The 264,402-nt window shown below is 37.7% G+C and overlaps 2 protein-coding genes and 1 pseudogene across 8 annotated transcripts; 1 reads left to right on the top strand and 2 right to left on the bottom strand.

Moving 5' to 3' along the window:
* Positions 1-30,351: 30,351 nt before the first annotated feature.
* On the top strand, positions 30,352-165,406 carry RICTOR (RPTOR independent companion of MTOR complex 2). 6 transcript variants are annotated; one of them, XM_030814007.1, is made up of 40 exons: positions 30,352-30,431; positions 30,602-30,649; positions 82,630-82,727; positions 100,225-100,289; positions 101,136-101,267; positions 106,880-106,943; positions 112,647-112,773; positions 121,343-121,512; positions 124,704-124,771; positions 127,769-127,836; positions 131,447-131,529; positions 135,354-135,441; positions 135,956-136,046; positions 136,157-136,223; positions 136,676-136,756; positions 138,491-138,591; positions 140,319-140,484; positions 140,768-140,869; positions 140,988-141,034; positions 142,796-142,931; positions 143,351-143,550; positions 144,007-144,133; positions 144,504-144,668; positions 144,814-144,890; positions 145,599-145,677; positions 147,626-147,735; positions 148,487-148,574; positions 149,796-149,888; positions 150,272-150,378; positions 150,940-151,169; positions 152,643-153,651; positions 153,936-154,007; positions 155,906-156,083; positions 156,787-156,871; positions 157,614-157,634; positions 157,728-157,847; positions 158,271-158,426; positions 158,774-158,897; positions 160,357-160,495; positions 160,954-165,406. In XM_030814007.1, exons 1-40 carry the CDS (start codon positions 30,383-30,385, stop codon positions 161,026-161,028), a joined length of 5,106 nt encoding a protein of 1,701 aa, XP_030669867.1. In that variant the 5' UTR covers positions 30,352-30,382; the 3' UTR covers positions 161,029-165,406. The 6 variants fall into 6 exon arrangements, with proteins under 6 accessions (XP_030669867.1, XP_030669868.1, XP_030669865.1 ...); XM_030814008.1 differs by lacking the exon at positions 157,614-157,634; XM_030814005.1 differs by having other exon boundaries at positions 157,614-157,847.
* LOC115835449 lies at positions 80,540-81,640 on the bottom strand (annotated as a pseudogene).
* Positions 165,407-167,658: 2,252 nt separating the features above from the next.
* OSMR (oncostatin M receptor) lies at positions 167,659-254,726 on the bottom strand. 2 transcript variants are annotated; one of them, XM_012501691.2, is made up of 18 exons: positions 254,464-254,574; positions 233,233-233,318; positions 226,160-226,332; positions 220,695-220,866; positions 217,940-218,224; positions 216,571-216,706; positions 215,876-216,027; positions 193,980-194,122; positions 193,503-193,653; positions 185,918-185,994; positions 184,479-184,701; positions 181,746-181,925; positions 180,281-180,385; positions 178,649-178,822; positions 177,881-178,048; positions 171,296-171,377; positions 170,728-170,800; positions 167,659-170,391 (listed from the first exon to the last, which is right to left on the bottom strand). In XM_012501691.2, exons 2-18 carry the CDS (start codon positions 233,303-233,305, stop codon positions 169,825-169,827), a joined length of 2,934 nt encoding a protein of 977 aa, XP_012357145.2. In that variant the 5' UTR covers positions 233,306-233,318; positions 254,464-254,574; the 3' UTR covers positions 167,659-169,824. The 2 variants fall into 2 exon arrangements, with proteins under 2 accessions (XP_012357145.2, XP_030669864.1); XM_030814004.1 differs by lacking the exons at positions 167,659-170,391; positions 170,728-170,800; positions 171,296-171,377; ... (2 more) ...; positions 180,281-180,385; positions 181,746-181,925 and adding an exon at positions 183,985-184,333 and having other exon boundaries at positions 254,464-254,726.
* Positions 254,727-264,402: the final 9,676 nt, after the last annotated feature.

The raw sequence follows: 264,402 nt of genomic DNA, 5'->3' as shown, positions 1-264,402 counted from the left end.
GCTACTTAAGAGGCTGTGGTGGGAGGATCACTGGAGCCTGAGAGGTCGAAGCTGCAGTAAGCCATGATTGTGCCACTGTCTCAAAAAAAATTTACCCTGTCTCAAAAAAAAAAAAGAAATAAATATATTTTTTTAATATTGAAGCCATCAGGCTTTCTCTCCCTTAACTTGATCCTACATCTACAAAAGAGTCTTTCTCTGCATCCAACCTTGACTCTTTAGCTTCAGCCTCAGAAGATGGGATATCTCCTCTTCAAGACCAAACCTTCTACCAAGGCTCCTACTTTGACTTTGACTCCTGTTTTGTGTCAGAAATTAAGAAAACTAAACGCAATTCCTTTCAATTCCCTACAACATTTGACCTTAACCCATATCCAGACACTGTCCCAGAGAATAAGATGTCATGCCTTAAATTCAAAGCCATAACCTTTGGATCCCATTTCTTCCTGCCTTTTCTGGAGTGTTTGTCCTTTACAATTCATTCTTTCTCATTCTCCTTCTCCCTTTCTCCCCCACTCTGGCTATCCCTCTTCTTTAAGTTCTCCCACTATACAGATTCCTTTCTCTAGGCTTACAAACATTGAAATCTTTCCCATCTAAAAAGCAACATGAAACTTTGCCTTGGGCCCAAAAACCTGTCCAGCTACAGCCCATTTGGATTTATTTTTTTCTCATTTCATTGTCTTAAAATGGCAGGGTATATGTGGCAGCCAGGAGAATGTGCCTCAAAGACCTCCACCTATGGGGCATTTAATTGTCCAAAAGTCCCCAGCTGCTGCATTCTGAAATCCATCACAATGTTTGTGCCAAGATCAGACTGCTCTGGCTAATGACTGAGTGTTGCAGGGATACTGAGGCAGGCCTATTCCTGAAAGACACAGAACTCCTCACATGGCCAACTTCAGTTTGAGGACTCCCTGACAAGCTTGCTAAACCTGCAGAGTGCTCTGAGACACTTCCAACCATCCCCCTCCTGCCTTTGTTGGTATAGACTTGCATAGCAGTCTGTCAGCTCCTCCAGCCTTCTCCAGCTCCCTTCCCATTTCCTCTCACACATGTATTCTTCCCCACCCACACATGTATTCCTCCCCTCCCATTTCCACTCCATCTTGGGGTCTGCTTTCCAGAGAATCCAAACAGAACACAGGACATCTGAAGAGTTTGTAAAAATACACATTTTTTTTTCTCTGCAGATCAACAAATAAAAATCTCTAGGGAAGAAACTTTGGAGTTCATTTTTCCTTAACTCTAAATATGAGTTTAATGCTCAGCCAAGTTTGAGAATCTCCCATCCCTATTCATCCTTTGCCATATGCTCAGGTTATATTCAATCTTCAACTTACTGCAACTTGATCTCTGCTACAATTACTCTAAAATCATCTCTACATGATATCCCACAGGTACCTGTAACTCATGGAACTCAGAAAGGAACCTTTTCTCTTTCCCCCTAAAACTAATTATCCCTCCTATAGATTTTACCTCAGTGACATCTGAATCATGCAGTCATCCAAGCTCAAAACATGGAGGCTGCTCTCTTTCTCCTCTTTTACTCTCTATCTGATGAAATAACATTAAACAGAGCTCCTAGAAAACAAATGATTTTGTCTTATTTGTTTTTATATATTTTACTTTATGCCGTATTTGAAGCCCTTCATTATATATTTAATAATTAAAGAATCAATGAATGATGTGTCTGCAAGGACTGTGTTAATCCTGTGGGCTGCCACTGTAATTTTTTCTTAATTACTATTTCAGATGCCATAAGAGGTTAAATAAATTGATGACCAAGAAATCTCTATTTGATTTACCAACATGTAAGTCATTGGCCACCTGAGAAAGATTCACTGAAGCAATCAACACCAAGCTGATTGCAATGATGTCACTCATCAGGCTTTCTGGAAACAGATGGGGTAGAGTTTGAGGGAAGAGATGTCTATTAAGGATCAATATCTGTGAAAGGAAGGGGAGGGGGCAAGATTGGTCAGAGAAAGAGGTTGAACATGATGCAAGCCTGACAAAGATTCAGCCGACCAGACTGGGGCCTCTGGAGTAAATGTGGCCCAATACTTATCTTCCTTCAGGCCAACATAGCCAGCCTTTGTGACTTTGCCTTGCTCGTGGTTATCTGTGGGCCATCCTGGGAAGGTCATGACCTGTACAAGATGACATTGCACAATCATGAACAGTTTCCATTCTGTTCTCTCCAGGAAAACAGTAGGCTGTATGTACATTCTCCTAAAGTAGTCTGGAGCATAAGCACAATCTTCAGCTTCATTTGCAAATTTGGGAAATGAATAAATGCTCAACAGGTACTTCTCATCTTTGGGGGTTCATCTGCAACCAGTAATTCCTCTATAACTCTCTCCACAGCCTGCTGAGTTAGAAAAGTTTCCCAAATGTTGGAAAGTATATTTAAATACCAACCTATTAATGGTCTCCCTCCTCAGTTTAGATAATGATTCAGTTATTATTCATGATTAGCAGCAAGCAAGAGAAATTTACTATTGCCCTTAAGTAACTTACCCATGAGTCAAAGTCCCTGCAGAGAGAACTCCATTGACTGTGCTTGAGTCATGTGCCTGACCATGTGGTGGGGGAAGGGAGGGTTCTAACCCTTCAGCTCCCATAGTAGCAAAAAGTCACCTAGAATTATCCTCCCAAACAAGACTACACTTAGTGGTGGAAAGATAATTTGCCAATAAAAAATTCAGGGAGGCCGGGCACAGTGGCTCACGCCTGTAATCCCAGCACTTTGGGAGGCCAAGGCGGGCAGATCACAAGGGCAGGAGATTGAGACCATCCTGGCTAACACGGTGAAACCCCATCTCTCCTAAAAATACAAAATATTAGCCGGGTGTCGTGGCATGTGCCTGTAGTTCCAGCTACTTGGGAGGCTGAGGCAGGAAAATTGCTTGAACCCAGGAGGCGGAGGTTGCAGTGAGCCAAGATCGCACCACTGCACTCCAGCCTGGGTGACAGAGCGAGACTCTGTCTCAAAAAAAAAAAAATTCAGGGAAAGCAAACTTGACTTCATGAGTGAAACAGGGTATATAAAAAAAATTTTTTTGAGACACAGTCTCACTCTGTTGCCCAGGCCGGAGTACAGTGGTGCCATCATAGCGCACTGCACCCTTGACCTCCCAGGCTCCAGCAAGCCTCCACCTCAGCCTCCCCAGTAGCTGGGATTACAGGCATGTGCCACCAGTCCTGGCTATTTTTTTATTTTTGTAGAGGTGGGTGTCTCACTATGTTGCACAGGCTGGTCTCGAACTTCTGGGCTCAAGTGATCCACCCATCTTGGCCTCCCAAAGTGCTGGGATTATAGGCATGAGCCACCAGAACCAACCAAAAATATTTTAAAAGATCAAAGTATATTCTGCTTACATATTAAACCCATATTAATATTTCTCTGACGTATTGTTTTCCCTCAGTCTTCTTGAATAATTTGGTCCTTTATCATTCCTTGCTCACTTTCGATACAGATATTGGTAGAAAATTAGTTTTGTCCTGTGAGAAACATCGTATTGGCATGATGATAAATGGGTAATTTGGTATGCAGACAGTAGAGAAGGTAGAGGACTGTGGCAAACTGCAGAATATAAGCTCTGTCCGTGGGAATGAGTTGCTAATTATGCTGGGTATCTTCTGTTTGGCCCTTCAGATTCCCCCTCTCCAACCTTCTCCATCCTGTTCTGTGCCTCTTGAGACCAACCTTTATGGACTGGACTCAAGAGGTTCCCTTGACTTCCAGCTGCCAGTTTCATTGGGCCTGTTGGGGAGCAATGGCACTCAGTGAGAGGGACGGGGAGTGAAGTTTGGGTACTTATTTGTTCAGCATCCTCTCAGGGAAATCCTTACAAGCTGGCGGTGTCCTTCACTCAAAGGCCACAGCTCTGTCGGACAGGCTTTTCCACATTGTGCTGGCTCTCTAGGTTCCAGTGCTTCTCCCTGGACTTGCTCCTTCAGGATTGCAACCACTTCCTGTGTTTACCAGCCCTAGGGTACTGTGTTTTACTTTGTGGCTTCCTGACATACTGTTCACACATTTGTAAACAATCAATGAATGAAGCCTTCCTCAAATTTCCCAATTTGAGTTTGCTATTTGTTTCCCATGTAGGTCCTGCTGATGTATGTATGACTCAACTCTGATGAGTTGTGAGCCCAGTGTTGATTCTCCTCTTTTTCAACAGAAGCTGAAATCAAAGTTTATATATAAAAATTCCACTTGTTTTTATTGTAAATTCAATTTTTTAAATGCACTATTCAGAGCAAAAAATATCTCTGTAGGCCAGATTTGGCCCATGCAGTTAGTCTGCAACCTTTGCCATTTATGATAAGAAATAAATCAGATGAAGGACAGGCCACTCTAGCTATCCAACCCTGCCAATATTGTGGAAACTTTATGTACAGGTGAGTGACGGACAAGATATATGTAGTGTCTATAATAGCCAGATTCCATCGCTTTTAGTAGCACCAAAGGCCATTGAGTGATCTAATAAGAATATGATCATAAAAAGTAATGTGGCTGCACAACATTCTTCAGCATCTGAAATGTTGCAAATACTCCCATCTGAAACTAAAGAGAAGTCTAAAGTCAAACTGTGGTTTGGGACGTGCTCAACTGAGAATAATATTCTCATACTAATGTAGGCTGTCTGAGGCCAGGTTGTTATCAACAAAGGAGAGTGAAGAAATATCTGCTATGACCACCAATGTAAGCCCTCTCATCTCGATTCTTGGAAATAGATCTTTGAAATATTGTCATATTTTTCAAAAACTTTATATTAAGTTCATTATTTAGTAATATAAACCACATCTTCCCTTTCAACTTGATGATCTCAACACATATGTAATAATACATGAAAGCTTAGCTCTCCATCATGTCTCTAGCAGCAGTACTAGAGGGAATCTTTTTTAAGTTAGGATGAAATTTAGGTTACTATACTTAAGCAAATTCAATATGTTTGTCAGAGCTTCACCCTAAATGGTGGAAGCTGTGTTAAGTAAAGCACTGAAATCCTCCCACATGCCTCAGGGGACCTGAGTTTTCTTTTGGCTTCTCATCTTTAATACGTATGGATCTAAAAGAGGTGCACTAAGTTATAATGGCTACCTAACTTCCAAGATCTAAATAAATGTGCAGAACTACAAAAACCAAAACCACAAGGTATTAAAGAACACATATAGGTGTTTGTGCATTCATCTAGAGGAGAAACAACAAGCAAAGGTCTCTACTATTCATAATGTGTCTATCCATAGAAGTAGACTTACTAGGAAGATATCTTAGGTTGGTGTTTTCACCCGTTTGGACTGCTGTAACAAAGTACCATAGACTGGGTGGCTTATAAACAATAGAAATGTGTTTAGTACAGTTCTGGACACGCTAGGAAGTCCAAGATCAGGGCGCCAGCATGGTCAGATTCTGGGGAGGGCCCTCTTCCGGAATGCAGACTGCCTAGTTCTTCTCGTCTTCACTCTACAGCAGAGAGTGAGCTAGCTCTCTGGCCTCTTCTTATAAAGGCACTAATCCCACCCATGAGGGTTTCACTATCAAAGACTCAACCTCCCAATACAATCCCTAAGTCCCCAAAGGCCCAACCTCCAAATACCATCACATTAAGGATTGTGTTTCAACATATGAAACTTGGAGGTGTGGTGAGCACAAGCAATCAGTCCACAACAGTCCGGTTCCTTAGAAGCAGAGCTCCAGACGGGAATCCTCGTGCAAGGGATTTGTTAAGGGCGTGCTCTCAGGAGAAACCCGTACGGAGTGAGGAAGCAGGAGAGCACAGGAGAAGTTAGACAAAGACGTAGAGGCAGCTAAAGCCCAGTCTCACCTGATTCCACAGCAAGAAAGGCATCAATGAATTATGTCACCTTGAGGCAAGGGACCTAGACTTTTATACCCTCCCACTCAGTCATTTTAAAAAATGATGCAGCCAGACATGGTGGCTCATGCCTGTAATCCCAGCACTTTGGGAGGCTGAGGCAGGCGAATCACAAGGTCAGGAGTTTGAGACCAGTCTGGCCAACATAGTGAAACCCTGTCTCTACTAAAAATACAAAAAAAATTAGTCGGGCGTGGCAGTGGGCACCTGTAATCCCAGCTACTCGGGAGGCTGACCAGGAGAATCATTTGAGCCCCAGAGGCAGAGGTTGCAGTGAGTCGAGATTGCTCCATTGCACTCCAGCCAGGGCAACAGTGTGAGACTCCAACTCAAAAAAAAAAAAAAAAAAAAGAAAAAGAAAAAAAATGAGGTTTAGAGATGATATATGATTTGCCCAAATTACAAAGCCAATAAGGCTTACACCCTGTGCCCAAGCTCTTAATTGTGATATCCTGCTTTCATTTTATATATGATACACACTTCTCCCTTATCTCACTAAATAGTAATAATAAGCAACAAACAAAAGCTTGAAAATTATCAGTGAGACACAAGGAAGTCAGAAATTAGGAAAATTGTTAGTTCTTTTTTATTATGATACAGATGGCAATCAAAATAAAAATAATATTAAAAGAGGTCAAGGCCTAGTTTTAAGAAAGGAAATTATAAGCCTAATATATACATTTAATTAACGTTAGATAAATTTGGTATTATGAGCTATACAGTTTAAAATAACTGAAGAAAAATGATGACAACATGGTATGATTGACTGTTTAGCAAACATGTCTGAGTTTACATATCCAGAATAGTATTGTTCCCTCCAAAGTAGTCAATATGAGGGGATGTATACCTATTTCAATATTTTGCATAAAATTAGGATTTATTATCATATCAAAAGAATGCCTGGCCAGGTGCTACAGCTCATGCCTGTAATCCCAGCACCTTGGGAGGCCAAGGCAGGAGGATTGCTTGAAGCCAGGAGCTTGAGACCAGCCTGGGCAACATAGCAAGACCATGTCTCTACTAAAAATAAAAAATATAAAGTTAACTGGGTATGGTGGGGCATGCCTGTAGTTCCAACTACTCAGGGAGGCTGAGGCAGGCGGATCCCTAAAGCCCAGGAGTTCGAGGCTGCAGTGACCTATGATCACGCCCACTGCACTCTAGCCTGGGCGACAGAGACCCCTGTCTCTAAACAAACAAACAAAACAAAACAAAAAACAAAAGGGATAGTGCACACCCATGTTCATTACAGCACTATTCACCATAGCAAATACATGGAATCAATCTAAGTGTCTATCAGTGGATGAATGGATAAAGAAAATGTGGTATATATACAGAATGAAACTCTAGTCGGCCATAAAAGAGAAATAAAATCCTGCCATTCGTGGTAACATGGATGCAACTGGAGGTTATTCTATTAAATGAAACAAGCCAGGCACAGAAAGACAAATACTGCATGTTCTCACTCCTATGTGGGAGCTGGAAAAGTTGATCTTATGGAGGTAGAGAGTACAATGATAGATACCAGAGGCTGGGAAGGGTGTGTTGGGAGGGGTGAAGGGTAGGAAGAGAGGGTGGTGAATGGGTACAGACATACAATTAGCTGGAAGGAATGTCTAATGTTCAATAGCACAGTAGGGTGACTATAGTTAACCATAATTCATCGTATATTTCAAAATAGCCAAAAGAGAAGATTTGAAATGTTCCCAATACAAAGAAATAATAAACATTCAAGGTGATGGATAGCCTACACACCCTGACCTGATCATTACACATTCTATGCGTGTATCAAGATATCACATGTACCCCATGAATATGTACAAATATTACGTATCAATAAAAATTATTAGGATTTCTTATTATGCCAAAAAAGGGGGTGCAGAGAGATTGTATCTTCAAATTTGCCTTTAGTACTCAGGGAAAATTGATTTTTAATATCCTCATTACTAAAATATAATAAATTTTACCCTTTGAAAGTGGATTTTATTTTTGCAAACAGGCAAAAACCATTCAGAGTCACATATGATGTATAAAGTGGGTGAACAAGCAAGGCAATACGCTTGTGAAATTAAGCTGTGACCTTATATTAATGATAGTTTCTTGTTTATCATAAACTGCCCCTAACCTTTCTTAGTATCAGAAGATAAATTTGATTGAATGTTTATTTATAATAATAGTACAACAGTTTTTCATCTCCGTCAGTCACTTTTTAAAAAATAATTATCTTGTTAAATAAAACATTACGAATACATTTAAAGCTACTTGTGTACCTCATCCCAATTACACTTTGTTTCCTCTTTCCCTCCTTCCTAGGGAAAACCAGCATCCAATTTTACTGTTTATCATTTCCATGCATTTATTTATGTTTTCATTACATATGGAAATTTATCAGTATTATTTTGTTGGTGTTTTAAAAAACTTTATATAGCTAGTATCATACTGTATGTACTTTCCTTTTATCTTTAACTTTTTTTTTTTTTTTGGAGATGGGGTCTCACTGAGTCGCCCAGGCTGGAATGCAGTGGCGTGATCTCAGCTCACTGCAGCCTCCACCTCCAGGGTTCAAGTGATTCTCCTGCCTCAGCCTCCCCAGTAACTGGGATTACAGGCATCTGCCACTACACCCAGCTAATTTTTGTATTTTTTAGTAGAGACGGGGTTTCACCATGTTGGCCAGGCCAGTCTTGAACTCCTGACCTTAAGTGATCTGCCTGCCTTGGCCTCCCAAAGTGCTGGGATTACAGGTGTGAGCCACTGCGCCCAGCCTGTATGTATTTTTCTGCATCCTGCTTTTGTTGCTCCTCCTTATGTTTGGAAAAGGTATCTCATTCTATTGAATTACTAACCTACAGATATTTCTATTCTTCAGTTGAAGGCCATGTTAGATTGTTCCCAATATTTTTGCTATCCTAAAGAATGTTTCTCTGAATGTTCATGTCAGAATTTCCTAGGACACACGGATGAAGTTCTCTCTATGTCATATACCCAGGAGGGGAATTACTAAAGGGTAGGGTACGCAGGTCTGCACATCCTCCACTTGAATAGATAGTGCCAAATGGCTTTTTGTGTCTTGTTTAAGAAACACTTACTTTCATCAGCTCATGAAGATATTATCTTGTATTTTCTTCTAAAGTTTTACAGTTTTACTTTTCATTTTAAGTTCTTTGAACCACCCAGAAATGTAGATCTTCCTCCCTCCCTCACCCCAGTGTGAATAAGCAGATAAATAGTTTCTCTGGGCCATTTAGTGACTGGTCCAAACCTCTCTACCAACAAACAATCCTCCTGCTTCAGCCTCCCCAGCAGCTGGAAATATAGGAAAGCACCACCACATCCAGCTAACTTTTTTTTTTTTTTTTTTAACAGTGTGTCATTACATTAACTGGGCTGACTTCGAACTCCTGGCCTCAAACAGTCCTCCTGCCTTGGCCTCCCAAAGTGCTGGGAATACAGGCATGAACCACCACACCCGGCCTCTTATATATTTTGATACGATTTACTTATAAAACTATTTAAACCCAGCACTCGACCAGCCTAGGCAGCAGAGTAAGACCCTGTCTCAAAAAAAAAAAAGTAAATATAAATAAAACATTTAAGATAGGTATTGCTATTGCAGGTAGATTTTAAAGTACCTATCCATTGGGTTTTTAATTTTACATATTTTTCCTAATGCCTACTTGATTACTTCTCAAATCCATCTGATCCTTTTCAATTGCTGGGTTTGTATTCATAGTTATTTAGTCCATCTTTTATTCTCTTAAACATTTTAACATCATTATTTGTATTATGTATGTAATAATTTTATTACCTGAAATTCTTGGTGGGGAGTATCATTCTCCTCTTTTGTGATTCTGCTGATTCTTGCTCACCTTTGGGTAGGCCTTTTCTGAAGGAATCCCGTGATGTCTGGGACGAGGGTGCACTTTCCAGAGATTTATCTCTGCATTTTTTGGGTGTCCCAGTTATACTAATGCAGGACTTCAAGAAAATATATTTACTTGGAATTTCCCAGACTTTGCCAGTAAGTGTAGGTGGGAACTTTAAAACTCTGCAACAGTATGCTTGAATCCTCAAGGGAGCCTTTCTTTCTACACTCAGAGTCCAAAACTGGACAGAAAGGGGAACCTCAACATGTCCCTTGGCTGGAATGACAATTTATTCTAATTCATCTTTTTCCTGAAGATACAGTCCCTCCAGATCTTAGGATCTATCTGTGAGAGAAGTCTTACTTTCAATTTCCCCCCTTTGCATAGACCCCAAATCTTATGTTTCCCCAACTACCTTTAAAACACAAGTCTCTTGAACGTCAACATTGTCAAAAGACCCTGGGAAGTCATCATGTCAGCTGCAGCTAACCATTCTGGTTTCCATTCTTCTCCCTAGAAGCCAGTCTTTCAACCCCAGGGGATTTCCCTTCCTTTCTTATGATATCAACCATTCATTCAAAGAAATGCTTATTATGTCTTTTCCTGCATTACTAGATATTTTGTATATCAGAAGGTCTTTCATGGTAACCTTTCCATTGAAGTGTTGGATGCAGATGTCCCAATATCTTTTTAACTTCCAGGTACCTGTATCACAAGCATTTGACATTATGACTCTAATTACAGGTTTTTTTGTTTTTGTTTTTTTTTTTTTGAGACAGAGTCTCGCTCTGCCAGGCTGGAGTGCAGTGGTGCAATCTCGGCTCACTGCAAACTCCGTCTCCCGGGTTCACGCCATTCTCCTGCCTCAGCCTCCTGAGTAGCTGGGACTACAGGTGCCTGCCACCACGCCTGGCTAATTTTTTGTATTTTTAGAAGAGACGGGGTTTCACCATGTTAGCCAGGATGGTCTCGATCTCCTGACCTCATGATCCGCCCACCTCGGCCTCCCAAAGGGCTGGGATTACAGGCGTGAGCCACCACACCTGGCCAATTACAGGTTATTAAATTACTTATTGCAGTGTATTTTGTCATGTGAAATTAGTCATTACAAATATAAACCAAATTAAAAGAGAATGAAATGAAATTCCTCCTTGGTTACATTATTTTGATACTTCTATAGCTGTTTTCACTGTGTAGGCTAATTTTTAAGTACTTTTTTATGTGGCAATGTTGCTTCAAAAACATTTTAAAGAATAATTTCCAGTTTCCTTTTCTAAAAAAGGAAATTAAATGAAAGGCAATTTCCAACCAAATGAAGTTCACCAGGAATATACAATTATGAAAAAAAAATTACTTGTCAGAGACATTACAAAGGCAGAGTTCCAACACAACATAACAAATGGCCAATTGTGATCATGTTTATCAAAGAATCTGGTATTTCTTTACATACTTTAAAATGGATTAAATTTGAAAAGTAAAAAAATATAATACCTATTCGCATTTTCACCAGGCATTTTTGGATTAGTTGCACTATTATCAGTGAAAGAAGAAAGTATTTTAAAAGTTGAGTCATAATTTCTCCTAACATTACTAAGTTAGCATCAACATTACTGGGACTTAAAGCCTCAGTCCCAACTATTTGTTTTGGCTGAAAGTATGTGAAACTCATATATATGTGTGGATTACCAACACCACCCTGCAATGAAAGGGATTAGCTCTGTCACAACAAAATGAAAAGCATATAGCTGAGATAGGCATAACTGCTAAATATTTTGTTACTTCAACTTTTAAAGCAATTTCTGTAAATTCCATTTCCCAGCTTACCAGGTGGGTACTTACAAGAATGGAGAAATTTTCTCCTGAACATGGTGTATACCTCCAAACCCACAGAAGAAAATGTGGCATCTACCTAATGCTCTCAAATTGTAGTGAACGTAATAATCACCTCTGTATTGAAGATTTGGTATTTTTGGCCACGAGGCACCCAATCTCTCCTTTTGTTAGCACCATGTGCTGGATTGTCTGTTTTCGACTTGGACAGTAAAGCACCAGGTCTAAGGCCCCGTGCAGGAAAGAGTTAACACAGCAGACCTGAAACTGCTGCCTTAAAAAATCCTGCTTGAAAAGTTGGCTTTGGGTTGGTGTCTGGGGACTTGGATTTTGAGAGGATTTCCACCATTCCCAGAACTGATAAGAGTGGCTTGCTGTGCCTAGACTGTTTGTACAAACAATATGATTTACGCTGAACATCTGCTTTACTCTGGAAGTCTGGAATGTTGGTTCATGCTGGGCAGAGGGTACTTATGTGACCAGCCCTCAATAAAAACCTCGAGTACTAAGTCTTTAACACGCAGACTTAGGAAACAACATTTCAAACATGCCGTCATAAACTGTTGCTGGAGGAATTAAGTATGTGTGTGACTCTACAGGAGAAGAATTCTTGGAAGTTTGTACCTGTTTTCCTCTGGACTGCACTCATTGTGCCCTTTCCTTTTGCTTGTTTTGCTTTGAATCCTTTCATTGTAATAAATCATAGCCATGAGTATGACTGTAAGCTGAGTCATGTGAGTCCTGCTAGCCAAATCATCAAACCTGGAATAGTCTTAAGGACCCCTACACAGAGTGAAAACAACACATCCCAGAATCCCTTTCTCTATAGGGTTAGAATTGGCCGATGAAAGAAATTGTGCAGCATTTGGAAAACAAGCACCACACAGAAGTTATTACTCTCAGAAAGTCGCAGCAGTCAGACATGGTAATGGACAGACACAAACATATTCAGTGGGTCCTTACTTTCCTACTCTGAGCTCCTATCAACTGCTGGCTTCATTGTTTGTGTTAGTCCATTTTCACACTGCTATAAAGACATACCTGAGCCTGGATAATTTAATTTATAAAGAAAAGAGATTTAATTGACTCACAGATCTGCATGACTGTGGAACCTCAGGAAACTTACAATCATGGCAGAAGGGAAAGCAGTCACATCTTACACGGCAGCAGGTGAGAGAGAGAGCAAAAGCAGGGAAAAATGCCGTATAAAACCATCAGATCTTAGGAGAACTCACGCACTATTACAAGAATAGCATAGCGGAACCCACCTCTATGATCCAGTCAACTCCACTGGGTTCTTCCCTCGACATATGGGGATTATGGGGATTATGGGGATTACAATTTGAGATGAGATTTGGGTGGGGACGCAGAGTCAAGCTGTTCAATTCCACGGAATCACTGTTCAATTCCACCCCCAAGCACACCACCAAGCCCTTGGCTCCTGGCCTGCACAGGTAGAAGCTTCCACAAAGGCAGTGGCTTCCACAAATCTCTCCATAATCTCCCAGATGCTATCCCGCCTGAAAACCAAATATACTCAGTTTCTTGCACTTTTCCTCTTGAGTGTATATGCAACAAAGACGCATATATAAAAAGGCAACTACAACAACGTGTGACTAAGATCCCCTCCTCCTAAATGACAGGCTATTGTTCTCAGGTATTTTATTTCATTCCTTTTCAAACCATAAAATTAAAATGCTATTATTATTAAAGGCAGGGTGTTTTTGTTTAAATTTGTCTATATGTTTTACCAATTTCTTTACTCATATTCTTTCTTGTATCTCAGACTGTCATTCCAAGGCCACTTTCTTCTTCTTTAAGTACACATAATAAAGTTAATTTAGTCGAGTCTTGTGGTAAACGTTCCCATTTTTTATTGACCCTGTAATAATTTACATATTTATGGGGTACATGTGAGTATTTGTCACATGCATAGAATATGTAATGATCAAGTAAAAGTATTTGGGTATCCATCTCCTTGAGTATCATTTCTGTGTCACAAACATTTCAAGTCCTCTCTTGCAGCTACTTTGAAATACACAATACATTCATTGTGCTAACTATAGTCACCCTACTCTGCTATTGGAAATCAGAACTTATTTATTCCAACCCATTGTATGTTTGTACCCATTTACCAACCACTCTTGATCACCCTCCCTCCCACCCACATGCACTTCCCAGCCTCTGGTAGCTATCATTCTATTCTTTATCTCCATGAGATCAACTTTTATAGCTCCCACATACGGGTGAGAACATGCAATATTTGTCTTCCTGTGCCTGGCTTATTTCATTTAATGTAATGACCTCCAGTTCCACTCACGTTGCTGCAAATGACATGATTTCATCCCTTTTTATGGCCAAATAGTATCCCATTGTGTATATATACCATATTTTCTTTATTCATTCATCCATTGATGGACAGTTAGGCTGATTCCATATCTTTGCTATTGTGAATAGTGCTATAATAAACATAAAGGTGCAGATATTCTTTGATATACTGATTCCCTTTCCTTTAAATAAATACCCAAAGTAGGATTACTGGATCATACAGTAGCTCTATTTTATATTTTTTGAGAAATCTCTATACTGTTTCACATAATGAATGTACTGATTTACATTCCCACCAACAGTGTAAAAGAGTTTTCTTTTTTTCCACATCCTCACCTGCATCTATTATTTTTTGTCTTTTTTATAATAACCATTCTAGGAAGATGATATCTCATTGTGGTTTTGATGTTCATTTCCCTGATAATTAGGAATGTTGAGCAATTTTTTTTAAACCTGTTGGCCATTTGTATGTCGTCTTTTGAGAAATGTTTGCTGATGTCCTTTACCCATTTTTTAATGGATTATTTAGTTTTAAACATTGAGTTGTTTGAGTTCCTAGCATATTCTGGATATTAGTTCCTTGTTGGATAAATAGTTTGCAGATATTTTCTCTTTCAACAAGTTGTCTCTTTATTCTGTTGATTGCTTTGCTGTGCAGAAGCTTTTAAGTTTAATATAATCCCATTTGTCTATTTTTGTTTCTGTTGTTTATGGTTTTGGGGTCTTAGCCATAAAATCTTTGCCTAGACTGATGTCCTGAAGTGTTTTCCCTAATGTTTTCTTCTAGCAGTTTTATAGTTTGGGGTCTTACATTTAAGTCCTTAATCTGTCTTGAGTTGATTTTTGCATACAGTGAGAGATAAGGGTGTAATTTCCTACTTCTGCAAATTGTTACACAGTTTTCCCAGTACCATTTATTGAAGAGGTTGTCCTTTCCCCAATGTATGTCCTAAAGTGAGTTGGTTGAAGATCACTTGACTATAAATACATTGATTTATCTCTTGATTGTCTATTCTGTTACTTCGGTCTATTTGTCTGTTTTTATACCAATATCATGCTGTTTTGGTTATTATAGCCTTGTAATATATTTTGAAATCAGGTAGTGTGACACTTCCAGCTTTGTTCTCTTTTGCTCAGGATTGCTTTGGCTATTTGGGCTCTTGTTTGGATCAACACAAATTTTAGGATTGCCTTTTTCTAAGTCTGTGAAAAATGACATAAATAATTTGATAGGAATTGCATTAAATCTGTAGATTGCTTTGAGCACTATAATCATTTAAATGATGTTAATTCTTACAATCCATGAGCATGGAATGTCTTTCCATTTCTTTGTTTCCTCTTCAATTTCTTCCATCAGTGCTTTTTTAGTTTTCCTTGTAGAGATGGCTCACCTTTTTTAGTTAAAATTATTCCTAGGTATTTTTTTGTAGCTATTGTAAATGGGATTGCCTTCTTGATTTCTTTCTCAGCTAGTTCATTATAGGTATATAGAAATGCTACAGATTTTTGTATGTTGATTTTGTATCTTGCAACTTTACTGAAAGTATTAATCAGATCTAAGTTTTTTGGTGGAGTCTTTAGGTTTTACTAGATGTATGATCATATCATCAGCAAAAAGTAAAATTTCGCTTCCTTTTTCAAATTTGGATGTCTTTTACTTCTTTTTCTTGCCTGATTATGCTGGCTAGGATTTTCATTACTATGTTGAATAGGAGTGGTGAAAGTTAGCATCCTCATCTTATTCCAGTTCTCAGAGAAATGGCTTTCAGCTTTTCCCCATCTTATACAATGTTAGTTGTAGATTTGTCATATATGGCCTTTTTTATGTTGAGGTATGTTTCTTCTATGCCTAGTTTGTTGCAAGTTTTTATCATGAAGGGGTGTTAAATTCTATCAAATGCTTTTTCTGCACCAATTGAGATTATATGTAATCAACCGTATCAATTTTCTCCTTCATTTTGTTGATGTGATGTATCATGTATATTGATTTTTATATGTTGAACCATCCTCGAGACACATCTCTCTTGATTATGGTATATTATTCTTTTATGTGCTGTTGTAATCAGTTTGCTAGTATTTTGGGGAGAATTTTTGCATCTATGTGCATAGAGAGAGTTTGGTGTGTAGTTTTCTTTTTTGTTGAATTTGGTTTTACCATCAGGTTAATTCTTGCCCCACAGAATGAGTTAGGGAAAAGACCCTTCTGTTGGATTTTTTGGAATAGTTTGAGGAGACTGGATGTTAGTCCTTCTTTAAAGTTTAATAGCATTTGACAGTGAAGCCATCTGGTTCTGAACTTCTCTTTGTTGGGAGCCATTGTATTACTGCTTCAACTTTGTTATTTGTTATTGGTCTCTTCAGGTTTTCTATGTCTTCTTGATTTAATCTTGGAAGGTCGTGTGTGTCTAGGAATTTATCCATTTTGTCTAGGTTTTCTAGTTTGCTGATGTATAGTTGCTCATAATAGTCTCATGATCTTTTGTATTGCTTTGGGATCAGTTGTAATGCCTTCTTTTTCATTTCTGATTGTATTTATATGGGTCTTCTATCTTTTTTATTGGTTACTCCAGGCAGTGATTCATTGATTTTATTTGTTCTTTTCAAAAAAACAATTTTTTATTTTATTAATTCTTTATATTACTTTTGTAGTCTTTATTTCATTTAGTTCTGCTCTGATTTTTATTATTTATTGCCATCTACTAATTTTGTGTCTGGTTTATTCTTGCTTTTTTGGTTAGTTGAGGTATGTCATTAGGTTGTTAATTTGGGTCTTAGTAAAAGTATATTCCTACTTTTTTGATGTAGGCATTTACTGCTATAAACTTCCCTTATAGCACTGCTTTTGCTGTTTCTCACAGGTTTGATATGTTGTGTTTACATTTTCATTTGTTTCAATAATTTTTTTAAAAAGTTCTTGTTAATTTCTTCATTGACCCAATGTCATAATGTCATGCAGGAGCATCCATCTATTTGTACAGTTTTACAAGTTCCTCTTGTTCTAGATGTCTAGTTTTATTCCATTGTGGTCTGAGAAGATACTTGATATGACTTCAATTTTTAAAAATTTGTTGAGACTTGTTTTGTGTCTTCACATATGGTCTATCCTGAAGAATGTTCCATGTGCTGATAAAAATATGTGTATTCTGTAGCTGTTGAACAAAAGGTTCTGTAAATGCCTGTTAGGGCATTTGGTCTAATGTGTTAATTTTCTGTCTAGATTATCTGTCTAATGCAGAGAGTGGGGTGTTGAAGTCTCCAACAATTATTGTATTGGAGTCTATATCTCCCTTTAAATTTAATAACATTTGTTTTATATATCTGGGTGCTCCAGTGTTGAGTGCATATATATTTACTATTTAAAAAAGTATTTAGAGACTGGGTCTCACTGTATTGATGAGGCTGGTCTCAAACTCCTGGCCTCAAGTGATCCTCCTGCCTTGACCCTCCCAAAGTGCTGGAATTATAAGCATGAGCCACTGCATCTGACCTATTTACTATTTTTATGTAGGCTGGCTGAATGATGTTTTTATAATAAAAATTTGACCTTCTTTGTCTCTTTTTACTGTTTTTGGCTTTAAGTCTGTTTAATCTATGTATAGCTATTCCTGCTTGCTTTTGGTTTGCATTTTTATGGAATATCTTTTTCCATCCCCTTACTTACAGTCTACATAGGTCTTTACATAGGAGATGACTTTCTTGTAGGCAACTTCTAGTTGAGTCATGTTTTTTTGTTTTGTTTTGGTTTGTTTTGTTTTTGTTTTAATCCATTCAGCCAATTTTTTTCTGGGCTTTTGTAAATTTATCAATTGGAGTCTGTTGCTGAAGAACTATTGTGTTCCATTGGAGGCATCATATTTCCTTGCTTTTTCATGTTTCCTGTGTATTTACATTGATATCTGTGCATCTGGTATAACAGACTTCTTTCAATTTTTTGAATTTGTTTTCTTAAGGGAGGACTTTTTCTTGAAGATGTATTTATGGTGTTGGTTGGGTGGCATACCTTGGCTTTGATTCTGGGTGTATGCGTGAGTGTAGACTCTGTATGATTTCTTTGGCTGTAAATAGCGTCAGTGGTATCTGATTTTCTTGGTGACATAGGGTGTAGTTATTAATGGAGGCTGTGGTGAAGTTTTGCTGAGTACTAGGATGCCAAGTGGGCCAGTCTTTGGGCCCCAGTGGTGGCAGTGGTGGGCTGAGGCCTGTCCTTGGGCCCCTGAGCAGCTTATGCTGGCACCAGAGTCAGCAGGTCCAGGCTGGCTGATCCTTGCGCCTCCAAGTGGCTTGCTTGGATGTCAGTAGTGGCAGTTGTGGGCCAAGAAGGCAGTGGGGTTCTCAGGCCTCTAGGCAGCCAGCACGGGATGGGCAGTGTCAGTCACAGGGGCAGGACAACCCTCTGGGTCCTAAGTGGTGCATGCTGGTGTTGGTGGTGGCTGCAATGGGCTGGATGGGCTAGTCTCCAGCCCAAATGTGGCACATGCAGGTAGGTACCAGCGGTGGTTGTATCATCAGGTGAGTAGGCCCAACCTCATGTCTCCCTGGGAGGAGTGCTCAGGTGCCAATAGTGGTGGATTGAACTGGACAATTCCCAGGTTCCTAGACTATATGCTCTGGCACGAGGGGTTGAAGCCAGGCCAAGCAGGCTTGTCCTCAGACCCCCTAATTGTGTATACAGGTGCCTTCCATGTTAGGCAGAAGCAGGTAAATCCCTAGGCCTCCAGCAGAATGCTGGAGTTGGACATAGCAGTGGCCATGCTGCAGCCCTGCCACTGACAAGGGCAGGGGCACCTTCGATGACGGCAGCCTAAGTTGGTGGGTGGAAAACATGCACCGCACTCATGTTTTAGCCTCTGTGGCAACAGCCTAAGCCTCACTCACACTTCAGCTCTGGTGCCAGTGGGCCCCAGGACAGTGCTTAGTCCTGTCGTGGGCTGGGCTTTCAAAATGGTGCCTTACTGTAGCTGTCTATGACTTATGGGGAATATGGGACCCAGCACAATTCCTTCCCTGGAGCAGTGCCATTATGCTGTCTCCAAGTAGCTCCCCATGCTAGTTTCAGGGCCTGTGAGGGTCTAGGTTCTTTCCTGTGACTAGGATTGCAGAAATCATGGTGGAACCATGAGTGCAGGGGGTCACTCATTTACCCTTTCCCTGTATTCCCCACTCTCAGACAATCCTGGCTGAGAAGGCTGCCTCGCTTCTTTCTCCTTCCTTGCTTTAGGTTTTTCTGTCACTTTCCTGTTGAATTCCAGTGTTCTGTTTTGGATGATCCATTCAAAGTGTGATTACTCATTATTTTGGTTCTTCTTTGGGCAGGAGGCAAGTATGAAATGCTTCTAGTCGGCCATCTTGAAGTCCATTCCCAGACGTTTTGATTATATACAAATAATTTTTCCATTTTTATTGAAGATAGGTATTAAAAATACAGAAATTTTGGTTGATACTGATTTTTCTTCAGCACTCTAAAGATATTTTTCCTGTTTTCTCCATATTATTTATGTTGAGGAAACTACATAATTATTCTAATTGTAATTTCTGCAAGTTATTTGCCTTTCCTTTCCACTTGTTTTTAGTATTCTGTACTTTCACTATATAGTGTCCAGGTGTACATTTCACTTGATTTAACTTGATTTGCATAATTATCCCTCTTATATTTGTTAATTTGTGGCTTTCATAAGTCCCAGAAAATGCATAATCTTTTCAAATATTATATCTTCTTTGATCTCTCAATTCTTTCCTTCTTGGAATCCTACTAGATCTTTTCATTTGGTACTCTATATATTTTTTACCACTTGCAATAATGACTTTTGTTATTTCCATTTTTATTAAAGTATAAATTACATAAGGCAAATTTACCCGTTTTAATATACAGTTCTGTAAGTTTAACAAACACATACAGTCACATAACCCCCACTCTATCCAAGAATTGGACTCCATCACTCCTAAAAATGACCCTGTGCCATGTTATAGTTAACTCCACTGCCCAACCCAAGATCCTGGCCACCACTGATCTTGCTGTCACTATAGTTATGCCTTTTCCAGAATGTCAAATACATAAAATTATAAAATATAGAGGCTTTTAAGTCTGGCTCCTTTCACTTAGCATTATACATTTGAAATTCATGCATAATGTAGGCTGGGCATGGTGGCTCACACCTGTAATCCCAGCACTTTGGGAGGCTGAAGCTGGTGGATCACGAGGTCAGGATTTCAAGACCAGCCTGGCCAACATAGTGAAACCCCGTTTCTACTAAAAATACAAAAATTAGCTGGGCATGGCGGCGTGTGCCTGTAATCCCAGCTACTTGGGAGGCTGAGGCAGGAGAATCGCTTGAACTCAGGAGGAGGAAGTTGCAGTGAGCCGAGATCGCGCCATTGCACTCCAGCCTGGGCAATAAGAGACAAACTCTGTCTCAAAAAAAAAAAAAAAAAGAAATTCACGCATATTGTTTTGTGATTCAGTAATCTGTTCCTTTTTAATGCTAAGTGGTATTCGAATGTATAATTATTTCACAATTTGTCTATCCATTCTCCAGTTGAGAGACATTTGGGTTGACTTTAGTTTTTTAGTTTTTGGCAATAACAAGTAAAGCCCCTATGAATACTCACATCCAGATTTTCATGTGAACATAAGTTATTATTTCACTTGGGGAACACCTAGGTGTGGGATTGCTGAGTTGTATGATAAGTGCATGTGTAACTTCAAAAGAAACTGGCTGACTGATTTCCAAAGTCACTGAGTTATTTTGCGTCCCCACCTCTCTTGTGTAAGAGAGTTGCACTTGTTCCACATCTTTGCCAGTTTTGGTATTTTCCTTTTATGTATTTTTTAAGCCGTCCTAATAGGTATGTAGTGATATCTTATTGTGGTTTTAATGACCATATTCTTTATAACTAATTTTACTGAGTAATGTTTATGTGCTTATTTTCCATGGGTATATTTTTTTTGGTGAAGTGTCTATTCAAGTTTTTGTCCATTTTTTTCATTGTTTAGTTTTCTATTAGTGAGTATTGAGAGCTATTTATATAGCCTGCATACAATTACTTTATCAGATACATGATTTGAAAACATTTTCTCAGTCTGTGGCTTCTGTTTTTATTCTCTTAAAAGTGTCTTTGCAGGAGCAGAAGTTTTTCTTTTTGATGACTTCAATCCATCAATTATTTCTCATATTAATCATGTTTCTAGTATAGTATCTAAGAACTCCTTTCTTCCACTCGAGGCTACAAAAATTTTTTCTATTTTTTTTCTAGAAGTTGTGTAGTTTCAATTTTACATTTAGATTTATGATTCATTTTGAGTTAATTTTTGCATACAGTGTAACATATAGATCAAGGTTCATTATATGTATGTGGATGGCCAATTGATCCAACATCATTTGTTGAAAAGGACTATCCTTTCTACAATGAATTGTCTTTGTACCTTCATCAATAATTAATTAAATATATATACTTTGTGAGCTCTTTATGATATGGTTTGGCTCTGTGTCCCCACCCAAGTTTCATCTTGAATTGGAATTCCATAATCCCCACATGCCAAAGGCAGGACCTGATGGGAAGTAATTGGATCACGGGGGCAGTTTCCCCCATGGAGTTCTTGTGATTGTCACTGAGTTCTCAAAAGATATGATGGTTTTATAAGGGGCTTCCCTCTTTGCTCATTTGCTGTCTTGCCTGCCACCATTTAAGACATGCCTCTTCCCCATCTGCCATGATTGTAAGTTTCCTGAGGCCTCCCCAGCCCTGAGAAACCGTGAGTCAATAAACCTCTTTTCTCTATAAACTATCCAGTCTTGGGCATGTCTTTATAGCAGTGTGAGAACAGACTAACACATTTCTGTCCTATTAGTTTATGTATACATCCTTTCTCTAAAGTTGTCTTGTCTTCACTCTGGCATTAGAGTAAGTCTTGAATTCAGATAGTGTTTCTTTAGTATTGTGCTGACAATTTTAGACCTTTGCCTTTCTATATAAACTTTATAATCATTTTGTATATCTACCAAATAACTTCTTGAGTAAGCTTTGGTGTTTTCTGTCTTTAAAGGATTTGGTCCACCTCATCTAAGTTGACAAATTTATTGGCATAAAGTCGTTAATATTCCCTTCCTATACTTTTAACATCTATAGGTTCTATACTAATGCCCTATCCTTCATTTTGGGTATTTGTTATTTCTTGCCTGTCTCTTTTTTCTTGGTCAATTTAGCTGGAGGTCTATCCATTATTACTTTATTTTCTCTGCCCCAATCTCTCTCTCCTCTTCTTCTGGGATTTCAGTTACACATATTTCAGACTGCCTGATTTTTTTTTATATGGGTTACTGAGGCTTTTTCTTCCTCCTTATTTCCCCAGTCTTTTTATTCTCTATGCTTTTTGTTGGTTTGTCTCCAAATTCACAACCTTTTCTTTTTTAGGGTACAATCTGTCATCATTTAGTGAATTTCTGACTAATATATCATCATTTCTGGCACTGCATTTTTCATTTCTAAAATGTACACTTGGTTTTCTTTACAGAATACATTTCTCTCTAGAGAGTATCCATCTGTTTACTTACTGTGTCCAACATTTCTTTTAAATCTTTGATCATATTTATGAAATTCTATGAATTCCAATGTCCATGCTTTCTCTAGTCTTGGTTTTTTTTTTTTTTTTTTTTGGTTTGGTTTTGTTTCTTTTTGAGACAAAGTCTCACTCAGTCACCTAGGCTGGAGTGCAGTGGCATGATCTAGGCTCACTGCAACCTCCACCTCCCAGGTTCAAGCAATTCTCCTGCCTCAGTCTTCTAAGTAGCTGGGATTACAGGCACGCACCACCATGCCTAGCTAATTTTGGTATTTTTAGTAGAGACTGGGTTTCATCATGTTGGTCAGGCTGGTCTCGAACTCCTGACCTCATGATCTGCCCGCCTCGGCCTCCCAAAGTGTTGAGATTACAGGCGTGAGCCACTGTACCCAGCCTCTGGTCTTGTTTTTAGTTGATTTTTTTCTCATGAGGATGAGTCACATTTTCCTGATTTTTCAAATCTCACATAATTTTTGCTGTATGCTGAACATTACCAATGTGATGTGTCGGAGAGTTGGAATATTGTTGTTGTATTTTTAATGAGTTTAGTTTTAAACCCTGTTCTTTATTTAATTTATTGGGAGATCAGCTTGATCCTATTGAGGCTTGACTTTGAACTCTGTTTAGGTATATCTATAGTAGCCTTATTCTAGGACTGATGTATCCTTTTCAATAAGTTATGGCCTTTGTGGGATCTCAGTGCAACCCATTTCCTAACTAGCCTTTTGGGGGTCTTACTTGCATACTCAAAGTGTTCACCAAAGTCTCTTTACTTGCCGGTTGGATGTCTTTCAGCAATCTGCAACCTCTGGAATCTCCATTTAGTTTACAGCCCCCAGGGGCTGTTTTTGCCAGGTTTCACTGAGTCTTACCCTATGCGTGTTCAGCTTAAACTTCAGCTAAATAAGCAAGGGGATCCCAGTGCAGATTTCTGGAGCTCCTACTTTGTACAGCTCTCTCATCTCTGGTATTATGCCCCTCAACGTTCAGTTGCCTCATTATCTAGACTTCAGTTTTTCTTTCCTCCATTCCGTGAGACTGCTGCTCTGTTTAGGTTCCACAAATTTTGTGTTGTATTTTCAAAGCTGGAGGGAAGATGAAACTCACCTTTTTTGCTCCTTTAATGTCAAGGTCATAGTGCCACACAATTGTCCACTGCCTAAACACTGCTGTTTCATATATTTGTCTAAATTAAAAATTGTTTATTGTAGGAAGGTACATCCAATACTCATTATTTTATCATTGATAGAATCATAAATTCATTTGAAAAAAATTAATATAGAATAGCTACTTTGTATTTTGTTTCATATCATCACTATCTGAAGTCCTTGTCATAGAATTCTGTTCATTTTGATTTCTGCAGATTCTTACCCATAGTCAGTTTTTTCTATGAGTTTAATGATCTTTGAATGTGAGCTTTTATTTGTTTGATCTTAATATGTGACGATCCTAGGAACTGATGAAGTAATGGACTTTCTCCAAAAAGGATTTGTAATTGCTACTGCTGAAAGCCAGGGGGCACTACCAACCTGGGTCCACTTTGGTCCACTTCTAGGATCCTGGACTTAACGCAAGAGCCTGATGTTCTGCTTTCCTACCTTGCAGTGGCTTAGTCTTCAGATCTAGATAGCTAAAGAGGTCCATTTTTCCAGTTTTCTAGTTGCTCACTGCTCCTCAGTCTGACTTCAGTGTCCTATTTTGTTATTTATTTATTTTTTTTGTGGAGGAATTTAGGGGAATTTTTTTAGTCCCCTACCCTGTACCTGCCCCCATCAAAAAAAAAAAAAAAAAAAAAAGACAGAGAGAAAAGAAAAAAGAAGTGAAAGAAAAATGTAAACTATCAATATTTATTATATATATTAACAATGGAGGTGTCATCTTGTCAGAAGGTTAAATTGACATGAGTCATACAAGTATTCTGAGGGAAGATTGGGAGTTCTACGACTCAGAAGAATTCACAACAGTCTCTCAGGAATTCTCTCCACTTTGGCATATGGCCATATACTTTATCTAGGTAAGTGGATTTAAGGAGGATATTATAAACTATTCCTCACAAAATGTACACATGGCTTAAGAAGAATCTTGCAAAGAAATTGTATGTAACACAAATAATGAAAGCACAGTACAGGTTTTAAAATATGGCAGACTTGACACTTCTGATTTTAGCACTTTATCAGCTTCATTACAAGGAAAAAGCCATGATAATGCAATCAGATGTCACAATGGCAGCCAACATTTTAAAAAATTAAAAGTATTAGAATTATGTGAAATACGAATTTATATGCATTATCCTTCACTATTATCTGAGTCTAATTATATATTGTTCCTTGAGATGTTAGCTATTATAAAGCTACTAGATTAGCAAAATATTTTTAAAATAAACAGAAAATAAAGATAATTTTGTGTATTTTTTCTGTGATGTTAGAAGTCATGCAATATTGAATTCATTACTTTGCAAAAAGACAGATTTTTTTCTTTTTTCTCAAGATAGGGTCTTGCTTTACTACCCAGGCTGAAGTGCAGTGGTGTGCTCATAGCTCAATGTAGCCTTGACAATCTGAGCTCAAGTGAGCCTCCCACCTCAGCCTCCCAAATAGCTAAGATTACAAGAACATGACATCATGCTAATAACTTTATTATTATTATTATTATTATTATTACTATTTTAGTAGAGATGAGATTTGCTATGTTGCCCAGGCTAGTCTGGAATTCTTGGGCTCAAAGGATCCTCCTGCCTCAGCCTCCCAAACTGCTGGGATTACAAGCATGAGCCACCCTGTCCTGCGAAAAGAGAAAGGTTTCTTATTAGCAACAGACAAAAAGGAACATATCAGTTGGGAATATAGTACTAATTCCTGCTGTGGTTAAAAAAATGGCTGGGAATAAAAAAAAAAAACAGAGAAAAATATTTGTTGACAAAACTAAAATGCAAACCTATTGGTCAACCAAGGCAGAAAAAGGGGTGGGGCAGGGGAAGGCTGAAGATTTGAAGAAAAAGGCATTTGAACAAATAAGCATTATGAAAGCTTTGCTGTGTGTGCAGTTGAATGAAAGCATAAATATTTCTAACTATGTCTTAGCTTACGGTGTTGGCTTAATTCTGTTTAGTTTTTTTCTGTGCCATCAAAGTAAAAGTACCAAATACCAGGTGTCTTTATCAGTAAACAACTTCCTTAATAAGAACAATGTTTTATGAAAATCGATGAAGCAGTTCCCATCAATTTAAAAAGGAGTTCATAAAGAAGTACAGAGATAGTACCACATGTGATAATTTTGTATAAATAAGACATTTTAAAAAGTTTAATTTTCACACACTTTGAGAGGTGAAGAAAATCTTTTGTATTATACAGATGTTTACTATTTACTTAGTGGCAAGCTTTTTTTTCATGATGACTGGTGGCTTCGAGTAGCATGTTACCTATCAGATTTTTTTAAAAAAATTAAAAAAAAATTTCTTTTCAAGGTAGATGTGATAATAATAACTAAGAAATTTAATACTTTCAAAAAAACCTGTGCTAGGATGAGAGCATTTAGAAAACAGATATTTGAAAGTGTTTCAGTTTTGTGATTTTTTTCTGAAAAAACTTAAAATATAAATATGTCACATATATAAATTTTCATATCTGCACACTTGAAAATCATGGGAACAGAGTTTCCCAATCTGCTTAAAAATCTTTCAGATAAATGGTTTTGCAACCATTTTGCTGAAAATTTCTGAATGTTATGTCTTCTAGTTTGATAGGAAAACTGATTGACATTAGGGAAGATGGATATTTGTTAGCCAAATTACTAGTTTGATAGGAAAACTGATTGACATTAGGGAAGATGGATATTTGTTAGCCAAATTACATTTCAAAAAGCTTTTGTATCACTGGGTGGATGAAATGGGAAAATGAGTTTTATGGTTTAGAAATGCGGCCAATAAAGTAATTCTTCCATTTTTAACTTTGCATTTTTGTGAGGTCTCAGCTATTAAAACCCTATACCCACATAACCTCTTCCTAGAACTAGACTTTTAAATTTCAGTATCACAAAGTATATAACAAGAAATGTCAAAAATAATGAAGTATATTCAGCCCCATTGCTTTGTATTCGTGTCATTAGTAAAATAACATTAAAAAATTACTTTTAACCATTTTTATTTCGTGTTTATGTTTTAAGTTCTAATTTAATTTAAAAAGTGAATTATATGTATTGCAGTGTATGTGCAAAAGTTCTTTTTTTAATGAACAGATGCAAAATAATTTTGATTGTTTATAATAACCTGTTAAGCAAGTCATTATTATCATCAGCTGTTTATAATTTGAGTTTAGAATAGCCAGCAAAATTTTTCTAAAATCGTTTTCCTAAAAAAATTCATGAGTAAAAATTTGTTTGGGAACAAGTAAAATGAGAAAACGGGAAAGAAAAATCACTCAAAATTCTACCATCTGTAGATAATCACTGTTGAAATTTTACTGCATACCCTTCTAGATTTCATTTTTTAATATATTTTCATCTTCCATAAACATAGGTTTATTCTTCATTTAAAACTGTTTGTCATAGGGAGTCTTTAAAGAATTATTTAAAAGGAAATTTATATGAGATTTTGGGACAGAGATTAAAATTTAAAGACACAATACTCAGGGGCTCTGTTCTGCTGTGACCAAGACATAATTAACACTGGATGGGATTATAACATTTGTTAAATTTAATTCATTGCTTGTCATGTAAATGGCCTTTAGATGTCTCAAATGTGCAGTTTAACTATGAAGTTACCAAGAAATAGTCTGACCAAATTTTGTGGCTTTTTACTTGCTTTATCTTCAAATGGCCTATGTACCAAGGCAGAGAGATTAAAGGGAACTAAGATTTTGATAAGGCTTTTGTTTCTGTTAGGTATTACAACTGTATCCCAAACCGATAAAATATGGTTTCTGTACTAGAATTATTTCTAGAATTCTAGTTATATACTAGAATTAACTGCATGTAGGAGGGTAGAGAATAGAACCAAGGGAGTGACTATGAATGGAGTAATTGTATCCTCAGAATTAAGCAGTTATCTTCCAAAGGTATGGTCCTGGACTCGATCTTCTTATAGAACATTTTTTATCAATGACTAATACTACCAGGAAAAAAAAACAGTCACTGACACAGCAAATGAAACCTAGCTGGGAAACGAAAACTAAGAAGAGGAAGTCACATTCTCAATGACCAGATTAGAATCAAAATAAAAATTGGAGAAGTAGTGAGAAGTAAACAAAATGAGTAAGTCATATGGGTCGGCTAAAAGATGCAAGGAAGAAAAAGAAGTTTCAAAAGGAGGAATAGCTAGCAATTGGCAAGTATCAAAGAAGAAAATTTAGGGGTTTTAACAAGTATCAATCTGACTATAATCAATAAAGTAGTGCTACTGTTTAAAAAGCAAACACATTATAAAATGTATTCCTTACTAAAATTTACCTGAACTTCTGCTTCCTAGTTGAGTGTCACTTGCAAACACTAATAACTTGTTCCTTTTCACCAGACCTGCCACTCACTCTAAGAGCAAATATGGAGAATCTAACCACTCAAACGACTGAAATAGTAACAGAGAAAAAACTAGTTTCGATGAAAGATTGAATGTAATTTTTTTCTCCTGCAAGAAATAGAGTAATTGAATAATTGTCTTTAATAGAAGCATACAGTTATAATGATAAAATACTATTGGATTTAGGCACTTATGTACCTCAAGTAACTTAAAAGTAGATTAGTTGTACTCAACTTTCATAAAACACCGAGAGAAAATGAAGTTAAATTGTATTAGGAAAGAGTTAATGTAGAATATACAGGGATTTTATAATATGATAAAACATTGGTTGAAAATCAGAACAACTGTAAGAATCTGGTATAATTTCTATTGATTGATCTCTACTTTTCTTTAAGGGCGAAATGTGGTGATACATGGAGGGTTGAAATCCAACCCTCTGCCAGACCTCAAGTTTTGTGATTTTTGTTTTAGGCAGTAACTAGAATAAATAAATTGCACCAAGATTTTTAAAGCTATAACGGAGGGAGCATGCTTGTTGATATTAAAACTACTACTGGTAATGCCAGAAGACATTTCTTTAAAGTACTGTAATTGTGTTACATCCTTAAATCTAAGTGCAGTATCAGCCGCAGATTATCTGATTGTAGACTTGGTTTAAAAAAAGACCTGGAATATATAGCCAATTGGCAATATTCTAAGGAAGTAGTGTTCCTATTTTATTTTCCAGATGATGCTACTTTATGTTCCTTTTATTTTTCTTCTTACCACTTATTTTACAAACGATATATATTAACTATGGGATATTTTAAAAAGTAGAGACCAGCAAACAAGAACAAAAAAGTGCACGTGTAACTTCACAAATGAGGGGGAGAAAATCAGCTAACATTTTCATGTATATTTTCAGATTTTTTTGAACATACATGTACATATAAAATATTTTATAATGTATACTTTTAATTTCGTACATAAACTTTTATAAAAACATGAAGTTTGTAATCTTTTGCTTGATTTAATATCATGAACATTATTTCCTATTACTAAGTCTACCTCTTCACTTTTAATGGTTGACATAATTTATATAATCCCTGCCTTTGGTCATTTAAGTGTTTCCAAATGTTCACTCTTATTAACAACTTCAACAAATATCCCCAATATTGCTTTTTTTTTTTTAAAGTAAGCAGAGAATTGGAATAAACTAGAAATCCAGGGCACTTACTCACCCAACAGATATTTATTGAACACTTATTTGTGTCAGATATTGCATTAACTGGGAGCTGGGAAAACAGAACTGGTTAAGGCTAGATCTCCACTTTTAATTAACTTTCAGTCTCATGGAATAGAAAGATGAGCTGAGGAACTGGAGAGGACAAATCGCTCCTCTCTTTAAAGTAAATGTAGTTGAAGAAAAGGCTGCTGGGTCAGTGGCCAGGTGTGTGTGTGTGTGTGTGTGTGTGTGTGTGTCAGTGGCCAGGTGTGTGTGTGTGTGTGTATGTATCTGTATACACATATGTATTAACTAAGCAGTTTCTAGAATTAAAATCCCTAATGTTAATAGGCTTATGCATAAAATAGATTAATCCACAACATCTTTATGAGCCATGATCCTAGGAGCTGCAGAGCCAGAAAAGCCGGACACAGTACCCAGCAGCCTCGCCTCGGCTCCCGGCAGAGAACACCCTCTCCCCAGCCTCCCGGCGCTGGCGCGATCCCACCGCGGGGACCGCCGCCCGGGTACCCGGCCGCTGCACCCCCTTCTCGCGTCCTACGCCTGGCGGCCAAAAACAAAACTGCCTAACCACTTCCATTTGGAGAAGCCCTCCTAGCCGAGAGGGGCATTCTGAAGATTAAGGGCGAGGCTGGAAAACAAACTTCGTTACGTGTTAACTTGGAGCAAAGCGATTCCAGGAAAGGAGACTAAAACTGTGCGCAGCGTTTTTATAAAAAATTGTTTCAGTGGATACACGGGGGAGCGGGGCCGTCTATGGCAGGGCTTCAGAGCAAGCAGGAGACTGGCAGGCCGGCGAGAGCAGGTGGCCCGCCGGCCGCATCCCGGCCTCCTCCTCCTCGCTCGCCTGCGTTTGGACGACGGCTTCCGCGGCGGCCGGAGGGGAGCATCCTCTACGCTGCCAACTCGCATCAATGGGACTTTCCTCGTGGGAACTGCCCCTCCCGGCGGACGTGCCCTCCGGGTCCGGCGTGGGCGGGCGGGCGCCACGAACTCCGTGCAGACCTTGGGTCGGCTTGGTGCTCCCTCAGCGACCGGACCGAGCCTGCACCACCCGCCGCCGTCGCCGCCGAGGGGGCGGGGGAGGTGCCGCGGGGGGCGGGCGCGGCGCGCGGGGAGGGGAAGGGGTTCTCGCGCGATTGGGCGAGGTTTCCGGTGTTGTGACTGAAACCCGTCAATATGGCGGCGATCGGCCGCGGCCGCTCTCTGAAGAACCTCCGAGTACGAGGTAAGCCCGCTGCAACCCTCACTCCCCACCGCCCGGCGCCCGCCACCCCTGGCACTTGCCTTCCCCTGGCCCTGGGTGGGGGAGCGAGCCGGGGCGCTGGCCGGAGCCAGGGCAGCCGCAGCTGGCCTGCGAGCGAATCCTAATTGGGGCTGTGTGTCTGTTTCGCGCAGGGCGGAATGACAGCGGCGAGGAGAACGTCCCGCTGGATCTGACCCGAGGTAACGCGGGGCGCCGCGGGCGCCGGCGAGGGCGCGCTGCTGGGGAGGAGCCGGGTCCGGGGCTGGGGGCCAGAGGCAGGGGCGGGCCCCGCACGGGACCGGCGGGGTGTGGGGGGCAGAGCCGGAGCCCCGCCTGCCGGCCCGCGGGAACCGAGCCCGGGGCCGCCTCGCCGGACCCATCCCCCTACCCGGCGCCCGCTTCCCTTGCCGGAGCCCTTCTCCGGGCCTCAGGCTGCTGCGGGTGCAGGGGAGCCCCGAGTGGAACTCGGCAGACCCGGCGACCCTCTGGGCTCGAGCTCCGGCAGAGTGGTTTGCACCTATCCCAGAGTCCGGCAGCCCAAGCTGGGGGCAGCCGGAGGGAGGTAGAGGCTGTTATTTAGGTTGCAGGAGGATGTTTGAGGGAAGAGCGACCACATCCTGCCCTCCCCGTCCCCGGAGCAGAAGCCGGACCTGCTCGGTGCTTGCCGACTGCGTGACTGCTTTCCCCTTTGCCCACCGTCCTGTGGGGACCCGCAGCATTGATAACTCGGTAGTGAAACCTAGAACTGGTCATTACTGCTAAATGTCTGGTTTATGCTGTTTCCCTTCTGCTTCCCTTTCCCGGGCCGCTGGGACTGTAGTTGGCTAAAGACCGCCCCCTCACCCTGCTGCAGGTTCATTGTTTACCTTCTGCAGTGGAGATGGGTTTGTTTACACCTTCCGAACTGGGGAAACTCTGGTTATATTTTTAATGACCTAATCCCGTTACTAGCCAGTGTTTCCTCTATCACTTACAGTACTAGAGTTTATTTGACATTATCTCGTTGAAGATTTAGTAGTTACATACAAGATTCTTTTCTCTTCCACGATAAACAGGATTTAGCCTACTGATTCCGACGAAGTCATATTTCACACGGGCTGTAGCTTGGCGTGTAACCCGGTTCAGCTGTACAGAATCAGTTTCTGAGATCTATTAAACACCTTAGGTAGTAAACAAACAAAAAAACTTGTAGACATTCTGTTTGAGATCAGTTTTTTACCCTATGTCGTACCTGACGTAATGACTGCTATCTACAGTGATTTGTTAAACCTGGGCTCCTTGTTGACAACGGCTAGCGTGAAAGCATAGTGCATTTTCTAATTTGTTTTATTTTGCATATCACAATGTAAGTTTACTGTTTTATAAACTGAATGATCAGCTTTCACTTAGCTACAAGAGTACATTTTTATAACTTAATATTTTATTCTGAAAGTTCAGGGACTTAGTTTTGGGGGAACTAGGTCCTTTTACAAGACAGTTTCTAAAATATAATACAATATAATAGAGCTTAAGTCCTGGAAATAGCTACTAATTAGATTATCAATGCACTAATTTCCAACATTTTTTTCAGCAGATCGGTTTTGAGAATTATTATAGAATGATGTAAAGCTTTTGACTTCTGTGCAACTGTTTGGAAACTTGACTATAACACATGTGAAAAATCTATATAAAATAGATTTACAAGAAAACTTCCTAACAAGGATAATTTCTACAATTTCAGGTCTGTAAAAGATGTAATTAGTGAGTGATTTATATACAGGCATATATGTGTTTTAGATGAAGGTGAAAGGAGCACTTAATAAACTTGAGTTTAACTTGTGCATTAAAAACCTGCTTAGATATGGTGCTGGAAATATGTAGTTGTATTTTAAATTGAGTTCGTCGAGCTCCTATATATAGTGATTTCTCTGCTTGGTGTCAAAATGTTGAGTTGTGGAAGAGCTTAGGTACACATCTGATTTGATAATTTTGGCTTACTCCAGTTTTACTGAGGCACACAGGTAACGCTGTTTACTATTAAAAATGCCATATTAACTGAGAATTTAGTAAGCACCTATGTCCATAGGTGTTTCCAGGTTAATATAGATAGTGCAGAAAATGCTGTTTTCGGCTTGCCCTGACAAAATGTACTTTAGTTTGGAATAAAGTATACACAGCCATTTAAAACTGATTGCAAAAATAAAGAGTGAGAGATTGTATGAGATCTGTGTTTCTAAATCATAAGGAAGTTTAGAATTAATCTGAAGTAGTCATTTTATAGTGACACTATTGTTTTAAAAAGTTGCTGTTGTGACAGACATTTCATTGTTCAAAGAAGGCTTGAAGAAAATTCATGAGGAATTAAAGTTTAGTGATAATTTGAGAACTGTGAGGCAGTTTGGGTTGCAGCTGAAGGGCAGCTGTTTGTGGCTTAGATTACAGTATGTAAAAAGATAAAGTTTGGGCAACCAAAAATTTTTTTGTTTAATGCCAAGGCAGTGTTTACTTTTATTCTCATTTTTTTAAATTTAATCTTTGAGAGATTCATTGTGTAGATACCTAATAAAGCTCATTATAAAATAGAGGACATGGTCATTGTAATCCCTAAAGGATCCATCAATGTGTAGTGAAAAGAGAGTTGACTATAAAGTCATCATTCTGGATTGTAACCTCAGCTGTGAGATTTAATAGTTGGGTGATTTGGGGCAAGTTATTTGACCTTGCTTTACTCCTGATTTCTTCGTTTCTAAAATAAGAGATAACTTCAAAGAGTTAGAAATGTGAAAAGTAAATGAGCTATTTCTTAATTAAAGTACTTGGCATAAGACCGGATACTTTGTAAGTGATATATAACATTAGTTGCCTTCCTACATTGTGAAATCACAATTTTAAAACTCACATTAAAAATACTTTAAACGGTTGTTTTGAATATTATAAACTTGTTAATAAGGAATTATGGTATTTGAGCTTTTTTTTGAAACATACTGTTATACTAATTGGGTATAGTCTGAGTTAGAGTTCTTGAATATAACAATTGTAAAGTAATCTGTGACATTGCCAATAAATTAAGTCTAAGCAAAGTGCAATATGTTATATTCACTTAGGATAAAATGTGATACTGTATTTCACAGAACCTTAGAATTTTTCTCCCTGACACCAGGACATTTCATACTATTTTAATAATGACTTGGTGGCTAGCCTTGCAAGCTTCTTGAGGCTCAGAAGAATTCTAAGTTTCATTGGTTTTGGTACTTGTGTTAGTGCTGTGGTTCATACATAGAGTGCCTCAGTTAAAAATTGTTGATGGATTAATTTTTATCTAGTTTAGGAACTTCATTATAGTAGACTTTACAGTCAGCGTATTGGTAATTGTTGCTTTCAGTTTTGTTCAGACAACTACTTAATTTGTGAAAGTCCCCAGTATTTGCTAATGATATTATTAAATACTGTCTATAATGCATGCCAAAATGTATTTTGAAGCCCAAATGCTTCCTTTCGCCATTTGTACTGCAAGGATAGATTGTCTTATCAGTCCAGTAGTGCATCTCTTACTGGTACTGAATCACTTGAAAAGATACAATGTTCTTCCTGGGTAAACCCCTCCTGGTATACTTTAATTATTGTGTTCAAAGTGAATTCCCAGAATATGGACACACTAGTTCAAATATAATTATTAGAATATAATTTATTTAAAAGTACAGTTGAATTTTAGAATTTTTGATTAACCCCTTTACGTTTCCACTAAGAACTAAAAAACTGACTGTCTTGGTTGCTGTTTAATACCTAGAAAAGTAGAAAGGTTCCAAAATGATGTAGATTTGAACTCTAACTTTTTATTTTCCAGTTTCTTCTAGTTAGGAGTTTACTCATTTGTTTAATCATTCAGTTAGACAAAATGGACATTGACTGAACATTTATATACCAGATGCTGAATTAACTGCTGGAAGAATAAAAATGAGGAAACTCTTTCCCCCTTTTAAGGATTTCATTGGAATAGACATAAGGAAATGATTGCAGGTGGAAAAATAAATTAAGTAATCAAACTATATAGGAAACAGAGGTAACCCAATAGTAGCCAGAGGAGAGAATGATTAACTGTCTGGTGGGTAAAAGGATCAGGGAAGTCTCACAGCAGGGTTGACTTCTTAAAAGAATAATGGTGGACATAGTGGAAGGAAATACGTGCTCTCTTGGGAATATACCATACCCTGGGAAGGGGAAAGTTAGGAAGCAGAGGAGCTGCCTAGGGTGCTGCTGATATAATCTGACAGATGATAGAAGACTGGACCATGGCGTTGGCTACAGAAATGAAGTCAAATACATATTAAAATGGAAGAATTATCTAATTTGCTTTCTTTAGATTTCAGACTGATTTTGTAGTCCCCCCACTCTATGCAGTGAATTTTATTTCTTTATTAAAAGGGTAGAGGTTGCCCATCCAGTGTGAATTCCTCAATTGTCTGCCCAGACTTACTGTCTTTACCCTGATTCAAAGAATAAAGCATTGCTATTCTTTTCCAAGGGTAACTTGGAAAAACTTTTATGCTTCTAATACTGTTTCCTCAAGATTCTTTGTAGAACTAAGATCTTCTCTTCATTTCTCCCTTCCAGTTGGCTCAGTTTTCTGGTGTTCAGCAAGCAATTTTTATGTTCTTCACGTGGACCAGGTACTATGCTAGGCATGGGCTGAAAGTGGGAGATATGGAATGATAATGACAGTATTACAAAACTCTTTTTTGAAGGCTCTACAGACAGAATAGTTTGTCTTCACAACTTTATTGCTTAACCACTAAAGTCTTGTAAGCAAAACTCTCCCTCTGTACTGAAAATAATTTCTTAAAAGATGCTAGTAACTTCTTGCAAAATTTATGGGCATTTTTAAGTTCCACATTCTACTATTATAAATACTATTACTATAATACTAGTTTTGTGCCAGGCACTGATTTCATTATTTTACTTAATATTCAACTGTTTTAGCTACACTTACTGTCTCTGTTTTACAGTTGAGAATATAGGCTTTGAAATTTTAAAGGACTAAAACTCAAACAAGTAACTTAACCAGTGTCACAGGACTTAGTGAGTGACTGGTATGTGTCTGATAATCATCTCAGAGTTGGGATGTGTAAACCTTTGCACCCCAAAGTGTACCCGCTTTTCACATTCTAGGTATTTCCGCCGTCTTCTATTATTCAAGCTGGAGATCCACTGCTTATCCTCTTTGTTGTGTTGCTAAACTCCTCTGATTTGCTTCTGAAATAGCTGTTGAATTCAGTCTCTCCTTCTGTTCCCCTTGTCAGTTCATATCCTCATTATGTCATCGTGTGGCAGTAACATCTTCTCACCTTTTTTCACTTGGTCTACTGTATGGCTGCCAGGATTATTTCCCAGAAATCTAGATCTGATCTTGTTATTCTCTTAAATAAAAAAACAAAACAAAACACATACTCACATTTTCTAAGCTAATTTTTGCTCACAGAATACAGTCCACATTTCTTTAGCTTGGCATTCAAGGCCTTTTTTGATTTACTCCCATATGGTTTTCTTCTGTACTATTTTAACCATACACATCTCAATATATCTGCCTCTCTGCATAGTTCACTTCATTACACACAGTCCTTCTCAGAGAGGATTGGGGAGAGTTTGCCAGTCTAAAGCATCAACCCCCATTCCACCTCTTTCTCCGTGGAGACTGTATGCCCCTACTTGAGAATCTTTCAGTCAAAGAAGAATGTTTGCTATTCCTTGCACATGGCATGCAGTTTAATATTTGCTTGACCTTGCGTAGGTATTTCCTTTGCCTTGAATTGCATTTCCAGCACAGTTTATCTATAGAAATCCTAATTCTTTAAGGTTGAGGTCACATGCCATTTCTGGAGATCCTTCCTTATCCCAGTGGGAATTTATTGCTTCCTTCTCTACTTTTTTACATCTTTATTTATTCTTTTCTAAATTGCAGTTACCATTGTCTTACTTTAGTTCTTTGTCCAGTTTCTTCCCCCTTCACTAGATCTTTAGCTTCTTGAGGGCAGGAGGCCTGTTTTACCATTTTTAACATCCGCTTCCCCCAGCATCCATCAGATAATCACTGAAGCATTAATTGACTGGAAGAAGGGAGTGAGAGACATGGGAAAAAGAATAGTACAGTATTAAGGAGATTAGGAGGAAAAGAGTGCTTTAAGTTTACTGTCCTGAGGGACAATGAAATTGATGGTGCCATAAAATGGAGAAGTCATTTTGGGAAGGATGATAATGAGTTCATCTTTGCACCTTGAATTTCAGGTGATTATATAAATGTGTAAAAGGTGGCAGCAAATACTGTAATGGAGGTTTTAGTTGCTCTGAATTTCTGGTCTGATTGTTCTGTGGTTAAGATGTTGAGAAAAGGGATATAAATGGAAAAAGAGCTTAAGATTTGAATGTTTGAGGATAGATAAGATGATGAGGGTGTGTATCATAGGGTAGGAATCAATAAGGAGAAAGGAGTCAACAGAAGAGAAGAGAGAAAATTGTGATCTCTTAAGCGAAAACAGTTTGGATATTTGTCCCCACCCAAATCTCATGTTGAATTGTAATCCCCAATGCTGGAGGTGGGGTTTGGTAGGAGGTGTTTGGGCCATGGGAATGGATCCCTGATGGCTTGGTGGTGTTTTTGCAATAGTGAGTTCTAGCAAGATCTGGTTGTTTAAAAGTGTGCACCTACCCTCTTACTCTTTCTCACTCCCACTTTGATGTGTGAGATGCCTACTCCTGCTTCACCTTCCATCTTGAGCAGAAGCATCCTGGGCCTCCCGAGAAGCAGATGCTGGCACCATGCTTCCTGTACAGCCTACCGAACCAACAGCCAATTAAACCTCTTTTCTTTTAAATTACCCAGTCCTCAGATACTTCTTTATAGCAATGCAAGAACAGCCTATTACAGAAAATTGGTAAGTGAGAGTGGAGCATTGCTCTAAAGGTACCTGAAAGTATGGAGGCAGCTTTGAAACTGGGTAACAGGCAGAGGTTGGAAGAGTTTGGAGGACTCAGAAGAAGACAGGAAAATGAGGGAAAGTTTGGAACTTCTTAGAGACTGGTTGAATGGTTGTGACCAAAATGCTGGTAGTGATACGGACAATGAAGTCCATGATGATGAGGTCTCAGGTGGAAATGAAGAACTTAGTAGGAACTGGAGCAAAGGTCACCCTCATTATGCTTTAGCAAAGCACTTGGCTGCATTCTGTTCATTCTGTAGGGACCTGTCGAAGTTTGAACTTGAGAGTGATGACCTCTGGTATCTGGCAGAAGAAATGTCTAAGCAGCAAAGTGTTAAAGTTGTGTCCTGGATGCTGCTAACAGCCCATGCTAAGATGTAGGAGCAAAGAAATGACCTAAAGTTGGAACTTGTTTTTAAACAGGAAGCAGTGCATAAAGGTTTGGAAACTTTGCAGCCTAGCCATGTGGCAAAGAAAGAAAAAGCTTTTTTGGGGGAGGAATTCAAGCAGGCTATAGGGCAACCACTTGCTAGAGATATTTGCATAATTAAACAGATGCCAAAGTGCTGATACCCATGAAGTTGGAGAAAAGGCCTTCAAGGCATTTTAGAGACCTTCACAGCAGCCCCTCTCATCATAGGCCCAGAGGCCCAGGAAGAAAGAATGGTTTTGTGGGCCTGGGCTAGCCGGGCCTTGCTGCCTTGCACAGCCTCAGGACACTGCTCCCTGCATCCCAGCCACTCAGGCTTCCAGCCTTGCTCAGAGGGGCCCAGGTACAGTTTGAGCTGCTGCTTCAAAGGGTGCAAGCCATAAGAATTGATGGCTTCTACGTGTTATTAAGCCTGCAGGTGCACCACAGACTGCAAGAACTGAGGCCTGGGAGTCTCTGCCTAGATTTCAGAGGATGCATGAGAAAGCCTGGGTGTCTAGGCAGAAGCCTGCTGCAGGGGTGGATCCCTCACTGAGGATCTCTGTTAGGGTGGGGCCAAGGGGAAATGTGGGGTTGGAGCCCCCCAGAGTCCCCAGTGGGGCACTGCCTAGTGGAGCTGTGAGAAGGGGTACCATCCTCCAGACCACAGAATGGTAGATCCACTGGCAGTTTGCATCCTATACCTCGAGAAGCCACAGGCATTCAACTAAAACCTGTGAGAGCATTCCTGAGGGCTAAACCCTGCAAAGCCACAGGGCAGAGCTGCCCAAAGCCTTGGGAGCCCACCCTTTGCAGCAGTGTGCCTTGAATGTGGAACATAGAGTCAAAGGAGATTATTTTGGAGCTTTAAGATTTAATGACTGCCCTGCTGGGTTTTGAACTTGCATGGGGCCTGTAGCCCCTTTCTTTTGGTTGATTTCTCCTTTTTGAAATGGCAGTGTTTATCCAATGCCTATATCCTCATTGTATCTTGGGAGTAAATAACTTGTTTGTGACTTTACAGCCTCATAAGTGGAAGGGACTTGCCTTGTTTCAGATGAGACTTTGGACTTCAGAGTTAATGCTGGAATGAGTTAAGACTTTGGGAGACTGTTGGGAAGGCATGAGTTTATTTTGCAGTGTGAGGAGGACATGAGATTTGGGAGGGGCCTTGGGCAGAATGATATAGTTTGGATATTTGTCCCCACCCAAATCTCATGTTGAATTGTAATCTCCAATGCTGGAGATGGGGCATGGTGGGAGGTGTTTTGGTCATGGGAGCGGATCCCTCATGGCTTGGTGCTGTCTTCGTGATATTAAGTTTTCACAACATCTGGTTATTTAAAAGCTTGTGGCTCCTCCCCCCAGCTCCCGCTTGCTCCCGCTCTGCCATGTGAGATGCCTGCGCACGCTTTGTCTTTGCTATGATTAAAAGCTCCCTGAGGCCACCCCAGAAGCAAGTGCTGGTGCCCTGCTTCCTGTATAGGCTGCAGAAATGATAGCCAATTAAACCTCTTTTCTTATAAATTACCCAGTCTTAGGTGTTTCTTTGTAACAGTGCAAGAATGGCCTGATACGTAAGCCAAGAGAAGAGTTTCGAATTGAAGGGGCTGCTAGACTGTTGCATTGAAGTTGAAATCCAGAGAACGAGGTTCTACTTTAATCTGAGGAAGATGTGGCATGCTATTTAACCTCTCTGGCTTCAATTTCCTCACCTCTAAAATGCATACTACTTTATACTTGTAGCACTTAGCCTTCTACCTTTGTAATTCTCACATATCACTACAGACCTGGAATATTGAAAAGGTTAAAAAGAAAGCATTGGTAGCCTTGTTAAATCACTGTGAGTAGTAGTGCCACAAACAATAATGAATACATGTAGGAGTGGTGGTATTTCATAGCACTTTAAATTTAAATTAGTCAACTCTCAATTTCCTTTTAAGTGATCCACCTGCAGTGACTTGCCTCCTCCCGCTCCCAGGTCTCAGGCTACCAAGAATAAGACTGCGAAAAGCGCAGTGGGGTGAGCGAATGATTTGCTTGCCTGTGTATCTGTGCCTCTGTCACCAAGCTATTAAATACAGTCCATTCTCAATTACCTGCCTTAAAAAGATGAATAATGGTAGAAGAATGCTAAATATATAATCTAAATACTTTATATTGGTGAGAAAATATTTTATGTTCTTTTCTCTCCCACTATAGATTGATGCATATTTTCTTTTACATTTTATTTGAATTATTAGCACAGATTTTTGTTTCCTAAGCAAATACTGTTAGTGGAAGAACATAAACAGGTTAAAATATTTGTTAGATAATCTGTATGAATAATTGAAGTTGACTGTTAATGCTTTTTGGGTCATCTACACATACTGTTATTTGTGTTTTTTTGTTACAGTGGCCAGGTTAAAGTTGAATGGCTCCTTAAAAATTGTATCCATACAACAAATGTAGTTATAAAATTACAGACATAAAAGTAAATTGAAAATAATTGTGTAAAACTAGTTAATACGTATAACATTCATATACCCAAAGTAATAGGGTTGAAAGAGAACCTAAATATATTCTTCATATTCCTCTTTTAGAGGCTTCCAGCCAGATTGCGTAAACTGAGCAATGTACCTGGAATGATGAAATTTATATAAAATATAAAATTGAGGATATTCTAATGCTTTAAACATATCCTGTTAAAGATGTCAGTAAGAAATACAGAAAACGTTTTTTTAACCTTACCTGGATTTTCAAGAATCTCGCTCCTTCAATTACTTTTCCTTTTTTTTTTTAACCCCATTGTGTTAATTTGGATTTGTAATGGTTTTATTAATGTCAAGCAGTATATTTTTGATCACATGGGTTAGTTAATACTGTTGTGATTGAGGAAGGCATACATCTTCCTTCAGGGAGTTTCTGTTGGGATATAGCTTTCTCAGTGTACAGTAAAAGACAGTAGTATTTGAAGCACATGCCAATTATCTTTGTAAGGGACTCTAAAAGCTAGAGGAATTCAGAAAAAATGGGAGATAGGTAAGGAATGACCTAGAAGGAAGATCTCTTAGAAGTGAGGATATAATGGCAATTGTAAGACCTTTGCATAAAAGAGTAGCATTCAAATAGGTAGAGCTCTGCACCAGGATTTTAAAACTTTTAATTTTTTGAACGAACGTTTTCCTGGTACATTATTTAGTATTTCAAGATAATGTTGAGAAAAAGTTAGGGGTAAGTTTTGTTTTCCTGTGTAAAAATCCCTTAACTATTGAAGGATGATTATATTACAGACAGGCTCTTCTGGCCTTAGAAGGTACTGCTGGACTGAAAGATTTGGAGCACACTGTGAAATACTAATTGTTTGTGTGTACTTGTGACTATGAGTCTATAAATGTCTGCATTCCAGACCCAAGCATAAGTAATTAGTAATGTTTTTCTTCCATTGTTTTGTAGTGCATATGTCTTGCACCTTCAGTAATACTGTTTAATGGAGGGAGTATGCATGTTCAAAGTCCTTTGTAAATTTATCAGACTTATTTCTAGATGTATGCAGTCTGGAAATAGAGAATATAAATGGGATGGGTGGTGTTTTTGTTTTGTTCTACACTAAAATCACCAGATTTTCTGATCTCAAAATTTAAACATGTAACCTGACAGTCAGATGGAATATTTGAAATGAAGATTATCCTGAAAACCACAGAATGTTTCATTGCCAAATTCAGACACCCTACCCAGCCCTCTAGTGATTTAGGTACAGGATGAATAGTGTTTGAGGAAATTATTGCTCTATTATAGCAGCAAAACAAGACTTCAGGGATTTTAGTCATCTTGCATTTAATCCAGTGAAATTTCATGTGTTTCCTATAATGAATAGAGAATGAAGAGACATAGAAGCTGTAAACAAAGAAGGTTGCCAAGTAATTTAGTTACTAAGAAGGAACAGCTTGTCAGATAAAAGTGTATTTAGCTGTTTTAGATGTGTGCACATACATATTTTTATCAGTAGTTTCATACTTCAAGAAATCACATCTTAAAATAGTATTGCTAATTATTTCCATGCTTAGTGTTTGACCCTCATATAATAAAATTTTTAATTGCACTTTTTTTCACTCATAATTCTATAATGCACTTTCTAATGTTTACCACACTACCATCACCACCACTCCCCTCCCTCAAGAAGGAAAAAAAAGGAAAAATGAAAAACCCTGAGGGGAATGGAGTTGCAGGGAGAGACTCCAGTGGTTGGAAACACATTTTGAGGTAGGTGAGCTGTGAACTCTTAACATTTAGCCATGTGGTAGTTTCTGGATATGTAATCAGGTAGCAAGTGGAATATTGTGAAACTGTTCAGTGTATGTGTTATAAGTTTTTAATCATATCTGTCACATGTGGTATTAGTATAAAATTATAATAATGGATGTTTGAATACTAAGCTATTTCCTACCTTGTTTATTTAGAGTGACATATTACTGTAGGCTATAACTTTCAGTGGTGTTTTTAAATGGCATAACAGTACAAAGCAGGTCAGATTAATTCTTATGTCATGTAAGGTTTCATATGTTATATAAGAATAATTCTTACATGACATAACAATTTGTAGTGAGTTAAATTTTAGATTGGAATAGTTTTAAAAATGCTTAAACCACCTTATTTTAATAAGAACCTTAACATCGTCTTTTTTCTCATGGGACAGTTTGTTGTTTCATGGTCATAGTTCAACATTGTTTTGAATACACAAGTATATGTTATTGTTTTACCTAGCAGAATGAAAAAAGTTATATATTTGAAAAGATTCTCATTGTTCTTCATATCAAAATTAAAAAGAGATGATTAAGATTTGGGTAAACTGTAGCGGTTGCCTTTTGCTATGCATTGTTTCTTCTAATAGTTATTTTGTTTTACTAAAAAAACTCTACTTGATTCTTGATGCCTGGAGGAATTCTTTGCATACATCAATAATTGTTTCTATATTGGAAAAGTACCACAGAGAAAAAGTGTAATTACCTTTAAAACAAATGTATTGCTGCTAAGTGTTCACCTGGAGTGCTTAAATATGTATGAATTTCGGAAAGGTATGTGCATATATAAACCTAATGTTTGTTTCTAAGAATATTTGGAAGCTACTTTAGAAATTAGTAGACCTCCCACTTAAAGCAGGAATTTTCTCTGCAATATCAGACAGCTGTCATCCACCATCACTCAAACCTTCCACTCATGGGTAGGTTATTCACAGTGGTTTGTTCCGCAGCTATGTTTGTTAATAAAACTCTTACATTGAATTAGCAAAAAATCTAATGAAAGAATAACTTTCTGCAGTTAGTCCTAGTTCTTTTATTTGGTAAGTGTTTGCAAATAAAAAATAGTAGTTGTAATCAGGCTGGATACTGCTGTATGCTATTAGAGATTTGGTTACCCTTCTCTTCTTATACACAGGCCACTCACCAAGTATTTATTGAGTACTGTTTATGTGTCCAGCCTTGTTCTAACTGGTAAATGTTTAATCGTCTTTGAACACAAGAAATAGTAGCAGCAGCTGCCATATTTTGAATAACGTATGTTGGGGAGTGTGTTAAAAACATTACTTAAATTCTCATTGTCTTCCTACATACGTAGGAGAATATGCATTAATACACCTGTGTAACTGATGAGGAAAATGGGGCGATGCCTAACTAGCCCAAGATCATATAGGTATTATGAGAGAGAGAGGTGGGGTTCAGAACCCTTTCTTTGTTTCTGATTCTAAAACCCATGCACTTAACCCCTTTGCAGTTTTCCCAAAGACAGCATCACGTATAAGATAAATCATATGATAAGACTAAATGAGTATTCTATGTGTTGTAGAGTATTGATTTGGAACCACCAGGAACCAGGTTATTAACTGAGATCCGAAATGTATATTTTAGCCGTTTCGATACAGTTGTTTCTAGAGCTGGTTCCTGTTTTTTTCTAACTTGAGAAAATACCAACTATTAACTTGAGGAAAAGTTAAAGTATGTTAACTTTTTCTCCTGGGCTAGGGTCATCATTATGAATATTGATTTTTGTGTTGGGGTGGGGTGGGGTGAAGACAATTTATTACTGCCCTCTGTAATACCTCACCTCTCTTTTGATTCCTGTATGCCTCTGTGTTTCTTTCAGCTGTCAATTTACAATGCAGTTATTATCCCTATATTTAGTGGTCCTTTAATTCTTTGTTTTTTACTTTTATTGTGCTGTAGAATGGCAACTGTAAGTGTGGACTTATGCTAATATATGTAAAATAGGATAAATAGGTTGTGATTATGAAGAATTAAGAGGCTCTACTATGCATAATATATATGAATAAACTTGGTGATGATACATACTTTGAAATTTTATTGTCATTTTTTGGAGTGCTTACATTTGAGTACTGGTTTTCCAAATAGGTAATTGCCTCATAGCATAGTTCAAAGTAGGTGAAGTATGACTTGATATGGAGTTGGTTTATACGTATGTAATACATATAGTAGGATTATATGAAGATAGCTAATAAGTTGCAAAATATGACTAATATGGACAAAATAACATCTAATAAGGTACTGATTGCATGATATGAAGACAGTCTAGTATTGACTAAAAGCACGGTGTCGGACCCAGACAGATCTAGATTTGAATCTTGATCCTGCCTTTTGAGAAGTTTAGGGCTCTGCTGGACAGGTTCCCTTTTCTGAGCATTTTTCTTCATTTCCTTTTGAGATAACACTTAATTGAGGATTGAAGGAAATGTTTGTAAAATATTTATTACAGTTTTAGCACATAGATATAAAAAATATTGCATATTCTTATTTGTATGGTCGGTAAAAGCAAAAGAGATGAGAATGGAGAGATTGATGTGAGCTGGAAAAAAAAATCATAGAAAGTGGAGGATTGTTTCAACCTTGGATGGGTAGAATGTGGTTAAATCTAGAGGAAATAAGGCATAAATAAAGGCATGACACATTTTACTGAAAGGAACCATAAGAGTATAGAATTTTAGTATTAGATTTGTAGGATAAGGGTAAGTTGTTGAGGACCTTCAGAGCTGCAGATAAAACAGTAAATGTTACATAAAAATTTTCCTTTATTGAAAGATAGCATAGATCCAAAAAGTCTTTGTTATAAATGTACAATTCTGAGAATTTTGACAAATTGAACACATGGGGAATCAGAACCCAGATCAAGAAACACAATATTGCAATACCCAGGAAGCTCCTGTTCTGTTTCCTTCCAGGCACTACTTTCCCAGCCAAGGAAGGCACTATCCTGACCTCTAATGCCATAGATTAGTTTAGCTGCCTGTTTTTGAACTTTATAAAATGAATACATCTTTGAGTGCTCAGAGTATATACTCTTATTTATCACCATAGATTAGTTTAGCCTGTTTTTGAACTTTATAAAATGTACTCATGCAGTAGATGTACTCTTTTTATAAAGTTCAAAAACAGGCCAAACTAATCTATGGTGATAAGTAAGAGTGTATACTCTTTTGTATCTGCCTTCTTATGCCTGATGTTATGTCTTATCACCATGTTGTATATATGAAGTTATTTTAATCTAAGTCTGCTCATGTGTATCAGGTATGTTATGATGTGGATGGATTCTTTTCTTTAGGATTGTCAGTGGGTTTATATGAGTGGATAAAGTTTGAAGTAATTACAGTAATTCCACCTTAATTTAAAAATTTTAAATCATCTTCTCCATTTCTCTTCTGTGTCTTCAGCCTGACCTTTTCATTGAACAGGTTTTGGCCCGTTAATAATATGTCTAGATAGGTGAACTTTTTTTGAATGACTGTTTAACGAAAAATAATCAGATTACTTATAAAGACTTCAAAACTACAGATTAGAAAGTTGGAAAAATTAGAATTGTAATCTAGTACAAGTTTTGTGTTGACCTAATTATGTTTCTGGGATGATTACCAAAATCAATTTAGTATTTCTACAGAGAAAAAGGGAAGATGAAAAACATCCTCAGTTCAACAGTATGCTCATGTGGAAATATCAATATTTGTTAATATGTTAGATTTACAACATGCAGTTGTAATTGTGCATCAAAGTTGAAAAGTTGTTAGAATACAAAATAGAGATGCTTCTCCTTGAAAGAGCATACATATATAAATATCTTCTCTGATTCTCTATTTTAAGAGCTCAAAATGAACCATTAGAACTGTTTTATACCACTCCAGGTTTCACATATGAGGGAAGTCATAAAGTAATGTCATGGATTTTCTAATAGATATATTAGAACTTTATTAGACTGATAGTATCTAACATCTCACTGATACTTATAACCTATCTCTGTGTGATTGTTTCTCTTTCTGCCTTGTTTTTCTGTTTCTCTCATTGCTTTCTGTTTCTATTTTGCTATTTCTAGCCTTTCTTCAGATGACCCTTTAAATAGAGTATGCTATATAGATGAATTACATTCTTCTTTTGTTGTACTTGCTACCTTTTTATGCTCCGTGATTTAAAATAAGTTTTAATATTTAGATTTTTTGTTGTTTTCAGTGATTATTTGCCCCCTAAGAAATAGTGATGTGAGAGTTGGAATAGAAAAAGATTCCACTGCCTTTCTTTTGGTGCTTGTCTCCGAGAAATTTAAACCAGGTATTTTGTAGGAAATTGATTAAATACCTGACAGCAACTTGGCAACATGTGTTGTTTTAGCATACACTTTTAAAATAAAGAAAATTTCTACTTATTTCAGTATGCAAAAGCACTGTTGTAAATATGAAAGTGAAACAAAAATACTGAAGTGTATGAAGGTGAAGTTTCTGATGAAGTACATTTTCTAAATGCTGATAATTAACTATTAGTATTAATTTATTTTAAATACTTGAAGTGTATTAAATTTTTATACGTACACTCTTTGGAATTGTGGGAAACAATGAGTTGGGAATTTCCTGAAGATGGGAACACTTAATATAACCTTGACAGATCCTTGCTGACTCTGAGCCTAGACTATTTAAAAAGTTCACTGAGCAGATTTAAACAGAGTGTATATTATTAGCTACCAAAAGAATACTTGTTTTTAATGGTGAATTTTAAGTGATTGCTTGATTCTGTTAAGAGTGATATAATGCAATAAATGTATATTTTTAACCAGGATTATATTATTTATTGCTCTTATATATACCGGCACATCATTTTCCTTTTTCCAACCATTTTAAATGACTTTCCTTAGAATAAAGCTCAAGTAGTGCAGTAAACTAATGACTGTTCCACATGATCTGAACTTTGTCTAAAGTGATATTTTGATTATTAAAATATTACTAAATGTAGTTTATGGAGTGATGGATTAATTTCGCAGACATCCCAGAAATTATATACTTACTAAGTAGATGTCATTTTCTTTTAAGCATTCTTCTTGCAAGGGACAGGATCAATGGAACCAACATCATGGAACCATTGATGTTGCTATTGTTCAAAACATTTTAAAATTCTGCTTGTGAAGATTGCTAAAGCTTGTAAGGCCTTTAAATTTATCCTTTATATTATTAGTCCTTCAAATTGCTGCTTGGTTTGTCCTTCAAGGATGAATTGGAGTTTGGGAAGTGGTCAGATACAATCGGGCTCAAATTTGGGAAGTTATTAATTTGTTAATTTATTCACTCATGTATTTGAAAATAATACATTGAGCACCTGCTCTTTTCTCAGCACTATTACATATTGGAAGGTGGTATTTGCAAGGTAGATAATTACTTTTAAATAAATTGCCACTGTATGCAATACTGTCATTGTAATCTAGTCCCTGAGCTACCTCTACTACCATTCTCATTTCTTATCTGTCTCTGATTCACTGTGTTTAGTGAAATGATTTCTTTGCTGGTCGTTCCTAATCATATTTTCTTTGACCCAAATTTGTACTTTTATCATATTCTTTCTGGATTGTTTTTCCTCCAATATTTCTATTACTTAATCCCTCCCTGTTTAACTCTGTTCAAATGTCACCTTATCATCACTGAGGCCTTCTCTGATCACTCTGTCTGAAGTAGCTCGTCTCTCTGTCACTTGTCTTTTTTTTTTTTTTTTTTTATCATATTGCCTTTTCTTTTTTGAGACAGGGTGTCGCTTTGTCACCCAGGCTGGAGGACAGTGGCATGATTATGTTTCGCTGCAGCCTCGACCTCCTGGACTCAAGTGATCTTCAGCAACCCCATGTAGTTGGGAGTACAGGCACACAGCACCAAGCCTGGCTAATTTTTTGGTATTTTTTGTAGAGACAGGGTTCTGCCACGTTACCCAGGCTTGTCTTGAATCTTGGGCTCAAGCGATCCATCTCTCTTGGCCCCACAAAGTGCTGGGATTGCAGGTATGAGCCACTGTGCCTGGCATTATTGCTTTTTCTTTCATAGCCCTTTTCACTACTGACATTACGGTATATATTTCCTTTCTCCCTGGAATGTAAGTTTTGTGAGGAGACAAGTACTTTGTTTTGTTCACCATTGCATCCTTGGTGCTTAGAATAGCCCTGGGACAAAGTAAGTGCTGGGTAAATATTTGTTGCCTGAATAATTGACTATCAAATTTGTGTTTAAGCTTGAGGGCTCCCAGCCAATTTTGCTGCTTACTCAACATCGTAACCATGTAGTCAGGTACATCAAACTTAATATGTTTCAAACTGGCTAATTATCTCATTATTCTAAAAATCATTCTGGGTTAAGAGAAGTACTTTAATTGGGCCAAATAAGATACCCAGGAGACATCTTAACCTCATTCCTTGTCCTTATTCCACATATCCAATCTGAGACCAGATGGTAATGATTTTATCTCTGAAATACTTGCAAATCCGTTTTTTCCATTTCTGTTGCCATGCCTTTATTCAGGCCCTTATTATCTTTCCTGATGATTCTACTGACTTCGTAACTACTCTCCCTATTCTAGTTCTATTCTTTTCCAATCTGTTTTCTTCTCTGTAACCAACAAAAAGTTTCCCAAAAAGTCAGTCTTCCCTCGCAGAGTTGAACATCTTCTTCATTTGGGCTTTTATAATATATTGTATTTTACCTTTCTTATAATTGGCATAATTTTATTCACATGTATGCCTCTCTGTCACAGTAGACAAATGTTTGTTGACCTTTACTGTGTACTGGGTACTGATCTTTTGCTGCTGATTCAGTGGTGAAAAAAATATATTGAGTCCCTGCCTTTGAGGGACCTATAGTCTAGCGGGGAGAACACAGACAGTAAACACATAAGTGCAGAATTTTAGGTACTGATAAATGCTCTTAATAGTGTAAAATCAGATATGTGAAAAAGAGTGGGGGGAATTGTCAGAGAAAGCTTCTCTTAAGTAGTAGTGTTTAGTTGATACCGAGGAGGCACCATGTAAAGGAGGAAAGTCTTCAAGTAGAAGGAAAAACTAGCCAAAAAAATGTGACTATCAAAGAGACAGGAAAGAACCAATATGGCTAGTGCTTGATGAATGAGAGAGTGAGTATGGGAATATGAGATTAGGAGAGAGGGAGACAAGTAATAACTTGGAGAAGGTGGTACAACTGCAAAGGGAAGTCATTAGAGGGTTTTAGGCAGGAGTGTGATATGGTGAGATAATTTAGAAAAATCACTCTGCCCCTTGGACAATAGACTGTAGCCCTTGGAGCAGGCACTCCATAGCACATGCCATTAAATTAATGTTAACTGAATTAATAAGTGAATGAATGAATTCTTTCATTCATGTTACAAGACGGGCAAGATTATTCCATTTGAATCACTTGAAACTGAAGTAGTGTATTGTTTTTCAAGACGAGATAGCAAAACCAAACACTGTAGAAATGATAGTTGTATTAATAGATTTCCTTATAAGCGATGTGTGTATTACCCTAATTACTTTAATATTTTTGAGTTATCAGGTAATGCCTGATTACTGATTTTAACAACAGTTCTTTTCACTGTGGGTGGAAATGCTGTATTTAATGAGTATATAACATAGAGTATTCTGTCAGTTTTTCTGAAGGTTGAGGTTACAAGATAAATCAGACCTTGCTCTTCAAGAACCTCCAGTTAGTTGCATGTTACTCAAAAAATGTAGACTGAATGGATGGTTAAGCTAGACTGACAAATCAAGAGGCCCAGCAGGGACTTCTTAGCCTTATATAATCTTTGTCAAAAATTATTCTATTCGTTTGATCTACTTTCATGCTGCTGCTGCAGCTAGATGCTTTCATTTAGATGTTGAATGTATCCTTGGGAATATGGAGAAGTACTGGAAATAGAATGAGTGAAGTTAGTGTTAAGTTTATTCTCTTTAATATTAAATAAATTTTTATTCTGGATATGAGCTCTCCCCTTCCTCTCATTTATGTCAATCTTTCCCGTTATTCAACTTTAACTGCCACTGTCGTCCCACCTATCCAGCACCAAGACATGTGGGCTGTGAGTGCTGTGGAAACAATCTTTTTTTCTTGGAGCTGAATCAGGATGGCTTATAGGCAGATTTGGGGGAAATTCTTGTCCTTCATTTCACAGCTTTTATTCATATGTTCTTTGTATTTTTTTTTTTAAGTGAATGTGATCCCGGCAATCTGTTCTTTAGCATCTAGATTTTCAGCCCGTTGTTAAAATTAAAACCCTTTTTTAACCTATTTTTTTTTTGTTTTGAGACGGAGTCTCACACTGTAGCCCAGGCTGGAGTGCAGTGGCGCAATCTCCACTCACTGCAACCTCCGCCTTCCGGGTTCAAGAGATTCTTCTGCCTCAGCCTTCCGAGTAGCTGGGATTACAGGTGCCCGCCACCACGCCCGGCTAACTTTTTGTATTTTTAGTAGAGACAGGGTTTTGCCATGTTGGCCAGGCTGGTCTTGAACTCCTGACCTAGTGATCCATCTCAGCCTCCCAAAGTGCTGGGATTACAGGCGTGAGGCACCGCGCCCACCTCTTTTTCTTGCTTTCTAATTCTGCGGATTTAATAAACATTTAATAAATATTTATTTTTGTGCTAGGCACTGTGCTAGATCCTAAGTATTTTTTAAAGAGGCTATAGCATGAGCATCTGTGCCTCTGGTAAAGTAAAATCATGGTTTGGGGTTGGCAGATACATGAGCCGTTGTGGTAGAAATTGCTCAGCAATCACCAGACTCTTTCCTCTGAGTGGAGGGTTCATAATCCTCAGAGTAGTATTCCTGGAAGCACTAGGACCAACACTGGAGTTGAAACCTCATTTGCCATGACAAGTATAATTGAATAATGTCTGTGTTTTGTTTGTTGACTGAGGGATATTTTGCACTTTTAGCAAATAGAGGAGGATTTAGCTACTTATTAAATTGTATTATTTTTTACTGTTAGCATTTTCCAGAGAAAGTTTTATTGGTTAGGTGCATCAGGGGCATTGAAATAGCCTAAAATAAATTGGAGAAAAACTCTGAAAAAATTTAGCTAGTGATTTGTCTTTTTTAAAAAGTTAGTTCATGAAAGTGTTTAGATGTAATCTAATCAATTGGATACTCTTACAAATTTCATTGCTAAAAGTAGCATGGATGTGATTCTTAACTGATACTGTTATTTATTTGATATTTACCCCTTGGTCTGAGCAGGACATTCTTAGTAAGCCAAACTTTGCACTAAAGAATGGCTGTTTCAGTTCAGAAATAGTGTAGGTGAAGATCATTGGTGTGGAATCGTAAAATAGAAGCCAAGTAAGCAGGGTTTAGAGCTAGAAGAAACTGATAGAGATCACTTAATTTCGAAAGACTTTTAACAAAAGAAGGCGGCTCTCTAGGTACGAAAGGTAGATTCCTTGTCAATGTACTTTGAGGAGACTGACAGTATTAAGAGGACTACTTGAGTTAAACTAGTCAGTAATCTTCCCCAGGATCCCCACTGGTTTTATTTTATGTGTACATATATAAAATATAAACTGCAAATTATGGGAAACCTTGTTATTTTAGATCTTACTGGTAATTTGTACAGGTCTGGATCAACTACAGTTTACCTTTGTGATACTGTAAAAAGTTCTTTTTTTATGTAGATAACCCTAGACCTATGATGGGATTACATCCTTTTAAACTCCCTAACTCATTGTAAGTGAAAAATAAGTATTTGTAGACACGATAGGTTGCAAAAACAATGTCCAAAAAATGCCAATGACTGGGTACACTGTAGAGTGTTGGTTCGTTCTGTTGCCCAGGCTGGATTGCAGTGGCAGGATCATAGTTCACTGTAACCTCAAACTCCTGGGCTCAAGGGATCCTCCTGTCTCAGCCTTCTAAGTAGCTAGGACTATACACACACACCACCATGCCCAGCTAATTTTTAAAATTTTTTTGTAGAGATGGATGTCTTGCTGTCAGTCAGGCTGGTCTTGAGTTCTTGTTCTCAAGCAGTCCACCCACATCAGCATCCCAAAATGCTGGGATTACAGGTGTGAGCCACCACGCCTGGCCTATTTACCCTTGCGATCATGTTGCTGACTGAGATTTTGACTACTTCTGCCCAGCATTATGAAGGAGTATCCTACCACATACTGATGCTCAGGAAAAGATCAAAATTCAGAATTCAAAGTATGGTTTCTACTGAATGCATGTTGCTCTTGCAACATCTTAAACTAAGAAAATTTTAAGTTGAACCATCATAAGTAGGTGACTGTCTATGTATTAATTTTAAGCTATTTTAGAAAATTAGCATATCCTTTTTTGAAAATATACATTCCTAATTATTACTGTGAAATGAAAAGTGAGTTTGTAGAAGGGAAAATTGAAAGTCACATTCTTTTTTTTTTTTTTGAGACAGTCTCTTGCTCCGTTGCCCAGGCTGGAGTGCAATGGCGTGATTTCGGCTCACTGCAACCTCCGCCTCCTGGGTTCAAGCGATTCTCCTGCCTCAGCCTCCAAGTAGCTGGGATTACAGGCGCCCACTGCTACGCCCAGCTAATTTTTTTATTTTTATTTTTAGTAGAGATGGGGTTTCGCCATGTTGGCCAGCCTGGTCTCCAACTCCTGACCTCAGGTGATCCACGTACCTCGCCTCCCAAAGTGCTGGGATTACAGGCGTGAGCCACCGTGCCCAGCCGAAATTCACGTTCTTGCTCCATAGTTTGCAGGCAAATACCAGATGTGCTGTTCAGTTTTCTGAGCCTAACTTTTTTATTTGTGAAAAGGGATAAAATTTTGTGTATCTTACAAGGTCATTATGAGTATTAAGTGAGAAAATTATTTGTTTACAGACCCCCCAGCATAGTGTCTGGCAAATGCTTAAGTGAAAACTCTAAGACATGGACATTTGTGTTATTTGTAGTTTCTTGCTATTATATACAGTGATTTTATGTATAGTCTTGTATATGAATCCTGCTGCTTATATGTAAGTTTCTCTGCATTATATAATTTAGTGTGGAATTACTGGTTATATGCCGCGCGTGTGTGTGTATATATATATATGTATGGGGAGAGAGAAAGATTATCCATCTATATGTCCTTATTCTCACAGTGATAATATATAGGAATTGCTGTTGATTCATACTTTTGTCAACACTTGGGATTACAGACTTATTAAAAATATTTCATTATGAAAAATTTCAAACATACACATAATTCGAGAAAAAAGTAGAATGAACCCTCATGTATTCTTTACCATCAACCATTATAAACATATGGGACAATCTTATTTCATTTGTATATTCTCCCACTTCCCTCATGGATAATTTTGAAGGAAATCCAAGGTATCATATTGTTTCATTGCAGATCATCAGTATGTATTTCTAAGGGATAAGGAATTTTAAAATATATAACCACAATGGTATTAACACAGCTGAGTAAATTAACAGTAAGTTCTTTGTAGGTCAGGTGCAGTGGCTCACTCCTGTAATCCAGCACTTTGGGAGGCCTAGGTGGGTGGATTGCCTGAGCTCAGGAGTTCGAGACCAGCCGGGGCAACGCGGTGAAACCTTGTCCCTACAAAAATACAAAAAATTAGCCGGGCGTGGCAGTGTGCACCTGTAGTCCCAGCAACTTGGGAGGTTGAGGCAGGAGAATTGCTTGAACCCTGGAGGTGGAGGTTACAGTGAGCCGAGATTGCACCACTGCACTCCAGCCTGGGAGACAGACACTTTGTCTCAAAAAAAAAAAAAGGAAAAAACCAAAGAAAAACAAAGCAGTAAGTTCTTTGTATTATCTAATATTCAGTCAGTGCTCAAATTTTCCTGATTGTTTTACAGATACTTGGAGTACTTTGAGTAATAATTCATAGAAGGTCAGCATACTTTGTATATATATTTATTTATATATGTAAAAAAGCAAGTTGTTCATCTAGATCACCTTCCTTTTGAGTAATCTGTTTTTCTGTCTATATTAACAATTTCTTTCAAACATTTTGAATAAAATGTGTTTAGGTGGTTATTTATTCTGCCTTTGGATTCATTGGGCATCCTGATTCTAAGTATTTCAAGTCTTTGAGTAATTCCAGAAAAGTGTCAGTCCTTGTGTTTTTGAGTATTGCATTTCCCCCATTTTGTCTTGTTACCTCCTTTATGAACTCTCATTAAATGTATGTTAGACTTTCTCATTATCTTTCTTGGTTGTTAAGCTTTTTTATGTGTTTCATCTCCTTTTTTTGAGAAGCCAAGTTCTGTATAGTATCTTCAGCTAGGTCTTTTGTTCATTAATTCTTCTGCTAGCAGTGTTTATGCTGTTCATCCCTTCCATTGAGTTATTTCAGTTACGATATTTTTATTTCAAGAAGTTCTACCTGGACTGCCCTCCGTCCCTCCCTCCCGTCTTTCCTATTCTGTCATGGATCTTTTTGATAACTTTTTTTTTAATGTTCTCTTGAGTGTTCTTTTTACTTCTTTTTTTCCCTTAAGCCAGAGGTTTGCAAATTATGGCTTGCAAATCTGGCTTGCTACTGCATATGTAAGTAACATTTTATTGGCACATGGCTATGCTTATTTGTTTTAACTTTTATCTGTGGCTGCTTTGGTTCCATAGTTGTGGAGTTAAGTAGTTGAAACAGAGACTGTATGACCTTTAAAACCTAAAGTGTTTACTGTGTGACTCTGTGGACAAGTTTGCCAGCTCCCCTGTTTTAGATATATAAAACATAATTATTATTTCATTGACTAATTCTGATTTTTAGTCTTTTGTATCTTTTTTTCTTGTTTCTGTTTATAATGGCTTATTTTGCTGTTTACTTGTGTGTTCATGGTTTTTGGTTGTGCCCTGTATTTGTTAGGTTACCCAGGCTAAGGGTGGTTATCTGGTTGGATGGATGAGTTAGTGGGGAGTGATTGATGGTTGAGTTTGCTTCTGCCTGCTGCCTGGGAGCATTGTAGACCAAGGGCTACTTTAAATTCAGATTCTCACCTTGGTGTTTTTTTCCCTTAACCATGCAAGAGTACATTTATATTCCAAAGTCACATGTGGTGGCTTCAGAGTCTCAGCAGAGTCTCTTTTTGTTTGTTTTGTTTACAGTGTTACCCAGAGCTGCTTTTCTTTGCTGTTTACCTCTGTTGGATGTTCTTTTAATTCACCTTTTTTCTTAGGATGTAGACTTTTCTAAGGTCTAACTTTATGCGTAATTGTCTTGCATTGACTCAAGGATTAGCCTACAGTCCTCATGGCCTGCTCTTAAGCTTTGGGAATAGGATTTCATGTGAGTTCTCTAAAGCAGAGCTTCTGAAATTTAATGCTTTGTTGGAGGTCCCAGACACCATCCTTAGATTCAGTGATTCACTAGAACTTATTATGGCAGAAAAGATATGACACAAAATCAGCAAAGGGAAAAGATACATGGGGCAAAGTCTAGGGGAAACCAGCACAAGCATCTAGAATCTTCCCAGCAGAGTCACACAGGACATGCTAGTTCCCTCCAGTTAGGAATTGTGACAACCCATGAAAAACCAGGGAATCTCATTAGAGACTCAGTGCGCAGGGTTTTTATTTGAGGGATTGCAAGTAGGTAGCCTCTACCTGGCAGATAACAAAATTCCAGACTTACAGAACAAAAGCAAGTATTTCATATAAAACATATTGTTTGTATAAACAGTTTAGGTCCAGTGAGCCACCTTACCAGTTTAGAGAATCTCCTGAAATTTAAGTTCCTGTATGCCAGCTGAGGGTCAACCTTGTAAGCAGACCTTTTTAAAGATAAGCAGTTAGGCCTGCTAGGTTAACTTTTTTTCTGCACAAATATACAGTTGGACCACCTGGGGGTTTTGTCATAATGAAGAGTCCGGTTCAGTAGGCCTGGAAGGGCTCAAGATTTTGCACTTATGACATGCTCACAGGTGGTACCCATGTTGATTGTCCACAGCTACACTTTGGTAGCCAGGTGGTTGTTCTTAGGGCCAGAAGACCTTCTTTTCATTAATGTTTTTATCCTAAATGGCCGAAGTCTTTTATTCTGAATTAGTGGGAAAATTCTTCGTTGTGGTTAAATTCTTTGTGTTGACAAACTATTTCTGGGGCAATATGGTTTACTTCTTGTTAAACTTTTTCCAACTTAAGATCTAAATTTATACTTCACTACATATTTTGTGTCTTGGAAGAATGGAAAAAGTAACAGTTTCAATAACTTAGTTGTAGAAAAGAGTGTAACATTTTCACTTTGGTAGTATTAATTGTACAGGTCCATAGTCTCTTCTCCACAACTTTGAAAACCTAAAAACTCTGAGAATGAAAGCTTTTTCCATAAATAACCTGACCTGTTAAAACTGGCCTGACCTAAACTCATTTCGTATAGCAAAGCCTGACTGGAATTTGACTTCTTAATATTTGTCTCAGTGTGTCTAGTCATATGTTTTTCCTAAAAGAAATAATAGTTTTTGAATAGGTAATGTTGTACAAAACACTGATTCTGTATAAAAACAGGATACCATTATAATGTCTATGTAAGAGGTTAGTAAAATACATGAACTAAAGCAGGGGTTCCCAAACCCCTGGCTGTGCACTGGTACCAGTCCATGGCCTATTAGGAACGAGGCCACACAGCAGGAGGTGAGCAGCGGTCAAGCATACATTACCACCTGCTCTGCCTTCTGTCAGATCAGTGGCTGCATTAGATTCTCATAGGAGCATGAACCCTATTGTGAACTGCACATGCGAGGGATCTAGGTTGTGCCCTCCTTATGAGAATCTAATGCCTGATGATCTGAGGTGGAACAATTTCATCTGAAACCATCCCCCCCCACTTGACCCTGTCCATTGAAAAACTGTCTTCCACAGAACCGGTCCCTGGGCCAAAAAGGTTGGGGACTACTGTTCTAAAGTGTCTCAGTGATACTTGATGACTACCTGGATATGAGTAGATTCCATGGAGTCCAGAATTTCCAATAGTAATATTATTTGAAGATGGAAATTTTTTTAAGTTTTTTTTAAGATGAATTAATTTGATTACAGGACATGCTAAATTTGAGGTGGACACACCACAGAACATACAGACTGAGGTGTGTTGCTTTTAATCATAGATAAATTTTAGAACTGAACTTCTGAGGCATTATTGACTTAAAGGGTAAAATTGAATTTGTAAGAGTTTATGGAGACAGTGAAAAGAGAAACCTGAGGAAAAGGATATAATACTTTAGGTAATTTTTGTTGTCTTTGTTGTTGTTTACATTTAAAACATTTTTTTTTTTCCTGGCAACCTTCATTTAACTCAAAGCTTTAGGTAATGTTAAACGATATGGAACAGGAGGAGGGAATACAAATCTTTAAACCAAGACATAAGGAGCAGTGAAGGATAGGTATGAAAAGGACTGAGACAGTGTAGTTGCAGAAACCACGGGAAATATGGTGGATTTGGTTAGCATGGGTCAGTAGTGTGATGGAAAAGTCAAAAAGTTTGAAAAACTGAGAGAAAAACTTTGAATTAGGCAAATGGTAAGCTTGAGGAGGACAGCTTAATTTGAATGATGGCCTTAAACACCAGGTTGATGAAGTTTAGGAGATGATGAGGTAAGAATAAATTCAGTTGCATCTCAGACTTGGCAAAAAAAAAAGAAGTAATATTTCAAAGATAGGAAACAATGGGCAAAGCATTTCTTCTTCTTTTTTTTTTTTTTTTAATTTTGTTTTTAGAGACAGGGTCTTGTTCTGTTACCCAGACTGGAGTGCAGTGGCACCATCATAGTTCACTGTAGCTTCAACCACCTGGGCTCAAGTGATCTTCCCACCTCAGCCTCCTGAGTAGCTGGGATGACAGGCGCATGCCACCATGCCCAGCTGTTTTTGTTTTTTTTCCCCTAATTTTTGTAGAGACAGGAGTCTTACAGTGCTCTTATGCTGGTCTTGAACTCCTGGCCTCAAGAAATCCTCCCATCTTGTCCTCCCAGAGTTTTGGGATTACGTGCATGAGCCTCTGCACCTGGCCAGCATTTATTTATTTATTTATTTATTTTTAAGGACAGAGCTAGTGAAAGAGACTGAAGATCCATGGAGAATAGTGAATAACTAATGATAAAAATACTGGAATAAGATAAGATGTGGAATCAATACAAATGTAAAGATTAGAAAATAATACGGTAACAACATATTTTTCAGGTTGCTAATCCATACTCAAATCTGGTGTCCTACAGCCAAGGTGTATTTATACCTTTGCTGTCCCTTGTTAGTTTCTAAGAAGGTAAGCCCTTTTAACTACTACCTTCATAGAAGCCACCTGTCTGACAAATGATCTAACTATAGGCATGTTTCATAGAGAAAAGCAGAAGCATGAAAGTAGCTGTACATGAAAATATACAACTGACTTCTAAATAATTCTAATAGACTGGATATATATAAAAATTAATGTCCCAGCCTTTAGGCACAGCTGTTCCATTCTTTCACAGAGTTCATTTACATAGTGAATTGTTTCAAAGACGAACTGATCTTTTTTTCTCTTATAATAAAGGATTCCTAATTAGAGGACTGTGGAAGCCTAATGATTTTACAAGTATCTTTGTAAAATATAACAGACTAAGACATAGAAATTGTAGTGGAACAGGCAGTAATTGTAATGTTTAAGTAATAATTGCTTTTAGTTATTTTTACTGTCTTAGAAAAGGTTGTTCAAGTTGCAGACTGTATTTTTCAGTCTATAATGAAATTATTTCATATCTTGTTGCTCAGAGTTTTCCTGCTTTTCTGCAGGAAAATAACATTAAAATGTTATGAAAAACATTTATTTGAATGATAGTCATTTCTGTAGGCTGGTGAAGACCTTTTGAATTCTTTGTATATACTCATATATACTTTGTGTTTGTGTACAAAGTAAAAGTGCTTTGTGAATTTGGTTCAGTTGTCTACCACAAATTATCTTTTAACAGGTGTTATGAGCCCAAGTACTCAATTCTAATTTTACTGTGGAAAAGGGAAAGAGATGAAGTCTAAGAAAGCACTTGATACCTTTTTTCCATTGAGCAGGTCTTATCCATTTTCTCCTTCAAACATCTGTGCCAGAAAATCTTTATAAATTCACTAATTATCTACCATGTAAAAATAGACAAGGATGAAATGATTAAAAGATTAGGTAAGGGGAATGGTTAGGCTTTAGTTCTTTATCTAGCAAGTGCAACCTGGCAACGTGATTTTTAGCACTGCATGGATATAATGCGTGAGAGGGTGGAATAGAAAAGGACCAGAATGTGGTTTTCTGAAGGTAGACAGCAGGCTTAAATTTTTGTTTGCCTTTTTCTTTTTGTTTTCCTATGCATTGCCATTTAAAAAATTTTGTATTTGACAAATTTGGGTAAATGCTGTTGCATTGTTAATTATATTTAAATAGGTTTGTTCTTACCTTAGAAAGTGAGATTCCTTTTCAAAGCAATAGAAATAAGTTTGGTTAGGGTTTTTGGAAAATTATATTATTTCGTGTCTTGTTGCTCAGAGTTTGGGAAGTAGATACATTTTGAAGCAGCATAGTCTCTTTTTATTCCCTCTTTTACGTATGTCCATATTATAACTAATCATAAGATAGTAAGTCCCTTGTCCATTCTTATGTTTTAGAATTCACAGGTATGACCTAGAGACTTCTTCTGTTATAAATGCCAGATTGTTAAAAGTCAATTTAAGAAGCATAGTCTTGTTTACTATAAAAGGACAATAAACATCGTCTTTGATATCTGGCAAAATAACAAAATTTTTTTTCGTTCTTGCTTTTTAACTATTTATTGAATAGAGAGACATGAATTTATTATACATGTTTTGCTCAATGAATCTTTGACACATTGATTCCTGTGAAACCAGCACCCAGATCAAAACAGAGCTTGGTATATTTTAAACATTTTTAAATATTTTGGCTTTGACACATAATAATTACATATTTATAGGGTACAGTATGATATTTTGATATGTGTATACATTGTGTAAAAGTCAAATCAGGGTATTTAGTATATCCATTAATGGATTAATCAGCTTTCTCTCGCTTATAAAAAAATACCTGAAATTGGGTAATTTGTAAGAAAAGGAATTCAGTTCTTACCGTTATGAAGGCTGAGAAGTCCAAGATTGAGGGGCTATCTGATGACACCTTCTTGCTGTCATTGAAGAGTCCCAGGGTGGCACAGGTTATCACATGGCAAGGGGCCTGAGCGTGCTAATGTGCTAGCCTAAGTCGCTTCTCTTCTTATAAAGCCACCAGTTCCTCTCCTGTGATAACTCATTCATGAGGACAGAGCCTTCATGATCCAGTCACCTCTTCAAGGCCCCACCTCTCAATACAGCCATACTGGGGATGAAATTTCAACATGAGCTTTGGAGGGGACATTCAGACCATAGCAATCACCTCATATGTTTATCATTTCTTTGTGGTGAGAATGTTCAAAATCCTTGCTCCTATTTTGAAATATACAATACAATACTGTTAATCATAGTCACCCTACTGCACAAGAGAACACCAGAACTTATTCCTCCTAACTGTAACTTTGTACCCATTGACCAGTCTTTCTTTATTTCTCCTCTGCCCTCCACTCTTCTACTGTGTACTTCTGAGATCAGCTTCTTTAGATTCCACATATGAGAGGTTGTGTGGTGTTTGTCTTTCTGTGCCTGGTTTATTTCACTTAAGATCATGTCCTCCCGGTTTGTCCATGTTGCTGCAAATGATAAGATTTTATTTTTTTAATGGCTGGGTAATATTCCATTGTGCATATGTACCACACTTTAAAAATTCATTTATCTGTTGAAGGACAATTAGGTTGCGTCTATATCTTGGCTATTATGAATAGTGCTGCAATAAATATGGTATCTCTTTGGTTTACTGATTCTCTTTGATATGCTGATTTCGTTTCCTTTGGCTATATTTATATACCTAGTAGTGGAATTGCTGGATCATCCATTGGCAATTCTATTTTTAGTTTTTTTGAGGCACCTCTATACTATTTTCTATAATGGCTGTACTTACTAATATACATTCTCACCAACAGTATATGAATTCCCCTTTTTCCACATTTGTTACTTTTTGTCTTTTTCTTTAGAGACAGGGTCTTGCTCTGTCACCCAGACTAGAGTACGGTGGTGTATTCATGGCTCCCTGCATTTTTTGTCTTTTTGATAATAGCCTAATTTAGGTGAGATGAAACCAGAACCCAGATCAAGAAACAGAATTGTGTATTTATTACTGAATAGTAAGTTCATTTATTCAACAAATACTTTTTGAGTATGGTTACTGTTTGCCAACCATTGTTTTAGGTATTTGGATGACATCACATTGGTGAAATAAAGCAGAATTGTGGTATAGGGAGATAAACATCAAATAATTATACAATTAAGTGTATAATTATAAACCGGTATGAACACTGAAGGTACACTGTCCTATGCAAAGCAGTACAACTACGTAGTCTGTATTGTATTATATATTCAGGAATAAAAGGTAGACTTTGGAGTCATACTTCTTAAGTTCAGATCTCATTGCCACATCTGGTACTAGTGTGACTTTTAGGCAAGTGAACTATGTCTCTAAGCCTCATTTATTAACATGGGGACAATAATAGTAGTACCTACCTTATATGGTTGATGTGGAGATTAAAAGAGATTATTCATGCAAAAATATTAGCACAATAGTATAGGTTCTCTGTGTGTATAGTGTTAGTAATTATTATTTTCGTGTCAGTGGTGTTGTTTTATATTGTAACATTTGAAGATGATAAGAATATTTCATAGAGTAGGTTCTAGTCTTAGATTTCAGATTAAATAACCCAAAGAGATATCAGAATCTAGTTGCATGACATTCTGGCAGCCTTTATAGCATGTTTCATATTTTAGTGTGCATAAGAATCACTGGGGTACTTCCTATAAATGCAGATTACTGTGGGCAACTTTCTAGGCACACTTGACCCTGGAATTGGTATTTCTATGGTAATCTTATGTTTTAAGAACATAGGCTTGAAAACTGATAGCCTGTAAATGTGGTTTAAAATCATTTTTAATTAAACATATTAAAATTTTTAAAAAATATTTTTTTATTTTTGAAACAGGGTCTTGCTCTGTCACCCAAACTGGAGTCCAGTGGCATGATCATAGCTCACTGCAGCCTTGAACTCCCAGGCTGTAGGGATCTGCCTCTGGAGTAGCCATGCCTGACTAATATAAGTGTTTTTGATGTAGGAACAAATAGCCAATTAACTTATAACATTGTAAGATTTGTTGTTATTTACTTTTGGTGCATAAGCTTACTACAGCTGGCAGAAAATTTCCCCCAAATCTGTACTTGCTCTAGGATTCCCTGTTAGTGAATGGAATCATACATCAGTTTACCCAATCCAGAAATCTGGATTCTGCCCTCTATCTTTTTTTCATCTCTAAGCCATTATTGAGTAAGTTTTCTGCTTAGAAAATTTTTTTAACTTCTACTTAAACTTGCCTTTCTCCTCCTCTGCAGTTCACTCTCCAAAGTTGTATTCCTAAAGCACAAGAAACTGATCATGCCATTCACTTGCACAAATGCCTTCCTTAATAATTATCCACTGCCCAAAGATATAAGATATGTTAACTTTTATCTTTCTGAGTTAACATATCTTAGAAAGCTGTTGGAATCTAGCTCCATTTTCATTTATTCTCATCAGCCTGTTTTCTGAAGATATAGAATTTCTTGCTATTCCTTGAGTTCATTGAGAAAAGTACCTTGTTTTTTCACATTTCCATGTTAATGTGCATATTGCTCTTCACATTTTATATGCCTACAAGATGTATTGCTTATTGTCAAGAATAAACTCGTGTTAAGCATCTCCAAGTAACATTTGTGTCACTTACTGTCTTGCTCAGTATTTCTTTTAACCACTGTTTATTAACAACCCACCATGTGCCTGGCATTGTGCCAGAGGCCAGGATGCATCTGTAAACAGACAGTTTTCCTATTCTCACTTGTCTTATACTCTAGTGAAATCTCTGTCAATCACTCTCCTTTTATTTTATTTGCATGGTATTTACTACCTACCTGTCTATTATATTACTATTAGATATTTATGTCCCTCTTTTTTCCCATTTAATTTTGATCTCCAGGAATGAGATCATATATTTATTAATGTTCCTCTCCTAGCAGTTATCACAGTATATGGCAGATGAGGAGCATTGAAATTTATAACTGAATAAAACATAGAAATTGAAATACCTGCAAAGATATACAGAGCTATTCCTAGGTCAGATCATAACTGTCTTTTATAGTATAGATTTATTTTTTAAAATTAAGTAATAAAATTATTAAATACAATCTATGGGAAAACCTGTTTTCCACTCTATTGGTAGTGTTAACAACTTTTTTGAAAAAGAACCTTGGAAGGACCATTGTTTAAAATTTAATTTTAAAATATTTTAAGTTGTTTATATTATAAAACTTATATTCTAAGTAAATGAATAAAAATAGTAATTATAGCTTCTAATTATTAAAATTATACAACTTTTTAAAATTTTATTATTATACTTTAAGTTTTAGGGTACATGTGCACAATGTGCAGGTTTGTTACATATGTGTACATGTGCCATGTTGGTGTGCTGAACTCATTAACTCGTCATTTAGCATTAGGTGTATCTCCTAATGCTATCCCTCCCCCCCCCCCACCCCTCAACAGTCCCCAGTGTGTGATGTTCCCCTTCCTGTGACCATGTGTTCTCATTGTTCAATTCCCACCTGTGAGTGAGAACATGCAGTGTTTGGTTTTTTGTCCTTGCAATAGTTTGCTGAGAATGATGGTTTCCAGTTTCATCCATGTCCCTACAAAGGACATGACCTCATCATTTTTTATGGCTGCATAGTATTCCATGGCGTATATGTGCCACATTTTCTTAATCCAGTCTATCATTGTTGGACATTTGGGTTGCTTCCAAGTCTTTGCTATTGTGAATAGTGCCGCAATAAACATACGTGTGCATGTGTCTTTATAGCAGCATGATTTATAATCCTTTGGGTATATACCCAGTAATGGGATGGCTGGGTCAAATGGTATTTCTAGTTCTAGATCCCTGAGGAATCGCCACACTGACTTCCACAATGGTTGAACTAGTTTACAGTCCCACCAACAGTGTAAAAGTGTTCCTATTTCTCCACATCCTCTCCAGCACCTGTTGTTTCCTGACTTTATAATGATGGCCATTCTAACTGGTGTGAGATGGTATCTCATTGTGGTTTTGATTTGCATTTCTCTGATGGCCAGTGATGATGAGCATTTTTTCATGTGTTTTTTGGCTGCATAAATGTCTTCTTTTGAGAAGGGTCTGTTCATATCCTTTGCCCAATTGTTGATGGGGTTGTTTGTTTTTTTTCTTGTAAATTTGTTTGAGTTCATTATGGATTCTGGATATTAGCCCTTTGTCAGATGAGTAGATTGCAAAACTTTTCTCCCATTCTGTAGGTTGCCTGTTCACTCTGATGGTAGTTTCTTTTGCTGTGCAGAAGCTCTTTAGTTTAATGAGATCCCATTTGTCAATTTTGTCTTTTGTTGCCATTACTTTTGGTGTTTTAGGCCTGAAGTCCTTGCCCATGCCTATGTCCTGAATGGCATCGCCTAGGTTTTCTTCTAAGGTTTTTATGGTTTTAGGTCTAACATGTAAGTCTTTAATCCATCTTGAATTAATTTTTGTGTAAGGTGTAAGGAAGGGATCCAGTTTCAGCTTTCTACATATGGCTAGCCAGTTTTCCCAGCACCATTTATTAAATAGGGAATCCTTTCCCCATTTCTTGTTTTTGTCAAGTTTGTCAAAGATCAGATGGTTGTAGATGTGTGGTATTATTTCTGAGGGCTCTGTTCTGTTCCATTGGTCTATATCTCTGTTTTGGTACCAGTACCATGCTGTTTTGGTTACTGTAGCCTTGTAGTATAGTTTGAAGTCAGGTAGCGTGATGCCTCCAGCTTTGTTCTTTTGGCTTAGGATTGACTTGGCAATGCGGGCTCTTTTTTGGTTCCATATGAACTTTAGTTTTTTCCAATTCTGTGAAGAAAGTCATTGGTAGCTTGATGGGGATGGCATTGAATCTATAAATTACCTTGGCGGTATGGCCATTTTCATGATATTGATTCTTCCTACCCATGAGCATAGAATGTTCTTCCATTTGTTTGTATCCTCTTTTATTTCATTGAGCAGTGGTTTGTAGTTCTCCTTGAAGAGGTCCTTCACATCCCTTGTAAGTTGGATTCCTAGGTATTTTATTCTCTTTGAAGGAATTGTGAATGGGAGTTCACTCATGATTTGGCTCTCTGTTTGTCTGTTATTGGTGTATAAGAATGCTTGTGATTTTTGCACACTGATTTTGTATCCTGAGACTTTGGTGAAGTTGCTTATCAGCTTAAGGAGATTTGGGGCAGAGATGATGGGGTTTTCTAGATATACAATCATGTCTTCTGCAAACAGGGACAATTGACTTCCTCTTTTCCTAATTGAATACCCTTTATTTCCTTCTCCTGCCTAATTGCCCTGGCCAGAACTTCCAACACTATGTTGAATAGGAATGGTGAGAGAGGGCATTCCTGTCTTGGGCCAGTTTTCGGAGGGAATGCTTCCAGTTTTTGTCCATTCAGTATGATGTTGGCTATGGGTTTATCATAGCTCTTATTTTGAGATACGTCCCATCAATACCTAATTTATTGAGAGTTTTTAGCATGAAGGATTGTTGAATTTTGTCAAAGGCCTTTTCTGCATCTATTGAGATAATCATGTGGTTTTTGTCTTTGATTCTGTTTATATGCTGGATTACATTTATTGAGTTGTGTATGTTGAACCAGCCTTGCATCCCAGGGATGAAGCCCACTTGATCATGGTGGATAAGCTTTTTGATGTGCTGCTGGATTCGGTTTGCCAGTATTTTATTGAGGATTTTTGCATCAATGTTCATCAAGGATATTGGTCTAAAATTCTCTTTTTTGGTTGTGTCTCTGCCAGGCTTTGGTATCAGGATGATGCTGGCTTCATAAAATGAGTTAGGGAGAATTCCCTCTTTTGCTGTTGATTGGAATAGTTTCAGAAGGAATGGTACCAGCTCCTCCTTGTACCTCTGGTAGAATTCGGCTGTGAATCTACCTGGTCCCGGACTTTTTTTGGCTGGTAAGCTATTAATTACTGCCTCAATTTCAGAGCCTGTTATTGGTCTGTTCAGAGAATCAACTTCTTCCTGGTTTAGTCTTGGGAGGGTGTATGTGTTGAGGAATTTATCCATTTCTTCTAGATTTTCTAGTTTATTTGCATAGAGGTGTTTACAGTATTATCTGATGGTAGTTTGTATTTCTGTGGGATCGGTGGTGATACCCCCTTTGTCATTTTTTATTGTGTCTATTTGATTCTTTTCTCTTTTCTTCTTTATTAGTCTTGCTAGTGGTCTGTCAATTTTGTTGATCTTTTCAAAAAACCATCTCCTGGATTCATTGATTTTTTTGAAGGGTTTTTTGTGTCTATTTCCTTCAGTTCTGCTCTGATCTTAGTTATTTCTTGCCTTCTGCTAACTTTTGAATGTGTTTGCTCTTGCTTCTCTAGTTCTTTTAATTGTGATGTTAGGCTGTCAATTTTAGATCTTTCTTGCTTTCTCTTGTGGTCACTTAGTGCTGTAAATTTCCCTCTACACACTGCTTTGAATGTGTCCCAGAGATTCTGGTATGTTGCGTCTTCATTTTCTTTGGTTTCAAAGAACGTCTTTATTTCTGCCTTCATTTCGTTATGTACCCAGTAGTCATTCAGGAGCAGGTTGTTCAGTTTCCATGTAGTTGAGCGGTTTTGAGTGAGTTTCTTAATCCTGAGTTCTAGTTTGATTGCACTGTGGTCTGAGAGACACTTGGTTATAATTTCTGTTCTTTTACATTTGCTAAGGAGTGCTTTACTTCCAACTATGTGGTCAATTTTGGAATAGGTGTGGTGTGGTGCTGAAAAGAATGTATATTGTGTTGATTTGGGGTGGAGAGTTCTGTAGATGTCTATTAGGTCCACTTGGTGCAGAGCTGAGTTCATTTCCTGGATATCCTTGTTAACTTTCTGTTTCGTTCATCTGTCTAATGTTGACAGTGGGGTGTTAAAGTCTCCCATTATTATTGTGTGGGAGTCTAAGGCTCTTTGTAGGTCACTCAGGACTTGCTTTATGAATCTGGGTGCTCCTGTATTGGGTGCATGTATATTTAGGATAGTTAGCTCTTCTTGATGAATTGATCCCTTTACCATTATGTAATGGCCTTCTTTGTCTCTTTTGATCTTGGTTGGTTTAAAGTCTGTTTTATCAGAGACTAGGATTGCAACCCCTGCTTTTTTTTTGTTTTCCATTTGCTTGGTAGATCTTCCTCCATCCCTTTATTTTGAGCTTATGTGTGTCTCTGCATGTGAGATGGGTCTCCTGAATACAGCACACTGATGGGTCTTGACTCTTTATCCAATTTGCCAGTCTGTGTCTTTTAATTGGAGCATTTAGCCCATTTACATTTAAAGTTAATATTGTTATGTGTGAATGTGATCCTGTCATTATGATATTAGCTGGTTGTTTTGCTCGTTAGTTGATGTGGTTTCTTCCTAGCCTTGATGGTCTTTACAATTTGCCATGTTTTTGCAGTGGCTGGTACCGGTTGTTCCTTTCCGTGTTTAGTGCTTCCTTCAGGAGCTCTTTTAGGGCAGGCCTGGTGGTGACAAAATCTCTCAGCCTTTGCTTGTCTGTAAAGTATTTTATTTCTCCTTCACTTATGAAGCTTAGTTTGGCTGGATATGAAATTCTGGGTTGAAAATTCTTTTCCTTAAGAATGTTGATTATTGGCCCCCACTCTCTTCTGGCTTGTAGAGTTTCTGCCGAGAGATCAGCTGTTAGTCTGATGGGCTTTCCCTTTGTGGGCAACGTGACCTTTCTCTCTGGCTGCCCTTAACATTTTTTCCTTCATTTCAACTTTGGTGAATCTGACAATTACCTGTCTTGGAGTTGCCCTTCTCGAGGAGTATCTTTGTGGCGTTCTCTGTATTTCCTGAATGTGAATGTTGGCCTGCCTTGCTAGATTGGGGAAGTTCTCCTAGATAATATCCTGCAGAGTGTTTTCCAACTTGGTTCCATTCTCCCTGTCACTTTCAGGTACACCAATCAGACGTAGATTTGGTCTTTTCACATATTCCCATATTTCTTGGAGGCTTTGTTCATTTCTTTTTATTCTTTTTTCTCTAAACTTCTCTTCTTGCTTCATTTCATTCATTTGGTCTTCCGTCACTGATACCCTTTCTTCCAGTTGATCGAATCGGCTACTGATGCTTGTGCATTCATCATGTAGTTCTCGTGCCATGGTTTTCAGCTCCATCAGGTCCTTTAAGGACTTCTCTGCATCGATTATTCTAGTTAGGCATTCGTCTAATCTTTTTTCAAAGTTTTTAACTTCTTTGCCATGGGTTCGAACTTCCTCTTTTAGCTCGGAGTAGTTTGATCGTCTGAAGCCTTCTTCTCTCAACTCGTCAAAGTCATTCTCCATCCAGCTTTGTTCCGTTGCTGGTGAGGAGCTGCATTCGTTTGGAGGAGGAGAGGTGCTCTGATTTTTAGAGTTTTTGGTTTTTCTGCTGTTTTTTTCCTATCTTTGTGGTTTTATCTACCTTAGGTCTTTGATGACGGTGACGTACAGATGGGTTTTTGGTGTGGATGTCCTTTCTGTTTGTTAGTTTTCCTTCTAACAGTCAGGACCCTCAGTTGCAGGTCTGTTGGAGTTCGCTGGAGGTCCACTCCAGACCCTGTTTGCCTGGGTATCAGCAGTGGTGGCTGCAGAACAGCAGATATTGGTGAACTGCAAATGCTGCTGCCTGATCGTTCCTCTGGAAGTTTTGTCTCAGAGGAGTACCTGGCTGTGTGAGGTGTCAGTCTGCCCCTCCTGGGGGGTGCCTCCCAGTTAGGCTACTTGGGGATCAGGGACCCACTTGAGGAGGCAGTTTGCCGTTCTCAGATATCAAGCTGCATGCTGGGAGGACCACTACTCTCTTCAAAGCTGTCAGACAGGGACATTTAAGTCTGCAGAGGTTACTGCTGCCTTTTATTTGTCTGTGCCTTGCCCCCAGAGGTGGAGCCTACAGAGGCAGGCAGGCAGGCCTCCTTGAGCTGTGGGGGGCGCCACCCAGTTCGAGCTTCCTGGCCACTTTGTTTACCTACTCAAGCCTCAGCAATGGCAGGCACCCCTCCTCCAGCCTCGCTGCTGCCTTGCAGTTTGATCTCAGACTGCTGTGCTAGTAATGAGTGAGGCTCCGTGGGTGTAGGACCCTCCGAGTCAGGTGTGGGATGTAATCTCCTGGTGTGCTGTTTGTTAAGCCCGTTGGAAAAGCTCAGTATTAGGGTGGGAGTGACCTGATTTTCCAGGTGCCGTCTGTCACCCCTTTCTTTGACTAGGAAAGTGAATTCCCTGAACCCTTGTGCTTCCTGGGTGAGGCAATGCCTTAATCTGCTTCAGCTCATGCACGGTGCGCTGCACCCACTGTTCTGCACCCACTGTCTGGCACTCCCCAGTGAGATGAACCCAGTACCTCAGTTGGAAATTCAGAAATCACCCGTCTTCTGCGTCGCTTACGCTGGGAGCTGTAGACTGGAGCTGTTCCTATTTGGCTGTCTTGGCTCCACCCCCAAAATTATACAACTTTTAATAGATGCTCTGTTCAAATGAATTATTAACTATATCTAGCTCACTTTCTGTTAGTGTTCTATACCTAGATCCTCATCTATATTTGATAGTTACAGTATATAATAATTTGCTGATAATAAACCAATTAAAGACATGGTTTTTGTTAATAGAATTTTAAGACAATCACAGGAGTGGCCTGGTAGATGTCACTTGTTTAATTTATCCACAGGTACAGAATGATAAACTGCCAGCAAGGACTTTTTTTTCTTCCATTAATTATAACCTTTTCTCCTTGAAATCATTCAAAGTGAGCAATTCTTTGGAATTAAAGAAAGGAAGATGTTTTTATGTACACAGAAAGAGGAAAGTATAAAACGAAGTAAGTTTATAATTCAAAATTGAAGGGGGAGGAAAATAGATCTAAATCCCGGAGTCCTTGAGAAGAAAAATGTAATTATTGTTAAAAACATGTAGTTATTTGTTTTTCAACTTTTAGTTTCGGGGGTACATGTGCAGGTTTGTTACATGGTTAAGTTGCATGTTGCTGAGGTTCAGTGTACAAATGATCCCATTACCCAGGTAGTGTGCATGGTACCCAGTAGGTTGTTTTTCAGCGCTCACTCCTCTTTCCTCCTTCCCTGACTACTAGTCCCCAGTGTCTCTTTTTCCCATCTTTAGGGAAGAGAATTTTAATATGTTACAAATCAGCAGAAATTGCCATAACTCTTTCTGCCATCATTATTATAAAAGTAGGACACTGGTGGGCCAGGGGCAGTGGTTCATGCCTGTAATCCCAGCACTTTGGGAGGCCAAGACGGGCGGCTCAGGAGGTCAGAAGTTCGAGACTAGCCTGACCAACATGGTGAAACCCTGTCTCTACTAAAAATACAAAAATTAGCCAGGCATGGTGGCACACACCTGTAATCTCAACTACTCAGGAGGCTGAAGCAGAAGAATCGCTTGAACCCAGGAGGCAGAGGTTGCAGTGAGCTGAGATCCCACCATTGTACTCCAGCGCTCCAGCCTGGGCAACAGAGCAAGAGTCTGTTCCAAAAAAAAAAAAGAGTAGGACGCTGGTACAAGAAGCCAACAACACAATTCTAGTCTCTGGGAGAAGGAGATAATGGAGCAGATGTAGTCCTAAGAAAAACAGACACTGCAGTTGAAGTTTACACTTAAGGCGATCATATTATTTATAGTTGTTATTTATAATACAACCTGGGATACTTTGGGAAGTGAAAATAGATGATACTAATAATTACAATGGTATACTAACTGTAAATTGGAACCCTGACAAATCAGATATATGTGTTATATGTGCTATAATATTAGTATGAAGAATGTATCATAAGAGTATAGAGAAGGGGGCTTGTAGGTTAGGAAAAACCTTTACTAATCTAGTCTGAGCTAGACTTCTAAAGAATGAGAAAGTTGTTCCCCAAGTTGGGTTGAGAAACAAACGGCATGCCTGGTTAAAGGGACCTAGTGCCATCTTGCTGTCCGTGTTGCTCTGTCTCTGTCCGTATCATTGCCTCTCAAGAAGTGCTTCGTGGTTTGTCGTTTTTCTGAAACAGCTATGAAGCATTCAGTTGGTTAATTGCACTTCAGTTTTCCTACCTAGGCATTGGTTCTCCCGGCAGTTTCTGCTCATGAACCTCTTTTCTAATGTGTGACTCCCTGTATTCTCGTGTCTATCTTTATGATCTTGGGGGTAGTGGCTTGCCCTGTGTCCTCACTTCTCTTGCAAATTCAAGAAGAGTTGTTGATTTTTCAGTTTGTTCAGATTTTTACTTGTTGTTAGAATGATGTGATGACTTCCAGGCTCCTGTTGTGTGGAACCAGAAATGAAGTCCATGTTCAGTTTTCGGTATGATAAACTTAACATTTTAGGAACATTATAACCCAGGTAAACTGATTGACTTGCCATTGTAATTGATTGACAAGTTTTTCTTTACTATTTTTGCCATTGTATTTATATTTAAAATATACCAATGATCAAAGGATTATTATGTGCTTCAGTTGCTTGAGAGAAAACATGGTTATTTCAAGTATGTAAACGGAGGATAATACTTGTTCTCTGCATTCCAGATGGTTACACCAGAACAAATAGACAAAAATTACAAAGGGGCAGATTTTGGCATCAGTAAAGAAAAAATGTTCTATTTTTCTATCCAAAGATGGAATAGGTTTTCTTGGTAAATTTTGACTTCCTCTGCATAGTTATTTTATCATAAACTAGAGGCCCTCAGAAGATGCTATCCTTGGGATACAGCCTTTCTCTACTAAATTATGTAACTTTTTGAAATTAATAATTGTTAGAATTTCAGGAAATGTTAGATTGTTTGAAGCAATGCTTTTCTCATCTTTTGTACCTGTGGGTAAGGGTGAGAAGATGGACTCCCAGTGTCTTTGCTAGTGGAGACAGTTTTGCTTCTGGCTTTTGCAAAAGTAATGCTAACTACAGTAATCTTCATATACTTTTAGTCATATCTGCTCACAATCATAGATATTAAAGACATAATTACATATCAGATTTGTGTGATTGTTTTATTTTGTTCTACTGTTGAAGTCGCGTATGTATCCAACTTTTCTAGTTGGATATGTTGTAGTATTTGTTTATGTGTGTTCACAAATACATCATAGAATACATTGTTCAGCTCTACTCCCAGTCCCAGATTCTCTTTGAAATTTTCAGGAAGGTAGATAAAATGATAAAAGTTAGATTTGTACAGTTAATCTCGCAGTGGCTTGGAGATTGGATTAGAAGAAAGAGAGGCAATATAAGCACAGGGAATTAATTCATTGTGCAGCTTTTGCCATAATTTAGGTATGAGTTAGAAGAGCATTTGAAATGCGGCTATGGTTGATAGAATTAAAAAAAGGGAAAAGATGTCAGAAACATTAGAGAGGAGTAAATAGCACTTTGCTGGCCAGTTGAAGGTGAGAGATCAGGGAGAGGAAAATGTCAACGATAACTTTTAAGGAGAAATTTTCCCTTAAGGTGGAAAAGAATTTAAAGGACCAGTAATTACTCAGAGTTTGCTTAACTGCCTTTGCTTTTCAGTGCCTCTTTGAGGTGGTTATCAACAAGCCTGGTCAGTCATTAACTGTAATAATCGTTTTTTCTGAACAGTTATAGGTGATAAATGGAAATATATGTAGACATTTGCTTCAAGATTCTATTCAGCCCCCAGCCCTTCAAGAAAACATTTTATAAGTGATTTTAATTAGAAGGAGCTCATGAGTGTGAGAAACCTTGTATGAAGCCTAGAAGAAGAGATAATGACAGGAACTAAAGCTTTGTTAGGTTCGTGCTGCCTGATAGCCATTATGTGCATATCACCCTCCTTTCACATACTCCTTTTATAGTTGTTTCTTTTTCCTTCTTCTCTGTCCTCTTGGTGTTTTGCTTCACAGGGCTATTGGAAGGGATAATTAGCAATACTTACTGGAATTAGTACATGACCAGACATATACATCATGCTTAGTAAATGTTGGTTGGACCCTCCTCCTGTTGAGTACTGTTAGCAGCCACAACCTGGTCTTAAAAAATGTTTACTCACATATTTATTATTTAATATAGAAAAATAATTCTTGAAAGCCTACTGTGTGGCAGAGACTGTGGTAGGCATTTGAAGATAATTGTAAGCAAGATGTCCTTGTCCTCATAAAGCTTAAAACCCTTCATAGAATCTTGGTTCATGTTATATAATTGTTCACCTATTTTTTTTACTGTCCTGTTTTAGAGTCAAAATATTAGAAATTACAGAGCTACACAGATAATGCTCTAGAGTAAATGACATCTCATCCAAACTACTGAGAGTTTAGGTAAGAGTGATGGAAAATTAAAGGCTAGGTAAGTGATGGGATAGTGGATAAGAATTGAGGGATCCTTGAAGTGACCGTAAGATGTCGGGGAATATATTCTGAGAATATACTTATGACAACATAGTGGCCTGTTGAGTTATCAGCATATTTGGCTTTATTAAATTTGTACTGACTCCTTTAATTATAATTTACTCCTCTTGCATGACTGAAAAAATAGTTTCTTTAAGGATTTGTTTGAGGTTTCATTAATAACACTTTTAGATAGAATTCTGTATCAAAAAGTACGTCATATGTTATATGAGCAAAACAAATTCTACCTGCATATTAAATGATTTCAGGTAATTCACACTAGACTAAGAAAGAGGGTCATAATTTCTAGTATTTGTATAGCACTTTATGGTTTGAATATTTCTGTATGGAATATCTAATGTAATCATTAATATAGCTCTGGAAGGTCATTATTGTTTCTACTTTAGAAACAAATTAATCTTGGATCATGAAAGTAATGTACTACTAAAACCCTCATATAATAAAAGTTAATTTAAACAGACTAATGTGTTAAACACTTGCCTGGGCCACCTGTATAAATTTCACATGATTACTCCATGGAAATTGGTTATGCTAAACAAATAACTTTTAATTATAGTCATTTATTTATTGAGTAGCTGTTATGGGCTAGGCACTGTGCTAAGGAAGTTATATCTCACATTTTGCAAAAGCATTTTTAAAGTAGGTAAATATTTCCACTTTACATAGAGAAAATGGATGCTCATAAAGTTAAGTGATTTAGCCAAGGCTACATGGTTTGGGGGTGAATAAGCTAGATTTGAATTCAGTTCTTTTTTATTCCAAAGGTTTTTTTCCTTTCCATTACTCCCAAGTAGCATGTGCATGCCAGCAGTTTTTGGTCATTAATTTACTATAGGTACTTGGATTCAGATTTGTTTAAAAATCAATTTTGTGTTGTGTATTTATTGACAGGTAAAGATAACTATAGTTTATTGCAGCAAGTTATAAAGCAGCATATATTGAAGCCAATTTTATATTAATGTTTACACACATATAAACATATACATATGTGTGTGTGTACATGTGCACATACAGAGAATTGAGCCAAGAAATAAATAAATGAGTAATTAGTGAATAATGGTTTATATGTTAGTTTTCTCTTGGTGGTGTATGTATTATGTATCTTTGTATATGTGTGTGTTTAAATATGTAAAGAGTCTTATGATATGCTAATCTTTGTTGAGCTGTAATTAACACAAAATGTACATATTTTAAGTATGCATTTAAGTGTCATTCGATAATTATCCACTACTTCCAAACAAGATATAACATATTTTTATCCCCTTCCCTAAACCCCCTTGCCTGTTTCCAATTGGTTACTTTATCTTCCAGCAATCACTATCTGATTTCTATTATAGATTATTTCCGCTTATATTTGCATTGCATACAAATAGAATGATACAATATATACTCTTGTGTCTGGCTTCTTTTTCTTAATGTTTTTGAAATTCATCTATGTTGTATGTATAAGTAGTTTGTTTTTTTCTTATTAATATTGTTTTGGTTTTAAGAGACTGGGTCTTGCTCTGGCACCCGAGCTGAAGTGCAGTGGCACACTCATAGCTCACTGCAGCCTCAAACACCTGGGCTCAAGGGATCTCCTGCCTCAGCCTCCCTAGCTGCTGGGATTACAGGCATGAGCCACTGCACACAGCTCTGTTTTTCTGATTTTTGATTAATATTCCAATATGTAGATATACCACAATTTGTTTATCCATCTGTTGATGGACATTTGGGTTGTTTCCAATTTGGGGCTGTTATGAATAAGGCTGCTATAAATATTCTTGTACAAGTTTATTTGTGGGCATGTATTTCTAACTGAGAGTGAAATTACAGAATCATAATATTGACAGGTGTATGTTGCCAACAGTTCTTTAAAGTGATTGTAACATTTCATGCTCCTCCAACAGTGTGTAAGAATTCCAGTTGCTCCATAGCTTCTCCAACATTTGATGTTGTCATTCTTCTTGAGTTTAGCTATTCTTAATAGATGTGTAATGGTACTTCTGTGGTTTTAATTTTCATTTTCCTGTTAATTAATGATGTTAGGCACCTTTTCTCATACTTTTTGGCCTCTTATCCTCTTTTGCTTTCACATCTATTTAAATCTTTTACCTGTTTTTACATGGGTTATTTTATTGTTGATTTGTAGATGATAGTCATATATTGGTTATTAAAATCTTGTCTGATGCTTGTGCTGTGAATGTTTTTTACCCATTTTGTGGATTGTCTTTTCATTTTCTTAATAGTCTTTTCATGAGCAGAGGATTAGATACCTCTGTCAGATAATTAACTTTATACTAATTAAGACTGCTTTCTATTCTGTATACTTAGAAAAATATTTAACACTGATATGTAAAAATGCTTCTGCAGGATGGAAGTGTTAGTAATTTTTTAAAATTTTCTTTGACTTTTTTATTTTTCAAAATGTCTACAAAATAATGTAACATCAGAAGTACTCTAAAAAATAAACTTTAACATAAATATGTGTAACTTATTGTGACATTAATATATAATACTCCAGTGAATACTATATACGTGCCATGCAATACATGATAATGAAGCACATATAAAACACATTACACTTACATTTATTGTATTTATTTTAAACTGCTTTTTCCATTTTTACTTATAAAAGCAATGTAGAGAGATTAATTATTTTAATCTAGTCACAGCCAGGAAGTCTTCGTTTTTTTTCAGTTCCTCTCATTTTGTGCATGTTTTTTTGTACTCATTTAGAGAAGTAAAATATAGTCCAAGACATAAAAATAAATCATCAGTAATTTTTACCACCTAAAATTAACTTCTCTGAAAACATTTTTGATGTATATACTTTCCTAATTGCAAGAATCCTTGAATTGCCATGTATTATCTCCTTAGAGGTAATTAAGTGTTAACCCCATCCGTTTTCAGCTATACTTAAAGTTTTATACAGTCCTCACTTCCAAAAATATATAAGGCAGTGTAAAGTCAAGAAAATAAATCTCTTGACATTTTGGTTTCTCTTCTAAATCTGCATTTTGTTTTTCTTAATAATACGCAGTAACTAGTATGTGAGAGTAATACATTATTTTTTATTTTTTTGAGATGGGGTTTTGCTCTTGTTACCCAGGCTGGAGTGCAATGGTGCGATCTCGGCTCACCACAACCTCCGCTTCCTGGGTTCAAGCAATTCTCCTGCCTCAGCCTCCTGAATAGCTGGGATTAACAGGCATGCACAACCACACCCAGCTTATTTTGTATTGTTAGGAGAGACGGGGTTTCTCCATATTGGTCAGGCTGGTCTCAAACTCGTGACCTCAGGTGATCCACCCGCCTCGGCCTCCCAAAGTACTAGGATTACAGATGTGAGCCACTGCACCCGGCCATCCATTATATTTTTAACTCATTTATTAAAAACAATACCACAGAGTAACTACAGTGTCACAAGCAGAATAGGCAACTCCTCAATGGAAGGACAGGAGAAGACAGATCAAATCAAAGATGGTTGAAATCAATTGTATTCAGCTCTACAATTGAAGATATTAAATCACTGGATATTTGGAATTGCTGCAGTTACTGCATTACCTCCAGAGAGATTCATCAGGAATACATGTAGTATTTCCAGTCTACACAGGGTGAGGAAAAGAGCCACTGTAATTCTAGTAGTTCTTTTGTATTTTGCTTCCTTCCATTTGAGTAGTTGCCTATCATAGCAAGCTACCCACATTTATTTTTTCCTTTTTTTTTGTTTTGTTTTGTTTTTGAGACAGGGTCTTGCACGGTTTGTTGCCCAGGCTGGAGTACAAGTGACATTATCACTGCCCACTGCAGCCTTGACCTCCTGGGCTCAAGCAGTCCTCCCACCTCAGCCTCCCAAGTAGATGGGACTACAGGTGTGAGCAACTGTGTCTGGTTATTTTTTCCTTTTTTCTCTCATACAGCCATGGTTTTCCAAACTTTAAGCCTTCAGAGAATATCATCTTAGTTAGATTATCTCATTTCTGACCTTATACTTTTCACATAGTGCTGTTATCCGTAGACAGTTTTAGAGAGGGAAGATTGGAAACACTGAGAGTAGGAAGAAATAGAGACAGGTAAACCTCTCTTTAAATTTCTTTTTGCCATTTCCATATCTATTCACCCTATCCCCCATATAAAAACCATGTCAATCTCAGCTTGCTCACTACTTTAAGTGGTGACACTCTAAGGGTTGACAGACTGCAGCTCGAGAGCCAAGTTTGTTTTATTGTAACAGTGCAATGAACTGAATGTTTGTCTCATTCAAAAATTCGTATGTCAAAATCCTAACCCGTAAGGTATTGGTATTAGGAGATGGGGCCTCTGGGAGGTAATTAGGTCATAAGGGTGAAGCCCTCACAAGTGGAATTAGTGCCCTTATAAAAGGGACCCCAGGGAGCTCTCTAGCCCCTTTTCCCCACCATGTGAGGAGACAGTGAGAAATTGGCAGTCTGCAACCTGAAAGAGGAACCAGGACCTGACCATGCTTTCACCCTGATCTTGGACTTGCAGCTTCTAGAACTATGAGACATAAACTTCCGTTGTTTAAGAAGCCATTTGGTCTCAATTACTTAGTTTTATAGTATACTGAACTGAATAATACACGTGAAAAGTCCATTTTCTACACTTGCTTTCTGATCTAAAACATTAGAGTTGCATAGCTGCAACGGAAACTTATGGCCTACAAAGTCAAAATACTTACAGAAAATGTTTTTCAGTCCCTGGTCTAGCAGGTAAAGAAGAAAGCAGAGATTTCTCATTTTATTACCAGGGAAACTTTAACCTGTTATTTCAAGTTAAAAAGTTCCTCAGAGCAGCATTGTACCACATGATTGTTAGATAGTAGTTCAGTGTCTAAAATGGCCCTAATACTATTTTAATTGATCTGGAAGTCAAATACTGTCTGGGAGGTGGAGGTTCTTGGTAATTATATAAAGGAGAAAGCTTTGAGGAGGAGAAGGAAGGAGAAAGGAGAAAGGCTGATTCATCTTGGTTTGGGTTAAGAAGGTTAACATCTTCATTAGGCAAACATTTGACTCATTGTTGAGTTATTACCACCTGTCAGTTTTTAAATTATGTGCATGCAGTTTGTTGTTGTTGTCATCAGTTTTCTTCCACTTCTATGTTAGATACATTAGAGAGGGAGTTGTCTTGTTTATTGCTATATTTCCAGTACCTAAAACAGTACCTGATCATAATAGCCATTCAGTTAATACTTACTGAATGAATATACTTAAAACAGTACCTGATCAGAATAGCCATTCAGTTAATACTTGTTGAATGAATACACTTAGGTATGAGATTTTGCTTTGTAACAAGATTGTGGTTTAAAAAAAATGTCTGCAATCAGTTTGTACCCAGAAAATAGGCAGTATTTAAAAATTTGCAAACCTTTGTAAGGAATCTATCTTTTCAGACTAATCATCGTAACTATTAGTCCTGTTAGATCATTAGATAGCAGTAACTATATTGTCACGAGTTAATCTGTTTGGTGCCTGACAAGCTAATGATAAACTGAAGTAAAATGTTTAGATTATACATTTCCATTAGATGAGTTTCACACTAGCTTCTATGAACCTCAACCCTGACTTTGCAAACTACCATAGGTCCTAAATTATCTAAAGGGTTGTTATAAAATTTTTATGAACTTCTCAGATATAGTTAAATCATCTTAATGCCATTGACTTGCTTATAATTATTCTCCTACAGTCTTTTCAAACAGGTACAATTTATAGTAGTGAAAAGATATTACTAAATACAGTGACCTGTTCATGGCCCCTTGTAATTCTTTTTAATAGATCCAGTCTCACTCAGTGATGGATCATTCAACTTTCAAAATAACTCCCCAAAATCGCTAAGTGTAAAGACATGCTAAACCAGAAGTCTCCAGCCCCTGAGCCTGTACTGGTACAGGTCTGTGGTTTGCTAGGGACCGGGCTGCACAGCAGGCGGTGAGCAGCAGGGGAGTGAGCATTACTGCCGGAGCTCCACCTCCTGTTAGATCAGCAGCAGCGTTAGATTATTAATAGGAGCACAAACCCTATTGTGAACTGCACATGTGAGGGATCTAGGTTGCACCCTCCTTATGAGAATCTAATGCCTGATGATTTGAGGTGAAACAGTTTCATCCCAAAACCATCCCCACCCCAGGTCCATGGAAAAATTGTTTTCCACGGAACCTGTCCCTGGTGTCCAAAAGGTGGGGACTGCCACGCTAAATCACTTAAGATTGAATTTTATTTACATTAAAAATATTTCATCTGTCATGAAAATCAAATGATTGATCTCAGCATGTAGCAACTTCAAAGCAATTGGAAATAGCTAAGTAGTGTACTTAGTGCCTTGACACCACATTTGTTGTCATAGGCAACACCCAGTATAACAGAATGGAGTAAGGTAGGCAGACGCAAGCTAAATTTAAAACAGGACAATGCAAACAGTTTCATTTGGTGAGGAAAACACTAATTCAAAACAGTTCCTTGAGTTGGTGTTAACAGATAAAAATCTCAAAGGAAGTCATAATGGCTCTTAAACTAAAATATCAAAAACTTGGTAATGTATTCTTAAAATTGTGCTTTTGTTTTTATTTAAAACAAATAGGATGGTGAAGATTTTAATAGTTTATAGCCATCTGGAGAAGTTGACAGTCTATTCCAAAGGTGGCAAACTACTGCCTATAAGGCCATATCTGGCCCATGGCTTGTTTTTGTGAAGTATATTTTTAAAGCATTTGTTTCATTACTCTAAAGATGTTGCTTCATTGTCTTCTGTTTTGGACAAGAAATCCGTTATCTTTTTTTTTTTTGCTTTGCTTTATGTAACTTCTTTTTTTTTCAATCTGGCTTTTAAGATTTTCTCTGTCAGTGGTTTTGAGCAATTTGATTATAATCTGCCTAGGTCTAGTTTTCTTGGCTTGTTTTTGTAAAGCAAGTATTTTTTAAAGCATTTTTTCTTTCATTATTTTAAAGATGTTGCTTTACTGTCTTCTGTTTTGTCCTGTTTTGGATAAGAAATCTGCCGTTATCCTTTTTGTTTGTTTGTTTTTGTTTTTCTCTATGTAACTTCTTTTTTTTTAATCTGGCTACTTGTAAGATTATCTCTATCAGTGGTTTTGAGCAATTTGATTATAATCTGCCTAGGTCTAGTTTTCTTCATGTTTCTTGTGATTGGGGCTTGTTGAGCATTTTATTGGTTTATTGTTTTCATCAAATTTGGAAATTTTTCATCCATCACTTTTTTCTTTTTTTGCAAGTAAGACTTTATTAGGTACTTTCTCTCTCTTAGGAGGATTTGGGTCCTTCCAGATGAAGCTCCAAATTACTAGACAATACACTGTTTCCTTCAGTTGCAGCAAGTTTATCCCACAGTGGGTGCTCAGGATAGCATCTTGAGGGTGAATGGGTTTCAGGCCATTCATGGTTAAGTTTGTCTGATGCTTTTGTTAGTTAAGATGTTCCTATGTCATTTCTTGGAAGCAGTTTTGTGTCTCCCTCCAAATAGTCCACCACCCGGCTGCACCCCACCTCCATCTGTCCCCCAGCTACCAGGTAATAGTGAATGGTTCAGAACGTGCTGCTCTGGGGCAGCCAGGCCTTTAGCTGCAACACAGAACAATGAACAGCAGCAATTTCCAACTCCCCCCATAGGTCTGATGCAAGGGCATTTTGATGACCTTCTAGTTGCACAAGATAGAGCAGTACGACAGAAACACCACTGGCAGCACCTGGCAGGGGACAAGAGCCATGTTTGCAATGGGCCTGGGCAGGCTGGGTGGCCTTTATCCATCATTTCTTCAAGTAATTGCTCTGTTCCCTCAATTCTTTCTTTCCTTTGGGGTTTCCAGTTACACATATATTAAGCAGCTTAAAGTTCCACAGCTCACTGATGGGGTTATGTCCCAGTACATGCATTGTAAGTTGCAAATGTCTTAAGTCAAAAATGCATTTAATGTACCTAATCTACCAAACATCTTAGTTTAGCCTAGCTTACCTTAAACATACTCAGAACACTTACATTAGCCTATAGTTGGGCAAAACTATCTAACACAAAGCCTATATTATACTAAGATATTGTTATTTCATGTAATATATTGAGTACTATACTGAAAAACAATGGTTTTATGGGTTCTTGAAGTATAGTTGCTACTAAATGTGTATTGCTTTGGCACCATGTAAAGTTGAAAAATTAGGTCTAACCGTTGTAAGTCACAGACCATCTATATATTTTATCTAATTTTTTGGTTTACTCGAACAGGGACAGTATATTTGGTCCCTTTTACTACATTGTAGCCATGCTATCAAACAGCTATCAAGTGAAAGTTGTGATGTTGAGATTTTTCTTAGTCTGTTTTATGCTGCTGTAACAGAGTATCTGAGACTGGGAGATTTATAAAATACAGAGATTTATTTCTCACAGTTCTGGAGGCAGGGAAGTCTGAGGTCAAGGGGCCTTCATCTAGTAAGTGCCTTCTTGCCATGTCATCCCATGCTGGAAGGTCAAGAGAGCACTGGAGGTGGGGTGAGGGAAGAGATGCTTGTGAGAGCATGAGCACAAGCAAGGTGGGAGTGGTGCATGCAAGAGAGAGCCAAAAGCTTTTATAACAAACTCACTCTCATGCTAACCCACTTCCTCCTTAACAATCCATTCATGGGGGCAGAGCCTTCATAACCTAATCACCTCTTAAAGGTCCCACTTCTCAGCACTTTTGCATTAGTGGTTAAGTTTCCAACACAACTTTGGGGGAACACATTCAAATAATGGCAAGATTTAAGATTTTGTGGTTGAGTAATTCCAGGCAATGATACAGAGCTGGACCATGGGTACAGGGGAGTAGAGATGTGAAGTTAATTGGATTCCTCACAGACTTTGAAGTCATTTAATAGATTTGGGGTGGAGGATAAGACTTTAAACCAAGAGCCAAAGTTGTGAAGTTTTAATACTGCATGTTTTATGTGTTTGAGCAGGAAAATACCCATAAAATTATGTTAAATTGTCTTGTCTTTCCTTCTAGAGCCTTCTGATAACTTAAGAGAGATTCTCCAAAATGTGGCCAGATTGCAAGGAGTATCAAATATGAGAAAGCTAGGCCATCTGAATAACTTTACTAAGGTAAGTAACTTGAATTTTTATCATTATCTAAAATTCTTTGTTCCTTACCACACTTACTAAATGTTTCTTGACCATCATTAAATACAAATTCTTGTGTATTCACTCAGCATTAATGCTTTTCTTTCCTGCTTCTCATGGATTTTGTCCGGTGTATCTTAAAAATGTATTTGTGTAATAGAAGAATTATATCTTTGTTATAGAAAATTTGGTAGGTTCAGAAAAGAATAAAATCACGAGAAATTTACAATTCAACCTTTTATTCACATAAGGATGTATTTCTTTTCCCTTCTACTCATTTTACTTGATAATATATGGTACAGGCATACATTGGAGATATTGTGGGTTTGATTCTAAACCACTGCAATAAAGTGTCTCAATAAAGTGAATGTAATAAAGCAAGTCATGAGTTTTTTGGTTTCCCAGTGAATATAAAAAGTTGTGTTTATACTATAATGTAGTTCATTAAGTGTGCAATAGTATTATGTTTAAAAAAATGTGTGTACCTTAATTTAAAAATATTGATTAAAAAATACAGTCATCTGAGCCTTCAGCAAATTGTGGGGTTTTTTTGTTGGTGGAGGAACTTGCCTCAATGTCAGTGGCTGCTGCCTTATCAGAGTAGTGGTTGCTGAAGGTTGAGGTGACTGTAGCGATTTCTTTAAGTAAGACAGCAATGAAGTTTGCTGCGTTGACTCTTCCTGTCATGAAAGATTTCTCCGTAGCACGCGGTGCTGTTTGATAGCATTTTTTCTTTCAAAATTGGAGTTAGTCCTCTCAAACCCTGCCACTGCTATATCAACTAAGTTTCTGTAATATTCTGAATTATTTGTTGTCATTTCAACAGTGTTCACAGCATCTTCACCAGGAATAGATTTCATGAAACCCTGTTTTTGCTCATCCATAAGAGGGAACTCCTTATCCATTAAAGCTTTTTCATGAGATTGCAGCAATTCAGTTGCATCTTCAGGCTCCCCCTCTAATTCTAGTTCTCTTGCTATTTCTTCCACATCTGCAGTGACTCCCTCCACTGACACCTTGAACGCCTCAAAGTCATCCATGAGTATTGGAATAAACTTCTTCCAAATTCCTGTTAGTGTTGAGATTTTGATTTCCTTCCATGAATCAGGAAAGTTCTTAATGGCATCTGGAACGATGAATCCTTTCCAGAAGGTTTTCAGTTTGCTTTGCCCAGATCCATCAGAGGAATCACTATCTACGGTGGCTGTAGTGTCGTAAAATGTATTTCATTAAAATAAGACTTGAAAATCAAAATTATTCCCCAATTCCCCGATTCATGGGCTGCAGAATGGATGTTGTGATAACAAACATGAAAACAACATTAATCTCCTTGTAACCATCAACTCTTGGGTGACTAGGTGCATTGTCAATGAGCAGTAACAATTTGAAAGAAATCTTTTTTTTTCTGAGCAATAGCAAATACTGTTTTCTCAACAGTATGTTTAAAATATTTAGTAAACGATGCTGTAAACAGATGTGCTGTCATCCAGGCCTTGTTCCATTTGTAAAGCACAGACAAAGCAGTTTTAGCATAATTCTTAAGATCTCTAGGATTTTCAGAATAGTAAATGATCATTGGGTTCAATCTAAAGTCACGAGCTGAATTAGCCCCAGACATGAGTCAGCCTGTCTTTTGAAGCTTTGAAGCCAGACATTGACTTCTCTCTAGTTATGGAAGTTCTCAATGGCATCTTCTTCCAGTTGAAGATTGTTTCATCTGCATTGAAAATCTGTTGTTTAGTGTAGCTAACCTTGGTCAGTGATCTTAGCAGTATCTGCTGGATAACTTGTTGCAGCTTCTGTATTGGCACTTACTGCTTTGCCTGGCCATTTTATGTTATGGAGATGGGTTCTTTCCTTTAACCTCATGAACCATTCACACTTTTCTTCTGCAGCTTCCTCACCTCTCTCAGCCTTCATAACATTTAAGAGAGTTGGGGCCCTATTAGGCTTTAGTTTAAAGGAATGTTGATAGCCAGTTTAATCTTCTATCTGGACCACTAAAACTTTCTATCAGCAGTAAGGCTGTTTTGCCTTCATATTATGTGTGTTCATTGGAGTAGTACTTTTAATTTTCTTCAAGAACTTTTCCTTTGCATTCACAACTTGGCTACCTGTTTGTCTCAAGAGGCCTTTCTGGACTTTCTTCACTAAGCTCAGTCTCTAACTTGTGATTTAAAGTGAGAGATGGTTGACTCTCCCTTTCACTTGAACACTTAGAGGCCATTGTAGTGTTATTAATTTGCCCAATTTTACTAAGTATTGTGTCTCAGGAAATAGGGAGGCCCAAGGAGAGAGGGAGAGACAGGAACAGCTAGTTGGTGGAGGAATTGGAACACACATTTATTAAGTTCATCGTCCTATATGGGTCCAGTTCATGGTGCCCCATAACAATGATAATAGTTACATTGAGGATCACTGATCACAGATCACCCTAACGGATAATAATAATGAAAACATGTTTAGTATTGTAAGAATTGCCAAAATGTGACAGACACGCAAAGTGAGCACATGCTTTTGGAAAAATGGTACCAATGAACTTGCTTGAAGCAGGTTTGCCACAAACCTTCAATGTGTAAAAAGCAGTGAAGCTCAATAAAATGAAGTATGCTTGTAAGTATCGTATGTAACTATATATGTGTGCCATATTTCATAAATATAGCCATAAGCCCAAAGAACTATATTATAACTTTCTCTTTTCCTGATGTTGTATCCCCGTTATTTGGATCTAAATTAGAGCCCAAATTGTGGGGGCCCTGTTCCCAAACAAATACTGACTTGATCTCTAATAGCAGACCAGAATTCTTGAGTTTGATGAGTGGATTGGTATGTTTCTCAGCCTTGTAATGCTGGACAGCCAATTCATGCAAACACTAAAATGCCTGCTATTTTAGGAGATACCCTAAAATAGAAAACAGAATGGGTCTTTGGGATAACGTTCCCCCCACCTTTTAGTATATTAAATATAAATTGTTTTTAATGAAAGAATTGTTTTATGTTTTAAGCCCTTGCTACTCAAAATATGATCCACAGTTCATCAGTATTGGTATTGCCTTGAAGCTTGTTTGAAAATAGCCTATTTTAGCCCCACCCCAGACCTACTAAATCAGGATCTACAGTTCAATAAAAGAGTCTCAAGTAAATGTATGTATACATTCAAGTTTGAGCAGCACTGTTTTAATCCTTCCAAATATTCTTTGTTAAGTAATTGAACTGTGACTTGGATTTGATTTTTATTTCATAGAAATAGAAAGGGATGAGAATATAGTCACTATGTAATACAATTTTTTATGTAGTATTGTGCAATAAATATAGGTTGAGTTTTTTTCTATAGCTAGAGAAGCGAGTACATAGGCATTTATTTTTCCTTAGTGAAGTTTTAAAATATTCTGGTTGTTTTTTAATATATAAGAGATGAGAAAATGATTTTATATGAGAGATGAGAAAGTTAATTTTTAAAAAAACAGCTTTTAAAAACATTGAATAGGTACTGGAGAACGGGCTTTCAAAAGTATGGGCATGTATTTTGTAGTGTGAGTGAATGTAATGAAAATCTTCAGACATTTTTCTTCAACATGGTGGTGAGATAATGTCAAATCTTTAAGACCCCAACATTGTTCCAAGGTTGCAAAATGCATCTTCTAGTTTCATTGTCTTTTATTAAATTTTATAGTTTTATTTCACCAATCTTCACTCAATTCAAATAAGCCTCACTTGCTTGGTTTTAACTGTTAAAAACAATTATAATAGAGGTCTGTGTCCTGTTTGCAATTGTAATTACTGTTATAACCAAGTTTGCACAGCTAGATAATATAGTTCCACATCTCTTGCCAACATGATTCTGAAAGTGGGGAATGGAGGTTAAGAACGGCAGTAATTCCTGTTATTTTACTTTGTTACCGGCATGGGTCCTACAGCAATCTTAAAAATCTAGAATAGTGTTGCATAATAGAAATATAACGTGAGCCACATATGTAATTTTAAATTTCCTAGTAGCCATGCTAAAAAAAAAGAAACAGGACATTAACTTTAATTTTTATTAAGCCAGTATATCTAAAACATCATCATTCGATGTAATTAGTATAAAACATTATTAAATGTTATTTTACTATTTTTTCATACTTAAGTTTTGAAAGCAAGTTTATAGTTTATACTTACAACAAGTTTCAATTAAGATTAGCCACATTTCCAGTGCTCATAGTCACTTGCAACTAGTAGCTACTAACCACATTGGACAGTGAAGATACACAGCTTTTTGGGACAAGAGTGGCTTAAAAGCCTTCATTTCTAGGAATCTGTTGAACACCTCTTATTCTCCCTTCTCATTCTTCATTTATTTCTGCCTAGTTCCCAGGTTTTCTTGCATTAGGATTAGTTTCCCTTTTTTTCTTTCTTCTTCTCTCTTCAGTTTCCTTGTTTTCTGTTGGTCTAAATTTCTCCCACAGTATTTCACTAAGTTATTCACTCCACCTCCTCTCTCTCTCTTGATTTGTGCTCCCCCACTCTCTTCTGCCCTTTCTCCTTCTCATCCCTTCTCTACTTCTTTCTTTCCCCCCTTCATCTTCTCACTCTTCTTTCTTCACCCTTCCTTGTCACCTTTCTCTTCCTCCCTCTTTTCTCAGTTCCCTTTCCTCCCTTCTCTGTTCCCCCCTCCTTCCTTTTCTCCGTTGTACCACTGTAGAGTATGCAGTGATATATCTCTGTAATGAAGGCTCTAAACTTTTGTGCTTTTTATCTTATTTGTTTTTTGTTTTACCATATCCTTTTTAAAATGATTTTCATATATCCCTCTGGCCTTGGTGCAAGCTTTGTAGAAGCCCCTTTCTTTGCTATGTTGCTATGGTTTTAAAATCCTGATAGCCAAATTTATCAAACTTACTAGAATTTGTCTATTCTAAGAGTGAGTACATCCTGAGTCAGGATCTTAGGGGCTGTCCCATGAATAAACTCCATGAACTTTGGACTTGATAAAATCTATTTTGGCTGCTTAGTGATGTGCTGGGAAAAGCATGAGCTTTAGATCAAACAGATGGAGACTTGCAGCCCAACTGTGATTAACTGTCAGGGCAATCTTAGGCAGATTTCTTTACTCAGAGGTAATCTTGCTTTCTGTAGAGGCAAGGTCTCAGTCTAGTGCCTGACACATAATATGTGCTCTATAATAGGTAGTGCCTTGATTCAACCTCATGTTTTGTTTTTGTGTTTTTTTGTTCTTTTTGTCACTTCTTTAGTTTTTTAGCTGACTGTAAGATGGTGAGTCTGCTTAATAGTTTGAGTTGTCAGTTGGTAAACTATTACTGTAAATCAGGGTTCTTCAATGCTGGCATTACGAACAAATTGAACCAGATGATTATTTGTTTTGAGAAGCTGCTGTGTGTATTTTAGGGAGTTCAGCACTGCCCCTGGCCTCTACCCACTAGATGCCAGTAGCACCCCTGCCCCAAACCAGTTGTGACGAGCAGAAATCTCTCCAGATATTGCCAAATGTTCCCTGGGAGACAAAATTGCCCCCCATTAAGGACCATTTCTGTAAATGTGTGTGTAGATTTTATTATAAAATTTATTCAAATATGCAGCACAAAACAAACACTGAATTTAATTGTACTGTGTCTTGAATTCCATTTGTTAGAGACCTGGGTTTATAAATATTTAGGTAACTAGCATTCCTATAAAACCTGTAAATTCATTCATTTGCTTATTGAATAAAATTTAGGAATTCTCAGAAATTTCTAGGAATAGCTCTATAGAATAAGAAAATAAGAAAAATAATTATGATGCCAGGACCAGTGGAGTTTGTTTGCCACCCTCTTCTGTGTTTCCATTAGTTGATAGATATGCCTACTAAATTTTATCTATTTTATTATTTATTGTGGGTTGCTCTGTTATTAAACTGAGTTTCTCAAACACAAAAAAATACGTAGTATTTATTTTTCCACCTTCATATCCCTCTCTACTCAAAAGCGTGTCCCATAATATGTGTTTAATTAATGGTATTATATTAGTTTGGGAAGATAATGCATTTTAAATATGAGTTTTTGTTTTTACTGGCATTTGTTTTGTTATTAAGTATAAGCCTGTTAGGATTAAGTTGTCTTACTAGAACAGTGACATTAAAATGTTGTATAGGGTGAACTTCAGCTTCAAAACTAAACTTCCTTTTAAGGTATAAAGAAAGGGAGCTAGTGATGTGATCCTTTAACCATGTGAATGTCACACACCCATTCTTGCCTTCTGACATCATCTCACTGGATAAAGTAATGTGTATAACAGACTGCTGATGAATATAATCTTAATATTCTATTTTTATAACTGACAACATGCTCATAATCTAAAGACCTGCTTTTTAAAGATGAAAATATTTCAGCTCTTTTATATCTTAAAAGTTCTCTTTTCCTATATTTAATCTCATATATTTATATTAAAAGAAGCTTTAAAAGAATATTTATTTTGTTCTGCTTTTTAAAAACTTTAAGGTATAAGCTAAGTATAAAAAAATTTAAATGGTACAGAAGAATATATGATAAAAAGTAAAATTCTTCCCTTTCATACCCTTCCCACCCACCTCCCTGTTCTGACAGAAATACCACTCTCCAGAGGTAACCACTAGAAAGTATCCTTTTCTGGTATAATTATAAATATAAATGTGTGTGTGTATTTTCTTGGGAATTGTGAGATTTAAATGAGCAAAACAAAATGAAGTGTTTACTATCGTGCTCAGTTTATTTGCCATTATACAGTTATACGTCATTTACTTACCATTATTACACAGGATGTGTTCAAGGAATGCATCGTTAGGTGATTTCATCATTTTGTGAACATCATAGAGTATACTTAGGCAATCCTTGATGGTGTAGTGTACTACATATCCAGGCTATGTGGTATAGTCTGTTGCTCTTAGGCTATGAACATGTACAGCATATTACTGTACTAAATACTGTAGGTAGTTTTAACACAATGGTAAGTGTCTAAACATAGAAAAGATACAGTAAAAATATAGTATTATAATCTTATGGGACTACAATTCTACACGTGATCCATCATTGACTGAAAAGTGGTTATGCAGTGCATGACTATAGATGTATATGCAAAAAGGTATTTTTTAAATGAGAGCGTGATATATATGTGTATATAAATGTGTATGTGTGTATATATATCTTTGTATGTATATGTATATTGACTTGCAGTTTGCTGCTTTCCACATCCCAATATATCATAGCATGCTTTCCTTTTCTATACATATCAATCTACTTTTTTTGTAGCTCTGTGTGTGTGTGTTTGTGTCTAAATTGCCATGTAAAAGACTGTGCCATGGAATTCTAGTATGTGAGATAACATTTTTTAAAATTAAGGTTATTTCTTTTGCTTATTTAGAAGAACTATTTAACCTTCAGAGTAATACAAGTAAAATGGGAGTAGCATTTAGAACTACCTAGTTTTAACTAGTCATTACATTTTTTAAAACTTGATCATTTTAATAAACAGACAAATTTTTAGTACTTGGAGATAATTTACAGTTCTAACTTTGACAGAATATAATTGTTTATAGCCCTTTTTGAATATTTTAGTATTTGTATAAGAAAGTCATGTAGATTTATTATAAGAAATAACTGATTCACTGATGATGGACCTGGATTTTAATAGGCAAACCAGTGACATTATCAAAATCTTTAACCCGTCTTAAAATAAGATTTGTAGAATAGTATTTGTTTTGCTTATATAAAAATGTTAAGTTTAACATGTTATACTCGTAAAATAATTGTGGACTTAAGATACTGAATGTTTAACTTGTTTATAAGTAATAAATTCAACAAACGTAATTCATCTTAGCTAAAATATAAAGAAGTTATTTGTGTACATAATTAGGAATATCAAATGTTGGATCCTAATTTCAGACAAAACAACCCAGGGGTTGAGACACTGTCAATTACATGCTGCCACTCTATTTTTCATTCCTGTTTTCTTTCAGGTTGTCTTCATTCTCAGATAAACACTTTCCATGGGACTAAGATAAAATACATCATCCTTAATACTTCTGGTCTTGAAAAGCAGAGAGTAACCCTCTCTTAGCATCTTTGTATATGAACTCTGATGTCATTTGGTCAGGTTTAGCTAAGCGTTGTGACCGATAGCCAATTAAAAAAAATGCATGGATGGCATGGGGAGTGCCAAACCCAATGAAAAGTGTGGTGTCTAATAATTTAGCATTTTATGTGACTGTTAACGCTAATTCTTACATTTTGTAAAGTCTTTAACAATTTCTAAACATAGTCAATGATTTGTTCTTAATACATAATAACAAGCCTATATAATAGGGTAGACAGAATTACATTTTAATGACTTACATTAATACAGGAGATAGGATGTCACCAGTAATGGCAAAAATAGTAGTGATGAAACTGTTACCTAATGGTTGAAGATTAATTAGCAACTTGATTATTAGTAGAGGCTTTGCAGGATGTCCATGTTTTAACTCACTCTGTGTTCTTCTATTTCTTCTTTTGTCTTTCATAGTATGTTAGTCCATTCTCATACTGCTGCAAAGAACTGCCCGAGACTGGGTAATTTATAAAGGAAAGATGTTTAATTGACTCACAGTTCCGCAGGGCTGCGGGGGGACACCCAAGGAAACTTAGAATCATGGTGGAAAGGGAAGCAAACATGTCCTTCTTCATATGGCGGCAGGAGAGATAAATGAGTGCTGAGTGAAGGGGGAAGGAAGCTCCTTATAAAACCACTGATAGTTCTCTCAGAGGACTTTGTAAGGGGGAAGGAAGTCCCTTATAAAAGCGGAGATAGTGAGTTCTCTCAGATCTCATGAGAACTTACTATCACGAGAACAGCATGGAGGAAATCACCCCCATGATTCACGTATTTTCATGTGGTCCCACCCTTGACACATGGGGATTATTACAATTCAAGGTGAGATATGGGTGGGGACACAGAGCCAAACCTTATAATTCTGCCCTGGCCCCTCCCAAATCTCATGTCCTCATGTTTCAAAACACATACATGCCCTTTCAACAGTCCCCCAAAGTCTTTAACTCTTTCCAGCATTAACCCAAAAGTCCAAGTCCAAAGTTTCATTGGAGACAAAGCAAGTCCCTTCCGCCTATGAGCCTGTAAAATCAAAAGCAAGTTAGTTACTTCCTAGATACAATGAGGGTACAGGCATTCGGTAAATACCCCCATTCCAAAGGGGAGAAATTGGCCAAAACAAAAGAGCTACAGGCCCCATGCAAGTCCAAAACCCAATAGGGCAGTCATTAAACCTTCAAGTTCCAAAATGGTCTTCTTTGACTCCATGTCTCACATCCAGGTCACGCTGATGCAAGAAGTGAGCTCCCACAGCCTTGGGCAGCTCCACCTCTGTGGCTTTGCAGGATACAGCACCCCCTCCTGACTGCTTTTATGGGCTGGAATTGAGTGCTTGTGGCTTTTCCAGGCACACAGTGCAAGCTGTTGGTGGATCTCCCATTCTGGGGTCTGGAGGATAGTGGTCCTCTTCTCACAGCTCCACTAGGCAGTACCCCAGTGGGGACTCTGTGTGGGGGCTCCAACCCCACATTTCCCTTCCACAGTGTCCTAGCAGAAGTTCTCCATGAGAGCTACACCCCTGCAGCAAACTTCTGCCTGGACATGCAAGCATTTTCATACACCGTCTGAAATCTAGATGGAGGTTCCCAAACCTCAATTCTTGACTTCTGTGCACCCACAGGCCCAACACCATGTGTAAATCGCCAAGGCTTGGGGCTTGCACCATCCGAAGCAACGGCCTGAGCTTGGTGTTGGCCCCTTTTAGCCATGACTGGGATACAGGGCACTGAAGACTACACAAAGCAGCAAGTCCCTGGGCCCTGACCAGGAAACCACTTTTTCCTCCTAGGCCTCTGGGCCTGTGATGGGAGGGGCTGCCATGAAGATCTCTGACATGCCTTGGAGACATTTTTCCCTATTGTCTTGGTGATTAACATTCAGATCCTTGTTACTTATGCAAATTTCTGTGGCCAGCTTGAATTTCTCCTCAGAAAATGGGTTTTTCTTTTCTGTTGCATCATCAGGCTGCAAATTTTCCAAACTTTTATGCTCTGCTTCACTTTTAAACATAAGTTCCAATTCCAGATTGTATCTTTGTGAATGCATAAAACAGTGTTTTAAAGAGCACCCAAGTCACCTCTTGAATGCTTTGCTGCTTAGAAATTTTTTCCACCAGATACCCTAAATCATTTCTCTCAAGTTCAAAGTTCCACAGATCTCTAGTGCAGTGGCAAAATGCTGTCAGTCTCTTTGTTAAAGCATAGCAAGAATCACCTTTATTCCAGTTCCCAACAAGTTCCCCATCTCCATCTCAGACCATCTTAGCCTGGACTTCATTGTCCATATCACTAACAGCAATTTGGTCAAAGCCATTCAACAGGTCTATAGGATGTTCCAAGCTTTCCCACATTTTCCTCTGTCTTCTGAGCCCTCTAAACTGTTCCGGCCTCTGCCTGTTACCCAGTTCCAAAGTCAGTTCCACATGTCGTGTATCTTTACAGCAGTGCCCCACTCTCTGTGGTACCAGTTTACTGTGTTAGTCTGTTCTCACAGTGCTGTAAAGAACTGCCCGAGATTGGATAATTTATAAAAGAAAGAGATTTAATTGACTTACAGTTCTGCATGGCTGGGGAGACCTCAGGGAACTTAAAATCATGGCGGAAGGGGAATCAAACACATCCTTCTTCACGTGGCAGCAGGAGGGAGAAACGAGTGCCGAGCAAAGGGGGAAGCCTCTCATAAAACCATCAGATCTCATGAGAACTCACTGTCAGACGAGATTGGGCATGTTCAGGGTGATATGGTCATAGACGGAACTCACTTTCATGTGCACAGCATGGTGGAAACTGCCCCCATGATTCAGTTATCTCCACTTGGTCCTGCCCTTGACACGTGGGGATTATTAGAATTCAAGGTGAGATTTTGATGGGGACACAGAGCCAAACCATATCACAGAGAAAGAGCTAAAGAGTTTAATGTATACTTTAGGGTTTGGTTATTTAAATTAGGAGATAACTAGTAAGGTAGTCATCACAAGAAATTTGTATCAAAGTTATTCATAATATTTTGAGATTTATATGTGAACTCTTAGTGATTAACAGTGAAAGTATAATATTTCTTTGATAATCCAAAATTTAAAATTTTATTACTATCTTCTTTCTTATTCCCAGTATATATGTGAATTTATTTACACAGAAATTTTAATCACTGCTCGGGATAATTCTAATTCAAAAGGTTTTTAATTTAAGACTGATTAAAGCCCTCTTCTACAATCCTGGAAACAACCTGAAAGCATTTAACCATTATTGAATGGTTAAATGGTTAAATTTAACCATTATTGAATTCCATTTACTATCTTTGGAAAATAGACACTAATTAATAACAAATATACTGTGTTTCTGCCATAATTGTTTTTTTTAGTTATTTATGATTTTCCAGTTTCCAGCTGATGTAGCATCTTTCTCAAAAACTTCTCTTGCATTTGAAATGCATTGACATTAATAATCAGAAAATGATACACCTCTAAACACTTTTTAAATTGTGCATGCTTGTTTTTTAAGATTATAATACCTTTGAATTTTGTTTAACTTTTTCACTAAAACTGCTAACTCTAGGATATGTTAAGTGGTAAATGGTCATATATTTTTCTGGTCTGAGAAGGTAGATAATTTGAAAATTGTGTTCTCTGAATCTATAATTTTCTACAAGGTTGACTGGCAAGTATGAAAAATATAATGCAGGAAATGAGAGTCAAGTACACACTGAGGGGAAAAACCAACCCTTTAAAGGACAAGACTTTGTATATTTGTAGAATTTTACAACCTTTCATTTTATTAGCATTCATTATTACTGTAGCAGAAGAATGGAAATACTCCCTTTTTAAGCAGTTGAGTTGATATGTGTAAATTATAATTTAAGAAAGTAACATTTTTCCCAGTTTAAAAGCATAATATCTTGTATGTTGATATAAACAAATTCTAACCTTAATTTTTCTATATTATATATATTTGAATATTCCCAAGGATGAAGTAATCATAACACTGTAAGCTTAACCATATTTTTCTTTCTTATTCATGTATGGTACCACATAGTGATAATGCTAGTATTCTGAAATACATGAGAAATCTTTAAAATAATAAATTGTTTTAAGGAGTGAAAGTGCAGTTTTTTATGTTTTAATTCTTTGAAATGGGCAGTTTTTTTATGGCATATTTTTAGTTAGCAGTTCTGGAGAAAACAATAGTTAAATTTTCTTATTTGTTTTATGTATATATTTAGCCAGGGTGCAGTTCTCCAGATTCTTGATGCCATATTTGAGGCTGGAGAAATGAAATAAGATGGTAATATTTAATTGTTTCTTACTTTCCCTAACCCCCAACCCTGTGTAAATAATTTCAATACAAAATTATAGTAATATTTTTTCATAGTGGACTCTGGCCTCAAACTGATTTGATCTCATTTCCAGCTTTACCCTTAATTACCTTTGTGGCCTTAGGAAGTCATATTAACCTCTCTAAGCCTCAGTTGTTTTCATTTACAGAAATACTACTAGGGTTGAGAAGATTAAGGGTTTGGTTATTTAAATTAGGAGATAACTAGTAAGGTAGTCATCACAAGAAATTTGTATCAAAGTTATTCATAATATTTTGAGATTTATATGTGAACTCTTAGTGATTAACAGTGAAAGTATAATATTTCTTTGATAATCCAAAATTTAGAATTGTATTACTATCTTCTTTCTTATTCCCAGTATATATGTGAATTTATTTACACAGAAATTTTAATCACTGCTCGGGATACAATCCTGGAAATTGTTACTTCTGTGTATATTCATCAATACTATATATAAAACTATTCCTAGATGGTGTGATACATGTTTAATTGTGAACATTTATAAAATACACAAAAACGCAGAGGAATTGTTAAAAAATTTTGGTGTTAAAATTTTGATGTATACCCTTTTTTTTAAAGTGTGTTTTTAAGAAATATATCTTACAGAATCTTTTCCCCTATTTAGCAATAGATTCTGCACATTTTTTCTTATGATTGTATATTACATTATTTTAATGGCCTCATAAAGTTCCTCCTTTATAAACATTTTATTCCCATTTCTTTAATGTTGTAAATAATGTCATAAGCATCTTGTACTTGAACCTACTTTATATTAGTAAAATAATTTAAAATACATAAATCCCCAAAAGTGGATCTTGATCCTAGTGCATTTTTCCAATTTATATTATAAAATATTTTCAGTTTTCAATTCCATTAACAGTATATAATATTTAAAATAATATGTTGCAGTATATTTAAAAACTATTATAGTAATATACAATATTTAAAACTTTTTTGAAATATTTACAATAATAAAATAATATACAATAATATTTAAAACAATATTTTGCCATTTTTGTGAGTTGTAAGTAGAACTTTGCAATTCATTTGATTTCAGTTTTAGGAAAAATGAATATATGTCATATTTATTTGTCAATTATATTTATTCAGTAAATTCCTTGTACATTTTCTTTGCCTGTTCTTCTTTGGGGTCCTGAGAAGTTTTTCCTCAATTTGTTTCAACCTTTTACATTATAAGGATCTGTATTAGTTTGCTAGGTGAGGATGGAATGCTGTGAGCTGAATTGTGTCTCGTCAAAATTCGTATGTTGAATTTCTAACTTCCAATACCTCAGAATGTGACTGTATTTGGAGATAGGGCCTTTGAAAAAGATAATTAAGGAAAAATGTGGTCATATGGGTGGGTGGGCCTGATCTAATATAATCTCTTATAAAAAGTGTAGATTAGGAGACAGACACACACATAGGAAGATATAGAAAATAGCCATATGTAAGGCAAGGAGAGAGACTTTAAAAAAACAACCCTGCCAACACCTTGATCTTAGATTTCTGGCCTCGAAAAAGTAAATTTCTGTTGTTTAAGCCACCCAGTCTGTGATATATGTTATAGTAGCCCTAGCAGACTACATACAGTGCCTTAACCTTTTTCTTACCATATTTGTTGCAAATATTTTTTACTAACATATTATGTCACTTTTAATTTTAGGTATATGGTTGGTTTTTTAGAGGTATGGAAGTTTTATCTCAAAACTTAGAAAATTTTATGTTATTTTAAATATGTATGTATAAAAACGCATTCTCTTAAATTTGTAACTACTTGCAACACTGTACAAGACAGTAAAAACAAAAGAAAAACATTATACTCTTTGAAAGTCTGAGGTCTCTTTGTTCGTCATATCAGAATTTTAAGGAATACCAGTATTGTAATATCAGCAGTGTTGCAATATCTGATAGCAGCTATTCTAGTCCTGTCTCCTACCCTATTCTTTTTGGGACCCCCTCCCCTCCCCTACTCTTCTCTCCCTTCCCCTTCCCTCCCCTTTTTTCCTCTAAAGAAAAAAATGGACAGGAAATTTTTACAGTTATCCTACCAATAGGGTAGTGAACTTTTATCAACTTTTTCTTAGGGTCCATTCTTCTCATAGATGTGATGTGATATGTTGATCACTTTGGTTGCTTTATACTGTATGGTTACAATGTTTATAACTTCACACTGAGAAAGAGTATTAGCACTTTGGAGATCCTTCTTGGTCTTCCGTGTTAAATAAATGATTTATCTTCTCTTTAATCCATTTCAGTTAGCCCCAATAAATCAATTAAGGACATTATACATAACTTTTAGGTAAAAGTCAATTCTCCAAACTCATGCCTAGATTAAACTGGCATATATTCATCCAGGTGGGATCCATAAAGCTAGTATTAGACCGCAGCTGTCAATGAAAACTAGGAAAACCTGTTTGAAGGCAGCAGGCAGCTGCTCGGGCAACAATATGTGCAGATGCCAACCTTTCAGAAAAGGGAGAATCTTGTACAAGTAAGCTGCTTCAACAACTTTTTCCCAGGGTACACTTGCTGATGTTAAGTGTGGGCAGGAAACAGGATTCAGGCATTAGGCCCAGAAATACTGTTGCCGAAAGACAAAAAACAGCACAAAGGTTTTGGTGGAGTCCTAGGTGCATCAAGCATGAGGAGATTCTCCCCTCAGTTCAGTTGTTTAATCCTGGGGCTACCTGGGATGAGAAACTTAAAACCTAAGTAGAAAACCTTTGAAAATCAGGAATGGAGTTTGCAGGACAAAAATTAAATTTTTCATCCGCCTTGGACTAGGTTTCTTAACAATAAGCTTTCAGTTGAAACTTCAGGTGGCAAGGAAAAAGCAGAGGTAGGCCTGGTCTTACCAGGGCAACCACCTAACGTGGACTCAACACCATCTAGTGGCTTAACAGAAAGAAGGCTGAACCTTCTGTGGAGACAGATAACACCATCAAATCTTTGCAAGTTTTTATATACAATCAAAGACTAAAGAGCTACCAAAGGACAGGATTACATGACTAGAACAAAAAGGAAAACAGTTAATAACAGATCCAGAGATGATCCACATCATTCAGGTTTATTAGATGAAACCTACTTTCAGTAACAACTGTGTTATGAACGTAGAGGATGTATGGAGAAAATTGATGTGAAATGAAGAATTTCATTAGCACGTTGGAATGGCTAAAAGGATTAAATGGAAATTAAAGAAGGGAATAATACAGTATCTAAATGTAAAAACTCATTAGATACATGTAATAGAAGATTAGACACATCAGAAGACAGGTTATAGAAATAAATATTCAACTGAAGCATTGAGATAAAATGGAAAAAAAAAGAGGATTTACAGATTGGTGACACACATGAGAAGATCTGGCATACATTTAATTGAATTACCAGAAGGAGAGTTTGGACAGAAGTAGTTTTGAAAATATATTGTATAGAATTTTTCAAAACTGCAGAAATAGATCAACCCAGAGATTTAAGAAGTTTTGTTTACCCTAAGCAGGATAGCTACAAAGGAAACCACACCTAGAAACATTGTAATAAGATTGCTGGAAACCAAAGATAAGGAAAGATGTCTTTAAAAGAGTCTGAGAGGCTGGGTGCTGTGGCTTATGCCCATAATCTCAGCACTTTGGGAAGCCAAGGCGGGCAGATCACCTGAGGTCGGGAGTTTGAGACCAGCCTGACCCAACATGGAGAAACCCTGTCTCTACTAAAAATACAAAATTAGCTGGGCGTGGTGGCACATGCCTGTAATCCCAGCTACTAGGGAGGCTGAATGAAGCAGGGGAATTGCTTGAACGTGGGAGGCAGAGGTTGCGGTGAGCCGAGATTGCACCATTGCACTCCAGTCTGGGCAACAAGAGTGAAACTCCGTCTCAAAAAAAAAAAAAAAAAGTCTGAGAGGCCGAGTGCGGTGGCTCACGCCTGTAATCCCAGCACTTTGGGAGGCTTAGGCAGGCGGATCACCTAAGGTCAGGAGTTAGAGACCAGCCTGGCCAATATGGTGAAACGCCGTCTGTACTAAAAATACAAAAATTAGCCGGGCGTGGTGGCAGGCACCTGTAATCCCAGCTACTCGGAAGGCTGAGGCAGGAGAATCGCTTGAACCCGGGAGACAGAGGTTGCAGTGATCTCAGATCACACCACTGCACTCCAACCTGGGTGACAGAGTGAGACTCCGTCCCAAAAAAAAAAGAGTTTGAGAAATAAATGACATGACTTTCAAAAGAGTCAACAATAACACTGATGGCAGACTTCACAACCGAAACAATGGACGCCATCTTGAAACTGCCATCTTGAAACTGTTGGAGGAAAATAGCAGCTAACCTAAACTTCTAAATATCCAGCAAAATATTCTTCAAACTTCAATGTAAAAAAAAAAAATTATTTCCAGAGAAATAAACACCAAGAAAATCATTACCAGCAACCTGGTCTAAAATTAAAACGCTAACAAAACAAGTCAACAGCAACAACAGAGTTCTTCAGGTAAAAGGAAGATACCCCTTAAGGAACCATCAAAATGATGAATAATAAAAAGGGTAAATATGTGAATAAATATAAACTGATACTGACTAAATACTGTTAAAACCCAATAACAGTAATACGGTATAGTTTTTAAAAGATAGAAAAAACAATTGTAAAGTGAAATGTGAGGGGAGAAAATGAAATTAAAGTGTGAGATTCTGGCATTATTGAGGACATTGTGAAGTGATACTTTTTGTTAGATAAGTCAACAATGCATGGTGTAATCTTAATAGTAGCCACTAAAAGAACCATTTTTAAAACAGTAAATTATTGAGAAGGAAAATGGAATAATAGAAAACATGATTTTTTAAAAGGCAGGAAAGATAAAAGATTAAAGAAACAAAACTGGCAGGTCAAATGAGAAATAGTAAGATGATATAAATAAAGCTGCTTATTTGAACAGTAAAATAATATTTTTCAAAATATTATTCCATAAAAATACCTTATTTTCCAGTGTAAATATATAATGTATATAAATATGTAAAAATATACAACACATAAATACACACTTGTTTTGTTTTTCTGACAGCTTCTTTGTGATATTGGCCACAGTGAAGAAAAACTGGGCTTTAACTATGAGGATATCATAATTTGGTAAGTGTGGTTCATTCCCCCCTCCCATCCCTTTCAGATTTTAGTAATTTTAAACTAGAAATAGAATAATACAACACCTCATATTTGATTTTATAGAAATAGTTGCTTGAACATTAAAAAAAATCTAAGAGCTACAGTAGTTTTGTTTTTGTGAGTCTTTGTGATATTTTCTAATTACCAAATATGAAGAACCAAAGTGAATGTTCAAAAATACCTGGACTTCTATAGTTTAAATGTTTAAATTAAATCTGAAATTTGCAGACTAAATTTCTCATATTATTCCCAGAAACAACTATAACTGTAGGTCTTACCTAAGAGAAAGTTTGTGCTTACAACAGACTTGATTTGCCCATGCACACTAATAAAGCATGTTATATGGTTTTTTAACTATCTTTTAGGTGCTCTTAGGAATTAAAATTGATATAAAAGGTCTGTGCCTGCTATTGGCATAAATTATTTTTATCATTGATTTAAACCAATGATTTCTGGGAGGTATGGAATCAGGTAGACAGAGGATATTCGATTGTAGAGACACAAATGGTATAGCTTGAAAAAGGCGTATTTAATTTTCCATTGTTTATATAAAATAACGTACAGAAGGTAAGAAAGCAATAACATTTTCTTTATTGGTAAGAATGTACTAAAGAGGCACAGATTTAAAAAGCAACACTTAAGTGAAATTGTATGGCTTGGAGTGAATAATTTTTATATATGTAGAATGCTCTTAGAATTCCGTGCATGACTAGAATTTTTGCATATTTTGGCTGAGGAATAATTTGGTAATATAATTTTGTGTGTATTTGAAACCCGTGCAGCAAAACTTCTATTTTGTTTGTTTTCATACAGTTTGCGGTTAGCTTTATTAAATGAAGCAAAAGAAGTGCGAGCAGCAGGGCTACGAGCGCTTCGATATCTCATCCAAGACTCCAGTATTCTCCAGAAGGTGCTAAAATTGAAAGTGGACTATTTAATAGCTAGGTAAATTTCCTAGACTTGTTTATATATTTTTGAAATTTTGTGTTGAGTTTTTAGCATGCCTACCATAAAGTGTATAGATTTTTACTCTAGTGTAACTTTGATGAATTTTGTGTATGTATACACACACACACACACACACACACACACAACCAAGTAACAAGATTTAGAACATTTTCAGCATCCCAGTAAAGCTCTGTTACACCTCCAATCAGTTGTAAACATTATTCTGACTTTTCCCATTGCAGACTAGTTTTTCCTGTTCTTGAGCATTGTGTGTTGAATGTATACAGTAATTACTCTTTCTTTTTCTCATTATTATCTTTCAGATTCATCCATGTTGTTGTTTTTTTTTTTTGCCATGTAATATTTCATTTTATAAATAGACCACAATTTATTCCATTCTGTTGAAGCTTTTCTGGGTTGTTTTCAGTGTTTGACTATTTGGAATAAAGCTGCCCTGAATATTCTTGTAGAAGGCTGCAAGAATATTCTTAGAAAAAGAAATGCACTCATTTCTCTTAGGTATATGTAGAACTAGAATTTCTGGGTTATAAGGTACATGTATGTTTAGCTTTAGTAGATATTGCTAAACAGTTTGCTAAATGATTGCACTGATTATACTTCTACTATTATGTATAGGAGTTTCAGTTTCCCCGTATCCTCATCAACACTTGCTTTTTTCAGTTTTTAGTTATATCCTTTCTTGTGTGGGGTCTCATTGTGGTTTTAACTTGTGTTCCCCGATGAATGATGATGTTAAGCACTTTTCATTTGCTGGTTGAAAGTTTGGATATCCTATCTTCTGCTCATTTGTAAATTGGATTATCTTTCTTGTTATGTAGGAATTCTTGATGTCTTCTGGATATGAGTCTTTACAGATACATGTATTGAAAATGTCTTGTTTCAGTTTGCCTTGCCTTTGCCTTGCCTCTTCATTCTTTTAATGGGTCTTTGATGAAAAAAAGTTCATAATTAGTGAAATCCAGAATGCTTTTTGTCTGTTTGGAAGAGATCTGTGTTTTCTTTTAAAGGTTTTATTCCTTTATACGTGTTTAAGTCTTTGAACCATCTTACTTGATTTGATCTCATTTGATGGTTGTGTAAGGTATGAGATAGATGGCAAGTCATGATTCATTTTTATCTTAATGTCCAATAAAATTAGCACCTTTTATTGAAAATATTTTCATTTCATGTCTAGATTTGTGTCACCTTTGTTTTAAATCAGGTAGTTCAGTAGCAATCTATTGTTGGGTTCTCTATCCTCTTTAGTTGGTATATTTGTCCTTGCATCAGTTTCTCAACTGTTTTAACTACTGCAGTTCTGTAATATGTCTTGATATCTGTTAATTTGAGTCTAATTTTGCTTCTTCAAGACTATTTTGACTAATCTGGATTCTGCATTTTCATATAAGTTTTAGAATAAGATAGTCCATATCCACATAACTTGCTGGGATTTTATCAGGGATTGCATTGATGCTCTAGATTAATTTGGGGTGAATTTACATCTTAATACTGAATTTTCTAAACATTTATTTATTGGAAACTTTGATTTCTGCCAACAGTATTTAGTAGTGTTTGTTTTTTGCAGAAGTCCTGAACATATTTATTCAGTTTATTCTAACATATTTTTATGATAGTATTAATGTAATTTAAAACTTATTCTTTTCTGTTTTTGCTACTAATATATAAAAAAATTGGGGGGAGATATTGACCTGTTGGAGATATTGACCTCTTATTTAGCAGTCTTGCCAAATTCACTTTTCAGTTCTGGTTGTTTGTAGATTACTTTGGATTTTCTATGTGTATAAGCATTAATTACAGATGATGTCCATTTTATATCTTCTTTTCCAATCTTTATCTTTTTCTTACCTTACTACATGAGTTAGAATATTGCACTGAATAGGAATAATAATAATGGACAAGTTTGTTTCTATCTTGAACTCAGGTGGAAAGCATTAAGTATTTCACCGTTATTTATACTTTGTATAAGCTTTTACTAGATTTTCTTTATATTCCTAGTTTGCATTCTTTAAATAAACACCACTATTTGTGATATATTGTCCTTTTTATATATAACTTAATTTCCTTTGCTAATATTTTATAGATTTTTGCACCTATGTTCATGAGAGTTGTTGACCATTATTTTTCCATTCATCTAAAGTCTTTGTCTGGTTTTAGTATTGGGAGTATGTATGTTTGTTTTATAAAACAACTAGGGAAATATGGCCTTGTTTTCATATTACCTGTAAAATATATGTAAGATACGTATTTTTTTTTGTCCTACATGATTATAATTCATTAATGGATCTCTCTGGGTTTTGTTTTTCAGCCTGTTTTAAATTATAGACTCAATTATTTTTCACCCATATAATACTTTCTGACTTTTTCTTGTTTCAGATTTTGAAGCTTTGTTGTTACTTCATGTTTAGAATTGCTAAATCTTCATACTGGGCTTAATCCTTTTATAATTATAAAATAACCCTCTTTATTCCTAGTAATACTTCTTTTATGAGTGTCCATGTCATCTAATAATACATTACCACCTTTCTTTTGCCTAGTGTTTGCATGGTATACCTTTTACCATCCTTTTACTTTCTTTTTTTTCTTTACATTTAAGTGTCTCCCCTGTAAATATCATATAGTTTTTTCTTTTTTTATATCTGGTTTGACCAACTTTGTTTTCTTATTGGAGTATTTAGACTATTTATGTCTAGTGGTTTATTATGTGCATGATTTATGGACTTTGTCTAATGTAATTATTTGTGTGTATTTATGAATTTGTTGTCTCATTACTAGCTTCCTACTACTTGAATTTGTTTGCTATCTTGGTATTTGTATTCTATTTGTCACATATGTTCTTTGTTCTTGTATTTCTCCTTTTTTTGCTTCTTTTGAAATAACAATTTTTTTCCTTTTTTAGTGTCTTGGCTATGAAGTCTTTCCTTCTTTTTAGTAGTTGTCCTAGAGATTGTAACATATGTCCTTGATATATTAAGTTCTGCTAGTCATCTTTTGTCTGTAAATCCCTCTATTTTGCCTTCATGTTCAAAGGCTGTTTTCACTACCACTTACTTATTTTTCAGTGCTTCGGTTATTGTCTTCTAGATTTTTCTTTTTTCTTTCTTTTTTTTTTTTTTTTTTTACAGTTGAACAATAGTAGCTTCTCTTGTTGCTTCTTTGGGATATGTCTTTTTAGCTCTGGCTGCTTTAAAGGTTTTTTTTTCTCTGTTGTATATTCTGGCCTATTGACTGGTACTCCATCTATACACATGTTGGATCTTTTCACTGTCCCACACTTCTGATGCCATTATTGTATTTTTCAAAGTTTTGTTGTGCTTAATCTTTGTATTTCAGTGTGCTTAGTTTCTATTTACCTGTTTATTAAAAACCTTTCATCCTGCTAGTAAATGACTCTCGTGAATTCTTAATTTCAGTTATGATTTTATTATTTATTTTAGATTTTTGTTTGTTTTTTCCTGTTTGTTTGAGACAGAGTCTCGCTCTGTCGCCCAGGCTGGAGTGCAGTGGCACAATCTCAGCTCACTGCAGCCTCCCACTTCGGGGTTCAAGTGATTCTCCTGCCTCAGCCTCCCGAGTAGCTGGGACTGCGGGTGCGCACCACCGTGCCTGGCTAATTTTTTTCTATTTTATTAGAGACAGGGTTGCACCGTGTTGCCCTGGCTGGTCTCGAACTCCTGAGCTCCAGCAATCTGCCCGCCTCTGCCTCCCAAAATACTAGAATTACAGGCGTGAGCCACCGCACCTGGCTTTAGTTTTATTTAAAGATTTCAGGTCTCTGCTTCATTTCTTCATCTTTTCTTCTATTTTCTTTAGCATATTAACCATAGTTACTTTGAAGTCCCCTCTGACAACTCCAATATGTGAATCACCTGTGTTCTGTTTGTAGTGCCATTTTCTTTTCTTAGTTTTTGGTTCTTGGTCCTTTGTTTGTTTATTTTAAACCGTGCCTCATATTGTCTGATAGAATGTGAACATTGGTATTCAAAATTGTTGGGGCTGGGCTTGGTGGCTCATGCCTGTAATCCCAGCATTTTGGGAGGCCGAGGCGGGCAGTTCACTTGAGGCCAGGAGTTCGAGACCAGCCTGGCCAATGTGGTGAAACCTCGTCTCTATTAAGAAAACAAAAATTAGCCAGGCATGGTGGCACGCGCCTGTAATCCCAGCTACTCAGGAGGCCAAGGCACCAGCTGTCTCAAAAACAAACAAAAAATCTAAACAAACAAACATAATTGTTGTCTCAGGATCATGTTATTTGCCTTGTAAGAGAGTTAAGTTTTATTCTAGAATGTTGGTTTATTACACTGATTCTGTTAAAGTTTGGTTTTAGATTTGCCTTTGCTCCTAGAAGTGGCTATTTAGGATCTCAGAGTGTAGATATTGAGCAGAATCTTTTCACCTTAACCGGTCTTGAACCTTTACTTATTTCTTAGAGTATTGTGTTTCTGCTGAAATCTATACTCTGTTTCTTTGTTTCTTAGAGTGTAATTCTGCTTTTGCACAACGTAGATGTTGACAAGGGTCTTGGCGAGAACACTGCATGCAGATTTTAGCTCACTTTCTTCTGTTTTCTTCTCTCAGGGATTTTACCCCTCAAGTCCCAGCTACTTTGGCTGCCCTAAAGTTAAACCTCTTGTCTTTTCAGTACGGCCAGATTTCTGCTTTCTGTTAGGACTCTGCCCATAAGACCAGGGATTGACATTGACAGATGCACCCAGGGAACAAATGTGGTTGAATCTGGAGCTCCCTGTGCTTCTTTTTTCAGGGATTATTCTTCATTGTCCTTTTAACAGTTGCTTTATACTGTAAAGTATTTTTTTTTAAAACCTTTATGGTTGTTTTTGGGAAGACAGTCAGAACCTTGCATCTCTGACATGGCCAGGAATGGAATTCTAAGTCCATTTGAATTTTAATAGAATTGCGTTAGATTAATTGTATTCAGATAGAAGAAATGCTTTTTGAATCACAGACTATCTATATATAAAGCATTGATTAGAATAATGAACTGTCTAAATAAAAATTATGCTGCTACATAAACAAAAGACTTTCAAAACTGGATAATTTAATAAATTTTACAAAGAAATGTCAGTTTGGTGATATTTGGACATCAATATTTGAAGTGAATTCAGAATTCAAATTATATTTTGGTAAGATAGAATTTTTATGGATAGTGCCTAATTTAGTTTAAGCCCTGGTCAAAATTGCAATTAAATGAAAACAGCCTTGAACTATTTTTCCTTTACAATTTTTATAAAATGTCTGAATTTTATCAGAGATAAGTGAATTTTTTTAGTAGACTTTATACACTTTATGTTTATTATTCTTTATTTATGAATAGATGTAGTCTTATAAATTACTATACTGTTCTTTCCTGAGGTTTTAAAAGAAAAAATTGGTCTTTTAAATGACAGATATTTATCCCTAGAGATGTATGGGTTAATTAAATAAATATATGCTAGTACTGAGAAATAATATACCAAAACTTTAATATACCATATTGACATTGTGAAAATGGGTTTCATCTAACAGTATTATGATACAAAAAGTTGTTTAATAGAATTTTATCAATGATTAATATTTTGTGTATTGTTTAGGTGCATTGACATACAACAGAGCAACGAGGTAGAGAGGACACAAGCACTTCGATTAGTCAGAAAGGTATGCTCTATGTGTGAGAGTAAAAGGCAAATTTATGGTTTTTATGTTAATATTTACATTTTTAGATTAGACTGTTTTGTGAAATCTTTATTAAGATTAAAGACTAAACTTTTATTAAACATTTTTATTAAAGTTATATATTAAATAAATTCATCAAACTTTGAGGTAAACAAATATTTTGTGGAATTCTATGTGATTGGGTATAGCTAGGACAATATTTCTTATAAAATGTTTATTGTGAAGAATATTTCTTCCTTCAGTAGACATGTAAATGTAGTTACTGCTTTGATAGGTTACTAGAGAAAGTGGATTACTTGCTCCCCATCCTGATTTTCTCTTAATTGCATACTTAGAGTTAATAGTATTAAATGGAGGTCACAAATAGTTAGAAGTTCATTGTTTTAAAGGTGAATTTGGATACAATCTGTGAGCAGTTGCAATAAACAATTCAGGCCCTTGTACAGGATAAAAGGTCACAGCCTAAACTCCACAAGAGAGGGTGTTAAGGACAATCAATAATGCTTCTCATGAGAGGCCTTCAGGGAATGCTTTGTTGTTTTTACTTGATACCCTAATGGTGGAAGAAGAGAGTGAACTGAGTAAATTTGGTTGGGACACAGCCTGAGTGAGACAAGTGTCAGTCATATTTCATCTTAATGTTCATGAGAATCATGAAGTATATGTTTGTTTGCATAAAAAATCTAAAAATATTTTCCAGTTGAATTTTTTAGTTCTTTTTTTCTCTTCCTATCTTTCAACTCAGTACACAGGTTCCAAAGTGGTGTACTGTTCAATTTCTGTGTTAGCTAGAGTTCCCTCTTTTTCCCTTTTCTTACAATTGTCTACCTTTTGGTTAGTAATAGTAATAGTACTCACAGGTGAACAAGTAAATGGATGAGTTAAGCCTTAAAAGAAGTTTAAAATTCGACTAAGAATGATACTGGAGATAGATTAGGAGACTCTTGTTATAGGCGAACTATTACACTAGGATTGTAATTTGACTTTTCAAATTCAGATTTTACAAATGTATGGTTTTTATTTATACAATTCTTCCTTCTTCCATGACTGAGAATTCAAGATAAAACAAAATTTGTTTCTGAAGAACCTAGAACAATTTTTTGGTTATTTGGGTTATATATGTCAGTATTTATAATGTTAGGAACTAAAATATATATTAATAATGTTTAAAATAATAAACACATTAAATACAAACAACATTTTTATGAAAACCATATTTTATTTTATTTTTTTCAATAATTTTTGGGGTATAGGTGGTTTTTGGTTACATGGATAAGTTATTTAGTGGCGATTGAGATTTTTGTGCCCCTGTCACCCAAGCAGTGTACAGTGTACCCCGTATATAATCTTTTTATCCCTCACCTCCTCCCAAACTCCCCCCACCTCCAGTCCCCAAGTTAATTATATCATTCATATGCCTTTGCGTCCTCATAGTTTAGCTCCGCTTATAAGCAGGGAGCATACAATATTTGGTTTTCCATTCCTAAGTTAATTTGACTTAGAATAATGGCCTCCAGCTCCATCCAAGTTGCTTCAAAAGACATTATTTCAATTGCTTTTATGGCTGAGTAATATTCCATAGTGTATAATACCACATTTTCTTTATCCACTCATTGGTTGATGGGCACTTAGGAATGACTATATTTTCCAAAAAATAAAATTAATGAGAAGAGGGCTATTGTTTTAGAGTTTTGCAACTCTCTTTAATTTTGTCTTGATAAGTCAATTGGATTATCATATTTGCTGTGCAGTCTGTTTTGATAACACATGCAGTGGAGCCCCCAGAAAACTTTAGTACACACTTGTGAGAAGATAAGAGTAAAAAGGACAAATAATGTCTTTGTATTGCTATGCAGAATCTCTGAAAATATCTTAAGGACCCTCAGAATTTCCTGGTCTACACTTTGAGCGTAACCGCTTTAGAGACTGCTGTCAGAAGAAAAGACAATTTCAAATGAATTCAGACAATTAAATTCAATTTTGGATATTTTAGTAAATGTTTTGCTTCAATTTTGTATTTTTGCGTAAGTTAAAATTTAAAGTAGCTCAGTTTTTAATTGCTCAAAAATAATAGCATAACAAAAATCATTTCATTTGACTGTCTTCTGAGATGCAGAGTAGTTGACTCACATACCATTTGTGAATCCTAGAACAGGAAAATTGCTGATATTTGCTGGTGGGATATAGAATCAGCGGAAGAATTGTGGCACAGGGCTTTTCCTTGGTTTATGCTAAAAGGATTAGAGTGAGAGCACATTTGCTGAACAAACAGTGGCCTCTATCGGCCAGAGAAACTATAATTTCATTAGTACTTTTGGCATCTGAAGCACACTTTTTTTTTTTCTTTAGTAAAACTTTGGCAGCTGTACTACAGGTTGAGTATTCCTTACCCAAAATGCTTGGGACCTGAAGTTATTTCCCATTTTGTATTTTTTTGGGTTTTGGAATATTTGTGTATACACAGTAAGTTATCTTGTGAATGAAACCTAAATCTAAACACAGAATTTATTTACATTTCATATACACCTTGTACACATATCCTGAAGTTAATTTTGTATAATATATATATATATATTTTTGAGACGGAGTCTCTCTCTGTCACCCAGGCTGGAGTGCAGTGGCGCAATCTCGGCTCACTTCAAGCTCAACCACCCGGGTTCAAGCCATTTTCCTGCCTCAGCCTCCCCAGTAGCTGGCACTACAGGCACCTGCCACCATGCCCGGCTAATTTTTATTTTATTTTTAGTAGAGACGGGGTTTCACTGTGTTATCCAGGATGGTCTTGATCTCCTGACTTCGTGATCCGCCCGCCTCAGCCTCCCAAAGTGCTGGGATTACAGGCGTGAGCCACCGCGCCCGGCCAATTTTGTATAATATTTTTAAGAATTTTGTGCATGAAACAAAGTTTATGTATATTGAACCATCAGAAAGCAAAGTTGTCAGATGCTGAATTTTCTACTTCTGGCTCATGTCAGTGCTCAAAAAGTTTTTGATTTTGGAGCATTTTGGATTTTTGGATTAGGGATGCTCAACCTGCAGTAGAAATTAATATTTAATATTATAATTACTATATCACTGAGTTTTTTTGTATGAATTCCCAAAAGTCTTAAAATTTCTAATAAAAGTATTAGTCTTGATAAGGAAAAACATTTTTTGCTTTAGGATAACTTACGCTGTGAATAATTAAGGAATTCTTATATTACTTTTTCTCTTATTTTACCCATCTCATTCATTTGGAAATGTTCTGTCTGCTTTTTTCTTTTCCGTGTCTCTAATTTCCCCCGTCTCTCTCTCCCTTCCAATGCAGGTAGCTCTTTTCTGGCTTTATCTCCCTCATTTTTAATGTAATTTTTCCACTAGTCAGTTGTTACTATTCTTTTCTTAATCTTATGTAAATTCTACTCGCTGCCCACCTAATTTGAGCTGTCATTTTTTTCATATATAATTTCTTTATTCATGTAATAAGGAATTCCACAAACCTTTTACATTTGAAAGAGATTCATTGGCTGGTATCTCATCCCCTTGATACATACCAAGATAGTGGCAAAGCCAGAGCAAAACCCTCTTTCTCCATAATTTCCAAACCTACATTGGCCCATGAGTTTGAAGTTCGGCCTGCCTAATTTGGCCTTCAGAGCCCAATTTTGGTCCAGCCAGCCATTTCTATCTGACATGTCTTTTGCCACCATGTGTAGGCAAACTACCCACCACTACTACCACAATTGTTACTTCCTTCCTACTCTTTTCATTTCCAGCCCTTCTCACCTTATATCGATCTTCTAGTCTCAGCTCAAATATTAGATATTCCCCTTAGGTAACTCAGTGCTTCTCTAATTCCTTTGTGTCAGTTCCACAAATTTATTACCTAGTCATGATCTTTCATTTGTTTTATATGTCTGTCCTGTCATGCCAGAAGAGATTATTAAACTTTTACAATTTTAACAGTGACTGCGTTTTATGGCTTCTCCCTTACTGAGCATTCATTGATTTATGAGGAAAGCATTCTCTGATTTACACACAATTTAAGAGTTTCTTTGCATATGTTTCCCTGGAAAATAAGAAGAGTGATTTTATTTGTAAAAATTTTATGTATCTATTTCATAGCACAATCTGGTGAATTAAGTATATGTTTAGTAGACACAAGATTTATATAGAATTTTATACTTGAAACTTTAGAAATCATCTGTTCATACATATCTTCATTTTACAAATGAGGAAACTGAGGCACAAGAGAGGATTGGTTTAGCCAAGGTAATATAGTTTATTATAGCAGACTTAACTCTAAAAACCATTTTGCCGGTTTTTTCAGCCAGCTCTTTACAGAATATATTACATGCATTTTCTTGTTTGGAGAAATTTTCTCATAAGCTCCTTATAAGAATAATAATAGATCAGAAAGTATTAAAAAAGAACTTAACGACATAAGATGTTAGAATTCTTTCACACAGGAAGATTGATTTCCTATACTTCCTATACCTCCTTCCTTCTCCCTTTCTCTCTCCTTTTTCAGTTAATTGAAAAAACTGACTTAGAAATGAATATGAAAGCTTTTGTAGATTCTACAGTTATTGGAGACGTATTTGATTTATGGTTGTAGAACTGTATTCTGTAATTTCAGGTGAACTTTGTAATATGTCTTTAAAATGCTGCTTAAATGACAAACCACTTACAACTACTAATCAAACAGATCTTTCTTTTGATCTCCTGTAAGACTTAATTGTGTATCTTTCGTTAGTTATATTACATCCTCTAATTGTTTCATCTCACAAGTTTTATTTTATCAACAGGACAATAAATCTAGTAACATCTGGGTCAAATTAATTTTCTCTAATATTTTATTACTATACAAACAAAATATTTTATTTCCACTCCAGTAAGCTGCTATTTTGAATTTATTTGCAAAATAGTTTTTATTTATTAAACAATAATTAGCTACATAATTTTGTTTTCCAAATCAAAGACATATGTTACCTGTTTTCAGTATTCCAAATGTTACTGCCAGTTAGATCTTTCATTTAATGTGAGATTCATACAAAATTTTATTACAAGATATTTCCATCAGGATTTTTGAAATATTAAAAATAGATTTGGATTATGAACTCTGCTTTCTGGTATAGCAACAAGTGATTGATGGGGAAGGTGAGTAGAGAGTAAGGAGATCATTAGATATCTGTTGCAGTAGTCAGAGTGAGAGTGAGGGCCCAAGTTAATCAATTAATTTCATGAGGAGAGGGGAGTAGAGATGAAGATGTTATGGAAGTAAATTGGTAGGACTTGGTGATGATGGTATATGGAGAGTTGGTCAGGATCGTAAAAGTACAGTGGTATATTGACTACTATTGTCCCCTCTGGTTTACCTTGTCTAGGTACTGAAAAACTGTTTAAGATTTAGGCCCTATTCTAGAGTAATTTAAAATCTCAGAAACATTTGGTCAATGAATTTATAGTCTGTACTGTTAGAAAAAAATCTAACACATATTCCATAGTACTGGCTATTAACATTTGTTACATCAATTATTAGTTATATTAATCTTTTGAAATATCCATAAGAAGTGGAAGATTAAAATTGATACCTTAGATCTTATTCTGGATCTTATTCTGTTATTAACTACTGCAGTCTGGACAAAATAGGTTTAAGAAATGTGTTACTAAAGTAACTTCTTTTTCTGATTCCTTCTGTTACAGATGATTACTGTGAATGCTTCCTTGTTTCCTAGTTCTGTGACCAACTCATTAATTGCAGTTGGAAATGATGGACTTCAAGAAAGAGACAGAATGGTCCGAGCATGCATTGCCATTATCTGTGAACTAGGTCAGAATTTTCTTCAAGTAATAAAAATGTAATATTTTAGAAAGGATATATAACATTTGATATATATATATATATATGTTTTTTTTTATTGTACTTTAAGTTCTGGGATACACGTGCAGAATGTGTAGGTTTGTTACATAGGTATACACGTGCCATGGTGGTTTGCTGTACGCATCAACTTGTCATCTATGTTAGGTGTTTCTCCTGATGCTGTCCCTCCCCTGACCCCCTGATAGGCCCCGGTGTGTGATGTTCCTCTCCCTGTGTCCATGTGTTCTCATTATTCAACTCCTGCTTATGAGTGAGAACATGCAGTGTTTAGTTTTCTGCCCCTGTGTTATTTTGCTGAGAATGATAGTTTCCAGCTTCATCCATGTCCCTGCAAAGGACATGAACTCATCCTTTTTTAATGGCTGCGTAGTATTCCATGGTGTATATGTGCCACATTTTCTTTATCCAGTCTATCACTGATGGGCATTTGGGGCGGTTCCAAGCCTTTTGTATTGTGAACAGGGCTGCAATAAACATATGTGTGCATGTGCCTTTATAGTACAATGAGTTGTAAATATACCCAGTAATGAGATTGCTGGGTCAAATGGTATTTCTGGTTCTAGATACTTGAAGAATCACCACACTCTTCTTCCACAATGGATGAACTAATTTACATTCCCACCAACAGTGTGAAAGCGTTCCTATTTCTTCACATCCTCTCTAGCATTTGTTGGTTCCTGACTTTTTAATGATCGCCATTCTAACTGGGATGAGATGGTATTTCATTGTGGTTTTGATTTGCATTTCTTTAATGACCAATGGTAATGAGCTTTTTTTCATATGTTTCTTGGCCACATAAATGTCTTCTTTTGAGAAGTTCTGTTCATATCCTTTGCCCACTTTTGATGGGGTTGTTTTTTACTTGTAAATTTGTTTAAGTTCCTTGTAGATTCTGGATATTAGGCCTTTGTCAGATGGATAGATTGCAAAATTTTTTTCCCATTCTGTAGGTTGCCTGTTGACTCCGATGATAGTTTCTTTTACTGTACAGAAGCTCTTTAGTTTAGTTAGATCCCATTTGTCAATTTTGGCTTTTGTTGCCATTAGTTTTGGTGTTTTAGTCATGAAGTCTTTGCCCATGCCTATGTCCTGAGTGATATTGCCTAGGTTTTCTTCTAGGATTTTTATGGCTGTAGGTCTTTAATCCATCTCGAGTTAATTCTTGTGTAAAGTGTAAGAAAGGGGTCCAGTTTCAGTTTTCTGCATATGGCTAGCCAGTTTTCCTAACACCATTTATTAAATAGGGAATCCTTTCCCCGTTGCTTATTTTTGTCAGGTTTGTCAAAGATCAGATGGTTGTAGATGTATGACGTTATTTCTGAGGCCTCTGTTCTGTTCTGTTGGTCTATATGTCTGTTTTGGTACCAGTGTACCGTGCTATTTTGGTTACTGTAGCCTTGTAGTGTAGTTTGAAGACAGGTAACGTGATGCCTCCAGCTTTGTTCTTTTTGCTTAGGATTGTCTTGGCTATATGGGGTCTTTTTTGGTTCCATATGAACTTTAAAGTAGTTTTTTCCAATTCTGTGAAGAAAGTCAATGGTAGCTCGATGGGGATAGCTTTGAATCTATAAATTGCTTTGGGCAGTATGGCCATTTTCATGATATTGATTCTTCCTGTCCATGAGCATGGAATGTTCTTCCATTTGTTTGTGTTCTCTCTTATTTCCTTGAGCAGTGGTTTGTAGTTCTCCTTGAAGAGGTCCTTCACATCCCTTGTAAGTTGTATTCCTAGGTGTTTTATTCTCTTTGTAGCAATTGTGAATGGGAGTTCACTCATGATTTGGCTCTCTGTTTGTCTATTATTGGTGTCTAGGAATGCTTGTGATTTTTGCACATTGATTTTGTATCCTGAGACTTTGGTGAAGTTGCTTATCAGCTTAAGGAGATTTTGCCCTGAGACGATGGGGTGTTCTAAGGAGACCCATCTCACGTGCAAAGACACACATAAGCTCAAAATAAAGGGATGGGGGAATATTTACCAAGCAAATGGAAAGCAAAAGAAGCATGGGTTGCAATCCTAGTCTCTGATAAAACAGACTTTAAACCAGCAAAGGTCAAAAAAGACAAAGAAGGGCATTACATAATGGTAAAGGGATCAATGCAACAAGAAGAGCTAACTATCCTAAATATATATGCACCCAATATAGGAGCACCCAGATTCGTAAAGCAAGTTCTTTGAGACCTACAAAGAGACTTAGACTCCCACACAATAATAGTGGGAGACTTTAACACTCCACTGTCAATATTACATCAACGAGACAGAAAATTAACTAGGATATTCAGGACTTAGCTCTGGACCAAGCAGACCTAATAGACATCTACAGAACTCTCCACCCCAAATCAACAGAATGTACATTCTTCTCAGCACCACATCACACTTACTGTAAAATTGACCACATAATTGGAAATAAAACATTCCTCAGCAAATGCAAAAGAACAGAAATCATGACAGTCTTTCAGGCTACAGTTCAATCAAATTAGGACTCAGATTAAGAAACTCACTCAAAACTGCACAACTACATGGAAACTGGACAACCTGCTCCTTAATGACTACTGGGTAAATAATGAAATTAAGGCAGAAATTAATAAGTTCTTTGAAACCAGTGGGAACAAAAACACAACATACCAGAATCTCTGGGACACAGCTAAAGCAGTGTTTAGAGGGAAATTTATAGCACTAAATGCCCACAGGAGAAAGTGGGAAAGATCTAAAGTTGACACCCTAACATTACAATTAAAAGAAGTAGAGAAGCAAGAGCAAACAAGTTCAAAAGCTAGCAGAAGGCAAGAAATAACTGAGATCAAATGAGAACTGAAGGAGATACATGAAAAACCCTTCAAAAAAACTAGTGAATCCAGGAGCTGGTTTTTCGAAAAGATTAGCAAAATAGACCACTAGCCAGACCAATAAAGAAGAAAAGAGAGAAGAATCAAATAGATGGAATAAAAAATGATAAAGGAGATATCACCACTGATCCCACAGAAATACAGACTATTATAAGAGAATACTATAAACACCTCTATGCAAATAAACTAGAAAATCTAGAATAAATGGATAAATTCCTGGACACATATGCCCTCCCAAGACTAAACCAGGAAGAAGAATAGACCAATAACAAGTTCTGAAATTGAGGCAGTAATTAATAGTCTACCAACCAAAAAAAGCCCAGGACCAGATGGATTCCCAGCCGAATTCTGCCAGAGGTACAAAGAGGAGCTGGTACCATGCCTTCTGAAACTGTTCCAAACAATAGAAAAAGTGGAACTCCTTCCTAATCATTTTTTGAGGCCACTACCATCCTGATACCAAAACCTGGCAGAGACACAACAAAAAAAGAAAATTCAGGCTAATATGCCTGATGAAAATCGATGTGAAAATCTTCAATAAAATACTGGCAAACCAAATCCAGCAGCACATCAAAAAGCTTATCCACCACTATCAAGTTGGCCACATCCCTGGGATGCAAGGCTAGTTCAGCATATGCAAATCAGTACACATAATCCATCACATAAACAGAACCAATGACAAAATCCACATGATTACCTCAATAGATGCAGAAAAGGCCTTCATTAAAATATTCAACACCCCTTCATGCTAAAAACTCAGTAAACTATGTATTGATGGAACGTATTTCAAAACAATAAGAGCTATTTATGACAAACCCACAGCCAATATACTGAATGAGCAAAAGCTGGAAGCATTGCCTTTGAAAACCGGCACAAGACAAAGATGCCCTCTGTCACCACTCCTATTCAACATAGTATTAGAAGTTCTGGCCAGGGCAGTCAGGCAAAGAAATAAAGGTATCAAAATAGGAAGAGAAGAAGTCAAATTGTCTCTGTTTGCAGATGATGTGATTGGATATATAACATTTTTAAGGCCTTTAATACATGAATTCTTTATTGTTACAAAAATATGCAAAAGGAGTACATTTCTGGTAGGGAAGTAGAGAACTTGTTATTTAACAAATAATTTCAGTGCGACATTAAAATTCTATAAATTTTGAACTTTTCTTCATCATTAAATTTAGTATAGGAATTGTCTAAATTCCAGTAATAATATATAATAGAATCTACTAAAGTCTGGCTCTCTAACATTAGTTATTCTATATGTTTGTATTAGTTCATTTTCACACTATTATGAACTACTTGAGACTGGGTAATTTATGAAGAAAAAAGGTTTATTTGACTCACAGTTCTGCATGACTTGAGAGGCCTCAGGAAACTTACAATTGTGGCACAAGGCAATGGAAGTGAGGCATGTCTTACATAGCAGCAGGAGAAACAGCAAAGGGGAAGTGCCACTTTTAAACCTTCAGATTTCGTGAGATTCACTATCACGAGAACAGCATGGAGAAAACTGCCCCGTAATCCAGTCACCTCCCACCAGGTCCCTTCCTCGACACGTGGGTCCAATTTGAGATGAGATTTGGGTGGGGACACAGAGCCAAACCAAATCATTCTTGATGTGGGTTAAAAACAGTAAACAATCCATTATGCCTAAAAATAATAAACTCTAGGCCAGGCGTGGTGGCTCACATCTGTAATCCCAGCACTTTGGGAGGCCGGGGCAGGCAGATCACCTGAGGTCAGGAGTTCGAGACTAGCCTGATGAATATAGTGAAACCCTGTCTCTACTGAAAATACAAAAATTAGCCAGGCATGGTGGCATGCGCCTGTAATCCCAGCTACTCGGGAGGCTGAGGCAAGAGAATCGCTTGGACCCAGTAGGTGGAGGTTGCAGTAAGCTGAGATTGCACCACTGCATTCCAGCCTGGGTGACAGTGCGAGACTCCGTCTCAAAAAAAAAAAAAAAAAAAAAAAAGAATTCTAGGTGCAAAGGCATGAAAGGGCTAAACAGGGGAAAAACTGGGGCCAGTGGGGAACAGGGATGAATATTTATCTGATCATTGGAAGGAAAAGGAGTTTTGAGTTATCAAAAGAAATCACACAGGGATTTTGGCAGCTACAGATATTACTATAAGGAGTCACGAAAACAAGCAGTGCCAGAACAATCCAATAAAAAAGTAAATGTAACAAGTAAAATAAGTAATTTATTTATATACAAACCAATAGGAAAACAAATACAGTTGGCCTTTCATATCCACAGCTTCCACATCTGTGGATTGAACCATCTGCAGTTCTAAAACATTCAGAGAAAAAAAACAGATTTTAAAATACAGTATAACCATTTACATAGGGTTTACATTGTAGGGTATTGTAAGTAATCTAGAGGTGATTTAAAGTATATGAGAGGATGTGCATAGGTTATATGTAAATACTATGCCATTTTATCTAAAGGACTTGAGCATCTGAGAATTTTGGTATCATCAGGGTCCTGGAACCATTTCCCTGTGGATACAGAGTGATGGCTGTAATTCTCAAAGAAATGCATGGCTAAACAACATATTTTAGGCTGGGCATGGTGGCTCACGCCTGTAATCCCAGCACTTTGGGAGGCCGAGGCGGGTGGATCACGAGGTCAAGAGATCGAGACCATCCTGGCCAACCAACATGGAGAAACCCCGTCTCTACTAAAAAACAAACAAAAAAAAGGTACACGTATAGTCCCAGCTACTTGGGAGGCTGACGCAGGAAAATCGCTTGAACCCGGGAGGCGGTGGTTGCAGTGAGCCGAGATCTCGCCACTGCACTCCAGCTGGGGTGATAGCGAGAGTCTGTATCAAAACAACACCACCAACAACAACATATTTTAAAAGTTCAACCTCACTTATTATCAAAGAAATAAATTTTAAGTCACAAGAAAAGATATTTTTTTCACCGCCTAAAGTAGGAATGATGTTGGTTACATTCCCAATTGAGGTGATAAATGATAACAAAAGTTTAAGCTAAAAAAAAAAGAGAACCAAAACCTACCATTGAGGATTTTTTTAAAAGACCACAATAGTTGTTGATTTAAAGACAGAGTCAGAACTGTGATTAGGGAAATTAAAAAAATATATAGTAAAACTTGACTGTGCACCAATCTGTAGGACTGCCTGGATGCCTGGAAAGCTATACTCAAAAGTTAATTTTTCATTAGAAAGCTCATTATAATTAAGCAAAAAATAAATGAGTGAACCAGTATAACTCAAGAAATACCAAAAGAAAAAAAATCCATTTCATGTTAAGCAGATGGAGAAAAACCAATAAAAGTAAAAGTCTTAATTAGTGAACAAGATAGATTATGTAATCTAAATTGTTAATTGGAAGAAGAAAGTAAAATCCACAAATGTTTGGAAAACTCAAAGACTTGAAATACAAAAGATTAATAAATAAATGAAGAGAATAGTTTTTATGTGTATTTGGAAACTTAATAATATGAATGGATTTTCAGGATAAATTTTAATTTCCAGTTACTCACAAATTGTAAAATACGAATAGTTCAAAAGCTATAGAAGTATTTGAAAACATTGATAAAATAATTGCTCCAAAAAAACTCATCCAGGTACTTTTGTTTTAAAAAAACAATAGGTAATTCTTACATAGTGTTATCTGATTTAGAGCATTATAAAGATACAAATTTCTTTTTTTTGTTTGTTTGTTTGTTTGTTTTGTTTTGTTTTTGAGAAGGAGTCTCACTCTGCCACCAAGCTGGAGTGTAGTGGCACAATCTCAGGCTCACTGCAACCTCTGCCTCCCAGGTTCAGGCGATTCTCCTGCCTCAGCCTCCCAAGTAGCTGGGACTACAGGCACACACCACCACACCCAGCTAATTTTTTTTTGTATTTTCAGTAGAGACGGGGTTTCACCATGTTGGCCAGGATGTCTCAATCTCTTGACCTCGTGATCCACCCGCCTCAGCCTCCCAAAGTGCTGGGATTACAGGCCTGAGCCACCGTGCCTGGCCAAACCTACAAATTTCTTATTATGTAACTAGCATTTTATGTACATGTACACAGATACACATATGCCTAGATACATAGATAATTAGAAGGCTACTTTGTTAACATTCAAGAATATTTATCTCAAATCAACAATCAATGCTATTCCTAATGGTGAATTTCTACAAATACCACATCCTTGTAACTATTAATTAGCATTATTTTAAAACTTTTAGCCAGGTTATTAGCCAAAATAATAAAATATGTTTCTATATTGGAAAGAGACAGTGTTAATTTGTAGATGGTATCTTATATATAGAAAAACTCTGAAGCAAAAACCAACTTAATTTTAGGTAGTAGGACTATGTGAAAACACAGATTTGACAGATTTTTGTGTTTCAACAATAATCAGTAATTAGAAAAAGCAACACTATTTTAAAGTAGAAAAGAAAATATATAAGACAAATTTTATAAGAACTGTGTTTGACTTGTATGTGTGTTTGGGAAGTACTTTTGAATTTATCAAATTGATTCTTAAGAAGGCACAACTAATCTATAAGGGTAGAAATGAGAACAGTGAGAACAGTGGCTGCCTGTGCAGTGGAGGAGGACTCATTGGAAAGTAATGTGAGAGATCTTTCTAGGATAATGAGAGTTCTGTATGTTGAGTGGGACATTGTTCATAGTTTATTGAACTATACCATTAAGACCTGTGATTTTACTAAATGTAATTATGCCTCATTTTAGAAAATAGAAGAAAAGAAACTTGATTCTAAAATTTTCTGGAAGAATAAACAGTAAAGAACCAACCATGAAAACATTTTTGAAAAGAAGTAAAAATAAACATTTTTGAAAAAGAATATATATATATGTATATGTATGTATAACTTTAAACTGTTAACTGTTTATATATATGTATATATGTGTGTGTGTGTGTGTGTATATATATATATATGTATGTATGTATAATTTTAAACTGTTAACGTAGGCTGTTAAGGGAGAGAAAAATGAAAGAGAATCAAGAGTTGCTGACCCTGATAAACAGAAAACTTTAATGTATCATAAAGTACAAAAACTAGTTTGGGAAGCATCCCAGGATAATTGATTGAACATTTGGGAGGGGGAAAATTGAGTTTATCATCTTCACAAAACTCAGCTTCCTAACAGATTGAAAACCAAAGTGTAACCAATTCATGAACTCTTTTAAAACACATACGTACACGCGCACATATACAAAGAAATGCCTGATCTTTGGAGCAAGAAATTTCTGAGCTTAAAATTATTAAACTATGTGTTCTATGTCTGTGTTTAATAAAAATATAGAGAAATGAAATACACCATTTTAATCAAAATCTGAAGTTAAATCACAAATGAAAGATTTGAGACAGATAAATGGCTAATATCCCTACTTTATAAAGAACTCCCTGTAATTGATAGGAAAAAAAAGCCATTCCATTATCATATGGACAAAGGGTATGAAAAGACAATCCAAAGATATTTTAAAAATCAGGTTGTGGGGAAGTATATTCAGTGACTCTTACTTTATCCACTTGTCCTTTTATCTACCTGTTCTTATAAATGTTGGTATTAGAAAGTTTTTTCAAGTCAGAAAGGCAATTAAGTTTTAAAGCCTAGATTTTTTATTACTTTGAATAATTACCCCAAGTATAATATGTTAAGTTTTTCTCTTTTAGCACTTCAGAATCCAGAGGTGGTGGCCCTTCGTGGTGGACTAAACACCATCTTGAAAAATGTGATCGATTGCCAATTAAGTCGAATAAATGAGGCCCTGATTACTACAATTTTGCACCTTCTTAATCATCCAAAGACTCGACAGTATGTGCGAGCCGATGTAGAGTTAGAGGTAGGAACTTTAACATTCTTTTCTAGTTTTAAAATATGATTATAAATGTATACTTTTACTTTGAAATACTAAATTCTATAGATGCAGCACCACATTAATTATCAAGCCTAAATTAGCCAACACTGATTTATTCCCAGCTCTGTTTTACAGATCATTCAGTTTGGACTGAATTGAAAACATTACTCTTAAGAATATTTCATCAATGTGTAAATTTTATTTTTGTATTATCTATGAAAAGTTTGTGAACCAAATTAGAGTACAAATAAAGTTACATAACAAATTTACCTATTTAAGATTACCATTTGTTTTTAAGGCCTTTAGTACATTGTGTGTGAGTAGCTCCTGCTAATTATACAATATTTATGAAACCTAAAATTATCTGAAGTTGGAAGCACTTTGTTAGCAACTAATTATATCTACTTGAAAGAAATCATACATGTATATTTTATAAATACCTTTTAAATTTTTTACTGATTCAAGTAGGGTTTATTACAGTTAGTCAAAAGTAATAAGGCTACTGTATACTTTATAAGAAAGTATGTATGCACTGTATTATAGTTTCTTCGTGTGCATGTATTGCATTGTTGTCCTTTGAATATAGTATTTGGAGTCAGTTTAAATCAAGGATTTGTTTGTATTTAGGTATGAAATCATATGTGATATAAAAGATTGATTGTCCCCTAGTTTGTTTTTCCAAATCGTTTTTTGAAACTTAAGTGTTCTGTTTTTATCAGGACTATTTTTAAAAATGCTTCACATTATAAAATTGACATTAGCCTATATTATTAACTAACAATGTTAGTATAATATTCTTAATAAGTGATTTCAAGTACATTATTCATTGGAATCCTCTGGGAATAAACTGGCACTGTTGATATTTTATAATATGTTTAGCTTTAATTTTTTTTCTTACCAAGTAAGAAACCTAATTTTAAAATTGGAGAGCTGAATAAAAGATAATATGTATAGGCTCTGTGATTTGTTTTTTGTTTTGTTTTGAGATGGGGTCTCACTCTGTTGCCCAGGCTTAAGTGTAGTGGCGCAATCACATCTCACTGCAGCCTGGACCTCCTGGACTCAAGCTATCCTTCCATGTTAACCTCCTGAGTAGCTGGGACTATAGTTATGTGCCACCACACCTGGCTAATTTTTGTATTTTTTGTAGAGACGGGGCTTTGCCATGTTGCTCAGGCTGGTCTTGAACTCCTGAGCTCATGCAATCCACCCACTTCAGCCTCCCAAACTGCTGGGCTTGCAGGTATGAGCCACTATGCCCAGCCAGCTGTGTTTTTATTCCTATATATCACACAGTGGATTAGCAAAGCCTTTATATAAATGAAACAAACCTCAAACACAGGAAAACCAGAGGTCTACTTAGTCTTATCAAAATTGCATTGTAGCCTCAATTTAACTTAGTTAGACATTAGAATAAGGTGATTGGTCCCCTTAATCTACCTGTCTAGCAGAGGAAAGAATAAACCATCTCTAGTGGGAGGATAACATCACTTGGATCCTTTTATAAAGTGCACAATGCCTGACATTCAGTCGGAAATTAGTCACGTAAAAAGACATGACTGTATGACTGAAAACCCAAAAGAAAAAAAAAATGATCCATAGAAACATGCTTGCAGGTAATTCAGATAGAGGAAAAAGACATGAAAACAACCCCAATTAATTTGTTCAAGAAGAGAAATAAAATAGATGAAATAATAGAGAATTTTACCATATAATTGGATATGTGAAAAGAATCAAATGGAAATTCTAGTACTGAAAATATGATATCTGGAATGCAGAGCACAATGAAATTAACATTCAGTTTGAACAGGAAGATGTTATTAGTAAACCGAAAGAGAAGTCAATAAAAATATCCAAGGGTAAAAGAAAAATAATGTTAATACAGTAAAGCACAGAGAAAAAAGAAAGAAATTGAACAGCACAAAAGGGATAAAACGTAATTGCAGTCTTTGGAGAGAAAAAATTGGCAGAAGCAAAGATCCAAAGAGAAAGTGGCCAAAACATTGTTTCTAAAACTGATAAAGCTTCATGTTATAGAGCTCAGAAAACAAATGAGATAATACATAGGGAGGAACTGAGCCCTGTTGCAAATAATCAGCACCTTGTGAATGACACTTCTTGACGCAGATCCTCTAGCTCCAGTCAGGCCTTCAGATGACTACAGGCCTGGCTAACACTTGGACTGAAATCTTATGAGACCTTGAGCCGTAACCATGTAGCCAAGCCTCTCCTAGATTCTTAAGTCACTGAAACTGTATAAATTAATAAATATTATTTGTTGTTAAAAGGAGACATAAAGAAAGGCTAAAGGGAATCTTCAGTTACAAGGAAAATGACCTAAGACAAAGAAATGCAGGAAGGAATGAAGAGCACCAGAAAAAGTAAATATGTGACTAGATTTAAAAGAATCATGACTGTTAAAAGTAATTATTAATCTCTTATATTTTAAATTATATTTAGAACTAAAGTTCATGTCCACAGTAATGCCGTAGACAAGATGGGAAGGTTGTTAATAAAATATAATAGTTCTAAAGTAGCCGGTAATCCCAGCTACTCTGGAGGCTGAGGCGGGAGGGTTGCTTGAGCCCAGGAGTTCAAGGTTGCAGTAAGCTATGATCACACTACTCACTACACCTTAGTCTGCACAGTAGAGTAAGATCCTGTCTCTTAAGTTCTAAAGTAATGAGTTATTTTAGCAAGGTTGCTGAATACAAACAACAACACACAAAAATAACTTGGATTTTCTTTATACCACCAACAAAAGGAACATGCAGTTCATTAATAGAACTATTTAAATTTTCAAACACAGGCAAAACTAATCATAGTGTCAGAAGTCAAGATGGTTATCTTGGGATAGATACTGATTGTGACTACAAAGATAGAGCTTTGAGGATGCCTATGTTTTATCTTGTGCTAGTTACATGAGTGTGCTTAATTTGAGAAAATCACTGTTTTAGATACATGTTAAACCTCAATTTAAAAGTTCAGAACTTCAATTTGTACATTAAAAAAAATCACCAAATATATTCCCTGATGATGCGTTAGAAGAAATAAGTCCCTCAAGCAGTAAACCCATTAAAGATAGGGAGAAATGGTGGAATGTTACATTCCATAAAATGCAGGAAGGATGCATTTTAAAATAAAGACTCTTTTCTTCTTCCTTTTTTTTTGAATAGAGAATTTTAGCACCCTATACTGATTTTCACTACAGACATAGTCCAGATACAGCTGAAGGACAGCTCAAGTAAGTAACATTGGTTCCTAATAATTTTTAAGATAATGTATATGTTAATACTAAAGCTTTTAGGTTTGCGTGATTCCATGTACAGCCAGAGAAATGTGAGTTTAAATACATTTTCTATTTTATAGAATTATGTTGCATTTCTCTCATAATTTACTGTTGTTTAAAAAATTTAAAGCTTTGAGAAATTTAAAGGTTAATTTCTTATTTCAAAAAATATATGGTAGACTGTGACAGAAACCAAGGTCATTGTTTTTGTATCATATATATTTTAGCGTAATTACATTAAAAAAACTAAAAGAATGAAATAATAGTAGATAGTAGAATGAAGAGCCACCTTAACTTACTGAGTCAGCAGAATGATGTAATATGTAGAATTCTGAGAATAAGTTTAATACAGAAATAAATGAGAATAGAGTAAATATTATTATCTAGAAATGAGACAGTATAATTTTCAGGGTGTTTTTGGAGAGAAAGGCACATGTTCACTAGGTATTTGGAGATAACTTTAACATAATTTAGGGATCAAATAAAGCACTTTGTAAGGATTTTGCAAATGACACAATTCCATTAAATATGCTATCTAGTGTTTTTCTGGTAGACTTTATTGCACTGCAATGAGTTTATTGTAGACATAAACTTACTGTGATACATAGTATACATTGCCAGGGAAATGTTTTTATTGTTTTTCATTTTTCCCCTGAATTAAAAATAGTGATTTCTGTAATCCTAGCACTTTGGGAGGCCAAGGCGGGTGGACCGCCTGAGGTCAGGAGTTTGAGACCAGCCTGACCAATCTGTTGAAACCCCGTCTCTACTAAAAATGCAAAAAAAAATTAGCTGGGCATGGTGGCGTACACCTGTAGTCCCAGCTACTCCGGAGGCTGAGGCAGGAGAATTGCTTGAACCTGGGAGGCGGAGGTTGCATTGAGCTGAGATCACGCCACTGCACGATCCTGGGCGACAGAGCAACATTCTGTCTCAAAAAAAAAAAAAAGTGGTTTCATACCTTCAGTCACATCCATCATTGTGAACTCATTATCACACCCTAACATACCATGACCTACTTTGAGCTAAGAGATCAAAGTAGATGTCCTCTAAGACTTCTCAAACTTATTCCTGCAAACTTTAGTTATGAATTGGAATTTGTAAGGCCCTTTCTTGGCTTCTTTTGAAATATAGACATTCTCTTATTGACGGAGAATATATGAGTTTTCTGTTGCTGCACACCAAATAACAATAAGCATGATGGCTTAAAACAATACCAGTTTATTAGATCACAGTTTGATAGGTCAGAAGTCTGGCTCAGGTCTTGCCTAGAGGCTCTGGTGAAGAATCCATTTCCAAGGTCATTCAGATTGTTGAGAAAATTTAGTTTCTTGCTACTGTACAACTGCTATGCCTTTTTCCTTACTGGCTGTCAGCTGGGGCCTACTTTCACCTTCTAGAGGCCTCCCACATTCCTCAGCACGTGGTATTCTCCCTCTGCAAAGGGAACAATGCTGGAATCTTTCTAGTGCTTTCAGCCTCTCTGACTTTTTCTTTGGCTACCAGCTAGAGAAAGCTCTCTAATTAGATCAAGCCTGCTATATGGTATATACCCTTTCTTATGCTCTACGAGACAATATAACATAAACATAGTCACCGTCATAGCGGTGATATCTCATCATGTTCACATGACCCAGAGATCAGGTCATGGAATCTTGGGATAGGGCCATTTATAGAATTCTGCATATGATGATGGACAATAGGTGAACCTAGATATTTTTTAGAGTTGGGAGAGTGGGGCTATTCCATCAGAATCCTTCCTTTCCTATTTGGTTCTGTACTTTCTTCTAAGTTTCTGGAGTATAAGCAGGTAGATATCAGGCCTGTAAATAAGGGTATATTATGACCAGGGAACAGGGAAATGACTGATTTTTAAAATATTACAAGTTTAATATGTTAGAGATGGATTACCAGACAGTCAGTGTATGTCACCAACTTTTTTAAGAGAAAGTGCTGAAAGCTTAATCACACAGGTGTCTGATTCTCCCTTCTTCCAAGCCACCCCCGCCCCCACTTTCATTTCTGTTATTTTCTCATTTTAGCTGGTGCTGCATAGCTTAGTCTTTTTCTTTGAGCTTTTCTGTCCACTTTTGTAAACTAGTTGCTTACTAATACCTAATTTGACTTTCTGTCATTGCTCTTTATTCCTTCTACTTTTTGTTGCTGTTTTTCCCAGTTCTGTGATTTTTTGTATGCTCACAACCATTAAGAATTTAAGTAGGAAAGATTAAAAAAAAAGGTGGCACAGGAAAAAAGGGACAATCGACAGGGTAGACATGGCGGTTGGAGTGACATAAAGAGACACAAAATTGCTATTAAGTATTGAAACTGGCCATAAGCCAACCATGAAAAATGTTTAACAGATATAAAAAATTCAGTTGCTTGTCATAACTATTGTCAAGGAAGGAATAATGGAAACAGTTGGCTACATAATTGTCAAGGAAGAAAGTAGCTGGTGATGTTAATATGTAGTTATTTCATAACATTTCAGTGACTGCATAGGTTGTTGAACTTGCTTGTTGGAAATGTTCAAATAAGTTTAGAGCAAAGATTATGAAGTAAAGAGTGTGTGTGATTAAAATTAAGAGGTTTATGTGATAATTTTCCTTGCTAAGGGGCAACCTAGTACCACAGATGCTTATTAAGCAGACTTAATGCTTAATTAAATCTTATCTAAGAATAGTTTTCAGAGAGAGCAGGAATATAGAACTGAGTAGAAAAGCAGAATTTATGACAAACGATGTTGTGAATTTAAGTTCGAAGTCAGTTTATAATTGACTAATTTGCTTTAGTGTAGATCTGATCTTTGTGTTTTTTAATGTCTTGTTTTAATTTTATGTGTAAATGTTTAAACATCAGTGATAGCTCTTATTGTGATTTAGTAGCAGGAAAAAACTCATTTTAACATTTTATTTCATTGATTCTCCCCCCTGCCCCCCCCACCCCCAACAGAGAAGACAGAGAAGCACGATTTCTAGCCAGTAAAATGGGAATCATAGCAACATTCCGATCATGGGCAGGTAGGTTACTCTACATTGCTTTATAATATCCAAGAAGAAAAACTAGACTACTTTTTCAAATGTTAAATTATTATTGTATCATCTAATTCAGAGGCTAATCTAGTCTTACTTTGTATGTTATTATTAGAACCAAAGGAATTCGTACAAAATTATTAAAATATGGTGAAGGAAATTTGTAATAGTCAATAGGAATTAGCTAATATTATGATCAGTGTACACATATTTATTAATTACTTGACAGTCACTGTGCTAATGATTACCTGGGCAGTTAAAAAAATTTAAGCATGATCTTTACCAAAAACACCTAGAAAACTTGAGTGTTAGCTGTGTATGTAACTGAAGTTTGTTACTTAAAGTACAGTGTAGTGCCATAAATACAAAATAAGCAAGATAGGTCATTAATAGTTCCAAATTTCTTGAGAATAGGGATTGTGCATGTTTTATCTTTCCATGGAATAAAAAGTAAGTATTGTTTTTAAAATAATACCACCATTAAATGTGTTGTTAATAACATTGGGTTTTTGCCATTAAGAGTAATTGAGAGTAATAGCAAAAACCGCAATTACTTTTGTACCCGATGTATTAATGATTATCTTCTTCCTTCTTGATTTAGTATTATTGTGAAGGGGTAGCATGGAAAAGAAGTAGCAATAAGCAAAAAAAGGAAATTCACCTAAACATTTCTGTGTACCTAGGTAACCCTAACTTACAAATACCTTTTCCATACAAATGTTTACTCCAGCCATTTGTATAGAAAGGCCACTTGGCCCCTAACCAGTATGTTTCCAGGGATTTTCTCTGATCTCTTAGCAGCTTGGTAAAAAGCTCTGCCTTGCGATACCTCATAAATGCCTATTTTCCTAACATTGATGGACAACCATAGGATTCTATGATGACTCAACAGTCATACATACTTTTTTAAAAATACTTCATCAGCTCCCCAATACTTTGTTTTCTGTAGTTACAGTCATCTTCCTTTACCACTCCTCAGCTTCCTTGTCATTAGAGCTGTTTGTATCTTACCAAAAAAATTAATTCTATCCTGCATCCTAGCTACTATCTCCTTATTCTTCCTATGTCCAGACTCTACACTTCCTGTAATGATGTCTGTTTCTGCCAGTCTTTCCTTATTGCTCTTAAACATTTTTTTTTTTTTTTTTACTGTGTTTCAATTTCCCCTGGAGCCCTTTTATACTGATTCATCATTAGAAACTTAGAGGGGTGGGGCCGGGTGTGGTTGCTCATGCCTGTAATCCCAGCACTTTGAGAGGCCAAGGTGGGTGGATCACCTGAGGTCAGGGGTTCGAGACCAGCCTGGCCAACATGGTGAAACCCTGTCTCTACTAAAAATACAAAAATTAGCCAGGTGTGGTGGCGGGCACCTGTAATCCCAGCTACTCAGGAGGCTGCAGCAGAATTGCTTGAACCCAGGAGGCAGAGGTTGCAGTGAGCCGAGATCGCACCCTACACTCCAGCCTGGGCAACAGAGCGAGACTCTGTCTCAAAAAAAAAAAAGAAAGAAACTTAGAGGGGTGGGAGTCTTCTACCTTTCTATTGAAGTAAGAAGAGAAATGTCAGCATTATAAGTTAAAACCTTGAAAGCATTTGTCTCATGGAAATAACTTCCTAAATAATATTTATATTGTGTAGTACTATTTATATGTTAAATAAACTTTTGTGTACTTGTAACAGTATTTCTGTGATGTATTTCCAGTTCCAAATAACTGATTGAAAAATGACCTTTTAGAACACATTTTTTTAATGAGATGCAGCAGCCTGTTTTCCGTATTAGCACAGAGTACAATCTTTTGAGACTCTATCTTATCTGTAATTTCTCAAACTACTATCAGACATCAAAATTTGCAAAATACTATTTTGATACTTTAAGCAAATAAGCTTACCTAGTATGTTTTAATTTGAATTTTGATCCTGAATCTAAAAAGAACATAGAGACTGTTCATAAATATCTGTATGCTTAGCTAGAGGTACAGGGAACATTGGAGTCCTATAAGACATTTTAAAGAATGTTTTCCCTAACGTGTCATGAAAAATTTGAAACATACAGAAAAATTGAAAAAACTGTACAGTGAACACCCATATACTTCCGCCTAGATTTTACTGTATTATATATCTGTCCATCTGTCCATCCCACTGGGCGTTCATCAGTACTCTATGTTATTCTAATACATCTCAAAGGAAGTTGCAGACATAGTCCTCTTCACTCCTGAACACTGCAGCATGCACATTATTAACTAGAATTAGGTGTTTGTTTATGGTCCTGATTTGTTTTTGGGGGGAGAGATTTGAGGTAAAATTTACATACAGTGAAATGCACACATCATTAGTCTACTGTTTGATGCGTTTTGACAAATGCTTACACCTTTGTAATTCAAACCCTTTTCAATATATAGAACATTATCATTGCCCCAGAAAGTTCTCTTATACTCTTTCCTAGTCAGTTTTTGACTCCGTACTGCCAAGAAGGAACCACCATTATTTTTGTGGCTTAGTTTTGCCTATTCTGAAACTTAATATTAGTGGAATCATACTGATATAAAGGCTTTTTTTTTGTAAGGCTTCTTTCACTTGACATAATGATTTTGATACTCATTTATGTTATTGTATATATCAGTAATATGTTCTCTTTTTTGCTAAGTAATATTTCATGCAATGAACATTTCATTTTGGTTGTTTTTTTTTGTTTGTTTGTTTTTTGCCCTTCTGTTACTAGATTTGACTATTCAAAGCTCCTTTATCAAAGATAAAGCTTCTTTGAGCAATTTCATACAAGCTATTTTTGTGGACATGAGTTTTCATTTCTCTTGCATAAATGCCTAAATGGAATTGCTGGGTCTGAGATTGGATGTATGTTTGTGTCCATGAGAAACTGCCAGACTTTTTCCCAAAATACTTATACTATTTTATACTCCCATCATCAGTGTATGTGACTCCCAGTTGTTCTGCATCCTTGTCAGTATTTGGTGTTGTAAGTCTTTCATTTTAGCCATTCTAATAGGTATATTTTGCATTTCCCCTGATGATTAATGATATGGAGCATTTTGTGTCTGTTTATTGGCTATTCATACATCTTTTGTGACATGATTTTAATATGTTTAAAATTGTTCAACTTTGTAACTTAAAAATTTGGAATCATATAATTTATTTGAAGTCTGTTGCTTATACTCATCTGTGCATTCAGCGTATTTTAGAATTGAACTTTTAAATAATAAATGCCAAGTAGAGTTTTTCACTTTAAAGTGAGGAGCATAAAAGAGGGGAGACAGACCATTGTCTGATTTTCTCCCGTGTTCTTACTCCCAGAGAAGCGTTCGTCAGGCAGTCAGACTCATAAACTTTCTGGATATTAAACAGATACTGAAGATGGAATTTAAGTGATGAAATTATTGGTAATCTCTAATCAATAGAGAAATATGGAGTATGCTTCAAATATATTTCAGTTATATAATAGTTCTTATGATGACCAAATAGTATCATAGATAATCATATAATTTTGCCTAGAAAAATACAACAAATTTTATATTATACATTGCTATAGAAATTTTTTTGAAATTCATGTCAGTGATTTTTTTTTTCTTTCTGTCCTCTTTAGGTATTATTAATTTATGTAAACCTGGAAATTCTGGGATCCAGTCTCTAATAGGAGTACTTTGCATACCAAATATGGAAATAAGGGTAGGTAAAAGTTATTAGGATTGTTTCATTCCTGGACCTTTAAGAGTGGGAATTAATTATAAAAAAAAAAATTATTTCAGGTGATGCTTTTTCCTCATTAGTTGTTAATCTAGATCATATTTTTAAAATACACAAGTAAATATTTACTACTTAGTTAAACCCTAAATATAATAGGAATCCTTTAAAATATTGCTGTTGCCTGGGCGCGGTGGCTCATGCCTGTGATTTTGGGAGGCCGAGGCGGGTGGATCATGAGGTCAGGAGTTCAAGACTAGCCTGACCAACATGGTGAAACCCCATCTCTACTGGAAAAAAAAAAAAAACACAAAAATTAGCTGGGCATGGTGGCACATGCCTGTAATCCCAGCTACTTAGGAGGCTAAGGCAGGAGAATCGCTTGAACCCAGGAGGCGGAGGTTGTGGTGAGCTGAGATAGCGCCATTGCACTCCAGCCTGGGTGGCAGAGCGAGACTCCATCTCAAAAAAAAAAAAAAAAAATTGCTGCTGTTAGGAATAATGGCTGTATTAAAAATTGAGTTGAGGCCAGACATGGTGGCTCACGCCTGTAATCCCAGCACTTTGGGAGGCCAAGGCAGGTGGATCACCTGAGGTCAGGAGTTCGAGACCAGCCTCCTCAATATGGTGAAACCCCGTCTCTACTAAAAATACAAAAAATTAGCCAGGCACCTGTAATCCCAGCTACTTAGGTGGTGGGCACCTGTAATCCCAAGTACTCAGGAGGCTGAGGCAGGAGAATCACTTAAACCTGGGAGTTGGAGGTTGCAGTGAGCCAAGATCACACCATTACACTCCAGCCTGGGCAACAAGAGCGAAACTCCATCTCAAAAAAACAAAAAAAAAGTTGAGTTGAAAATATGAACTTAATTATGCTTTATTCATTAAAACAATATAAACAACACACAAGGGCATTCTCACTATAAAAGGTTCAAGCACTACAGACTACATTTAACAAAAGGTAAATGTATTTATGCCTTCTAACTTAAGTTTTGTAATATGTGGTGAGATTTTATTTTAACGATGGTGGTTTTGATTAAAATGGAGTTATTAATATTTCTATATTAGGTATATTTCTAAATTATTTGTAAGAATTTGTATTATACAGTTAAATTGAATTTGAAGGAAAAGAGAATTCTTAAAGTGATTTTTTTCCTTTCTCTTTAAATGTTTTTATTTGTTTTAATTTTGTTTCTTTCTTTTGCCCTTCCTTATATGAACCAAACTTGGAGCTGAAAAATGTTATTAGAAAATATTAGCCAGAAATATTTACAGAAATTTAAACAAATTGTGCCTTGTTTAAATGTGAAATAAAAATTATTTAGATAATGGAAATGGAAGGATATGATTATAAATGGAAAGATCTGTAAGCAGGTAACAAACTGTTGAGATAATTCACTTCTTACTCAATAGGTGGAAAAAGAACATGGTCTTTGGAGAGTCTGACCAACTGGGGTTTAACCTCTGGTTTTATTTACTTTTTTGTTAGCTCCATGACCTTGGGAAAATTGCTTTTTTGCATAATTAGGTTAATGAAAAATTTAATGACTAGATTAAGTGATGTATGTAGTAGTAAGCATTTAGTTATCCCTTCTCTAATATAGGCCTTATACAGTTTCAAAATACGGTATAATCATGCATTGGTTAATGATAGGAATGTGTTCTAAGAAACTCACTGTTAGATGATTTCACCCTGTGAACTACACACCTAGGTTATGTGGTATAGCCTATTGCTTCTAAGCTACAAACCTGTATAGCATGTTACTGTACTGAGTACTGTAGGCAGTTGTAACACAATGGAATTCGTGTATCTAAACATCTAAACATAGAAAAGGTACAATAAAAATACAGTATAAAAGATTAAAAATACTGGCCGGGCACGGTGGCTCAACCTGTAATCCCAGCACTTTGGGAGGCCGAGGCGGGCGGATCATGAGATCAGGAGATCGAGACCATCCTGGCTAACACAGTGAAACCTGTCTCTACTAAAATTAGAAAAAACTTAGCCGGGCGTGGTGGCAGGCACTTGTAGTCCCAGCTACTCGGGAGGCTGAGGCAGAAGAATGGCGTGAACCCGGGAGGCGGAGGTTGCAGTGAGCTGAGATCATGCCACTGCACTTCAGCCGGGGCCACAGAGCGAGACTCCATCTCAAAAAAAAAAAAAAAATTATAAATACAGCACCTATATAGGGTACTTACAGTGCATGGAGCTTATGGGACTAATAGTAGCTCTGGATGAGTCAATGTGTGAGAAGTGAGTGAATGTTAAGACCTAGGACATGACCGTACACTACTGTAGACTTTACAGACTTGTACACTTAGGCTACGTTTAATTTACTAAAATTCTTTTCTTCAAAAATAATTAGCTTATTGTAACCTTTTTACTTTATAACTTTCAAATTTTTTAAACTTTTGACTCTTTTGCAATAATATTTAGCTTAAAACACAAACAAATTGTATGGGCATTCAAAATTTTTTTTGGTTTTATATCCTTATTCTGTAAGATTTTTCTGTTTTTAAATTTTTTTACTTTTTAAACTTTTTTGTTAAAAACAAAAACACAGGCCAGTGCGGTGGCTCACACCTGTAATCCCAGCACTTTGGGAGGCCAAGGCGGGCAGATCACCTGAGGTCAGGAGTTCGAGACCAGCCTGGCCAACATGGTGAAACCCCATCGCTACTAAAAATACAAAAATCAGCCAGGCGTGGTGGCAGGTGCCTGTAATCCCAACTACTCAGGAGGCTGCGGCAGGAGAATTGCTTGAACCCGGGAGGTGGAGGTTGCAGTGAGCCCGTGCCACTGCACTCCAGCCTGGGAGACGAGCGAGACTTTGCCTCAAACCCTCCTCCCCGCCCCCCCCGCCACACACACACACACACACACACACACACACACACACACACACACACACACACACACACACACACACACACACACTAGCCTAGGCCTACACAGAGTTAGGATCATCAGTATCACTGTCTTCCACCTCCATACCTTGTATGTCTGGAATGCCTCCAGTGCAGTATACATGAATGAAGCTGTCATGTGATAACCATGTCTTGTTATGGAATACCTGCCTGAGGCTGTATTACAGTTAACTTTTTTTTTTTTTAAGAGGCAAGGTCTTGCTCTGTCACCCAGGCTAGAGTGCAGTGGAATGATCATAGCTCACTGCATCCTCAAACTCCTCGACTCAAGTGATCATCTTGCCCCAGCCTCCTGAGTAGCTAGGACTACAGGAACGTGCCACCACACCCAGTAAATTTTTAAATTTTTTGTAGAGATGGGATTTCACTATGTTCCTAGTCTCAAAATTCTGGCCTCAAGCAGTCCTCCCACCTTGGCTTCCCAAAGTGCTTTTTTTTTTAAGTATAGGAGTACACTCTAAGATAATGATAAAAGATGTAGTATAGTAAATAGGTAAACCAGTAACATAGTCATTTATTATCATTATCAGGTATTATGTAATTGTACATAATTCTATATATAATACTTTTAAACAACTGGCAGTGCAGTGGGTTTGTTTACTGCAGCATCACCACAAACAGTTGAGTAAATATTGCCCTGTGACAGACAATATGACTGCTGCTATAGTTTCACTAGGCGATAGGAATTTTTCAGCTTCATCGTAATCTTAGGGAACGACCATCGTATATGTGATCCATCATTGACTAAAATATTGTTATGTGGCATGTCATTGTATTAATAGTTCTGTTTTTATCATTTTAAAAATTATGTGAATAGAACATTTAAAAATCTTAAAAGTGTTTCATAAAAATAAAGGAGGTGTATTTGTTTGCTAATTTAGCGAGGTCTACTTGAAGTGCTTTATGATATCTTTCGTCTTCCTCTACCTGTTGTGACTGAGGAGTTCATAGAAGCACTACTCAGTGTAGGTAAGTATTGAAGTACATTTGTGTCTTTTCATATATTGTAATTTTTATTTAATGGAGACGAAGCTCCTAAAAGGAGAAATACTAAATATTGAACACCATTTTCTTTTCTTGCTGCATAATTGTGACAGAAAATTAATATAAAAATAAAACCTCAAGTTCCTAAAACAGAAATTTTAATTTCTTCTTTATCACCTTGGCTCTTACAGCAATTAAATTAATAGGAATGGGCCAAAAAAGGAAAAGAGGAAACAGTAAGAAACCTATGTAATCCTCAGATTATCTAATTCTCATATTATTTGAGCCAAATGACTTAAAGTACCGAAGTCCCAAAATGAAGGAAATTAGATCTGCGTATATTTACATAACTAATTTTTGTCTGTATCTTTTTGAATATATGGTATTTAACCAGCACATTTTAAAGTTCTTTATAGCCTGGCTAGCTGATGGTTTTATACTTATCTGAAATGCTTCAGTGATATCTAATCTTTTCCCTACCATATTTTAACTATTTTAGATCCAGGGAGGTTCCAAGACAGTTGGAGGCTTTCAGATGGCTTTGTGGCAGCTGAGGCAAAAACTATTCTTCCTCATCGTGCCAGATCCAGGTAGAATTTAAATACAGAAAGGGTTTCAATTTATTAGAATTAGGGTTTTTATGTTAGACTGTGTAATCTATGAAACTTTATTTAAATTGTTTCTGTGCTGTTTTTTCCAGGCCAGACCTCATGGATAATTATTTGGCATTGATACTCTCTGCATTTATTCGTAATGGACTTTTAGAGGTAAGACTTACAAACCTTATTTTATTCCATTTTGTTTATTTTCTCTAACAGATTCTTTCAGGCCAGGCGTGGTGGCTCATGCCTGTAATCCCAACACTTTGAGAAGCCAAGGCAGGTGGATCACTTTAGGCCAAGAGTTCGAGACCAGCCTGACCAACATGGTGAAACTGTGTCTCGACTAAATGTACAAAAATTAGCCATGCATGGTGGCACACCCCTGTAGTCCCAGCTACTCGGGAGGCTGACACACAAGAATTGCTTGAACCTGGGAGGCAGAGGTTAATACTGAGCCGAGATCTTGCCATTGCATTCGAGCCTGGGCAACAGAGCCGAGACTCTTGTCTCAAAAAAAAAAAAAAAAAAAAAAATTCAGAGTGAAAAATAAATTTGACACATACATGTTTTCATATGTATTATTTTGCAACAGTGGTGTTATCTTTTTATTTTCAAAGGGCCTAGTTGAAGTGATAACAAACAGTGATGATCATATCTCAGTTAGAGCTACCATCCTTTTAGGAGAGCTTTTACATATGGTAAGTTTAGCAACTTCTGATTATATGTTTCATACCTTTAATGTTTGAATTTATAAAACAAGTTATTTTAATGGTGTTGCTTTGTATTATCTCAAAATAAATTTGCATTTCTTATAAATGTTTATCTTAGCATTACAAAAAGCCCTTGGTACTGTATCCTGAGACACATACATACGTGCGCACATACGCATGCACACGCATATTTCGATTGGTTTTGTAAATGGAATAAATATACAACATGCAAAGTACTGAAATGTTGATTTTTACACTCACTTTCAAAGTTGACATTTTCGTCCTGTAAATCTTAATTGATCTCAGAAAGACTTCCTAAGAAGCAAAAAATTGCAAAACTATGGATACTACTTCAGTCTGCTAAGAATGTACTTGATACATGGTAGTCAGTGCCTGAATTTTAGAAAGCTTTGTGCAGAAGCTTTAAATACAGTCTTGGTTGAACATTATAGTCTTTTCTATAAACTTGTAGTTTGAGGTTCAGAAGATGGGCTTTTTTTGTTTTTTTGGTTTTTGTTTTTCTTTTCACCATGATTTTGTGATTACAGTAACTTTTGGAAAGTAGGAGCTAGGAAAGTGATTTGACAATTCTTTACTCTCAGCAAATCGATCAATGAGGGATCCCTGATAGTTTGCAAGGTAGGAATTTATATTTTTAGATTACTTACTAGTTAGTAAATACAAAATAAAAAGAGCCATTTAAAACTCATTAAGGAAGAATTGATTCTATGGCAAATCTTTTGAAATTATGTCATAGTTTGCTATTTTTAGCAGATGTTTTTTGTTTAGGTTTTTCTTTCTTGATCTCTTCCCCTCCTTCCCACCCTTGTTTCCCCTTCATAGTGACTGGCCTGTGTGAGTGAGGTAAAGAGCATTAAGCAGAATTTAATTTAACTTTCTTTTTTTAAATCAGTGAATTATTTAGTTGCTTGCTCTGTTCTTTTTTGGCCCCTCTGTGAAAGAATTATGTAGAGTCAGAGGCTTTCAGGTCTGATTATTTGTCTTTTAATTCTTAAGATGTCATTTCCTATTCAAGAATACCAATATTCAGAGTTATTTGCTTTTATATGAAGGAATCTCTATACATTTTATCTTTTTCCCTTGTCCCATACCCAGAATTCTGTAATTCTCTTGAAATAAAAGAGCTAGTTATTTTGCTTATTATTACGTTTTCTATCTTCCACATTTGATCAGTGCACTTGTCTTCATTGATAGCTGGTTGGGTGGTGAGGTTTTTGTTTGGAAAGTAGAAATTAATATTTCTTGTTTTAAAGATTATGGCATATGGGACAAATCTATTTTGAGAAAGTAGTTTTTAAAACTTAAGAAGTCAACTCATAAATTTGGATATGGCAACTAGCATTTTAAATGTTATTTTAAACATAGGTTGATTCCTGTAGTGTTTTGACATATAATCCCTTCTGGTCATTTAAGAATTGAGTTTAACTGGGTACCACTTAAAACCATAATATTATAATAAAGAATCTATGAAACTTAATGGTTATGTTAATATGTGTGTATCTGTATATTTCATCCTTGTTGAAAGTATTATAGATATGATAAAAATATAAATAAGCATGTATTGGGAAAATAAGTTAATTTTATGAGTAAAACCTCAGAATTTGTAATAGTCTTGAATACAGCATTATATGTGCAGGTAATCTACAACATAAACTAGTTCTACTTCTGAAAACTCATGTAAAATGTTATGCTTCATTTTAGGCAAACACAATTCTTCCTCATTCACATAGCCATCATTTGCACTGCTTGCCAACCCTAATGAATATGGCTGCATCCTTTGATATCCCCAAGGAAAAGAGACTGTAAGTATCAGAGCTTTAGCAAAGCTTTTGTTTGATGTATTTAATATTCAATTAGATTATTGTCTCTTCTTTTAAAAAAAAATAGTATGGATAGGTTATAGTGGGAAATTCTTTTAAGGAATTTGCTAAAGGAAAAATTAATAGTTCTAAAAATATTTAATGTGTTTTTTAGGCTACAAAATACTAATAGTATAATAAAATCACTTTTTTCTAGCATGTTTGTAGACAAGGATATAGAATGGTTATCATATTACTGAAAATGTTAGCTGAGAGATTTTTGGACTCCTTTATGTCATGAGCAGCAATTCTGGCTCTTTTTTTTTATGTCTATGAACTATTTCAAATAAAGCTTTACAGTATTAATATATTATTTTACTTGCATGGTTAAAAATGTTGGAATTTAGTAACAAGTACTACTGGGCCACATAGCAATAAGCTGAACTCTTGCTACTAAAGGAGATACTGCAAACATAGAATTTACGAACAAAATTATGGTAATACAACTGTAGCTCTGCTGGAATTCCAGTGCTAATAATAAAATATATATAAAAGGTAATGATGGAAGGGCTCAATTGGGAAGTGCTAGAAGGAACTTAGTTTGACTTGGCAAAGTTTATATCTAGGCTAGGAATGTCTTTTTGTGGTTGTTTTTTTATTTTGTTATTATGATCAGAAACGTATATGGACCATTTTATTTTTTTGCTTGATGTTAGTGAAATGGAGTTTTTTAGCTATTCAAAACTATGTATTTTTGTTAAGAGTTATAGTACATTTTTGAAAAGTTTACTTAGCTTTTATAATAAAGTACACTTAATAATCTTAATTTTCATTCTGCCATTGGAAATACTGTTTAACAGACCAAAGTTGTCTTATAAACTGAGGGCATTAGGAGTTATCTCAGTTCTGTCTCTAGGCTTACATCAGTAATAGTAGCTTTTAGCTTTTGTATTAGTAGTTTCATGATGGAAGAATATACTTTCCCAATACCTGATAGACCTAAACTCTGGGTTAGATTATGGCCACAAATTCCAGGGTTCATCAGGAATTCAAATTTATCTTCAGAATTCCAGTAAGAATAGTCCTCTTAAAATAGTTTTATGTTTAGCTCAGTAAGCTTTCTTTATTGATAAATACTTTTCAGTCAGCACATCCCAATATTTAAAAATTCTACTTACTAGAAATTCTGAAGGTGAGACTTGCCACCAAATTCTTGAAAATGGCACTTTTATTTACCACAAAGAATTAAATATAATTTATAAAAATATACCATTTGCAGTTACAGACCAATGTGGAAAATAGAGGCTGTTCACTTGATACTGGGATCATTGATTATCCATATGAGAGTACAGTGAAATTATTTCAACCTCATATCGTAAACAAAAATAAGTTTCAGGCAGATTAAGGATTTATATGTGAAAAGCAAAGCTTTAAAACTTTGATAAGAAAATATAGAAAACTAGGTTTCTGACCTTGTAGGAGTTCTTAAAACCAATATACAAAAAATACCTACCACCATAGAAGAAAAGTTTAGTAAGTACATGTTCAATTGCATCTAAATAATCAGTGTGTCTTTATATAAATCAGTAGTGTTGTTTATTTTTTGTATTTGATGAAATAATTTACTTTATCAATAATAATTTCTAGCCTTGAACTTACATAAGCTTTAATAATTTACCAAGGTAATCTCTTAAATTATGTTGTATTAATTGAATTGTTTTTCTCATTAGGCGAGCCAGTGCAGCCTTGAACTGTTTAAAACGCTTCCATGAAATGAAGAAACGAGGACCTAAGCCTTATAGTCTTCACTTAGACCACATTATTCAGAAAGCAATTGCAACACACCAGAAACGGGATCAGTATCTCCGAGTTCAGAAAGATATATTTGTTCTTAAGGTGCTGACATGAAATCATGATTTTCAACTTAAAAACAACATCTTAATTCCTTAACCACTGGATTTTAGTATGCATGTATTTGAGTTTACACTTTTCTTCATGCATATGAATTTTCAGATGGCTTCTGAGTTTTATAATTTGGAGATGGGTTTTTATAACTTTAAAAAACCTTGATCTATCCTTAAATGGAAAAGCTGCCTTTCAGGTTTTCAAATTTGAACTTAGTTTTCTGATATGGGGACAGTTTGCCTTAATTTTTCTTATTACTTTCTGATGATTTTAGGATACAGAGGAAGCTCTTTTAATTAACCTTAGAGATAGCCAAGTCCTTCAACATAAAGAGAATCTTGAATGGAATTGGAATCTTATAGGGACCATTCTTAAGGTATGAAAAGATACTTCATGGTAATTGCTTGTCTTTAATTTTATTATTAATTATAACGTAATTATATGTTTGAGAATTGATAAGTACATATGTAATATAACATATTATGTTTTTCTAGTGGCCAAATGTAAATCTAAGAAACTATAAAGATGAACAGTTACACAGGTATGTAAGAACTATTTTGCATTTAAATTTAAAGAACTTAAATATGGATATTAGGCCTAATGCCTGTTAAAATATGTAATAATTTTAAAGACATATACATACATTTTAACAATTTCTCTTCAATAGGTACTCATATGTTTTTTAATATAGTCTTATTTTATAACCAAAACATATTAGCAAATTCTTTTTCTAGTTATTTACATTCTGCTTTTAGTTGTGGAATAGATGAAGTAGTTCAGATAAAAGTTTTTCAAATTGGGGTAATATCAATTGTATAGTGGGTCTTAGCCCTAACATATGAGGATGACATAATAAAGACTTATATTTTTAATATACAACTTTTATTCCTGTTTGACTTTGGAGTTATCTATTATAACTGCTGTTTACATTCTCTTTAACCACACCTTCCGTAACCCGTGCAAATGTTTGTAGTGTGAAGAACACTTTAAGCTACGATGCTGTTCTTCGTTACACCCATATGTTTTTACTCCTGAGTTTAGACTAACCAGCTATTACTGCTGATCTCAGAAAGAGGTCCTTAGTATGTTTGAGAAATTGATGTCATTAACATTATTATTTGATTGCATTCGCTATTCATGATATGTAACCTAATATCTATAAAAATTTTAAGAAATAAAGATAACTTATAAATTGCACTGAAATATAAAAGCATAGTACTGACTTCTTATACTCCTTGAGAACACAGATGATGTCTTACTCAACTTTGTTTTCCCAGCTCCTGGATTGGACACCTCTATTGGATTGAATTGTAGTGCATGAAATTGAACTGAACTAAATTCAATAGAAGCTTAGAACATAATGTTGAAAGATATAATGTTGAAAGATCATAAATTATGTCTATAAATTCATTGGCCTAAATTGCAACTTTTATGCTTGACCTTTTGCCTAATTGTGAAAAACCAACAAAATCATAGTGTAGTATCTTACAATTATCTTAACAATAGAACATTATTGAGCCATGGGACAAGGTTCTTCATGAATACAGTAGAAGAAAATTTAAGTTCAGGTGACATCCTCATTTATCCAATTTTTATATTCTAGCTATGTTAAATATGCATTCATCCGGCTAGCATCTTTCTTCTAACCATCTCACCATAAAATTCTTACTCCACAGAGATATTTTTTTAAATGAAGGTTTTTTGTTTGTTTGGTTTTTGGGTTTTTTTTTTGGTATGAAATGTACTGTATTAGTCCATTCTCATGCTGCTATAAATCACTGCCTGAGACTGGCAGTTATTTATAACTGCCTCTACAGATAATATGGAAATTATCTATAAAGGAAAGAGGTTTAATTGACTCACAATTCCACATGGCTAGGGAGGCCTCAGGAAACATAATTGTGGCAGAAGGGGAAGCAAACGTATCCTTCTTCATATGGCAGCAGGAGAGGGAAGTACAGAGCACAGGGGGAAAAGCTGGTGATAAAAACATCAGATGTGAGAACTCACTATCACGAGAACAGCATAAGGGTAACTGCCCCCATAATCTTATCTCCTCTCATGAGGTCCCTTTCACAACATTATGGGGATTATGAGAACTACAATTCAAGATGAGATTTGGGTGGGGGCACAGGCAGACCATATCATGTACCAACCACTTTTAATACATTTCTTGCCATTTATCCCAATGGTTCAGACCCAAAACATATTCTGAAAGTCTTATTATGTCCTAAGTAATGGTTAATATTCTAAAATAATTGCTTCATTTCTTACCTTGTTGCTACTTGTGTTTTGATTTTAGGTTTGTACGGAGACTACTTTATTTTTACAAGCCCAGCAGTAAATTATATGCCAACTTGGATCTGGATTTTGCCAAGGCCAAACAGCTCACGGTTGTAGGTTGCCAGTTTACAGAATTTCTTCTTGAATCTGAAGAGGTGGGCATTCTGAATATTTTCCAGAGCAAATGTTTTTTATTGAATTTGCTTCCCTTACCCTCCCTCTGTTTCCACCTTTTGTTTTGCTTTTATTTCTGAATATGCATAAGCTGTATTTGGAAACATAGGAAATGATCCCAGACCTAGAGTTGAATCCCGACTTAGTCACTAGTTATGAGACTGGGCAAGTTATCTGCCCTCTAGAAGACCTGGTTTACTCTTCTGTAAAATGGAGAATAATATCATCTCCATGCAGCATTGTGTTGAAGTGGATTAAAAAACAATAGGTGCTCACTGATTGATAGCTATTATTGGTAACTTCATCATTATTATTAAGTTTTTGTACGTGATTGAAGCTGATTTTCCAATTACAGATTTTGAATGCTTTTCTCACAATATCACAATGTATTTACTTTTAGGATGGGCAAGGATACTTAGAAGATCTAGTAAAGGATATTGTTCATTGGCTCAATGCTTCATCTGGAATGAAACCCGAAAGAAGTCTTCAAAACAATGGTTTATTGACCACCCTTAGTCAACACTACTTTTTATTTATTGGAACACTTTCTTGCCACCCTCATGGAGTTAAAATGCTGGAAAAATGCAGTGTATTTCAGTGGTGAGCATTCCTAGATTTTGTTGCAATAGATACATGAACTTTATTTTTAATGTAGTTAGATATGGTATGCTTTTTAGTCTGTATACATGTGTTTGGTTAAGTTTTATTTTAAATTAGCATTATCTTTGCTTTAATATTCTTTTTAAAATTGTTGTTATTAAATGCTTCCTTTCCGAAAAGCTTGTTTATATTAGGAATTTTAAAAATATACATTGAATTGACTTCATGCTCTTCCCACTCCAGCATTCAAAATAGTAACTATGTGTGATGATTGATGTGTTCATTGATTGTGGTAATCTTCACAATGTATGTGTATATCAAATCAAGTTATACACCTTGAATAATACAATTTTTATTTGTCATTTATACTTCAGTAAAGCTGGAAAAAATATTTGTTTAATTAATATATCAATATAGTAATTTCTTTTAACCTTTCTTATTTTTTTTTCTTTTAAGTCTCCTTAATCTTTGCTCCTTGAAAAACCAAGATCACTTGCTAAAACTTACTGTTTCTAGCTTGGACTATAGCAGAGATGGATTGGCTAGAGTCATCCTTTCCAAAATTTTAACTGCAGCTACTGATGTGAGTATAACATAGCCAGTAAAACTATTTTTATAACCAATTAATCCACTACTTTATGAATTTTGGGCTAAGTAAAATTAATTTTAAGTGCTAAGAATATGATATGGAAATTGAGTTTACTTTAAAATTTTAGTTTCTCCAAGGAACTGCATATAGTACTCATATTTTTATATCACGGGGAAGAAGCTGCTAGATAGAAAGGGTAGTATTTTATTTTACAAGAACCAAAGAAGTATTCATATCAAGAGCTAGACCACCAGTTCCAGGCATTCTTCCCTTTTCAAGTAGCAGGACTATCCCAAAATAAAATCAAATAGGCTATTTATGGTGAAGTTTTTTTTTTTTTTAATGTATTCATTTATCTTTATAGGCCTGCAGACTCTATGCAACAAAACATTTAAGGGTATTATTGAGAGCTAATGTTGAATTCTTTAATAATTGGGGAATTGAGTTGTTAGTGACCCAGCTACATGATAAAAACAAAACGATTTCTTCTGAAGCTCTTGATATCCTCGATGAAGCATGTGAAGACAAGGTAAAGGTTCATTTTTTATAATTTAATACTTAAATTTTTTTGAAATACTCATTTGACAATTTTGTAAAAGTATATAATAGGCATTTTGGAACTAAAAATTTTGCTATTTTTAGACAATTGTAAAAAATAATGATAATCTCTTTAGGCCAATCTTCATGCTCTCATTCAGATGAAACCAGCGTTATCCCACCTTGGAGACAAGGGTTTGCTTCTCCTCCTGAGGTAAATTTTCAGTTATGTTTTTTTGTTGTGTTCTTTGGCAGTGTATTTTAAAGATAGATTCAAATCCAAATGGGAAATACGCTAAAGAGTTTACCTTTTAATATTGAAACATTGTCTTTTCATTGTTTTGGGTTTTTCTTTTTTTTTGGTCTATTCATACTTTTCATGACATTTTCCTTTTTTTTTTTTTTTTTTTTATTGAGACAGAGCCTCACTTTGTCATCCAGGCCAGTGTGCAATGGTCCAATCTTGGCTCAATGCAACCACTGCCTCCCAAGTTCAAGTGATTCTCCTGCCTCAGCCTCCCAAGTAGCTGAGACTAAAGGCACGCGCCACCACTCCCAGCTAATTTTTTGTATTTTTAGTAGAGTCGGAGTTTCACCATGTTGGCCAGGCTGGTCTTGAATTCTTGACCTCAGGTGATCCACCCACCTTGGCCTCCCACAGTGCTGGAATTACAGGCATGAGCCACCGTCCCTGGCTGACATTTTCTTTATTGTGATTGGGTTCGCGTGTTGTTGCAAAGATTGTGAAAATTTACTTGTAATTGAAGTTACAATAAATTATAGTTGACCTTTTAGTTTTAGGAACGAACTATTCCTAAAGTCTTTTAGCTCCTTATACTTTTTAAAATTTTAGTTATTTTGGCTTCTTAAGATACTTTTTTGCCAGACTCAATGTTAAATTATTGCTTGTTTTAATTTGCAGATTTCTCTCCATTCCAAAAGGATTTTCCTATCTGAATGAAAGAGGTTATGTAGCAAAACAGTTGGAAAAGTGGCACAAGGTAACTTCTTATTTGAATAAGGTTGAATTTGTGTGTTTTTATCTTCTGAAATTGATTTGTGAATTTAGAGGATGGTTTTTTATGTCAGTTTTTTGAAATTAATAAGGTTAAATATTTAAACATCAATATCAAGTTGAGTCCTAAATTCTGCATAATTGCTAGTATTTATAGTTATACATTTTTTTAAACTACAGTTATTTCTTTTGTTCTGAACTGTTGACTGTATTCATTCTATTGAAATTTGACTTTCAACTCATTTGATTTTATAATCTAATTTTTGGCCTTTTTATCATTTCTTTCATTCTTGGGTCCCTTAATATGGCCTACAACTTTGCATGAGCCCTTTTAAGCTAAAACTAAAATAATTTTTTTAAATGAAGGGAGATTGAAATCCCAAGGAGATATAATCATTTAGTTAAACTTTACTTTAGGATACTACTTTACCTAAATCTGAGAATGAACTTGCTGTCATAGGGAAACCTGCTAAGAAGGGAGTAGTTTGTAGATATGAAACAACTTTTCTAGCTTTTCTTCAGCTGGTGATTGCTGTGGCTTCATTATTTTGTTTGAAGTATTATAAGTCATCAAAGCATCTTGGAAACCCGTGGTCAAAATGATCTTTACCAATATAAATGATTTTTAGATTTTTCATCATTTCAGATCAGTTATCCTGTTTTCTCTTTTTTGTTAACATAGTTACAGATTCTTTTATAGTGTCTGTATTGAACCATATTTCATAAGAGATACTCCTTAAATGGACTAAAACTTTGAAGCATACAACTTAAGGCATGAAGTCTTTTAGTATTTGATGAATTGTAGAACCGAGACAAGATGTGATAGGTTTGTTTCCTAGAAGATATTTAAATCATCATAATAAAATTTATTATACAAATCATAGTATTAGAAAATTGCTTAGAATATTGGTGCAGTGCTTGCAAATAGCATAAAATATAAGAGCTATAACAAAGTTATATGCAAGGTATAAGGGAACACAGAGGAGAGATTAATGATTCTGCCTTAGGGATTATCAGAAGAAATGTTGGATAGGCGCAGTAGATGTGATACTTGAAATGGTCTTGAGGAGTAAGTAGGCAAATAAATTAGAAGAAGGCTATCCATGGAAGAAGGAGCAGAATAAAGCTGTGTAGATCATTGGAACATTATAGACTTATAAAGAAAGTCATATTCCAAGGTAGTTGGAACTAAGATAAGCGTGGAGTGGCAAGATGAGGCTGGAATGGTAAATTAAAGCTAGATTGTAAAAGGCCTCGTAAGCCATATTATATCATCCTAAGGGATTTCAATTGTATATATAGTGGGGAATTCTTAACAGCTTTTAAATAGTGATCAGAGTTGTACTTTAGTAATCTGACAGGTTGCAGTGGAGAGGCGGAATTTTGATTATTGAAGGGAAAGTCTGGGAATATTGACACAAGTTTAGAAACAAGAATTGATGACTGCCTGAACTTCACTGGTAGTTAGGTTGAATAGATAAGGACACATTTTCTGGGCATTTTCAAAATAAGATGGACAGAATTTGTGGGCTGATTGGATACAGTAAATAAGAGGTCCAACTTGGCTCATAAGGTTTCTAATTTAATGACTGAATATATAATGGATCACTATTAAGAGATCACATTTATAAAAAGTGGTTTGTTAAGATTAGGATAATGATTCTTCAGTATGTTGAACTGGCATTGTCTGTGCAATAACCAAGTGATGGCTTGAAAATGTGGATGTGGAGCTCAGATTTGTGAGGAAGATGGTGGATATGGGGGTCATTAGTATATAGTACTAGTTGAAACCTGAGCCAAAAGCTTATGGATATGATAGAACATTTGCATTCATAATACCTTGATCTGTCTACCCTTTGCTAAGTATCTGACATATTCTAAATTTAGTGACTCATTGTGATACTATGTGCAATTAAAACAATATCATCCTCTAGGAATATAACTCCAAATATGTTGACTTGATTGAGGAACAACTCAATGAAGCACTTACTACTTATCGGAAGCCTGTTGATGGTGATAACTATGTTCGTCGGAGTAACCAAAGGTGTGTACCCAGTGCTAGTTCTCAATTACAGATTTAAAACTAGTTCATCATAAATTATTTTTAACATTTCTGAGTTTTTGTACATTCTGCTTCTTACATGATATAGGAAGAATCTTAATGTGCAGCATTAATTGCTCAAAAATTCAGTGGCATTCATAGCATGTTGAATATCCTTACTGATAATGCATTCACATATACTCCATGCTGGCACCCCAGTCTGTATTTCTAGCCCTAGATTCTCTTACCAGTGCTTTGAGATCTGATAAACTGTTACAGGTTGAACATCACTTATCCAAAATGCTTGAGTCCAGAAATGTTTCGCATTTCAGATTTTTTCAGATTTTGGAATATTTGCATATATATCACAAGATATCTTGGAAATGGTACCCAAGTCTAAACATGAAATTAATCTGTTTCATATACACCTTATACACGTAGCCTAAACATAATTTTATGCAGTGTTATAAGTAATTTTGTGTATGAAATAGTTTGCATTAAATGCTAATGTGTGGAATTTTCCATTTACAGTGTCATGTCAGTGCTCAAAAAGTTTTGGATTTTGGATCATTTTGGATTAGGGATGCCCAGCCTATATTTTACCTAAGAAATCCTCATTCCTTGTTACTTTCATATTTTTATTTATGCTGGAGAGTTGTATCTAATTTTATTTATCAAATATTTATTAAAATTCTTTTCTAATTAGCATATTTAAATTAGCCAAGAGATATAGTAATCATCTTTATTATACTAGATTACAGCGTCCTCATGTCTACCTGCCTGTACACCTTTATGGACAACTAGTACACCATAAAACAGGCTGCCATTTGTTGGAAGTACAGGTAAAAACATAATTCACTTATTTTAAGTAGTTACAATAGTAAAAAAAACAAAATCTTAACATTGCTAAAATATTACGTTTGCAAAAACTTCTCAAAAGCTTTAATATCAGTGGTGTAATTGCTTTTAAATTCATCTATTTTGTAATTGACTTAGGCATTCTATATTTATTAACCTGAGAAATATTAATGGCCTTGCAATGCATTAACTGACTTGTGTATGACCTTTCAAATAACTAACTTGTTATGTAGAATAAGCAATCCAATGAAGATCTGAGTTCTTTTCTTAGAGCTTATTGGAGAAATTCAGATCTCCAAAAATGTACTGAAAAACTGAGTTTTTCTTCCACCCATTGGGAAATTAAACTGAACCTGATACAGTTTAAGTTATCCTTGCCGAGCAATAAATTCAAAGTTGCCGATTGTGAGCACGTTTTATTTTCGTGTACTTCATGGAATGTAGCAAGCATAGGCAAGCAGTTGTTCTCTGAGTTATAATACATACACCGCATTTATGGTTCTGAATACGTCATGCAACTGTTTTCAATAAATGTAACCTTTCTCTTATTTTAGAAATAAATAGTTATAGGAATATTTGTTTATGTGACAGAACGATAGTTATTTAACAATTTAGTTCCCGTTTGTATCAGTATTCATCTCAAGAGCACAAAGTTTTGCATAAACGTACTCTATAGTTTCATGTGTTTTTATATTACATCTGTGAAAACTGTTGGGACAAATATTTTCATATTAACATTTGAAAATTTCACTAAAAATTTAAATGATTTTCTCAGTGTTACTACTTACATAGTATGATAAAACCTAAGCACTCATTTACTTTCTATTTTAAAGAATAAGTATGATTATTTAGTAATACTAAGTGCCAAGTACTTTGATAAGCACTGTATGTGCAATAATTTATTAAATCCTGAAACCTTATGATGCAAATGTTATTATCACTCTTCTAGATATTAGGAAATCAAAGGATGGGGAGATGAAGTAACTTGCCCAAGGCCATGCAGTTGATAAGTGATAATTCTAGAACGTGAATTCAGAACCCCTGCCCTAATGCTGCTTCTCAAGAAATTTTACATAAAATTATTTAGAATTTTAAGTATGCAAAAATGACAAAAAACAAACATTATATTGGTTTTAGGATTAAATAAGAATATATTAAATACATAAATATATTATTACTCATGGTATTTTTTTTTCTTTCTCCAGAATATTATTACAGAACTCTGTCGTAATGTTCGTACACCAGATTTGGATAAGTGGGAAGAAATTAAAAAACTGAAAGCATCTCTTTGGGCCTTGGTTTGTAATAAACACTTCTGTAAGATCTTCGCAATTTTTAGATTTTTCAGTTTTTTTTTTTTTTCATTTATACTAAATAGATAAATATTGTTTTCTTTGGAACTACTTCTTAGATTAATATTTAAGACTGGATTGTTCCTGCCAATTTAAGTGTATTATCTCTATATTGAAGAATAGATGGTTGAACTATTAGTTTCGTGACTTTCGTTTTGTTGCTAAGACAACTAGAATTAATTCATGCCTAATGTTTTTTACGTGAGGAGGCTTTTACATTTTTTCTCTCTCAGAGATGAGGTTAAATTTGTTTCTTGGTAGCTTTCCAAATCTTTTGCAATAGTTACTCTTATAAATATATTTGATGTAAGTGATTTCTTTTCTTTCAGGGAAATGTCGGCTCATCAAATTGGGGTCTCAATTTGCTACAGGAAGAAAACGTGATTCCAGATATACTAAAACTTGCAAAACAGTGTGAAGTTCTTTCCATCAGAGGGTAGGTCATTTAACTCAGAAATCTTTCTAATGTAGACATTGTTATTCACAAATGGATGTTAGGGGAAAGTATTTTATGATTAAGTGCAATGCATAACTGTTAATCCACTGAAAGTTCTAATGATACAAGATTATTAACTGTATTAAGTTAAACATCTAAATGAACTCCTTGTTTACTACTATAATTTGATTTTTATTATGATATTGAAGTTTATCTAGTAGGTAACAGGTAAGGCATAGTGTTGTACAGATATTCCAGTATTCCAGTAGCCCAGCTGTTCCAGATTTATACTAGAAAAGCTAATATATCTTTTTTGCTCATATTGCATTGTGTTCTTTTCATTTTGTTGTAATTACTATTTTTATTGGGAAGGTTTGCTTGTTTTTTATTGCAGCTAATTTATTCCTAACTAGTCTTAATAAGCTTTTTTTTTCCACAAACAAAACCATTTTGGTAGGTTTTAGAGAAAGTTCAAAGTACATAGAGCAAATTAATCTGTGGTTGCTTTAAGAAATCTCAGCTTGGAATTATAACTGTTTTTACTGCATCTTTTATATACAGGACCTGTGTATATGTACTTGGGCTCATAGCTAAAACCAAACAAGGCTGTGATATTCTAAAATGTCACAACTGGGATGCTGTGAGGCATAGTCGCAAACATCTGTGGCCAGTGGTTCCAGATGATGTGGAACAACTCTGTAATGAACTTTCATCTATCCCAAGCACTCTAAGTTTGAACTCAGAGTCAACCAGCTCTAGACATAATAGTGAAAGTGAATCTGTGCCATCGAGTGAGTATCCTGACAGGTTCATATAAAGTTAGCCAATGTTAACATTTATATTTAAATTTTAAAATTTAAATGTATTTGTTACATTTGTAATTTGCTTTTGTCTAAGATAATTATTTGGCAATAATAGCCTCTTGGAGAATGTGTATATTTTCATAACACAGAGTATAATCACCAGCTTACATTGTTCTCTCTCCTTATATTCTAAAGTAGCTTTTGGGAATTCCTACAGTTATGTAATAAGCCATGTGCCAGAAGAACCAGTCCTCCTTTTTTTGACAGAAAATAAACAAATATAATAAGTATTTATTTGTCTACCTTCTTTATTTAATCTTTTTACTCATTTTTCAGATACCAAGATTGTTGAGCCAGAATATATTTTTAACAGATAATATATTCACATCTTCATTTTTGAGAGAAGCACTAAATTTTAAAATAGTGAAATTGTTAAGAGTAACAAAAATAGTTATATATAAAATGACTTGTGGTTTTAAGTCCTGTGCTAAGTGGTGTTAGGTGTACAAAATTTAAGGCATGATTCTTCTTTTTAAGAAGATAGTGTCAGCCTTATCAGACTGTGTATTTCACCAAATCTGAGATGCTATGGATTATGAAATATACCAATATTTTATGTACCACAAAAGAAGAAGAAAGAAAAAGTGCTGCTTATTAAACTAGGACATACTACTATTACAAGATGCATATTGATTCTAGAATCAGATTCTGTGTGAAAATAGAAGGGATTAAATGTGAAAAGTGTACATCTTAGAATTGACAAAATATAGAAATGGTAATGCAGTATGCAAGTTCACTTAGGATTTTCTTTTACCTTCTTTCAAAATATATTTGAAGTATTTGTAATTATTCAACAGAAAAGTTAATAAAAGAAAAATCCTATAGATGTCATTAGGCACTCACTTGGGTTGTGTCTTCTAGTAGAATTGGGCACTAAATTTAATGAGTTTCTTAGTATCTAAGGTACAATGAGAAATAAACATAATTTAAACATGAATTTAAAATGTTACCACTTGGTTCTCTGTAAGTATATTTTAAGATTGGGAATTCATTTCTTACAAGATGAATTTCTCCTGCCTATAGTAATTTAAAGATGAACCACTAGGAATCTGTAGTAATTGAGTAAGCATCCATGGTCAAGTCTCCTTTTTCCCTTTAATTTCATCCTGAATATTTGCAGAATCAAAAGAAACTTCATGTAACCTGTGCCATAGTGGGTCTTATAATAAGTTTTCTTTGGAAATAACGGGAGATTCTCATAAGTTACGTAATTTTACATTTTATTCAAGTCCCAACTCTGGGTTTCAAGAAAGATATTTTCATGTAGCTGAATGGTTTAACCATTTATTTTTAAATTTTTTCCTCTAGATGACTAAAAAAAAATTTCCTGAAATGTCACTAATAGTTATCATGAATTTGTCATTTTATATGTGCTTTTATTAATTGATCCTTCAATCATAGGTATGTTCATATTGGAGGATGACCGGTTTGGCAGCAGCTCTACTAGTACATTTTTCCTTGATATCAACGAAGATACAGAGCCAGCATTTTATGACCGATCTGGACCCATAAAGGATAAAAATTCATTCCCTTTCTTTGCTTCTAGCAAACTTGTGAAGAATCGTATCTTAAATTCACTTACTTTGCCTAACAAAAAACATCGTAGTAGCAGTGATCCAAAAGGAGGGAAATTATCATCTGAAAGTAAGACAAGCAACAGGCGAATCAGAACACTTACGGAGCCCAGTGTTGATTTTAATCATAGTGATGATTTTACACCCATATCCACTGTACAGAAAACATTACAATTAGAGACTTCATTTATGGGGAATAAACACATTGAAGACACTGGTAGTACACCAAGCATTGGAGAAAATGACTTAAAATTCACCAAGAATTTTGGTACAGAGAATCACAGAGAAAATACAAGCCGAGAGAGGTTAGTAGTAGAAAGTTCAACGAGCTCACATATGAAGATACGTAGCCAAAGTTTTAATACAGACACTACAACAAGTGGCATAAGTTCAATGAGCTCAAGTCCTTCACGAGAGACAGTAGGTGTAGATGCTGCAACTATGGACACAGACTGTGGAAGCATGAGTACTGTGGTAAGTACTAAAACTATTAAGACAAGCCACTATTTGACGCCACAGTCTAACCATCTGTCTCTCTCCAAATCAAATTCGGTGTCCCTGGTGCCACCAGGTTCTTCTCATACGCTTCCTAGAAGAGCACAGTCCCTTAAAGCACCCTCTATTGCTACAATTAAAAGTCTAGCAGATTGTAACTTTAGTTACACAAGTTCTAGAGATGCTTTTGGCTATGCTACACTGAAAAGACTACAGCAACAAAGAATGCATCCATCCTTATCTCACTCCGAAGCTTTGGCATCTCCAGCAAAAGATGTGCTATTTACTGATACCATCACCATGAAGGCCAACAGTTTTGAGTCCAGATTAACACCAAGCAGGTGAGCAAATACATGTTTAGAAGTGACCAATAATGGTTGCATTTTAATAGATTTAAATACAAAATGTTAGCCAGATTTTACACTATGTGAGCCTCATAACTGACCTATTATAATTGTTTACTATGGTAGGCTATAAGCTCCTTGTTACCCGATATGACTTGAAATGGATTCTTGCAGCTGCGAGGGGGGAAGAAAATCCTATAGGCCCTGAAAATAAACATACATGCTTTGCAAAGGACATACAAGTCACAAGCTTTTTTTTATTTATTTCTCGCTTCTGCAAGGATCGATTTTAAAAAGAAGCATGTCGGGGGAATCAGGAGCTTAAGACCTACAATAACAAACAACCTTTTCAGGTAGGTCAATTTAAGGCTCCAAAAGTTGACCTCTTTATTATTTTTTTAAAAAGATAACTGAAAATTACAGTGAAATTATTTTCACTTTAAGTAGCTGTGATTATTAAATAGGAACCTAATAAACACTAAATGAATTACTTGGTCCTCATGACTCAGCAGGGATTTCTATACCATATTTAGATTGTATCAAGCTAGTTAAAGTGAACAGTTTAGATTTTACTTGTAAAAGATATACAGTATTTGCTGCAAAAAAATTTTGTACCTATAATTTTTGTGGTTGGACCAAATGCTTCTAAACAACTTTCCTTAGTTTTAAATTATTCATTTACATTTATTTAAGTGGATTAATATATGTTAAGTACTTATATGTCAACAATATATGTTAGAATACTGTAGCACATATTAAGCACTCAATAAAAGTTAGCTATTATTTTTATCATCATCATTGGTAGTTATTTAATGTAATCCGTCTAGCCCTTACATTATTCTTAATAACATTAAGCAGTTTTGTTTCAATAATGCTTAACACATTTAATAGAGGGTTTCCTGGTAGCAGAAGATGAATTATGTACCCTTACAGGATTTAAGAATTTGTGCAGCAATGTCTCATCTATCTGGAACTCACTAGCTTTGGCAACTTTGTCCAGGACAAAGCCAGGGAAACTTCTCAACAGCTCACTGTTACAAATCTATGCATTAAAGTTCATGAATTTTGAAAATTCCTAAGCCTCAGTTACCTCATCTGGTGGAGATTGCACTAGATCAGTGGTTGTAAACTTTTGTATTGTTGTTTTTTAAGCAGAGAAATTATTTTTTCACATAAAGATTTCTGTGGAAACCCAATAGGTAGATAGAAAGGGAGCTATACTAGTTGAAATAGGAATTGGGAAGGGGAATAATCCAATAATTGTTTTCCTCCCACTCCAGTAATCCTTGAAGAGTTTTATGGAATCAAAGAAATGTAACAGATTACAGTTTGAAAGAGCGTTTTTTGGGTGGAAATAAGGAGCATGGTTTTTGCTATGATAATCTTAATAGCTACTACTATTTAGAAAGCATTTATTTTGTGTGTTTTACGAAATAATTTTGATTTAATATTAGGCTACATTTGTACATTTTAAAGACTTGGTTTTCCAAACAAAAATATCTTCATATAAATGTATATAAATGTGGAACCTTGCATAGTGCCTTGTATATATACAGCAGATACCAAGTAAATATTTTAGCATGTCTGTTGCATAAGTAAGAATCTGTATGAGAAACATGTATCTTATGGAAATGTCAGTGTATCATATTTGTTATGGAATCTGTAGTAGTAAGGAGTACATTGTGGAAATATCAGTGCTTTTTACAAGGATATCTCTTGTCATAAATGACCATTTTGCTCGTGTCTGTCTTGTGTGCTACATAAATCTTATGTTGATAACGAAGTCATTAAGGTAATTATCACACAAATAATGATATGTAATCTCATTTTTTATAAATATAATATTAAATAGAGTTAATACCCATATCCTTACTTACATAAATACCAAATCTAGTAGTCTCAAGTGATTATGAAGATAGTCCTTGGACCATGCTCTGACTGTTGAGGTCAGTTTCTTTTTTTACTTCTAGATGTTGAAAGTTATTCTAATTGCCCACCTTTTCACCTTTACCTGAGAGACCGTAACAGTTGTTTTTGGTAACTATCAACATTACTGGTGACCTTTTTACATAGCAGTCTATAACAGCTAATATTTTAAAGTGTTTATGTGTTCCCAGTAAACAAGATGACACTGCTTAATACATGACTAGCTACTTGTCTTTTATGAAGGTAGGAATATATGTTATTTCTTCATATGATTAAAATTACAGATCAAGAAACTAATGCAGGTGGTTTTTTTATGGTTTTATAGGTTCATGAAAGCCTTAAGTTATGCATCATTAGATAAAGAAGATTTATTGAGTCCTATTAATCAAAATACCCTGCAACGATCCTCCTCAGTGCGGTCCATGGTGTCCAGTGCCACATATGGGGGTTCAGATGATTACATTGGTCTTGCTCTCCCAGTGGATATAAATGATATATTCCAGGTATTATCATACATTTTATTGTTTTCCTATGAGTTGGTTTCCTATTTTTTTCGTATTCTGTAACTGCTTTCTAGAAATCATAATTTAGAGTGGGCACCAGTTTGGGGCAGCATGATTTTTAAGACCGTTTTGTTTAAAGAAACTTTACGATTAAAATTATTTTGCCCTTTTCAACTACTCTGTACTCTTTTATTTAGTCCTTAGAACATTATCCTTCCCTCTCTTCCCATATTAAATCAGTATCTCATTTGATTTCTTTATCCATATATTCTCTGTAGAAATTTATGAAATTTCTAACTTGTTTTTTAGTCACATTTAACTTATACCTCATTTTTAAATCCTCATTCCTATTTATCCCATAAAAGGTAGCCACATGTGGTACCCAGTAATCTAAGGTGATCCTAATCCCAGGAGATACCCACAGATCTCTAGATGGTATATAGTACTAAAGAACACATTTTCTTAGAAGTTTAAAGACATTTTAGATAAACACTAAAATAAAGTCCATTTAGTCACTAAGAATATAATAAGGACTTTTTGGGTTATTTTGTTAAGTTTTGGTAGTTGAACCTTCAGTAAACTCGATTATAGGTTCATATACTATGGTAATTCTATTTTAATTTTATTTTGTTTAATTTTGCCAGTTTTCATAAAGTGGGCTTATTTTTATAGCAGGACTTACCATGGTTTATATCTTTTTTAGGTAAAGGATATTCCCTATTTTCAGACAAAAAACATACCACCACATGATGATCGAGGTGCAAGAGCATTTGCCCATGATGCAGGAGGTAATGCATTGTGCTTTGTACTTGTGAGATGCCTCTTTATATTAAAAAGAAAACTCTTAGTTCTTTCTAATAGGATAACACTAAAAATTTAGGAAGACTCACTTTTGGATCAACTTTAAAATTATACCAAAACAATTGTTAAAGTCAGCTTAAAATTAAACCACATTTTTGTGTATATGTGAGGGACTTAGTGTTTTCAATGAAGTACTCAACCTTTCAAGGAAATAAAAACCAAATTAGTTGTTTCTGTTTTTTAAAAGTAGCACATGAACAATGTATAACACTAATCCTCATAGATCCAGGAAATAGCTGTTTGTTTAGAGTAAGGAGAGAGAAATGTACTTACAAAATACACGGTCTTTCTTTGTTTCGAACTGTTATATTTTAATATGTAAATATAAGCCACAGGTTTTATAGCTTTATATTCTTAATGACTTTTTAAACAAATGCCTCTTTATACTTAGAATTATTACATATCTTTAGGCAAATATTGACGATAATTGAAATGATGTATTATATAATCTCAATTTTCCATTTTGTATTTAAAACACTATATTAAAATAACAAACATCTGCTGGCTTTCCTTATTTTTATAATTTAAAGCAAATTATTCTTTTTTTCTTTCCAGTTAGATTTTGAGTCATAAAATGTGCTTTAGCTTTCTTTAAAATTTCACGTAATTTAAGTTACCTTGAAAAGTATTATCTTTATTGGATTATGTTTTATATTTACTTATGCACAGGTCTTCCATCTGGAACTGGAGGTCTTGTAAAAAATTCTTTTCACTTGCTACGACAGCAGATGAGTCTTACGGAAATAATGAATTCAATCCATTCAGATGCCTCTCTGTTTTTAGAAAGTACAGAAGACACTGGACTACAGGAACATACGGATGATAACTGCCTTTATTGTGTCTGTATTGAAATTCTGGGTTTCCAGCCCAGCAACCAACTGAGTGCAATATGTAGTCATTCAGGTAAGTGATCATGTCCCACATTCAGAAAAACCTAGTGATGACTAAAAGTTCTCTGGTTTACTTTTCCAAATTTCTTTTTGGTATTCTAATTCAGAGTTTCCCAGCTGGTGAGTTGCAGCACAATGATATGCCAAATTATGTTATGCTGAGATGCTGATCCTCTCGCGGTTCCACGTCACAGTGGGGCCTGAGTCTGACAGATCCCTGGACTAGGTCTTTTCCACTGTGAACAGCCCTGTCCAGGCCCTTTGCATGCTATAGTTATTTTCATTTTCTATGAGGAAAAAAGTTTTGGAAGTGTTTGGTATATTGCACACAATTAGAGAAGATGTTATTTTATATTATTTCTTTTTAGTATGCAATGTAAGCACAGGAATTAAGCCGTTATGGTGCTTTAATTGAAATAATTATTTTTTTCTTCAGACTTTCAAGATATTCCATATTCTGATTGGTGTGAGCAGACTATCCATAATCCCTTAGAAGTGGTTCCCTCTAAGTTTTCGGGGATTTCTGGATGCAGTGATGGGGTGTCTCAAGAAGGCTCAGCTAGCAGCACCAAAAGCACAGAATTGTTACTAGGTGAGTCTTCAGATTCAAATCCAATCACTGTTAGTAAAACTGTTCTTACTAGTTGGTTGTTTTGTTTTTTGTAAATACTATAAATTAAAGTTGTCTCAAAACAATAATAACGTCCATTTTAGTGAAGCAATTTAACACTGTTAAATATTGCACCTGTATCACCCACTGACATAGAGCCTCTTAGCTATCTGCTTTTATTAGAGTTTTGCTCCCAAAATGATTGGCAGATCATATATAATTGATCTCTAGGTCTTTAGGTGAAGGTTAAAAATAAATTTCATGAGTTTTAATCATTTTTGTTGTGATATAGCTAATATTTAACTTCTCCCTCCCTGAAATCTTTTCAGGTGTTAAAACAATTCCAGATGATACACCAATGTGCCGTATACTCCTTCGCAAAGAAGTTCTAAGATTAGTCATTAATTTGAGTAGTTCAGTTTCAACTAAATGTCATGAGACTGGGCTTTTAACGTGAGTAAACTATGTGCATAAGTATTATTTGTTTATTCTGTTTTTTAAGTTGAGAAAAGATACTTGAAATACTTCAAAAGTTAGGCTAGTTAACTTACATCAGTAGCTCTAAACTGCATTGCATACCTGTGTGAGGCTAGATTTTCTTTAATACTTCAGCCAGAACAACATATGGCAACAGATTGAATGTAGAAGCAAGTATGAGAATCCAGCTATCTTCTATTAAGCCAGACTTTTGAAGAGATCTGCAAAAAATGTAAAATAATGTCACTCTTCTCACTTTTTTACTTTTGGAAAATGGTTATTTTTATTAAAATATATGTTAACATGTAATGGATTTATTTTTAAAATAAATTAATGCATGTTAGGAAATTCTCTCAGTTTAATTTCTAATATAGTAGTTAATGGTGGCTATAACCCACACAAAAATAAGCTTTTTCGGGTCCTCAGTAATTTTTAAGAAAGTAAGTCCTGAGACCAAAAAGTTTGAGGAAAGTGGGCTTACATGTAACAAGTCATATTTTCTTGGTTTAATTTTTTTCTTTTTATTTAAAGCAGTGTTTCTCAAAAGAAATGCACCTCAGGGTCTCCCGTAGGGCTTTTTTTTTTTTTTTTTTTTTTTTTTGAGATGGAGTCTTGCGCTGTCACCCAGGCTAGAGTGCAGTGGTGCGATCTCAGCTCACTGCAACCTCTGCCTCCCGGGTTCAAGCGATCCTCCTGCCTCAGCCTCCCGAGTAGCTGGGATTGCAGGTGTGTACCACCACACCTAGCTTATTTTTGTATTTTTAGTAGAAACAGAGTTTCGCCAGGTTAGCCAGGTTGGTCTCAAACTCCTGACCTCAGGTGATCGCCTGTCTCGGCCTCCCAAAGTGCTGGGATTACAGGCATGAGCCACCATGCCCGGCCAGCTGTAGGGCTTTTTTAATGGGTGATACAGGTATTGGGGTCCTACATAGGTATCAGGGTCCCACAGCAGACCTCTGGGCCGGGAGCTCTGGGAGCGGGCCCTTAACTGGTCACCCACCCAACTCCCAGCTGATTCTGAGGTGCTCTCCTAGCTAAAAGCTGCTATTTGAAGTATCCAAAGAAACAGCCCAGTCAGGGATGTTAATAACTTAACTTTAAAGATGTATTTCTATTTTAAAACTTAATTTTGAACATATTTTAATCATCCTAGGCTGATAAATATATTTTGCAATTTCTCATGCCAATGAAAAAAATGCTTCAACTTTACAAGAAGTATTCAGGTTTTGATAATCATTTTTTAAAAAACCCAAACTCAGAATGTCTCAGTGTGTGACAGGAATATTTAATATTTTATATTCTCAAGTCATCACCCCAAGTATGCCATCTAATCCATATCTGTAGGGAAATCTATTTTTAAAGTAAGTGATACCTTGGAGGAAAAATAGATACATCATGATTACAGTTTTCATCACACCATAATCTTTTATTTTAGAATTAAGGAGAAGTATCCTCAAACATTTGATGACATATGCCTTTACTCTGAGGTTTCCCATTTGCTGTCACACTGCACATTCAGACTTCCGTGTCGGAGGTTCATACAAGAATTATTTCAAGATGTACAGTTTCTACAAGTAAGTATGATTAGTACTTCTCAAATTTATCTTCCAAGAATAATTCTGTGTTTGAATTGAACTAAAATACAGATTATAGCTGGGTGCGGTGATTCATGCCTACAATCCCAGCACTTCGTGGGGTCAACGTGGGAGAATTGCTTGAGCCCAGGAATTCAAGACCAGCCTGGGCAACACAGTGAGACTGTGTCACTACAAATTTTTTTTTTTTTTTTTAATTAGCCGAGGTTGGTGGCATGTGCCTGTATTCCCAGCTACTTGGGAGGCTGAGGTGGGAGGATCATAAGAGCCCAGGAATCAGAGGTTGCAATGAACAAAGATGGCAACATTGCGCTGCATCCTGAGAAGACTGAGCAAGACCCTATCTCAAAAAAAAAAAAAAAATTAGATATTTATATAAATGTGTTATATCATCTATTTTTATGAAAGTCATTAATGATACACCATTATTCCCCTAGATGCATGAAGAAGCTGAGGCTGTGTTGGCAACACCACCAAAGCAACCTATAGTTGATACATCTGCTGAATCCTGACCTCATATTTATGATGGATATAGATATATACTATATATATTCATATTTGTGGATTTCCTGAAAGCCTCAGAAAATATGACTGACTAGGCAGCAAAGACAGGAGTATCTTCTGTACACTGTTCCGCAGTTACTGGTACATGAACAGTTGGAACTGCTGACTTTCCTAACCAAAACAACTTCCTGCTCTCTTTTGTTGAGCCTTTTGAGGGGTTCATAATTCATTACCACAGTTTTAAGAGTTTTAGTTACCATTGTATGCAAGAGCCAAGCACTGAATACCTACATAAGTTTTCTATTTTTTTCATTTTAAAAGCATAATGAAGTGGAACAATAATGGGATATGCAGAAGCACCCTTCACAAGTTATTTCTGAATTATTTTTAGGGTAAATATACAGATGCCTTGTTTGTTAACTAATTTGTGGAAAGCAGGAATCAGTGTCTCTAAGGCTGCATCCTGTTACCACAATGGGGTGTGCTATAACTGCTGGTATTAGAGAGGGAACTTTGGCCCTTTCACGTTTTTCTTAATGTTTGTAACACTACTTCAGAGGTTTACAACCTCAAAGCAAAAGAAGAGCCTCAGCAACCCGGGACTTATAAGTTATTTTTATGTTACTAGACTTCCATAAAGATTCTTGTTTTCCAACTCTTCATTTTGTTGCAATGTGTTATTACAGGATATATGAACCAATTAAGGTTTTTCACTACAGTTCTTGAATAAAATTTAAAAATCATTTTTTATTTTAATTAAAAATATTTCCCATTTATAGAATGCATATATTTGCAATGGACTTCCACTTTCATCAATTTTCCATCTCATCGCTTTAAACAGGAACTTGAACAAGCACTGTTAGTTTAGACCTAAAGGATAGGAAAGCATTAAATAATACTTTGGATCTCCTGAGGAAAAGATAAGTTTGCTTGCAATTTACACATTCCATGGGGAAAGAAGAGCCATATTTCCTTAAAAAAATCATTAATAAAGCTTGTTATTAAGAAAAATTGTAGTGAAAAGCCTTAAGTACCAAATTTTAAAGCAGCAGTAACTTAATTTTTATATCAGTGTTTTTGTTTTGCACAAACTAAATGCAGTGGTAGGTGGGTTTATGAGTGTATTAATTGCCTTTATCCATTTGTGAAGTTAAGTTGATGAGGGCAAGGTTTTTGTTTGTTTAATTTGTATATGTCTAAAGGTATTTGGAACTTTTTACAGGAATTAAACATATATGCAAATTTGTATATAAAAATAGCATGGCCATCATTTGAATGCTTGTAAATGAAAGGATTATCTTTTTTGAGATCTATATATAAATAGAAATAGAAAATCCAGCTGGACTGATTAGGATTCTTTTTTAATTCATTTGTGTATAACATTTTTATTACAATTACACATCAGTTTTGACACAGTCATAGCAACATTAATATTTTCCCATGATGCAGATCCTTTTTGTAAATGGGCTTGTTCTTTGAGATCTCTGTAAAGAACCCTGTGAACTAGAAAACATAACTCACAGAGATACTTTTTTAAAAAATTTATTTACTGGCACTGAAAGTTCCAGTTGGGATGAAGCATTTCATCTCACTTCATAACACCTCTTTGACTGCACTTCAGTGAATTGTTCTTATGTGCACTGTGTAGCAACTTACATTATAACAAAGCAGATAAGGGCTGTAAGCTGCTGCTTATGTTGAAAAGTGGTTCTTCAGATTTTCTCTCATAAAATCCAATTGAAGATAATTTTTTTATACTTTATCACTGAACCCAAGTGTTTATTTAAATGTCAACAGTACTTCTAAGAACGTTGCCTGTCATCGTGGTCTTTGGTCTTGGATAACTAAACTGCCTTTCCAGAGAACCAAATGTCAGAGTTACTAGACCAAATAGTGGTTAAAACCTCCAAAGGAAGTAATGTAGTAATCTTACTTATAATGGGATTAACATATTTTAGACATTCATTTTAAACACTACCTCAGTTAATATAGAGTATAAAATCTGTGGTTTAATCCCTCAAAAGTTAACAGTAATTTTTTTTTTCCTCTTACACACACACACACACACCCACCCACCCTCCCCCACCATCACTATCCCTGTACCCCCACCTTGGTCATCTATCCTGAAATAAGGCTTAGTTAGTATTGGCCTGAATGTTTTGTGTTTTTTTTTTTTTACTGTTACTTTGAAAAATATGTATGTATACCTTATCATATCTGCCTGTATCACTTACTTTGGGGAGATACTCAGAGCTTTGTGGTTATCAGTATACTAAAAAAAAAAAAAAAAAAAAAAAAAAAAAAGTCTATGCTTATATTTATAGTGCTATTTGGTTTCTCCATGATTTCACTGACAGGTCTAATACATTTTCTTTGAGTACTTGTTTGTAAAAAGTAGACTTTATGGTGAAAAATACATGCAGTGCCAAGTGATTAACTTAGGTGTTTGAAAATATTAAATTATAGCAGAAGAGGTTAGGAATGATATCAGCAGTAATAGAAATAATTGAGAAAATCATCTATAAATAATAGATATTACAGACTATAGAATACCAAAATAATGTCAATACTGTAGTTTTTAAAGATTTTAGGATTAATCTTAGTCCATATAAATTTGTACTATTGGTAATTATTGAATAATTGGGAGGAATCTGGGCAATTGTGCTGGTTGTAAACTGTGAATTTCTAATCATAAAGTGAATTGTTATTTCTAATTGAACTTTTTTCAAGAACAGATTTCAGCCTAAGTAAATACTGATAAATAAGGAAATTAGAAATTTAGTATTCATAATTAAATATGCTCTAAAATTTCTTATACTTTTATTTCCTGTTTATTCTTAGGTAGATTGGAAGGGGGAAACAGTCTGTTCTTCCTAATTAAAATTCTTCTAATAACGATTAGTAGAATAAGGACATTCTATATGACAGTGACATTAAAAGAGGCTCTTTGGAAGTATATACATTATTATAATGTGTACAAGTCGTTTTGAAATGACAACTTTAATGGGTTTCAGCTCTTTTATCTAGAGCTCGAGATAATTAAAGCTGAGTTTTTCAGGGCATATCACAACAGCAAAGTGTTCAACAGTGGGATATCAATGCTTATTTAGATTTTCCTACTGCTATTTATATAAAATGTTATTTCATTCCATTCAGAGGATGCCTTTTATCCCCACATTAAAGCACAGATCATTAAGCAATAAAAACCAAATTGTCTGTCATTCAAATTATAACTACAGTTATTTTTGCATGGTAAGAGTGAGGTGCTAATTTTGTGTGAGATGAACTTTGTAAACTACTTTGGGAAATGTTCTTTGGAAGTAAGGTTTTTTCCCCTTTAGTCTTATGCTTCCACTTTTGTCTCAGATTCACAATACATTAAAACATGGGGAAAAAAGAAAAGGTAAAATTGAGAGACTTTTGTTAGAGGAGCTATTTGGAATGAACCAACATTTCAGATTTTCCAAAATGTAAGTTAGGAAAAGTCTCCATTGTCTCTGCATTAACAAAATACACTGTTACTATCTTAATCTCAAGAGTGTCATTACAGTAAGAATCTCATTTAAACGCATACCAGTGAAATTAATAGCAGTGCTTATCAAAGAACACTGAAATCTGTGAGAATCTTTCTAGGAGCGTTCTTTTCTTCTTTTAGTTCCAAGTTCCAGGGTATTTTTCATTCCTAGTAGGTTTATATGACTCACAGAATGTGGACTTTTTTCCTGTTTGGAGTATTTTTGTAATGTAAGTATCGGATAGCTACACCACAGCATGCACAAATTGCACATTTTGTTTTACTTTATAGAATATTTAATTTCAAAAATATAATTTATGCCAAAAAAGCATACCTTTCAATTTTGCTACTTGGTTGATTTAGCACAAAATGCAAAGTCTTGGGGCAGAGAGGGGGAGTGAGAAAAATTTTATAGGTAATTGTTACAAAAATGCCTGTCAGAAACCCTAAAGCTGCATTGTAAAACAAATGATGTAAATGACTTTTGAAAAGTGGTAAGGAATTGTGAAAAAATCTCAGACTTAATGCTCTCTAACCACATGATTTTCTTTTTTATTTAGTAATACGCTGCTACATATTTGGAGGTTCTGGTGTTTGTAGGTCACTGAACAGACATTGAAATCTGATTTATATTGTATAACTGTAACATAGAAAGAAAAAGTATTTATATTTTTTCTGTAAGAATATTTGAGTTGTGTATAATTTAAATAAGATTTGTCCCCAAATGGTTTTGCTCACTTTGATTTTTTTTGTTGTGATTTTCTTGTTTTTGTATAATGTGTATAGTTTATGTCAAGGGCATTAAAAGCCTCCTGAAGCATAATCTTATCAAAGGGATACATTGTTAATAAAATGTACTTAAAATTCTTAAACTTTGTCATTGTTTTATTTGAAATCTTAAAATCATCAGTGGTCATATGGCCTTGATTTGAGTCCTGTAATGCTGATGCTGACACACGTGACTCAAAGCAAAAGTGACTTTTAGGTACCACAGACATGTAGAGTGGCTGTTACAAATATTTTAAAGTAATACTCTTCTTAAACAGTTCATAATTAAACATCTTTGTAGTTTTTTAAATATCTAAAGGGATTTGGAAAATGGGTCAGTCTTTAGATAGAACAGCTCTGAATTTTTTGAGGAAATAATGTACAATATGAGTGATGATGATATGACAGTGGTGACTTCTCTGTGGAAGGTGTTTGATTTCTCACGCATAAACTGCCCTGATTGGATAAGCTTACCTACAGCTACCTACTGGCGAAAGAGAATACCACAGAAATTACCAATTCTGGAGGATAAAGTTGAGTGTCAAAGCTGGGGTCTGTTAATAAGATATGGTAAAATGTATGTCCCACTTCAAGAAATTTTGTTTTGGATAGTTTGGCAAATTTCTGTATATCATTTTTCCCAATGTCTTCCACTGTATATGTCATTGAAAATATAGTTGGCCCCTTGGCCAGGCGCAGTGGCTCACACCTGTAATCCCAGCACTTTGGGAGGCCAAGGCAGGAGGATCACGAGGTCAGGAGATGAAGACCATCCTGGCTAACACAGTGAAACCCCGTCTCTACTAAAAATACAAAAAAATCAGCCGGGCGTGGTGGCCGGCGCCTGTAGTCCTAGCTACTCAGGAGGCCGAGGCAGGAGAATGGCGTGAACCTGGGAGGCGGAGCTTGCAGTGAGCCAAGATCGCGCCACTGCACTCCAGCCTGGGCGACAGAGCCAGAGTCCGTCTCAAAAAAAAAAAGGTAGTTGGCCCCAAAATAAACTAAAAAGCATACTTAGAAATTCATCATGCCACTGATCTTTTAAAAAAGTCCTAATGTAGCTGAACTTGGAAAATATTGTTTCATTTTTAAAACTTTAGCATATAAAATACTCAAAAATACAGTACTCCTTCGGTATTGATTTTAAGAAACTAGAATATACTAAAACTTTCCTTAATGCCTAGAGGAATGAAACAACTATGCTTTCAAATTGAATATACCTATTGTGTTGTAAACATTTTAACTGAAAGTTCTGAAAACTGTCTTCTACTGTTTCTTCCAGAGTTTTAAAAGTTCTACTTTATGCAGTGCTTTAACATGCTTTGTAAATTATTTGAGATGAAGGCTTATCTTTCAACAGAACTCTTAGAAGTGTTAATAAGATATTAAGTCTTGACATTCTTAATACACATTCTAGTAGGTAACAAGGTTGACCCTAATTAGTATGGGTTAGGTGTTTGGATATAGGAAGCGTTTCAGCAGTCGTACTGTTGTGTGAAGAGGTCCCAACTCCCATCTTGAATTGTTGAGGTCCCCCCCACACAGGTGAGGACTGTGCACAGGCTGATGCAGGATGTAAAGGCCATTTATGCCAGTCCCATCCACCACCCGAATATCCTGATATATTTTAAGGAATTGTTACTGTGACTTTAGGTGCAATTTTAACAATATTGTGACTATTAGAAAAAGTAGAGCTTATTTAGAGAACTCAGATATTTACATGAAATCACGATATCATGATTTGCTTCAAAACAATGTGAGGAGAAAGTGAACAGGGTTGTGGATGGAGCTCAGTCATGGGTCGTGACCATTGGGGCTAGTGATGATACATAGTGGTTTATTAAACTATTCTACTTTTGTGTATACTTGAAATTCTCCATTTTTCTGGCACATGAATATGTATTTCAAAGTTTCTGAATAGCACTTCCTAAAGCCATGTTAAGATGATGGCATATAGTATTGAAAACTGAGGTTTTGAACATGAATTTATTTGGTTATGACCACTGGAGACGAAATGTTTACAGCCAAGACTACAGGTCATAGTGATATTATGAAGACAAATGTTACAGAGCCCAGCATTTCCTATTGGCATGTTGTTATATTTCAGAAAGACTTCATTTGATTTAGGCGAGTGATTCTCGAAGTTTAGTGTGTAGATGAATGTCTGGGAACTGACAAAAAATAGATTCCAGGTCCATGCCCCAAAGAAAGATTCTGATTAAGAGGTTTGTAGTCATATCCAGGAATTTACATTTTTATTTAGTAAGTTCACGAGGTGATGTATCATCTAAATTGAGTAATTACTAGATTTTCATTTTATTGAGGGAGATAAAACACAATGTGATGATGAAATATTTTAAGGTTTATTTCAATAGCAAAAATGACTTCAAGGTTTTGTGTGAATTATTTTTTAAACAAAACTATATGAAAAATGCACAAACCAGTCATCAATGTCATTGACATTTTCGTGAAGTTTCAAATGAAAAATATAATCCCATCATCATAACAATGGTACATAAATAAATAAATGCTGACAATACTGGCCCTAAAGTCTAACACAACTGTTAAACTAATCAATCGGGATACCGCTTTCTACCACGTGAGGAGCACATAATCAATGTTTCCAGCAGAAAGCAAGTACTGGTTTGTGTAGGTTTATTTAGGCCAGTTGACAGCCACGTTATTTTGAGGTGTGGCTACTTGTTTCTCTTCATAGTGTTGAATGGCACAGTGCAAGGCATTGGGCACCAGAGGCATAAGCACAGGCAGAGCCATTTCCACCATGCTGACGGCGGGCAAGAAGACAAAAAGGAACCCCTTTCGTGCTTGTTTAGAAATGTGACGGCTAGGCGCAGTGGCTCACACCTGTAATCCCAATATTTTGGGAGGCCAAGGCAGGCAGATCACCCGACGTCAGGAGTTCGAGACCAGCCTGACCAACATGGTGAAACCCCCGTCTCTACTAAAGATACAAAATTAGCTGGGTGTGGTTGGTGCATGCCTGTAATCCCAGCTACTCGGGAGGCTGAGGCAGCAGAATTGCTTGACCCTGGAAGGCGGAGGTTGCAGTGAGCCAAGGCTGCACCATTGCACTCCAGCCTGGGCAACAAGAGCGAAATTCCGTCTCAAAAAATAAAAGTAAAATAAATGTGACAATGTGACAAATGGGCTGGGCATGGTGGCTCACACCTGTAATCCCAGCCCTTGGGGAAGCCGAGGCAGGTGGATCACCTGAGGTCAGGAGTTTGAGACCAGCCTGGCCAACATGGTAAAACCCAATCTCTACTAAAACTATAAAAACTAGTCAGGTGTGGTAGCATGCACCTGGAGTCCTAGGTGCTCCGGAGGCTGGGGCAGGAGAACTGTTTGAATCCAGGAGGCGGAAGCGGCAGTGAGCTGAGATTGCACCAAAAGAACCAATAAGTACTAAAATACCAGTTGCGTACCAGGTGCTTTGCATATATTGGTTTGGAATATATTGGTTCAGAGGAGACAAAGTTGCTCCAGAGCCAACACGGAATTTCCCACTCCATAGAACTTTTTAGTTATATCTAAATTATGTCCAACAATGAGGTTTCATTTTACTATTTTAGCATAATATGAATATAAATGTGACTGAGAGTTATCTTGACCCAGACAACCTACTGCAGAGTCCAAAGGATGCTAAGTGAAAACAGGTCATTTATATATAGTTCTTGAAAGAAAAGAGGAACCAAAAACTGTGAATGGAATTATGTGATATACTTTCCTTTTTATGTTCTGGGGTAGTCATAAAAAATGATGGTAGGATACTGATGTCTATGGAGCAGAAGTACAACTGACAGCAAGTCAGAAGTTACTTGCCAATCCCATTCTTTCCCTGTAGTAAGCTTGACAGAAGAATTGTGGAAATCTTGTTGATTCATCACACATTTTACGTATTAGATTAGATCTATGCCCCCCGCCCCCACCCACAGAGTTAATTTTACTGTGTCAGTGAACTACAGATTCTTATCCCTTCAAGGTAAGTCTAAAATCTGTTTTGGCCTCAAACACCTGTGAGTTTTTTATAAAACACGCTCAGTAAATTTACATTGACCATCTATGCTATAGTAATGTCTCCTGTGGCCTTTATTAAAGCCTTCAATATAATAATTGCTGTTAATGGAAATATTTCCTCAGTAAAAACTGAACTTCTAGGACCACAGCCACCGTGTACAGTACTGAGTGGGAGTCTGTAGAGTGGTTAATGCATATTCGTATGTCAAGCTCAAGTCTCCTGTTCTAAAGGCGAGCCTGGAACAAACAGCAGGAGGTAAGCACGCTCCCATGATCCTGCCATCTGTAGGGCAAGCCTGCTCCAATGGGGAGTGTTAAGTTCCATAGCTTCTGGCCTTTAACCTAGCCAGACTGTAGTGGTCTTATATAAACCAGACCTGCAAATCGTACTGGGATTAAGGACCAAGGCCACTGGTGATGAGAGGGTGCCAGCTCTGCTCTTCTTAATGTCTGCGTAGCATAAGGTATGAAATCAGCATGCTGGTTAGCGGTAGTGTTCACCTGGATCTAAAAGCGTAATTGAGGAGAGGCTGCTATTCTTGGTCGGCGGAGGCAAGGCAAGACGCAGGGGGACTGCCATTTGCGTTTTATACTCTGAACAGTGTGGTGGCTCTACTGGATTTGTTGGGAGACTGCCCTTGTCTCCAGACATGGGTGAGGCCAACTGGGACACATAATTCAAACTTGTTTCTCCAGCTGGTATTTCTCCCAGGGAGTTCATGTAGTTTTTTTCTAGCGCCTTTAGTACATTTTCAGGTGAGGTCATTAGTCCCAGCATACTTGGGGCTTTTGGGGGTACTGGAACATGGCCACAAGAGCCAGAGTCAGAAGCTGCCTGGTTATAGGTCAAGTTCTCAAAACAGATGCAGGGGCCAGGGCCAGAGTGATTCTTTTCTGTTGGAAGGAGATAAAGGTAGTTAGGCTTAGTCAACTCGGTTTCTGTGAGTGACTTCCTAGTGCCTAGGATCTTTGTCCCTTCTGGCTTGCTTACAACTTCAATAGCATCTGGGATACAGTCACTGACATTCATTACTGTTAGGTGAGGCTTCTCCTAGAAAGGAAACAAAAATATGTAAATATAGACATTTGTGTGCATGCATGCATGCATCAAAGTATATTAAGCATGTGAAATACACTTAGAGCTTCAATGTTGTTCATGTTTCTTCCTGGTCACAAGTAACCTGCAGGTGATGTTGAAAACCAAAAGATTTCCCCTGACAGAAGAAATCAAAGCTCCAATCACCTATTTCATGGCTGTGGGTGCAAAGATGGCTTTTACTATGCTGTATTCTCCTGAGGAGCTCTAGGAAAGTAGGATTCTGACAGCCCCCACTCTGGGTTAGTCCTTAATAGGTACATGGTATACATACAATTTGCCAACATTTACCTTGAATTTTATTAATGACAGGATGCTGCTCTCGTAAGGGTCAGGGATGTCAGGATAACAGGTCTCCTTGATCCTAGAGAAACAAAGTGAAAATGAGACTGAATTTCACAGTACAGTGGACTATTTAAGAGCAAGAACTCTGGAGTCAGATTCCTGGCTTCTAATCCTTGTAACTTAATAAGCAAGTTACTTAATTCTTCCATGCTTTAATTTCTTATTGGCTAAATGGAGATAATTATGGTACTTATAGTGTCCACATGAGGATTAAATGAATTGATTGATAAAGCACTTAGAACACTGCCAAACATACAGTAAGTGAGATATAAATATTAGCTATTGCTGTTGAAAAAACTTTGTGGTCTATTTTAAATGGTGATTAGTTTCCTCATATAGTCACCTGGAAAACAAAATTGTGAAATAAATTACATACTCTCACCCCAGGCTCCTTTGTTCTTTTCCTTTTCTATACATTGTTTCATATTATTCAATGTCATTTCTATCTTACTAAATCTCTTTCCAGACTTTGCCCTTACTCTCTTCTTGGATAAAACCTTGCTCACACACTTACCACTGACTGTTAAAGTAGCACATGACCGTGATGAGCAAGACGCAGAAAACCATGGGCGGTAGGATACGAATCAGCATCCAGGCTGAACGAGGAAAAAGAAAGGGACATTTTTAATAAGTACTTTTCCCTTCCTCAAAGGAATAAAAATAAGTTTATGATTGAGAGTAATTTTACATGTTTATTATTTCTCAAATTATTTATGCAAGTTGTAATATGAATTCTGCCTGACTTCAGGGAAAAAGCCAACCAACCAACTAGCCAACCAACACAGGAAGCCATTTGCCATCAACACAGTGTGACTCAAATTTGTTACTACCTCTTCTGATAGATTGGATCATGACTTGCTGTATTAAAATTATGCTTTTCCACCCCTGCCAAAACTTCATGGTAGTTGAGAATACTTTCCTGCCCCTTGACTTGGGGCTCAGCCATGTGCATTGGCTTGGCCAATGGGCTGTTGGTAGTTGTAATGTAAGTAAGTGCTTTAAATGTGCACGCATACACTGGCTTGCCCTCTTGTGTTCCTCAGCATGAGAAGTGTGTGCCCCAGGTAGCTGCTGCGACTTCAGCCTTAGCCCTGGAATGAAGATGCGTGAAACAAATCTGAACCTGACTGAAGCTTGGAGTCCAGCTTACCCCAGTCTAGATCAGCCAAGTCTCGGCTGACCTGTAAACCCATGAGCATAAAAAGATATATTTGTTCTTGTATGCCACGGAGCTTTTGAGGGTGTTTGTTACACATCAAAAATTGACTAGTGCACTCCTTCTAGTTAGCCTCAGATTACATAAATATGTCTTAATCTGGGAAAATGATTACGTTTATTTCTCCGATATGTCAACTGGTGCTTCATTTATTTCAAATGACCATTGTGAAATTTGTTGGAATCAAAATGCAATCACTAATGGTAGGAAACCCTGACAAATAGAGCTGGGAAGGCCATGCAGATAACAAAAAACACTACGAAAACCACAACCTTGCACAAAGGCCATCACAACCTTACACACACACACACACACACACACACACACACAATGCTTCTGCAAGGACATCTTCCCATTAAACCTTGAACTGGCATCACCCTTATTATTAATCTTTGTAGTCAAGAATAATTATTTCAAAACAATTATATAATCCTCCTCATTTGTTTTCCTTTAAAAACCTTTGTCTTCCTTTACCTCCCTGAATATGCACATAGTTTACTATAGTTTATTTTGGCATAAATATTTCCATTGCAATGCTCAGTCCCAAATAAACATCTTTTCTTTTAGAGAGTGTCTCTCTGTTATTAGACTGACACTATCTTCCTGTTCCCATTGCTTGCAATTTCCACCAAATAATAATTCAGCTGGGTTGGTAAACATCCCTTTTCACAAATGTAAATTGCTCAGGGAGGGTCTAGGGGGTTAAGTTATTCACATCTACATATGATTCTGTTCAATCCATTTGCCTCCCCTGTCCTCCCCATGCTCCACCCCACACCTGGCTGTCCTGGAAGAAACGGGGCTTGATTTGGGGACAGTGGTGTGGCAGATAATGTTGGAGTTTTGTAAAGAAGGGTGGCCCTGGGTAGATGCACAAGCCCGTGCTATGAGGCAACACAGGGTTCTAGGGAAAAGGATGCACAAACGTAAGAGAGGGCCAGAACAACTGGCCTAAAATTGACCCTGACCCTGGAAAAGCAGAAAGAAACACTCTTTATGAATCTTACTACGGAAAACCTTGCTCTCAAGAACAGTACTTTTGATGATGTAAACCAAAAAGTATCTGAGACAGGTCTCCATCAATTTAGAATTTTCTTTTGCCAACGTGAAGAACATGACTGGAAGAAATAAACAGAATCACAGAAACATGATGTGGTCTGTGCCTTTCTCCAAAGATAATGTTGTTAAAGGGGAAAAGTGGGCTGGAGGAGAAAGGGCTGGAGGAAAAGTGGGCTGGAGGAAGGAGGGTATGATTATCCACATGTCACAAGAGAAAAGGAGGAGACAGGAGAATAGTTAATTATGTATTCATCTCCCAGGAGGGGCTAAGATAAGGTAAACATAGAGTAGCTACCTGCGGAGATATTTAACCTTTTACTGTACCTATCTGCTTAGAAGCAAAATGAAAGGCAGCTTCTTGCATGAACCAGCTTTCAGCTCATTTTTTTCCTTTGCATAGTGAATTTTATTTTCCTTTCACAATCACTGTACTAGTACACGTCTTTAGGCATTTCTTTAGGGTTTATGTAGGCATTTTGGGGGCATATATACCTAGGAATGAAGGTTCTCACATCTAAGGTATATATATATGCTCATTTTAGAAGATACTACCAAGGAGTTTTCCAAAATTGCTTGTACCAATTTATTCCCACCAGCAGGGTATGGGAGTTCCAGTTTTTCTACATTCTCATCAACACTTGGTATTTTTCATCTTTTTCATTTAAGCTATTCTTAGGCTAATTTTAAACACAAACTTTCGGAACATAATCTACTTCCGTACACAGGATTGAAAAATGATTCAGTAATGCCTATTAAATTCAGAAGGAAATGTAGTGCCAAATGTCCAAATATAAAAACACAAATTACGGTTGGTCTGGATACCCCATATGTTTAAACAGACTGCTTACCCTCTCTGTCTCCTAATCAGAGAAAAAGTTAACAAACCAATTTACAAAGAGAAAGGATTATTTTGAAAAATACCAACAGAATAAACATTTATTCACTACTTTGCAATGCCAATATTACATTAATTTTTTGCATTTCTGTTTTTTGTTTGTTTATTTTTACCGTTTAATCATCCTAGCCTCATTGTAGCAGATACAGGTATTTTTTACTCCCATCTAACAAGATCTGAGGTACAGTTAATTGGATGCTAGTCACATAATAGTCTACCTATTTTTTAAAAAAAAGTAAAATCTCAGGAAAGTTGTAAATATTTCAAATATTTCATTTCAAATAATAATACAATCAATAGTCACAAGCCAAGCCAGGGCTAATGAAGTTTAACATAAGGGAGATGAATGAGACTTAGAAAATACATATTTAAAGATGCGTGTGTGTGTGTGCGTGTGTGTGTGTGTATACCAAGTAAGTTCCAAAGGTCAAATAAAACTAACCTGAAAATACATTTAAAATTAACTCCAAAATGCCAAGAGTGCTCAAATAATATAAATCATTGACACATCTTAATTAGATGAGGGGTTCTGGATTTTGGCTTGGAGACCTAGGGACGTGTTTCAGTGTAGTAGTCAACATGCAGTCGGCACCACAACCTGTCTGATATGGTTTGGCTGTGTCCTCACCCAAATCTCATCTTGAATTGTAGCTCCCATAATCCCCATGTGTCATGGGAGGGACCTGGTGGGACGTAACTGAATCATGGGGGTGGCTGCCCCCATGCTGCTGTTCTTGTGGTAGTGAGTTCTCACAAGATCTGATGGTTTTATAAGGGGCATTTCCCCCTTTGCTCGGCACTTCTCTCTCCTGCCGCCATGTGAAGAAGGACGTGTTTGCTTCCCCTCCTGCCATACGTTTCGTGAGGCCTCCTCAGCCATGCAGAACCGTGAGCCACATAAACGTGTTTCCTTTATAAATTACCCAGTCTCGGGCAGTTCTATACAGCAGTGGAGAATGGACTGATAAAGTAAATTGGTACTGAGGGAGTGGGGTGCTGCTTATAAGGATACCCGAAAATGTGGAAGCGACTCTGGAACTGGATATCAGGCAGAGGCTGGAACAGTTTGGAGGGCTCAGAAGAAGAGAGGAAGATGTGGGAAAGTTAGGAACTTCTTAGAGGCTTGGAGGGCTCAGAAGACAGGAAGATGTTGGAAAGTTTGGAACTTCCTAGAGGCTTGTTGAATGGGTATGACCAAAATGCTGATAGTGATACGAACAATGAAGTCCAGGCTGAGGTGGAAGTCCAGGCTCAGATGGAGATGAGGAACTTGTTGGGAACTGGAGCAAAGGTGACTCTTGTTATGCTTTAGCAAAGAGACTGGTGGCATTTTGCCCCTGCCCTAGAGATCTGTGGAAGGTTGAACTTGAGACAGATGATTTAGGGTATCTGGCAGAAGAAATTTCTACGCAGCAAAGCATTCAAGAGGAAGCAGAGCAAAAAAGTTTAGAAAATTTGCAGCCTGATCATGCAATACTAAAGAAAACCCACTTTTTGAAGAGAAATTCAAGCCAGCTGCAGAAATATGGATAAATAATGCATATTTACAGCCACGTGTATCTGAAAAAGGTGCCAAATGTTAATCATGAAGGCAATGGAGAAAATGTCTCCAGGCTGTGTCAGAGGTCTTCATGGCCACCCCTCCCATCACAGGCATAGACGCCTAGTAGGGAAAAATGGTTTCCTGGGCTGGGCCCAGGGCCCCCCTGCTCTGTGCAGCCTCAGGACATGGTGCCCTACATCCCAGCAGCTTCAGCTCCAGCTGTGGCTAAAAGAGGTCATTGCTTCAGAGGGTGCAAGCCCCAAGGCTTGGCAGCTTCTATGTGATGTTAAGCCTGTGGGTACACAGAAGTCAAGAATTGAGGTTTGGGAACCTCCACCTAGATTTCAGAGGACATATGGAAATGCCTGCATGTCCAAGCAGAAGTTTGCTGCAGGGGCAAAGCCCTCATGGAGAACCTCTGCTAGGGCAGTGTGGAAGGGAAATATGGGGCTGGAGCCCCCACAGAGAGTCCCCACTGGGACACTGCCTAGTGAAGCTGTCAGAAGAGGGCCACCATCCTCCAGACCCCAGAATGGGAGATCCACCAACAGCTTGCACCATGTGCCTAGAAAAGCCAAGACACTCAATGCCAGCCCATGAAAGCAGCCAGAAGGAGTCTGTACCCTGCAAAGCCACAGGGGTGGAACTGTCCAAGACCACAGGAGCCTATCTCTTGCATCAGCATGACCTGAATGTGAGACATGGAGTCAAAGGAGATCATTTTGGAACTTTAAGGTTTAATGACTGCCCTATTGGATTTCAAACTTGCATGGGGCCTGCAGCTCCTTTGTTTTGGCCAATTTCTCCCATTTAGAATGGGTGTATGTACCCAATGCCTGTACTCCCATTGTATCTAGGAAACAACTTGCTTTTAATTTTATAGGCTCATAGGCGGACGGGACTTGCCTTGTCTCAGATTAGACTTTGGACTTGGACTTTTGGGTTAATGCTGGAATGAACTAAGACCTTGGGGGACTGTTGGAAAGGCATAATTGTGTTTTGAAATATGAGGGCATGAGATTTGGAAGGGGCCAGGAGTGGAATGATATGGTTTGGCAGTATCCCCACCCAAATCTCATCTTATATTTCAGCTCCTATAATCCCCATGTGTCCTGGGAGGGACCCCATGGGATGTAATTGAATCATGGCGGCAGTTACCCCCATGCTGTTCTCATGATAGTGGGTGAGTTCTCACAAGATCTGATGGTTTTATAAGTGGCTCTTCCCCTTTGCTCAGCACTTCTCTCTCCTTCCGCCATGTTAAGAAGGATGCGTTTGCTTTCCCTTCTGCCATGATTGTAAATTTCCTAAGGCCTCCCCAGCCATGCGGAACTGTGAGTCAATTAAACCTCTTTCCTCTATAAATTACCTACTCTCAGGCAGTTCTTTATCGTAGTGTGAGAACGGACTAATACACTGCCACTGCAGCCACGTGTATCTGAATCACCAGTCAGGGCACTCCAGGGTCAGCAGTCCAACAGGATGTGCCCATCTCTACAGCTGCAGCTTCAGTGAGGGCACCCTACCTTAAGGAAAGTTGGTAACTTCAGGCAAGCCTTTTGAATCTATTTGCTTTTCATGGGTGCCTTCCAGGATCTTCTATGATCCCCTCATTGAAGATATTCTTTTCTCCTCTTTTTTCCATCAGTATCTATTTTCTCTCACCACATTCCTGTTTATTGGTTGTCAGGGTTTGCCATGAGAATAAATTTTTCCATGAACCAGTTCTTACTGTTTTTCTCCCTTCCCTCTTACTTCTCCATCTTTCAAGCCAAATGCATTTTTGAAAAGATCTATCTCTCCACCTCACCATTTCCCAACCAAATATGCAAACAGGGAGTTTGTGAGCAAGTATTCCATTCCCCTGCTCAATTCCCACCCCACTGTGCCCATCTCAAATTGCCCCTGGAGGCCCTAACAGAGTCAAGAAGCAATTCGTTTGCTGCTGAGGGAAACAAGCCAGAGGAAAGCTAGCTGCAGAGAACAATTCTGCTGAGAAAACCAGCACCACTCTTATCTAGAGAGAAGCCTTGTGGCTCTTCTGATGTCAACACTAAAATATGCTATCTGTGATTTTCAAACTACGTACAGGATTGTGAGACTGAGTTCCAGAGAATTGTCTCAAGGGCCACTGAGGGAGGCAGAAGGAAGATTTTAGGCCTTAATCAGACAGATTACCTCTATTTATATTTGTTTTATATAGTGAGAGTCTGTGCAACCCTTTTTTTGTGACACAAAGGGTTTCATCAAGAGAAAGAGGGAGGTGTGATGGGGAGAAGAAAGGTTTGAAAATTCCTGATCTAGACAAAACCTAAGTCAACACTTCTGTAATTTGTTAGTTTCCCAGAAACTCCTAAGGGAAGAACTTTGATTTGGGAAAACTCACAGTGTTCATCCGGAGTCGTGACCTTCGTGAATGTAGCATTGGGGCCTTCGCCAGCACTAGTGAATGGAGTGACGAAAAACTCATAGAAGGATTCCGGCTTTAGGTTGTCCACAGTCAATGCCTTTTCTCCCGGGTTGTCAATTTTGTATTTACAACATTCTGAACCATCTGTGATTTTTTCAATGTTTTTTTTTTCAAGGGAAAAAATATTTTATTAAAAATGTGGTAAACATCTTGTGAGAGAGCTGGACACTAACGCTGTTAACTCAGCACCACCAACATGTTTATACCAAACACAAATCAAATCAGCATTTCATCACCATGCGCGCACCGGGTAAAATGTTCAGGAGATGGCATAAAAAGCAAAAAATCCACTGAACAAGGGGTACTAGTGATCCAGCCAAAGCATACAAATCTGCAAGAAACAGAGCTTGCAAGGGGCTTAAAAATAAATAGGAACAACGCTCGGTAAAGTGAAAAAAACAAGAGGAAAGTTTCATAAAGGCCAGGCTTTCTTAAGGAGCTAGTGGTGCTTCCGATGCTTCTAAAAATACAAAGTCATATTGTTTTTTAAGTAAGTTAAAATGCTGCCCCGCCCCCACCATCTTGCTCACCCTACTAATTTGCTTAAGAACACCTTTTCAGTATAAAGCCATGCAAGAAGGGAATTCAGCCTGGCCACAGTCTTAGATGGCAGCCATTATTTTCAATGATTTCAAATAATGAGATCTTGAAAGAATAAATAAACAAATTAAAAATAGACGTCACCTGAAAGAACTGCCTTTTCAAATCGTGGGTGGCACTGCCTCGCCTGGGATTTCAGATAGACATGGTAGCCTTGTATAAAACCAGGTTGAGATTCAGTAGAGTAATCTTTCCAACTCAGAGTGAAGGAGTGGGATGTCAACGTATCTACCAGCACGTGAGGGTTGTCTGAAGGAGCTAGGAAAAGAAGTTGGGATAAGAGAAAAGTCATGATTTGGAAACAGTCTCAGAATATTCATGTCAACTAATAGAAGAACCATAGCCAGCTCCGGAGGTTGTAACAGCTTATGCCAAGTTAAGGAGTTTTATCTGTTTCTCTAGAGGATTTGTGCCTTGACATAGTTTATGAGAGCTGTGAAGGAGTTGAGCAATCTTGTTCAAGTCTTGCCTTTTACAGATGAAGAATGGACACCCAGACACTAAATAATTTGCACAAGCTCACATAGCCAAAAAAGAAAAATAAAAGAAACAAACTAAAGTCTAAAAAAAAGAGACTTAATTCTGTTCTTGAATTCGAAAGAGGGTTTGAGAAAAGACTCAACCAGAGAATCTACTAAAGTGAGGAAGAAGGGAGGAAGTGGAAGAATTATGTTCAAAGAGGCAAGTGGGGGGATTTGATGAACTCTAGTTCCCAGGTTGTGGCAGTGCACAGTTATCCAACTGTCACTGAAAAACAATCCAGGAATGTTTACTTTGAAGGCTTTGCTGAGGCTGTTTTCCCACACACGCTTATGCACACTTGGACCGTGCACACAAGGTCACACACCTCCCTCCTGCTCTGAGCCAACTGTTAACTGTGGATCCACTCCTGCTAAAGGGAGAACCCCTGAAAACTGGTCTGATCTGAGTGAACAATCAAGCACCCAGCTAAAGAAGGGGAATAAGGCCGGGCATGGTGGCTCACGCTTGTAATCCCAGCACTTTGGAAGGTGGATCACGAGGTCAGGAGATCGAGACCACGGTGAAACCCCGTCTCTACTAAAAATACAAAAAAATTAGCCGGGCGTGGTGGCGGGCGCCTGTAGTCCCAGCTACTCGGAGAGGCTGAGGCAGGAGAATGGCGTGAACCCGGGAGGCGGAGCTTGCAGTGAGCCGAGATTGCGCCACTGCACTCCAGTCTGGGCGACAGAGCGAGACTCCGTCTCAAAAAAAAAAAAAAAGAAGGGGAATAAGCAACCCCATGGGAGGATCAAAAATCCCCTCCACTGCTGGTGGGACAGTGGTAACATTTCTAGGGGGTGATTTCACAACATGTATGGAAAGTCTTAAAAATTATGAAAGGAATGAAAAAAATATTTTAAAAGTTGAAACCCTTTGACTCCAGCATCCTATCTTTAAGACTTCATTTACAAACCATTATTATGGATTTGGACAAAGATTCAGCTAAAATAATGATTATTCACATAGGGTGTAAGAGACTGAAAAAAGGAAGGAAGAGAGAGACTTAGCAATGAGAATTAATGAAAATGTTTTGTTTGTATGATTAAAAAATAATTTTAAAAACCCAATTGCTAGAATAAATGGGATACCAAAAATTGGGTATGGTGCTGACATCTTCCTAAACCCAAAGCTAGGAATCCATGAATTGTTCTGAACAAGTCTGCACATGGGGCACATTAAATGCTTTAAACTTACCAAGTTCCTGAGAGTATCCTGTTTTTCTCTCTAATAAACAAGCAATCCTTTTTGTAGATAACCCATAAATTCTGAAGTCGTATCGAACTCCTGGCCTAAAAGCATCTAGGGAAAAAAAGTCAACAGATTTTTAATAACAGAATGACGTTTCCTAATTCTGAAAAGAAAAAGAATGAAAAGGCATGGCACGTTGGCTCACGCCTGAAATCCCAGCACTTTGGGAGGCCGAGGCAGGCGGATCACTTGAGGCCAGCAGTTGGAGACCAGCCTGGCCAACATGGTGAAATCTTGTCTCTACTAAAAACAGAAAAATTAGCCAGATGTAATGGCGGGCGCCTGTAATCCCAGCTACCAGGGAGGCTGAGGCAGGAGACTCACTTGAACCCAAGAGGCAGAGGTTGCAGTGAGCTGAGATCAAGCCACTGCACTCCAGCCTGGGTAACACAGCGACAGTCTGTTCCCCACCACACCCCCTAAAAAAGAGTGAAAAATAAATTTGTGCTCCCCTAGTAATTGGCTTTCAGGAATTTTGTATTTCATCCCCACCATATTCCCTCCTTCCATGAAGCCTTGGAGTCCTCCATGTTGCAAACACCTGGCCCCACTGTCTTGCCTCCAGCAAAGCCTGGAGGGACTGGCCTCTGCAGTGTTCTTTGAAGCAAGAGTTCTCAAACATGCCTGTATCCATGTGCATACAACTGGGTGCAGAATCAGACCAGACATAGAAAACCAAGCCCTTCTTTGACTCCAAATCCCCCTCCAGTTACTTGTCTTCCCTCTTCCCATTAAAGCCAATAGTCTTGAAAGCTTTGCTTCCACTTCCTCATTTCCCCATTACACCTGTACCTCTGCAATCTCCTTCCAGAACCCACCATACCACTGAAATTGGCAGAACCTTGATCACCCTCTGAACAGGGACATTTCCCACACCTTTCCCTGAGCCCAGTAGATGGCGCCACCCACCCCTCCAGCTCAAGCCACACAAACCGGCACTCCTCTGACTGCTAAACTTGCAGTCTTCACATTACAAATCCAATGGGGGAGGTAAGAGAACAAGTTCTACGTGTTCTATTGAAACTGAAGTTGATGATCGATTCTCATCAACTATATGTCCTAAACATCTTCCAAATGCATGCAAGTCTCTGCTTTTGTAAAAGCTCTCTGGACAACTTTTATAATAATGTCCCTCTGCCATTCGAGACTATGCACTAATTTAAAGAAACAAGTTTATGAAAATCATGAAAATCAAGTCCCACCTCATGTACAGATATTCTCTGCAAAAGTAGATTTAAAGGTCAAGTTTTAGAACATATTCTTGTAACATCTGAACTCCTAACACCCATGCTGGATTTGTCATTTCAAAATTATTAGCTTAGCACAAAGTCTGTGAAGTAGTCCAGAAATCCCACTTGAACTTGCTTCAAAGTGAATATAGCAATGCAATGATATGGAAGGTTCTTCTTACCTGTGCTAATGACTGTGCTTGTGGTATTGGGACCTACATTCTTCCATTGGAAATCACCGAGCACATCCTGGGTATGGTCACACCAGTCCACAACATAGCCTATAACATCCCCAGGTTGGGGTTTCCAAGACAGAAAGAATCCACTCTCTGTGCCTGCAATTCTTTCTTCCTCAACCTCTTCTGTATATGAACAAATAGAGCAATGCTCCAGATTTAATTAACTGTAAATTGTTTTAAGTGTGTAAGGTAGAAAGTAAATACATACATGCACTGTATCTAGTAGGTAACAGACCTCCACTTCAATAGTTACAGGTGCTTGGGTGGGGGATGTTTTCATGGGTGAGTTCTTGTCTCTTACTTCCCAGCAAATATTCACACCTGCCCTTCAGATGCCCATCATGTTGACCTTCTGAAGCCCCACCAGACTTCAGCACCTAGGACAGGGGTCAACAAACTACCACCAGGAGGATGATTCCAGCCTCTGAGGGTTGTTTTCATATGATCCTTGAGCTAAGAATGGTTCTAAGACATTTTAAGGGTTGTAAAAATACAAATAAACCAACAAAGAAGGCATACAATAAAATATGTAATGGAGACTATATGACCTGCAAAAATGTTTGCTATCTGCCCCTTTACCACAAAATTTGTTGATCCTTAATCTAGAATCTGGTATTGGGTACTGGATCTGCTTCAAAAAATACCTATTGAATGAATAACTAATGCAGGCTAATTCTCCCACAATAACATCAGTTGCTCCTGAACTAAATACTGCTTCTGAGATGTGTTACAGGTAGGAATTGAGTAGAAGACAAAAAAGAAGAAAATATTCAGGTATATAAAAAGTTGGGTTATATAAAGATATGCACACAGTTTATGACTAATACTGTCATGTCAATGTATTTTATATGATACAGTAGGTTTCCTGATGTCTGACAATTGGAAAAAGGATAACATGGCCTCAGGGGACTACCAGTTCTACTGAGTTCCAACAGGGATACACCTTAACCTTCAGGCATGAGAATTTCTCCTCTTTCCACAGACTTACACTAAGAACTGGTTTATTGTTTGTCTGTAATTCACATTTAACTGGGCATCCTGTATTTTACCTGGCAATCCTAATTACAACTGAATAGTGGTGTGAAAACCACTGATTCATTTTTATAGGGCATCAAAGTATCATCCAGCTGGGGGCACCCAAAGGAATGTGCAGCCCTAGGTATAAGGTAAAAGCCCATGAGGGCTTTATAGATCCCATCCACATGGCTTCCCTGCCTTCCTCCATCAAGCAGACAAATGCCCCTCACATATTAAGGCCGACATTTTTCACTTGACTTATTGATACTTAGTAAAATCTAACTCCAAACCCAGGGTTGAAACTCTTAGAAAGCTGCTTCTTTAAATTGAAAATATGTTTTGAGAGATGGAGGTAGATCAAAGAGTAGGGGAATCTTTTTGTCAGTCATTCGCACCCTAGTGTGAACTGGCTTAACCTTACTGGTTTTCTCATAGTACATGAGTGACTTTATACATGCTGGTGATGTAGAAACAAGAAAAACTTAAGGATAGCTAGCTGGAGCCTCTCACCAGAAGGTCTAGGCATCTGAAGGCAGGGCATGGGGATGGAGGATATGGTAGGAGACCCCAAAATACGTAATTGCTCTCAGCAGTGTTGCTTTGAACTGGTCTCTCCCTTCCTCAGAAGAGGCCAGTACCAGCTCCCCGAGGCTGAATGAAATGCCCCCTTTTCCTGTTCAGATCCTAATGAAGTCAGAATATAACTTCTTTCTCTAATATAGTTCTTCAGAAAACACAGGTTACACTAAACAACTCCTAAACCAACTCAGGTTGGTTTTTCTTCTATGGCACAATATAATTTCTTTTCCTCATGTGATATATACTGGATAGTTGTTTTAAAAACATAAAAATAAAACAAAACAACAACATCCTCTAATCCAACTCAACCCAAATTTAAGCTGAACTTGAATAAATACATATTATAGAACCTACAAGTGTCTGGAAATTTTAATAGCAGGAACTGAAGGGTAATATTATTGCAAAGTTCATGAATGACCCCAGGATGCCACTTGCCAACTACATTATGTATGCCCATGTGTGTATCATCTCATAGCATGTAACTGTGGGGTTGACTCTTTTTATGGCTAAGAAAGAAATTAATATCACTACTGATTTGGCATGTAAGGGCATTACACCTTGTTTGCTCTTTCATAGGCAAGAGATCAGCCAGTTATTATCTTTTATTCTACAAAGTTGGCAGAGCCTCTGGTGAAAGTTGATGCCAGTTCTGATGATCTCTGGAAATGTTCATGGACTCTTTCCAGGTGCAAAGACTGACAACACTTTTTACAAAATAGTAAATGGAATTCCTATTTCACAAGCCACAAAGATCATAAATAGTAACTCCAACTCTCAGTGGTGACTGTTTGTTGGGGTTGCATTTACTTGAATAAATTTGAGATAATTTCCCATGTATGTTGAAGAATCCCCTGGACAGAAATGTCCTGAGCCATGGCTGAAGTCTCCTTCTCCCCACACTGAGGGGACTGTCCCACTGAAACATGTTGACACACCTGGCCCAAAAGAAAATGACTGTTTGGTGACTAGACATTTTGTCTTCCTAAGTTATTGTTTTCTCGATTTATCCATCACTACTTAATAATGTCATCAGCATTTTCCTAGAGAATAAAAACAAAACAAAATGAAAAACAAACTCACTGTTTTCGGGGTCTGCAGAGATGACTATTACAGAAGGAGGAGAAGCGCCCGCACTGTTGTTGGCTGTGACGCAGATTTGGTAGGAACACCTGTCGAGGATTAGTTTTGTGCTGTTGGCCGGTGCCGGAATGGAATGGAGCTCTGACCTGGATGGTTTGTCTAGGTTTTCTACAATTACATTATAGAACAGGATCTTTCCATTGGCATGCAGTTTTGATAATGGCTGAAAAAAAATTGATAAACACTTTTAAATGGGTTTTAATTGAAAGGAATTTGTACAACTCCTTTTTCATCTTTTCTGTCCCTCAACTCCTTTATATATGCACACACCAGAAAATTCAAACAGCTTAATAGAGAAAATAACTCTCTCAACCAAGTCTGAAATCAGACATTCAAATCTAACTGAAGGTGAGTAGAGAAGAGGATCATTTGGAGATAAGAGCCTCAAGAGCATCATGTGTCACGAGAAGAGTGCTCAGGTCAGAATCACAAGGAATAGACTCTTTAACCTGGTGGAAAAAAGAATGTGAGGGGTAGTCAAGGGCAGAAAAGCAATGAGTACAAACAGCACCACCCTGGGACCCTGCAGGAGGAGCCTGGGTACTGGCCTCATTCCACCTCCAGCTGTGTTGCCCCATGCAGATGTACAGGGATTAGCTGCTCTCCATACCCACAGCCCTCCTCTGGAAGATCCTCAGTTTGCAGAGAAATTCTTGCCCACACAGTCCCAAGCCCACTTCTGGGGTCTGTTCCTCAGGCCTCCCCTCCCCTGGCATGTGTACCGCCAGCCCTGAGAGTGGGCTGGGAGTGGCTATCCGCTTGGGGTGTGGACAGAACCCAGATATGCAGACTGGCATGCCCACATGTCTGTGCACAGAGATTCTTGCAGAGTGTGCCAAACCAAAGGTGAAAAAAAAAGTGGGGTAGGTTGAGACCAGAGCCAACTCTCCCAGGATCACCATGTTTCAGTGTGAAACATGCATCACAGAGTTCAGAATACAAACCTGGCCTTCCAGGTTGTCATGAAGGTGTATTAGGCAAGATAGAAGGATAAAATTTATTTCATATGACAATTTTTAAGCTTGATTTATAATTTTTAAATATAAATAGTATGACTATTTAAATATGTGTAACTTTTAACTATCATATGTGGTTGTTTACTTACATCTTTGCCCTGGGCCCTGCAAAAGTCAGGGCTGGCCTGAGTTGAAGTTGCAGAGAAGAAGGTTCTACTAATCAGAACTGGCTGTCAGTTGCATGAGCTGTCAAAGGAGTGGAGTGGGATTCCTCTACTAGGTAAGAAATTCTATTGGATGAATGTGAAGATCCCTCCCATTTGGGACACTGAATCAATCCACAGTTCCCCAGAGGAAGACACATTTGTTTCCACAAATGTGGCTTTTGGAAACAATCAGGCTTTTGGAATCTGCACATCTTACCTTCCAGAATAAGGTCACAGTATGATTTCCTGGCTCCAAGTTCACACTTCTCCAGACATCAGGGGCCTCTGAGGGAGCTGAAATTAACCAAAGAAAAGTTCTTGAGTCGCAATATGTATGTAAAGCAATATGTTCAACCTTTTTCTAAGATGGTCAAGGACATGACAATTACCTGTGCAACCTTTTCACTCTCTATGGCTTCTACCCACTGGTCCACAGCCACACCGCTCACTCCTCACTACATGCACACAGTACAGTGCTTTATAAAAAGGTCAGCTGCCTCTGAAAGCCTTTATAAACATCAAGCCATACAACTACCAAAGAAGTTTGGAATAATTTGTACATTAGACCAATTCCAGATGAGTTAGGTAAATTTCCCCTTTTTTTGACTTTCTAGGCAGCAGACCTATGCTACTTCCTTGCCCCATTTGTGATGGATACAGACACAGTGATGGGGAGCCCACTAGGGGCAGGATGCATTCTTCCTCATGTTTCATCATACCCACGGCTGGCCCGCTCACTGGAGTGCTAGTCTCCCTCCACTGGAAAGGCCTCATCCCACTCCTACTCCCAGCACCCTGCCTGCGCCTGGGTCACCTGCTTGCTGTGGACACTTGAGGCACCTGCAGCACCCAGCATTTCTTCTATCGTGGCTCTCACCATGCTGCTTTAGAATAGTGTGCTTCCTTGTCTCTCTGTCAATAAACCACAGGATCCCTGGGGCCAAGGGTTTTGAAACTCTAGCACCTGCCTCAGGGCCTGGCACTTCGTGAAAGCTCTATAAACTGTCTGAATGAATAAAAACCAAACTTCAAAGGAACTCAGAAAACAACCTGCTTCAATGTCCCAATCTTTTCTTGTCTCCATCCCTCACTCAGAAATCTTTGTAAATGGATTGACTGATTGATTTTGCATCTAAATCTGCATTTGCTCAATCAACTTATCATGAGGACAGGTCTTTAAATCCAAGCCAACTCTGGGTACCTATGCATAAAACCATTTAGGGGATCTCTTTTACACATACTAATAGCTAATATTTATAGAGGGGTTACTAGATGCCAGCCCAGTTCCAAATGTTTTGCATATATTAACTCATTTAATCCTCATAACAATTCTATGGGGCAGGTATGATTATTTACCCCATTCTCTAGATAAGGAAACTAAGACCCAGAGAGAGTAAGTTAATTTCTGAAATCACCCAGGTGAAAGTAAAAGTGAAGCCAAGATTTGAGCTCAAGGTAGTTAGGGTCTGGTCATTCCATTATTCATCTTTAGAAAATGGATGGTCAATTGAAGGCTCAGCTTGCATGACAAGTTCAACAAAATTCTCATTTAAAAAAATCTCAGCAATGGAAAAATAATGAAATCAATGCAATTTATTTTAAAATCTTAAAAAGGCACACATTTTAATCATTGATTGATGAAAATATTATGAAAGTCCTATTAAGATGAGTATGTCTTTTCATTTGTAAATTGTTTTGTTGGATTTATGTAATACTCTGTATTCCACATAGAATCAATTTTTCTACTGATACAATTTTGTCATGGTATGACCTTCACAAGAATAGTACAACAAAAAGTAGTCAAAAGACAATTTAAAACATTCATAAGCCACAAGAAATATCAGGCTTTAACTGCTGAAGATATAGATGACCCAATTATAGCACATCCATGGAGACAAGAAAGGGACTCACAGGTATTGATGTCATTCTGCAACTGAGCCCTAACAGCATATCTCATTTTTAAATCCAGACTTAAAAAACATCTTCATCTCTCTACTCAATCACATTTTGTGAATGTGCTGCTTCAGCTTTCTGAATTTGAAAATACAACTATAGCATGTCTCATATGACTTCTATTTTTAATGTTTACTTTGAAACTTCCCTTTAATTCTTAAAGATAGCTTGAATATTTTAGCATAGCCCCTAATAAAAATAATTGAATTAAATTCAAGTATCTAATTAAGAGAGTTAGTAGCATTGCTACAAACCTAAATAACTTTTGTGATAACAAAAATCAATTTAAATACAAGATGTGGTATAGAGTTGTTAGTTTAATAATCTAATGGTTTAATAGTCCAGATTCCATTTTAGAGTAATGATATAAAATCTAAATTACTTATCAGTAGTTTCCTTAACTTTATATGAATTATTTTTCTTCCAACTCTTCCAACTTTTCTTCCACCTCTCAGTTTGCCAAATCACAAACTTTATTTTAATCAGAGAAAAACATCCTTTTTGGAAGGTACAGATCAGTATTTACTAAATGTTTACCAGTCTACTATCATTGATAGGGTTTACTGTATTTCAAAATATATATCCCAGTGCTGTCAAATTTTTGAGACATTGTGATTTCATTAAATTAGAGTTTGGTTATGAAAACATAAATTCAAAGTCCATCACCTGAGTGCTACTTTAACCTCCAGACTTCTTTGTGCATGCTATTACGTTCTTGAAAGTAATTTAGCATATTTCCATATAACTCATTCATGTGAAACCATAGTCAATACTTCATCATTCAGTAGTTAATAATCAAACTTTAGTGAATCATATCCCTCCCTATCACATTTTATTTTCCTTTGAAATCCTTTTAAAAATACTTCCTAGAAACTCTCTCTTTTTATAATTTTATTTTAGAGTCAGGGAGTACATGTGCATGTTCGTTACATGGGTATATTGTGCAATGCTGAGGTTTGGAATATGAATGATCCCATCACCCAAATTGTGGGCATAGAACCCAACCGTTAGTTTTTCAACACTTGCCCTCTCCCTTCCTTCCCCTTCTAGTAGTCCCCAGTGTCTACTGTTTTTATCTTTATTTTCATGAATACACAATGTTTAGTTCCCACTTAAAAGTGAGAACATGCAGTATTGGATTTTCTGTTCCTGCATTAATTCACTTAGGATAATGGCCTCCAGCTACATCCATGTTGCTGGGAGGAACATTATTTCATTATTTTTTATGGCTGTGTAGTATTCCATGGTGTATATGTACCATATTTTCTTTATCCAATCCACCATTGATGGGCACCTAGGTAGATTCCATGTCTTTGCTATGGTGAATAGTGCTGTGATGAACCTATGTGTGTTGGTAGAATGATTTATTTTCCTTTGAATATATACCCAGTAATGGGATTGCTGGGTGGAATAGCAGCTCTGTTTTGAGAAATCTCCAAACTGCATTTTATGAAGGTCGAACTAATTTATATTCCCACCAACAGTGTATAAGTGTTCTCTTTTCCCTGCAGCTTCCTCAGCATCTGTTGCTTTTTGACTTTTTAATAATAGCCATTTTGACTTGTGTCCTCATTAGAAAAGGCAGTAGGTGCACAGAGAAGCTCAAGAGAATACCCTGTGAGCAGACATAGAAGATGACCATCTACTAGCCAAAGAGAGTGGCCTCTGAGAAACAACCTCAGCCAACATCTTGATGTCAGATTTCTAGCCTCCATAATTACGAGACACTAAATTTCTCTTGTTAAAGTCCTTCAGTCTGTGGTAGTGTGTTATTAAAGCCCTAGAAAACTGTTACAACCTATTAATAGACATGGAATATATTCCCTGCATCATGGTTGAAATGAAAACAGAGTTTTATTATGTCAGGCTCCACTTGCATTTGAGAGCTGAAGCACTGTGGAAAATGGCCTCCCTTAAGAAATATTATGAAGACATGTGAAGAAGGCTCCTGCCCTGATGGGGTTACAGGGATGAGTTCTGTGAGATGACACATTGCAAACAAATGCATACAGTAGCTTAACCTTCCCCCTTTTTGTGTAACACCTCCTTCTGTGTAAAAACCTTCTTGTAAGAACGTTGGCTTTTAATACTTACAGAAGGTCTAGCAGGGCAGTGGTGCTGACTGCTACAGAAGCCACCTGGGGTAGCTAAAGAATAAAAACAGTAACAACATGCAAAGATTTTTAAAAATCGCCTTTCTGATTGGTGTGAGATGGTGTCTCATTGTGATTTTGATATGACTTTTTCTGGTGATTGGTGATGTTGAGGATTTTTAAATGTTTTTTGGCTGCTTATATGTCTTCAGAACTCTCTGTTCTTTTGTTTAGATGAAAACCAATAGCTTTTATGTTAAGCAACAGCAAGCCTCTTTGTCAAGAATCTGTTTAGAAAATGTCAGCAGGGACAAGATGTGGTGGCTCATGCCTGTAATTCCAGCACTTTGGGAGGCTGAGGCGGGAGGATTGCTTGAGCCTAGGAGTTTGATAGAAGCTAGGGCCACATAACAAGACTCTGTCTCTACAAAAAATAAAAAATAAAAGAATTAGCAGTGAGCTGAGATTGCATCACTGCACTCCAGCCTGGGTGACAAAGATCTCAAATTAACAATCCAACATCACACCTCGACGAACTAGAGAAACAAGAGCAAACCAACACCAAAGCTGTCAGAAGACAAGAAATAACCAAAATTAGAACTGAACTGAAGGAAATTGAGAAGCAACTCCAGCTAGTGTGGTGAGGCTGGAGCCTCAGGAGTGGCCAGCAGACCGGGGATCACTCAGATTGGACTGGCCCCATCTCATGGGTAAGACCATTCTCCTCTGTCTAGGTCTCACGGTCACCCTATGGCCAAAATCTCCTAGAGGAGCACGGCAAGGCTTGGGGGATTTGTGTCCCTGGCCATGCTCCACTGCAGAGGTTTCTGCACCAAACCCTCTGGGCCCTGCCCAGGATGAAGCTCTATTCCTACTACCTCTCTAAGAAGCTCTTCCTGCCAGCCCAATTGTCCATGAGGGTTGTGGGGTTTCCTGCTGTCTGGATTCCAAAGGTCCATGGCAGGGGCAGGCCACCTGTTCAATCCCTTCCCCAGGAGTTGCTGGGGGCCAAGAACGAGTGTGGGTGCTTCATAGCCCTGTGCAGGGTGTGCAGCTTCCTGACCCTTCAGCCCAGCATCTGCGTTCTCCCTGTGTCCACTCTTAATGTAGGGTTTTCTAGGTATAGAATCATATCATCATCAAAAGAGAGAGAGTTTGACTTCTTTTCCTTTTGGGATGTGTTTCTCTTGCCTGATTCCTCGGGCTAGGACCTCCAACTTCTATTTTTTAAATATGATTTCTGCATACTAAAATGGTTTAAAAAATTTTTGGCTGCTAAGTGTGAAAGTGTTAAATAGGGACTGTGATGAAATTAACAAAATTTAACAAAATTAAGGTGTTTCAAATATTAAAAAATAACTTTTCTGTTTTTTTTAGTTTTTGGTTTGTGAGAGGACAAGTAATTTTTGATCTGATTCAGAACATTTCTTTGAAAAGAAGAACTGTTTTGGAACATAACATAAAAATGTATCTCTCCAGCTTATAAAAATACAATCTTTTTTGCCTAATAATTGACATTTAAGTTTTTTATTTTAGTTGCTGACTCAACACTTTATACTTTAAGTTAAAGGTGGCCATATATTTTTAAATCTATTAAAGCAGATTTCAATTTGCTAAATAAGTCATTGGAGAAGCCAATATTAAATTTAAAACCTTATTGAAATACTCAGGGACAATATCTAAGCTCAATGCAAAATCTTCAGCTGGCTTGTAAATTACTATTTATAACAAAAAAGTGCTACAATACAGTTGATAGTACTATATTTTATAAACAACATCGTTTGTACCATCAATTCATTTAACTCAATGTCTGCTCACTATAATTATACTTAAGCATGGTTATAATACACATAAGCATTTGAGTTTTCCAGCATTAAGCAAAGTGCGATCAGAAGTAATAAAAAATTCCTATAGGTTCACCTTCAGTAGATTCATCTCATTTTCTTGTCATCATCAAAAGCAAAGTTAAGTGTTTTCAAGATGTTAGATTATTACTATAATCTAAAAGAAACTCTATTCTTTTGCCATCTTCCCTTTTTACATAATTTTAGTTATGTTGGAATAAATTTAAAAAAAAACAACAGAAAATGTAAACCAAAATAATAAAAATTCTTTTCTAAAATACACTGAGGAAAATGCAACATTCCTCTCAGGAACAGGGCCTTCCAGAACAAAGATTATTGAGGAACCTGTACCCCTAGGAAAAATTACTGGAGTCTCAATGGGCTTGAGGACAGGCAGGCACCAACAGGGAAGCGGGGAGGCCTGCAGAACTTGACTAATGACCATCCTCATGTGTGGATTCTGATTAGCGGCGCCCACCACCCCCAAATTACAGTCACTGCTTTAAAATGGTCCTTCCAGAATGAAACAGAAAGAGTTCTGCCAGCTGCCATACACAAATAAGAATAATAATAAAACACATATGTATAATCCTTCCTTTGGCACTAAAATAGCTAGGACTTGAATCAACAAGATCTGGAGGTTGTAATAACACCAAGAGAGAGAACACACAGAATTAAGTTCTGGTTAAGGGTGGAGCTCTGGTGTCAGGCTGCCTGGACGTGAGTCGCAGCTCAGTCAGTGCCTGGCTGGGCCAGTTAAATTACTTAATCTTTCTGTGCCCTGATATCCTCTGGCATAAAATGAGGATCATAAGAGCACCTACTGCACATCGTCAGGATGAAAAGAGAGGAGCACAGAGGGCCCTTCGAGCTATGTATGGCTCACAGTAAATGTTGACTCCTATGTTTTTTTTTTTTTTTAGATGGAGTCTCACTCTGTTGCCCAGGCTGGAGTGCAGTGGCATGATCTCAGCTCACTGCAACCTCTGCCTCCCAGGTTCAAGCGGTCTCTTGCCTCAGCCTCCTGAGTAGCTGGGATTACAGGCATGTGCCACCATGCCTGGCTAATTTTTGTATTTTTAGTAGAGACTGGGTTTCACCATGTTGGTCAGGCTGGTCTCAAACTCCTGACAACGTGATCCACCTGCCTCGGCCTCCCAAAGTGCTGGGATTACAGGTGTGAGCCACCACACTCCTATGATTATTATGATGTCTGTACCATTCAGTAACTCTGCAATTGGGGCAAATCTCTTCAGTTATGGGTGCAAGTTGCCTCATCTGTAAAATGGGCAACAGTTATCCTTTATGACATTGAGTTAGAGGGAGATGGAAGCAGGACTGGGCCATCAAATCTCCTGAAGCCCATTTGAGTTCTCAGACATAGTTATTTAGCAGAAAAAGCTTGCAATCAATACTGAGGAAACCCTGCCACAGAGCATGCTGGAGAGGGCACACAGTGTGGCATCACCAGAACAAATGACTCACAAATAACCATAAAGGTTCCGAATGTCATTGCATTTCCAAACATGGCCTCAAGTTGTTTAGGATGAGACCAATGCTTTCCTTGTCGTTAACACTTCCATTTGTCCCCCGTCCTGAATTAAAGGTGTATACTAATTTATATAGCTCCAGATCTACTGTGAATCCGCCAAGTGATGGCTTGAAACAATTTTGGGAAAATGAAAGATAAGAGAGAAGACAGACAGTATAAATAAAATACTACTGTCAACTGTCTGAGGTGGACGGTTTCCCATTCACTTCTCATGAGGCATTGAATCTAATTATTTAAACGCTACCCCACCTCTGTTTAAATATTTTTCTCTTAGTTTTTGGTACAACCAAAATCTCTCAGGGAAACCAGTCTAACTCTTAGACCTACTTCTTTGGATTAAATGCCAGGGGCCTGACATACCAGCTTCAAGTGTGGTGAAGTTCTGACCACTCCATTCACTCCATTTCCAGAAGTGGCTGTCACCAGCGCAGCGTACTCGCGCCCTATACTCTGTGGCAGGTTCCAGTTCACTTAAGAAGTACTCACCGTTCACCTTGATGGAAACATTGTACTGCTTGATCAAAAAAGAGAAGAAAGCAAAAAAGAGAAAAGAACAAGACAGAAGCATTGGTGAGTGCATCCCATTACAAAGGCAAACCAGAACACAGCAAATCCTGACCTGGAATAAGATCAGTTCTTCTCTGGGGGGAAAAAATCTTCAAGGCCCATTTCCTAACCATGAAAGTGTATGATTAATTTCATGGGCCTTTTAAAACAGATGACCCACACCATTTGAACCTACACAGAAATAAGAGTTTAAAGTGATTTTATTCATCAGTGTCTCTGTTCAGGACAAAAAGGAACTTTTGAAAATAGAAAATTAAGCAGGGTTCTTACTTGCATCATTTTTCCTTCACCATGGAGTTCAATCTGACACAAATATGTGAAATTATTCCTCATGGAGTGCACCTTCCAGGTCATGATGGCGTTTGTGGCATTTACATTTTCAAAGTTGACACTAAAAGGATTCATTAAATAAACTGTCAAAAAAAAGAAAAAGAAAGAAAAAAATTCAAGCATAGATCCAAAAAGACATTGGTAATAGGCAGTTTATTTCTTCATTTATTTGTTCAACAAGTATTTTCGTTCACTTTTGAGAACATGACAAACAAGAACTTACAGACAAGCTAGAATGAGCCAACTACAGCCTTTCTCTCTCAACAATTCTACTGCATGCATTGAACAAAATACAAAAAGAAACTACCTGAGGACTCTTAAAATTAAACACAAGTAGGCAAATTGGGAAGGGGAGTCAAAACTTGGAGAAGATGGCCCACAGGGGAGAATTTTAACAGAACTCAGAGTCTAACCAAAATAACATTAACAATGTCAAGGATATAATCCAAAATATGTAGACTGTGCTACGAATGCAACAACTTTAGATGAGAGAGGGATTGGCCAGAACAGCTCAGGCTCTGTTCCAGTCCTCCCTAGAAACAGGATGTCCTTTAATGCTTTAGTGCAGCGAGTCATGTGCTGTCAGGATATAAAATCCAGGATGGATGCTTCTGAGGTCTCTCAGCTGTGGTACAAGTGAAGAACTCAGAGATAAGATTCTGTTTGCCCTGGGCAGCTCTCCGCAGCCTTGGGGACCAGCAGCAATAAATCCCAGGCTTGTGTTATCCCTTGCTGCCTGTCTGATGGTAACAAATCCATTTCATGTAACTTGTTGTGTATGAGTGTATTCTGTCTCACTGGACTCCGACAGTTGATAACCAGTGCACAGAGAGCACCTTCTTCACAAAATTGGCACAGCAAGCAGGATTCAATCTGACAGAACAGTGGCTCATTGGTGAAGTAGAAGGGGCAATACCCTATCTCATACCTGGCCCATGGTGGAGACATCAGACCAGCTAGATGTTTTATGGGGAAGAAGCAGTGATACATGAGATACAGGCCACACATACACCCTGAGAATGTGGGTGAGGTGGCTGTATAGATTGTGACAGAGGAAAGCAGTGTGGAAACAAGGGGGCTTAGTGCATATATGTGATTGCTTCTTCCTGGGTATTCAGATGCATCTGGAGGCATCTGAGAGGGAATTAAAAAGAGGTCCTCTGATGGTCCTTGAGACATCTGAGAGGGAACCAGCATGCACAATGCAGGCCTTCACAGAGAAGCTGACTCAAGATCCAAAGGACATATATAGACATAATCAGTAAGCTCTCAAGCAACCTGGTTGGTGTGTTTGTTGGATAAAGGGACACTGCAGACCCAAACGGTGCAGTTAGGGTTGTTGCCAAAGTCTCTAGGTGCCTACCGAAGGCCACTGGCCTAATACTCTTGTTAAAAGAAAAGAGAAAAAGAAGAAAATTCAGACTTTTCTGGAGTTCTTGGATACTGGAGCCCACATGAAAATATTTCCTTGTTCTTTTAGGTGAAAAATTAAACTGATGACATTGGGAGGTTTTCGGACAAACATAGTGACCCAAGATGCTTATCTGGTTGTGGGCAGGGCCCGTTGGGCCATTTTAGGTGCCAGGGACCATGGTTCCTACCAGTCAGTGCATCATAGCCATTGGCATTTTGGCTGCTTGGGGCACAGAAGGCCACCTCCATCTGAAGGGCTATGTTCCCCCAACACAGCTAAGGATTTAAGCCATAACAGTGGGGCATATCCACTTCTGCCTGCCACCTAAGCTCCCCAAGTTCCAATGGCTTATTCAACAAAAGTATCACTCTTATACATACTGAGTGGAGAATAGGACAGTATTTTGTTAATTGAGGACTTAATACAGACATAAATGTTATAAACCACCCTCTCACAGTGTAACAGCCCAGTTTGGCTGGTCGCAAAAGGCTCCCCAGGGCATGGAGACTAACCATGGACTATCACAGGCTAAATGCCAAGGCCACTTAAGCTGAACACCAAAGAAGTATCCCCGATACAGCCAAACAAAAGTGTTGTCCCTTGTGGCATCCTCTAATAAAAATGAGGCCCAGCAGCTGGTAGGCCTTTTTGAGTACTGGAGACCACATATACCCAACCTGGGTGTCCTTTTGCTCTCCTTAGTCAAAGTGACCAGCAAACCTACCAATTTTAAATGAGTTCCTTTGCAACAACAGGCCTTGGAAGCCATTCAGCAAGTTGTGGTCCAGGCACTGCTTTTAGAACCCTTAGAGCCCGCTAGCTCAATCAAATTACAGATGTCCAAAACCTCCATGCATGCTGATTGGAGTCTCTGGCAAGAAAAAACCACCACCGGGATGTACCAGCCTCTCACATTTTGGATATATAAGTTGCTTGAAGCAGCCCCCAGATACACCCCTTTTAAACAGCAACTCCTTGCTTGCTACTAGGCACTAGTCTCTGGACACTGAGCATCTTATGGCCAGAGCACCATACATGACACTACAACATGAAATGCCCATTCTTACTTGGGTTCATGCAAACTCCATCAATCAAATTAGACAGGCTCAACAGAGCTCGATTATTAAGTGAAACTGGCACATTGAAACTGGCACATTTAATATCATGTCCACCCAGGCCCCATGGGACCAGTAGGTTCCATGAACAAATGGCTAGCTAACCAAAAGTGACCAAGTAACCTGTTGAAGATGTTTTGGCTCCTCCTATGGGTTCAAAAATATGCCTACCAATGGTCTGGCATGGTTTACTAACAGTTCTGCCAAACTAAAAGCAGATGGGCTCCATTGGGCTGCCACCACCATCTGGCCAATAGATAGCCAACTTTTGACTGAGACTGGACATGGACACTCTATCCAGTAGGCCAAACTACATGCAGTGGCAATGGCCATGCCAGCCACCTTTTTCACCATATCTTGCTGTATTTTCACAGACTCATGGGCCATTGCCAATAGCCTAGCCATGTTGTCAGAAGAAAAATAACTGAGTGACTGGACTGATTAAGGAATGCCCTGTGTGGGACGAGAATTATGGCAAGAGCTTGCAACATAAAAGTTGTCAGAATCAAAATGGGGTCATTTATGTTAAAAAAACAAAATCCTGAAAAATGGAGCCAGGTAAGGTCACACAGGAAGGGCTCTCTTACACCAATGCCTGAAAACAAAACTATCCTGAAGCAACCTGTAAAAGCCACAACCATGCACAAAGGTCAATACAACCTTACACAAAAAAATACTTCTACAAGGACATCTGTCCAGCAACTGGATTATCCAGTCTTACACTGATACTACCCTTGTTATTGATCCTTGTGGTCAAAAATAATTATCTGAAAACATTATGTAATCCTTCTCATTGTTTCTTTAAAAACCTTTGTCTTCGTTTACCTTCCTGAATACATGTATTCCCATTGCAATGTCTATTCCTGAATAAATATCATTTTCTTTTAGAGTCTCCCTGTCGGTTATTTAGATTGGCATACTGGTATCTCAGAAGCAAGACTAAGATGGCTGAAGAGAAGTTTCCATCGATCGTCCCACCTGCAGGATTACCAGATTTAACAATTCTAGGAAAAATGCACCTTCGTAAGACTGAAAAGTCAAGTAGGTACTCACAGTACCTGGCTTTAACATCGTATCACTGAAAGAGGCACTGAAAAGGGGAAGAAAGATATCCTTAAATCACTGATGCCACCCCTCCCCCATTCCCTGGCAGCAGCCCTGTGTCGTGGACAGAACCTCTGTGCACTTAGGAGAGGGACAGCACGGTGATTGAGAGACTTTGCATGGAATTCTGTGCTGCCCAGTCACTGGGAAAGCAAGCAAAACCAGGCTGAACTCAGCTGATGTCCGCCTACAGAGGGAGCATTCAGATGAGCCCTAGCCAGAGAGGAATCACCCATCCCAGCAGTCAGAACCCAGTGGTTCTGTCAAGGCTCACCACTGTAGGCTGAAGTGCTCTGAGGCCCTAAAGAAACTAGAAAGCCAGTCTAGGCAACAAGGACTGCAACTCCTAGGTGAATCACGGTGCTGAGCCAGGCTTAGAGCAAGCAGACTTTGGGGAAAGATGACCTACTAAGACACTAGCTGGGAAGGCTAAGGGAGTGTTTGTGCCACCCCTGCTCCAACCCCAGGCAGCACAGCTCATGGCACCAAAAGAAACCCTTTCCTTCTGCATGAGGAGAAGAGGGGGAAGAGGAAAGATGACTTTGTCTTGCATCTTGGATACCAGCTCATCCAAAGTAGGACAGGGCACCAGTCAGAGTCATGAGGCCCCCATTCCAGGCCTTGCCTCTCAGATGACATTTCTAAAGACACATCCTGGGCCAGAAGAGAACCTGTTGCCTCGAAGGGAAGGACCCAGTCCAAGCAGGACCCATAACCTGCTGACTAAAGAGCACTTGGGCCCAGAATAACCAGGAGCAATACCCAAGTAGTATACCATGGGCCTTGGGTGAGACTGAGACTCTGAGACGTGCTGGCTTCAGGTGAGACCCACCATAGTGCCTACAATGAGAGACATCCTCTGCTTGAGAAAAGTAAAGGGGATTTTGTCTTGCACCTTAGGTACTAACTTGGAGACAGGGGAGTAGAGCACCAAGTGGGCTCTTGGGGTCTCTGATTCCAGGCCTTGGCTCTTGGCTGGCATTTCTGGATCTGACCTGGGACACAGAGGAGCCCATTGCCCTAAAAGGTGAGTCCCAGGCCTGGCAGCATTCACCACAAGCTGACTAAAGAGTCCTTGGGCCTTAGGCCGGGCGCAGTGGCTCACACCTGTAATCCCAGCACTTTGGGAGGCCGAGATGGGTGGATCACAAGGTTGGGAATTTGAGACCAGCCTGGCCAACATGGTGAAACCCTGTCTCTACTAGAAATACAAAAATTAGCCAGGCGTGGTGGCGGGCACCTGCAATTCCTGCTACTCGGGAGGCTGAGGCAGAGTACTGTTTGAATCTCGGAGGCAGAGGTTGCAGTGAGCTGAAATCACACCACTGCACTCCAGCCTGGGCAACAGAGCGAGTGAGATGCCATCTCAAAAAAAAAAAAAAAAAGATATTATATAAATGGAAACAACAAAAAGTTAAAAAGTAGAGAGACAAAGTTAAAGGGTAGAGTTTTTTGCCTGTTTATGTAAGCAGTATTACGTTGTTACCAGCTTAAAATAATGAGTTATAAGATAGTATTTGCAAGCCTCATGGTAACCTCAAATTTAAAAAAAATATGTATAATGAATATGCAAAACAGGAAAAGCAGAAAATTAAATCATACCACCAGAGAAAAGTCACCTGCACTAAAAGAAAGACTTGAAGAAAGGAAAGAAGAAAGAGAAGACCATAAAACAAACAGAAAACAAACTTTAAAATGGCCAGAGTAAGCCCTTACTTATCAATTATAACATTGAATGTAAATGGACTAAACTTTCAAAAGACATAGAGTGGCTGAACGGATTTAAAAACAAAAAACCCAATGATCTGTTGCCTATGAGAAATGCACTTAACCTATAATGGCACATATAGACTGAAGATAAAGGGATGGAAAAAGATATTCCATGACAATGGAAACTAAAAAGAAATAGGAGTAGCTTTACTTATGCCAGACAAAATAGATTTCAAGACAACACCTATAAGGAGACACAAAGTAGGTCATTATGTAATGATAAAGGGGTCAATCCAGCAAGAGGATATGACAATCATAAATATATACACAACCAACACTGGAGCAGCCAGATATATAGAGAAATATTAGAGCTATAGAGAATGATGGAACCTAATACAACAAGAGCTGAAGACTTAAACACCCCATTTTCAGCATTAGACCGATCTTCCAGACAGAAAATCAACAAAGAAATATCTGATTTAATCTGCACTATAGAACAAATGGGCCTAATAGATATTTACAGAAATATTTTTTACAAAAGACTGCAGAATACATTCTTCTCCTTAGCACAGCAATCACTCTCAAGGATAGATTATATGTTAGGTCATAAAACAAGTCTTAAACAGTTTTAAAAATTAAAATAATATCAGGCATCTTCTCTGGTCATAATGGAATAAAACTAGAAATCAATAACAAGAGGAATTTTGGAAACTACAAACTACATAGAAATTAAACAATATGCTCCCAAATCAAGAAATTAAGAAAGAAACTGAAAAATTTCTTGAAACAAATGATAAGAGAAACACAATGCACCAAAAGCTATAGCAGCAATAGCAGTACTATAGGATGCAGCAAAAGCAGTACTAAGAAGGAAGTTTATAGCTATAAGTGCCCACATCAAAACGGAAGAAAAATTTCAAATACACAACCTAATACAGAACTAGAAAAGCAAGAGCAAACCAAACCCAAAGTTAGTAGAATAACTAATAAAGATCGGAGATGGAATAAATGAAATTGAAATGAAGAAAGCAATACAAAAGACCAACAAAAGTTGGTTCTTTGAAAAGATAAACAAAATTGACAAACCATTAGCCAGACCAAGAGAAAAAAGAGAGAAGACCCAAATAAATAAAATCAAAGATAAAAAGGGAGATATTACAACTGATACTGCAGAAATTCAAAAGATCATTAGTGGCTACTATGAGCAACTATATGGCAATAAATTGGAAAATCTAGAAGAAATAGAAAAATTCCTAGACACATAAATCTAACAATATTGAACCATGAAGAAATCCAAAACCTGAACAGACCAATAACAAGTAACAAATTTGAACTTGTAATAAAAAGTCTCTCAGCAAAGAAAAGTCTGGGACCCAGTGGCTTCACTGCTAAACTCTACCAAACATTTAAAGAAGAACTAATACCAATTCTACTCAAACTACTCTGAAAAACAGAGGAGGAGGGAATATGTCCAAAGTCATTCTACTAGGCCACTATTACCCTGATACCAAAACCAGAGACAGATAAAAAAATGAAAACTACAGGCCAATATCACTGATGAATATTGATACAAAAATCCTCAACAAAATACTCCCAAACCAAATTCAACAGCACACCAAAAAGATCATTCATCATGACCAAGTGGGATTTATCCCAGGGATGCAAGGATGGTTCAACACATGCAAATCAATAAATGCATAACATCATATCAACAGAATGAAGGACAAAACCCATATGATCATTTCAATTGTTGCTAAAAAAGCATTAGATGAAATTCAACATCCTTTCATGATAAAAGCACTAAAAAAACCAGGTATAGAAGGAACATAGGTCAACACAATAAAAGTCATATATGACAGACCCATAGCTAGTATCACACTGAATGGGCAAAAACTGAAATCCTATCCTCTAAGATTGGGAACAGGACAAAGATGCCCACTTTCACCACTGTTATTCGACATAGTACTGGAAGTCCTTGCTAGAGCAATCAGACAAGATAAAGAAAGGAAGGGCATCCAAATTAGAAAGGAAGAAGTCAAAGTTTCCTTGTTTGCAGATGATATTATCTTATATTTGTTAAAACTTAAAGACTTCACCAAGAAACTATTAGAACTGATCAACAAATTCAGTAAAGTTGCAGGATACAGAATCAATATACAAATATCATTAGCATTCCTATATGCCAACAGCAAAAAATCTGAAAAAGAAATCAAGAAAGTAATCCCATTTACAATACCAACAAGTAAAATTAAATACCTAGGAATTAACTTAACCAAAGCAGTGAAGTATCTCTACAATGAAAACTACAAAACACTGATGAAAGAAATTGAAGAAGACTCAAAAAAGGAAATATATTCCATGTTCATGGATTGGAAGAATCAATATTGTTAAAATGTCCATTCTACTCAAAGCAATCTACATAGTTACTGCAATCCATATCAAAATACCAAAGACATTCCTTACAAAAATAGAAAAAAAAAATCCTAAAATTTATATGTAACCACAAACCCAGAATTGCCAAAGCTATCCTAAGTAAAAAGAACTACACTGAAGGAATCACATTAGCTGACTTCAAATTATACTACAGAGCTATAGTAACCAAAACAGCATGGTAATGGCATAAAAACAGATACATAGACCAGTAGAACAGACTAGAGTACCCCAAATAAATCCATACATCTATAGTAAACTTATTTTTTACAAAGGTGCCAGAACACATAAACTGGGGAAAGGACAGTCTCTTCAATAAATAGTGCTGGGAAAACTGGATATCCATAAGCAGAAAAATGAAACTAAACACCGATTTCTAGCCACATACAAAAATCAAATCAAAATGGGTTAAAGACTTAAATCTAAGACCTTCAACTATGAAACTACTATAAGAAAACATCGGGGAAACTCTCCAAGACATTGGAATAATTTATGCAAGTAAAATTTCTTGAGTAATACCCAACAACCACAGGCAACCAAAGCAAAAATGGACAAATAGAATCTCATCAAGTTAAAAAGCTTCTGCACAACAAAGGAAACAATCAACAGTGAAGAGACAAACCACAGAATGGGAATACATTTTTTCCAAACGACCCATCTGATAACGGATTAAGTAACCAGAACATATAAGAAGCTCAAACAACTCTATAGGAAAAATAATCTAATACTCTGATTTTAAAATGGTCAAAAGATCTGAATAGACATTTCTCAACAGAAGAAATACAATTTGCAAACAGGCATATGAAAAAGTGCTCAACATCATGGATCATCAGAGAAATACAAATCAAAACTACAATCTAGCTAGTGGTCTATCCATCCTGTTTATCCTTTCAAAAAACCAGTGTTTGGTTTCATTGAGCCTTTGTATGGGTTTTGGGGTCCCAATTTCATTCAGTTCTGCTCTAATTTTAGTTATTTATTTTCTTTTCTAGCTTCGGGGTCAGTTTGTTCTTGTTTTTCTAGTTTCTCTAGGTGTGATGTTAGATTGTTAATTTGAGATCTTTCTAACTTCTTGATGCAGGCATTTAGCACTATAAACTTTATTCTTTACACTGCTTTTGCTGCATCAGAGAGATTTTGGCATGTTAGGTCTCTGTTTTTGTTTATTTCCAAGAATTTTTTTATTTCTTCCTTCATTTTGTTGTTTACCTAAAAGTTTTTATTTTTTTGCATTTATTGAGGCTTGATTTATGGCCGAGCATCTGGTTAATCTTGCAGTATGTTCTGTGTGCAGATGAGAAGAATGTATATTCTGTGGTTGATGGGTGGAGTGTTCTGTAGATGTCTATTAAGCCCAATTTGTCCAGTGTTGAATGTAAGTCCAGACTTTCTTTGTTAGTTTTCTCCCTTGATGATCTAATGTTGTCAGTGTGGTGTTGAAGTCCCCAACTATTTTTGTTTGGTTGTATGGTTATCTAAGTCTCTTTGTAGGTCATAAAATAAGAAGTACTTGTTTTATGATCCGTGGTGCTTCCGTGTTGGGTACATATATATTTAGAATCAATAAGTCTTCTTACTGAATTGAGCCCTTTATCATTATGTAGTGCCTTTTTTTTTGTCTTTTTTAACTGTTGTTGGTTTAAAGTCTGTTTTACCTGATATAAGAATATCTTTTTGCTCTTTTTGGTTTTCCATTTTTATGACAGATCTTTATCCAACCCTTTACTTTGAGCCTATAGATGTCATTACATGTAAGATGGGTCTCTTGAAAATTGCAGACAGATGGGTCTTGTTTTTTCTTTTTCAATCAATAATTAATTTAATTCACTGTGCCTTTTAAGTGGGGGTGTTAAGACTGTTTACATTCCAGATTTATATTGATATAGGAGGTTTTGATCCTATTGTGAAGTTGTTAGCTAGTTGTAGTTTCTATTCTGCGGTTCCTTTATAGGGTCTATGGGCTAGGTACTTAAGTGTGATTTTGTGGTAGCAGGTATTGTTCTTTTGTTTCCTCATTTAGAACTTCCTTAAAGATTTCTTGTAAGGTTGGTCTAATGGTAACAAATTCCCTTAGCATTTGCTTATCTGAAAAAATATTTTATTTTACCTTCACATATGAAGCTCAATTTGGCAGGATATGAAATTCTTGGTTGGAATGTCTTTTCTTTGAGAATGCTGAAAATAGACCCCCAATTTCTTGTGGCTTGTAAGGTTTCTGCTAAGAAGTCCACTGTTAGCCTGATGCGGCTCCCTTTGTATGTGATCTGACCTTTTTCTCTAGCTGCATTTAAGATTTTTTCTTTAGTGCTGGCCTTAAACAATCTGGTGACTATATGCCCTAGTGATGTTCATTTTGTGTAGAATTTAGCAGGTGTTCTCTGGATTTCTTGTATCTGGGTGTCTACCTCTCTAGCAAGATTACAGAGGTTTTGTTCTATTATTCCCTCAAATTTGTTTCCCAGATTGATTACTTTTTCTCCTGCTCTCTCAAGAATGCCAATACTTTGTATGTTTAGTGGCTTTACATAATGCCATATTTCTTAAAGACTTTGTTCATTTTTCTAAATTATCTTTATTTTTGTCTGACTAGGTTAGTTTGAAAAAAACATTCTTGAAGCTCTGAAATTCTTTCTTCTGCTTCATCCAGTCTATTAATAAAGCTTTAAATTGTATTTTGAAATTCCTTAAGTGAGTTTTTCAGTTCCAGTAGTTCTAATTGATCTCTTTTTAAGATGTTTATCGCTTTTTTCATTTCCTGGACTGATTTAGAAGTTTCTTCATGTTGATTTTCAACTTTGTCTTGGATCTCTTTGAGCTTCCTTACAATTGATGCCTTAAATTCTTTATCTGTCATTTCTCAGTTTCCATTTGGGTTCAGGAGCTAGAGTGATCCTTTGATGTTGTCACAACATTTCTATTTTCATGATGCCAGAATTCTTATGCTTTGTCCTTCTCATCTGGAGGGGGTAAGGTCTTTTGGCTTTGCACCTATAGCCCTAGGTACTTCTGTCAGCAGGTTTCATTTGGGGCTGCATGGCTTGGCCTATAGGCCAGTAGATGGCACTTGCGGGTAAGAGCCAGCTGCTACACAAGTAGGTGGGTAAGTATCCTGTCTGTGTTTACTGTGAAGTGCTCTGTTTTTTCAGGTGAAGCCCTGGACAGTAGAGTGCCCAGTACTCTGGGGTTCCTGTTCTGCAGAGGTAGGGTGACAAATGTGGGCAGAGCTGGAGCCCCTGGCTTACCCACAAATACCCCAATGGTGAGCACAGGCACTAGCCCTGGCAAGGGTGGCTAGGAGAAGCTCCTGTAAGTGCACTTAGGTCTCTGTAGGAATAGGGGGTAAGGTGGCTTCACCAGCTCCCCATCCTAGATAGACAGGAACTTGAATTGTTTCCCTATCACCCCCCTGTTCTAGGACTTGTTGACTCCTAGTTCAGGTGTACCTTATAGTCTATCTGCAGTCCACAATGTGGTTGAAAGCCATGGGAAATGTCTGTTTTGTGACTCTGCGGGAGTGGTTTCACAGCATAATCTCGTTACTCAACCCAATACAGACAGCTTTATGGCTTGTCTGTTCTCCGATGTGGCAGTACTGCTACTTTTTGTATGGGGGGGCTCCACCTTTGGGCCCACGTGAGTGGATGTTGGTTGCGGTGGTGTTGGCTAGTTGAGTCAGCCCAATTTCAGGCCTCAGGGGAAGTGGTTGCAGTGAGGTAGGTATTTCCACAGTTCCCAGGCCGCTAGATGACCCGCAGGACAACATGTATGAGTTCTGAAGGGGCTAGACTGGGGTTGGGTTAACCCGGAGTTCAGGTGCTGTCTATGATGGGGTGGGGCAGGCTGGCCCCCAGGTCTCCAGCCAAACTAACTCTCAGGCAGGGGCAGGCAGAACACTTAGATGGTGGGAGCCCAAGGGAATATCCCAGGCCAGTGGGGACTGGGTTTTCAGAAGGACTCTGGGCCACAGCTAAAATGTTCAGGTAGTGGCAGGGAGGTTAGGCTATGGGCCCTTCACTGGGGAGGGCAGGATTTCTCAGCTGAAGCAATGAAGACACACAGCTGTGGGGTACGTGACACGCTCCTGCTTCCTCCCACCCAGCTGATGCTGGACTTCACTTTTGGGGGCATGCAAGGGTGCCACACCTTGTTTACTACCTCTGGGAGTGTTGCCCCAGAGGAACTCAGAGCCATGACTGCCCACAGTCTTCAGGTGAGGGTGTGGCTATTATGCTGTTGCCCAAGCCATGAGCCTTGCCCGGAGAAGGGCGGCAGGGGTGGGGGATCGTGTGATCTGCAGTCTGGGTGCTTCCTGGAGGAACACAGAGCCACATTGCCCATAGTGTTCAGGCAGGGGTGCAGTTGCTGCACTAGAAGCCCAAACCAATGAGCCTTAGTGAGGAGCAGTGGGGCAGTCTGGCCACTCCTCAGCACCATAGTAATGGCCTCTACTGGGACTACAGCAGCTAGCACCAGGTTGCTCAGGGATCCAAGGCCTGTGGAGCTCCATGTGGGCTTGAGTGGTACCTCTCTAAAGACTCCAGGCAGCTCTCTGTTAGTCCAGAGGCCTGGGGCAGGGGCAGGTGGGTTCTCATGTGCCCAGGATTACAAAGGTCCATGGTGTAAGTGTGGATACCCCAAAACTCTCACTTGTTCACCCTTTCCCCACGTTGGGGAGCCTCCCCTGGCCCCACACCAGTCCCAGTAGGAGCTGCCTGGCTTTGCTCATCTCTGTTCTCCATGGGGCCTGCTGCCTCATTTGTAAATCCTGATGTGAGGTCTTAGACAATCCACTTAAAGAGCTAGTATTTATAGACCACTTTGTTTCCTCTCTGTGAGAGCAGCACACACTAGCTGCTTCTAGTCAGTCCTCTTGAACTAGAAACAAGGCCATCTTAAGAAAGGACCTTGCATCCTTCCTGATTTCTACAAAATCAGAGTACTGTTTGGTCTGCACACCTGATTTAATATTCTGTTTGCTCTGCACATCTGAGTTAAAATTTTTGCAACTACTCTGATCTTGGTTTCATTTTGATTTGGTTATGTGCATCTGTAAATAATTTGGCTCTTTTTCTCTTGCTTGCTTTTCAATGTCTTCTGAGAACAAAAATAGTGTAAATGGTGGCCACACGATGGCCAATTAAAATCCACTAAGGTGGCTAATCACCATCTAAAACACTGGTCTAAACTCCTGGCATTCCCTGACAGGATTTATAGGATTTATTTGGCAAATAGAATGGGATTCCCCAGTATTCAGGCATGCCAAGTATTCTGGCTGGCTACATGGCTTTTCCTCGTGCACAGTTTTCAGTCAATGGTCATCTTAAGAATCATTCAACATCCCCAGGCTTGTTTTTCTCAGTACCAAATTAAGAAACTACAACTACAGAATTTTTTTAAATGCTGGTATATAGAGGCTCCCAACTTCTTTTTCTATTTTTTTCTTTTCTTCTTCTTCTCTGCTTACTCTGAATCTATTGACTTTTTCACTTGAATTAAGATATTCTACTGTTGCTAATTTCAAAAGTCAATTAGAAGTTTTTCTTAAGGCATTTCAGCCAAGATAAGAAAAAAAAAAGAGGGGGCTTTCAAATTACAACAGCTCTGTGACAACCAACAACCTAGCCTTGTACACCTAAGAGTCATCCTTTCAGAAATGTGAAATTAGGTCTGCCTTGCTAGCAGTTGCTTAGGGTGATATAATAGCTAATTAAAAGGCTGATAATCTAAAAAGAAAAGAACTAGATAAATGTTTATAAAAAGTTAGGCTCTCAGATTAAACAAGTCAAAATCTTGAGTTCAGAGCAATAATATAAGTTATCTCTGCCTGGCAGAAAAATTTTGCTTTGTCTGCCATGCATGAGCCAGAAAAAGCCAAGGGAGTGGGGGACTGTTAAGTACATTTTTCTAAAACATTTCCCCACTTAGGGTGACTAATTGAGCCAACGAGACCGGCAAACAAAAAGATAAATTATTGCTAAAATTGAAGGCCACTTGTAGATTTTGGTCTTCTGATACGATTTAGCTAGTCCTAGCTAAAATGTAAATATTTGAATGTTTAACCCCTAAACTCATTTGAAACACAAAAAGGGAAGAGGTTTTTAAAAATAAATCTGCTGCAGAAATTGCTTTACCCAAAATTTGGTACTCAGCCTTCATAAAATTACCTATCACGGCAAATAAAATGTAGCCACATGAACGGGTCCCATTTTGTCAGACATATCATTTGAACCCAATTCTCCTTCCATAAACCAGTACATTGATTTTGAGTTCTTGTTATCTCCCTGTAGGCTGGACTAGATCCCGTATTCTCTTAATTTCCTCCAATATTTGGCTATAACTCTCCAAAACCTGCTCTGTTCCGAAAGCTCTTAAACTGAAGCTGGACAACTTAATATAACTTTCAAGGGACAAGTCTCATGCCTGATGTACGAGCTGCACAGAAAGGTAATGGAACCTGCTAATTCCATACCCAGTGACCTTCAAGCTGCAAATGAGGACAAGAGGTTGACGGCTTTATGCAGCGAACAACTTTTCCCAAGATGATGCGACAAGATTCCCCATCATAACGACACTCTTGCCCCTCTTACTTTTTCCTTTCTTAGGTGTATCTTTTTCTTTACAGGATAATAATGTAATTGAAAATTCGCAATCGGTAGTTTCTGTGGATAACTTGATAGAACCTGACTCCAGAGCTCCTTTAAGTCATGAAATAAGGAAATATCTGTGCTGTTGCTAATACTACATGTTGTATATGGATAAATTCCTCTGGGGAAGTTGAGGCCTGTATACATACAATTTTTTAAATAAATAGGTCACGTAATTACAACAGGTCTCACCTAAGTCCCATGTCATTTGATTTATTCAATTGTCTGCCCTTAAGGTGAGGCTCAAAGCTCAAAACTATTACGCAAACTGGGGTTACCATATTACTATTAACTTTATTTTCCATTTTCCTTTTAAAATTTTATACTTGTTCCTTGTCAAATTTCTGCTTAAGTACTCCTCCTAACAGAACAATGCTGGCCCAGCACTTTGAGAGGATGGCCAAAAAACTACAGAATAGATGAAATTGAACTTAACAATGGACGCCAGGAAGGCTTATCCTGAGAGCACCTCCCTCCAGACCTCCCTCGTTCAAATATGGCTAAAAGGCTTTTGACACTGACCCCTAGTTGCCAATCACTCCCTCCAATGTGGGACCAGACCAGTAATCCAGGACAGGTCCATCCTGGTTAAAGGATGATCAGCAATGATTTCAGAAAGAGAGATCTTGATCAAAAGGCAGAAATGTGAAAGTTGTCAGAATAAAAATGGAGTCACGTGATGTTTTAAAACCATGAATAATGAAGCCAGGGAAGGCCATGAAGGGAAGGAGGGTTCTCATGCATGAATATCCAAATAAAAAATTTCTCACAAAAGACTGCAAAAACCATAATCTTGCATAAAGGCCATCACAGTCTTACCCACACACAAAATTTCTGCAAGGACATCTGCCCAGCAACTGCTTGTCCAAACTTGGACTGATACCACCCTTGTTAGTGATCCTTGTAGCTAAGGATAATTATCTCAAAACAATGATATAATCCTCCCATTTTTCCTTTAATTCCTTTACATTCCTGAATATACACAGTTTACTATGGCACACGTATTCCCATTGCAATGTCTAGTCCCGCATATTCTCTTTCAGAGAATCTCCCTCTCTGTTCATTATGTAGAATGACAGCTGGCTAAAAAGGTCAAATATGTGTCACTCATGTGAATGCTCAGACTACCATAGCTGCCCTTATGAGAAAGTTATGTCATCATTTTGAGTAACCCATGAGACTTTAATCTGAGCAAGTAACATCCTTCACAGCCCAAGCAACACAATAATGAATGCATTCTCACAGAATATGGTGGGCTTTCCATGAACCCTGTCCTTTGCAAGCCAAGGGAGCCACTGAATGATACTAAAGAACAGCCAACTCACACAGCAACTGAAGAAAGGACATCAACACAGACTACTGGTAGGGTAGTACTCCCATCTGACTAGGACAGTGTGGATACTAAACACTGCTTTCCAGCACAACGAAAACATGCCACTGCAGTGCATGCTGGGAAACACAGCTGGGCGGGGCTGGAGGCCTCCTTCTCATCCTTTAAGACAGCTCTCTTAGAGGCTTTCCATAACCATCCTAATGGCAGCAACATCCCAGGCATTCTCTACCCTATTACTTGAATTTTGCCTTCTTTGTAGGATTTATCTGTACTTGAAGTTATTGTATTGACTTCTTTACAAGTAACACGTTGCTATATATCTACAGTCCTCAATCCTGCCCCCAATCCAGCCATCTCAACGCACACTAGCATATGAGTTCCCTAGAGGCAGTCACTCAATTTGGTTCATTGCTAGGTCCCCAGTGCCTGCTCTGTTGGAGGGTGAAGTGAGGATTAAGCTGAAATCTAAAGATGTGTAAGAGTTAAGCAGGTAAAAGGAGAAGGGGGGGCATCCCAGTAAAAGTGAACAACATGTATAAAGATAAAGAGATTGTGACAAACCTGTAGGAGACAGAGAAGGCACCTGGCCTCACACTGAAAAAACAACGGGCAGACAAAGAAGGTGGCAGCCAACCTGTGCTGGACCATGAGAGTTACATCAAATGATGTTGTCTATATCTTCAAAAATGCTTTATTAATTTTGAAGCAGCAATAATATGATCAAATTTGGTTTTGAGATGATCACCTTTGCTGGGGTATAGAGAATATGAAGATACTTGTAAATCTGGTAGGAAGCTATATTTGTGGCCCAAGTCAGGAGGGAAGTAAACTGGGCTAAGGGAGTAATTGTGGAGACGGAAAGAAGTGAGTATGTTTTAAAAATGTTTAGAAATAAAAAAAAAAATAGTAATTGCAGATGGAGTGAATCTGAAAGATAAAAGGGAGAAAAGTATCAAGAATGATTCCTAAGTAACCAAACTCATACAAGTTTCTGTAATGATTCTGCTATAGTGGAAAGCTTTCAGGTATGATATAAAATATAGGTCCCATTTGGCCAATACAAATGCCAATCTTGGGCAGCAGATTGCAGAAGGTAGCAGCCAACCTGTGCCAGAACATGTAGGTCACATGAAGCAATGCTGTCTGTATCTTAAAAAAAAATGCTTAAGTAATCAAACTCAAACTCAGACCACTGGAGCAGGGGTTCCCAGGAGTAAGAACAGGAAAGAACAGAAGTCCTGCAAAGCAAGGAGCTGAGGAAAATGAGGAAATCAAGTGGCTTGGGAGACTTCCTTCCTCTCTCTCCTCCAGACACACAGGTCTGATAGATTCCAATCTAACCTTTTAATGTTGCTTCTTGAGGGATGAAAGTGGGGGGCAGGGCTGAAGGTGAAACCCTGACCTGAAGGTTGTTTGGTACAATGAAGGGTGATTAATTATGGTTTTGGGGGTGCCTATATCTCTCAATCCTCAGCTCATCCCTAGGCCATGCTCTGCTTTAGACTTTGAGCTGACAAGGCTGGGGTTTGGCCTGTAGCCTTTCCCTGATATTTGCTGCCTACCAGCATAGAAGATACTTACAGGGGAATTCAAACTCAGAAACCAGGATAGTGAGACATCTGAGCAGCATGACTATGACAAGAGAAACACGACAAAGTGATTTACAGACTGCAGTGTAGCAGTGGTATTAGAACAAACAGATGAAGAGTTTAAAATTAACAAAATAAACATTAAAAAAGACATACAAGAAATCTATGGATTAGCATAAAGAAGATACAGCGATTCTAAACTATGAACCTGATAAAATGCCCTCAAAATATGTAAAGTAAAAATTTATAGAACTTCAAGGAAAAATAAACAATTTTACCAAAATAGTGAGTAATTTTAACACACCTTTCTCAATTATTGATAGGCTGGTCCGCAAAACCAAGAAGGATACAGAAGATCTGAACAAAACAATGAATAAACTTAACCTACTTCATCAGAGACTAGATCAATGCTTCTCAAACTTTGATATAGATAGGAAATCACCTGACGACCTTGTTAAAATACAGATTCAGGTTCAGCAGGACTGAGGCGGGGCCTGCGATTCTGCACTTCTACAAAGCTCCTAGGTGATACTGATGCTTCTGGTCCATAGACCACACTTTCAGCAAGGTACAAGCCCATGAAACAGACCTCAACAATTTCAATGAACACGTATCACACAGACACCTTCTATGACCACAGTGAATTTTTCTTAAAAATTAATAACAGAAAAATAAAAATTTCATTTTAGAAAATTTGAAACACAAATTAATTCATGGATTAGAAATGGTATCATATATAGTTTGTTATAATGAAAGCACTGCAATGTTAAGTTAAAACTTATTGGACTGTTGTGGATGCCATAAAACTGGTATTTCAATGGAAATATGTAACTTTAAATATTTTATTTGTGAACTAATATCCAACTTATGAAAGTAAAAGGTACAGAAAAAAATCCAAGAAAGTAGAAGAAAACAGGTAATAAAAATTACAGTGGAAATTCAACAACAAAACACAACAAAAATAATTAATTTTCAAAGCAAAATTGGTTTCTTTTTAAAAAGAAATCAAAGTAGTTAAACTTCCAGCAAGATTAGCAAATAATAAGAGCAAAGGCACATATAGATAATATTGTGAATGGAAAAGAAGACACAACCACAGATACAGCAGAAATGAATATGATGATAAAACAACTACTTCAAAATAGACTAAAAGACATAGTAAAAGTGATAAAAGATATTAGAGAACAATATAAATCAGATTTAGCAAACACCATGGATGAGGTAACAGAACTCAGGAAAGAAATAGATATAAAACAAAAAATAAATTCAAAATCGAAGATGTTAAACTGGAAGTAGTTACCAGAGCAAAAAAACACAACAGATAATTTCTTAAGCAAATAGGAGGTAAAGGGAGAAAAAAAAATTTTAAATAAAATAAATGAAGGGATAAAAGTAATTCAAGAGAAAGTGACAAATATTAAAGATCAGAAAAAAGATTCAATATAGAGTTAGCAGGAATTCCTGAAAAAGAAAACCAAGGGAAGGTGGCCAAATACCAAGAACTATAATTCAGAAAACTTCCTAAATTAAAAAAACATTTGATACTACATACTGAAAGAATGTACCATATTACTGAACACATCAACCTAGAATAGCCAATACCAAGACAAAGGTTTTAAAGAAAAAGAAAAAAATCCTCTGGGCATCTAGGCAAAAAAAACAAGTAACTTCTAATGGGGAAAAAAATAGATTACCATTACTACTAGGCTTTTCATCAGCCTTGCTGTATGCCAGAAAAAAAAAATGCAACAATAAAATTTATGATACTCAAGGAAGAAAATATAAGCTAAAAATTTTATATCTATTCAAACCGACCATTAAATACAAAGACCAGAGTAAAACTTTTATTGACATTCAAAAACTCAGGTGACTGTTGTTCCTGTAAACACTTTCTGAAGAAGGTACTAGGGAATAAATTTCAGGTAAATCAAAATGACCAGAGAAATATTTGCATAAGCTCTAATGATGAACATTAAACATATATACTTGTGGACTTACAAGATGCAGCAAGATTTAAAAGGGAGATGATGTAACAGGTAATATCTATGTGCTCTGACAATGATGATATAGTACAATTATTTTTAAATGAGAAAGGAGTTAAAATTTCAAAATTTCAAAATGGAGAAAGAAAAAAGGGAAGGATATATGCTAACAATGATTTTAACTGTTTTCAGGAAATTTTTAAGTGCCTACAGTGTTATAGGAGTTAAAAGGGGTCCTTGGGGAGTTTTTGTTTCTTTTAAAGCAGCTCCAGAAATGTTTCTTGTCTAGCAGAAAGGCCCTGACTTTTAGAACCTCTCTCCTACCCAAGCTTCAATGTGCAAATGCTGGCCATTAGAAACAAACTGGGTCCACCCAAACATGGCAATTCACGCTGTCTTCTTCCTTGCCCCGACATGTGCCTAGCAACATGGCAGCCCCCATATATCCCCAGGTGTGTAGAACATCAAGGTGCCCTGCATTTGCATATTAAAAGGCTAGGGTGGGAGGGCCAGTTTTTTCCTGGGCTATGTGAATGACATGCCTGGTCAAACCAATCCCCTCAGCCCTATGCAAATCAGAAACCAACTCCTCCAGCCTCCTCATATAGGCAGCCACTATTCTGCTGCACATGGGGTTTTCTCTTTGTTCAAATCCCTCCTCCCTCTGTCTCTGTATGGAGGAGTTGTTTCCTTCTTCCTTCCTTCTTTCTTGCCTATTAAACTTTTCTCTCCTTAAAACCACTCCACGTGTGTCGGTGTCGTTTTATCCAAACCTGAGCGAAACGAAGGACCCTGATGTTCCTCCAGTCATTGGAGACATATCAGTAGCACAAAAAATATGCAAGAAGTATACAAGGGAAAAATTTAAAATTTTATGAAATGATTTTAACAGAGGCCTAAGGAAATACAAAAATGTACTATGTCCACACACAGGAAGATTTAGTAACATACAGATTTTGATCTCTCCAAGTTGCATTTATAGATTAAGTGCAAATCCCGTGAAAAACCCAGCAGGGGTTTTCATAGAATTTGGTAAATTATCAATTTTACATAAAAGAGTATGGCACCAAGAATAGTAAGGATAGTCCTGAAAAAGAATAGGGTGAGAGACTTACCCTACCCGATGTCAAGACTCATCTGAAACTTTAAGTAAGTTAGTGTAATACTAGTGCAGGAATAAACAGACCAACCAGTGGAATTAAGAATCCAGAACTCTCTTACGCTTTCATAATAGTGAAAGAGCTGGCATGTCAGATCATTAGGGAAGGAAGAGTTATTTGACAAACAGATATGGAAAAATGGTTACCAAACAGAAAAATTCAGTGTCATAACCCTATCTCACTTAATATAAAAAAATCAATCCCAGAAGGATTTGGAATTTGTCTTCTTAAAAACCTTTAAACTTCTTACTAAAAACTTATAGGTGACTGTCCTTCTGATCTTGGGGTAGGAAATGATATCTTTAAAATATTTTTATAAAATTATCTGCTTTAAAAATGACAAACTTTTGTTAATCAATAGACATATAAAAGAAAGTGAGTTACAAATTGGGAGAAGATATTAGCAGTAAAGAAATGAACAACAAATCAGTATCAAGAATATATGAATATTCTTACCAACAAAAAATGTGCAAATTGCATAAGCTTTTCATAAAAGAGAAAACAGATGTGGCCAAAATACTCATGAGATTCGATCTCAAGACTATCATGAAATACCATTTTATAGCCATTTAATTGGCAATAATAAAAAAAAGTGCCAATACCAACTTGGTAAGAATATATGAATCTATAGGGTGGGAGTATAACTGGTATTACTCCTTTGAAAAACAATTTGACCTTATCGTATAGGTTGAACATATTCTACATCTGACCCAACTCTTAAGTATATATGCAAGAAAAACAATTGTAGATGTGTACTGGACACATGTATAAAAATGTTCATATTAACATGTGCCCAAGAGCAAAAACCTTGATACAACCTGCAAATCCATCAAAGGAGATGTATGAATAAAATATTTAATATTTACACAATGAAATACTACACAGCAGTAAAAGTGAATGGACTACAGCAACACTAAACAATATGGGCAAATATTAGCAATTTAATATTATATAAACATAATTACTGAATTATTACATACAGCTTGATGTCCTTTCTATGCATTAAAACCAAACAAAATAAAGGCATTTTTACCATAACATAAGAAATGAGAATACACATGTACACAATTTAAGGTGGGGGCATTATAGGATGAGATATGATAGAAGTTACTGTTAGAGTCCAATTTTTGAAGTTGGGTAGTAAGCTCATTGGTGCTCGTGACATTATTAAAAGAAACAAATAGGGGATGCGTGCATCCATGAGGAGAAACGTGGCATGAACAATAGGTATAAATTCTAACTCTCACCTCCGCTGTGAATGAGGCAAAGATCTACAGCACATTTACTTGATCACACAGTCTGTCAAACAAAGACACGTTAGTGGCCACAGTGGGCTGTGACAACTCTAGTCTCACCTCGATGAGTCAGGTTAAAAAGGATATTGACACTTCTCTTCCTTAAGTAATTTTCAGCTACGAGTGTGAAGTTATACGTTTCTTGTGAGTCTTGAGTTATTTGCCAATTACACCAGTTTTTGTGTATACAAAGTTTCTTTTCCCCAGAAAATCTTTAAAAACAAAACAAAATAACACAACCATTACCAGGCTTTTACTTTTGTCAAAGCAAATGTATCCCTTATCCCTCAGGGCATACTCAGTGACTGTCAAACTATGTTCCCCATAATGGCATTGATCCATCTCCAACAAATACCAATAATGAAAATATTGTTTCTACAAATTTGACATACGTGCTGAAATGTCTTAACATGAATCACTGACTCGTGGCGAGAACATCCCTTAATTTACTTGGAATATTCCTAAAAAGTCAGAAATTGGGTAGACCCAGATTATCAGACAGGACTATTTTCACATCAAGGTATACATTAACTGTCTTTCTTACCATGCTATGCTAAATGTTCCTTTTTTAAAAACCTCAGGTAGAAAGTATTAGACATTTGTCAACACTTAAAGGTTTCCTCTTGACCTTGGCAGGTGGTTCTGAAATATTTGTTCAAATTTCCTGCAACATCTAAGTGTAGATTTTTGCCATGTTGTCAAAAGCACCTCAAATGAGGAAGAACTTGTCAATAATGTAACCAGAGCCAACTTACGATTCAAATAAGGTGTAGCTTTGGGAAGGTTGTTTAGACCACCCCAAGGTGGTGTCCGTCCCAGGATCCCAAGTACAGTGCAAAGTCTTGAAGTCCTGGGTTTCACAAGAAAAGTCCTTGGGCTCCTCAAGTACTTCTGTCCATACAAAGGAAAACAGACCTAGTTAAATCTTTTTATTGGAAGATAAGCCAAATGGAAAGCTCTGTTTAGAGTCTGAAGTCACAGAGTTACTCTGAACGATGAAGGGGTCACTGAGGTGGAAGGCTACCTATCAACAGCCTCCAAAAGTCACTTTTCAGGGGCCACCTCATCTTGGCCCCTTCTCCTTCCTACGCTTGTGATTTTCTGAGATGTCATGGGCATGTGTGGTCCATGTTATGCAAGTGGCTGATGCTGTGTCCATTTGACAAGGGTTGTATCCCCAGTGCCTGCCAATGTTTCATTTCGGGTGCTGTGGCTCACAGAATGCTTCGGGGATGCAAGAAAATCAGTCAGATTTGTAAACGTGCTAAATTCAACAGGCGGGAGCTGAGTGTTCAGGGAATGGCAAAGCACCTCCAAATCCCCAGAGTTACTGCTGCCCTTAGTGGCCAAGCTAAGGGGACACAGATGAACCAGGCATCCAGGAGACTGGAGACTTCCTTTGGCAAGGGAGGCAGGGAGGGAGATGTTCCCTACTGTGCAGGGGAAGGAGATGCTCAAAACAAAATACAGGAGGCCACTAGTTGTACACACACAGATCTATATAAAAATCAAAACGTTCCCACTCCACTAATAGATCCGATGGAACCAATTTACTGCACAGTTACGAACAGTAATGGCCTCCATTTGCTGACTGCACGCAGCTACTGCTGGGGCCAGGCACTACCCACATTCATTAATCCTCACAATCACCATCACTGTCCCCATTTTACAAAGGAGGAAACTGGCTCAGAGAGGCTAGGGAACTTGGCAAGATGACACACCCAGCCAGGGAAAGAAGATTCAAACCCAGGTCTCCTAGACCACAACCCTGGCTGACTCCGTGGTTGTCCAATCTGTAGCTCCTACCCTCCCTCCATGATCCCGAAGTAATTCCAGCATGGCTGGGCAAAAAAGGGTATTTTCCCAGTGGTCCAGGTCATGACCTGAACTGTCTCTTCTTTAATACTATCGATTTCTAGGAATACAACTCTCAGTAAGGACAAGAAAACAACAGGAAATCCCAGAAATATTACTGAAGGACATTGACTTCAGAGCCTCTCCTGGAAAACTTGGGAAACAAAAGAAAATCATGGATAGAAATGTTTATTTGTCTTCTAGTAAAGGAGATTTAATCTATTCCTCAGGAAATGAGAAGAAAGGGCCACAGAGAATTTGCACACTTACTTGAGACAAAAAGAACGATGCCTCGTATGCCTTTACTGACGTTTCCTTGACTCGCCTCACAATAGACATTTGTCCCTTTATTCCTAATGAAAGGCACACTATTCAAGCTGAATGCAGTTACATGTGGATCAAGTTGTTCTCCATGAATCTGTTTCCCTTCCAAATAACAGGATACATTATTTTCAATGTTCTTAGAAATGTAACAAATGGTAACATTGGAGCCTTCTTCCACCAGCTTATCTTTAGGGAAAACGAACAATATATCCCGTCCAAAAGAATCTTGTACTGCAAGAAAAAAAAATAGCCAAGTTAGAATCCCCCTCAAAATTCAAGCCTCTTAAAACAAGTTATCCATCTGCCTTCAGCAGATAACTTTAGCTTTTTCTACCTCCTGGAGAAAACAGCAACCTAAATTTCTCTGCCAAACCTCTACCCTCTGGTGCATGCAAGACAATCCTTTCCACCACTGCTCCTATTGTTACACTGATACCACTGCTGTTGCTCTTACTGCCACAGACAGCACATTACTATTACCACTCTGATAATCGCATGATTGCAATTGCTGGGTTATTGTAACTGCTTTCTATCAGGTTATTGCAACTGCTTTCTATCAAGTCCCAGCTCTGCCGAAGGCCATGTTAAGTGTTTATGTACATTATCTCATGTTGTTCTTAGTACCTACAGGTCAGGTAGGACTTGGCCAAAGTTTGCTCAGTTAGAAAGTGGCAAAGCCACATTCAGACTGGCAAGGTCTATGCAGCTCCAAAATCCCTCATAATCTCTTCATTGTACTGGAGATCATATCTCTTCCTACCTTCTCAGAAATGCCAGTCCCTCAAGTGTGAGGGGTCTTTGAAACGCTCATTTTTGAAAGTTTTTAAAAAATCCAACCTTCAAGCGATTCTTGTGCCTCAGCCTCCTGAGTAGCTGGGACTACAGGCATGTGCCACCAAACCCAGCTGATTTTTTTGTATATTTAGTAGAGCTGGGGCTTTGCCATGTTGTGCAGGCTGGTCTCGAACTCCTGAGCTCGGGCAATCCGCCCGCCTCGGCCTCCCAAAGTACTAGGATTACAGATGTGAGCCACCACACCCAACCTCTTACTATCTTTTTAATATCTTTTCTGTCCCTGTGTATGTGTCCTTCTTTCCACAGTAGGATGTAATGGTTAAGCACATGACCTCTGGAGCCAGACTGTCTGGGTTGGAGGTCCAGCTCCAGCACTTAGTGGCGTGGTGACCTTGCATGGCTTCTTTAACCTCTCAGTGCCTCAGTTTCCTTATCTGTGAAGTGAGGATAAGAAGTCCTTTTATAGGCCGGGCGCAGTGGCTCACGCTTGTAATCCCAGCACTTTGGGAGGCCGAGGCGGGTGGATCACGAGGTCAGGAGATCGAGACCACGGTGAAACCCCATCTCTACTAAAAAATACAAAAAATTAGCCGGGCGTGGTGGTGGGCGCCTGCAGTCCCAGCTACTCGGAGAGGCTGAGGCAGGAGAATGGCATGAACCCGGGAGGCGGAGCTAGCAGTGAGCGGAGATTACGCCACTGCACTCCAGCCTGGGCGACAGAGCGAGACTCCGTCTCAAAAAAAAAAAAAAAAAAAAAAAAGTCCTTTTATAGGACTGATATGAGAACTAAATATGTATAGTACTTTAAAATGTGACTAGGTCACAGATTTAATTCAATTATTATTATCTCATTAGTATTATTAGTTTAACGCGAGCAAAAGAAACTGACAAAACCTACTCTAAATTTTAATGACAACAAAATTAAATTATCAGTATTAAAGAATATTTAAAATATATTTATCCATAATCTTATTTTTTCAAATAACACACCACTTTCATTTTTCCATATTCCGCTCCCCTTCCCCCCACCCCCCCGTCTAGATTTGGGGGGGCTACAATTTGAGTCCACCATCTGTTGTTTTTTGGTGTGCGTGTGAGAGACAGAATCTCGCCCTGTGGCCCAGGCTGGAGTACAGTGGTGTAATCTAGGCTCACTGCAACCTCTGCCTCCTGGGTTCAAGCGATTCTCCTGCCTCAGCCTCCAGAATAGCTGGGACTACAGGCGCCCGTCACCATACCCAGCTAATTTTTATATTTTTAGTAGAGACAGGATTTCACCATGTTTCCCAGGCTGGTCTTGAACTCCTGACCTCAAGTGATCCGCCCGCCTTGGCCTCCCAAAGTGCTGGGATTACAGGCATGAGCCACCATACCCGGCCCTGTTTTGTAAATAAAGTTCTATCAACAAAGCCTTCTCATTGGTTTACACACTATCTATGGCTGCTTTCACACTACAGTAGCAGAGTTGAATAGTCACAACAGCGACTGTATGCTCTGAAAAAGCTTACGCTATCTCTTATCTGGCCCTTCACAGAAAAATGTTCCCAACCTCTACTCTAGACGCATACACAGTTTGTGTTGCTCAAATAAATACATATGTACAATTTATGTCTTGCTTTGTTCACTTAGCATTTATAATACACAAACTTTGCACGTTTTGAAAACAAATACAAAATTGCCTGAATCTGCACAACTGTTTCAATGAGTAAGTTCAGGAGCCAGACTTCAGACTATATCTTCCATGCCAAGTTTCACACCTGTGTTTTTTAGTTCCCATAGGAGCCAAAGGAAAATAATGTCAGTGTCTACCCAGGGTTCCTCAAAGGAGATTTCCACTATTTGACTATTGCTACTCATTAAAAAATATATTAAACCTTTTCACTCTTGTGACCATCTCACTTCTTACCACTGACTTCCTCCCAGGAACTCCAGTTGCTCCAGAAATTTGGCTCAGGGAACTTGGCATCGTCCACCAAACTCTTTATTCTTACAAAGTGTGTTGCGCATTCCAAAGGGAGCTCGGATTCCCAGCTCCAATGCAGAACCTGGTTCCACTTCACAGTGGTGCTGTAATTCCCCTAAAAGTAAAGAGAAAACAATTGGAAACACATAGCCATCTTGTCCTATAAAATAGCTTGACTTGACTTTTTCCAAAGCACAAACCTAAGACCCCATTTCAGGTCCACAACATGTACCAGTGAAGTCCACTTCTGCTAGTCAATTCCCCATGCTCTGATGCCTCGCATGGGAGCCAGCTATGACCTCCTGCCTTTTGAAAACTGAGCTTCCAATCCCTATGGTCTTCTAATTCCAGGGGACTCATGTGGAATAAGCGGGAGAGAAAACAGAAGCTACTCAGGTCTTGGGGGAACAGATCAGAGACGGAAGGTGTGCACTGTGCCAGTCCCAGAGAATCTGCTAAGAAAGTTCTTGAAAAGTAGAGAATTAACAGTCATCCTTTTAAAAAAAAAAATTGAATGTTTGTTTTTTAAAAATATTCATCTTTAGCAAGGTTTGGATTAGGATGGTCAAATCTCAGTCAAGAAAGCAGTCTTTCATGGCACACCAGAAGTTCCATTTTCTGTCGGAAGTTGACAGATGGTTCTCTGAGTCTGCCTTGGTTTTCTGTCTCTTGTCCTTTCAGATATGGTGGCCACATGGCCACATTCCATCTCTTGGGCTCCATCTGTCAGACTCTTATGCCCTGAAGATGTCAATGACACAAAATGTCTTACACTGTTCTCTAGGAAGCTTGTCTAAGTTGAACTGTAATTTGGGCTTTTGACACAGCCTTTAGCCTTCATCTGTCTGAGATGCTAATTCCATTCTCTAATTCCACAGGCTTCAGTGGTTCCTTTACACCTTGCCCTGTCATGCAAGGCCTTCTATAATCTGGCTCCAACCCACCAGTCCCTTGCAGGTATCATCTCTCCAAACACAGCGCCTCCCCGACACTTCTGGATATGCCTCATGCTTTCAGACCTGTCTGCTCAGGCAATGTCTTCCACTCCCTGCTATATGGGGATCTGTCCTGTTCTTCAAGCCTAGGTTATGCCCCTTCTCCTTCATGAAGCCTTTCTTGCTCTTCCCTCTGCATTCCTCTTGTCTCCATCCCTTCTGAGGCCCTCCTATATACTGCAGCTAGCGGTTGGTATATCAACTGTGACTCTAGTATGGTCCCGAGGGAGCAGGAACCATGCTCTCTTCTTCATGTCCCCCATAGCTCCAGGCATGCTTTCTCCTCAGTGTGCCTCCTCCAAGACTCCTGTTTCCTGCCTCACAGCTGCAAGGTGGAGACAACACACACTTGACACTTACTGGGGGAACCTGAGTTCGAGTCTGCATCCACGTTTCTAAGAGCGAATAATAAGTCCTCAGTATAGGGGATGGGACAAGTCACATGTCACACACTGCTTGGCGTTAGCAACTCGAAGGCCTTCTTCTATTTATGTCTGCCCCCTATTCAGGTCACAAACTTGAAACAGCGCCCCTGACAGAATTAAACCCAGCCCTGGGCTGAGAACATCCTAGTCCACCCAGAGGGCATTTAATTGTGGGCTTTCTTTCTCACTCTCTGCAGACTGTGTTTTTTTAAATGTTTATATTTTATTTCCATTTATTGCATTACTTTACTCCTAGATCACAAAATATGTTCCTTTAACAAGTTGTGAGGTCCTGATCCATGAAACTCTCACTATTTAACATGAGCAATGTCAAGTACATTTTGCTTAAATATTTTTAAAATTTAAGAGCAAATATCCCAGGACTTTGGGAGGCCAAGGCGGGCAGATCATGAGGTCAGGAGTTTGAGACTGGTCTGACCAACATGGTGAAACCCCATCTCTACTAAAAATATAAAAATTAGCCAGGCGTGGTGGTGCGTGCCTGTAATCCCAGCAACTCAGGATGCTGAGGCAGGAGAATCGCTTGAACCCGGGAGGCAGAGGTTGCAGTGAGCTGGGATTGCGCCACTGCACTCCACCCTGGGCAACAGAGTGAGACTCCATCTCAAAAACAAACAAACAAAAAAAAGAGCAAATATTTCCTCTCTTCCCCCAGATCCCTGCTAAAAAGAAGTACATCAATAATGGCAACCTCACTCTAACGCCAACAAGTCACAGACTGAATTTTACCTCCCTTCTGTCCCTTAAATGCAGCCCCTTCTCTCACCCGCATCTCTGCTTTGGCTGGACCCCGCAGCTTGCTTCCTAGCGGCCACAAATCCCTTGACCCAGTTCCCCACCACACTCCGCTGTGCGGCTATTCAAATCAGGCTTGCCACTTCCTTTGTTCTTATTGCCCTTGGGATAAAAAAACAAAACCTCAGCATGCACCCCATGGTCCTGTGCATCTAGGCCTGTGCCCCCGTCGTCATGTGCTCAGGGATCCAGCACCACAGTGGACTTTCAGGCCTGGAAATTCCCTTCTCTCAGGGCCTCTGCTCATGCCTGTTGGGTCTGCTCAGAGCACTCTTTTCTACTCTACTTGCTAAAGTAACTTCTATCCTCTTGCATATTTGGTCTCAAACAGCCCTTTGTCCAAATTGTGGGAGAAGGTGAGGCCTAACCCCAACCTCATAGCATCTCATCAGTGACCTGCACACACAGCCCATGTGTAGAATACCCTATTCATGTGTTCACCTCCTCATTCTTTCCAGCGTGCTCAGCGCTGACATTCCCACACTGCACACAATGCCTGATCTGGGCGCACAGGCTAAAACTCTGGACTGAAAGATTTAATCATTTCATTAATACGCAATGAGTTGTATTTCTCCCAGACACTACTTCTGTGTAGAACCTGTTTAACCTCAACTTCTGCTTTGTGGTCTTTACAGCCCTGTTAATGTAGGAGATAAAACTTTTCCTTAAATATAGCAATTCAGTGATTTTTTTTTCTTTAAATATGATGAATTGTCTTTGGGTCATTTCATTCATTGAAGTGGCAAGTTTAATTTGACCCTTGCAGACATCAGTAAGTCATAAGAAATTGGCACACACATTTACACAGAAGTCTAACAGAGGTCACTGATTTGTTACTGAGACATTTGACTCCCACACCTGGCCTCCTTCCAAGCTTGAGCTCTTACTCTACTTTGCCTTCCTATGCCATTGACAAAAAGCAAAAAGCAAAGGGAAGGGGAGGACCATGACCCAGGAGGGCAGGACCACGCAGTTCAGGGTTCCAAATGGCCAGTACCATCCAGGAGACAGCTCAGTGCCTCTGGTCCAGCTGCAAGTGCTCTTCCTTTGACTTGTTTGGGAACAGAGGTGTCTGAGACATTGAGTCCAGAAGCTTCCCCCCATCCCCCAGCACGAATGACAGTGCCCTGTCAGGCTTGCACTACAGGGAGCTTCCCTGTATAAGGGAGATTTTGGTCTAAACAGAAGCAGCATCCTCCTCCTTAACTGCAGGAGGATCTTACAGTTCTCCCCAACTTCAGGCATGAGTGATTCAGACAAGCGTTTCTCAAGGCATCATCTATTCCATAGGACATATGTCCACTGATGGCCTGGGGACTGCATTTGACTGTCATCCCTTTCTGGGCACAGGGGTGAAGGATGATCCCGCCCTGCCTCTGTCGCCTGGAGCAACACATCAAACCTCTCTGTGCTGTGATTTCTCCACTGTTGTAGTCAGGCTGGGTTGGGTGTTGTGAGGACGACATGATAGACAAGGCCAAACTCTACCCTGAGGGTCTTGAGCCCTAGAAGTTTACAGAAATAGTCTACAATAGCTGCTTTCCCTAGAAAAGAGGACTCTTATGGGAATCAAATAGGAAAACAGATATGAACAACTGCTTTTTAGGAAAATAAAGAAAAAAATCCACTTGGTATATGGCTAATATTATTTTTTCTAACATAATAATAGATATGAGTTGTCTTTGGGAAAAATAAAGAATGGGATCCATGTAGTCTATGGTTAATGTTATTTTTGCTAGTGGTGCTAAGTGCTAGTTTTCCACAATTCCTCCAGTACTTCCACCTCAATTTTTCTTTTTGTAGATAATCCTTAGTCTCAATATGACCTTTGCTTCAATATTTTACTGGGCCCAAATTACCCACGAGTGTACCCATTAAACAGCACACCAACACGGCACATGGATACATATGTAACAAACCTGCACATTGTGCACATGTACCCTAAAACCTAAAGTATGATAAAAAAAATACAAAAATTCAGACTCACTAGTATAAGGTGGGATAGTGGAAAGATGTGTTGATAGCAGGGAGTAAACAGCGACACACAAGTATGGCTGTTGCTGAAAATCATCATACTACATAAGTCTCATTGTGGGAAACTGCCCTTTGAGAGGTAGCATTACAGACTTGGTATGAATCCTAAATAGACAGAGTCAAAATTTTACTTAACTTGCGCAGATCTCAAATTTCAAGAGTGAATATGGAAAGTAACTGAAAATGTTAAAATTAGTGACTTGTATGCTTTACCAAAGGAACTAACCATGCTGTATCCGTATACCCAAAGCCCCCACTGCCTGGATGAAGAGTGGAGCCTGGTTGAGCTGACAGAGGGCCCAAGCACAGTCCTAGGCTTCTCTTACCTGTAGGAAAATTTTCAGTTCCTTTCAATGAGAAAACATTCCACTGTCCTTAAATATCCCATGAAATGAGTGAACATTATGTGCACATAGATTACTAGAGTTCCCAGATGAGAAACGGAAATCATCAACCACTAATGTGTCCCAGTGCACTAGATGGGGATACCTCAGGCAAAACTGACCCAATAATCATTTGAACTAAGTGAAAAATCAACCCCAAAGAATTCAAAGACAAAAAGAGTGTGAAATTCAGTATTTTCTTAATTTAATTTGTTGTGGAAAAAGCCACATGTGAGGCAACAAAGGACACAGGAAGTTACTCTCCAACGTGGCTCCTTGTTGGATGGAACATTAAGCGCTAGTACTTACTCTTCCCTACATTTCAGCGGGGTATAGGCCAAGAAACTGTCAGGAAGCTACACTGGAAGGAAAAATGTTGCCAAATTATTACATCTTATTTAGGAAAATCTCTGGAGGACAGAGAAGAAAGAGGTAGGAGAATGAAATGGTTAATCTTTGTGGCTCTCTGGAATCCAGTATTCACGAGGACAGACTCAACAGTCTTCTTAGAAGACAGAGAAAAACTGAGAAAATCTATTTTCTTAGTGCATCCCATCCTACCTGCCAAACCAAAGTTGTCATGTTACTTTGTCCTGGATCCTTAACTGAAAATGCAGAAATGTAATTGTTTAGACAAACTGTTTTGGGCTGCTAATATATTTCCAAAACGAGAATTTTTCAGATGTTATAAAAGAAAAACATGGTGTCTTTTTTAAAGATGATTTTTTAAATATTGAGCCAAAGAAATTACTTACCACCCAGATGACATTGGATGTTTCAATCCTACTGATCTGGATCTGAAATACCATTTTCAATTCCTGATGATAAGGAAGATTGTGGACAGTCCATTGTAAATGCAAACTCTGATGTGTAGAATTGGTGGAAACTTTAAGTGATACAGGAGTCAATGGTAAATGTTCAGCCAAGACTGAAAAGATCAACATGAAGTATGAAATAATATTTAATGGGAGCAGGATTGAAGAGTCAGAAGTAATTAAACTTGAATATCATCATTATTTAGCTCTGGAAAATATTGCTCATATGTGCATCCTGGAATCAGACACTTTGGAAATCTGGAAGAGAATTTAGAAATCACTTAGCAGACACAGAAATTAAGATCTAGATGAATGAAGTGACTTGCTTAATAACATACAGCAAGCTCGTACATTGATAAACAGGTACACGAAACAGAAGGATCCTTTATTGGACAATCTAACTGGTTTGGAAATTTATAACAAGACTGAAAAAAAGAAAGAAGACTTTTTGATGGAAATGTTATATTTCTGAAAATCAGAAATGAAAGTTTCCTTTTTGAAAGTCAATATTTTATAGTTTGGTAAAAGACTGCAATGTGGGAGCATGTCTTATCTGTAGACATGGTCATTTGTGTCTCAATGTGTTTAACTTAAAAGATAAAGACTAGCAAGAATTAACTGAACTCTTTCGATGAGACCAGCAACATACCAAGCATTTGATGTGAAACAAAATAATTGTGACAAGGTTCCCAGCTCAAAGAAGGAAGCTAGTTGGAGAGACGTGATGAACTCATATGAAATAATCAAGAGATTGGAATTTTAGACTAGTTAGTGGTATGACACAGTCTGTAAAAGAATAGGAATTCAAACATGAAACAGATTTGCTGAAGTTAGTGGCCTTGGGAAGCAGCAGCCTATCTCTTAGGCTGACTGCAAAAACCACCAATGGCGCCACTGCAAATAGCTTGCACACAGAGGTTTAAGCAGATATATCTGCTACTAGAGAGAGAATGTGTCCTGACTGAGTGAGTTAAGTCACTGCTGATTCTCAAAGAAGAACAAATCATGACTTTCCACTTAAGAGGAGAAAAACACCATATAGATTGGAAAATAATTGTGTATTGCTGATTCAACTATTTCGACTGTGAGGGTATCAGAAGTAAACTGGGAGTGGTACAAAGGTATTGAAAAGATAAAGCCTGCATCGATAAAATCAGCTGCTATCTGACGACTCATAGTGTAAGAGATATCATCTTTTAAGCATTCAGTTTTCTAGTTTCAGGGGGATTTCCCCTTGCCATTTGAACCCCTCAAACATTAAGTTTAAATGGTAAGAGATTATCTCATTTTGATAATAAACAATGGGAACAGTCTCCAATACTGAAAAAATGTCCCCAAATTGCCATTCTGTACATGCTGTTTTTCTCATAGGGAAGTAAAAATAACAACAATGAAATGGAGCACATATTATTTACCACGCACAGTGCTAGGGTCTTTACTTATGTTGTCTCATGCAATGCCTACTATAAAACTGTTAGCAATTTTTTAGATAAGGACACTCAAGCTCAATTAGGGTAAATAACATATACAAAGTGATGTGAAATTAAATAGGAATCTCTCTAATACCAACACCTGTGTCCCCCTTTACTGCCCTCCAACTATTAAGACAGGAGCATTGGCCCAATTGAAGTTTGCATGGAATGGAATGTCTGAGAAGTATTTTGCATGGCACCAACAACAAAGTCCTACCATGGTCAGGACACAGGTGACAGGATGGGGCTCTGTATGGAGCCATCCCTGGTGGATACAAGACGAACATGATGTTTTTCATGTGATTGGTCCACAGAGTAGAAAACTTCACATTCAAATGAGGCATAACCTCAGAATTTGGAGGAACACCTCAGAAAACTCATTCTATGAAAGTGAGATGAATAAGAATGCCCATAAAAGGAAAGGCTACCTTCCCTGAAAATCACCTTGTGATATTTTGTAAATGTGACGCTGGGAAGGGCTAGGGTGATAACTATAATCTCAGCGTGAATTCCATGACTGTGAGTTTGGCAGTGGGTCCTTAGATCTGAATCCAGAGTATGAGCAACAGCAACAACAACAACAAAAATAGCCAATAAAATAAACAATTTTGTGCATGAAGTAACAGTCACAAAAAAGTGACAAGACAACGTATAGAATGTGAGAAAATATTTGCAAATCATGTATCTGATAAGATTCCAGTATCCATACTATATAAAGAACTCTTACAAACCAGCAACAAAAAGACAAAGAACTCAACTTAAAAATGGGCAAAAGAGTCTGGGCAACATGGAAAAACCCTGTCTCTACCAAAAAAATACAAAAATTAGCTGGGTGTCATGGCACGTGTAGTCTCAGCTACTCAAGAAGCTGACATAGGAGGATGGCTTGAGCCCGGGAGACAGAGGCTGCAGTGAACCGTGATCACACCACTGCACTCCACCTGGGCAACAGAGTGAGGCCCTATCACAAATAACATAACATAACATAACATAACATAACATAACATAACATAACATAACATAGTCAAAAGACTTGAATGAACATTTCTCCAAGGAAGATATATAAATGGCTAACAAGTACATGAAAAGACGTTCAATATCATTAGTCACTAAGGAAATTCAAGTCAAAATCACAAAGAGGTACCATTTCACATCCATGAAGATGACTATAATAATTTTTAAAATGGAAATAACAAGTGTTGGTGAGGATGTGGAGAAATTACAGCCCCTGTACACTGCCGCTAGGAATGTAAAATGGCTCCACTTTGTTGAAAACATTTTGACAGTTCTTCAAAAAGTTAACTCTAGCCTGAGTGACAGAGTGAGACCCTGTCTTCAAAACAAATAAGTTAAAATAGAATCACCCTATAACCCAGCAATTCCATTTGTAAGTAGATATCCCAAAGAATTGAAAGCAGGAATTGAAACAAATAATTGTCCACAAATTTGTAGCAGCATTATTCACAATAGCCAAGAGGTGGAAACAACTGAAACTTTCATCAGTGGATGACCAGATGAACAAACTGTGGTACACACGCACGAAGGACTATTACTCAGCCATAAGAAACTGAATACTGATACATGCTACAATTGGATTAACCTCACAAACATCATGCTAAGTGAAAGAAGCCAGATACAAAAGGTTTTATACTGTGATTCCATTTGTATGAAATTGCCAGAATAGTAAGTACCACAGAGACAGAAAGTAGACTGGTAGCTGCCAGAGGCTGAGAGAGAGGAGAATCAAGACTAACTGCTTAAGCAGTGGTTTCCTTTTTGGGGTGATGAAGATGTTTTGGAACTGAATTGGGTGATGGCTGCGTAACATTGTGAATGTACTAATATTGCTAATTTACTCACCAAATGAGTATCATGAATCAATATCACTAATTACTCATGATAAAAATGCTTGCATAACACAGAAATTGAGTTTCCATAACCCTACTCTTTTCATTCTATTGCCAAATTTAAATCATATATATTTTTATTGGATTTTCCCATACACTTTTTAAAAATGTGTTGGAACATGTACCCCATTTTATGATTTTTAAAGGACATGTTTTTTAAACCAATAAAGGAAAGTAAAAATAAAATGTTAACAGTCATTACAACAGTAATTATTTCTGGATGATGAGGTTGAGTGATTTTAATTTTCTTCTTTATACTTTTCAGTATTTTGTAAACGTTCTTCAGAAACATGTATTAGTTTGAAAATCAAATAATAAGTTATAATAGAAAAGAAATACTTTTTTAAGCTATCTGATTCACTCCACTATAATCATATCTCAGAATGTGCGATTCCTCCTTAGATTTCCTAAGCCCTTGTTTGGAGCACTGATTGCAACATGCTGTAAGAGTCTGTTTCTATGTCCGTCTCCCTGTAGACTGTGAGTGAAACAAGGTGGGGACTCAGCCTTACTCAGCTCAGAGAAACCAAGACTAAGAACATACCAGTTATGGGAAAGACATTCAGCGATTGGTTGCTGAATGCATGAGTCAACTATCAGTCTAAACTTGACTTCTGGAAGCTCCAGACAAAAGACTCCTTATATTAACATACGCTATCAGTGAGTGCTGAATGACTCAGGTGCTCGAGTGACATCAGTCAAAAATAATCTGGTTAAAATCAATCTAGGACTTCCTTGGGAAATAGTGGAAAATGCCAAGGTTAAGTCAGAGGGATCAAAGAATCATAAAGATTATTAAATCCAATCCCATTATTTTTCAGACAAGGAAATTGAGGTTAAAAAATGGGAAGTAACTTTGCCACAGCCGCACAATCAGACCAGAACCTAGGGCTCCTGGGTCTCTGTCCAGCTCTCTTTTTATAACTCTGGAGTATAGCCAAGAAGACCGGGTTTGGGAATCAGACCAGGACTTAATCACATACTCTCCTCCCACTTTCCCCACCCTGTTTCTCTGAGCATCCATAACACTACTCAAGGAAATAAACAATTGTCCATTCATAAGAAGGGATACCATGCAGCAATTAAAAATAATGTTGTTTCTAGAAGAACATTTAATATCAAAGAAAAACACTCATCATGTGTTGTAGTAATTATTTTAAGTAATAAAAAAATCCTGAGCATATATATATACTATACCTTTTATTTAAAAACACACTATGTATTCATCTCCCTATCTCTATCTGTATGTATGTATACACAACAGACAGAGGAAAATACTGCTGCAGTCATAATCTCTGGCTGATGGAAACATGTACCCAGGGTTAACTGAAGAAAGTCTTGGCTCTGCTTTGTTGATTGGAGAAATTAAGCCAGGTTATTTGGAATAAATCCTCAGATCTGAATCTAGCTGGGTGATTAAGTAGTAAGCCAACTAGTTTGAGTGGGAGTTTAGTAAGCACTTGGTTAAATGCAGCAGAAATTGAGACAAGAAATCCAAATAGTACAGGTCAGGGCAAAGACAGGATTAATTACCAAAGAAAGCATGCTTGACAGAGAAAGCTAAAAGCAGAAGTGAAGATTGGTTGATAGAAAAACAGGGAAATGCATGTCTGATCTAAACAAAAGAAGCTGAAAGCATGAGCAGCAGAGCTTGCTCTGAGAATAGAGTGGCTTGTACGTAGAAGGCACATAGTAAATAGCACTGGATCAGAAAAGGCAACTTCACTAGAGAAATGAGCTGGGCTGAAAGTTTAGAATTAGATGCCTGGGATTGCCTGGAGGCCCTGTGTAACGGAGTGCCCCATTTTTCTAAGAAAAGGAGAATGAGTTACTATTGTTTTATTATTTTCTCTTTTCCCCATTTCCCTCTGTTCCCCACTTCCTATTTAGCCATTTGGAAATGCAATTATAACCTTTCATCTCCCCTTCACCAGACATTCCCTACAGGGCAAGTTCATCTATTAATAATGATATGCTTAGAAGCTCCAGAGAGGAATTTTCACCCACCAGGAGACTGCCTTGAGAGGTAACAGTTGATTTACAACCCAAAGTATGCCCACTGTGAAACTCTCTCCCACCTGGAGAATTTTCAGCCACCTTACAGCCTATTTCTGCCCATGAAGATGCCAACTCAACTAACCAGTAGATAAGGCACCAAAGTGAGTATGCAGACCCCTACCTGCTCACTTCTGCCACTGCATAGGCCCCCTGCTTTAAAAGTGCCCACTCTCTACTCCAAAAGCAAAGCAGTCCCCTTAAGGAGGAAAGCCTATGCTTATTCCGCTAAGTTAGCTTTGGAATAAAAAGTCAGTTTTATTTTTATACCAGACCTTGCTCATTTTAATTGGACTCTGCAAGCTGCAAGCAACTGAACCTGCATTTCGGTTACACCTGGAGGTGGAGCAGTGGGTCTGTTTGAAAATCATTCTTATTATATGGTTTGACCTCTCAGTCTGGTTGCACTGTGCTTAGATTTTAGCAAGTAAGACAGAGTGAGCAAGAGGTATACATACTACAAATGAGAAATCCTAATTCCCACCTTTCAGCCCTAGATTAGAAGAGACTAACATCAAACTATGGTTTTTAAGATGCCAAAAGAAGCAGCATAGTAGTGTCTTCCCATGTGCCCTGGACCTAAAATAAATAAATCCAGATGAAAGGAAGGTCAGACAGAGAATTGAGCAATTATCAGAACAATGTTTCCTTGTTTTTTTTTTTCAAATATATTTTCATGGAGTTTCAAGGAAGATGAGAAATTCTATGCATATTCCCCGCAAAGATCATTTTCATGAATCCGTGGACAGGAACTGCATGGGTAATTACTAGGAGCAAACACCTGTACTCTCATTTAAAAAGGGAGTACAGCAAAGAATAAATACAGGAAGAGGAAAATGTAAAGCCTTGTAAAATACAGATGAAAGGTACAAAAAATTATGAACCAATAGTAACTCTCTCAAGTCTAAGATCTACTTCTAAACAAGTTCAAAGTAATATAGTATCAATAAATATTTTAGAGGTATTAAATTCTTATTGACCTTATTTATAAAGTTAATTTATCTCAAAATATCTTCCCTTGGGGAGAAGCTAAGTGACAAATATTATTTATCTATAAAACATTTCAGCATTTAGCATATTGTCTTGCAGAGACTTGAAAGAGCTTCCACTGTTTCATATTTTCATTGCTTTTACTCATATTTTACTAAGCTAACAGCTTCTCAATGAACATAGTTGAGGGACACAAAAACTTGTACTAACCTAGAGGTCAGCACTGGTGTGGTATATCCAGTGTCTTTTTGCAGCAAGGTACAGAAAGAACTACTTCGATGATGGTCTGATAAAATATATCCATCATGAAATTCTATGGGATTAGGTCTATTCAATGCCCTAATGACCAGTGCATTGACCAGGAAGTCAGGGTCAAGGGGTGGCTTATTAAGAGAGCCATCAAGATGAGAGAGGCCAAGACTAAGGCAACCACTGCTTAGAGAGATTGACAAATCTCCTCATGGGAGATGCTCATGAATTTTAAGTAATTCCCAAAGAAAAAAGAACTGTTTAACTTTTTTCCAAAGCACCAATGACTTCATTTGTTCCCAACGTGATTTTTGTCTTTACTGTTCCTTCCACTTCTTACCTTCACTCTGGTAAGTCCTCAAGGACAGCAATGTTAAGAAGAATGTTGCCTGAAAGACTGCAAATAGAGCCATCAATTCTGGTTTTCTGAAAAAGATAAATTATAAAGAAGGAAAATTTTATTTAATTTTCAATCCTGGCAAGTTTCTTTGAGCCAATTGTGGTAGATGAGGCATTAAAGGCTCCCATACTTCTCCCTTCCCGGTATCCATGCCTCTTGTCATGGTATTTTAGAGTCCCCCCAAAATAGGAAGAATATATTTCCCTGCCCCATGAGACCTTTTTGGGTCCATAAATGTGGCATAAGTGACAGTGTGCCAGGTAGGATGGTGTGCCAGTTTCTACCCACTCTTTTGTGTTTCTACCTTTGACATGAAAAGAGCATTTATGGGCTACCCTACTATATTAGTCTGTTTTCACGCTGCTGATAAAGACATATCTGAGACTGGGAAGAAAAAGAGGTTTAATTAGACTTACAGTTCCACATGGCTGGGGAGGCCTCAGAATCAAGGCAGGAGGTGAAAGGTACTTCTTACATGGCAGCAGCAAGAGAAAATGAGTAAGAAGCAAAAGTGGAAACCCTTGATAAACCCATCAGATCTCATGAGACTTACTAACTATCACGAGAATAGCACAGGAAAGACCAGCCCCAATGATTCAATTACCTCCCCCTGGATCCCTCCCACAACACGTGGGAATTCTGGGAGATACAATTCAAGTTGAAATTTGGGTGGGGCCACAGCCAAACCATATCACCTACTGGAACCAGGAGAATGAGCAACACATGAAACAGAGAGGGCCAACTCAGGTGCTCTAGCTGAGACCAGCCTAGATCAGCCAGCAGCCAGCCAACCCCAGATAAGAGCAGCTGACCCCAGGTGAAAGAGCAATAAATGCTTATTGCTGTGTCCCACTGATGCTTTGTGGCAATGGATAACTGATCAACCAATTCATTCAGACCAAGCAAAGATTGGTAAAGAAAGGTCAAGCACAGCAACAAGAGTTAAACAAGGGTAACAAACTCTGATTAGAAAGAGAACAAATACAATAGTCTCAAGAGAGCTAAATTTAAATTAATTACTTGGAGATGAGGGCATCTCCATTATTCCCTATCTCCAAATACAATAGTCTCAAGAGAGCTAAATTTAAATTAATTACTTGGAGGTGACAGCATCTCCATTCTTCCCTATCTCCCTCATTAAAATTTAACCTAGGTTAGCATATTCTTCCAAGAGACAGTCAGTTTTTCATTATTCCAAATAATTTCCGGTTTTCCTTTCCTTAGAAAAGAATTGTAAAGAGCCAAAGAGCTTCAGTGATTCATCAGGTACTTTGACCATGGGAAAAATCTGAGGACATCAAGAATAAGGCTGGATGACCTCAAAAAGGTTAATAAGTTCTTAATTTAATAACAAATGTGTTAGTCAGGGGAAGCACTGAATTTCACTTTTCTCCTTCAAACTCTGACTCAGCAGAGGGCAACAATGAAACAATTAATTTGAAACCGATTTTTGCATCTGGCCAGCCACCTGGATTTTATCAAAAGCCAGCGATTCAGTAAACCAGATAATCATTACTGCCTATGTCCCCTGTTTTTAAAAATAATATTTTACAGATAAGTGGGAACAACAGTGAAGATAAGAAGAGGGTAAACCACATCATCAAATTATTCTAGGGTGGTCAGACCTGTCTATAGGTAAGCCCAATTGCAAACAGGGGCAAAAGTCTGCAAAGAACACGTTTTGTTTATATTCCTTTAAGCACCTCTTTCCGCTGCTTTCTATTTTTGCAAACAAGTCACTCATACTTCTCCAAAATCTCTACTTAAAACTTCAAATAGAATACACTGAGGGAGGGACTTCAAGATGGCTGGCTAGAGGGACCTGGCACTCACCTCCTCTTAAAAGGACCAGTACAGTAAGTAGATAATCACATGTTGAATACAGCATCGAAGAGAAACCACAGGAATTCAGCAGGGAAGTGACAGAGAACCGCTGAGAAGGAGAGAGAGGTAAAGCAGATGACCCAGCCAGGATTGGGTCAGAGCCAGAAGAAACTTCCCAGTGCCAGGAAAAGTTAAATGAGAGATCCCCAGTGGTTCATATTCCTACTGTGAACTCCTATAATCCTAGCCACAAGACAGCCCCTCCATCCTTGCCAGCCCTGAGACTAGCATAGGGAGCTGTCTGGAGTCTGTGTGATGGCATTGCTCCAGAGGGGGAGTGCATGTGGGGTCCCCGCCCCCTCCCTCTCATCAGCACAGGACCATGTTGAGAGCCCACCCCCATTAGACTACATCCTGTGCTGGGGCCAGCAGACCCTGCTCTCCACATTCCTGCAGCCCTGCGGACATCACCCAATATCCATTCAGAGGGCTGTGGTGTTGTAATGATGGCTGGACCCAGCAGTGTGGCTGTGTCCCCAGCACTCTACCTCACTCAGTCTATACCCTGGAGAACAACTGGTGCAGCACACTGGGGAAGCTACTCTCAGAACAAAAGAAGCCAAAGCATGTGCTCCCAAAAGCCTGAGAGTCCATTACTTGGGGTCACTGTCACTGACAGCAACTCTAACCTGCCCCCCACCTCCAGCATCAGGGCTGCCATCCACCTGCATGTACTTTCAGGGGGCCTGGGGACCAATCCACCCCACCAACCACTGTCACTAGCACTGCCTGAGTGCATTGTCCAGGGCCCTGGGGATCAACTTGCCCCACCTACCACAGCTAGCATTCATGCACAACATCAGAAGGCCTGAGGACAGGCTTGCCACGCACAGCACCACCCTCACTAGTGCCTGCACACATGAAGCGGGGGGCCTGGGAATTGATCTGCCTTGCCCACCACCTCTGGCAGCCACTCACACTTTCTGGAGTCCTGAGGACAGGCCCCCGCCCCAGCCTGCTGGTGCCCACATACATCATCCAGGAGCCTAGTGATTAACATGCCCAGTCTAACACCACCAGCATCTGCACCTGCCTCCTGGAAGCCTGAGCATGAGCCTGCCGTCATCACTGCCACCAGAACCCACCTGCATACACTACCTGTAGTCTGGGAACTGGCCTGCAACAGCCCATCACAGCCACTACCAGCACTCATGTGTGCTGCCTGGGGTCCTGAGGGCTGACCTGCCACAACTACCATTACCAGCACCACACATGCTGCCCAAGGGCCAGAAGATCTGTCTGCCTGCCTGGCCTACCATTGCCACTGCTGGCACCCAAGCAAGCCACATGGAGGCCCAAGGATTGGCCCATCCAACCCCACTACCACTGGTGCTTACGTACATCAGGTGGGCATGTGGGGGCCCAAGGACTGACACAGTAGGCCTGGTGCCACCACCACCAGTGGGGCTCAACAACCAGCCTGTCTGGTCTCCCCATCCTTAACAAAGTCTCACCACAGATTCCACTAACAACAGCAGCCTAAGCCACCAAGGAACTCACGGACACTACTAATGCTGATTACAGCCAAATATATCATACAGAGACTATGCTACTGTGTCCAGCCAGAATCAAAACCTAAGCACTCTCTCCACCCAACCAACACTATTGATATAGCTATAGGAAAAAAATTTTTCCCTATGAAAGCAAATCCATAAAATTACAAACAGCAACTCTTTCACCAGATGCTCAGATAGCAATGTAAGGACACAAGAAACATGAAAAAGCAAGGAAACGTGATACCTCCAAAGGAACATAATAATTCTCCAGCAACAGATTCCAATGAAAAAGAAATCTATGAAATGTCTGAAAAACAATTCAAAGTAATGATATTAAAGAAACTCAGAGAGATACAATAGAACATAAACAATTCAAAGAAATCAGGTCAATTCATATCTGAATGAGAAATTCAACAAAAGAGATATCATTAAAAGGAACCAAACAGAAGTCCTGTACTTGAATAATTCAATAATTGCAATAAAAAATAAAATCATGGGCTTCATCAGCAGACTAGAAAGAATTTCTGAACTCGTATACAGGTCTTTTGAAATAACTCAGTCATAAAAGCAACAGAGAGAGAAAGAGAGAGATACAGACAGACAGACAGACAGAGAGAAGAACTTAAATGAAGGAAGAATGCCTACATGACATATGGGACACCACAAGGTGACCAAATACTCAAATTTTTGGTGCTTCATAAGTAAAAGACATGGGCAATGACATTGAAAATCTATTTTACAAAATAATAGCTGAAAACTTCCCAAGTCTTGCATGAGATATAGACATCAGATACAGAAAGCTCAGAGATCCCAAAAGATATTCAACCCCAAAAAAGTCAGACAGTCAAAAGTCAAAGACAGGGAGATAATTTTTTAAAAAGAAAGAGAAAAGCATCAAGTCATATATAAGGAAACCCCCATCAGACTAACAGTGGATTTCTTAGTACAAAACTTAAAGGCCAGGAGATAATGGGCTGATATATTCTAAGTGCTAAAAGAAAAAAAAAAAAACTTCAGGCAAGAATACTATATTCAGCAAAGCTATCCTTCAAAAATGAAAGAGAAATAGTCTTTCCAAGATAAGCAAAAACTAAAGGAATTTATCCCATCTACGCCAGCCCTACAAGAAATGCTTAAGGGAATCATATATCTGGAAGTGAAAGGATGATATCTACCATCATGAAAACACATGAAAATATAAAACTAATTGGTAGAACAGACACACAAATGAGAAAGAGCTATGACTCAGATATATCCACTGCAGAAAACCACCAAACTGCAATGATGAACAATAAGAAAGAAAGAAAAGAACAAAGGATATAAAAAACAACCAAAAAACAGTTAACAAAATGACAGGAATAAATCTTCACCTATCAATAATAACCTTGAATGTAATGTAAATGGATTAAATTCCCCACTTGAAAGATGTAGGCTGAATGGATTTTTAAAAATGACCCAACTACATGCTGCTTACAACCAAAAAACTTTACCCATAAAGACACATACAGACTGAAAGTGAAGGGATAGGAAAAGATATTCTACGCAAATTGAAATCAAAAGCAAGTGAGAGTAGCTGTATTTAGATAAAATAGATGTTAAGAACCAGAAAAAGAGAAAAAGAAAGTCGTTATATGTAATAAAGGGCTCAATTCAGCAAGAAGATATAAAAAATACCAAATGTATGTGAACCCAACACCAGAGTATCCAGATATATAATAAAGCAAATATTACTAAATCTAAAGGGAAAGATAGACTCTAATACAATAATATTTAGGAATTTCAGCATTGGACAGATCATCTAGACAGAAAATTAACAAAGAAACACTGATTTTAAACTGCACTTTAGACCAAATGGACCTAACAGACATTTACAGAACATTTTATCCAACAGCTGCAAAATATACATTCTTCTCATCACCACATGGAATAGTCTCCAAAACAGACCATATTTTAGAGCACAAAACAAGTCTCAACTAATTTTTTTTTTTTTTTTTGAGGCAAAGTCTCGCTCTGTCACCAGGCTGGAGTGCAGTGGTGCGATCTTGGCTCACTGCAACCTCTGCCTCCCGGTTCATGCGATTCTCCTGCCTCAGCCTCCTGAATAGCTGGGACTACAGGCACATGCCACCATGCCCAGCTAATTTTTGTATTTTTAGTAGACGGGGTTTTACCATGTTGGCAGCATGGTCTCGATCTCTTGACCTCATGAACTGCCTGCCTCGGCCTCCCAAAGTGCTGGGATTACAGGCATGAGCCACCACACCTTGCCATCTCAACTAATTTTTAAAAACCAAAATCATATCAAGTGTTTCCTCAAACCACAACAGAATAAAACTAGAATTCAATAACAGGAGAAACTTTGGAAATTTTCTTTGGAAAAATGGCTCCTGAAGGACCACTGGGTCAACGAATTAGTTAAGGACATAAAAAATGTCCTGATCATGCCTGTAATCCCAGCACTTTGGGAGGCTGAGGTGGGCAGATCACCTGAAGTCAGGTGTTCAAGACTAGCCTGGCGAACATGGTGAAACCCCATCTCTACTAAAAATTCAAAAATTAGCCAAGCATGGTGGCGGGCACCTACTCGGGAGGCTACTCAGGAGGCTGAGGCAGGAGAACCGCTTGAACCCAGGAGGCAGAGGTTGCAGTGAGCCGAGATTGTGCCATTGCACTCTAGCCTGGGTGACAAGAGCGAGACTCCATCTCAAAAGAAAAAAAAAAAAAAAGTCCTGAAACAAATGAAAATGAAACACATCATGTCAAAACCTATTAGATAATGCAAAAAGTGTTATGAGGGGTTTACAGCATTAAATACCTACATCAAAAAAGTGAAAAAATTCAAATAAATAACTAAATGGTGCATCTCAAGGAAACTGAAAAGCAAGAAAAACCAAACCCAAAATGAGTAGAACAAAATAAAGAGCAGAACTAAATGAAATAGAGAGTAAAAACATAATATAAAAGATCAATGAAACAAAAGTTTTTTTTTAAAATGGTAAACAAAATTGATAAACCTCTAGCTAGACTAGCCAAGAAAAAAAAGAAGAAGATCCAAATAAACAAAATCAGAAAAGGGAAAGCAGACATAACAACTGATAACACAAAAATACAAAGGATCATCAGAGACTATTATGAACAACCATATGCTAACAAATTGGAAAACAGAGGAAATGGATAAATTCCTGGACACACACAATCTACCAAGATTGAACCAGAAGTAAATAGAAAACCTGAACAGACCAATGAGAAGTAGTGAGATAGAATCAGTAATAAAAGTCTCCCAATAAAGAAAAGTCCAGGACCAGATGGCTTTACTGCTTAATTCTACCAAACTTACACTAAGAAGAACTAACACCAATTCTCAAAGTATTAAAAAAAAAATTAAAGAAGAGGGAATTCTCTCTAACTAATTCTACAAGGCTCGTATTACCCTGACACCAAAGCCAGACAAGGACACACAAAAAAAGAAAAATACAGGCCAATATCCCTGATGAACATGGACGCAAAAATCCTCAATAACATACTAGGCAAATAGAATCCAACAACACATCAAAAAGATAATACACCATGATCAAGTGGGATTTATCCCAGGGATGCAGGGATGATTCAACCTATGCAAATCAATAAATGTGATACATTACATCAAAAAAATGAAGGACAAAACCCATAGGATCATCTCAATAGATGCAGAAAAGGCATTTGATAAAATTCAACATTCCTTCATGATAAAAACTCTCAACAAACTAGACATAGAAGAAATGACCCTTGGCCGGGCGCGGTGGCTCAAGCCTGTAATCCTAGCACTTTGGGAGGCCAAGGCGGGCGGATCACGAGGCCAGGAGATTGAGACCATCCTGGCTAACACAGTGAAACCCCGTCTCTACTAAAAATACAAAAAAAAAATTAGCCGGCCTTGTTGGCGGGCACCTGTAGTCCCAGCTACTCGGGAGGCTGAGGCAGGAGAATGGCGTGAACCTGGGAGGCAGAGCTTGCAGTAAGCCGAGATCGTGCCACTGCACTCTAGCCTGGGAGACAGAGCAAGATTCCATCTCAAAAAAAAAAAAAAAAAAAGAAATGACCCTTAACATAATAAAGGCCACATATGACAAACCCACAGCTAACATCATATTGAATGGCGAAAAGCAAAATATATTCTCTCAGAACTGGAATGAGAAAATGATGCCCGATTTTACAACTCATATTCAACATAGTACTGGAAGTCTTAGCTAAAGCAAACAGGCAAGAGAAAAATAAAAGGAATCCAAATTGAGAAAGAAAAAGTGTCTCCATTTGCAGATGTCACGATCTTATATATACGAAAACCTAGACTCCACAAAAAAATTCTTAGAACTGATAAATGAATTCAGTAAAGTTGTAGAATACAAAATCAACATAGAAAAACTGGTAGTGTTTCTATATACTAAGAACAAACTGATTGAAAAAGATATCAAGAAAGCAATCCCATTTACAATAACTACACCAAAAAACCTAAAAATAAATTGAACCATGAAGGTGAAAGATGTTGAAGGAAAACTACAAAACACTAATGAAAGAAACTGGAGAAAACACAAACAAATCCATTCGCATAAATTGGAAGAAATAATATTGTTAAAATGACCATATCACCCAAAGCAATCTACAGATTCAATGCAATCCCTATCAAAACATCAATGACATTTTTCATAGACATAGGAAAAACAATTCTAAAATTCATATGAAACCACAAAAGATCTCAAATAGCCAAAGCAATCCTAAGCAAAAAGAACAAAGCTGAGACCTCACAACACCTGCCTTCAAAATATACTACAAAACTACAGTAACCCAAATAGCATGATATTGGTATAAAAACAGACACATAGACCAATTTATAAGATTAGAGAACCCAGAAATAAATTCACATTTTTACAGCCAAATGATTTTCAACCAAGGTTCCAAGAACATACATTGGGGAAAGGACACACTCTTCGAAAAATGGTGCTGGGAAAACTGGACAGCAATGCAGTAGAATGAAACTAGATCCCTATTTCTCATCATAGACAAAAATAAACTCCAAATGGATTATACACTTAAACATAATACCTAAACTATAAAAATACTAGAAAAAAACTAGCAGAAACACTTCTGAACATTGGTCAAGGCAACAATTTTATCACTAAGACTTCAAAAGCACAGGAAACAAAAACAAACTTAGATAAATAGAACTATACTAAACTAGAAAGTTTCTCCACAGCAAAGGAAACAATCAACGGAGTGAAGAGAAAACCTGCAGAATGAGAGCAAATATTCGCAAACCATTCATCTCACTAGGAACTAATATCCAGAATATGCAAGGAACTCAACTCAACAATAACAACAAAAATCCCATTAAAAAGTGGACAAATGTTCCAAATAGACTTTTATCAAAAGAAGACATACAAATGGCCCACAGGTATAGGGCAAAAATGCCCAACATCAATAATCATCAAGGAAATGCAAATCAAAACCACAGTGAGATGTCATCTTACCCCAGTTAGAATGGCTAGTATCAAAAAGACAAAAATAACAAATGCTGGCAATGATGCAGAGAAAAGGGAACTCATACACTATTGCTGGGAATGTAAATTAGAATAGCCATTATAGAAAACAGTATGCAGGTCTCTCAAAAAACTAAAAGTAGAGCTACCATACAATCTAGCAATCCCACTACTAGGTATTTATTCAAAGGAAAAGAAATAAGTATATAAAAGGGATCCCTGCACCCCCATGTTTGTTGCAGCACTATTCACAATAGCAAAGATATGGAATTAACCTGTGTTGTTCACTGGACGAGTGATACAGAAAATGTGGTATATATACACAGTGGAATACAATTCAGCTGTAAAAAGAAATGAAATCCTGTCATTTGCAGCAACATGGACAGAACTCAAGGTCATTATGTTAAGTGAAATAAGCCAGGCACAGAAAGAAAAATATCACATATTCTCACTCATATGTGGGAGCTAAAAAAAAAAAAAGTGGATCTCATGGAAATAGAAGATAGAATGATGGTTACCTGAGGCTGAAAAGGGTTAGGAAGGGGGCAGTCAACAGGCACAAACATGCAGTTAGATTGGAGGAACAAGGGCTAGTGTCCTATAGCACCACAGGGTGATTATAGCTAACAACAACTTATTGTGTATTTCAAAATTGCTAGAGGAAAAAATTTCTCCAACACAAGGAAATGATAAATGTTTCAGGTGATAGATATCCTAAAGACCCTGATTTAATTACTACGCATTTTATGCATGTACCAAAATATCACATATACCCCCTAAATTATGTACAATTATTATATATACAATTTTTTAAAAGATAGCTAGAAGAGGCTGGGCATGGTGGCTCACGCCTGTAATCCCAGCATTTTGGGAGGCTGAGGTGGGAGGATCACCTGAGGTCAGGAGTTCGAGACCAGCCTGGCCAACATGGTAAAACCCCATCTCTACTAAAAACACAAAAATTAGCCAGGCATGGTGGCACGCCTCCATAGCCCCAGCTACTCAGGAGGCTGAAGCAGGAGAATTGCTTGAACCTAGGAGGTGGCGGTTACAGTAAGCTGAGATGGCGCCATTGCACTCCAGCCTGGGCGACAGAGCAAGACTCCATCTCAAGAAAAAAATAAAAAGATAGCTAGAAGAGAGAGTTTTAAATGTTATCAGAAAGAAATGATAAATGTTTAAAGTTTTGAACATGCTAATTACTTTGATCATTATACAATGTACACATACACTGAAACATCACACCTGTACCCCATAATTATGTACAATTATTATGTGTCAATTTTAAATAAAACTTCAAATGAGTTTGTATTACAACTGAATATTAAAGCCAGGGGGAAAACTAATTCTAGAGGAAATAGTTTCTAGTCATAACCAAGGGGAAGTCAAAGGAAAATCCTCCAAAATGACACTCACTTTGAAATTTAAAATATCCCTTATATTCTATGGGCTTAGTATCTCATCCTCTTCACATTCATATCATCTGAGGAATGTAAGGTGTTCACCATTGAAAGGAAATCTCATCTCATAAATTTAAAAGCAGATGATTCAGAGAATGATGTGCATGTTGCCAAATGTTTTTTAAAAAGGACTACTTAAAATGTTTCTAAAATTTTGATGTTTTCCTAGAATATCGAGTATTTTACATGTCACAAAAAATTAAGGTTATAGGGCAGAAAAACTTATGACTAAAAATTAGAAGCCACTTGCCATTTAAGGGTAAGCAGAAATTAGAGGATAAAAGCTGTCAAGCAACACAATGGAAAGACATGAGTATTTACAAAAGATGTATTTCTATGGTTTGGGTACCACAGAAGAGTCTTTGAGAATCATCAGGATAGTCTTGTCTAGGCCAGGCATGATGGCTCATGCTTATAATCCCAGCATTTTGGGAGGCCAAGGCTGGAGGATCACTTGAGGCCAAGAGTTCCAGACCAGACTGGGCAACAGAGCAAGATCCATCTCTACAAATAAAAATTAAGATTACCTGGGCATGGTGGCACGTGCCCATAGTCCCAGTTTCAAGGGAGGCTGAGTCAGGTGGATGCCTTGTATCGGAGTTCAAGGGTGCAGTGAGCCATGATCACACCACTACATTCCAGCCTGGGTGTCAGAGCCTGTCTCTAAAACCAAAAACAAAAGATCACAAGATAGTCTTGTCTGGAATTCCTGCCCTTTATACTGTCTGTCACATGTGTCAGGCTATGAATCCTAGAAGGTTAGCTTCTGGGCTCAGATTCCCTGTTTTTTCTGTCATCAGCTCACACATGTTGGGCGGGGCAAGCGGGACACAGTAGTCACTGCCTACACATGAGCAAAGTGATTATTATTTCCAGCAGTGGGACTGGACAAGGCCACCCCCCGTGTTTCAGGCCCCAGGTCACCTGAGGACCACAGACAGAGGGAAGATGAGTCCTAGCTACTGTCCAAAAACCTTCTGCTAAAATCAATAAAGTATATCAAAACGTGTAGAACAGGAATCAACACCTGGAAGAACATTCCAGAGACACTGTGGGGCCTCTTTGGTAAATGCCACAGGAACAGGCTTCCTCACGGCTGACGCAGTGTGAAAAACACAGACACCAATGATTCCAAGTTAGCTGCTTCCAAGACCCAAGAAGTCCCCAGCTCTATACCTTGTAAATAAATTCTCCTCAAATTATCCTATTCCAAGTGTGCCAACTGTTTCCTGATGGAAGGGACACTGACTAACCCAATGAAAAGCCCAGAGGTGAGGGAGAAAACTCTGCAAAGACCCTGAGGTTGTGGGCTGCTTGGAGTATTTAGGGAACGAGGAGGGGCCAGGTGTGGCTAGAGAGGAGTGAGCAAGCAAGCTGGTGAGAGCCAGAGAAGACATCTAGAGGGCACGCAGACAGGCAGAACAGAGCAGGCAAAACATGGGAAGAAACTGGGCTTCTGCTCTGAGCCAGATGTAACTGTGGCTTTTAAGCAGAGGAGTAACGCGGTCTGGTTTACATTGAACAGAAGCCTGCAAGGATGAGAGATTGAAGGGACGACAGTGAAGTGAGGGACAACAGGTGGGGGGGGCAGTGTGGCGGTGGCAGTGGGGGTTGCGGGGGTTAGTGCAATGGTCCACGCAAGAATGATGAAGATTTCAGAGCAGGTGACAGCCACGGAAGCAGTGAGCAGTGGTGGAATTTGGGAGTGATTTAAAAGATCTGACAGGACAGGGGTGGTGACAAAGTGACATATCATGGATGGCTACAACAGTTTTGACCAGAGCCCCTCGAAGAATGGAATTACCATTTATGGAGAAGCAGAGGAGTGTAGGAGGAACAGACCTGGTGGTCTGTATCAAGAGTTCAATTTGCCACATGTTAAGTTCGAGATGCTTATTTCATCTCCAAGAAAAGATGTCAGGCAGCTAGCCGGATATACAGTTTGAAGGTCTGGGAGTGGTCCTGGCTAGGCATATACATTCAGGCATCGTCAGTGCTTACACATAGTACTTAAACCCATGGGACGAGACCATCACCAAACCGGAAGTACAGACAGAAAAGCTAGGAGGTCAGTGCACGAAGCTCTGTGCTGCTCCACACCCCCTACTGTGGCCCCTCCTGCAGATCAAGTGAAAATCCAAGATTGGGCCAGGCTTTCCTAGCTTGCCTCAAGGCTGAGGGCTGTGTCGTGGGGGTGAGCAATCTGCACAGCCCCTGCAGCCCCGACACAGTCTCACTGCTGCTCTGGCCAGGACAACCCTGATGGTGTCTCCTCTGCAGCTCTGCTTCTGGCACAAGAAAGGCAGCCAGCTCTCTCATCCACCCGGCCGGCTTTCTCTCCTGACAACTGTCAGTGAGGAGCATTGCTACTTCCAACTTCCAGTGAGAAAAGGAAGTCAGGGAAGTGTGAAGCAGCAGTATTTAGAAAGGGAAAAAATACTTCCTGCTTCATCCCCACTACTTGGTCCTTTCCCCACATCTGTTCTTCATTTCTCTCTCTTTTTCAGGTCTCCATCATTCCCAACTAGACTATGAGCCACTTGCAGGCAGGCCTGGATCTTATTCCCTATTGTCTGTCAGTCCCAGAACACAGTTGCTACTCAGTAAGTATTTGGTAAATTAATAAAAATGGGTACGTACTAATTTTCTTACATTCTCTCTTCCTTGCTTTCAATCTTATTTTAATGAAAATAGATACCTGTTCGGACCTTTCTACTTTTACTATTGTCAAATATTGCCTAATTTATAAATCTTGCATTGACTTTCCTTCTCTGCAGAGCAAAAGAAGGAAAGAAAAATCACCCATTGATTTTGTAGAACTTCTTAATCAAATCTTGTCTCTTTGCAAAATCTCATTCTCAGTAAAGATGCTTATGAAAATCCCTCAGAAAAAGATCACATGCATAATAAAACACAACTTTTTAAATGGATTTTAGTCTGCCCTTTCTCACCACACTTCTTGTTCTGTCATTACTGAAATATTCCTGGGAAGTTTCCTCACTACAAATAATGCCCATGAGAAGCAGCGTGATGAGAGTCATTCATGTCCCAAGAACGTGGGCGTGTTGCCAAACTCTTCAAAACTGGCTGGATGACCTGATGATGTCTTATGCAAATACCATTTTCAAGGATGAAGCCCCTTCTTGGAGGTCTCGCGCCTGGGTGTATGCATTTATGAAAGAGTCCTGTGCAGCAGTACAAAGAGTTGAATGCTACTTCTTGCGGGTTCTCCGTGATTCTCAGGCTCGGTTATCTTTTTTTTTTTTAAGAGTACTGCCAGTTATATATTTGAGAGCCCCTTTGAAGAGGCCTCTGCCTTACAGCATAGGGTTGATTACTTACAAATGTTCACTCCAATTCCCTTCCTCCTCAAGGCTCCACAATCAGAAGCTACAGCCATGGGAAGCTTTGAGCATTTCTCCTTTCACGTCCGTCCCCCACACCCCACCTCTTGAACCTGTCCACTGGATAATGGTTAAGTGTTTCCACCAGTGTTATAAGGTAAATCCTGATTTATAAAATTGAATTAGCTCATGAATAACTGATTTTTTAAAAAAGCAACATTCGGTTCAAGATTTCTGGAATTTGTGACATCAGCTAGGATTAAAGCTGAGTCTCTAAAAGGTAAATGAAGCCAAATAAAAAAATGAAAAATGGAATCCAAGGGTGTTCTGAATCCAAAAAATATGTACATATGCTAAAGGTGATATTTTAAATCAGTTTTGAGAAAACATAAATCATTCCCCAAAATGGTACTGAAAAATAGCATGCAGACTTGTGGGAAAAGGAAGCTGTAATATTAAGTACCACGGACTCTGACATAAAATGCTTAGGGTCAAATTCCTACCCTGGTACTTAAAAACCATATGGCCAATCACAAGTGATTTAACCCCTCTAGGTTTCAATGTCCTTTTCTGTAGAAGGAGAAGAATAAAATAACCTACCTTATAGCATTGGCATGAGGATCAAATGGGCTTATGAGAACCTACATACAGCAAACCCAGTTCATGTTAATTTTATCATTATGGTTATTGCCTCACTTCCTTCAGCAAAATAAATTCCAGATGAACAAAGGTATCAATGCAAGAAATAAAACCATTAAAAGTACTAGATTAAATCATAGGTAAATAGTTTTATAATCTGTTAGGCATGATATAAAACTCATAAGCAAAAAAGATAAGGATTGTAGGGGGAGGGTGAAGAATAATAAAGATAGCTATACTGATTAATAAACACTGAAACATTTTAGTGCTTTAAATGAAAACAATAGTTTCAATATGTATCACAAAGAGCTATCCCTCATATACAAAGAGTTCTTAGAAATAAGTAAAAACAGGCATACAACTCTGTAGAAAAACATGAATACATAATTCATGAAAAGAGGGAAATACAAATATCACCCTCCCCCACAAAAAACTTGGCAAGGTCACTAAGAATTAAAGACAATCGTGTGTGTGTGTATGTGTGTATGTCTGTGTATATCTATGTTGTATCCAATTGGTAACGTTTAAAAAGGTCTTAATACCTCACATTGGTACGAGTTTACAGAAATAAGCATTGTGACTCACTAATGATCAAAGCATACAACCTTACAGAGGTCCATTTGACCACATCTACTAAAATTCTATGCGTATTTCTGTTGATCCAGAAATCATTCTATAATCCTATTGCTGAAATTTTGCCCTACAGATGATAGATAGACAGGTAGAGTATTGCACATGTTGTATGCAAATGTGTTTAAAGACTATTATAGCACTGTGTACATGAGGGAAAAAACGAAAATCCAAGAGCCTTTCAAAAAGAACAGAAAAGTAATTATGGTGCATTTCTACAAAGGAACATCATGCAACTGTTAAAAAGAATGAACTAGATCCATGCGCTGACATGGAAAAATATTCTAAAATATTGAGTGAATGTATTAGTTCGTTTTCACACTGCTGATAAAGATATACCAGAGACTGGGCAATTTACAAAAGAAAGAGGTTTAATAGACTCACAGTTCCATGTGGTTGGGGAGGCCTCACAGTCATGGTGGAAGGAGAAAGGCACATTCCACATGGTGGCAGACAAGAGAAGAATGAGAGCCAAGTGAAAGTGGTTTCCCCTTATAAAACCATCAGATCTCGTGAGACTTATTCACTACCATGAGAACAGTATGGGGGAAACTGCCCCCATGATTCAGTTATCTCCTACTGGGTTCCTCCCACAACATGAGGGAATTATGGGAGCTACAATTCAAGATGAGATTTGGGTGGGGACACAGCCAAACCACATCAGTGAATAAATAAGTCAGTTTCAAAACAGTATATACCTAAGAATCTCTGAAAGAGAACTGTGGCAATGTACAGCTGTGCCCCTCAGTGCTCCCTTCAAGACAGCATAGATGACTGACAGCCTTCAGACACTGCCCCTTCAGATCTGCTGAAGATTCACACACCCCAGGCTGCTCCCAGCCAATGGCTGCAGCTGGAAGCAACTCCTTCCCACCTTCCTTCCTCCCCATCTCCTTCCACAGGCATCACACCTGCACTAGGTCTGAAGGCTCTGTGCCTACTGTTACTCCCTTTCCCCTTACAAGTCTTTCCCCCAGTAAATCTCTTGCACATGTGTTTCTGTCTTGCTCTCTTCTTCTTGAGGGATCCAAACCAGCCCCAAAAGACACACCCACTCACTAAGTTATAAATTTAGAGCTGAGATGGAGGGAGGGAGGTGGGCAGAATAAGAGAAATTATAGATAACTCACTTTAAGTTATACAGTTCTGCAACACAAAGCATTCCTTAAAACGTGTATGTGTGTGCATGTTTTAAACATATTAAGCTCAGTCTTGTGCAAGTGGCAATTTCCTTATTTCCACAATTGAAATCATATATCCCAACACAAGTAAACTAGTTGACAGTGTTTGTGTTTCCAATCCAACCCATGGTATTGAACAGACTTGAAAAAAGTTGGCAGTTTTTACATACTGGATCAGCCTGGGAGGATGCTGTGTGTTTCTGTACAGAAAATGTAACCTCTTAGGTTCTGAGAGAGTGTAGATACTTTAATGAACTATTTCCAAATGCAAAAAGTAACCAGTGTCCTGAGTAGAAAAATCATACTACCATCCCCTGCTGACAGACAGGCACACTGAAGTATATATATGAAGTAAACTTGCTCAAAATCCCCCATTAGGGAGACTGAAAGTAGAAAGAGGTGACCAAGAAATAACATGGTGTATGAAAAATTTACTCACAAGAAAGCATAACTTCTGTTGATGCACATCTTCTCAAAAGCTGGCATACACATGAACAATGAAACCTCAATCACTGTTTTCTGAGAATTATTTTGTCTTACATTTTTCCAAGTGTTCTTTATGTCTTACATTTTTCTATTTGCAGAAGCCACTTACAATTGTGCTTTTCTTTAGTTGACATTAAATGTCATATTCGAGCTGCATATATTTTATATGGCTGTCTTCATCCTAAGTCAACAGTTTAAAATAATCCAGATAGTTAATTGCCTTAATGATTCTAGATCTAAGAACAGAGCTAGGTATTCTATTTAGCGATCTCACCAACCCTCTTTCTTTTAAGAAAAATAAAGGAAGGGAGGGAGAGAAGAAGGAGAAAGGAAAACAACTATAACTTAGTTCTTTAGCATGTAATTTTAAAAGAAATCAATTTAAAAATCCTGTCAATCATATTCATTACAAATAGGAAGTACTATCACTAGCAGCATAAATTTAAACAGTTAGTACAAGACTGTGCACCCAAATGTGGACAAAGGACCAGCAGTATTAACATCACATGGTAGCTTGTCAGAAATGCAAAATCTCAGGCCAGACCTTAGACCTCTTGAATCTGCATTTAAATAATATCCTCAGGTGTTTCATATGCATATTGAAGTTTGAGAAACACTACTATATTTAAAATATATGATATATTTTTGTCTCTTAGGATACTACCAATAAATAAAGGAAATTATTTACTGGTTCCTATTACCGGTAGGGCACTCTGCAAAACCATGAGTAGGATATAAATATGAAAAAGATCCCAGCTAGCATGTATTAGATACTAACTCTCTACGACGTGCTTTGCTAAGTGACTTACATGCATTTATTAGTTGAATCCTCACAACAGCGCTAAGAAAAGGATTATATTATCATTCCCATTCACAGAGGAGGAAATTAAGGATAAGAAAGTTGACAAGTAATTTATCCAAACTGACCCAGTTAATCTGATGTGGAGCCAGTATTTGAAATCAGATAAGTCACTAACCAAAGTTCACATGACAGCTTCCTTAAAGCTTGGAGCTCATACCAAAGTGGATATTAAAGCATTAAAAATTGCTAACAATTATAAACTCAATAAAATCTTAATTAAAAGTAGGATTTTATTAAACTTGACAGGCTATTTGTAAAGAGAAAATGTATGTGATTTATTAAAAAGTTGTTTTAAAAAGTACAAATATATACTACAAGATTTTCAAAAACACTATAAAGCTACAGTAGTTAACTCAGAGTAATATTGGTATAGGAAAAGACACAAAAAAAAAGATCAATGAAACAGAATAGAATCCTGACACAGACCCTTTTACAAACAGGAATTTATTTAATGATAAAAACAGAATTTCAAATGAGTTGGAAAAAAGACGAATTATTAAATAAATGCTATTGGATCAGCTGTCTAAAACTTTACAAAAATATTAAGTTACATCGTTACCTTTCACTTCATATCTATCAAGTGGAAAAATGGGCAAACCCTTTGACACAAGAATACCTCTCCTCAGATTCTCTTCCACAGAAATACTCACACTTGAGCAGGAAGATGAATGTGTGATCTGCTCTGAAGCAATGTTGCTAATGCTGAATGTCCATCAATACAGGAAAGGATGGATAAATTACATTCTATTTCTACTTTAGAATAACATGTAGCTGGCTGGGCGCAGTGGCTCACGCCTGTAATCCCAGCACTTTGGGAGGCCAAGGCAGGTGGACTGCTTGAGCCCAGGAGTTCAACACCAGTCTGGGCATCATGCAGAGACCCAATCTTTACAAAAAATACAAAACAAAAAAAGTCAGGTGTGGTGGCATGTGCCTGTAGTTCCAGCTTCTCAGGAGGCTGAGGTGGGAGGATCACTTGAGCCCAGAAGGTCAAGGCTGCAGTGAGCCATGATCATGACACTGCACTTCTGCCTGTGTGACAGAGTGAGACCATCTCACACACACAAAAAAAGAATAACACGTAGCCATTAACAAAAGAGGTACGTAGAGACAATGGAAAGATCTCTAAGATTTGGAAAGTGAAAAAGCAAGCTGCACAATAAGTATAGTAAGATCATTTGCATATTTAAAACATATGTATATGTATGTATTGTGTAAATCTATAGAAAAGAAAAATAAGCCTTAGAATGGTATTATCAAACTTAACCTTCCCTCTTCTGAGTGGGAGTAGGGAGGATGGTGACGGCACGTCTACATTTCACTTCACTTCTATATTGAGTGAGAATGAGTTGTTATTATTTGTATTATTTTTAAAACACAAAAATAGAAGACAACATGGAGTGCACAAATGCAGAGTGACCAGTAGAACTAAAATGAGGAGGGAAGGAAGGCTATGAAGCCACCAACACAGCTGTTGGAAAAGAAATTCTCCCTTCATGTAGCTACAAAGAAGTCTGCTTGGAGGAGGGGGTTTCTCCAGCAAGGCCATGATATTCTATTTGTTTTGGTTTGGGTTTTTTTTCCCCCATTTTACACATTTTCTAAGCAATCAAGAAGAATTTCCTCCCCCAGGCATAGGAGGGCCAAGGCTCACAGTTCCTGTAAGCGAGCAAGCCCACACTCACTAAGATTCTCTTCTATTGCAGCCAACGAACGCCTCAGCCCTTTCCCACAAGGAAAATACACACCTTCTTCTTGTTAAATACAGTACTACTGATTCCTCCTCGAAAACCCTAACAGTTCTCCTGATTCGGTGTTGTCCTCAGGACAAAAGGGTTACAAAAACATGAGAGATCCAGGAACACCTCTGCATGTGTTCTTGGTCTGTTCAGGTTAAAGAAAAGGGTAGAGGGGGAAAGACCCAGTGTTTATGTGTTCTCCCCAATGCGGCTCGGGTCCCTGCGGAAGAAACACCCAAGACCAGCCTTTTTCTCTCAAAGTCACCTTTGATGCAAAAGGCTTAGCCACACCTGCTGGGACAAACGGGAACTGGGACCAAGATATAAGTCACAAGGAGGCAATTTACAGCAGAGAACTAGCTCTTCCCACAATAAAATGTGAGGTGGTGAGCTTCCTGCCACTGGAGGCACTGAACAAATGCTACGGGGAAAACAGTATTTCCTGAAGACTGAATTGGGGGCTGTGGTTGGAGTTTGATGCTTTGAAAGCTCAAGAAATGATTCTCAGACACAGCGGAGTTTGGGAACATCAAGGGCTCTGAGTGCATTTTAAAGCAGCCCAGGAGAGAGACAAAGCAAGACCATAATGAAACACCCCACCCAGTCTTAGAGTTTGAGCTACAGCACAGTGATCATGAGCAGACTCCAAACCCAAATCCTGATACTGCCACCTGCTAGCTGTGTAACCCTAGACAAGTTACAAAACCTCTTTGGGCCTCAGTTTCCTCAATAAAATAGAATAAAAAACTAGTACCCGCCTCACCCGTGAAGCTTAAATGAGCTAGCGTTTGTCAAGTGCTTAGAATAGGGGCTGGTCCACAGTATGAACCATTATTATTAGCTGACAAGGAAACTAAGAGGTGATAAGTAGTTTGACCCATGTTCCAAAGTCAGTTTTAATCTTGGGAATAAGACCCAAAAATTTCTTTCTCCTCCATCAGAATTCCTTCTAGCTCAAACTAAGTATCCTACATTCAATTCTATCTTCTCTGCCTACATAGACCCTCCCATTTACTTCTCTTGAATATCATGTTCCCAAAGTGTTTTCAAGGCAGATATGTTACTAAGCCACTCCATCAGCAGCACCTAGCACTGTGCCTCCCGCAGCAAGGCAGGCAGGATGGATGGACGGATGCAGGCATGCATGGGTGGGTGGATGAAGGGCAGATGAAAAACTATTGAGAAAGGAATCGCGGTGTCAGGGGTAAAGCCCTAGCCTGCGAGAGCCGGGCTCGGATTTCAGCGCCCTCACAGCTAGCTATATGGCCTTGGACAAGTTACTGAACCCCTCCGTGCCTAGGTGGCTGGAGAAGGTAAGCGCCCCGGACGGACACTATTGCAGAGTCGCCCGGGGGTTCTTCTCTCCACCTGTGCCTGAGCTCCTCCCGCTTCTACACTAGGGACCAGGTGGGAGAGATAAACGGATTCCCAGAAAAATGGCTCTCTCAGGTGGGAGTTAAGGGTTACGAGAGGAGAGGTAGGGGAGGCAATGAACTCCCCCACACGATGTATTGGGAGAGAGGCAAGAGGGATTCAAGTGGGAATTTTCACTCAACAAACATTCCCCCATCATTTGAGAAAAAGGCGCTGGGATGGTGAATTTCAAACAGGCTGGGAAATGGGCGACTCGGCACTGTGCGGCCTGTAAGGAATGAATCGTTTAGTTTTTACCCACCAGGTAGGCGGGCCGGGGGCGAGGACCCTCCGAGCGCCGTCCGAGCGCAGGTGGTAGCCCAGCCAAGGCAAACGCTGGGCAGAGGCGGCACCGAGGAGGGGAACCGGCGGCTGCACTCCCAGTCGCGTCCAGCCGGGAAGGGCTGCGAAGTTGTCGGATTCTTTCCCGCGCAGCACCGGGCTCGCCCGTCGGAAAAGCCACTGAGGGCGGCGCAGCGGCAGGGCGCGAGCAGAGCGGGGACGGGCCGGTCGGGGGTACTCACGCCGCGGGCGAAGGGCTCCACGAGCCGGGCCGAGTCCTCGGCGGCGCGTGGGGCGCGGGTGCGGGCGCCGGGGCGGACGTGCAGAGGCGGCTCGGGCCGAGGTTTTGAATCAGCTGCGGGGCAAGCGCGGAGGGGCGGGAGTTACTGGAAAACCGCGGGGGAGGGCAGAGGGGTGAGGTCTTTTGCAATTTCCCGTCTTGCCGCGCACTCTTGGCACTTCTGGGACCCACAGGAATTCCCTCCCTTCGGTCCCGGGGGGAGGCGGCCGCGATCCTGAGAGAGGCGCAGCCTCACAACCCGGACTTTGCGGGCGGGCGGGCACTGGTGAGAAGAGGAAGTGGGAGAGGCCTGGGAAGGAAACGTGGAAACCGAAAACTCGGCGGCCGAGGCTCCGTGCCCCGCGCGCTGAGCTGCTCCTGTCCCGGCCAAGGACGCCTGGGCCAGCCGGGGGAACCAGAGGGAGGCCGAGTGACCGATGAGGCCTGGGGCTGTGTATCCCACAGGGGCACTTGTCATCCCAACCCAGAGGCCAAACCCGTGAGATCCCCGGCCAAAAATCTTCAGGCAAGAGAAGTCCTTTAACTAAATTTTGGCCGTATTTCCATTTGGCGTCCAGAGCAATGAAAACGTGTTTGAACCAAATCAAAGGGTGCCCATTTTCCCCCTACCCGTGTCCTATCCAGAAACGCCCTGTCCGACTAAGTTTCTTCGGCTGCAACAGTCCCGAAACCTTTATTTCCCAATGCTACGACATGCTACACATGGTTTACTTTTCCCCTTAAAAATGCCATCCAATCTTCAATCTCTTTTTTTTTTTTTTTTTTTTTTGAGACGGAATCTCACTCTGCCACCCAGGCTGGAGTGCAGTGGCGCAATCTCGGCTCACTGCAAGCTCCGCCTCCCGGGTTCACACCATTCTTCTGCCTCAGCCTCCCTAGTAGCTGGGACTACAGACGACTGCCACCACGCCCGGCTAATTTTTCTATGTTTAGTAGAGACGGGGTTTCACCATGTTAGCCAGGATGGTCTCGATCTCCTGACCTCGTGATCCTCCCGCCTCGGCCTCCCAAAAGTGCTGGGATTACAGGCGTCAGCCACCGCGCCTGGCCAAAAATGCCGTCCAATCTTTACCGTGTCTGGGCCTTTGAAAGGTGCATTTGACCTCTCTTAGAGGGTAACAGGAGCCTTCCGAGGCAGCCTCGGACCGGGGGCTTCCATAGCCTGGCCTGTCTGGATGCCTGACAGATCAGCAAGCAAGGGGCCTTGCTCCAGGTCAGCTGAGCCTAGTTTGGTTTCAGTTTGGGGACCCTGGAAAGTGTCACAAAAGGAAGGTTGTAGGAGGGGGGTGGGGGAGGGAACCAAGAGTGATCAACAAGTATCGACCATAAACATCTTAGAATCCTATATTGAATTGACTGGATGACTCAAAATAATGTCAGAATTATTTTAAAATGTTACTTTTATGTTTGTTCACATATCTGGCTCCTCCCCAATGTCATCCCAAGGAAAGTTGGGAGTCTTTTTATTTTTTTATTTTTCCCAAAACAAAGGCCTAAAGGTCCTAATACACTTAATACCTAATGGTGCCACAAAGACCATGATGCATAGTAAATATTTGATGATAATAAAATGTATTTTTGTCTCAATGCATGTATGGTCCTTTGCCACACCTCTCATTACTTGAAGAGTTTTAAAGAGTCCATTAGTTTAGCCATCTGCATGGTTATGGAAACTGCCAAGCCCAAGAGTTGGAAAGTCTTTGTGATTTTATATTTTACTGAGAAAAAAATTATTCTTTATAGAAACAGTTGAAAGGGATCTCTCTTCTAGCAAATGAGACGTCAAATAAAAATATTCAGCCCAGTATGAATTTCTAAAAAGTGAGTCTTATTTTGGGCTCCTATTGCAATTGAAGGAGACTGAAGTGTAAAAATTTGATGCCCACATATAATTTATCTGTTTTTGCACCATTCTAATTTCTTAAATTTATACTTCATTCTAGAATCTAGTTGCAGTAGCACCTATAAATTCGCGATCATACCCTTAACCGGGGGTGCACTGGGTCCATAAATTTAGATCCACCCAAAACTTCCAAATATCACTTTATTTGGAAATAATGTTTTTGCAGATTTAATCAAGTTAACCTGAGGTCATACGAGATTAATCCAGTGTCTGCTGTACTTCTAAAAAGAGGGGAATTTGGACACAGACACCCAGAAAGAACACTGTGTGACCACTGAGACAGATTCTGCTTATGCTGACTCAAGCCAAGGAATGGCAAGGTTGCCGACCACCACCAGAAGCTAGGAGAGAGGAACGGAACAGGCTCCCTTTGAACCCCTAAGAAGAAGCCAACCCTGCCAACATCTTAATTTCAGATGTCTGGCCTCCAGACTGAGAATACATTTCTGTTGTTTTAAGCCACCAAGTTCGTAGTAATGTGTTTTGGCAACCTTAGGAAACTGATACATAGGTTATGTTCCATAAGTTAGTTTTAAACAAGTATCTTGAAAATAGCTAATAGGAAAAAGATGAAAAATACCAATGGCTTATTAAGCTAAGAGCTAAAATATCCATCCTTGCTTAGTTTTGATAAGATTGTGTGGCCAAGGCACATATTATTCTGCTTCATTAAACACTCTTTCTATTTTTTTATTTGTGTGTGTGTGTGTTTATTTTTATTTATTTATTTTTTTGAGACAGAGTCTTGCTCTGTCACACAGGCTGGAGTGCAGTGGCACAATCTCGGCTCACTGCATGCTCTGCCTCCCGGGTTCACGCCATTCTCCTGCCTCAGCCTCCCAAGTAGCTGGGACTACAGGCACCCGCCACCACGCCCAGCTAATTTTTTTGTATTTTTAGTAGAGACTGGGTTTCACCGTGTTAGCCAGGATGGTCTCGAGCTCCTGACCTCGTGATCTGCCCGCCTCAGCCTCCCAAAGTGCTGGGATTACAGGTGTGAGCTACCCCGCCCGGCCCATTAAACACTCTTTCTTGACGTTCTCTCTTCCTTTTGATTTCAGTAGCAATACTCTCTCCATTCTTCCTTCATTTCCCTGACTTCCTCCTCCCCCATATTTTTGAGCTTCTTGTTCTCCACTTGCCCCCTACATGTTGGTGTTTCCCAGGGCCCCAGGGCCTCCTGAATGATCACATTCACATCCAGGATTTCAATGATCACTTGTGCCTTGATGGCTGTCAGCTCTTCCTTTCCATTGCAATGATTTCATCTGCACTCCAGACCAATTTCTTTGTACTTCGAAATTAGTATGCCCAAATTCAAACTTCAGTTGTGCTCACTTGATTTTATTATACTAAGGGAATGGTCCAGCCTTTAACGTTTACTAAGTTAATGGGCCAGCCTTCATTTAGTGTCCTCTGGACACTGAAGTCAAAACCCTGGGAATGATTCTCGATCCATCCTCTTTCATCTTCCATCTTCCATCAGAAAGTCTCATATGTATAACTATTATGGAGGAGGGATTAGTGGAATGTATCGCAACCCCATCTAACTTCTCAGGAAAAATAGTTCTATAACTGTCAGGAACATTATATTTGTCTATAACTCTATATCTATGTATACATACATCTATGAAATCAACTATGTAAACTGTGAAATATAATTATGATTCTATTGATTCCACTACTGTAAATAGCTATAATTACAAGTTTGGCCGCATTTTGTTACCAACTGATGGAATTTGAAGGCATTGGAGATTTTGTGAAGAAAGTGGCTTCATCACCTAAGCAGTGGATGATGGTTTACAATTACCCTCATCGACAAATTCTGTAGAATTCTGTATTTTGTTGGCATATTATCACATTCGACTTTTTAAAAATGAGACAGGGTCTCTGTCACCCAGGCTGGAATGCAGTGGTGCAATCTTGGCTCACTGCAGCTTCCACCTCCTGGGCTCAAGCAATCCTCCCACCTCAGTCCCCCAAGCAGCTGGGACTACAGGCATGCACCACCATGCATGGCTAATTTTTGTATGTTTTATAGAGACAGGGTTTTGCCATGTTGTCCAGGCTGGTCTCGAACTTCTAGGCTCAAGTGATTTACCCACCTCAGACTCCCAAATTTCTGGGATTATAGATGTGAGCCAGGGTGCCTAGCTGACACTGATATCTTGAAGATTCACTTTTAGGCCTTAAAGCGTGCCTCTGTGATTATTATTGGTGGTGATATTGGCCTTATTTCTAAAAAAAAGGTATTGGAAATTAAAATTATTTTGTGGAAATAATTATTTTGTGGAAAGCTAAACAGGTCTTCCAAAAAAATTTATTCTGAAATTTATCATAAAGCTTGATCAAAGGACATCTGTTACTGAACTGAACTGGGTCCATTTGCCCACTGTGCAATGGAAAGCCAAACACCAAAACACTCGGTTTTTGTAGCAAGAAATTTTTTTTTTTTTTTTTTTTTTTCGAGTCGGAGTCTCGCTCTGTCGCCCAGGCTGGAGTGCAGTGGTGCCGTCTTGGCTCACTGCAAGCTCCGCCTCCCAGGTTCACGCCATTCTCCTGCCTCAGCCTCCCGAGTAGCTGGGACTACAGGTGCCCGCCACCACGCCTGGCTAATTTTTTGTATTTTTAGTAGAGACGGGGTTTCACCGTGTTAGCCAGGATGGTCTCAATCTCCTGATCTCATGATCCGCCTGCCTCAGCCTCCCAAAGTGCTGGGATTACAGGCGTGAGCCACCACGCCTGGCCTGTAGCAAGAAAAATTTATTGCAAGGCTGCCAAGCAAAGAGACAGGGGTCTGGCTCAAATCTATGTCCCCACCTGGCGCTTGGGTCAGGTTTTATAGTCAGAGGGTAATGAGGCGTGACCTGATTGGATCTTGCAATAAGGTGAGGCTGGGAGGCATTATCTGACTGGATCCTGCCATGTGGTGTCCACTTTTTAATTTAGTGGTCCAAGCATTTAGGTTCTGCCCATGGTTGCATTCTTAGTTCATCTGGGCCGCCTCAAGTTACATGACCTTCAACCTAGGGGTCCATGGCAACTAAAAAACAACTCACAGCTTCGCTACATAAATGTTGAACCACGAAGTTGAACCAGCTAATTAACACAGGAACAGAAAACCAAACACTGCATATTCTTATTAGTGGGAGCTAAACATTGAATACACATGGACACAAAGATGGAGCAATAGACACCAGAGCCTACTGGAGGGAGGAGGGTGGAGGAGGGTGAGGATTGAAAAACTACCTATCAGGTACTATGCTTATTACCTGGGTGATGAAATAATCTGTACACCAAACCCCCGGCGACACACAGTTTACCCACATAACAAACCTGCACATGTACCCCCTGAACCTAAAATAAAAACTGGAAAAAAAAAAAGTTGAACCAGACTGGTCTGGTGCAGTTACACATCTAACAGTTCTAAATATCCAAAAAAGTGACTCTGCAATGACAAAGCAAGATGTTGAGCGTAAAAAGACTACGTGGGACTTTCTCATTTTATCATTTTAGGAATCCCTATAATTACTTAATGATGAATTGTTTTTTCTTTCAAAATCTCTTAAGTTAATTTAAGTGATGAATAATATTATCCACAGTAATTCTACAGGAATTCCTTGAGTAAACTAGATATTATCTGAAAATTGATTGATTGATTGATTGATGGATTTTGCACATTCCACTCTCTTCTGGATGTTGTAATTGTGCCCACACCTTCTTCCAGAAGTCAACAGAAACCAGACAATGAGGAGAACCTTCCTGGATCTTTTACTTTTTTTCCCTCAGGGACTTTAGGGAAAATATTGAATATGTGTTTGTTTAGGTAGCTGCTTTTATTCTCTTGGCCTATGGTATGGCACTTACTAAATTTGAGTGCAGTTGTTAATGCTAAAGGTTAGAACATTAATACAGTGAGAGAGAAATACTTTGGAGAGAATTAGATGGGAACTTTCAGGATTTTTGAAAACCATTGGCTTAAGGTTGATCCGAAATAAGTCTATAGCTGTGTTTATACTTAAACTGAATCTCTTACAGAAAACATATAGTTGAGACTTTTTTTAAAAAAGTTGACTGCTAATCTCTGCATTTTAATTTGATAGAGAGTGTTTAGTAGATTTGTATTTAAGGCAGTTATTGATATGCTTGTGTTTAGCCTACCATTTTACTATAGGTTTTCTGTTTTGTTCTCTCTGGTTTTGTTTTTCTATTCCTCCTTTTCTTCTTCTTTTCTGCACTATATAAATACTTTTTGTCTTTTTATATTTCCATTTTAATTTTTTTAGAGTTGGGGTCTCACTACATTGGCCAGGCTGGTCTCAAACTCCTGACCTTAAGCTATCCTTCTGCCTCAGCCTCCCAAGTAGCTGATATTACAAGCATGAGCCACCATATCTGGCTTTGAACACTTTTTAAATTCCATTTTTATTTGACTTTGTTTTTTTGTTATTCCTCTTTGCATGATGTCTTAATGTTTTCTCTATGGATTACAGTATACATTCTTAATTTTCACTGTGTACTTGAAATAGTATTGTACCTTTTCACTTAATAGGTCCATTTAACCACACACCCCATCCTTTACACTATAGTTGTAAAGTGTATTACACCTACAGACAAGATAAAACCCACAATGTAATATGTATTTTAAAGAAATTAAGAGGAAAACTACTCTTTTATATTTATACACATATTTACCTTTAATGTTCTTAAATCCTTTCCATGGATCTAAACTTCTCTCTGGTAGCATTTCTGTAAGCCTAACAAACTTCCTTTAGTATATTTTTTATTGCAAGTCTATTGGAGATACATAGTATTAGTCTTATGTTATTTGAAAATATCTTTATTTCACTTCATCCTCAAGGAACATTTTTGTTGGATATAGAATTCTATTTTCTTTCAACTGTTGAGAGATACTGTTCTACATTTTACTGCCTTTCATTGCTTCTGATGAGAAGTCAGCCATTATTTGATTCTTCTTTCCCTTGTCAGTATAATGTGTCATTTTTTCTCTGGTTTAAATATTTTCTCATTATCTTTGATTGTCAATAGTTTATCAATTATGTGCTTAGAAGTTTTAAAATTATTATTTACCCTGTCTGGCATTTACCCTGTTGCTAAGCTTCTTGAATTTATAAATTTATGTCTTTTACCAAATTGGAGAATTTTTCAGCGTGTGTATCTTTTTAATCTTTTCTGCACCATTATCTTTCTTATCTTTTTGAAATTCCATTTACAAGTATGTCAGACCCCTTAATATAGTCCTAAATGCCCATGAGCCTCTGTTGTTTTTCAACTTTTTTTCTGTGCTCTTCAGATTCAATAATTTCTGTTGAACTATCTTTAAGCTTACAAATTCCTTTTGTGTTATATTCATTGGGCTATTATATCCATCTAGTAAATTTTGTGTCATAGATATGGTATATTTCAGTTCTAGAATTTCAATCTGTTCTTTAAAAATATATTGTCTATTTCTACACTGGTTGTCCCTATTCTTTTTATTATTATGAGCATATTTTCCTTTGCTTCATTGAGCATAGTTATTATAATTGCTGCTTTTAAAACATTGCTTCATTACTCCAATATTTACATCATCTTGGAATCAATCTCCACTGATTTTTTTCTCTTATAAGAATGGATTACATTTTCTTGGTTTTTTTATTTACCTATTTTTGGATTAAGTAATTTTGGAGTGCAATCTGTGCATTATAAATATTATGTGATGAAGATTCTTGTTCTATTCCTCCAAGGACACTGATTATCTTTTAAAACGGCAAGCAGTGTGGTTAAACTCAAACTGCAAACCTGATGTTGTTTACAGTAAGTAGAAGCTCAAATCTGAATTCATTTTTAACGTTAACCAGGCTGCTTTTAGTTTGCCTTGCACAAGCACGGTTCAGAGATTATCCAATAATTGGTATTTACTTTAAATACAGAATCTGGGCTTCTTCCTCTGTTGCTCCCTCCTTTATGTTTTCCCCCCTTACTTTCCAAATAATGTTGTTGCTGTGAACCCTGACCCCTGGTTCTTCAAACCAGAAATATTGCATATTTTCTAACAGAGTTTTAGCTACCTCACATTGCACAGACATGCACTAGTCTTGGGCTGAGGGTCATACAATTTGGGAAAGTTGCTCCATGCCTTTCCTCTGCCAAGTGTTGACTTTGCTCCACAATCTGCCTGGTGTTGGTCACTCTCCACTGCCGATAATTGTTTTTAATTTTTAACAATATTTTTCTAGTGTTTTATATTGTTATATGTTGGGGAGCGGCAGTCAATTAAACAGAGCTACTCAGCAATGGCTAAAAGTAGCACTCCCTGCAATTGTAGTTATATCTGCTAAGTGACTAGGTTATTGGGAGGAGCTACTATGAACTGTTTCCTTTGCTAAATTAGATTTCTCTCCAATAGAACATTCTTTTGGATGCAACCCAGTTTTTCAGAAGATTGAAATACATTTGCCATAGACCTAAATCTGGAAATTGAGTAAAAACCTTCTGAAATCATGTGCGGTTAATCTCTTATGGCTGAACATCACTTTAGAATGAAGGCTTAAATAAATATTAATACCACTATCATACAAAGGAAATAATTTTAATCAAAAAAGGAGAATAGTTAAATGCATTCTTGGATTTCCTCTGAACTTTGTTCAAATGCTAAACACAAAATTCATCTGAGTGAGTTACAGTAAGCTATACCTTTATGTTTGTTATCTTATTTGTGCTTAACTCCATGTACACTGAAACAAAAACTTCCTAAAGGCACTCACTTTTATACTTCATCTCACCAGCTACTTAAATGTAGCTCCTTTTGTCCAATTGTAAGGCAATGGCAATTATTTTATCCATTATAAAACTGTGGCCTATGATGCTGAGTCACTTTGGAATAATGATCAGATAGTTTTCATACTCCCACGGAAGTATATGGGGAACAGGCTAGGGAAACGTGTTTATTCAAATTTAATACGAAGCAACCAAGCTAAGACAGAAAAAGATGGCACACCCAAGAAAGAAAGAAATGTTATTATATCGATTTTCTTAGCTCTCGAACCACAAATAATCATAAGAACTTATCTTCCTATCATAAGATCATGGAACATGATACCTAAAGATAAAATTGTAAATGTTTTGAAAAAGAAGACAGGCTGGGCACAGTGGCTCACCCCCGTAATCCCAGCACTTTGGGAGGCCGAGGTGGGCAGATCACCTGAGGTCAGGAGTTCAAGACCAGCCTGGCCAACATGGTGAAACCCTGTCTCTACTAAAAATACAATAATTAGCAGGCGTGCTGGTGCATGCCTATAGTCCCAGCTACTCCGGGGCCTGAGGCAGGAGAATCGCTGGAACCCAGGAGCTGGAGGTTGCAGTGAGCCGAGATGGTGCCACTGCACTCCAGCCTGGGCAACAGAGCGAGACTCCATCTCAAAAAAAAAAAAAAGAAGATGACAATAGGCAATTTCTTCTGAAAATCTTCCCTGTTTTTAAAAAGAATAAAAAAGTTAAAGAATATTCTGCTTGACTGGGTATTTAGGCTTGCAAACATCCATACTTGCAAAATTATATACACACACACAAACACACGAATGCTCATTAGAAGAACCTTGTAGTAACAAAGAACTACAGTCTAAAAATCTGCCAATAGAAGACTGAAAACTATGATTCATTCTTTCAAAAGAAGGAAGATTATACATGTATGCACCTATGGAAATATGTCCATCATGCACAACTCAGTGAAAAAGCAGAAGTCAGAAATGTGTATATATTATATCCATTTCATCTATTTAATTTCTTAACATTTATGGAGTAGATACAAAAGAATGTTCTGGATAGGATTACAAGAAATTGGTAACAGGTTATTCTTGTGGAGAAGGTCTAAAGATGAAGGATGAGGAGTAAGAGAAGCTTGTGCTTTTCATTTCAGAGCTGTCTGTGCAGATTGGCTTTTTATCACTGTTGTTTTTACTTCTTAAAAAGTAATGA

Source organism: Nomascus leucogenys, chromosome 6 (genome assembly GCF_006542625.1).
Source record: "Nomascus leucogenys isolate Asia chromosome 6, Asia_NLE_v1, whole genome shotgun sequence".
NCBI lineage: Eukaryota > Metazoa > Chordata > Mammalia > Primates > Hylobatidae > Nomascus > Nomascus leucogenys.
Note: the sequence above shows the minus strand (reverse complement) of the source record. Positions and strands in the feature narration are given on the sequence as shown.

Bases quoted from the DNA above. Each gene is read 5' to 3' on its own strand.
- OSMR (XM_012501691.2), bottom strand. From the start codon at position 233,305: ATGGCTCTATTTGCAGTCTTTCAGGCAACATTCTTCTTAACATTGCTG. The intron at 218,225-220,694 runs GTAAGAAGTGAG...TTTTTCTTGCAG, and splicing joins TTCCTGGGAGGAAGTCAGTG to TACAAGATTCTTTTGGACGG. The intron at 194,123-215,875 runs GTGAGACTAGAG...TTTTTTTGACAG, and splicing joins TTTTAACCTGACTCATCGAG to TTTATTTAATGAATCCTTTT.
- RICTOR (XM_030814005.1), top strand. From the start codon at position 30,383: ATGGCGGCGATCGGCCGCGGCCGCTCTCTGAAGAACCTCCGAGTACGA. The intron at 124,772-127,768 runs GTAAGTAACATT...CACCCCCAACAG, and splicing joins ACAGCTGAAGGACAGCTCAA to AGAAGACAGAGAAGCACGAT. The intron at 144,669-144,813 runs GTAAAGGTTCAT...TAATCTCTTTAG, and splicing joins ATGAAGCATGTGAAGACAAG to GCCAATCTTCATGCTCTCAT.